At 39.7% G+C, this 288,358-nt stretch overlaps 2 protein-coding genes and 2 pseudogenes across 4 annotated transcripts; 3 read left to right on the top strand and 1 right to left on the bottom strand.

Annotated features, from left to right (window-relative positions):
- The first annotated feature begins 76,163 nt into the window (after positions 1-76,163).
- On the top strand, positions 76,164-155,680 carry CHST7 (carbohydrate sulfotransferase 7). 2 transcript variants are annotated; one of them, XM_066357511.1, is made up of 2 exons: positions 76,164-77,836; positions 155,384-155,680. In XM_066357511.1, exon 1 carries the CDS (start codon positions 76,344-76,346, stop codon positions 77,802-77,804), a length of 1,461 nt encoding a protein of 486 aa, XP_066213608.1. In that variant the 5' UTR covers positions 76,164-76,343; the 3' UTR covers positions 77,805-77,836; positions 155,384-155,680. The 2 variants fall into 2 exon arrangements, with proteins under 2 accessions (XP_066213608.1, XP_066213607.1); XM_066357510.1 differs by lacking the exon at positions 155,384-155,680 and adding an exon at positions 104,113-104,735.
- SLC9A7 (solute carrier family 9 member A7) lies at positions 108,832-285,880 on the bottom strand. 2 transcript variants are annotated; one of them, XM_066357512.1, is made up of 17 exons: positions 285,447-285,880; positions 201,899-202,098; positions 199,457-199,534; positions 172,591-172,667; positions 170,129-170,241; positions 161,542-161,647; positions 160,675-160,801; positions 158,791-158,920; positions 156,464-156,552; positions 156,257-156,370; positions 153,945-154,056; positions 150,386-150,539; positions 141,873-141,932; positions 134,758-134,821; positions 121,590-121,672; positions 115,039-115,144; positions 108,832-111,219 (listed from the first exon to the last, which is right to left on the bottom strand). In XM_066357512.1, exons 1-17 carry the CDS (start codon positions 285,775-285,777, stop codon positions 110,968-110,970), a joined length of 2,196 nt encoding a protein of 731 aa, XP_066213609.1. In that variant the 5' UTR covers positions 285,778-285,880; the 3' UTR covers positions 108,832-110,967. The 2 variants fall into 2 exon arrangements, with proteins under 2 accessions (XP_066213609.1, XP_066213610.1); XM_066357513.1 differs by lacking the exon at positions 141,873-141,932 and having other exon boundaries at positions 158,791-158,896; positions 160,660-160,801.
- Positions 211,283-211,356, top strand: LOC136386561 (small nucleolar RNA U3; annotated as a pseudogene).
- On the top strand, positions 236,998-237,692 carry LOC136385908 (adenylate kinase 2, mitochondrial pseudogene; annotated as a pseudogene).
- Positions 285,881-288,358: the final 2,478 nt, after the last annotated feature.

Raw genomic sequence — 288,358 nt, 5'->3', positions numbered from 1 at the left:
ATGAACTTCCTTCTCAAGACTGCTTTTGCTGTGTCCCTTAGATTTGGAGTTGTTGTATGTTAATTTTCATTTGTTTCAAGAAAATTATTTATTTCTTCCATGATCTTATTGTTAACACATTTGTTATTTTCTTTAATATTTTATTTACTCATTTTTGAGAGAGAGATAAGGAGGAGGAACATTATTTAATAACATGCTATTTAGCCTCTAAGAGTTTTAATATTTTTTAGTTTTTCTATTGTAGTTCATTTCTAGTTTCATGCCATTGTGGTCAGAGAAGATGCTTGATATTATTTCAATATTCTTAAATTTGAGATTTGTTCTGTATCCTAAAATGTGGTCTACCTTAGAGAACGTACCATGTGCCCTTGAAAACAATGTGTATTCTACCCTTTGGGGTGAAATGTTCTGAAGATAACAATTAAATCCAGTTGATCTAGTGTTTCATTTAAGGCCATTGTTTTTTTGTTGTTGTTGTTGATTTTTCTGTCTGAAGTATCTATCCATTGATGTCAGTGAGGTATTAAAATCCTCTACAATTACTGTATTGCTGTCAATTTCTCCCTTTATGCTCATCAAAACCTGCTTTATATACTTAGCTGCTTCCATATTAGGAGTATAAAAATTTACAAAGTTTATATCTTCTTGTTGTATTGCTCCCTTTATCATTATGTAGTGACCTTCTTTGTCCCTTATTAGAGCCTTTGTTTTAAAGACTGTTTTCTCTGATATAAGTATTGCTACCCCAGCTTTTTATTCCCATTTTCATGAAATATTTTTTTCCATCTCTTCACTTTTAGTCTATGTGTATCATTTGTTCTGAGTTGGGTCTCTGTAGACAGCATTTGTATGTGTCATGTTTCTTATTCATTCAACTACCCTATGTATTTTGACTGGAGCATTTAATCCATTTACATTTATGATTATTATTCATATGTATTTTTAATTACTATTTTATTCTTTTAAATTATAATCCTCTTTCTCTCAATTTTTTATTTTTCATTTCTTCTTCTTATAGCAGGCCCTTTAACATTTCTTGCAGTAGTGGTTAGTGGTAATGAATTTATTTAACCTTTTTTTTGTTTGTGAAGCTCTTTATTTCTCTATTTATTTTAAGTGATAGCTTTCTTGGATAAAGTAGACTTGGTTGTAAGTTCTTGTTTTGCATCACTTTGAATATTTCTTGCAAATCAAAACAACCAAAGTGCTCCTTAATAGAGCATTAGATAAAGAAGATGTGGTATACTATATGTATGGTATACACACACACACACACACACACACACACACACACACAAATACTAGAAAGCCTGGCGGTCATACGAAATGACCGCTGTTACAGATATTATAAATTGTAATTAAAATGATTTGTGCAAAGGTGTCTGCTAATTCAAACTGAATTACCCAGGGCAGGCGGCGAGGATGCCCCTTTGCTTAGTGCCCCATGGGGTTTCCCCCTTCTACTTGCTTAATTGCTTAAAGTAGAGTGCAATGAAAGAAACCACTGGCGGTACATTTCTTAAGAGCCACTGCTAGTTCAATAAATAAAGGTGATTTAAATAATAAAATGTTAATTCACATGTCGAAGATCTCTTTGTACACAACATTTCTTGTGTAGATCTTTCCATCATTTTTAAGCTTGCCTTGCAGAGGACCATCAATTATTTTTAATTTTACGTCCACTCTTTCATGAACTCTTGAATAGGCAACATAAAGTTGACCATTTTTACATGCAGGCTCAGGTAAAAAAATGCCAACACGCTTAAGCGTTTGGCCCTGAGAGGTTTCTTTTTGTCGAGAAAGCTGTTTTTGTGCAGCTTTAGCTCCTTTTCTCTCCTCTTCAGTGCTGTATTTTCTAGGAGGCATTCTTAAAAGAAATTACGTTAAGACGTAGTTTTTATGTAAAACAGATGATTGCCAATGCAAACAAATGTTCACCTTCCCCCTGACACGCTCAATTTGCGTTCAGCTGTGGCAACTTCACCCCATTGGCTAGTACAGTTACGCAAGCAACCAATAAGCTATCGGTGACAAACAGACACTTAAGCTGCATATAATAAAGATATATATAAATGTGGTATATAAATAATGTGAGATATATGTGTGTGTGTGTATATATATATATACACAATATATAATGGAATACTACTCAGCCATAAGAAATAATGATATATTGCCATTTATGACAACATGAATGGGCCTTGAGAACATTATGCTGAGTGAAATAAGTAAAACAGAAAAAGCTGAGAACTGTATGATTTCACACATAGTGGAATATAAAAATGAGACTCATGGACATGATAAAAGTGAAATGATTACCACAGGAGAAGGGTGAGGAGGAAGACATTAAAGTGAGACAAAAATAGGGTGACAGAAAATGATTTGACTTACGATGGTGGGTACACAATGCAGTCAACATTTCAAATGCTGTAGAAATGTTTACCTGAAATCTATGTACTGTTATTGATCAATGTCACCTCATTAAATTTAATTTCTAAATTAAAAAAAAAAGAAAGAAAAGTGCATGGGTGAAGTCCAATAGAAACTATTCTTGAGATACTAGTGTTCCCTCTCCTAAAGTAGTCTTACAAACAATGCTTTATTCTCCTACAAGCAATATGTTGCCAGCCAGGGAAGCCTCCTCAGCTTTGAGTTCACTGTTTTTACTGGAAGTCAATCAGGCAGACATGCGGCATCCATGTGACTGACTTGAGCTACTAAGTCTACAGCCACCAGATGTCAAACTAATATAACATGGCCCAGGACCTTATGCATACAAAAACAAATGCTTTTCACAAGTCATACTGTTAGCAAACTAACTGGTCAAAATAGAACATCAATGTCTGGATACAAAAACACTCTATTAAACAAAATATGCCAGGGGCTTAGTGGTTTGTCTCCCAGAAGTTAGACAAAAACCAGTCTGCTTGAAACAAGTTTTCTTTACAATGTGCAGAGCTTGAGCAACCCAGGCTTGCTAGAATTACCCGTTACAAGGAATTTTAACTTAATTAGAAACTTAACTGTTATTTAAAAAAAAATTTTCAGTTTAATATGAGTAGTGATCCTGGGCAAGGTTGGTGGCAAACATATGCACAAATGTACAAGGAGATGGCAAAGGAGAAGCCCATAGTAAGGAAAGATACAACAATAGCATCAGATTGTTCCTAGTCTGTGGGAGAAGAGAATGGAAACTGCCACCACTTGCCACAGTGGTTTTCAACCTTTTAACACTTGGGGACTGGTGACCTAGACAGCCAAAAATAAAAACAAGCAACAGATAAAGTTTTATCTTACTGTATATAACAGTGCAACACCGTTTAAGCTGGTGCTTGATTTCCAAACTCCACATGTATGACACATTGAATACTACATGTTTGTTTACATACTTTTTGTCTATTATACATGATTTGTAAATGCTCTGCATGATGCAAAAGTTTGTTTAAACAAGCCTACAAATTCCAAAGATATCTAAGACAATCTCGATAGTATTTTTATTGATTATACAGGCTGATAAGTGGCAATCACCCTGATCATAAACAAATTTGACTAAGCTCGTTGGGTCTATAATTTTCATACAACATCAGGATAGTAAACTTTCGCGCATCAGCACGAAATTTTTGGCAGACTGGCATTGATCTGTGGACCAGCAGTTGAAAAATATTGACCTACCAGGTGCCCATGCTGAGCCCAGTCTTAGGCTTGGAACTTAGGAGATGTTCCTTTGAATAATCATGACAGCTATTTGGACAGGTGATTTTTCAGGTATAACAGAGAAGAAGGACTGAGGCCCAAGGAGCCAAAAACCCTGACAGACTATAGGCTGGAAGAGTACTCAGCATGATTCTTGGTTCCTATGTGTCAAAGTCACACTAGGAAATGCTGGCATTGCATAAGCAACATCTGCATGCACTTAACCAAGCCCCATCTGAACAATCAACCACTTCGTTTTCTGTGCAAGCACTTGTTCCTATAGAATCAGGATATGAAGAGAATATGACTAAAGCCGAAGACCAGGTCTTTCTGCAGCTAGGATTTTTCTCCTGTCCTCACAACATGGTCACACTAGTTCTATTAACCTTTACTTGCCTCGTGATAGTGATGACAGAAAAGAAGTTTAGGTCACCTCTACTCTAGAAATAGATCAGTGTCTCTGAACCTGGCCGTAATTTACAAATGCACAACAGTTTCATAGTGGGAAGCAATTGCCCACTCACATTCCTGACAGAAAACTGACTCTTATCCTGGGACTTCTACACAAGTCTTAGTCACATCCCAAGCGGACTCTGGGTTGCAGATTTGGGCTGAATCATCCAAAGCACCTGATGAATGTTAATTAACTGCTAGAAGAGAAGGGAAAGAGAGAAAACCAGTATGTTCAAATGGAAGATTAAGTAAATTTATGACAAATTACATGATTGTTTTGAAAAACACTTCTCTCAACACAAAAGGAATTGGGGTGTCTTTGAGCTGGGATCCTGCCATACCCCACCCACAGAGTTCTGTTTGGTGACCAAGCAGGTACAAGCACAAAGCACACACTTGGCCTCTTTCTCCCATACTCTGACAGGAAACAAAAAATTTTCTTCAAGGACACTATCGGCCTTTTTAACAGTCCATGGTGCCACTGGCTGGCATTAGAGAGAACAGTTCTCTGTTACTTCATGCTGAGTTTTTGAAAAAGCAAAGGCCAGATTCCTTAGGGTCCCAGAAATTGGAGCTGCTCAATTTATTTCAGGAGTTCAGACATCAGTTTCTCCCTCTTTTGTACATGTTGCTGACCCCAGTCCAGCTCCCAGACACTGCTCCAAAACATTTCCTGGACTGACCCTGACCCCTGACTTCTGACTCCAGCCTGAGAAGGCAGCCAGGCTCTAATGGATTAGCCCTGAGCACATGTGCACCCTGGACAACAGCAGGCGTCGCTATTGTTCTTATTCAGAGTATCTGAAGGAAGTGGAAAGCCTGTCTTTGGGAGGATGGAGAGGTACAAACTTCCCAGAGGAGAGCCAGCCCTACAAGAGAAAGAATGGAAAGTGGCGGCCTCGGCTTCTGAGCGGTGAGGAGAGGCTGCCAGAATAGCCCGTTTGCCTCTCATTGCCCGGGGAAGCTTCCTCAGACTTTCCTGTGACTCGTAGCGGAAAATGGTCGCCCTCTCTTGTCGCTCCATCTCGTCTCAGAGAGAAACACGTCAGATTCACTGTCCCCTAGTGGCTCCGTGTTGGCCACTGGTGGCGGGGGAGGGGACACCGCTCCTGCGCGTGCGCCACTGTCCGACCTCGGGCTCTGGAGGTTACAGGGTTACAGAGCGAAGTGCTCTGCTAACCTGGATGGCAGTAGGAGCCCCCCTCCCCCCGCTTGCTATACTTTGTCCTAAAGTATCTGTTCCTGGGAGTAAAATAAGGGGAAGCAGAGTTGGAGAAGCGCTCGATGAAGAGGGTCCAAGGGGTCGTGGGGTGTTGGGTTCGCGTCCCTAGGGGTCAAGTGACAGATCAGGGGTCAGCTGAGTGTTGCGGGGTGGACTGTGAAGTTCAGCGAGTGATTGAGAAACTCACTGAGTGACTATTTAATAATCCCCTAGTAAATGCTAGGCACTGTTGAGTTTCATATTGATCGTCATAATATCCCTGTGAGTAGGTACTACTATTACCTTCATTTTATAGAGAAAGAAAGAACAGAAAACTCAGGAACTTGTCTATAATTACACAGCTCTTAATCCGGAAGATATCTCTCTCTCTCTCTCTCTCTCTCTCTCTCTCTCTCTCTCTCTCTCTCTCTCTTTCCTTCTAGCACTGTACCTTTCTAATGTACCTAAACTTATTTATCAAGTTTGTTACTCTCCGTTTCCTCTGCTAGAATAAAGCTCCACAAGATCAGGGAACTCTGATATTTTGTTATCTTGCATACTCCAACAGAAGAAAGTAAAACAGGTACATAATAACACTCACCTTTTTAACTGAATGAATAAAAGTGACAGAGCACACAGTCAGTTTGCTTTCAGAGCCCAGGCTCTTCTGAAATAAGACAATGCTTAGCTCCTGGTCTGGAGATAATTGAGCTCTTACTAAATGTTAACACTTAAAACTAGAACAAAGCATTGTGCCTCCTGGTGTCCAGTAAAACATTTGGGTCTTCCTCAACTTCACTCCATCATCGGGTTTGATAATTTCATCTTGAATGTGGTTGTAGTCTTTCCAGAGTCAGGACGCATAACTGAAAGGACTGCTTACCAACTTCAGACTCAACCTTATCTGCCCTGGGCTTATTTAGTCTACAGAAGACTTAGTCTGAGGCCTCACAGAAGGTGAGTTCCCCAGATCAGAGATAGATATCTGCTGCTGAAAGGATGGTCCTAGCTAAGATGTCTTTGTCTATAAACCCTTTGATCCTGCTTCCTCAAGAACCAGAGAGCTCTTGTGAGGGGAACTGGAGGAGAATTCCCTAGCCCAGAGTCCAGGCCCAGATGCTCAGGGGCAGAGAGAGGAGGCTTACAGGACAGCAGGTCTTAGAAGAGCTAGACCCACAGTGGCCTCTGTCTCCCTCCAGGTGAGAGAGTATGGCTGGCATGCTGTCTCAACTTCCAGCCATACTGAAGGACTGGGTGATAATGGGCAATTGGACTAATATTGGAGAGATAAAAGTTACAGACAGATAGAGGGGTGCTGCCATGAAGGAGGTGCCTTGCTGTAGTGCCTAAAATGTCAAGATCATGCTGGAAAGGATCACTACCAACTTTACAAGGCTTTCTCCTCTCCCAAAACACACCTGTGTGCATAGCATTATGTTCCCATCTTTTGCCTTTGGCTATTTCTGGATTTGAGCTCTGTGATATGAACGTCCCACCTACCTCTAGCAGAAACGTTGAATCTCCTCTATCCTACCTAGAGTGCAGAATTTTTAAAAATGTGTTTTTAGTTTTATTTGTTTCTTCATTTGTAGCATGTCAGAGTCCTCACTAGGTATGCTATCATCCAGTTCTGCTGCCTTCTGTTGATGCTACTGTAATTGGGCCTAAGAACATGACTTGTTAAGGTACAGATGCTAAACCCTATTGTCTCAATGCTGCTGCAAGGATTGCTACAGTAATAATGGTTACTCTGCACAAAAGCTTCTTGCTGAAACTTTCTTTTTAAAACTGCCCAACAAGGAAGAGCATGGCAACCACAAGGAAATCATGGGAAAGGGGGAAAGGATGGGGCAGAAATAAGAGTGGTAGTGGTCCAGTGAAGGGTGGTGGGTGCAAGGGATAAGGTTTCACCTCCATTGGAACTGACCAGTGTTGAGCTCCTCACCTCCCAGTTCACTCAGCCCTGCTTTGTCTCTTTCCTCCAAACCACAGCAAGATATCCCTGTCCTCCAGACTTTGCTCAAAGTCTATCACCTATAGGGCTCAATGTGATAATTGGTGATTTGTAATAATTTTTAGTTTTTAGTTGACCAGTAATTAATATTCACTGTCAATGAGAAAATACAAGTAAATAAAACAAGAAAGATAAAATCACCATTCAAAGGTAACTGTCAACATTTTAATAAATGTTCTTCCAGAATTCCATACATACTGCTTAACAAATGAAATCACATTGCAGTTGACTCTTTGTAGTCTGCTTAAATATGTTAAGAAATTAAAACAAGATCCACACCATTTTCAAACCCCACATGGTATTCCTATTTGTGTTTATTTTTTAATGGGTCTCCTTTGCTAAAAGTTTAGTTGATTCCAAATTTTTGAATGATGGAAACAACTATAGTTAACATCCTTGCAGCTTTGTGTTCATTTGTGTTTGCTTTTTATGATAAATTTCCAGGAATAGAATTATTGAGAGAAAAGAGATGTTTTGTTATTAATAGCTTCTGAGTAGATTTTTTAAAATACAAGTTATACATCTGTCCAAGAAGTGAAAAAAAATTTCATGTGCAAACCCACATGTGCTTAGCAACGTCTCAAGGGAATGGGCTGACACTACCAAGTCATGTTTCTAGATCACTGTATTCAGGATGCAAGTATGATTATTGTTAGCCTGGTGATGATGGTCTCATGACTGTATGAGCTGATCTTGACCTCTTAATTCTGCCTTTGTAGATCTCTCTCATTTGTCCAGGGCAGGACAAGATGGCTGTATCCCAGGTGAGTTCCTCATTTACCCCCTACTTTGTTTCCAGTGAGCTTGAGGCAACTTTGGGGAATCTATAATATAACCTTGAAAAATGTGTTAATCCTCTCTGCTCTGGATCTTTTCTATTCAACCTGTAATCCACCTCAGGTTTCTCCAATCCGTACCCTTCCCACAAAAAAAAACAAAAACAAAAACAAAAAAAAAACTCTTCTTATCTGCTTCGTCCTATGGGAAATTCACCTCATCTGTTTTCTTTTCCTTTCCATAGAAGATTGTTTTGGCCCTGGCTGGTAGCTCAGTGGATGGAATGTTGACCCAGTGTATGGATGTCCTGGGTTTGATTCCTGGTCAGAGCACAAAGGAGAAGTAACCATCTACTTCTCCTCCCCTCTGCCTCCCTCTTCTCTCTCTCTTCCCCTCCTGCATTCAGTAGCTCATTGGTTCAAGCGTGGTGCCGGGTGCTAATGATAGCTCAGTTGGTCTGAGCACATCAGCCTCAGGTGCTAAAAATAGCTCAGTACTCGAGCATCAGCCCCACATGGGGTTGCTGAGTGGATCCTGGTCAGGGTGCATGCAAGAGTCTGCCTCACTATCTCCCCTCCTCTCACCTAAAAAAATATATAGACAAATAAATAAATAAATAAGAAGATTGTTTAATACATAGAGTCATCTTTTTTTTTCTTACTTAATGCTCACTTTTGCTTTTTTATTATGGTTAAAACAATGAAAGTAAATTCATGCTTAATGTTTTCATATGCATGAAAAATAATAGCAAAAACCTCCCAATTTCTTCTACCCCCAGTACCACATTCTTCCTCAAGATGCCGACTGTTAACAGTTTGGTGATAATGTGCTGTGTATGCATTTACATCAGTTTAACTAGAACAGATATATATATATATATATATATATATATATATATATATATATATATATATATATATAGATAGATATAGATAGATATAGATATATAGATATAGATATAGATATATATTGTATATATATAATGTATATATATATAATGTTTATATATAATGTTTATATATAATGTTGTATGTGTTTTTGTACCAATGCCATTCTGTTCCCATCTTCATCTTGTTTTTCTCACCTGATTATATTCAGGTGGTGTTCCTCATCAATACATAAAGATTATTTCAGTTCCTATTTTGTGGTATTTAACTGTTTCTCTACTCATGGATATTTAGGTGTTTAATTTTTTTCTTTTTTTATTATTTGAGAGGGAGAGGAGAGGAGAAGAAGAAAGAGGGTGAGCAGCATCAACCCATAGTTGCTTTCACTTTAGTTGTGCATTGATTGTTTCCAAGGGAGGAGAGTGAGAAGCACCAATTCGTAGTTACTTTCACTTTAGTTGCACCTTGATTGCTTCTTGCACGTGCCTTGCCCAAGTGAGCCAGTGCCCCCTTGCTCCAACCAGCAACTTTAGGCTTTTCATGTCAGCAACCTTTGGGCTCAAGCTGGCAAGCTTTAGGATTGTGTGGATGGTCCCCCACTCAAGCTAGTGATCCTGTGCTGACAAACCCACACACCTTGGGGTTTTGAACCAGCTACTTCAACATTCCAGGTTGATGCTTTATCCACTGCATCACCACCAGTCAGACTAATTTTCTTTTAGTTGTGCTTCTTGAACAACTTCTATAACTTCTACGTATTTATTTGTCCAATAGTGCAGGTATTTGTGGAGAATACACCTCCAAGTTGAAATTTTAAATCATAGGTATTCACACTTTAAATTTGTCTCCCCAAATCCTATATTAATTACTACTTTCACAATATTTTAAAGACCAGGTCATTTCTATGTTCAACTTTTCCAAGATCTTGAAAGATGAAAAACACTCCAATTCATTTTCTGAAACCACTTAACCTTACATTTGAAGAAGACATTATGATATAAATTACAGTATGCATATACTTACGATATGCATACTAAAATTGTAAAAACATATTCTGAACAGAGCATTAATAAATTCAAATGAGCATTTGTAAAAGTAATGTGTACACATAGTAAAATTTCAAACAAAAGCTTTGTTCAACAAAAGGCAAAAAATAATTCTCTCTCTCACTCTTTCCCCGTCTCCTTCATTTTTTATACATTCTTCCAGAGATCAGGTATGTATATCTCTCTCAATATAAGAATCCTTTTTTCCTTTTTTGTTTTTTTGTATTTTTTCACGTATTACAGCACATTCTGGTCCTTTTCATGATCATTTTATTTCATGTGTATTTGGTCAGCCCAGGTTTTCTCAAATTGGTACTCTTGACATTTTAAGTCAAATAATGCTATATTGTAGAGGGCTTTCATGTGCATTAGAAGATATTTAGCAACATCACTGGTCTCTACTCTTTTTTTTTAATAAAGGTGTTTATTTTTTAAAATTTTTATTTATTTATTTATTCATTTTAGGGGGGGGAGAGAGAGAGAAAGAAGGGGGAGGAGCAGGAAGCATCAACTCCCACATGTGTCTTGACCAGGCAAGCCAGGGCTTCGAACTGGCAACCTCAGTGTTTCCAGGTTGACGCTTTATCCACTGCGCCACCACAGGTCAGGCTGGTCTCTACTCTCTTGATGTCAGCACCCCCCACTCCACTCTTCTTGTAATGACAATGACAGATTTTTACCAACATTGCCAAATATTCCCTAGAGGACAAAAGCACCCAAGGTTGTACCTCATTTACAAAATGACTGATTAATATCCCACAAATTGGAAATAACATATTTACCTTCTGCCAGAGATGTACATTTAGTATATTTCTAGCCTTTTGATGCCATAAACAACATAGCAATACATATCCATGCACATTTGAGTTTATATCCATATCTAATCTGGAAGATAACTTTTTAGAGGTGAGAATTTTAGGTCAAAAGTTGTACATTTTGAATTTTGACAGTTTAGGGCTTCTAAGTCAGGTGGTTCTCTGTCCTCACCAGTGTGATTACGGGCCTTAGCACCTGAGCTGTCATTTGGGAGCGGTGAGAGAAAGGGGTGGGTTGCTCTGAGAGCTTCTGTTGGCAGCGCATACCACTCAGTGCCCTTCTGCCCAACCTATTTCCTGTCTAATATCCTTCTGCAGAGCTGAGTAAAACTGGTGTCATGCAATGCTTATTCGAGCCTTATAGGTACAAAATGTCTCCCTGAATTCAAGACCACCAAGTGTTGGTGTGACAGGATAGGATCAGAGTGTAAATAAGTGGGTTATTGATCTCTGATAGGAATTTGAGCACTTAGAAATGTGAATTTTCTTTTTGGTGGTGACAAGTTAAACGTAAACCTTTTTTTTACCTCAGTCTGTTGACCAGGCCAGACACAAACCCTCTGGCTTCCTGTTCTTTGCTTCATGATTGGCTAGCTAATATTAGAACCATTGGTTGTTGTAAAGAAATAAACCCAGTTCAATCTCCTTCTGTTTAGGGGGAAACCCAGTTCTTCCCTACGGTGTCTTTCTTTCCTGTTTCTCTTGTGTGTGTCCTTCACTACTCACACAGAGAACTTCACTTCCGGCTCTTCTGGTCACTAAGTATATGGAGATTTTTCCTCCACAGCAAGTAAGTGGCATTCTATGTCACTGGGTATCCTACAATTAAACCCCATTTTAACACTAGCTACCTGGAAATAATATCATATCTCACAAGCTAAGGGCTCAGTCCCACAAGACCCCCCCCCACACACACACACACCTGTGCTTCTGACCAACTGGTGATAGATCCTGGAGATTCCAGTGACACTCCTCCCCCATCTTCTTGGTTAATTTGCTAGAGTGGCTCACAGAACTCAAGGAAACATATAAAGCACTTGATAGAGGATACAGATGAACTGCCAGATGAAGAGATACATAGAGTGGGGTCTGGGAGAGTGAGTCACCCTCCTGGTATATGGATGTTTCCCAACCTGGAATTTCCCTGAATCCTTTACTGTAGGAATTTCTTCAAAGTTTCCTAAGCAATTATTAACTCCATTTCCAGCCCTGCTTTTTTTCTCTGGAAGATAGTGGTTAGGGCTGAAAATTCCAAGCTTTTTATCATGGCTTTCTAGTGACCAGCACCCATTCAGGAACCAATCAAGAGTCACCTCATTAGAACAAAACATGGTCCTAGTGCTCTTATCACTTAGGAATTAACAAGGGTTTTAGTAGCTCTGTGCCAAGAATTAGGAGCAGAGAACAATACATTTTTTTTCCATTATCTTACACTCATGATTGAGTAGCTGTGTTCAGAACTGTTTTTTCTAATTCTTTATCTTCTGTGAAGACTTCTGTGTCAACTCCAAGGAGAATTGACTTCTTCCTCTCCTCTGTTCCTAGTCCTCCCTCTGTCATTGCCCTCCCAGGGAAAGCAGCCCTCCCTCTTATATGTGAATTCCTAAGTGTTGTTCTTTTGCCTCTACTATACTGAAGCTCTTTCAGTTCAGGAAGTGTTTGTTTTAATTAATATTTACCTCCTCAGAATTTATTAGATTGACCACTATTCAATAAATATGTGTTAAAGGAATGATATTTCTAACACTTGATTTGTCGTTTTTCATAAAGCTTAAAATACTTTTGTTACATAAACACTCTATATTCTATACTATGTCAAATTGTGGATAGTGAACAGCATAAGAACAATTATATAGATAAAGGCAATACAGTGTTGTGTTTTAAAATATGGATATGGAAACCAGACTGCATAGGTTTTAATCCCTACTTCTTGGATATGGACCTTGGGTGCGTAACTTTACACTGTGTGCCTAATTGTCCTTATCTTTCAGGGTTCTGGGTGGGGGCAAGGATCAAAATACTTAGGACAGGGCCCTGGCCAGCTGGCTCAGTGGTAGAGCATCAGCCCGGCATGTGGAAGTCCCAGGTTGGATTCCTGGCCAGGGCACATAGAAGTGTCCATCTGCTTCTCCACCCTTCCCCCTCTCCTTCCTCTTTATCTCTCCTTTCCCTTCCCACAGCCAAGGCTCCATTGGAGCAAAGTTGGCCCGAGTGCTGAGGATGGCTCCATGGCCTCACCTCAGGCACCGGAATGGCTCTGGTTACAACGGAGCAATGCCCCAGATGAGCAGAGCATCACTCCCTGGTGGGCATGCCAGGTGGATCCCAGTTGGGCACATGCGGGAGTCTTTCTCTCTGCCTCCATGCTTCTCACTTCAGAAAAATACAAGAAAAAAAAATACTTAGAACAGGTTCAGAGTAGGTATTCGAAATATGTCACATATGTCCAGTCACTAAGCCCATCACTCTGGGCTAAAGAGGAATGTACTGTTGTAAGAATCATTGACCGTCAGGGACATATTTGTAGACTGCACATTGGAGCAGTGGCAGCAACTGGACTTGACTTAGAAGAACCTCTACAGGGATGTCATGCTGGAAAACTACAGCCACCTGATCTCTGTGGGTGAGGGTTCCATGGTGTGACTAGAACACCCCTACCCTTTTCTCCCTCTCTTAGCTGCTGCACACTCAGGGGTGTCTGAAGCCCTTAATGAGTTTGGACCTAAGACTCATTGTCAATAATTCATAATCCCATTTACACCTCGCACAGTATGTTTGTGCTCTCACCTTCTATGTGAATGTTTTGCCTGACGGGCAAATAACTGTACTTATGGAATAGTCACTGAGGCCAAAGCATCTTCAGCCTGCAAGTATGAACCTTGGTCCTAGTTGGCCTCCAGCATTAATAATGAAGTCCTGTGCCCTTTCCTCTCCACAGGATACCTAGTGGGTAAACAGATGTGATCTTCAGATTGAGACAAGGAAAAGAGGCCAGGAGGGCAGATGGGAAACCCACAATGCAGAGCTATCCAGGTGAGCTTATGCCAAGCAGTCAGGATAGGGCCAGAGGAATCCAGTAAAGCAGTGAGAATTTGGTCTCAGGGTGTTCCCTGGAGCTCTTTTCAGAGCACCAGCCTTAAGGACATGACTCAGGTCTAATGAAACTAGTTTCTGTGATATACACAGGATGCCCCCCACATACTCCCTTCTATAAGCCCCTTGTTCTTGCTGGGGTTTAGACAGAGTGAAGCCACTGTTGTTCCTTGGATCCCATCTCTACCTTCTGGCATCTTGGTTAGCTAATGATAAGTGCCTTCTCCCTCTTTTTTGGAACCTTTAGGGCTTTCCTCCTCTCTTGGGAATCTGCATTTTCATCAGAAGACTAGATGCATGTGTGATGTTTCCTTTTTATTTGCCATATAGTGGGCCCTTTAAATCTGAAACTTGGAGTTTTGTCTTAAGGGAAATGATCCTACCTGGTTTATTAGAGTCAGTGTGGACACACAAAAAAAGCTTTGCTAATGACCATCAACCCTACCAGACCAGGTACCCATGTGTCCTTGTCTGCCTTCATGGTGTGAATAAACAGTGTCAATATTCACACAGGTCTGTTTTCTTATTTTCTCTCGGGACTTGAGTCTGCCTGTTTTCAGATTCTTCCTCTTATCAGTACTTCCTTCTCACTCAAGTCTTTTGTTTTTGTATTATCTATTTATTTAAAAAAACTGGAGAGAACATTACTTCATGGTGGCAGGCTTCAGTGAGTCATATCTCAGTGTTGGACAGAGCTGCTCTTTACCTGTCTTTTGTTTTGTTTTGTTTTTGCTCTGCACCCTTTATGGGGATTCAGACACTCTTCATATGTTAGTCTTCCTCTTTTTCTCTCCCATTCACAGTGATCACTCAGTTTTCCTATCCTGAAGAAGTCTGTCTATAATTCTGCTACTGTTCAGTGTGGATCGTGTACCAGCAGCATGGTCATGGCACAGTCTCTAAGTAGAAATACTCTTGGGGTGCTACCTCAGATTTACTGAATCTGCACCTGCTTTTCAACAGTTATTAAAATTAGTGTCAGAACTTCAACTGTAGTCAGACATTGGCCCAGCTAATCAGATCCCAAGTGACTCCTGTGTGCCTTCCCCAGCGGCCACACCTACTGGGCAGAGGTTTTCTCTCTCTCCGACCCTACTTGTTCAGACATGCGCCTACCTCCCTGTAGCTTCTCCCAAGGACATTTTTTTACTACAATTTCCTCTTCCCTGTTCTGTTATTCCCATATCTGCTGCCTTGTAGAGAGATTCGCCAGGATTTCTGGTCGGCTGACGACATGCTTTTTCCTACTTCCAGTGTTTCCAGGAATTGTAGTGACCGAGTCTCATTCTCATTGCAGTGGCATCCTGGAAGGAGGAAAAGCAAACTGAAGACACAATCCAGCCTTGGAGTCCCAACCCACTGATATAAAAATTATATGATATTAAAAGTAATAGGGACTCAGGTTATGTAGGAGGGCAGCATAGTATGTTATTCAGAATAATCCTAATGCATTTCCTGTCACATCTGCCACTTCTCACAGTTTCTGTTTTGAGTTCTTCTGATGAGCACCTCTCTAGGTTCAGGGAATCCCCTCATACATGCATTTCTGGAGTTTTCAGTTTTAGTTCCCATCTATGAAAGATAAGGATTTAGCTTAATTACACATTGGCTTTCTGCTCCTCATCTCTTTCACAATTATTGTTAAATTTTTATTTTTAATTTTTTTATTTTGCCGGTTCTTTGTTATACTGAATAATTTTGGATTCTATCTTAGATAATGCTGATTGTTTTGATGTTTTTAATATTTGTTTATCATATAATGAACTTGGTTAGATTCAGACCACTAATTTTGTGTCACCTTCTGTGGGTGTTGATTCTAGTGAGTTTAGTTTTCAAATGCTTTGCTATGTTCCTTTGGATATGTGTAGTGTATACACCATTCAAGAGTTAATGTGAGACTCGAGTAGTGGTTTAAGTTTTTGTGCAGTTATCAAAGTCTTTGCTTCTGATATGTCTCATGAATATGTCACTCAGGTATTAGTCTCAAACTTGAGCTGCGGTTTCCATCTTAATTTAGTTCAGTTCTTAAAGCTTTTGTATGAGGCTTTGCTTTCCTTGGATGACCTCATGTATTGTGAGGGTTCATATGCCATTGGGACAGTCTTTTTTTTAATCTTTAAAAAAATGTTATTGATTGATTGATATTAGAGAGAAAGGAAGGGGGAGAGAGAGAGAGAGAGAGAGAGAGAGAGAGAGAAACATCAATTTGTTGTTCCACTTATTTATGCACTCATTGCTTGATTCTTATATGTACCCTGACCAGGGATCAAACCCGGCAATCTTGGTGTATCAGGATAATGCTCTTGAGCTATCCAGCCAGGGGCTTTGGGACAAAGCCTTGCAAAAAAAAAAAGTGGGGACAAAAAAGAAACTGACTGATCTATGGGCTGCTTTTCCACTTTTTTTTTTTTGGGGGGGGGAGATTCACCTTCAGAGTCTACCTGCTTTGTTTACTTGTCAGAATCCTCAAGTAGTTGTTTTACATATTTTGTCCTGAGTTTTTAGTTGCAATAATCAGCAAGAGAGAAGGGCTATAGTAGACGCACTTCATTGTGGCCAGAAATTTAAACCTCGATTTCATTCATTCTTTAATATATCTTTATTATTTATTATTTCTGTCCTTCTGTTCATTTGAACTTAAATTTCTCTTTTTCTAGTTTCATAAAGTAGAATCTTGGGTCATTAATTTGATAGCTTCTTTTTCTAATATAAGCATCATGAAAGTTATGACTGTCTTTAAGTACTGATTTAGCTGTTTTAACACCTTTATTGTGGTGTAATTGACATACAAGAAATTTCACACATTTAAAATGTACCATTTGATAAGTTTTGATGTGTATACACCTGGGAGGAAGACAACTGTGTTAGGCTTGCTTGCAGGTTTACCAGCTGCACACACTTTGCCTGATTTGTGCATGGGCACATGGCAGTGCCACCTGTACGTGGTCTGTGTAAGGCTGTGGGTGCTTTCCCTCGGTGGTGCTTCTCCCAGATCACTGTCCTGCTTCTGTGAGATGTGGTTTTCCCTTCTCCCTTGCCCTTCAATTTGTTTGCCTCTTTGTGAGCTTCCAATAAATGGGTATGGCCCGATGCTTTCCAGCTTCACAGTTCTTCTACTGTCTGCCCAAATTCAATGGGAACCTGCCTGGCCTCAACCACCAGCATTACATCTGGTGTAGTGGGCAGGATTTGTAGCAGATCGGTATGGAGCCTCTGACACCCTTGAAGGGTGGGGTAGAGGAGTGGTCTTTATTTTCCAGTGTATGCTTCCCTGTAGCCATCCTTTTGGGGGCTGTGAGATGGGTGTTTTTTATAGCCCTGCTGGAGGAAATCAAGAATTCTGTGCGAGGGGCTGCCTAAGGCCGAGAGCTCCAGGGTGAGCTGCAGACTGAGCAGCAATAATGGCATGAGCTGGAATGGTCACTGGAGAAAGAGTTGCACATCCGAGAACTGCAGGTCAGGCTTCAGGCTGAGAACCAGAACTGCTAAAGGAGAAGAGGACCCCCAAGATCCACTGTTCCAGTTTGAATAGGGGGAAGGCTGAGGGACCTGTCTAGTTTTACTCCTGTAAACTAGAGTGAGTGCTGGAGAAGGAGGCTGACCGGGTTTGAGAGCTGCCACATGAGATGCAGGCTGAGCACCAATGGTGCCTGGGACTGGAATGGGCTCAGGAAAAGGAATTGTGGGTGGGTTTTCAAGTTGCTATTTGCCCTAGAAGCTGACCTTTGGCAGCAACAGCTGTTGGAGAAACAACTGCAGGTTCAGGAAATCAAGTCTCATCTTCAGGTCAAGAGCCAGCAGCCGCAGGAACCAAAGCAGGCACAGAAGATGGAACTGCATTCCTGACAGTGGAGTGGATCTGAGTCAGCAGGAGCAGATGTTTCCAACTCTTCTGAGGGAGAAGTTTGAGCTGCAACTGCCATCTGCAGATTCATAGCACAGCCAGTGGTTTCCAAGAAGGTAAAGACCCAGCAGCCAAAAATTCCTCAGGGGCAGGTACAGCCCCCTCCCCAGGTACTGGAGCAGCACTCTGTGGTCCAACCTGACACCCAGGCAGAGCTGATGGAGTTGTCACAATTCAGACAGAAACCCCGCAAACCCCTGGCAGCCTAGTTGCTGCAGTTGTGGGACATAGGGTTGGATGTCATTATGCTCTCCAGAACAGAGATGGAGAAATTGGCCGCCATTACCCACACTCCTCCTTGAGGCAGCATCTTTAGAACTGCCATGACAACCCAGGAACCCATACCCTATTAGAATGGGTGACGGCTGGTATTCATATGGTCTGGCACAAAGCTGGAGACTTGCTGGGGGCAGTCAGTTGGTGGCAGTGCTATAGTGAACTGCTCCAGGTTCTTAGGGAACTAGGTATGAAGAATATTGCTTTCAACCTGGGATCCTGTAGGCCAGACAAAGAAGTGTTTATGGCTGGGATGCAGGATCTTATCCTTTGTAGTCCTCCATCAGCCCTTTTTGGGTCACTAGTGGCTATCTTGAGCCCTTATGCGGGACAGCCCATTACTGAGGTTATGCAGATGGTAGCAGATTTGGCAGAGCTGGAGGCATCAAGGAATCACAGAGCTCTGAGGGCTGCCCCCCACCACCACCAACTAGCAAGAGAAATGGGCCTGTGAAAGTTACCCAAACACAGATATGGGTAGATTTGATTGTGGCTGGGGAAGATAGGGAGACATTGGATGGCAAGCCTAATAAGGTTCTTTTGGAGCTTCAGCAGCAGCTTAAACCAGGAGAGAGGTTCCAGCCACTGAGAAAAACGGCCCCAGCAGCTACCAATAAAACGTTTGGTGTGCAGGCAGCATGGTTACAAGATTATATGATGAAGACTGCTAAAGGAGAGGAGGACCCCCAAGATCCACTGTTCCAGTTTGAATAGGGGGAAGGCTGAGGGACCTGTCTAACAGGGATAGGCAGGGACTGGAGGCCCCACATGGAACTGGCTATCTACTCATCCCTTTCTAATGTACAATTGGTGTTGTCCTTGGTGGATACAGGTGCAGAATGTTTCCTCCTCTATGGGAACCCAGAATGGTCTGCTGAGACCCCAGTGGCCATTGACAGTTATGGGGGCCAAACGGCCCAAGTGAACCCAGTAACTATTCCACTGGGGAGAGGAAGACTGCCTCCTAAGCCATATAAGCCATATGTATCTCTTATTTCTGAATATATTTTGGGGGTATAATTTTTACAAGGACTGTGGTTGGAAACTACACCTGGGGTGTTCCACTTGTGAGTCTGGGTTGTGAAGGCAGTGTTGCGGGGACATGAAGCACCTTCTCCCTTGCAATTACCCTTTCCCCAAGATGTGACTAGCACAAAGCAGTACAGCCTGTCAGGCAGCTATGAAGAAATCACTGCAATGATCCTTGAACTAGAAAAGGTGGACATTATTCAGCTGTCACACAGCCCTTACAACTCCCTGGTGTGGCCTGTGCACAAACCAGACAAAATCTGGTGAATGACGGTAGATCACAGGGAACTTAATAAAGTTGTTCCCCCTTTGCATGTTGCTGGTCCCCTCTATAGCTAACCTGATGGATAAGCTAAGCCATGAGTTAGGGACATACCACCTTATGGCAGATTTGACTAATGCCCTTTTTCTCAATTGATATAGCTGTAGAGAGTCAGGACCAATTTGCCTTCACTTGGAAAGGTTGGCAATGGACCTTTATAGTATTATCACAAGGCTATTTGCATAGCCCACCTTGTGTCATGGGCTGGTGGCTGCTGACCTGGCTAAATGGAAACAACCAGAGGCAGTTCGTATGTATCATATCAATGACATTATGCTAACTCTCTTTTAGAATTAGATCAAGCAGTCCCTACCCTGTTATCCCATGTGAAAGCATGTGGCAGGGCAGTCAATGAGGGCAAATTACAAGGACCTGAATTATTTGTTAAATACTTGGGAGTTGTCTGGTCGGGTAAGACAAAGGTTATCCCTGCCGCAGTTATAGATAAGATCCAAGCATACCCCGTGCCCACTACAGTAAAGCAATTACAGGAATTCTTGAGTCTGTTGGAGTATTGGTGAGCATTCATACCCCATTTAGCTCAGTTATTGTGCCCCATATATCACCTTATTTAGAAGGGGGTTCATTGGGATTAGACTGAGCAGGGACAAGGTGCATTTGCAGCAGCTAAGAGAGCTGTCAAGACAGCACAGGCCTTGAATGTGTTTGATCCTACCAGTCCCTATGAGCTTAATGTCCATGTAATTTTTGAGGATTTGGATGGGGCTTGTGGCAATGGACAGAGCACTTATGGTAACCTATTGGGTTGTGGTCCCAATTATGAAAAGGCACTGAAGTCCATTCCTCATTATTGGAGAAACAGTTGGCAGCTGTGCATGCTGCCCTCCTACCCATTGAGAGTATTATAACCACAACTCCAGTTATGGTTAAGACAACATACCCTATTGCAGGATGGGTGAGATTGGGCAACCAAACCACGTAGTAGTTTGGCCCAAACCTCCACCCTGGCCAAGTGAGGTACGTACTTGCAACAACACGGTGCTCTTAGCACAAGTCCATTGAGAGCAGAACTGCAGGAAATCTTGGGTACAGTCACCTATGCGACCTTAGAGTCAGGTGCAGCTGGGGTTCAGGAGGCAGAACCTGAAGTCAGTCCCTACCAGGAGTGGTGGGTGCCCATCCCCGAGGATGCCTGGTATACGGATGATTCCAGTAGGGGCCAACCTGCCAAGTGGGTGACCATAGCCTTCCATCCGACCACTGAGACTATTTGGATGGACACAAGTACAGGCCAAAGCAGCCAGTGGGTGGAATTAAAAGCCATATGGCTAGTTGCCCATAATGAACCTTTAGCTCTGGTGATTTGCACCAACAGCTTGGCTGTCTATTGTGGACTGATCTTTTGGATTACTACTTGGCACATTAACCAGTGGATAGTAATGCACCATCCACTATGGGGTCAGGCCATGTGTCAGGACACCAGAAACAGGTGACAGTATATCATGTCACAAGGCATGTCCCTCTAGCCCGGTGTTTCCAACTTGGGGCCCACGCCCCACAGGGGGGCAATTCGATAGTTAAGGAGGGCAATTTGAAAATGGACTCGACACGACTTTAACTCTTTCGCCCCGGGCCATTTAAATGCAATGCTAGATATCGGTGCCAAATTTAACAAAAAATGCAATTCTTAAATAATTGCGGTAAATAATTATTAAGTATAATATCGTTTGACGAGACCAAAATATCAACTGGGTGATTGGCGTCGTCAAGTAAACTTCGTCCTGAGTTCACCGAGGAGCATGCCATCGTCTGCCGTGGGGAACCCCGGATGTTTTAAAAACTCGCTAAACAACGCAGTTATTCTCACCTAATTGGCCCATCGCAACTTCTGTAGTGTTTCACATCATTCAGTTGGTGTTAATTTGAAATAAGTGTCAGTCAAAACTGTTGTAAAAGCTCGTTGATTTAATAAATATACATATATGTATATTGCATAGATATAATTGGTAAGTATTTGATTTTATTTTTATCAATATTAAACTCTTTATTAAGTACTTCTTGCATTGGGGCTAGAAAGCACTAATATTTTATAAATATTATTGGGGCTACTATTCCATACATTGGGGGGACATAAAAGTGAGACTGAGAGACATGAACAGGAGTGTGGTGGTTATGGGGGGTGGGGGTAGGGAAGGAGGGAGGGGGGGAGGGGAAGGGGTACAAAGAAAACTGGATAGAGGGTGACGGAGGATGATCTCTCTTTGGGTGATGGGTATGCAAAAGAACTAAATGAAAAAATAACCTGGAAATGTTTTCTTTGAATATATGTACCCTGATTTATTAATGTCACCCCATTTAAATAAAAAATTATTTATTAAAAAAATATTATTGGGGCTATAATAGTGCATGCACAACAATTTTAATTTTAGAAGCATAACTTTCCAGAAAATTTTGTCAAGTGGAAAAAATATAGATACCTTTTGATTTGCGGTGGTAGTGTAGTAAATGTGTTATATACATTTAAATAAATATGAATTTTTAGTATACATTTACTCTATGTCACATTGAATATATTGTAACACATATTTTAATATTAGTTTTTAATTGATCTTCTTTTTATTTCTTATAGCCCATAGTAAAATGAGTGGTGCAAGCAAGAAAAAAACTCGTCAATATTCGGAAGAATATTTAAAATTTGGGTTCATACCCGCTGTTCACGATGAGCGGATTCCTTTTTGTCTTTTATGTCAGCAATGCTTGACCAACGAATCAATGAAACGAGGTTGTCTTGAGGTGCATTTGAAGGCAAAACATAGTGCTCATATTAATTCAGATTTGAGTTACTTTAAAACTTTAAAGAAAAATTTTGAAAAAAGAACAACATTAAAGTCTCTATTTACTGCTCATACTTCAACTAATAATCGTGTTCTTGAGGCTAGTTATCAAATTTCTTTATTCATCACTAAAACTGGAGAAAATCACACTATAGGAGAGAATTTAATAAAACCGTCAATATCAGCATTTCTTAAAACAGTTCTTGAAAAAGATGACAAAGATGTAAAAGCTATGCCACTCAGTGACAATACTGTTAGCAGAAGAATAGATGAAATGAGTGAGGATATTGAAAAACAACTTATTGAAAAGCTGAAAACAAGAAAATTCTCCTTGCAAATGGATGAATCAACTTTGAGAGACAGTGAGGCAGTATTGATAACTTACATAAGATATATTGATAAAGGACATTTTGCTGAAGAAATGTTGTTCTGTAAAAGATTAGAAAGCACCACTACCTCCAAAGATATATATAATAAGCTAAAAAACTACTTAGATGTCAATGATATACCAATGAAAAATAGAACATCTTGTGCTGCAGATGGTGCTCCCAATATGATGGGCAGAGAAATGGCTGCTTAAAATTGATGAAAGATGCGAATCCAGAAATGATTCTTGTGCATTGTATTATTCATAGGGAAAACTTGGTACCTAAAAACATCTCGCCTGTTCTGAATGAAGTATTACATACAGTAATAAAGTGTGTTAATGCTATTAAAGCTAGTGCCAAATGTGAGCGTCTTTTCAAGCTATTTTGTGAAGAACAAAATGAAGACCATGTGAGACTTTTACTTCATACTGAAGTAAGATGGCTATCTAAAGGAAACTGTTTGAAAAGATTTATGGAACTGTTTGATACTCTTAGTGATTTTTAAGCGACAAACCTGAAATGAAGTATCTGTTAACAATAGATGGTAAAGCATTTGTGAGTTATTTAGCCGATATCTTTGAAAAAGTAAATATATTAAATAAGCAACTTCAAGGAACAAATAAAACTCTTGTCGACGCAAAAGCAAAGATATTTGGTTTCATTACCAATATTGAGTTATGTCAGAAACATATTAACAACAAAAACTTTAAACAGTTTCATTGGCTCCAAAAATGTGAAGTAACTGATACCGCTTTACTTGTTATTGTCAATCATTTGAATATTCTATCGGCTGATTTAAAAGAAAGATTTTCTGATTTAAAACAAATTGATTTCCCAACATGGATGATGCAGCCAATGTTAGTGGATTTGTCTGATATATCAAATATGCAGTATCAAGAAGAACTCGCAGAATTGCAAAATGATAAGTCAGTTAAAGCTTTATTTAATATCCAAGGAGCGATGGCATGGCTTTATGAGGAAACAGAAATCAAATACCCAAATTCAACCAAATGTGCAAGAAAACTATTGCTACCGTTTCCATCTTCATTTTTAGCTGAATGTGGATTTAGTGCTGTAAATGATTTACTGGTAAAAAAAAGAAATCGGCTGGATATAACACAACGTGGAGACTTGAGACTAAAGCTAACCAAATTGGAACCTAATATAAAATCTCTGTGCAGCAAGCAGCAAGCGCAAGGATCACACTAAATTAAAATAATAAATTAATATAGAAAAATCTGTATTAAAATTATTTGGAATTTAAATTTCTGTTTTTCATTATATGTTTTGAAATTTTACTTACTGTGTTTTGTTAACAATTTCATAGTGATTTCTTCCTAGAACCTATCATTTATGTTTATTAAGTGAACAAATCAATTTTTTAATGTTAAAAATTATGTATGTTACATAGGGAGGGACACAAAAATTTTAGAAAGGTTAAGGTGGGGCATGGTACAAAAAAGGTTGGGAAACACTGCTCTAGCCCATCCTGGGAATGATGAGGCAGACACCTTGGCAAGGGTGTGATGGTTGGAGACTGTAACCACAGGTGATGTGGTGCAGTGGCTTCAGCAGCATCTGCTCCCCATGCAGGACAAAATACTATGTGGGCTATGGTTAAGGCGTGGAACTTGCCTGTGCCCTGTGTAGAGGTAATTGCTGCCTGTGATCAATGTGCAGTGTATTCCAAGGAGCAAACCTCGGAGACATATGATGTCACCTGGACAGATCCAGAGAGGTTATGTTCCACTGACACAGTGGCAGATAGACATCATAAGGCCCTTACCAAAGTCGGACAGATACCAGTATGCAGTCACCTGTGTAGATACTGTCACAAGTATGCTTGCTACTTACCCTGCCCATAACAGACCAAAGGATAGTCACACACACTCTGGACGACCTGAGTGCTGCGTACAGATGGCTGCTGGTCTTTGAAAGTGACAATGGTACCCATTTCACTGGTTTAATGGTGAGGCAATAGGCTCAAGAGCTGGGGGTGGACTGGAAGTACCATGTTCCCTACCACCCACAGGCTGCTGGTATCATTGAGTGGTATAGTGGACTCTTAAAGCGGGGACTGTGACAAGAGTGGGGTAACAGCTCCCTTACTGGATGGACATGCCATTTATGGACAGTACTCCAGATTTTGAATGAGAGACCTCCATGGGGGAGCCCAGCTCCAGTAGAGACCCTCCCGCACAGGGCAGCTTCTCCCATCCAGTTGCAGATACGCATCAAGTACACTATACTCAAGCCAGGATTTGGACGCAAGACAATGTACTCCTGCCTGCCACAACAGCTCTCCTTAAAGGTCAATGGCTTCAATGGACTTGGCCATGGACTGTACAGGACCCCCACCTATAATGGGTGGCCTTGTTGGCACCATGGGATAGGGGGTTAGAGGTGATCTCCAGTTATCTCCCTGGGCAACTGGCACCTGGCCGCCTAAGAAAGAAGTGTATTATTCCTTGAGTGCTCAGGGAGACAGCATTATGAAGGGCAACTTTGTAATATCTTTTTTTTTTTTTTTTGCATATTATTCCTTTTTTTTAATAATTTTATTTTTTTAATGGGACGACATCAATAAATCAGGATACATATATTCAAAGATAACAAGTCCAGGTTATCTTGTCGTTCAATTATGTTGCATACCCATCATCCAAAGTCAGATTGTCCTCTGTCACCTTCTATCTAGGTTTCTTTGTGCCCATCCCCCTCCCCCTTTCCCTCTCCCTCTCCCCCCTCCCCCCGTAACCACCACACTCTTATCAATGTCTCTTAGTTTCACTTTTATGTCCCACCTACGTATGGAATAATGCAGTTCCTGGTTTTTTCTGATTTACTTATTTCACTTCGTATAATGTTATCAAGATCCCACCATTTTGCTGTAAATGATCTGATGTCATCATTTCTTATTGCTGAGTAGTATTCCATAGTGTATATGTGCCACATCTTCTTTATCCAGTCATCTATTGACGGGCTTTTTGGTTGTTTCCATGTCCTGGCCACTGTGAACAATGCTGCAATGAACATGGGGCTGCATGTGTCTTTACGTATCAATGTTTCTGAGTTTTTGGGGTATATACCCAGTAGAGAGATTGCTGGATCATAAGGTAGTTCTATTTGCAGTTTCTTGAGGAACCACCATACTTTCTTCCATAATGGTTGTACTACTTTACATTCCCACCAACAGTGTATGAGGGTTCCTTTTTCTCCACAGCCTCTCCAACATTTCCTATTAACTGTCTTGTTAATAATAGCTAATCTAACAGGTGTGAGGTGGTATCTCATTGCAGTTTTGATTTTCATTTCTCTAATAACTAATGAAGATGAGCATCTTTTCATATATCTGTTGGCCATTTGTATTTCTTCCTGGGAGAAGTGTCTGTTCATGTCCTCTTCCCATTTTTTTATTGGATTGGTTGTTTGTTTGTTGTTGAGTTTTATGAGTTCTTTGTATATTTTGGATATTAGGCCCTTATCTGAGCTGCTGTTTGAAAATATCATTTCCCATTTAGTTGTCTATCTGTTTATTTTGTTATCAGTTTCTCTTGCTGAGCAAAAATTTCTTAATCTGATGTAGTCCCATTCATTAATTTTTGCCTTCACTTCTCTTGCCTTTGGAGTCAAATTCATAAAATGCTCTTTAAAACCCAGGTCCATGAGTTGAGTACCTATGTCTTCTTCTATGTACTTTATTGTTTCAGGTCTTATGTTTAGATCTTTGATCCATTTTGAGTTAATTTTAGTACAGAGGGACAAACTGTAGTCCAGTTTCATTCTTTTGCATCTGGCTTTCCAGTTTCCCCAGCACCATTTATTGAAGAGGCTTTCTTTTCTCCATTGTGTGTTGTTGGCCCCTTTATCAAAAATTATTTGACTATATATATGTGGTTTTATTTCTGGACTTTCTATTCTGTTCCATTGGTCTGAGTGTCTATTTTTCTGCCAATACCATGCTGTTTTGATTGTCGTGGCCCTATAATAGAGTTTGAAGTCAGGTATTGTAATGCCCCCAGCTTCATTCTTTTTCTTTAGGATTGCTTTGGCTATTCGGGGTTTTTTATAGTTCCATATAAATCTGATGATTTTTTGCTCCACTTCTTTAAAAAATGTCATTGGAAGTTTGATGGGAATTGCATTAAATTTGTATATTGCTTTGGGTAATATGGCCATCTTGATTATATTTATTCTTCCTAACCAAGAACAAGGAATATTCTTCCATCTCATTATATCTTTTTCGATTTCCCTTAACAATGGTTTATAGTTTTCATTATATAAGTCCTTTACATTCTTTGTTATGTTTATTCCTAAGTATTTTATTTTTTTGTTGCAATCGTGAAGGGGATTATTCTTTTGAGTTCGTTCTCAAATATTTAATTGTTGGCATATAAAAAGGCTATTGATTTCTGTATGTTAATTTTGTATCCTGCGACCTTCCTGTATTGTCTTATTGTTTCTAGTAGTCTTTTTGTGGATTCTTTAAGGTTTTTGATGTATAGGATCATATCATCTGCAAAAAGTGATACCTTTACTTCTTCTTTTCCAATATGGATGCCTTTTATTTCTTTGTCTTGTCTGATTGCTCTGGCTAGAACCTCTAGTACCACATTAAATGAGAGTGGAGAGAGTGGACAACCCTGTCCTGTCCCTGATTTAAGGGGGAAAGCTTTCAGTTTAGTGCCATTTAATATGATGTTAGCTGATGGTTTATCATATATGGCCTTTATCATGTTGAGATATTTTCCTTCTATACCCATTTTGTTGAGAGTCTTAAACATAAAATTGTGTTGTATTTTATCGAAAGCCTTTTCTGCATCTATTGATAAGATCATGTAGTTTTTGTTCTTTGTTTTGTTGATATGGTGTATTACGTTAACTATTTTACGTATGTTGAACCATCCTTGAGATTCTGGGATGAATCCCACTTGATCATGATGTATTATTTTTTTTAATATGTTGTTGTATTTGATTTGCTAGTATTTTGTTTAGTATTTTAGCATCTGTATTCATTAGAGATATTGGTCTGTAGTTTTCTTTTTTTGTGCCATCCTTACCTGGTTTTGGTATGAAGGTTATGTTGGCCTCATAAAATGTGTTTGGCAGTATTGCTTCTTCTTCAATTTTTTGGAAGACTTTCAGTAGAATAGGAACCAAGTCTTCTTTGAGTGTTTGATAAAATTTGCTGGTATAGCTGTCAGGGCCTGGAATTTTATTTTTGGGGAGGTTTTTAATGTTTTTTTCGATTTCTTCTCTACTAATAGGTCTGTTTAGGCTTTCTGCTTCTTCTTGACTCAGTCTAAGAAGGTTGTATTGTTCTAGGAATTTATCCATTTCTTCTAGGTTGTTGAATTTAGTGGAATAAAGTTTTTCATAGTATTCTACAATAATTCTTTGTATATCTACGGTGTCCGTGGTGATTTCTCCTCTTTCATTTTGGATTTTGTTTATATGAGTTCTTTCTCTTTTTTCCTTGGTAAGTCTTGCCAAGGGTTTGTCAATTTTGTTGATCTTTTCAAAGAACCAGCTCCTTGTTCTATTAATTTTTTCTATAGTTTTTCTGTTCTCTATTTCATTTATTTCTGCTCTGATTTTTATTATCTCCTTTCTTTGGCTGGTTTTGGGTTGTCTTTGTTCTTCTTTTTCTAGTTCTTTAAGGTGTGAAGTTAAGTGGTTCACTTGGGCTCTCTCTTGTTTGTTCATATGTTCCTGAAGTGATATAAACTTTCCTCTTATCACTGCTTTTGCTGCATCCCAGAGATTCTGATATGTCGTATTGCGTATTGTCATTTTCATTTGTCTGTATATATCTTTTGATCTCCGCACTTATTTCTTCTTTGACCCATTCACTTTTTAAAAGTATGTTGTTTAGTTTCCACATTTTTGTGGGATTTTTTTCCTCTTTTTTGCAGTTGAATTTTAGTTTCAAGGCTTTATGATCAAAAACTATGCTTGGTACCACTTTGATTTTTCTGAATTTGTTGATGTTGTTTTTGTGGCCCAACATATGGTCAATTCTTGAGAATGATCCATGTACACTGGAGAAAAATGTATACTCAGTCACTTTGGGATGAAATGTCCTGTAGATGTCTATCATATCCAGGTGCTCTAGTGTTTTGTTTAAGGCCACTATATCTTTGTTGATTCTCTGTTTGGATGACCAATCCAGAGCCGTCAGTGGTGTATTGAGGTCTCCAAGTATGACTGTATTTTTTTTCAGTTTTTTTTTTTCGGTAAATAAGTAGCTGTCTTATATATTTTGGTGCTCCTTGGTTTGGTGCATATATATTAAGAATTGTTATGTCTTCTTGATTCAGTGTCCCCTTAGCCATTATGAAATGGCCATTTTTGTCTCTGAGTACTTTTGCTGTCTTGTAGTCAGCATTATCAGATATGAGTATTGCTACTCCTGCTTTTTTTTGGATGTTATTTGCTTGGAGTATTGTATTTCAGCCTTTCACTTTGAACTTGTTTTTATCTTTGTTACTTAGATGAGTTTCTTGTAGGGAGCATAAAGTTGGATTTTCTTTTTTAATCCATTCTGCTACTCTGTGCCTTTTTATTGGTCAGTTTAATTCATTTACATTTAGTGTAATTATTGACACTTATGAGTTCCTTATTGCCATTTTATAGATTGCGTTCTGTTAGTTTTGTGTCTTGTTTGATCCTTCTCTTTCGTTTTTCTATCTTTTGTTTTTATTTGGTTGTATTCCATACATCTTTCGTCTGTTGCTATCTTTTTTAAATCATGTGCTTCTGTGGTGGTTTATTCAATGGTGGTTACCCTGTTCATTGTAGTGCACTATTTTGTGAGTACTTTTGCACTCCATCATCCTTTGCTACTGTTAATCTCCATCTTCTCCCCCCCCCCTTTCTTTTTGTTGTTGTCACAGTTTAAATTTGGTTTTATTGTGTTCTTCTTGGAGCTTTTACTTGTGGCTTTGTTTTTTTTTTGTTGTTGTTCTTTGTATCTGATTGGAGAACCCCCTTTAGTAATTCCTGGAGTGGGGGGGTTTTGATGATAAATTCCCTCATCTTTTCTGTATCTGTGAATGTTTTAATTTCTCCTTCATATTTGAAGGATAGCTTTGATGGGTACAGTATTTGTGGCTGAAAGTTCCTCTCTTTCAGGACTTTAAATATTGGGGTCCACTCTCTTCTAGCTTGTAGAGTTTCTGTTGAGAAATAGGATGATAATCTAATGGGCCTTCCTTTATATGTTGTATTCTTCTTTTTCCTGGCTGCCTTGAGAATTTTTTCTTTGCCGTTGGTTTGTGCCAATTTCATTATGATGTATCTTGGAGTAGGTTTGTTTGGGTTAAGAAAATTCAGAGTTCTGTTTGCTTCTTGAATTTGAGTCTTTAGTTCTTTCCACAGGCTTGGGAAGTTTTCATCTATTATTTGTTTGAGTATGTTCTCCATTCCATTTTCTCTCTCTTCTCCCTCTGATATACCTATTATTCTTATGTTATTCTTTTTGATGGAGTGAGATAATTCCTATAGGGCTATCTCATTGTTTTTTTAACTTTTGAGTCTCTTTCTTCTTCTCTCTGTTGTGCCTCAAGTTGCTTGTCTTCTATTTCACTAATCCTACCTTCTATCTGGCCTGTTCTATTAGCTAAGCTTGTTACCTCATTTTTCAGCTTGTGAATTGAGTTTTTCATCTCTGTTTGATTTGTTTTTATAGTTTCAATTTCCTTGGAAATATATTCTTTGTGTTCGTTGAGTTGTTTTCTGAGCTCCCTAAATTGCCTTTCTGTGTTTTCTTGTATATCTCGGAGTGTTTTTAGGATTTCTATTTTAAATTCTCTGTCGTTTAACTCCAAGGTTTCCAATATATTAATATTTTCTTAATAGATTTTTCCTCCTCTATCTGTGTTACCTCTCTTTCTTTTGTATCCATGATATTTGATTTTCTCTTCCTTAATGGCATCTGAGGGTGGTTTTTTTGATAGTATTAATGATATTTAAAACAGAATAAAAAGTTAAAAAAATAAAAAATCGAAGAGTTGTTTTTTTAAAAAAATTAATAATGAAATAAAGAAAAAATAAAATAAAATTTAAATTTAAAAAAAGAAATTATTCCCCCCCTCCTTTTTTCCTCTCCTCTCCTCTCCCCTCTTTCTTGAGAAAATCTTGTGGTGAACTGTGAATTATATTGTACTAAATAGAATAAACAATGCCTGTAATGGAAGGCCTGAATTGGGTAGAAGTAATAAAGGGGCAAAAAAGAAAAAAAAGGGGGGGTATGGATCCACAAAAAGCAAATAAGGAAAAAATTTGGGTCAAAAATAAAATGATTTGCTTTTAGGTGTTGGTTGACTAAGAGTTATGATGAGAGGAATAAGACGGAAACAGGAAAATGGGGGGACAAATTAAAAAGTTACTATTGTATTTAGTGGAACAAGAACTAGATAAAATGGAGAGCCAGGGATGGGAGCACTACTAGTGAGTTAAAAAGGTGAAATAAAACCCCCCCAAAATGCCACAAACATAAGTTTGAGTCCCAGATAAGATAATTTGTTTGTTATTGAGGTTTGAATGAGAAGAGACTTAAAGGAGAAAGGAAGAAACTAATATAGAGGGAGAAAAGAAAGAGAGAGAGAAAAAAAGGGAGGAAACCACTAAAAGAAGGAAAAAGAAAAAAGAGGAGAGAGAGAGAGAGTTAAGGGTTTTGGAGTGCAACCCTCATAGAGAGTAAGGAAGAGGAAAGAAAAGATAATGGGAGATGTAACACTTATGGGTAGTGTAGTTCAAGGAGAGGAGAGAGTAAGACTGGCAGAGAGTTAAACAACCAAATTGGAGGAGGAAAAAGGAAAAAAATCAAGAATGAAGATAAGAGAAACAAACGAACAAATATAATAAAATGGGATAGGTTATAAAGTCTGCGGATTATTCTTGATTTTGAGAGGTTATCTTCTTGCTTTTCCTTTTCTCTCCCTCTTCCTGGTCGGTGACTCTGTACCCCAGGTTCTGCCCCTTTGGCACGCTCAGGTAGAGGTTTGCAGTTGATAAGTCTCTATGTTGATGTCATGTATTGTGCTTCAGTCTCGTTGGCAGTCGAGGCTCATTAGCATTTATAGGATCCGATAGTGAGAGAGTCCGTGTTCCTGGAGCCATTCTCCTAGTCTTTCCTTCCTCAATTAGTAGCCTGATAATCCAGCTATGGGTTGCTGCTGCCTCTGCCTGGATAGTAAGAGGCTCAAAGAGCTGGCCACTCCCCACTCTATTCCCACTCAGCACAGGGCTTTAGGTAAGGCTCAGTCAGTCAGAGCTGCTAGCATAATCAGGCGGGCTTTCCGCCCACTCAAAGACCTCTGGCTCTGCCACTCTGTCCAGTAACACAGGCGGGTGCCCACTCCTAGGGCGCTTGGAGGAAACTCTCACTCACTATCTGCTTGCGCAGACCAGGATATCAGGCTGGCAGTCTCACACTCTGAGTGAAACCCCCGCCTGCACGGAAAAGTTCTAGCATTGGAATTGGCTCTCGCTCCCTCCCCATGCACGGCTTTTTCAGGGCACATGGGTGGTCTGGAGATTCCGCTTTCAGCCCACACAAAGGCCCCTGACTTTGCCCCTCTGTGGGATAACACGGGCACCCACTTCCAAGGCACTCGGAGGAATCTCTTACTCACTATCTGCCTGTGCAGACCAGGATATCAGGCTGACCGCCTCACAGTTTGAGTGAAACCCCCCGCCCGCATGGAAAAGTTCCAGCATTGGAATTGGCTCTCGTTCCCTCCCCGTGCGCGGCTTTTTCAGGGCGCTGGGGCAGCCTGAGATTCCGCTTTTGGCCCACACAAGGCCCCTGACTCTGCCCCTCTGTGGGGTAACATGGGTGTCCACTCCTGAGGTGCTCGGAGGAATCTCTTGCCCACTCTTTGTGCTCGCAGACCGGGATATCAGGCCGGCCGTCTCTCACCCTCTGAGTGAAACCCCGCCCACACGGAAAAGTTCCAGTGTTGGAATTAGTTCTCACTCCCCTGTGCACGGCTTTTTAAGGGCACTGGGGCGGCCTGGAGATTCCGCTTTCGGCCCACACAAAGGCCTCTGACTCTGCCTCTCTGTAGGATAACACAGGTGCCCACTCCCAGGGCTTTCAAAGGAATCTCTCGCCCACTATCTGCGCGCGCCAACCAGGAGATCGGGGAAAATGGCTACCCTACTTGTCTTTCTTTGTCTGGGTTTGGCGCAAGTGTTAGCTTGTATTGCCTGGGTTGCCATAGGAACAGTTTTTCCTCAGCTTGGATCTCCATGCCACAGCCTGGTTTGGCTGTTTGTGCCGCAGCCTGGATCTATTCATCCCCTTTGCCTGCCTTAGTTTCTATATTCTCAGTTCCCAGTGAAAGCAGCCCTATTTAGGTTAGTGAGGAAGGCAGAGCATTTCTTACTGCCTATTTCCTTCGGGGTTTGATTATATATTTAGGCAATTTTTCACTCAACCATACCTTCGGGTGTATTGCGAAAAATCTGGAGGCTTCAAGGATAGGTTTTTCTGTTTCTAGTTGAAGATCTTGTTGAGCTTTGGGGGAGATTTATCGGTATCGCTTCCTACCGTGCCATTACTCTCTGTAATTTCTTTGTGGCCAGTAATGAGCTCTCCCATTTTATTACACATAGAACCAGCAGGTCCTGGTGTGCAGGCCCATAAGGTTTGATATACCCTTCTAGGGTGGCCTCTGGTGCCAGCTCTTTTTAGTCTGAGGGCAAAACTCTGGCCTGTATTCTGCCAGAAGGGAAAGATTTGCCTCTTGGTGCTGCTGATCACTCTCTCATTTCACCCATAGCTTGTGCTTTGTAATTCTGTTGTCTGTACTGTTTCTGTGTGTAATGTACCTCAGTCCTCGCACAGGAACCATTGTGGAAGAAACCAGTCACGTAGATTGTGAGGCAAGCAACCCTAAAGGGGTGGAATGTGGGGGAAAACAGCTGTGTTAGGCTTGCTCACGGGTTTACTTGCTGCAAGCACTTTGCCTGATTGGTGCGGAAATGCATGGCAGCACCATGTGTATGTGGTCTATGTAAGGCTGTGGGTGCTTTCCCTCGATGGCAATTTTCCCAGACCCCTCTCCTGCCACTGTAAAGTATGGTTTTCCCTTCTCCCTTGCCCTTCAATTTGCTTGCCTGTCTTTGTGAAACTCTATTAAATGGGTATGGCCCAACATTTGACAGCTCCACAGTTCCTCTACCATCTACCTGAATTCAGTGGGAACCTGCCTGGCCCCAACCACCAACATTACAACATCCATGAATGTATCACAATTAAGATAATGAAGTCATGGATTAGTTGGGAAGTATTCCCTTTTCTCTTCAGTTCTTTGGAAGAATTTGTGTAGAATTGACAATATTTCTTCCCTAAATGTTTGATGAAGTTCCTCAGAATGTAATCTGGGACTGGAGTTTTCTTTGGGAAGGCATTAAACTACAACTTCAATTTCTTTAATAGATAATGGATTATTCAGATTATTTCTTCTTGAATGAATTTTTGTAATTTGTGTCTTGGAAGGAGTTCATTTCAACTAAATTTTCCAATTTATTGGCATAAAGTTGTTCATAATATTCTTTTACTATCCTTTTTATTTTTGAGAGTCAATGGGTATCTCATTTTAGTTTTTAGAAAATTTAATTGCATGTAGTAGTGAAAACTGTGAATTTCATTTCAAGGAAAATCTCTCCCCCAGTTAATGCCTGCTTCAGTGCTTCAGGCTAGAAGTTTTGAGTGGCTAAGAAGCACACTCAGCTTTTTACCTTCTTTACTCTCTAGATAGCTCTTCTCATTCTTCCTCAACACCCCCCAGCCTTTAAACAAACAGAGTGGGTGGGTGTTTAATTTTTTTTCTTGCGGTGCTGTACATGGGTTCCAATATAATGTTAAACCAATTCCCTAAAATCATGGATTACAGCTAAGTGGGCATATGCAGCTTCCTGAAATGGATGAATGTTCATATTTTGAGCAGGAAACATCTATGTTAAAATGCAAAGTTCTATAATCTTTCTTCAGTCAAACCAATGGTACAGTCAATCCTGTACTTGATTTAGACCAACTGCCCAATAGAACTTTCTGAAATTATGGCAGTGCTTTTACTTTATACATAGAATTAAAGTATGGGAACACTCTTAACATTTTAGTAATCTGGTAAATGAGAATTGGTATCTTAATATAATTTTCATTTCATTGATTACTAGTAAAGGTATTTATCATTTCATATGATATTGACTATTTGGATTTCCTTTTCTGTGGCTTGGCTGTTCATATCTTTTAATTGAGATTTTGCTTTGTTGGGCTGTTGGTGTTTTTATTGATTTATATGGACTTTTTATATATTCTAGATTTCAATTTGATGTGTAATCAATATCTTTTCTTAATCTTGGTTATTGATGAGTTTTTGTAGTTTTAATTGTAATGTAATCAGATTTATTATTTTTTTAGTTTGTGCTTTTTGTGTAATTTTGTGTAATTTTTCTAGATGAGCTCATGAAAATGTTGTAAGATAATTTTCTTCTAAAATTTAAAAGTTTTGCTTTGTGTTTTCTTAAAATCTTTCTTGAATTTACAGTTATATAATTCATGAATAAGGGAACTGTTAGTTCACCATTTTCCCCATGTAGACATTCACTTGTACTGTGCTGTGTATTGACATATGTTGAACCCTTTCCATAGTAGTGTGTGATGCCATTTCAGCCAGAGGTCAAGTTCCATATATGTGAAAGTCTGGTCTTAGGTTCTCTATTTTGTTCCATTGGCCTATTTGTCCTTTTACCGTTATTATTATTTTATAACTTTATTCTAATGAGTTAAAACATGTAAAGCACTTAACATGGTGCCTGATACTTAGTGATGCTATATAAATGTTAACTGTTTCACTAATCTTATTGTTATTGATGTTATTAACAGCTGGCAGGATGAATCCTCCTTATCTCTTTTGATTCTTTGCTCTTCTATATAGGATTTTAAGATTAGTATCTCAAGTTCTGTAGAAACCCTCATTTTGGATTTTGATTGCAATTACACTGTGTTTTAGGAAGAGTTGGGAACATGTTGTGGATTAGCATCATTTCACTGTTAAATTTTCTTATCGGTGAACTCTTATTCAGCTTTTTTTCCCTGCCATTTAGTAATGTTTAGAACTTGTCTTTAGTAAGTACTTGCACATCTTTTGTTAAATTTACTCCTAGGTACTGCTTTGGTGTTATTGAAATTGGGATTGAGATATTTTTTCCTACTACATTTTCTCACTGGTTAAATCTAGTATATAGCAATGCTAGTGACATTTATATATTCATCTTGTGTTCAGAAACCTTTCTGAATGCTTTATTCATACTAATAGTTTTTAGATTTTCTTGAGTCTTCTATGTAAACAATTAACTTGATAAAAACAATTTTGTCTCTTCCTTTCTAATTAAAATTTTTTCTCTCTCATTGTATTAGCCAAGGCCTCTAGTACAGTGTTTAATAGATGCAATGATAATGAATTCCTTATTTGTTTCTTATTTTAATGGAAATAATGATGAGGACAGTGATGGTAATGTAATGATAGGTAATATGTGACTGCTTGCTATTGCCATGAATGCACTCTTCTGTATGTTTTATATATATTACAGAGTTTAATCCTTCAAACTACCCTATAGAGTAAGTTATCTTCACTTTACAGATGAGAAAAATGAGGTACAGAGAGATGAATAACTTCTAATACTTTCATCATTAAGTGTATTTACTGTGGTATTTTAAAAGATACCTTTCATCAAAAGCTCTTTTTGTATTCTTAGTTTGCTAAGAATTTTTTTAAATCATTAATCAGCGTTGTTTTTTTCTCAAATGCTTATTTTCTGCAGCTATTTAGATTATTTTTTCCTTTATTAATGTGGTAGATTATGCTAACAGATTTTCTAATATTGAACTGTTCTTGCATTCCTACACTAAACTCAGATATGAATTTTTGTGTGTGTGTGACATAGGCAGAGAGAGAGTCAGAGAGAGGGACAGATAGGGATAGACAGACAGGAAGGGAGAGAGATGAGAAGCATCAGTTCTTCATTGTGGCACCTTAATTGTTCATTGATTGCTTTCTCAGATGTTCCTTGACCGGGGGGCTACAGCAGACCAAGTGACCGCTTGCTCAGGCCAACAACCTTGGGCCTCAAGCCAGTGACCTTTGGGCTCAAGCCAGCAACCATGGGGTCATATCTATTATCCCACATTGAAGCCAGTGGCCCTGTGCTCAAGTTGGTGAGCCTGCACTCAAGCCGGATGATTCCACACTCAAGCCAGCAACCTCAGAGTTTTGAACCTGACTCCTCTTCCTTCCAGTCCAATGCTTTATCCATTGTACCAATGCCTAGTCAGGCTGAAATATATACAGTGATACCTCGGTTCTCGAACATAATTCGTTCCGGGAGAACGGTTGAGAACCAAATTGTTCGAGAACCGAAACAATGAAACCCATAGGAAATAATGGAAACTGGATTAATTTGTTCCAAGCCCCAAAAATATGCCTATTTACTGGTGCTTTCTCACAAATAACGACTTCATTGATGCTGTCACCTGCTAACTCTTTTTCTTTAATGAAAATAAGAAGCAGCTTCTCCATTTCCTCCATTATCTGAGGCCTTTGCTTTGTTAACAATGTAACACCTTTGGCAACATTGGCAGCCTTTATAACAGCTTTATTCTTAAGGAAAGTTGAGATAGTAGATCTTGGCATGCCATACTCAGCAGACAGATCTGAAACACGTGTGCCCTGTTCATATTTGGCAATGATTTCTTTTTTCAGCTCAATCGTTGTTCTCACAGCTTTCCGCTTACCTTTGTCTGCATTACCACTTCTGGCTTTCTTTGGACCCATGTCTAAGGGTTAAATTCAGTGTACAAAGCGTGCACAAAGCGTGAGTCTCTCCACAAAGTGTGAGTCTCACCACAAAGCGTGACTCTCACCACAAAGCGTGACTCTCTCCACAAAAACGTGATTCTCTCTCTCCACAAAGCGTGACAAAGCGTGACTCACACTGATGACGCAGGCAAGGCGCGCTCGGCCGAATGAACGCCATTCGGCTCAACTCGGCTAATCTCGGACGTTCGAGTTCCAAATATTTGTTCGGATTCCAAGACAAAATTTTCTCGAATTTCCTGGTCGAATACCGATTTGGTCGAAAGTCAAGGCGTTCGAGAACCGAGGTATCACTGTATTTTTTTAATTTTTTAGCTAGGTGGAGAAAGAGGCACAGACAGACAGGAAGAGAGAGAAATGAGAAGTATCAACATGTAATTGTAGTACTTTAGCTGTTCATTGATTGCTTTCTCATACATGCCTTTATGAGGGACTCCAGCCAAGTCAATGATGCCTTGCTCAAGCCAGTGACATTGGATTAAAGCCAGCAAATTTAGGCTCCAAGCCAGCAACCTTTGGGCTCAAGCCAGTAATCATGAGGTCATGTCTATGACCCCATGCTCAAGCCAGCGACCCCACGCTCAAGTTGGTGAGCCTGCGCTCAAAGCAGCAACTTCAGGGTTTCAAACCTGGGTCCTCAGCATCTCAGGTCGATGCTCTGTTCACTGTACCACCACCTGGTCAGGCTATACAAAACAGTTTTAATTAATTAAATTTAATTTATTCATATTTAAGAGGTTGTTTTATTTTATTTAGAAAATTAAATTTAACAGGGTGACATTGATCAATAAGAGTACATAGGTTTCATGTAAACATTTATTTAAGATTTTTGCATTAATGTTCAAGAGTGAGATAGAGTTCAGATTTTGTACTGTCTTTATACTTTGGTATCCATGGTTATACTAGCTGAATAAAATAGACTGGGTACTTTTTCTTCTTTTTCTAGTTTCTGAATTGTATTGACTGAAGTTTACTTGCCCTTGAGAGGTTGATAGCCATCATCTACAAAAACATCTGGATAAAATGGCCATTTTTAGGACACAACATTTTTTTTAAGTGAGAGAGAGAGAGGACAGAGAAAGGAGAGAGATGAGAAGTATTAACTTGTAGTTACGTCACTTTAGTTGTTCATTGATTGCTTCTCAAACATGCCTTGACCAGGGGGCTCAAGCCAAGCCAGTCTCAAGCCAGTGATTTTAGGCTCAAGCCTGCTACCTTGGGCTTCAAGCCAGCGACCTTTGGATTCAAGCAAGCAACTATAGGATTATGTCAATGATCCCACATTCAAAGCAGTGATCCCATGGTCAAGCTAGCGAGCCTGCACTCAAATCAACGATCTCGGGCTTTTGAACCTTGAACCTCAGTGTCCCAGGGTTAACATTCTGTCCACTGTGCCAGCATCAGTCAGGCTAGGACAAGACTTTTGATTACAGAGAGGATTTTATAATTTTTTAAATGATTACTTATTTATTCATGTTTTTTATATCTTTAATTAATTCTGGTCACTTTTCTAGACAATTATGTTTTATCTGAGATTTCAGGTTACTTACCATTATTCTTTTTCAATTAAAAATAAGTTTCATTTTTATCAAAGTAAATCAAGTTCTGAGGTTTAAAGAGTAAAAATAAATGTGGTAAAACTACAAAGAAAGTCAAGAGCATGATAAACATAAAATTCAGGGTTGTGATTATATGAGAAGAAAGAGAATGAAATGGACACATAAAGAACTTCAAAAGATAATAACTTTTTAAGAATGCAGTGCATATGCAAGTATTTTTATATCATGATTCTTTATAATTAACCCATATCTTACAAACATTATTTAAATTTTCTGCTGTGGAAGATTAAGATTTAGCTCACTTTATTGCTCCTGGCACTCAAACACATCCACATACAAAGACTTTATGTTCCCCCATGTTCCTAATATGATTATACCATAACTTTGGGTTCCATCAGTACCATTGTTTATATTATGACTACAAAAACACTACACATAGCAGAACCATATGGTAATCTATAATTAATTTACCTTTCCTACATAACTTTTGGTTTCCTTTGGCTAATAATTGTCTTATTTCTTTCTTTGCTTCTTTATGTACTTACCAGCAGATCATTTTAAACATTTCATAACCAGTTGTCTATACTGATTCTAAATGCTTCCAGAGCTATCAAGTGTTCCTTCAATGTCATATCCCCAATTTTGTCTGGTGCCATCTGACCACTCCCTTCTGGGCGGATTCTCCTCATTCCCACTTGTGCAACCACTATCCTGACATTTCTCTTCACCATCATTCTGGAGATTCCCTCCACTTTACTCATTGTTGGCTTCCCCAATTTGCTTTAGGCCATGACTCCCTCCACATGTCATTGGAGCACAGTTTCCCAATTTTTTCCTTAGGAAGAATACAGGTCCATAGGAGGTAAATTAATCTTTAAATACCTAAATGTGTTTGTTATATCCTCATTCTAGATGGAAAGTTCATCTTGAAGTAGAAGTCTAGGAGGACATCTCTTTCCCTTAGACTTTTGAAGGCATTGCTTTATTGTCTTCTGATTTCAATGTTCCTTTTGAGAACTCTGAGATTATTCTGATCATCGATACTAGTATCACTTATTTTATTTCTGTAAGTTTATGGATTTTTCCCCTTTAGCACATGCTTTCTGACATTTCTTCATATGCCTTGAGATGGAATCATTTCACCAGTATTGCTAGGCACTTGGTAAGAGATGAATTCCCACAGGGATTGTTCCTCCTTTCTCATGCAAAGCCAAGATGCTGCAGGGCTAAACAGCCAAGTGCAAGTGGCAAGTCCAAGACAAGTGTAAGACAAATCCAAATGACAAGCAAGACTTTTTAACAATCCTTTTTAACTTTGTGAGATATTCCATATTGACCCACTAAAAATAGGCACCTCAGACCAGAAAATCATTACCTTCTAATGGTCAGGCATCTAGACTCCTCAAAGAACAAATGTTTAACACCTCAAGCAGGCAAAAATAGTCTTGTCAACATAGTAAATATTCCAAAAGGTGAGTGTGTGTGTGTGATAATCACATTTCAAATCATGTAAATATTTTTTAAATTTTTATTTATTGATGTTTAGAGAGAGAGTGAGAGAGAGAGGAGAGAGAGTGAAGAGCATCAACTCATACTTGTTTCACTTTAGTTTTTCATTGATTGCTTCTCATACATGCCTTGAAGAGGCAAACCTGAGTTTCAAACCGGTCACCTCAGCCTTTCCGGGTCGATGCTCTATCCACTGCCCCATGACAGGTCAGAGTGGTGTTCTTTGTTTCTTCATGTGGATTTGAGTTACCATATAATGTCCTTTCTTTCTTGGAAAAGAGATCCAAATTAGGTCAAACAGTGATAGCAGTCTGCAGACAGGACTTTTGTTAGATGTCTCCCCCCCCCCCCAAAAAAAAAAAAGGAGTAGAAGGATACTCACCATATTCTTGATATTGTTTCTTATGGAAAGAATGAGGGGAGCCTAGATTGTTGTCAGACAGCCAGTTTTCACCAGTTAAGGAGTTAGAGGTTTGAGGCCCAGGGAGTGGGGATGGGTGAGTAACACCAAGTGAAACATGACAGACAGCTGTTCTTACTGAGGTTCACTACTTCTTCTTGAGTAAATCTTATTAATTTTTTGTATGACTTTGGTTATTTTCCAAAGTCTTGAAATGATGGATTTTGATAAATTTGCCAATATTTTAGTTGCTTTTATGAGGAAGAGGATTTACTGAGGTCTTCATTCCACTGTTCTAGTAGCACCTGAGGCAGAGGCCATGGAGCCATCCTCAGCACCCAGGACCAACTCGCTCCAATTGATCCATGGCTGCAGGAGGGGAAGAGAGAGAGAGAGAGAAAGAAGCAAGAGGGGGAGGGGTGGAGAAGCAAATGGGTGCTTCTCCTGTGTGCCTTGACTGGGAATCGAACCCCAGACATCCACATACCAGGCCAAAGCTCGAACACTGAGCCAATTTGCCAGGGCCTTTGTTGTTATATGTGTATCCTGGTTCAAATTTGCAGAATTTCTTTATGGTATAACTACAAGTGGAATACTAATAGAGTATGTACATTTTCAACATTACTAGATGTATTACCTTTTTCCTCTCATGAATAGAATCAATTTGCCTTGTATGTTTAAGAATTTTGCATCCATGTAAATGAAATTGCTTTATAATAATTTTATATTCTGTCCCTATTTGCTTTTGGCATTAAGGTCATTCTGTTTTGTATAACATTAAGCATTGTTTTATCAATTTTCTTTTGGTTATTAAGTGTCAGGTATATCTCTTTTCATAATTTTTTCAACATTTCTTCCTCATTTTGGTCTAATTGTATTTTAAAAACAAAAAGCCAATTTTATTTCAATGGTGAAAGATTTATGTGATTTGAAAAACCAGGGTATCAAAGAACTGATTTTTTTCAATGTAATTTGGTATGATTGGCCTTTAGTTAGTTTTTATTTTTTGTGCTATTACTATATTTGTATTTCTTATTTTATTGCATTTTCTATATATCCTGGGTTTTTTAACCTCTTTTTTCTACCTTTGCTGGATTTTCTATTTTTAATTTATTTATTGATTTTAGAGAAAGAAGGAGGGAGAAGAAGAGAGAAAAAAATGTCGATTTGTTGTTCCACCTATCTGTGCTTTCATTGATTGATTCTTGCATGTGCCCTGACCCACCAGTGATCAAACCCACAACCTTTGCATATCAGGATCACATTCTATCTAACAGAGCTACCTGGCCAGGGCCTGCTGGGTTTTCTTTACCTTTATTTTCCCCTTTGGCCATTTTCCTCTTGAATATTTCAATTACCAAGCCTTATTCTTAGCCAGGCCATGCCAAATTCTCTGTCTTTTCTTGTATAAAAATGTCTTCATTGGTTATCTTTCTTTGCAACAATTTATCTAGAGATAGAGTTCTAAGATAACAGATTCTCTCAAGACTTTGAAAATATTCTTTAATCTTGGCTTTTTTACCTAGATCAGGGGTCCCCAAAAAATCAGATTCACAGATTCTCAGGAAGGACTCAGGAGAATTGGCATATAGTATTTACAGTGAGCATATACAACTATACCATAAGGGGAAAAGACACTATTAAATTCTGGAGGAATTCATGTATAAGATGCTCTCTCCTTCCCATGAAGGGTCACACAGGGCACCGTTCTCCTAGCAGTGATGTTTATGCTCACAGAAGCCCATTGGAAATGCAACACTCTCAATTTTTGTTGGAGGCTGATCAAATACACAAAGTTGGCTTAGCACATAACAAAATGTCAGACTTGCAGAAGAAAAGGAAATGTTTAACATAAATCACATTGTTTGTTCAAGCAATCTTATCAATTAGGGAATGGTGGGGACATTCCTGAACTCCAAATTCTCAGTTGTCAGTCAAGGGCCAACCTTTCAAGCAGGTCTTTCTAAGTACACTATAGCACTCTCAAGGCTTCTCTGTTAACCCGTTTCTTGGCATATTATTCCTCTCCATTTTATTCTATTCTTCCATTTGGATTTTATATTAAACCTATGTTGGAACTTATTATTTCTTTATTTTTCTAATTATGTTTTCATTTTCATAGATTTTCATGCTACATTTTGTGTGATTTCTCAAGATGTATCATTTAATTCATTAAATGTCTTTATCTGGCCTGACCAGGTGGTGGCGCAGTGGATAGCACGTCGAACTGGGATGCAGAGGACCCAGGTTCGAGACTCCAAGGTCGCCAGCTTGAGTGCGGGCTCATCTGGTTTAAGCAAAGCTCACCAGCTTGAGCCCAATGTCACTGGGTTGAGCAAGGGGTTACTCAGTCTGGTGTAGCCCCCTAGTCAAGGTACATATGAGAAAGCAATCAATGAACAACTAAATTGCCACAACAAAAAACTGATGATTAGTGCTTCTCATCTCTCTTTGTTCCTGTCTGTCTGTTTCTATCTATCCCTCTCTCTGACTCTCTCTCTGTCTCTGTTAATAGATAGATAGATAGATAGATAGATAGATAGATAGATAGATAGATAGATAGATTATAGATAGATTATAGATAGATAGATAGATAGATAGATAGATAGATAGATAGATAGATAGATGTCTTTATCTGTGACTAGTTCAAACTCTCTAGGTTTTTTTTAACAATACTTACATATTGCTTTATATTTATATTAGTTTTTTGCCAACATTTTGTTTTTCACCCATAGCTGAGTTCTTACCTGATTTCTTTGTATACTTGAAATGTATTTATTTTAAAGTCCATATAGTTCTGCCAGTTACACTTCTAAGAATGTGGAAATATCTTTAAATATATCTGCTGTTTCTCTCTCATGATGATTTATTTCCTTGCAGAGGTTTGTAATTTCTTCTTGTCAGCTTCTCAATGAGATTTGCTTATTGAGACAATGTGGTTCATTTGGTTATTGGTTTTTAATAAATTTAATATTGGGTCATAGATGTTCTGTGATCCCCAAGCTACAAAAACCTAAGAATATACCTTTTGGAAATTTTGCCACCACTGGGCACCTACTAATAACAGGACCAACTTTTAGGTTAATTTTTCAGTTTGTTGTCTCTATACTACACTGATAATCATTTGGATTGGGTTAATGTACCAGGTTTTTTATTTCTTATATATAATACCCTTATTTCCAATTTCCTTGCCCAGTGAAGAGACTTTCTAGTTCCTGTTAAACAAGCATGAAAACCCCTTGTGATTCCAGCTTTAAGCACAAATTATGTTCCTAAACATTTGTCCTTGTGGTCTGGATTCTCCTGCAAATAAATTATGGCAAAGATAATGGGATGTGACTCCAATGACTATGTTACATTCTGTGATTCCATCTTAGTAGACTGGAGAGAAAATTTCCTTCCTGTTTTGATGAAGGAAACAATCATGTTGAGGAAGGACCCAAGGAACCCTAAGCTAAGACAATAGGACTTGAGTGGCAAGATTGTGGCAACAACAGAAGTGAAGAGAAATAGGCCCAATAGATTGAGCTACTTTTTCCTATAAGCATCTTACTGATTGGTAAAGAGCATGGAACAGATTTTAAGATGCACAGCAGCCAAGTGCCTGAGGTACTAAGCATAGCTTTCAGCAGAATTATATGCCAAGGAGGTCAAACTTAAAGTTCAGATCCCACCAATGATGTTAGGCCTTGGTAAATACCACAGACTTTAGACTGGAACTTCTGAAGAACTTTACCTAGGAATTAGGAGAAAGTAAATCTTTAAAAGATTGATACCCCAGCCTGACCTGTGGTGGCGCAGTGGTTAAAGTGTTGACCTGGAACGCTGAGGTTGCCGGTTCGAAACTCCGGGCTTACCTGGTTAAGGCACATATGGGAATTGATGCTTTCTGCTCCTCCCCCTTCTCTCTCTCTCTCTCTGTCTCCTCTCTCTAAAACAAATAAATAAAAATCTAAAAAGAAAAGATTGATACCCCATTTTGAATTAGCTAGTTAGCTGAGTTAAGATCGTATGACCCTACAGTAATTGCCTGTAAGAAACTATAAGTCGGCCCTGGCCGGTTGGCTCAGTGGTAAAGCATCGGCCTGGCGTGCGGGGGACCTGGGTTCGATTCCCGGCCAGGGCACATAGGAGAAGCGCCCATTTACTTCTCCACCCCCCCTCCCTTCCTCTCTGTCTCTCTCTTCCCCTCCCGCAGCCAAGGCTCCATTGGAGAAAAGATGGCCCGGGCGCTGGGGATGGCTCCTTGGCCTCTGCCCCAGGCACTAGAGTGGCTCTGGTCGTGGCAGAGCGACGCCCCAGAGGGGCAGAGCATCGCCCCCTGGTGGGTAGAGCGTCGCCCCTGATGGGCGTGCCAGGTGGATCCCGGTTGGGCGCATGCGGGAGTCTGTCTGACTGTCTCTCCCCATTTCCAGCTTCAGAAAAATCCAAAAAAAAAAAAAAAAGAAAGAAACTATAAGTCGGCCCTGGCCAGTTGGCTCAGCAATAGAGCATCGGCCTGGCATGTCGAAGTCTCAGGTTCGATTCCCAGTCAGGGCACACAGGAGAAGCAACCACCTGCTTCTCCACCCCTACTCCTACTCCTTCTCTCTCTCTCTCTCTCTCTCTCTCTCTCTCTCTCTCTCTCTCTCTCTTTCCCCTATTGTCCCTCAGCTATGGCTTGAACAGTTCTAGCAGTTGATCTCAGGTGCTGAAATAGCTTGGTTACCAAGTAATGGAGCAGCAGCCCCAGATGGACAGAGCATCACCCTGTAGGGGACTTGCCTGGTGGATCCCAGTCAGAGCATATGCAGTAGTCTATATCTTTGCCTCCCTGCTTTCCCGCTTCTCACTTAATAAAAAAAGGAAAAGAAAAAAAAGAAAGGATAAGTTATCTAGAACCTTTGCAATTCCTCATGGTATTCAATAAAAATTTACTGAACACACTCAGAGTTAAAACTGAGGAAAAAGTGGATGGTAGGTAGAACAGACCCACAGGTAATTCAGACAGAAGTTAAAAGTCATGGTACTTAAAATAACTGAATAATATGAACAAGAAAAATGATAAAATAAGGAAATCATAAGAAAGCAAGTTATTTCTAATAATTATTTACTTTTTGGTTAGTTTTTTATTTTCCTGAAGTTTCAAATTGCCCCTTTTTTTCTTGTGTGTTTTTCCAGGGTTACAAACATACCATCTAACCAGGGGTCCCCAAACTACAGCCCATGGGCCACATGCGGCCCCGAGGCCATTTATCCGGCCCCTCGCCGCACTTCCAGAAGGGACACCTCTTTCATTGGTGGTCAGTGAAAGGAGCACTGTATGTGGTAGCCCTCCAACGGTCTGAGGGACAGTGAACTGGACCCTGTGAAAAAGTTTGGGGACCTCTGAATTTATGGAATCCTCCTTCTCTCTGGTATTAGAATTCAAGATAGTTATTAACTTTAAGGGGGAGGACTCAAAAATGGCAAAGGGAGAACCCTCAACTAGTCAATAACAAGCTAGGAACTTTCTCCAAAGAATAGTTATCTGCAAACGGTGGTATTAGCATGCTCCAAACTTCTCATGGATTGTACAATGTGACCAACAGATAGAGACCTTCCAAAGGCTTCATACACCATTTCTGTCTCCACAGACACTTCAGACACCATATGATATGCTAGGTCATTTGGCCCAAGATACAGTGTGTATGGTAGACCAGACAAGTGTATTCTTGCTCTGAACCACACTGACAATTGGCAGTTTTATGGGCTATTCAGTAAATAAACAGGAACAGCATGTCAAAATAAGGTTTGTGATGCCTAACAGGGTTCTGTAACCTACCAGGAGGGAATGGTTTTTCAAAATAGTATAATTCTCTGTCTCAGATTCCATAGTCTTATTCTCATACCCTAGAGACCTGATTCTCATACTGCATCTTTTCCCACTACTGATACTTTGGATGGTATAGATCAGCCAGATCATATGGTTCAAGCAACAAGGCTGCTCACACAATAGGCTGGCATTTTGCCAGAGCCTTTCTTTCCCTAAGTCCCTGTCAAAGCTTGTAACCTTCTTTGTTACCCTGTATATAAGACAGAAGAGTATTTCTAGGTATGAAATATTTTACCTCTAGATCCCAAAGAAGCCCAAAAGGTGCTGCATTTCTCTCATGTGAAGTTAATCTTTGTGTGGTTGAGCTTGTGGTAGTTTAAACTCATTCTCCAGGATCCAGCTGATTTCTGCAAGGGCCAGAATGATGAATGAAACAGAAATATGATGAGAACAACCACCTCTTATCCCTTGCACCTTTAAGTCTTTAATGGTGGCACTAACTCTATCTTCCCTTAGGGTGCAATATTGTTTTCATTTTGACATCTTGGTTTATGGGAGAGGGAGGAGGTAAAGGCTCCAATTTTGTGTTCCCCACTATAAAAGCTCTAATCTCAAGGGCCAAAATCCCAATATGGACATTGGTTCAACTGCTAAGTATATGAATTTTAATTATACACTTGGAGACTGAAGAAATGCCCACTGGGTAGGTCTATAGATTCAATGGCCCATTGTGAATCAGATTTAAGCCAGGACTTCATTTGTTACCTGGACCCAGGAAGGTCCCTCCTAACAGAATGGCCACGATGATGCTTTGAGTGTCTTGGAATTAATGTCAACTCAGAACTTTATATGCAATAGTCCTAAAGATATTTGGATAGTCTCCTTTCCCCAAATAAATGACCAGATTCCTTTGGGGAAGGGCCAAGGTAAGCATTTTGTGTTTGCTACAATGTTGTAGGGTCCTTCCTTTGAGGGACATGGGCACCTCTCCAAATAACTGGATCCAGATCTGAAATTTGGCTCAAGTCTGGAAACAGAGCAAGGGACCTTAACTTTTTAATGAAGAAATTGCCTTCAGGATCATGCTTTTTGATTTTCCTTTTCTGATTGAAATATTAAACAGCAGTCCTCTTGGTTGTCCATCAATCTTAGTCCTAGGGATGCCAGCCTCAACAGCAGACTCAATACAGCCAAGAAAAGAGTTAATGAGCTTGAAGGAAGAGTTTGGGCTTTTGTCATTTAATATGATGTTTTTGTGGCCTTTTGTAGATGTCTTTCAACAGTTTGGGAAAGTTCCTTTCTATTCTTAGTTTCCAAAGTATTTTTTTATCATGATTGTATACTTATTTTGTCATATTCTTTTCCTGTAACCATTGAGAATATTATGTTTTCTTCCCTTATTCTGTTAATATATTTAGTTAAATTGAATTCTGAATGTTAACTCAACCATGCATCCATGTTCAAATATTATTGGATTCCATTAGCTGATACTATATTTTGCTAATGATTTTTCCTTCAGTACTCATACAGTTTATTAGTCTGTATTTTTCTTTCTTTATAATTTCTTGATCAGTAATTCTTTAGTCTAATGTCAAGGTAATGCTGGTCTGAAAAATTCACTGGGAATTATTTCCTCATTATTTTCTTAATGAGTTTTTATAGGATTTATATTATATTATTATAAAGGTTGAAGGACACTCTCTATGAGACAACCCTTACTTCTGACACCAATTGCAAGTTCAGGGGTCCCCAAGGTCATTGAACACTATAGTTCAATAATTAGAAGGACTCCTATAACTCACTAAAAGTAGTTATAATCACGATTATGGTTTATTATAGCTAAAGGATACAGATTAAAGTCAGCCAAGGGAATATATTGGGCAGAATCCAAGGAAGTACCAAACATGGCGCTTCCAGTTGTTCTCTCCCTATGGAATCATGGAAAGCATTACTTTCCTGTCACTGAGGTGTGAAAATATGCACAGAGTATTGCTAACCAGGGAAATTCACCTGAAACTTGGTGTCAATAGTTTTATTGGGTTCTATGACATAAGCATGATTGACTGACCACATGACTGATCACAGTCTTCAGATTCTCAGGAGTTCAAGAGGATACTGCAGGCCACCAGCCTAAATAATTTTGTTAATATCTTGCTGGTTCAAGGTACCCAGGCAAATAAAGACAATCTTCCTAGGCATGGCATTCCAAGGGCTTAGAGATTGCTTCCCAGAAGCCAAAGGCAAAAGGCCAGACCTCTCTTTGAGTAAGATTCAATTCTTTACTATACAATAATCTTTAAATGTTATCTAAGACTAACCAGAGAAGCTATCTGGCCCCTGTAGTTTTCTTAATGAGAAAATTTAAAATTACAAATCCAATTTCTTTTATTTAAGGTCCACATTGACTTCTCCCAACACTGTTTTTGGAGGGGAGGTATTTTATTTTATTTTATTTTTAATTTATTGGGTTGACATGGTTTGCCAAACCATACAGGTTTCAAGTGTTTCTTTAACAAAGATAAGGCTATTTAGATTTTCTATTTCTTTTTGAGACAAATTTGATAATTTGTGTCTTCCAAATAATTTGTTCATTTATTATAAATTGTCTAATTTGTTGACATAATTGTTTATGATATTTCATATTATTTTCTTATTATCTACATATATAAATTATTTAAACATCATATATACCGTCTTTCATTCATGATATTGGTAATTTGCATCTTTGCTCCTTTTTTTAATCAGCAATCCAGCTAGAAGATTATCAAGTTTATTGCATAATTTCTGACAAAGTTCCTTCCATTCCTTATTTCATCATGCTCAATACCATTAATCAGGTAAATACAAATCAAAATCACACTTCACACCCATTAGAAAGGCTATTATCAGAAAAAAAAAAACAGAAAATAAAGTGTTGGACAAGAATGTCGAAAAATCAGAACCATCATACATTGCTGGTGGGAATGTAAAATGATGCCAGCTGCTATGGAAAATAATATGGCAATTTTTCAAAAGTAATTAATAAATATAGAATTATGATATGATTCAACAGTCCCACTCCTGGGTAGTATATACAAAAACTAAGTGAAAGCAGGGATTCAAATATTTGTACTCTTGTTTATAAGAGCAGTATTTACAATAAACAAAAGGTAAAAACAACTCAAATTTCCATCAGCAGATGAATAGATAAACAAAATGTGGTATGACCATACAAGGGAATATTATTCAGCCTTACTTTAAAAAGAAGGAAATTATGACACATGCTGCAACATGGATGGAACTTGAGGACATTATGTTAAGAGGCATATGCCAAACACACAAAAAATAAATACTGTATGATTTCACTTATATGAAGTACTAGAGTAGTCAAATTCATAGATACAGAAAGCATAAAGGTGGTTTCCTGGGGCTGGGGTAAGGAATGAAAAGTTATTATTTAAGGGATACAGAATTTCAGCTGGGAAAGATGAAAAGCTTCTGGAGATGGATGGAGGTGGTGATTGCATAACAATGTGAATGTACTTAATGCTGCTGAATATCAGTCTGTAGATTATTTTTCTTGTGATGCCTTTGTCAGGTTTTGATACCAGGGTAACACTAGCTCCATAACATAAGTTGAGAAGTATAACTTACTCTTTTATTTTTTGGAAGAGTTTGTGAAGTGTTAATTCTGTAAATGTTTAGTAGAGGTCACCAGAGAAGCCATCTGGTCTTGGGCTTTTCTTTGTGAGAAGTTCTTTTATTCCTAAAAGTGGGATGGCTGGGTCAAAAGGCAGTTCGATTTTTAATTTTTTGAGGAATCTCCATACTGTTTTCCACAGTGGCTGAACAAGTCTTCATTCCCACCAGCATTGCAGGAGGGTTCCCCTTTCTCCACATCCTCGCCAGCACCTATCGTGTGTTGTTTTGTTAATGAGCACCATTCTGACTGGTGTGAGATGATATCTCATTGTGGTTTCAATTTGCATTTCTCTAATGATTAGTGATGTTGACATTTTTTCATCTGTCTATTGGCCATCTGTATGTCCTCTTTGGAGAAGTGTCTATTCATTTCTTCTGCCCATTTTTGATTGGATTGTTTGTCTTCCTGGTGTTGAGTTTTACAAGTTCTTTATAAATTTGGTTATTAACCCCTTATCAGACATATTGTCGAATATGTTTTCCCGTTGTGTGGTTTATCTTTTTATTCTGTTCATATTGTCTTTAGCTGTACAAAAGCATTTTAGTTTAATATATCCCAAGAACACCATATCATCAACTGAAAAAAAATGCACCCCCATGTTTATGGCAGCATTGTTCACAATGGCGAAGATCTGGAAAGAATCCAAGTGTCCGTCAGTGGACGAGTGGATTAAAAAGCTGTGGTACATATATACAATGGAATACTATGGGGCCATGAAAAAGAAGGAAATATTACCTTTTGCAACAACATTGATGGACCTGGAAACTATTATGTTGAGTGAAATAAGCCAGGCAGAGAAAGAAAAATGTCATATGATCTCACTCATTTGAGGAATCCAAGGAGCAGTGAGAACTGAGGAACGGAATTGAGACAGAGGAGGGATCAAAGGGACCAGAGGAAAAGAGGACAGAGGAAAAGAGGATGATAGGATGGGATAAACCTGAAGGGAAAGGGGAGAGGGCACAGTGGAGAGATGTTGAGGAGAATATGGGGGAGGGGGGATGCATTTGGGGTGACCCTAGAATCTATGTAAACACAATTAATTAAATAAATTTTAAAAAGTTCTTTTAATTGCTAATTCAATCTCCTTATTTTTTTATAGGTCCATTAAAATTTTCTATTTCTTCTTTAAAAACTTAGAGGTTTGTTTCTTTCTAAGAATGTCTTTATTTTTGTATCAGTTATCTAATTTGCTGGCATACAATTGTTCATAGTATTCCTTAATAACCCTCTTTATTTCTGTAAAGTCAGTGGTAAAGTCCCAGTTTTCATTTCTGATTCAATAATTTGAGTTTTCTTTTTACTACTTAAAGGTTTATGAATTTGTTGATATTTTCAATAAATCATTTTAGTTGTAATTTTCTTTACTGTTTTCCCTCTATTTTATTTATCTCTGTTCTAATCTTTATTATCCTTTTCCTTCTATTAATTTTGATTCACTTTACTTTGCTTTTTTCCTAGTTCCTTAAGGTGTAAAGTTAGGTTATTCATTTGACATTTTTCTTTTTTAATATAGTCATTTACTGGGATTAATTTCTCTCTGAGCACTGCTTTTCCACATCTCAAAAAATTTGATGTGCTGTGTTTATATTTCCATTCAGTTTAAAGTATTTTCTAATTTCCCTTATTTCTTTTTTCACTTATTGATCATCTAATTTTCACATAGTTGTGATTTTTTTTCAATTTCTTTCTGTTATTAACTTCTAGTTTTATTCTATTTGGTTGAAAAAATTACTTTGTATAATATTAATATTTTAAAATCTATTGAGACCTCTGGTACCAGGAGTCCACAGCAGAAAGGCCATTGTCCCTACAACCACTGCCCAGGTAAGGAATGGAGGATGGTAAGCAAGAAAACAAAACTGCCACAATGATCTTTTACCAAAATTTAACAGCCTCTTTTCTCATTAATCACACCTTTGGTGGTTGTGAGTTTTCGCTTAGGTTCCACAGTTCCAAAAGATTTGAGTTGGACCACTTTAACAGCTTAATCATTGCCTCTGTGGATGGATGAATCTTTGGAATTAACTACTCCACTGTTTTTAAAGATATTACTTACTCTAACATTTTTTTAAAAATATTTTAATTTCCATCTCTGTGGTAACATTACACATCTGGTCTTTCTGTTGTGTAATTTTTCCATCAGAGCTTTTATTGTCATAACCTTTCATCATAGTTTTTTTATAACAACTTTATTGAGATATAATTTATATACCATGCAATTCATCCATTCAAAGTATGCAATTCAGTGTTTCTAGTATGTTCACAGAGTTGTGCAACCATCACTCACAATCAATTTTTAAGTATTGTTAAATACACAAAAAGAAATCTTGTACTCTTTAGCTGTCACTCTCCCAATACGCCACTATTCTTCCCAGACCTTGGCAATCACTAATGTGCTTTCAGTCTCTATAGATTTGTCAATTCTGGACATTTCATAAAAATTTAATTATATAATATGTGGTCTCTTGTGACTGACTTCTTTTACTTAGCATAATGTTTTTAAGTTTAACCATGTTGTAGTATGTATCAGCAATTCATTTCTTTTTATGACTGCATAAAAATTCATTGTATGGATATGCAACATTGTGTTTATCCATTCATCAGTTGATGAACATTTGGGTTGTTTCCACTTTTGGCTAGTATAAATAACACTGCTTTGAATGTCCACATACATATTTTTGTGTATATATATGTCTTTATTTTTCTTGAGTATGTACTTAAAAGTAGAATTGCTGAGTCAAATGTTAACTCCATGTTTAACTTTTTGAGGAGTTGTCAGAATGTCTTCCAAAAGTGGCTGTGCCATTTTACATTCCCACCAGCATTATATATAGCTTCTGATTGCTCCATAGCCTTGCCACACTCGTTACTATCTGATTAGGCCATGAGACAGGTGGAGAGATGATAGAGTCTCATTGGTGTCTCAGCTGATCCTTTGGGGTCCTCTGAAATTAGCATGGCCATTTAGAGCTGCCTGAAGTTGAGATGAGAGGATAGAGTCTTATTATTCTGCAGTAATTAGTCATTGGATGTGGACGGCCACCAGTGGAAGCATGGCTTTGGCTAAGGCAGATCTCTTCAATTTAGGCAATCCCAAAAGGTGCTGATAACTGATGGTTGTTTGCCAAAAAGGTATTCCTAGCAGCTGAAGTAAAAGTGTCCTGAAGAGGATCAGGGTGGTTCCTTATTATATCCACCACACTCTTCAAAAAGTGAGTAACCACAACAAGCCCCTATATGAAGCAAAAATTGCAGGATATGCAAGGAGAAATCAATGTAAGCTCACTAATAATAATGAGCTTATACAACTATTCAATACAAGACAGATCAAATGGACAGAATGTAAATGAAAATATAGAAGACCTAAATGGCAAATTAATAAAGTATATAATTATGGATATATCAAGCTTTACACCATGATAATTGAGAATACACCTTCTTTTCAAGTGCACATGACACATAAATATTGCTTGTATATTAAGCCACAAAAGGAGTATCAGTAAGTTCCATAAAATAAAACTAGTATAAACAACATTCTCTGATCACAATGTGATAAAACCTGGAATTTAAAAATCTTCTATTAAATAATTCTTGGGAGGAAGAAAAAAAATGAAATTATGGCATTTTAAAAAATAATGCTAAAGAAAACACTACATGTCAGAAATTATTGGATATAATAGGAACTCCATTTTGACATTAAAGGTTTAATGTCAACAAATGAATAACATCAATATTAATAAAAATGTATGAATTAAATTCTCAACTCAGAAAATTAGAAAAAGAACAACAAATAAAATAAAAGCAGAGGAAGGAAAAATACAGATAAATGCAGAAATTAAAGAAGTTAAAAATAGAAAAACAGTACTTTTTATATCTAATAGTAAATCAAAATCTTATTATCTTGAAAAGATTAATAAAATACACAAACCACTATTTACTGACACTTGTGGTAGAATGGGTATCCTTATCTTGTTTGTGATCTAGCTGAAATTCCTCTAGTGTTTCAAGAAAAAGGAGGTGGCAAACATATACAAAATTAGAAATGAAATGAGGGAAATGATCACTGAAACAATATTTTTTAAAAATTATGAGACCTTATGTAGACCTCTTTGAAAATAAATTCAAAACCAAATGTAATGGATCATTACCTAGAAAAATAGATTTGTTGAAATTGACCCCATTAAAGAGACAAGGTTAAACAAAAATTTTTTGTTATAAAAAAAAACTATATTACCAAAAAGCAGTTGATCCAGATAATTTCACAGAAAAATTTTGCCAAACATTCACAGACAGGATTGTCTAAATGCTACATAAATTATTCCATAGCATGGTATTGAAGGAAAACATTTACTTTCTTTTATTTTTATAAAGCAAGTGTAATCTTGTTATCCTAACCTTATAAAAACAGCACAAAAAATTATGAACAAAATCACTTAAGAATATTGGTGTAAAAATAGTAAATATAAAAAGCAAATAGTAGCCCTGGCCGGTTGGCTCAGCGGTAGAGTGTTGGCCTGGCGTGTGGGGGACCCGGGTTCGATTCCCGGCCAGGGCACATAGGAGAAGCACCCATTTGCTTCTCCACCCCGCCCCCCTCCTTCCTCTCTGTCTCTCTCTTCCCCTCCCGCAGCCAAGGCTCCATTGGAGCAAAGATGGCCCGGGCACTGGGGATGGCTCCTTGGCCTCTGCCCCAGGTGCTAGAGTGGCTCTGGTCACGGCAGAGCGACGCCCCGGAGGGGCAGAGCATCGCCCCCTGGTGGGCAGAGCATCGCCCCTGGTGGGCGTGCCGGGTGGATCCCGGTTGGGCGCATGCGGGAGTCTGTCTGACTGTCTCTCCCCGTTTCCAGCTTCAGAAAAATACAAAAAAGACAAAAAAAAAATAGTATCCATCATGACATTAAGTAAATGATACTCCATGTTTAATTGGGATTTACTCCTGAAATAGAAGAATTGGCTCAATATTATGAAATTCATTAATATAATATATAATATTAATATATCTGAAAAGAAAAATCATAATTATCTCCACAGATGCTTAAAGAACCTTTGATAAAATTTAACTTTCTTTCCTAATTTGTATTTATTTATTTTATTGATTGATCGATGTTAGAGAGAGAGAGGGAGGAAGAAAGAGAGAGAGAAACATTCATCTGTTGCTCCACTTAGTTGTACATTCATTGGTCTTTTCCTGTGTGTGCACTGACTGGGGCTCAAACCCACAACGTTGGTGTTACAGGGCAATGTTGTAACCAACTGAGCTAACCAGCCAGGACCTATTTATTTTTCTAATTTTTTTCCTTTTTATTGAATTTTGGGGGGTGACACTGGTTAACAAAATTTTACAGATTCAGGTGCACAATTATACAAGACATCATCTGTACACTGTATTATGTGGTCACCACCTCAAGTCAAGTCTCCATCCATCACCATTTATCCCCTCTATACCTTCCTCTATCTTCCCCCACATCCCTCTCCCTGACAATCACCACACTGTTGTTTGTGTCCATTAATTTTCTCTATGTATATTTTTATATTTTGTTCAATCTCTCCACCACCCCACCCTCCCCAACAGCTGTCAGACTGCTCTCTATGACTTCATCTCTGTTTTGTTTTTTTTTAGTTCATATTGTTCATTAGATTCTACATTTGAGTAAAATCATATGGTGCTTGTCTTTTTCTGATTGGTTTATTTCACTTAGCATAATGCTCTCCAGGTCCATCCATGCTGTCACAAAGGGTAAGATTTCCTTCTTTTCTTTCTTAATTTTAAAAACACTAAAGAAAATATAAATTGACAGATACTTGCTTTACATGATAGCATATGTGTGGGTACATATATGGGTATACAGATTAATCCTGAACCCAACATCTTACTTAACAGAAAACACTAGATGAATTTCTACTAAGATCAGGAACAAAGTAAGGATAATCGTTATCTCCACCACTATTTAACATTAAACTGAACGTATTAGTCAATAGAATTAGACAATAAAAGTTAATTAAAAGTATAAGAATTTGAAAAACAGAAGTAGAACTATTTCTCTTTGCAGATGACATGATAATAAATTTGGAGACCCCTACAGAATCAATAATAACAACTAACTCAAACAATCAACAAATTTAGTTAGTTAGCAGGATAAAAATGAACATATAGGAATCAACTGCTTCATGTACACAATAACCAGTTAACAGATGTAATCTTAGAGAAAAATTCATTTACAATAGCTGCAAAGAAGATAAAACACTTAAGAATAAATTGAACAAGAAAAATGATAATCTATACCATCAAAAATTTAAAACATTCCTGAAAGATACAAAAGTAGTCTTGGATAAACAGAAAGACAGTCCTTTATCTTGGTTACAAGCCAATATCATAAGGAAAATTCTCCTCCCTAAGTTACTTTTAAAACGTACCACACTCAATAAAAAATACCAATGAGCTTTTATTCTGGACTTAGAAAAGTTGATACCAAAGTTGACATGGAAAATTGATTTGCAAGAAAAGCTGAATAGCCCAACTTTCTTGAACTGGCCATGTTCTCTTCTGTTACTCCATTTCCATGTCATTTAATTGGGTTTTCTCCACCTTCAGATCTCAGCTCAAGTGTCCCCTCTGGGAAGCTTTGGCTGCAGGTACACACACACACACACACACACACACACACACACACACACACACACAGGCAAGCCTTTTATTATACTCTCTTACAGAACTGTGTTCCTTCCTCCCCTTCACAGCACTTGACTCGGTTTGGGTTACTCATACACTGTGGATTTTATTTGGTTAACGTTAGTCATTTCTCTTAGGCTGGAAAGGTCATTGAGAGCAAGGGCAAGGACTGTTTTTCTCACCATATATTTCCTCAGCTTAGTACAACCCCAGGCACATGACTGCATTTGATAAATAATTTTAAGTAAATATAAAGATATGAAAAAAATACAAAGAACAACTACCAACTATTTTTGAAGAAGTTTGGTATCCAGGTCCAGGATTTTTAAAGTATTAAAGTAGTAATTCTAGTACCTTTGTTTATGTTTGAACCCTCATGAAAAAGAGAGAAGGTATCAGAATAAATTAATCAAAAGCAATATAGCCTGACCAGGTAGTGGCGCAGTGGATAGAGCGTTGGACTGGGATGCAGAGAACCCAGGCTCAAAACCCCGAGGTCGCCAGCTTGGGCGCGGGCTCATCTGGTTTAAGCAAAGCTCACCAACTTGGACCCAAGGGTTGAGCAAAGGGTTACTCGGTCTGCTTTAGCCCCACGGTGAAGGCACATATGATAAAGCAATCAATGAACAACTAAGGTGTTGCAACGAAAAACTGATGATTAATGCTTCTCATCTCTCTCCGTTCCTGTCTGTCTGTCCCTATCTATCCTTCTCTCTGACTCTTTCGCTGTCTCTGAAAAAAAAAAGCTATATATGTGTGTGTGTGTGTGTGTGTGTGTGTGTGTGTGTGTGTGTGTGTGTGTATGTGTGTGTGTGTGTTTCTATTTTCCAGCCCAAGCCCTTGGTCTTATTTTTCCCCCCGAGTCAAGCCTGCAGATCCTGTTCTCCTAGTCTCTATCCATCCCTTTCTTTCCTACAGCCACCTACTTCAAATGTCTTTTCTTTCTCTCAATCTCAATCCACGAGACCCTAGCAAAACTATTTTTTGTAAAGTTATTTCTGCTAATATTATTTACCCTCTCAATAAAAATTTATTGTATTTTGTCAAACCTTTTGAATTATGGGTATTTCTTACAATCTTTAAAGTCAAGGTATTATTAAAGTGTATTCAGCAAATATTTTAAGGTCAATTTAAAAAAAATTTAAAAGGGGGGAATCATATCCTGGAACTCCTACGGGTCTACCATATCATGCTTTTTACTTAAAAAAATTTAAATTTCTTTTGAATGCTGATGAACAGGAGATGCCAAATATTTTTCTCCTGCAAACTTCTACCTTCTTTTATTTGATCCAGCTAATAACATTGTTTTGTCTTTTTCCAAATAGCTCCAGATACACGGAAAAGGTTTATATAGGCAGATGGGGATCCTCAAACCCCTCAGCGAGATCTTCTGGGTATGGCTTTTAAGGTACCAAGAGGCAGAAAAAGCCCAATAGAGATCAGGTGAACTACCAGCTTTTAGGATATGTTCTTAAAGGCTCCCATGCCCCAAAGGGGTCTCACAGGATTCCATCTGGGTCCTGCTTCAATAGTGAATAGGAAGGTCATTGAGCTAAAGCCTGCCAGGCTTACATGCCTTTGCTGTGAGGAAAAAGGGACACTGAAAGGTAGGCTTCCCCCTCGCTCCTCTAAGGAAGCATTCAGTCTCTTCCAGCCCTGTTCCAGCCACCTATGACCTAACCTTGCCCAGAATGCTGGGCTTTGCCACTGAAGGCTGAATGTGCCCAGGGCCATTGGCCCCATCTATGACATTGTGGATGAGCCTAGGGTATTTCTTCCAAGAAGCAGGTAAACTGATCTCACTTGCACAAGGGCCACTTAACTATGTCTTTCCTGAATAGTCAGGTTTTTTATTCTTCCTTCAAAGATCTCTGTTGTGGGCATTGATAGTCCTATTTTCTGCTGCTTTGTTTAATATATAGTGTTTCCTTTATTCCTCCTACCTCAATGCCCCACTCATATTTCAGGCTGGGACCTACTCCTAATTTATAGCTCTCTTTCCCCCTTATGCCAACTTCTATTATGAAACTACCTTTGCCACCCAGCTTAGTGTATCCCAAGGTTCTCTTTAACATGCCACAGTTGCAGAGCTCCAGGGAAAAGCAACCTGGCCTCATCTATCCAGGCAGAGGAGAACAGAAGCTCCATCTCCACACATGCTGCAGATCACTTTTCCAGTCTATCTGAATCATTACCAGCTAGAAGCAGTGGTCATTGGGACTTGGACGTGAGCTGCAAAGTATAGAATTGTGACAATTACAGTGCCATGTGAATTTTTCCTGGATGTGGACTTTTCCTGGACTCCTGCTCCTTGTGCCAGCTCCTAACAGACTGGACTGGGGTTGAGTTGCATTTGCAGAGATTTGGAATGGTGTTGGTGCCAACTTGGACTTGGTGAATATGTTAAGGACACTACTCTTTTATGGATTCTTGCTGTATTGGCCAAGAGTTTGCTTAAAGGCTTTAATCACTGTATAAAAAATAGAAGACTGGATAAAGAAGATGTGGCACATATACACTATGGTATACCTCAGCCATAAGAAATGATGAGACTGAGGAAGCCACACAAAGACTGGTAGGAAAAGCGGAAACGCAGAGAGGGCTGCCCAGCTCCCTGGAGCGAACGGCAGCAGGGAGAGACTCGCGTGGCAGGAGGTGAGTTTAGCAGAGGGGGAAGGGTCCTGAGCCCCAGGAACAAAGCCCCAGCCTGCAGCCCCAGAGCCCAGAAGAGGTGTAAGGACAGTATTTAGCTGGAAACAAGTCAGGATACTGTTTGTGAGAAAGAGTCTGATTTCTCAGACCCAGGATCCTTCTTAAAGGGACCGCACAGAACTCTCTCACAACCACTCACCCGGGGCTCCTGGGGATGGGGAGAGAGGAGAGGACCAGAGTAACAGGAAGAGAGTGTAATCTAGGAGGTACAGGGAGAAACATTTTGGGAGATAGTCACCCTAACCCCTGGGATGAGTCACTCCCCAAAGCTGAAGTGAATATTTCCCCCGGAAACAGCAATACCAGCAAAGGGAAGCAGGAGAGCAGCCAAACAAGTTCCCCCGCGGCACTCAGAGCAGAGTCACATAGAAGGAGGGAGCTTTTGGGTCTACAGTAGTGAGTCTTAGGGTCCAAGCTGCAACGCCCCCACCCACTCAGCTGAGGGCTTGCCGGAGGGCGGGCAGCAGCGGGAGACAAAAGCATGGTTCTGCTGGCAGGGGCGGAAGCCAGCTGGCCACCACTGGGCTCAGGTGTGAGCTCAATCTTGCCCGGCTGGGGAGAAGGGGGCATGCAAAAGTGATCAAGCTCAGCTGCTGGCAGACTGTAATCCAGCCTGCGGGAGAAGGGCAGAAACCCCGGAAAGGGTGGAGACCAGCCCCTGAGCAAGGGCACAGGAGCACAGCCTTGCCCCGCCCATGCAACCCAGGCTTGCAGTCTGACTTGGTAGCCGGCTCCTCCCGTGGGGGTGGAGCCAAAAGCCCAGAAGAGGCGGAGTTCCGCTACTGAGCTGAGCTTGGGCATGCAGTCCTGCCCGGTGGTAGAGCCAAGGCTAGCAGCCGTCCCTCAAACGGGCTCCTCCTGCAAGGGCAGGGCGAAAGCCCGGAAACAGGTGGAGACCCGCAGCTGAGCAAAGGTGCTCGCCAGTGCCCTCAGGACCAAGCATAACATCACACACAGGGGTGGGGCAAAGGCCAAGGCCACCAACGCTTGTACACCCAAGCGCGTGATCACAGCCACTCTCGCAAAGAGAAAATGCGGAGGTAGAGAAATACAACACAAATAAACCAAGAGAAATCCCCAGCAAAGGACCTGAGTGAATCAGATATAACCAAATTACCAGATGCAGAGTTTAAAATAACGATTGATAGGATGCTCAAAGATATCAGAACAACCATAGATGGCCATTACGAAAACCTAAATAAAGAGATAACAAATATAAAAAAGGACATTGAAATAATAAAAAAGAATCAGTAAGAAATGACAAATATAATATATGAAATAAAGAATACAATGAAAGGAATTAAAAGCAGGATGGATGAAGCAGAGAATCAAATCAGCGAGTTAGAGTACACAATAAATAAAGGCACGAAAGAAGAGCAGAAAAAAGAAAAGAGACTCAAAAAGTCTGAGGAAACTCTAAGAGAGCTCTGTGACAACATGAAGAGAAATAACATCTGCATCATAGGGGTTCGTGAAGAAGAAGAAGAGAAAGAACAAGGGATAGAGACTTTGTTCAAACATATCATAGCAGAAAACTTCCCCCAATTAAGGCAGGAAAACATTCCACATGTTCAGGAAGCACAGAGAACTCCATTAAGGAGAAACCCAAAGAAATCAACACCATGACACATCATAATTAAAATACCAAAGCTAAATGATAAAGAGAAGATATTAAAAGCTGCTAGAGAAAAATGACTATCACCTACAAAGGAGCCCCCATAAGGATTACTCCTGACTTCTCAACAGAAACACTTGAGGCCAGAAGGGAATGGCAAGAAATATTCAAAGTAATGCAGAACAAGAACCTACAACCAAGACTACTTTATCCAGCAAGGCTATAATTTAAAATTGAAGGAGAAATAAAAAGCTTTACAGACAAAAAAAAAAACCTCAAGGAATTCACTGCAACCAAACCAAGGCTGCAAGAAATGCTAAGGGACCTGTTGTAAACAGATCAAAGGAAAAAAAGAATATAGCAAAAGAGGAAAACAGTTTTAAAAAAAATGGCAATAAACAATTACATATCAGTAATAACCTTAAATGTTAATGGATTAAATGATCCAATCAAGAGACATAGGGTAGCTGCATGGATAAGAAAACAGGACCCATACATATGCTGTCTACAGGAGACACACCTTAAATCAAAAGATGCACACAGACTGAAGATAAAAGGATGGAAAAAAATATTTCACACAAATGGAAATGAAAAAGAAGCTGGGGTAGCAATACTTATATCAGACAAAATGGACTTTGAAACAAAGACCATAGTTAGAGATAAAGAAGGTCACTACATAATGATAAAGGGAGCAATCCAAAAGGAAGATATAACCATTGTAAATATCTATGCACCTAATATAGGAGCACCTAAATATATAAAGCAGACTTGGATGGACTTAAAGGGTGAGATCAACAGCAATACTATAATAGTAGGGGATTTCAATACCCAATTAACATCATTAGATAGATCCTCAAGAAAGAAAATTAACAAAGAAACAGCAGACTTTAAGGACATATTAGATCAACTCGATTTAATAGATATCTTCAGAACCTTTCACCCTAAAACAGCAGAATATACATTCTTTTCAAGCGCTCATGGTACATTCTCTAGAATAGACCACATGTTAGGGCACAAAAGCGGTCTCAACAAATTTAAGAAGATTGAAATCATATCGAGCACTTTCTCTGATCACAACAGCATTAAACTAGAAATCAACCACAATAGAAAAATTGAAAAACATTCAAACACTTGGAAACTAAATAGCATGTTATTAAATAACGAATGGGTTAACATTGAGATCAAAGAAGAAATTTAAAAATTCCTAGAAACAAATGATAATGAGCATACATCAACTCAAAATTTATGGGACACAGCAAAAGCAGTCCTGAGAGGGAAGTTTATAGCATTACAGGCATACCTCAAGAAGCTAGAAAAAGCTCAAATAAACAACTTAACCCTGCATCTAAAATAACTAGAAAAAGAACAGCAAGTAAAGCTCAGAGCTAGTAGAAGGAAGGAAATAATAAAGATCAGAGCAGAAATAAATGACATAGAGGCTAAAGAAACAATACAGAGGATCAATGAAACCAGGAGCTGGTTCTTTGAATAGGTAAACAAGATCGATGAAACTTTAACGAGACTCACCAAGAAAAAAAGAAAGAGGACTCAAATAAATAAAATTAGAAATGAGAGTGGAGAAATAACAATTGACACAACAGAAATACAAAATATTGTAAGAAAATAGTATAAAGAAATGTACGCCAAAAAACTAGACAACCTAGATAAAATGGACAAATTCCTTGAATCATATAATCTTCCAAAAATCAATCTGGAAGAATCAGAAAACCTAAACAGACCAATTACAACAGATAAGATTGAAACAGCTATCAAAAGACTCCCAAAAAAGAAAAGTCCTGGGCCTGATGGCTTCACAAGTGAATTCTACCAAATATTCAAAGAAGAACTAACTCCTATCCTTCTCAAGCTATTTCAAAAAATTCAAGAGGAAGGAAGACTTCCAAACTCCTTTTATGAGGCAAGCATAATTCTGATTCCAAAACCAGGCAAAGACAACACAAAAAAAGAAAATTATAGGCCGATATCCCTGATGAACTTAGATACAAAAATCCTCAACAAAATATTAGCAAACCAGATCGAGCAATATATGAAAAAAATCATACACCATGATCAAGTGGGATTTATTCTTGGGAGGCAAGGCTGGTACAATATTTGCAAATCAATCAATGTGATTCATCACATAAACAAAAGAAAGGAGAAAAACCACATGATAATTTCAATAGATGCAGAAAAAGCATTTGATAAAGTCCAGCACCCATTCATGATCAAAACTCTCAGCCAAGTGGGAATACAGGGAACATACCTCAACATGATAAAGGCTATCTATGACAAACCCACAGCCAACCTCATACTCAATGGGCAAAAATTAAAAGCAATCCCCTTAAGATCAGGAACAAGGCAGGGGTGCCCCCTTTCACCACTCTTATTCAAAATTGTTCTGGAAGTCCTAGCCACAGCAATCAGACAAGAAAAAGAAATAAAAGGCATCCAAATTGGAAAAGAAGAAGTAAAACTATCATTATTTGCAGATGACATGATATTGTATATAGAAAACCTAAAATCTCAGTCAAAAAACTACTAGACCTGATAAATGAATTCGGCCAGGTGGCAGGATATAAAATCAATAGTCAGAAATCAGAGGCATTTTTATATACTAATAATGAACTGTCAGAAAGAGAAATCAAGGAATCAATCCCCTTTACCATTGCAACCAAAAAAATCAAGTACCTAGGAATAAATCTAACCAAGGAGATTAAAGACTTGTACTCGGAAAATTATAAAACATTGATAATAGAAATCAGGGAAGATATGAATAAGTGGAGGCATATACCATGCTCATGGTTAGGAAGAATAAACATCATTAAAATGTCTATATTACCCAAAGCAATTTATAAATTCAATGCAATACCGATTAAAATACCAATGACTTACTTCAAAGATATAGAACACATATTCCAAAAATTTATATGGAACTAAAAGAGAACACGAATAGCTTCAGCAATCTTGAAAAGGAAGAATAAAGTGGGAGGTATCACACTTCCGGATATCAAGTTATATTATAAGGCCATTGTACTCAAAACAGCATGGTACTGGCATAAGAACAGGCACATAGATCAATGGAACAGAACAGAGAACCCAGAAATAAACCCAAAGCTCTATGGACAACTGATATTTGACAAAGGAGGTAAGGAAATACAATGGAGTAAAGATAGCCTCTTCAACAAATGGTATTGGGAAAATTGGACAGCTACCTGCAAAAAAATGAAACTAGATCATCAGCTTACACCATTCACAAAAATAAACTCAAAATGGATAAAAGACTTAAATGTAAGCCGTGTAACCATAAGCATCTTAGAAGAAAACATAGGCAGTAAGCTCTCTGACATCTCTCGCAGCAATATATTTGCTGATTTGTCTCCACAGGCAAGTGAAATAAAAGACAGGATAAACAAATGGGACTTTATCAAACTAACAAGCTTCTGCACAGCTAAAGACAATAAGAACAGAATAAAAAGACAAACTACATGTTGGGAGAATATATTTGACATTGCCTCTAATAAGGGGTTAATAACCAAAATTTATAATGAACTTGTAAAACTTAATACCAGGAAGACAAACAATCCAATCCAAAAATGGGCAAAAGAAATGAATAGACACTACTCCAAAGAGGACACACAGATGGCCAATAGGCATATGAAAAAATGTTCAACTTCACTAATGATTAGAGAAATGCAAATTAAAACCACAATGAGATATCACCTCACACAAGTCAGAATGGCACTCATCAATACAACAACACAAATAAGTGCTGGCGAGGATGTGGAGAAAAGCAAACCCTCCTGCACTGCTGGTGGGAATGCAGACTGGTGCAGCCACTGTGGAAAACAGTATGGAGATTCCTCAAGAAATTAAAAATCGAACTGCCTTTTGACCCAGCTATACCACTTTTAGGAATATACCCCAAGAACACCATAGCACTGTTTGAAAAGAAGAAATGCATCCCCATGTTTATGGCAGCATTGTTCACAAAAGCAAAGATCTGGAAAGAGCCCAAGTGTCCATCAGAGGACGAGTGGATTAAAAAGCTCTGGTATATATATACTATGGAATACTACTCAGCCATAAGAAATGATGACATAGGATCTTTTACAACAACATGGATGGGCCTTGATAACATTATACTGAGCGAAAGAAGTAAATCAGAAAAAACTAAGAACTATAGGATTCCATACATAGGTGGGACATAAAGATGAGACTCAGAGACATGGACAACAGTGTTGGGGTTACAGGGTGGGGAGAGGAGAGGGAGGGGGTTGGGGGAGGGGAGGGGCACAAAGATCATGGCTTTTCAGCATTTTCCATATTCTCCCTTTAATGTATAGACAGACAGCAAATATTTACTTATGGTATTTCCACTATAAATACTGCTGTCTTAGGGACAAATGCTGATGAACTATTTCAGCAGTTCTTCCTTCTTCAAAGACTTATATGTCAACCTAGAGCTCCATGTTTCATGGGACATACTCAAGCTCACTTCATGCTCCCTGGAGCTTTAGCACAAGGGAATGCCCTTTTTTTTTTCTTTTTTTTCTTTTTTTTTTCTTTTCTTTATTTTTTTATTGTTGTATTTTTTCTTTTATTTATTTATTTTTTGTATTTTTCTGAAGATGGAAATGGGGAGGCAGTCAGACAGACTCCCGCATGCGCCTGACCGGGATCCACCTGGCATGCCTACCAGGGGGAAGTGCTCTGCCCATCTGGGGTGTTGCTCTGTTGCAACCAGAGCCATTCTAGTGACTGAGGCAGAGCCCATGGGGCCATCCTTAGTGCCCGGGTTGGCTTTGCTCTGGTGGAGCCTTGGCTGCGGGAGGGGAAGAGAGAGACAGAGAGGAAGGAGAGGGGGAGGGGTGGAGAAATAGATGGGCGCTTCTTCTGTGTGCTCGGACTGGGAATTGAACCCGGGAATCCTGCACACCAGGCCAAGGCTCTACCACTGAGCCAACCGGCCAGGGCCTACGAATGCCCTTGTTGATCAAGCTACCCAAAAGAAAAATATATAGAGCAACCATGACAGACCAAGCAAGTCAGTCTCATACTATTCATCACCAGAATGCTGCAGCCTGGTGTAAACAGTTTCAACTTTCTCGGGAAGTTACACGGCAGATTGGGAAATCCTGTCCAAGGGGTCCTATACTGCCCCTTCATTTAGAGTTAACCCTCAAGGACCCCTACCAGGACAACTTTGGCAGATGGTTGTTACTCATATACCTTCATTTGGCAAACAGTCGTATGTCCACATTACAGTGGATACATATTCCGGATCTATAATAACCTCTGTCAGAACAGGAGAAGCTGCTAAGCATGTTATAGCTCATTGTCTGTATGCATTGTTCTATTATTGGATTTCCTAAACTGGCTAAACTGAAAATGCTCCTGCATATGGAACAAAAGCATTCACTGTATTTTGTCATGCCTACAATCTTTAAAGTTAAGGTATTATTAAAGTGTACTCAGCAAACATTTTAAGGTCAATTTAAAAAAAATTTTTTTAAGGGGGTAGTCATATCCTGGAACTCCTACAGGTCTACTATATCATACTTTTTACTTAAAAAAAATTTACATTTCTTTTGAATGCTGATAAACAGAAGAAACCAAATCTTTTTCGCCTGCAAACTACTACATTCTTTATTAGATCCAGCTAATAACACTGTTTGTCTTTTTCCAAATAGCTCCAGATATATGGAAAAGATTTATATAGGTGGATGGGGATCCTCAAACCCCTCAGCGAGATCTTCTGAGCATGGCTTTTAAGATACCTAGAGGCAGGACAAGCCCAAAAGAGATCAGGGGAACTACCAGCTTTTAGGATACACCCTTAAAGGCTCCAACGCCCCAAAGGGGTCTCATAGGATGCCATCTGGATCCTGCTTCAATAGTGGAAAGGAAGGTCATTGAGCTAAAGCCTGCCAGGCTTACATGCCTCTGCAGTGAGGAAACAGGGACACTGGAAGGCAGGCTTCCCCCTCGCTCCTCTAAGGAAGGGTTCAGTCTCTTCCAGCCCTGCTCCAACCACCTATGACCTAACCTTACCCAGAAAGCTGGGGTTTGCCACTGAAGGCTGAAGGTGCCCAGGGCCGTCGGCCCCATCTACAACACTGTGGACGAGCCTAGGGTATTTCTTCCAAGAAGCAGGTAAACTGATCTCATTTGCACAAGGGCCACTTAACTATGTTTTGCCTGAATAGTCAGGTTTTTTATTCTTCCCTCAAAGATCTCTGTTGTGGGTGTTGATAGTCCTATTTTCTGGCATTTTGCTTAATATATAGTGTTTCCTTTATCCCTCCTACCTCAATGCCCCACTCATATTTCAGGCTGGGACCTACTCCTAATTTATAGCTCTCTTTCCCCCTTTTGCCAACTTCTATTATGAAACTACCTTTGCCACCCAGCTTAGTGTATCCCAAGGTTCTCTTTACCATGCCACAGTTGCAGAGCTCCAGGGAAAAGCAACCTGGTCTCATCTATCCAGGCAGAGGAGAACAGAAGCTCCATATCCACGCATGCTGCAAATGGCTTTTCCAGTCTACCTGAATCATTACCAGCTAGAAGCAGCGGTCATTGGGACTTGGACATGAGCTGCAAAGTATAGAATGGTGACAACTCCAGTGCCATGCGGACTTTTCCTGGATGTGGACTTTTCCTGGACTCCTGCTCCCTGTGACAGCTCCTAACAGACTAAACTGTGGTTGGGTTGCATTCTTCAGGGATTTGGCATGGTGATGGGGCCAACTTGGACTTGGTGAACATGTTAAGGACACTACTCTTTTATGGATTCTTGCTGTATTGGCCAAGAGTTTGCTTAAAGGCTTTTAATCACTGTAAAAAAAAATAGAAGACTGGATAAAGAAGATGGGGCACATATACACCATGGTATACTATTCAGCTAGAAGATATGATGACATTGGATCACTTACAGCAGAATGGTGGAATCTTGATAACATTATGCGGAGTGAAATAAGTGAATCAGAAAAAAACAAGAACTGCAGGATTCCATACATTGGCAGGACATAAAAACGAGACTAAAAGACATGGACAGGAGTGTGGTAGTTACGGGGGGTGGGGGGAGGGAAGGAGGGAGAGAGGGAAGGGGAGGGGTACAAAGAAAACTGGATAGAGGGTAATGGAGGACGATCTCTCTTTGGGTGATGGGAATGCAACAGAAGTAAATGACAAGATAACCTGGAAATGTTTTCTTTGAATATATGTACCCTGATTTATTGATGTCACCCCATTGAAATAACAATTTATTTATATAAAAAAAGGTATAAACTTATGCCGTGATGTCAGGTTTTCCCCCTCACATGTATAATTAAAAATATATAAGCCCCTGAATTGTTTTTGGGGTCTGCCAATTTTGGTCTGTTGCCCTGTGTCAGCCATATGAAGCCAGCTTATTTAATATATTTCCTCCTTTAATAAAACTTTTAAAAAACTTAAAAAAAAAAAAAGAAATGATGACATCGGATCATTTACAACAAAATGGTAGGATCTTAATAACATTATACAGAGTGAAATAAGTAAATCAAAAAAAAAACAAGAACCGCATGATTCCATACATTGGTGGGACATAAAAACGAGACTAAGAGACATGGACAAAAGTGTGGTGGTTACTGGGGGGGCAGAGGGGGAGGGGGAGGGGCACAAAGAAAACTAGATAGAAGGTGACGGAGGGCAATCTGACTTTGGGTGATGGGTATGCAACATAATTGATTGACAAGATAACCTGGACATGTTTTCTTTGAACATATGTACCCTGATTTATTGATGTCACCCCATTAAAATTAATAAAAATTTATTTATAAAAAAATAGTCAGTGGTTTACTTTCAAAAACTAAACAGAAAAGTGCTTCTTCTCCCCAGCAGTCATTCAGACAACAGAGACTTATTGAGTATCAACTATGTGCCAGACACCATAATAAACTTTGGCATTCAAGGCCCTGCTAAAAAAAAAAAAAACAACAACAACTAAATTTAACTTAGTAAATTTGAAGATCTAATTGGCTTTATTAAGCCATTCATGAATCAAGCAGTATCCCATCTAGCAACAAGAAGGGTATCCCGAGTGGTTGTACAAAATAGGAGATTTTTATAAGAAAAAGGGCAGGGCAAAAGAAAAGATTGTATCTAGACCAGAACATCTTTTGGGGAAAACTTATGGCAGCAGTTTTATCATGTAGACTGCCTCTTTTTTCTATGAGAAATAGAGAGACGCCATATGGCAGTACCTCATTGGTGTTGACTAGAAACTTACAGACTGGTTAAGATTATATTTCTGGGAAAGTTCAGAAGAGCAGTTAGGTCAGGTATTAAATCTAGGTTTGGTAACATGGGCTTCAGAAAAAGTAACACCACATCATTTTGGGCCCACGTTTTTCCCTTTAACCTACCCTCACAACATAACTTACAATCTTTAATGATTTGAGTCTTTATCCAAAGACCCAATGAAAAATCTTAATGGATTCCAAATCCAGGAATGACATGACTGGAATAAATCACTCATTCAAAATTCGAGGAAGGCATATTGGATACAGTGCTCCAAGGGACAGAGGGTAGTCACCTGAGCTAAGGTAGTAGTAGTGGCAATGAAGAGAACTGATAGATTCAAAGGACATGAGAACGTAAAACCAAAATGATTTAGCAATGAATTGGATGGAGGAAGAGGGGCTAAAGCAGAAGGTGCCATGATCAATTTCTTATTGCATAATGGACTAGAGCCCTGGTCGGCAAACTGCAGCTCGTGACCCACATGTGGCTCTTTGGCCCCTTGAGTGTGGCTCTTCCACAAAATACCATGTGCAGATGCTATCTCAATAAGGAATGTACCTACCTGTATAGTTTAAGTTTAAAAAAAATTGGCTCTCAATAGAAATTTCAATCGTTGTACTGTCGATATTTGGCTCTGTTGACTAATGAGTTTACCAACCACTGGACTAGAGGGTTTTCTCAATCAAAATTGAGATGAACCTAAGGCAATCAGACGGGAACGTCAAGTAAGCAACTGGATTTTATAGGTCTGGAGCACCAAAGAGAGCTCAGTTAGGGCGGGGGTCGGGAACCTATGGATCGCGAGCCAGATGTGGCTGTTTTGATGGCTGCATCTGGCTCGCAGACAAATCTTTTTTTTAATTTATTTTTATTTATTCATTTTAGAGGAGAGAGAGAGAGAGAGAGAGAGAGGGAGGGAGAGAGAGAGAGAAGGGGGAGGAGCAGAAAGCATCAACTCCCATATGTGCCTTCACTGGGCAAGCCCAGCGTTTCGAACCGGCGACCTCAGTGGTCCAGGTCAACGCTTTATCCACTGCGCCACCACAGGTCAGGCCTCGCAGACAAATATTTAATAAAAAAAATGTTAAAAATATAAAACATTCTCATGTATTACAATCCATTCATTTCCTACCACTCATGTTCATGGTTGTGGGTGGCTGGAGACAATCACAGCTGTCCTCCAGGACAACACCAATTTTTTATTGGATAATGCGTAACGTACACGGGTTGTTGTATGGCTCTCATGGAATTACATTTTAAAATATGTGGCATTCATGGCTCTCTCAGCCAAAAAGTTTCCCGACCCCTGATCTAGGGTTATTGAAGAGTCCATAGAGTAAGAAGCTTGTGGCTGAGCCTGAAGGAATTCTAATATTCAAACGTTGAATGACCAAGTGAAGGTGGGTGAGCTTTCTTGAAGCTTACTCCATGTCTTGCACTATTGTTCATTCTATCTACCTACCTATCTATCTATCTTGTAAAATTTAATTTTTACAATAACCCTGCTTGGTAGATACGATTAGGATTGCTGTTTAACCAAGTCCAGTCTCTCAAATGCTGCGTGCTCTGAAGGTGAAGCTCTGAAGTGAGAAGAGAACTGGGTAAGTGTGACATCATAAAAGTTTAAAGAAAAGTTTATCAATTATGTTAAATGTTATTGGAAGGCCAAATAAGACATGAAAATGTCCTCTGGATTCAGTAACATGGAAGCCATTGAGAAGTTTAGAAAGAGTTGCTTATGTGGCAATATGGGAAGAAAATACAGACTGGAGTGTGCTGAAGAATAAGCAGGAGATAAAAGCAGAGAGAAAACAAGTATAGACAACTCCACCAAGAAGTTGGGCTGTGAGGAGAGGGCAGAGAAACCAGTGGCAACAGGACAAGGGAGTGGCAAGGGTGCCTGGCAGGGGGATGCAAGTGCAGGCAGGAATCCACCCAGGCTCTGCACTCAAGCAGTAAACTCTGTCCTGGGGCTGTGGAAGGGGCATTGTTTTTGATGTGGTCAGCTACCTTTTTGCAAACTGTCTGTCTGAAAAGAGTACTTTCTGATTCCTATGAAAGTGTTGTATGTGTAAGCAACTGCTGTGCCAGGGGAGGATGTGTATCAATGGGACTTTTTAAAAGAGAGATAGAGGTATATTATTATGCTTAATTTTCATATTGGTGAAGATAATATAGCTAAGAGGGTATGGTTGGGCCACCAGGTTCTATCCCCAGTCAGGGTACATACAAGAATCAATCAATGAATGCATAAATTAATGGAAAAACAAACAAATCTCTCCCCCACTTTTCCTCTCTCTAAAATTAGTAGATATTAAAAGAGAGAGGAGGAATGGTTAGATTTACAAGAGGGAGAAGTGGTAAGTGGTAGAAGGAACTAGGCCTACTCTATTGTATCAGAAAGAGAAAAAGGGGTAGCAAGTCTACTAATTTAAAAAATGATAGAAATCACTTTTATGGAAAACATCTTTATGTCCAATTAAGCTCTCTTTCTGCTGGGTTGAAAATTTATCTTGGAGATTTCTAGGATGTCTCTACTCCCAAGGCTATAGCATTGATCTGGGGTCTTTGGATCATTGGGTTTCGGTCCACCTAGGTGCCCCTGAAATGTCACCATCACTGTCTCTGTGACCCTTATGCTGCCCCCAAGCTGTGGCTGGTGCCCAGGAAACATTGGAACAGTGTCTCTACTCTCAGAAGCTCTGTCATAACCATTCAACCACTCTCCCTTGAGTCCTGATCATCCCTGATGCACTGCCAGGAAGAAGAGCTCAGGTGCTCTCTCGTGTGGAGCCCATAGAACTTTCTCTCTCACCCACCTCCAGCCTAGGGGAGAGGCCAATGGAAGGCTGCTCTTCCCCTCCTTCTCCAAGGCATTTCATCTAAGCCCTCACACCTTGCCTATATCAGTTAGCTTTTGCTGCATAATCCCCCCACCAAATTTAGTATCTTACAATCCGCATCTCTTGTTTCTCACAATTTTGTAGATCAATTAGATGGTTCTTCTGATTTTTTTTTTTAACAGAGGCAGAGAGAGAGTCAGAGAGAGGGATAGACAGACAGGAACGGAGAGATGAGAAGCATCAATCATTAGTTTTTCATTGCGCGTTGCAACACTTTAATTGTTCATTGATTGCTTTCTCATATGTGCCTTGACCGTGGGCCTTCAGCAGACCAAGCAACTCCTTGTTCGAGCCAGCGATCTTGGGTCCAAGCTGGTGAGCCTTGCTCAAAGCAGATGAGCCCGCGCTCAAGCTGGCGACCTCAGGGTCTCAAACCTGGGTCTTCCGCATCCCAGTCCGACGCTCTATCCACTGCGCCACCGCCCAGTCAGGCGGTTCTTCTGATTTTGGTCAACTCGATTGGAGCTGGAGGGAGTAGCATCTTTCTATTCAGTGTGGTCCCTCAGGACAGCAGCACTCAGGAACTTTATTAGAAATGTAGCCTCTCTGGCTCCACCACAGGCCTAATGAGCCAGCTTCTGCATTTTGACAAGGTCCCCAGGAGGTTTGAGATGCACTGGTCTGGGATACCCTCTCTCACCTGTCTGGTGGTTGAGAAGCTGGTTGGTCTGTAAAGCCTCAGCAGGGAAGGCTTATTCTCTGATCCATGTGGTTAGCTTAGGTTTCCTCACACAGTGACTTCAGGGTTCCCAAGAGTAGTAAGAGAATAATCCTTATGATGGAAGCTTTTTTCAAGCCTCTGCTTGTGTCATTTTTGATACTGTCCCATTGGTCAATGCAAGTCATAAGGCCATTCCAGAGTCAGCATGGGTAGGTTTTGCCAAAGGGAGCTAAGAAAAGAGGAGAAAACTCTGTGATTGTTTTTAAAATATACCACACTCTACTGGAGTTTAGGATTTTGGAATTAAACATCAGTGACCTTTTGCATTCTATCCAGCCACATCCCTCCACTCAGATAAGCACAGAACCCATACTTACTTAAGGGGGGAAGGGTAAAAGTAAAAACATAGGAAAGGAAAATGTTATAGATTAAATTGGAAAATGATAGTCTTGCCACAAAGAAGAAGATGGGCACAGAAATAAGTGGATACATGAGTCTGGTAGTGGAAAAGTGAGAGATTATCTAACACAGTTTCCTTTTTCTCCATGAAGTAGGAGGTAAGGTCATCTGTGGAGATGGGGAGGGGTGGTAGAGGGCAAAAAAGGTCTAAATAGAGTAGACCTTTCCTCCTAGAAGGCTTGAAATAATCATAATTGAATTTGAGCCTGGAAATTGACTTGGAAAGTATAGGACCTCAGGGAACATCTGAGGTTGATGATTATGTCTTTATTTTGATGCCATCTGTCCTATGGGAAAACTCTTTGCAACAGTGTTTGCAGGTACAGAGAAATCCAAAAGCAGGGTTTGGGAGATTTTGTTAAATGAGTTATGAAAAGACAAGAGGGCCACAGAGTTTAGGTTATTGGCAGGATTATTAAAAAATAATGATCTGGGCCTGACCAGGTGGTGGCGCAGTAGAGTTTTGGACTAGGACGCAGAAGACCCAAGTTCAAAACCCCGAGGTCTCTGGCTTGAGTGGGGTTCATCCGGCTTGAGCGGAGTTCATCCGGCTTGAGTGCAGGCTCGCCAGCTTTTTGCAGGGTCACTGGCTTGAGTGTGGGATCATATACATGACCGCATGATTGCTGGCTTCAGCCCAAAGGTTGCTAGCTTGAAGCCCAAGGTCGCTGGCTTGAGCCCAAGGTCACTGACTTGAGCAAGGGGTCACTTGCTCTGCTGTAGCCCCCCCCCCCCGTCAAGGCACATATGGAAAGCAAGTAATGAAAACTAAGGAGACTAAGGAGCCACAACAAAGAATTGATGCTTCTCATCTCTCTCCCTTCCTGTCTGTCCCTATCTGTTCTTCTCTCTGTCTCCCTGTCACTGTCACACACAAAAATAATAATGATCTGGGATATCTTTGTTGAATATGAAAATGAGAAGAAAGCGAAAGTAATGGTCAGTGAGGTTGAAGAGTACAGAGGATGTGAACATGAGATTGAAAGGAGAAGGAATCGTGGTCAGAAAGTGGATGCTTTGGTTAGTATATAATTTCCTAGGTAGAGTAGTTTCTGTAATGAAAAAGACGGAATGATAGGATGGGATAAACCTGAAGGGAAGGGGGAGGGTGCCATGGAGAGGGGGGCAAAGGGGATGTTGAGGGGAATACAGGGGAGGGGGGATGCATTCAGGGCGAAACTAGAATATAGGTAAACACAATAAATTAAAATCAATAAAAAAATTCTTTAAAAAATATTAAATAAAAAAGAAAAAGACCAGAGAAGATCTTAAGAGATGTTTCTGACTTTTCCAATTTGAACACCTTCCTCTGGTGATGAGATTTGCTTTGTATATTCCATTAACCTTATAATGCCTCCTCCAAATGGCTATTTAGTATTCTGGTTCATTATCCCACTGAAATAGAACAAAAATTATCCTTTCTAGTTATTTTTTGGATTTCAGGAACTCTGTGCTTCATCTGATTCTTGGACTTCCTGTCACTTTTTCACCCATCTTTGACTACATATCTCTTTTTATGGGTCCTTGTAAACACTTAGCTCCTGAGAAACTCCACCATCTTATCACTCCGATTCTATAAATGATTTTTGCTCACGTGTGTCAAAATAGGTAGGTTAGGCTGTAGTAACAAATGACCCCCAAATCTCACAACACCAGGAAGTACAGAGGCACTAAAAAGTCATCACATTTTAAAAATGAGTAAACAAATCCTGAAAAATATGCAAGCCCCTCAGGGGGCAAAACCCTAAGGAGCACAACACTTGAAATTTCACAATGACTACACCATAATAAGTAAATGTGTCACGTGAATGTAATAGTGCCTCAGATTTCTCTGGGCCACCATGCAATGTGCAATTGTGTATCTTTATCTTATTGAAGTTCTCCATCCGGAACTCAGTAACACGCATCATCCTGGGGCTGATGAAGGCACTGGATGTAGATAGTGACCAGGAACCCCATTCTAAATAGTGTGGAAGCAAGTCTGCCTATGATAGAGATGGCCAGGGAGGGGGCATGTAACAAGAGAGGCAATAGAGATATCCGGGTGGGGTCCACATCCCATCACTGGGTAAATTCCGTACACATGAGCCCCTCCCTTGGCTTAAGTTATTGATAAGTCATGAAGACTTGACTTCCTTACGGAGGGGTTGGGGAAAGGTGGGGTCTGACTCCGCGCGCCCGGGCCCGCGTCTCCATCCCTCCCTCTGCAACTCCGCCCAAATCTGGCAGATCCGTGGGCGAACCCAGGACGGAGAGGTAGGCGGGGAGAAACTGCGGAGTTGAAGGCGGAGCGGGAGGCTGTCAGGGCAGCCAATAGGCGACTCTCCGGCCGCTGAGCGGAGAGACGGCAGAGGTGCCGCCACTAGCACCACAGCCTCCGAACTCTCCCCTTGTGGATGCACAGCCCCAGTGGCTCTGCTCCTCCCGGCGCATTGGGGCCCAAAGGGGCCGGAGGAGCGGACTTGGGACGGGATTTCTAAGGAAGGAGAGAGGACAGACGCCCCACCCACTCTGGGGGGGTGTCGGTAAACGATGAAGGGCCGGAGGCGGCGGCGCAGGGAGTACTGCAAGTTCGCGCTGCTGTTGGTGCTGTACACTCTGGTGTTGCTGCTTGTCCCCTCCGTACTAGAAGGCGGCCACGACGGGGACAAGGGCGCCAGGCACTGCCCTGGCCTTCAGCGCAGCTTGGGAGTGTGGAGCCTGGAGGCGGCGGCTGCAGGAGAGCGCGAGCAAGGCGCGGAGGTGCGGTCCGCCGCTGAGGTGCACGCAGGCCAGTCCCCTGGGTCCCCGGGCAACCTCAGCAGCGCCGTCGGGGAGCCGGCATCTGCTGAGAAGCAGCACATCTATGTGCATGCCACCTGGCGCACCGGTTCGTCGTTCCTAGGCGAACTATTTAATCAACACCCGGACGTTTTCTACTTGTACGAGCCCATGTGGCATCTCTGGCAGGCGCTGTATCCGGGAGACGCTGAGAGCCTGCAGGGTGCGCTACGCGACATGCTGCGCTCGCTTTTCCGCTGTGACTTCTCCGTGCTGCATCTGTACGCGCCACCCGGAGACCCCACCGCGCGCGCCCCGGGTGCAGCCAATCTCACCACCGCCACTCTCTTTCGCTGGCGGACCAACAAGGTCATCTGCTCGCCGCCCCTGTGTCCCGGCGCGGCCCGTGCCCGGGCAGATATTGGCCTCGTCGAGGATGCCGCCTGTGAGCGCAGCTGCCCACCGGTGACTCTGCGCGCCCTGGAGGCCGAGTGCCGCAAGTACCCGGTGGTGGTCATCAAGGACGTGCGCCTTCTCGATCTGGGCGTGCTGGTGCCCCTGCTGCGCGACCCAGGCCTCAACCTGAAAGTGGTACAGCTTTTCCGAGACCCTCGAGCCGTTCACAACTCGCGCCTCAAATCTAGACAGGGTCTGTTGCGCGAGAGCATCCAGGTGCTGCGCACCCGCCAGAGGGGTGACCGCTTCCACCGCGTGCTGCTGGCGCATGGCTTAGGCGCTCGCCCAGGAGGCCCTTCCCGCGCTCAGCCTGCCGCGCCGCGCACTGACTTTTTCCTGACTGGCGCGCTAGAGGTGATCTGTGAAGCGTGGCTGCGCGACCTGCTCTTCGCGCGTGGGGCGCCCGCTTGGCTGCGGCGCCGCTACCTGAGGCTGCGCTACGAGGACCTGGTGTGGCAGCCTCGCGCGCAGCTGCACCGCCTGCTGCGGTTCGCGGGCCTGCGCGCACTGGCCGCGCTTGACACCTTCGCGGTCAACATGACGCGCGGCGCGGCCTATGGCGCGGACCGGCCCTTCCACCTGTCCGCACGCGACGCCCGCGAAGCCGTGCACGCCTGGCGCGAGCGCCTAAGCCGAGAGCAGGTGCGCCAGGTGGAGGCCGCCTGTGCTCCAGCGATGCGTCTGCTGGCCTATCCTCGCAGCGGAGAAGAGGGAGACGCCGAGCCAGCAGTGCACGAGGAGAAACCGTTCGAGGCTGAGGCGGATGGCGCCACGTAGCCTCCCACTCATGTCCCGGAGGGCGAATCCGGGTAAGGTGGCCCGGGCTAGAGAGGGGCAAGGAAGGTTCTTTGGGAAACTTGGACCAGCCTGCTGGGAGAGGGAGTTATGCTGTTCCAGATATCCTGTCAGAATAGTTGTGAGCGGTAGGAAAGTGCACCTGTCAGAATTTGGGAGCCATCGTTATCTAGAGCTTAGCCTCCTGCCTCCTTTGGGGAGGACTCTAAGATGAGAGAGTTTAAGCATGGCTGAGGTGGAGCCCAGGTCTCCATACTCCCAGTCCCCTTTGTGAAGTAGGAGGTAAGGTCATCAGTTGAGAACTGGGGGAGGGGAGGGATGACTGGAATCAGAGGTCTAGGGAAAGTAGAAAAGTTTGAAAGTCATAATGGAACTCGAGACTGGGAATTGACATGAAAAGCATCGTATTTCTTGGACTGTTTGAGGTTGATGACTATTTTACCTTGACGCCAATCTGCCCTGTGGAGGAACTTTTTGCACCAGTGTCTGCAGGCACAGAGAAAGCCAAAAGCGGAGTCTGATGGAAAGTTCTTGACTCTATTTATTATCCTACCTCCCTGTGGTCTGTTTCATATTTCTCCTCTGCCTCTATCTATCTCTGTGCTGACTGCGGGCTTTCTGAGTTCCCAAGCACACAAGCACAGTCAGACCTTTCTTTTAAGAGTTTTTGCATATGTATTGTATGTGTGTCTTAGGTTCTAGTATAGTAGGGTAGAGTGGACTTATCTTTCCCCCTGGCTCATGTGGAGTCTCCCTCCACCCCCATGGCTAGTGTTTGCAGGATATTTGACCATATCCTATTAACATCACTTCCCAAAAGCTGCCTGGTCAGCTTCCTCTAGTGCCTAGTGCCGACAAGACCTCAGGGATGGGCTTTCCTCCTCCCCCTCCAGTTTGCCTGATCCGTTTAACAGTGGTAGTCAACCTGGGCCCTACCGCCCACTAGTGGGCTTTCCAGCTTTCATGGTGGGCGGTAGCAGAGCAACCAAAGTATAAATAAAAAGATAGGTTTAACTATAGTAAGTTGTTTTATAAAGATTTATTCTGCCAAACTTAGTGAAAATCTGACATAAAGTACTTGGTAAGTAATTATTATTATATGCTTTAACTTGCTGTAACTCTGCTTTATAAATTTTATAAAGTAAAGTTACTTTGCTACTTTATAAATCACCATTACTGTGGAACCAGTGGGCGGTGAGAATATTTTACTACTAACAGATACAAAAGTGGGCGGTAGGTATAAAAAGGCTGACTACCCCTGGTTTAAGAGGTAAAGGCTTAGATTGGCAATAACAGCTTTGGCTGTAACTGCAGAAGGAGCTTTGTGAAGACACCTCCCCCCATTTTTTTTTTTGTTGTTGTTGTTCTTTCTCTGTAAAGCACATATCCCGAGATGCTAATATGGGACTTAAAGAATCTCAAATTTTGTGTTCAGTATATGGCCTGTACGTTGGCTGAGGGAAAAGTTTGTTCTGTATGATGCTGACCTTAGGAGCTCAGTTAGTGGCATGGGGATGGGTTTCTCCCAACTCTGCACTGTGCAGTGCAGAGGAAGAGGAAAAGCAGCTCTGGGTGGACGGAAGTGACTTGTTTCCATTCATTATTTTGTAGTGTAATTCACTATTCCTCTGGGATGAAGCTCTGAGGCCAAAGTTGAAGATGTTAATGAAGGTGGATTTTACTGTTAATAGAGCCAGGGTTTCAGAGAGATTTCAGAAGTTCACTGATTTTTCTCCCAGTGATCAAGTGGTTTTCTTGGTCAGTTTCTGTAATTGCTAGGAAGTCTGTGTTCCTTCCTGATTTCCAGAGTAAAGGGAGGTAAGTCACAGAGTGACTTGTCATATCTTAACAAAAACATCCTTTCATTTGTTAATCCTGTATTTACAGATGTAAGTAATGGGGATGGTACTTAACTCTCCTTCTCAGGCCTCCAGCGCAAATGCTGCAGCATTTTATGGCCTTAAGAACTGACTGTCTCCCAGAATCTTTCACTTTCCCTCCATTTTTATTAATATTTATTGAGTGCTGACTGGGGTCAAGTAGGAAAGAGGATAGAGAGAAAGGTTACAGTAGAAGGCTTCATCCTCTAGGAAGTTGGTCTGTGAGGGTGACTATGGCTGTAGACACTGGAGCTGGTGTTTGGAAGGCCAACAGAGCTTTCTCTGCAGGTCTTCAGGAACATATGGGAGCCAGTTTTTAGGCTCTTTCATTCTTTGGTGACTAATCCCTTCCTCCCATATTTTTGCTGAAATTATTAGACACTTACCATGTCACCACCAACCAGTGGATTTACTAAAATGCTTATATTCCTAGTTCTTGGAAAGAAAACATTATTGACCCACTGATGAGTTTCTGAAAGTTCATCACACTCTACTCTAGGGAAGGGAAAGGAGTGGATCCTTATGTGCCATGCCTTGAGTTCGTTAATTGGACATATTATCAATTTTACAGAGTAGAAATCCGAGACTCAGAGAAGTCAAGTAACTTGCCCAAAGTCACACCTGGGTTGGTGAGGGTGGAGCAGCTTTGTTGTTTGACCTCAGAATTCAGAATCTCTCCATCATGACACATCCTTACCTGCCTCCCACCCTCACCCCCGACATCCCTTAGCAGCACCTTTGTCACTCCAGCAGGGCTTAAAGACTAGTCTGGGGTGGAAAACACATATGGCGTCATTGCTAATATGTTCCAACCACTGAACAAATAAATAATATATCCTTGAGTTAACAACAACCTACACACGAAATCTGGTAACTCTACAGCCACCTTCCCCATGGCTGTCCTTCTCATAGGACATCTGAGCATGCCCTCAGCTCATCAGTGAAGAAGGGCTACACATGAATTGACCTGAGTAACTTCTGGATGATTCAATAACCGGGATTTTCCAGGGAGGGAGTCAGTGTGATTTTTTTCAGGGCTTAGTGGGGACCTCAGCACCCTGAACCAAGTCACCAAGAACCTAGGCCCTTTCCATCTTTTATATCTTTTTAGGATTTCATTCACCAGCTTATCTTCCCACTGTCACAAGATAGTAGCCTTAGCAACAAGCAGCTCTTCCTCACACAACTATGCAGGGTTGTCAAAATGCAGAAAGGAAGGAAACTGGTTAGTAAATAAGGAGCGGAGGAGTTTTCCCTTCTGTGTCTCTCTTTCCTTCAGTCTGGTTATAGAAACCTTTCCCAGATTTTTTTTGCCCCCAGCCAACTTACTTTTATGTCTCATTGGTTGGAACTTACTGGGTCATATGGCCTGCCTTAGCCCAAAAATTGGTGAATGAAGTAGGATCATCATGATTGGCTTGGACCACATTACATTCACCTGAGGAGTTTTGGTTTTTAATGTCAATACCTGAGCTTCACCCCTAGAGATGCTGATATAATTGTTCTGGGGTGGGGTCCAGGCATTGGGATGTTTTGAAAAGCTCCCCAGGTGGCTGTACTGTCCAAATAAGTTAAAGATCACTGACTTCAACCAGTCATGATTCATTCTCTGTGCTAGGTTATTGCCACTGGAATAAGATCAGGATGGGGGCTGTTAATGAGCAGCGGATTGTCTGCCACAGTAATTTATGTAAAAGAACTTGGAACTATAAAATTCCAAGCAAATGTAAGGTGTTAAAATAGGGTGTTAATGTGGAAAGGGGAAAACATCTTATATTATTCACTGATCCATTATCACCCTCTCAATTTCATTCAAATGCTTTGTTGTCTGTTATTCCTTCTCTAATAGCCCATTATTTTATACTATCTATGGTTCTGAGCAGACAGATGTGCTGTCCTGTCCTTTTCATCAGGTCTCCCTTTGATCTACCCTTGGCAGGATCCAGGATTTTACTCCTATAGGCATTTAAGACACCTTCGCCTTTTTTCTTGATAAGACAGATGGACCCTTTGAATGAAATTAGGAAAGGAGGTAAATAAACCATAATTTAAGCCCCAATAAGTCAGAAAGCTTTTTTTCTAAGGAAATCATCCAAACAGAAAAAGAAATGAGCAACTGTTATGAAAGTCATTCTAATTTAATCTGATTATTATGCTCCAAATGTGTGAATATCACTGAAAGGAGAACCATTTGCTTAAACACAGATTGCCTGTAAACAGGTATTCATTAAACATTCTTCCTATATAGAATTTCTCATTCAACAAAATTTGTTTAAATTCCCAACTGTAAGGCACTGTGGGGTGTGCTGTGTTCATGCCAGAGAGCTGGAAGTTAGGATAGTACACGTGCATGCACATGTGTGTGTCCATGCGCGCGCGCGCACACACACACACACACACACACACACACACACACAAATATGTACCTGAGTGACAGGGCTGCAGTAAGGTGCAAACAATTTTTTAAAGCACATCCACATCCAAATCTTTATAGCTGCCCTGTGAAGTTAGTGCTGCCTTTGATCAAGACATTTTTGTGGCTGCCTTCCCCATAAGCTCGTGGGAAATTTGGTGTTTAGGAGAAATCAAGATTCGTGAAGTCTGGTGAGCCAGGCAGAGGAAGGCTGGTCCTGCATAGTGATGTGTGGCCATAACATAGTAACAGTCATTTCTTGGTTCATATAAAATCAGTTTTCATATTAGGATGCAGGATCCCAGGCATCAGGGTCTGGCTCTCCTGGTTAATCTTGATTGACCTTGGGCAAGTCTTTAATTCTTTTTGAGAAGAGGAGGTTGAACTAAGAAGATTTCCAAGGTTTCTTGGTGCTAAGGGGAGGTGACATTTATTGACTGCTTTCAAAGTTGCACCAATTTTTGTTCCCATATCTGTTTTTAGAGTGTTTACTTCCTAGACTATCAACAACATGGATTTTATCCAGTTTTTTTTTCATCTTGGCTAGTCTGATGGGTGAAAAATCATTTTTCCCAACACTGTAGCTCTCTCTGACCTTCCAGTTCATCTCAGACAATGTAGGATTGCTTGACATCTAAGGTTGTGGGAAATAGGATTCCAAGAGGTTATCAACTTCTTAACCCTTATGCTGTCCACATGTATTTGGAAAGTCATTTCAGTGATTCTTTTGAAGGACTGGATATATTTTAAAATAAAAATGATTATCCCTTTAAAAATCACACTCTCACATGCTGTCAGAGTTTAACAAGCTCCTTGTTAAGATGGTCTTTTTTCTGGTTCTTTTGCAGTGAATTGTACCTATTCATTTGAACTTCAACTATATATATTTCAGAACACTATCACTGGGGAAATTCAGGTGATATTAAATAAGGTTTAACTGTTCATATATTTTGCTCTATGTTCCCAAGAGCCCTCCTGGTAGTCTGAGGAAGGGCAGAAGTGCCCATTTGCAGTTGCTGAGTTAGGATTGAGATAGTTTTGTTTGTTTGTTTGTGTTTTTTTTTTGTTTGTTTTTTGTCTGGGCAGAGATTTTCTTCCCATGAATACAAATGTAATATAAATAGTTGGGGATGATGCTCTTAAAAAAAACATTTATAAGCAGCTGGCTTAAAATTCCTCAGTATGCCTTTTCTCAGCCTGCTCTCAGCATGAACAACACAGAAAAGAATGAAACAAAAAAGGCTCAACTGGCCTTGTTTTTTTGTATCTGATATTCTAGTTGAACAAGGTAACTAATAAATGAACTTCTCCCTCTGTGAGGGCTCCTGGCTTGTCCTCTTGCTACATGGTGGAACCAAAGGAACTTGCTCTATTGAAAGAAACATTTCTGCTTGGGTGCAGTATCTAGAAAGAACAGTACAGACCAAGAAACAACCCTGACCCAAATTCAAGAGCACAGGGAAGTGAATTGTTTGGGAGATGAATAGGAAGCGATGTCAACTGCAGAAAAGTTGCAGAGCTCAGAGATGTCTTCGTGAGAATTGGAGCTCTTGCTTCATCCCCTTGGCTCACAGGGACGGCACCAGCAGCCCAGTTTGACATTTCTGCAGCTGTCCTTGTTCACATTAAAGACAGTCATGATGGATGCTAAGAAATTGGAGCCTCAGCTGATAGTGAATATTATTAATTTAGGGAATTACGAGTCTGGAAAGTGACCATCATATTTGACTTCCATGCTGACCATGTTGGGTGTGAGCTAATTCTCCTCCCCTGAAGAGTCACATGCCAAAAATAGCCACTGAGGGAGACATGTTTTTACTCATGGAATGGAAGCCCTTTCTGTTAACACTCCTGTCACACAGGAGTGCTGAAAGGAACCCCAGAAGGCATAGGGAGAGTTGGGAGGGCCCAGGAACACAGTCTGTGAGCCCTACCATCAAGAAGCTCCACATCTGGTCTGAAATCCAAATGCCTAAGATTTATAAAGATGAATATTGTGTAGTTAAGATTATTTGGGTGTGGTAGCCAGCAGACTGGAACTAGAGAAAGCAGCCTAACTGAAGGTGTGGCACAGAACATTACAGAGTCATTTGTAAGGTATGGGGAGCTGATAGGGGTACAAGACTGTGAGTTCTTTTGTCAAGATGATGAACTGAAGAGAGTTATGAGCAGCCCCAGAGTGAAGTTGGAGGCTAACTAAAGCAGCCCTTACATACATATAGATAAAGTGAACATTAGGGAAAAAATGTCCCCGAGCTTAGGAAAGACACTTTGCCCATGACTAAGAGTAGACTTTACCAAAAAGGATTTATTACAGCCTCAGAGAGATTATGGGAACAGTAAGCCAAAAATACTAAGATGAAGATAATGTTTTAAAAATAGGACTTCCTTTCAAACATCATGGAGTTGACCTATGTTAAATAGACAGGTTTTAGAAGCAATAAAAGCAGATGCTGTATCTTGCTCTGATAAAGGATATTGCCAACACAGATGTAATAAAAGAGAACAGTGCATTTTTCAGGTTCCATAAACAACAAAAAAGTTATGTGTTGTTGCCTAAGGATAGCAAAGGGGACTGTTTTACAAAAAAGAGATGGTTGGATGAAATTAAATACTCCTCCCAAAGAACAACAAAACCCTTAGCATGATTAAATGCTTTTTGAATTAACTCTATTTTTATTTCTCAACAAAGAGGAAAAGAAATACTTTTAACTTAAGGGAAAAAATCCATGTCCTGCTCCTAAGTACAGTGATCTCTGTCAAAACTGCAGGCCCCTGGGGAGAACTGGTTTATATGCTCCAGTGTCCTGTGCCAACATAAACTTACTCTCAGCCTTGGGACCATGTTATCCTCACCATACTGAGTGGAACAGACAGTACCTCATTCTGCAGGGAGAGCTAGCTGAAGTAATGGACTAGACTTGGGCTGATGCAGACTCTGTACAATGACCAACCATCCTAACCTGTGAGTCTTAAAGTTGATGAAGGCAGCCCCAATGCCCCCCCCACCCCACCTTAGCTACTCCATTGGCTGCTAGCTCTAGTGGAGGCCATAAGGCTGCCAGAGCAGCAGGTGCAGCTCTGGTCACTTCCCAGTCCCATGGCCTTACTAACCCCTGTCACCCCACTTGGTAGATGACAAACATCTGCTGGTGAGTGGTCAGATATATGTTATAAAATACTGACTCAGTTCCTATATTTGATTTGGGAATGACCTCACTCACAAAAGCAAGTATGTATGCCAATTAGAATTATATCTCAGAACAGTTCAATGAAAGGAAAAAATAAAAGTCAACCAGGCAGATTCAGCTGTTTCCAAACTTTATTAATACTGGTTTGGAATGTATTCATTTTGTTCTCAAATGAACTTAAGAACTTGGGAAATTTTTAGTTGGGGGTGGATATGATAAAATTGAAACATTATTATTTAATTCCATTTTGTAAATATAATGGTTATTTCATTTTTGCACTAGCTGACCCTGGGGCTTGACTAATGACTCCCATAGATTGAGGTTTTACTCTGATTTCTGGAGCAGAAAAAATGGGTCTTTTCTTCCCACTGTGGTCAGGGAAAATGGTTGGGAGGCAGCTCAGCACTTTTCATGGGCTTCCCAGGTCCAGGCAAGTGACTTCTAATTTCTCCCCGAAGTCCTCCGGCAAGCATTTTGTTTGTTTGTGTTTGTGTGTTTAGGTGTGTTTTACTCAATCTCTGTTTTCTCCTGAAGCAAGAGTTGTTTCAAGTATTAAACACAACAGAAACTTATTGACTAGTGAAAGTATTCTGGCACCTTGTGCCACTTAATTTTTCAGATTGCAAGTCTGAAAATGATTTATCACAGTTGTGCTGTTTAAAATGCATTTGTAGGCTTTTGTGAGGGAGGGGTGCAGTTAGATTAGCAAACTAAATGTTGCTTTAATGTCACAATGAAGGAATGCTTGCACTTTGATATTTCTGGTATTTCAAGTATTATTTTATCATTCCTAAGCAGTTCCCTTTGAAAATATCAATAACTAAATGGCTCTATTGTTGTAAACATTGTCAGTCATTTCCGTTTTCCTTGGCAGTGCATTTCACTGATTGGAGGTGAAAACAGGAAGGTTAAGAAAACTTAACCCAGGTTAACAGATAAGCTTAGATGTTTAACATCATTCACAGTGGGGTGGTTCCAGGGTCACATGCTGGGAGAAGACCCTACAAGAACACTTTGCCATTGAAAAGGAGGCTGACAGCATCCTCAGCCCATTGGTTCTGGACTGGGTCCAGGAGGAAGACTGTTACAATGGGCTGGAAAGTAATTCACCAGTGATAACGGGACATTCTGAATACCCGGAAATCTCAAATCCCTCAGCCCGAGTGCCAAGTTCCAGCACCAACTTTTAGTATCTGTGAAGTCGCTTTAGGTGGTAAACCCAGGACGCTGCACCTGGCATAAGCGAGTGGGTAGGGATAGGTGAGTACTTCCAGAGGCTAAACCAAGAAAAAGTTGAAGAATGGTATAAGGCCAGTGGCCGCTGCCATGGCCATGCAGGTTCCCATTGGATTCAGGCAGACGCTAAAAGAACTGTGGAGCCAGAGGATGGTGGGTCATTCCATTTATTAAAGTCTCAAAACGGCGGAAAAGCAAACAGGCAGGGAAGACCACTTCTCTCTCACTCAGGGCTCCCAGAGCCCCGACTCATTCTCCGGACTCTCGTGGACTCAAAGGCCCCCACCAGCCTCAGCACTCTCTTTCTCTCTCTCTTTCAGCATTCTCTCTGCGCTGTCCAGCAAAACATGCTAGGGGAAAAAACCCTTCTCCAGCTAACAATAGCAAACAATCTCCCCTCCCAAGCAGGAAGGCAGTCTGCAAACTGCAATCTGTCCCCCTGAGGGCAAGCACCCACAGCCTTCCATAGACTATATGGTACACACATGGCGCTACCCCAATACAGGTGAGCAAACTTAAAAAACATTTGTTTACCCAGCAAAGGACACGTAAAAATCTACAAGTACAGTTCAAGGGGGGGAGTGAGATGCCCATGCAAGTTCCCAGATTCACTTGAGAGGCCCAGGGCTCAGTACCTGACTTGAAAGGGCACAGGAAGGCCACCGAGAGAGGCAGACCTGCAAGTTCTTATGGTTAAATCCTCTGTTCTCAAACTTCAAAGCAAGCAGGAAGTTCATTCTTCCTCCTCCCCCATCCTAGCTGAAAAAAAAAATATGATTAAAATGCTTAGAGTGTGTCTTCCTGAGTTGTTCTACAGTAACATGGAAGGCTCAGCACAGCCTACTACATGCAATGGCAGTCCAGCTTCCTTAACCCAGAAAGAAGTTTCACTTTGTAGGTCAACCAGCTGCGTCTACGGCCGAGTTGGTCATTAAAATAACTCAGGGGAACTGTAGCAAAGAAGATAAAATTAACCCAACTCATTGAAGTATAACTTTGAATCTTTAAAGAAACAATCCATTTTGTAAAAGTGCAAGGAAATATGTGAATTTAATATTAAGGAATGACTTCACATTTCAATGCCACATATTTAAAAACCCTTTTATACATGCTTCACAAAAAAGTGATATACAGAAATTGTTACGGAACTCAAGGCGTTCACCACTTGGGGTACTCTATTAAAAAAATGAAACATGGTTGTGCAAGATAGTTTTATTTACTTGCAGTAAGTAAAGGAGACAAGAGGTTCATATCCATAGCTCATATCCAAGAGATTCATATCTCTGAAGGGACGCTTAGTCATTGGTGATATACACTATTTGGTCAATTATATGTTGATTCTTCTTTGCAGTTGATTACTTTCATCCCACTGAATTCCTGTCAGTTCATCCTGATTACTGCTGCATCTGCAAAATACTGTGCTACCATGTAACATTTAGTAAGAAATATTTAGAACTGCCCAGACCTTGAGATCCTTGTCCTATTTAACAAAATCTCTATAAATCTGGAAATTAATTGCACCAAGACAGTTTTTAAATTATCTGTTTTTTATTATTATACAAGATAGGTCTCAAATACTTTTGACTTAGGAATGACCAGAAGGGTCTACACTCATTTCAGGTGGTTCAGGCAATAGCAAACGGTTGGGCAAACAAGTTTGTAATAAGTGTTTTTAGGTTTGCTCACTGGTGTTGGGGCAGCACCATGTGTGTACAGTCTATGGAAGGGTGCGGGTGCTTGCCCTCAGGGCGGCAGATTGCAAATTGCGAATTGCCTTCCTGCTTGGGAGGGGCCATTGTTTGCTGGAGAAGGGTTTACCCCCCAGCCTGTTTTGGCTGGAGAGTGGACAGAGAGAGAGAAAGAGAGAGAAGAGAGAGAGCGCTCAGGGGCTTTGGAAGCGCTGAGATTTCAGCCCAGCCTGTTAGGCTGGGGGTGCTGAGGCTGGTGGGGACCTGTGAGTCTGGGTGAGTCGGGAATGCTGAGGGGCTTCGGAGCCCTGCCTGTTTGCTCATCGGCCATTACAAGACTAAAACGGAACGGCCTATAATTCTTTTACTGTCTGCCCGAATTCAATGAGAATCTGCATGGCCAAGGCAGGGGCTCCTAGCCTTACACAAACATTTTATTCTCCCCAAACTTTGTGCAAATGGAAATAATTTTAACCAAGAAATTTAGTAGCTTAACATTTAATTCTTCATTGTCAAACATCTAGTAGCTGGAAGAAAGGGCAAGGCTAGCTATTTGGTCACTGTAACTGGCTGATAAACTTGAATGTTCGTTATTTTGTGTGTGTGGTTTTTAATTTAATTTATTGTGTTTACATAATATAGTGTCTCCCCGAATGCATCCCCCCTCCCCCTGTATTCCCCTCAACAGAATGTTCGGTTTTTAAATATGCACCCAAAGTTGACTATTTCATAGTTCCAACTGAATATGCTCCCACCGTACTAAGAAAAGAGGGGTCTGGAATGAATTTAATTCTTGACCCTATGTCTAAAACACTGGGGTCTTAAGAATTTTGGAGAACACTATGCTAAGGATCCATGGACATGTTTATATTTTAAACACAACAGAAACATTGAAAATGATAGGAAAATTGCTGGTAGTTTTTTTGTTTGTTTTTGTTTTGTTTTGATTTTTAGAGTCTACTTGGGAGCTATAGGCTCCATTGAGATATAAATCAAAACTGGAAGGTATATGAACATCCTTTTTCTGGTTCAGTGACATTCAGGAACTAGAGACCAAAACCAGGGAATGGGAACTCGTTTCTATTGCAAAGAAAGAAAGGACCTTGGTAGGTTGCTGCCTGTCCACTGCGGGCTGCCCAACCAGGATTAGAAGAACATCAAAACAGTTCTTCAAATATCCCAGAGGCAGTAATAGACTTTTTAGAACTCCTATCTGTCCTCTCCTCCCACCTTGTACTGACAGTGATTTGATTTAAAAAATATATGTATATTGAACTTGGAGTGGAAAGCAGCTTTCCAGGTAGTGGTAAAAAAAATTTTTTTTTAAGAAGATTTTTAATAAAAGAATTTAAAGAGTGCTTATGGGTCCAGAGGTTGGACTGGTAGCAACTCCATAAATGTTTGGGAATGTAGGGATCTGACCAGGCAGCATTTAGCATCTGGTTAGTCATTGATAAAAAACCATCCTGAGTTACTGCTAAGCTGTGTCTAGGTCTTTAAAACAACCCAAATGGAGAGCTGAACACATCGCAAAAGGAAACAGTGACAGAGTAAAATGTTTCATTTTAAAATAGTTTTACTTTCATAGGAAGTTGCAAAAAACAGTCCAGAGAAGTCCAGTGGACCCTTCATCAAGCTTCATCCAAAGGTAACATTACATGTAGATCAATATCAACACTAGGAAGTTGACATTGACAATTCATAGACCTTATTCAGTTTTCAGCAGTTTTTACATGCATTCATTTTAATTATATTTGTGTGCATAGAACTTTTTAATTTTATTACATATAGACATGTGTAAACACAAACACCACAATCAAGATACAGAACTGTCCTGTCAGCACAAAGAGGCTCTCTTGTGCTACCCACTTATACTCACATAACCCGCCCCATCCCACCCATTTTATGTAAAAGTTTTATAATTAAAAAAATATATTAATTGATTTTAGAGAGAGAGAAACATTGATTTGTGCATTCATTGGCTGATTCTTGTATGTGCTCTCACCAGGGAACCAACCCATAACCTTGGCATATGGGGATGATGCTTCAAGCAACTGAGCGACCTGGGCAGGGCCAGGGCAAAAATTTTATATTTTTTTATTTTGTTTTTCCTTATAAACTTTAGAATAAGCTTATCTATGCCATCATTTAATTTTGTGCCTCATTTTGAGTTATTTTTTTTTAATTTTTATTTAGAAAATTAACAGGATGACATTGATCAATAAAAGTACATAGGTTTCAAATGAACATTTCTATACATTTGAACTGTTGATTATGCTGTATACCCATCACCCAAAATCAAATCATTTTCTGTCACCTTATTTTGTCCCTCTTTACTCCCTTACCCCCAAACCCCCTCTCCCATCCTCCATCCCTGGTAACCACTTCATTTTTTATCTATAGAGATGAGTCTCAGTTTTATATCCCACCTATGTGTGAAATCATACAGTTCTCAGCTTTTTCTGATTTACTTATTTCACTCAGTATAATGCTCTCAGGGGACATCCAGTTTGTTGTAAATGGTAATAAGTAATTTCTTATGGCTAACTAGTATTCATTGTATGGATATACCATATCTTCTTTATCCAATCCTCTATAGAAGAATACTTTGGTTGTTTCCATATCTTGGCCACTTTGAATAATGCTGTGATAAACATGGGGGTGCATGTGTCTTTACGTGCCAATGTTTTTGAGTTTTGGGGTAGATATTGAGTAGAGGGATTGCTGGGTCATATGGCAGCTCTATTCTTAATTTTTTGAGGAACCACCATACTTTCTTCCATAATGGTTGTGCTAATTTGCATTCCCACCAACAGTGAATGAGGATTCCTTTTCTCCACAGCATCTCCAACACTTGTTATTACCTGTCTTGTGGATAATAGCCAATCTAACAGGTGTGAGGTGGTATCTCATTGTAGTTTAATTTGCATTTCTCAAATAGCTAGTGAAGATGAGCATCTTTTCATATATCTGTTGGCCATTTGTATGCCTTCTTGGGAGAATTGTCTGTTCAAGTCCTCTCCTCATTGTTTTATTTTTACAGAGACAGAGAGAGAGGGATAGATAGGGAAAGACAGATAGGAACAGAGAGAGATGAGAAGCATCAATCATCAGTTTTTTATTGCGACACCTTAGTTGTTCATTGATTGCTTTCTCATATGTGCCTTGACCGTGGGCCTTCAGCAGACCGAGTAACCCCTTGCTCAAGCCAGTAACCTTGGGTCCAAGCTGTTGAGCTTTGCTCAAACCAGATGAGCCCGCGCTCAAGCTGGCAACCTCCGGGTCTCAAACCTGGGTCCTCCACGTCCCAGTCCAACGCTCTATCCACTGCACCACTGCCTGGTTAGACCTCTCCTCATTTTTTAATGGGATCCTTTGCTTGTTTGTTGCTGAGCTTTGTGAGTTCTTTATATATTTTGGATATAAACCCTTTATCGGAGCTGTTGTTTGCAAATACCATCTCCCATTTGCTTGGCTGCCTGTTTTTTTTTTGTTGTGAGTTTTTTTGTTTTGTTTTATTTTTTGCTGTGCAGAAGCTTTTTTGTTTGATATAGTCCCATTCATTTATTTTTGCCTTTACTTCCCTTACCTTTGGGGTCAAATTTATAAATTGCTCTATACGGCCAAGGTCTATGACAAACATAATTTTTAATATCAACAAACTAGTCTATTAAGTTTTCTCCTATTTTATCATTCTTCTTGTTCTTTTATTTGTGATGCTTCAAGATTCCTTTTTTTATCATTTCCTTTCTGTTGGAGAATGTCCTTTAGCAGTTCTTTTACAGCAGTTCTATTAGCAATACATTCTCTTAGTTTTCTGCCATCTGAGCATATTTTTTTACGTGTTTATATTTTATTTTTTTCATTTACAGTTATATTTATCATTATTTTCTATTAGTTTCAGGTGTACAGCACAGTGGTCAGACAATCATATACTTTACCAAGTGTTCCCCCTGATATTTCTGGTACCCACTGGTACCATATATAGTTATTACAATATTATTCACTATGTTTCTTATGCTGTACTTGATATCCCCATGACTGTTTTGTAACTACCAATCTGTATTTCTCAATCCCTTCACCTTTGTTCCAGTAGAGCCCAAGCTCTAAGTCAATCAGGCACCCCTGATTTGACTTCCCCGTGCAGTGGGACACTCCTGCTGCTTAACAGCAAAGCTGGCAGCCTCTTTGAGGCAACTCCTGAAGCAGCTATAAGGATTCTACTTAACAGTGCCGACACTAAAACCCACTGGAGGAAAGACATGAAACCGACACACAAAGTTATTTGCAAGAATCACAGGCAATTTATTACTCACAAATCCTTTTGGCGTGCCTGGGTACAGCTTAAGGGGGCCCCATCAGCATGCTCCTTTTGGCTGTCTTTGGTCAGAGCACAGAGCAGCGTGAAGACAGTCCACGTTCACTTTGGAGTCTGGGCAACTACTTCAGCAGGGGGCCCCTCAGCTTTCGTACCTTTGCTGGCCAAAGCCTTCTAACAGGTGTCAATCTACAGGATTATCACCTCAAACCACCTTTTTGGGAGTTCCTCGAAGGGAGCCCTTTTTATGTTAATCTACTGAAATGTCACATCAAGCTACTTTTAAGATGTTCCTAGAGAAGCTTCTTGATTATGTTAACTTACATAATTATGACATCAAGCCACTTCTTATCTATGTACAACTTCACAAACACACTAAGTGGGCCCTGCTAGAAAGTCAGAGTCTGTTTATCACATCTGTACACACTATATTAATTCCTATCCAGGTGGTATAACTTTATTTAATTTCCTTTTAATATTATATCTTAATTACTTTTATATATCTTCCATATTTTTTATATTTGTATATTTCATTACTATAATATATTACTACAACCATTTACACTGATACCCTAACCCCATACTCCCAGGCAACCATCAGTCTGTTCTCTGTATCTATGAGTCTGTTTCTGTTATGTTTGTTTATATTGTTCTTCCACATGTAAGTGAAATTATGTGGTATTTATCTTCCTCCTCTTGACTTATTTCACTTAGCATAATACTCTCAAAGTCCATCCTTATAGTCACAAATGGTAAGATTTCATTATTTTTTATGCCCAAGTACTATTTCATCCTATATATACCATTGCTTGTTTATCAGTTCATCTCTTTATGGGTACTTGAGTTGCTTCCATAGATTGACTATAGTAAAATAATGCTGCAAAGAACATAAGAATGCATATATTACTTAGAATTAGTGTTTTCAGTTTCTTAAAATATATACCCAGAAGTAGAATTGCTGGGTCATAAGGCAGTTCCATTTATAATTTTTAAATTAATTTTAATGGATGACATTGATATATCAGGGTACATATGTTCAGAGAAAACATTTATAGGTTATTTTGACATTTGATTATGCTGCATTCTCATCACCCAAAGTCCAATTGTCTTACTTCACCTTCTAACTGGTTTTCTTTGTGCCCTTCCCCTCGCCCAACCCCCTCCCTCTCCTCCCCCCTCCCTGTAACCCCCACACTCTTGTCCATGTCTCCGAGTCTCATTTTTATATCCCACCTATGTATGGAATCATATAGTTCTTAGTTTTTTTCTGATTTACTTATTTCGCTCAGTATAATATTATCAAGGTACATCCATGTTGTAAATGATCCGATGTCATTATTTCTTATGGCTGAGTAGTATTCCATAGTATATATGTACCAAAGCTTTTTAATCCACTCGTCCACTGACGGACACTTGGGCTGTTTCCAGATCTTCACTATTGTGAACAATGCTGCCATAAATATGGGGGTGCATTTCTTTTTTTCAAACAGTGCTATGATGTTCTTGGGGTATATTCCTAACAGTGTGATAGCTGGGTCAAAAGGCAGTTCAAATTTTTAATTTTTTGAGGAATCTCCATACTGTTTTCCACAGTGGCTGCACCAGTCTGCATTCCCACCAGCAGTGCAGGAGGGTTCCCTTTTCTCCACATCCTCGCCAGCACTTATTCTCTGTTGTTTTGTTGATGAGCACCATTCTGACTGGTGTGAGGTGATATCTCATTGTGGTTTTAATTTGCATTTCTCTAATGATTAGTGATGTTGAGCATTTTTTATATGCCTATTGGCCATCTGTATGTCCTTTTTGGAGAAGTGTCTATTCATTTCTTTTGCCCATTTTTGAGTTGGATTGTTTGTCTTCCTGGTATTAAGTTTTACAAGTTCTTTATAAATTTTGGTTATTAACCCCTTATCAGACGCATGGTCAAATATATTCTCCCATTGTGTAGTTTGTCTTTTTATTCTGTTCTTATTGTCTTTAGCTGTGCAGAGGCTTTTTAGTTTGATATAGTCCCATTTGTTTATCCTGTCTTTTATTTCACTTGCCTGTGGAGACAAATCAGCAAATATATAGCTGCGAGAAATGTCAGAGAGCTTACTGCCTACGTTTTCTTCTAAGATGCTTATGGTTTCACGGCTTACATTTAAGTCTTTTATACATTTGAGTTTATTTTTGTGAATGGTGTAAGTTGGTGGTCTAGTTTCATATTTTTACAGGTAGCTGTCCAATTTTCCCAACACCATTTTTTGAAGAGGCTGTCTTTACTCCAATGTATGCTCTTACCTCTTTTGTCAAATATCAGTTGTCCATAAAAGTGTGGGTTTATTTCTAGGTTCTCAGTTCTGTTCCATTGATCTATATGCCTGTTCTTATGCCGGTACCAGGCTATTTCAGTACAATGGCCTTGTAGTATAACTTGATATCTGGAAGTGTAATACCTCCCACTTTATTCTTCCTTTTCAAGATTGCTGAGGCTATTTGTGTTCACTTTTGGTCCCATATGAATTTTTGAAATATGTCTTCTATATCACTTCTATACCAATGACTTGAAGTCATTGGTATTTTAATTGGTATTGCATTGAATTTATAAATTGCTTTGGGTAATATAGACATTTTAATGATGTTTATTCTTTCTAACCATGAGCATGGTATATGCTTCCACTTGTTTGTATCTTCCCTGATTTCTTTTATCAATGTTTTATAATTTTCCAAGTACAAGTCTTTAATCTCCCTGGTTAAATTTATTCCTAGGTACTTGATTTTTTTGGTTGCAATGGTAAAGGGGATTGCTTCCTTAATTTCTCTTTCTGACAGTTCATTGTTAGTGTATAAAAATGCCTCTGATTTCTGAGTATTAATTTTATATCCTGCCACATTGCTGAATGCATTTATCAGGTCTGGTAGTTTTTTCACTGAGACTTTAGGGTTTTCTATATACAATATCATATCATCTGCAGATAATGATAGTTTTACTTCTTCTTTTCCAATTTGGATATCTTTTATTTCTTTTTCTTGTCTGATTGCTGTGGCTAGGACTTCCAGAACTATGTTGAATAAGAGCGGTTAATTGGGGCACCCCTACCTTGTTCTTGATTTTAAGGGGATTGCTTTTAATTTTGCCCATTGAGTATGAGGTTGGCTGTGGGTTTGTCATAGATAGCCTTTATCATGTTGAGGTATGTTCCCTGTATTCCCACTTGGCTGAGAGTTTTGATCATGAATGGGTGCTGGATTTTATCAAATGCTTTTTCTGTATCTATTGAAATTATCATGAGCTCACACCTGGGCCTCAGTGGTGGCCAGCCAGCTTCCACCCTTGCCAACAGAACCGCACTTCTGCATCCCGCTGCCGCCTGCCCTCAGCCATGTGGGTGGGGGCGCTGCAGCTCAGACCCTAACACTCACTATTGTTGTCCCAAAAGCTCCCTCCTTCTAAGCAACTCTGCTCTGAGTGCCACGGGAGAGCTTGTTTGGCTGGTGTTCTGCTTCCCTTTGCTGGTATTGCTGTTTCCAGGGGAAATATTCACTTCAGATTTGGGGAGTGACTTGTCCCAGAGGTTAGGTTGGCTGTCTCTCAAAGTGTTTCTCCCTGTGCCTCATAGATTACACTCTCTTCCTGCTACTCTGGTCCTCTCCTCTCTCCCTGTACCCCAGAGCCCCAGGTGAGTGGTTGTGAGAGAGGTGTTCTGCGCGGTCCCTTTAAGAAGAATCCTGGGTCTGAGAATTCAGTCTCTTTCTCACAAACAGTATCCTGACTTGTTTCCAGCTAAATACTGTCTATAAGCCTCTTCTAGGCTCTGGGGCTGCAGGCTGGGACTTTGTTCTTGGGACTCAGGACCCTCTCCTCTCCACTAAACTCACTTCCTGCCACGCAAGTCTCTCCCAGCTGCCGTTTGCTCCAGGGAGCTGGGCAGCCCTCTCTGCGTTTCCACTTTTCCTACCAGTCTCAGTGTGGCTTCTTTAGTGTTCCTTGGTTGAAGAGTCCTCTTAGTTTAGTCCAAAGTTGGTTTTTCCAGATGATGGTTCTTAAAATTAGTTTGTAATCCACTTTGGTTCTGGGAGGTGGAAGTTGGTACATCCGCCTACTCCATCACCATCTTGTCTCTCTCCATTTTTAATTTTCTGAGGAACCTCCACACTGTTTTGCAGAGTAGCTGTACCAGTCACCATTCCCACCAACAGTGTGTTATTGTCCCCTTTACTCCACATCCTCACCAACACTTATTGTTTGTTGTTTTATTGATGATGACTATTCTAACAGATGTGAAGTGATATCTCATTGTGGTTTTAATTTGCATTTTTCTGATGATTAATGATGTTGAGTATATTTTTGTGTGCCTATTGGCCATCTGTATGTTCTATTTGGAGATAAGTTTATTCAAGTCCTTTGTTCATTTTTTTTTTTTTTTTCATTTTTCTGAAGCTGGAAACAGGGAGAGACAGTCAGACAGACTCCCGCATGCGCCCGACCGGGATCCACCCGGCACGCCCACCAGGGGCGATGCTCTGCCCACCAGGGGGCGATGCTCTGCCCATCCTGGGCGTCGCCATGTTGCGACCAGAGCCACTCTAGCGCCTGGGGCAGAGGCCACAGAGCCATCCCCAGCGCCCGGGCCATCTTTGCTCCAATGGAGCCTTGGCTGCGGGAGGGGAAGAGAGAGAGACAGAGAGGAAAGTGCGGCGGAGGGGTGGAGAAGCAAATGGGCGCTTCTCCTGTGTGCCCTGGCCGGGAATCGAACCCAGGTCCTCCGCACGCTAGGCTGACGCTCTACCGCTGAGCCAACCGGCCAGGGCTTGTTCATTTTTTAATTGGATTTTTTTGGGGTGTTGAGTTGTTTCAGTTCTTTATAAATTTTGGATATTAACCCCTTATCAGTGTTATATCAGAACAGCGAGATAAGATGTCTTGCCACACAATCAATTAGCCAAATTAAGAAATTAGGAGTCTTTAATTAGCCAGCTATGCAGACCACATGGAAACCTAAGTCGTTCAAATCAATGCGACGCCAACCATATTTTGGAGTTAGGTTTATAGGGAGAATCATATACTGATTGAGGAATGGGGAGGAGAGAAAGCATAACAGTAAAAAAAAGCAGTGAAACAAGCTTTCTTACAATGTTTATCTGTAGGGTTAGTTCAGGGAGAAACATTCTGAGAACACCTGCTACTTCACAAAGCTAGCCAAGGCCACAGTCTGGGAAACCAGCCTCAAGGCCAAGAGGGAGTAACTTTCAGAAAAAGTAAGTTCTGCTAAAAGTCTCTTTGTTTTAGAGAAAGTAAGTTTGTGTTACAAGCTGTTCTTTTCTACACTTTAATCAGATGTATTATTGGTAAATGTATTCTTCCATTCAGTGTGCTGCCTTTTCATTTTGTTGATGGTTTCCTTTGCTGTGCATGCGGGAGTCTATCTGACTGTCTCTCCTCATTTCCAGCTTCAGAAAAATACAGAAAAAAAAGAGTATATATTCTGCTGCTTTTTTGGTGAAATACTCTTTAGATATCAATTAAATCTATCTGATCTATTGTGTCATTTAAGGCTGCTGTTTTGGTGCTCTTCTGTCTAGAACAGCGGTTCTCAACCTGTGGGTCACGACCCCGGTGAGGTTGCCTAAAGCCATCGGAAAATACATAATGCATATCAGGTATTTATATTCCGAATCATAACTGTAGCAAAATTAAAGTTATGAAGTAGCCACCAAAATTATTTTTTGGTTTGGGGTCACCGCAACATGAGGAACTGTATTGCGGGGTCACGGCATTAGAAAGGTTGAGAACCACTGGTCTAGAAGATCTTATCCATTAATGTCAATTGGGTGTTAAAATCTAATACTCTATATTACTGTCAGTCTCTTTCTTTATGTTCATCAAGGCTTGCTTCACATATTTAGGTGCTCCTGTGTTGGATGCGTAAATGTTTACAAGGGTTATATCCTCTTCTTGGATTGATCCCTTTATCATTATGTGGTGTCCTTCTGTCTCTTTAATTGTACCCTTTGTTTTAAAGACTGTTTTGCATAATAAAAGTATTGCTACTCCTGCTGTTTTTCATTTCCATTTACAAAAAAATATCTTTTTCTATCTTTTTACTTTCATTCTGAGGTGGGTCTCTTCTAGATAGAAATATATATGGAGATTTTTTTCTTATGCATTCAAGTATCCTATGTTTTTTAATTGGAGCATTAAATAATTTATATTAAGAGTGATTAGTAATAGGTATGTATTTATTGCTATTTTATTTTTTATAATTGCTGTTCTTTTTCTTTCTTTCTTCTTCTAAAGAAGACCCTTTAAATTTTCTTATAATTCTGGTTTGGTGATAATGAACTCTTTCAGTTTTTTCTCCCTTGGGAAGTTCTTTATGTATCCTTCAATTTTGAAAGATAGCTCTGCTGGCTAAAATTAGTAAACTTATGGACCTTGGCCATAGATAACTTTTAATGAATTTGACCCCAAAGGCAAGGGAAGTAAAGGCAAAAATAAATGAATGGGACTATACTTAGTACTACAAAGATTCTGCATAGCAAAAGAAACCAACACAACAAAAAGATAGCCAACCAAATAGGAGGTGATATTCAGAAACCTTTGCCATTTTAATTATGATGTGTCTTGGTGTGGGCCTCTTTGGGTTCATTTTGTTTGGAACTCTCTGTTCTTCCTGTACTTGTATGTCTGTTTCTTTCACCAGGTTAGGGAAGCTTTAAGTCATTATATCGTCAAATAAGTTCACAAATCCTTGCTGTCTCTTCTCTCCTGGTACCCCTATGATGCAGATCATGTTGTCTGAAGGTCCCAACTGTCCTCTTTATTTTTTCCTTTTGGCTGTTCCGATTTTGTGTTTTCTGCTTCCCTGTCTTCTTAATCACTGATTCCATTCTCTGCTTCATCTAACTCACTGTTTAATTCTCCTAGTATATTCTTCATTTCAGATATTGTATTATTCATTTCTGACCAGTTCTTTTTTTATACTATGTTTGTGTTTTTTAATGCTATCTAGCTATCTATCTAGCTATGTTCTCTCCTTGAATATCCTTATAACCATTATTTTTAAATGTATATCTGGTAGATTTAGTTCTTTTTCTGGATATTTTTTCTGTTTTTGGTTTGGGGCATGTTTCTCCCCCTATTTTGGCTTTTTTCTCTGTTTCTGTGTACTAGGTAGATCTGCTATGTCTCCCAGTATTTATTTTTAACAAGGGAAACACAGACAAGACGGAGAGAGATGGGAAGCATCAACTCATCGTTGAGACACCTTAGTTTTTCATTGATTGCTTTCTCATACGTGCTTTGACCGGGGGGGGGGGGGGTGTCCAGCCGAGCCAGTGACTCCTTGCTCAAGTCAGTGATCTTGGGCTCAAGTCAGCAACTTTGGGCTCAAGCCAGTGACCATGGGGTGATGTCTATGATCCCACGCTCAAGCCAGCAACCCTGTGCTTAAGCTAGTGAGCCCCACGCTCAAGCTAGCAACCTCAAAGTTTTAACCTGGGTCCCCAGCATACCAGGCTGATGCTCCATCCACTGTGCCACTGCCTGATCAAGAGCTGTCTCCCAGTCTTGGTAGGGTGGCCTTGTGTAGTAGGTGTCCTATGGAACCTAATGTCACAGTCTCCTTGATCACTTGAGCTGGGTGCTCCAGAAATATTCCTTGTGTATGTTATGTAAACCTGCCTGTTATAATTGAGTCTTGATTGCTGTCAGCTTATCCCTGTGTGGTGTTGACCCTCAGTCTGGCTGGCTGTGAGGATCGACCCTCAACCCCATTGTCCAAACTGCTATGTGGTTGCTGACCATATAAATGGAATTTGGCTCTGCAGGGTCTGGTGCCTGCCAATATCTCCCTTAAAATGTGCCACTTATGGAACTAATTCGATCCTACTATTATGGTGTCTGAGGCTCATTACTGCATATGTTTATTCTGGGGACTGTTGACAATGACTCTGGTGCAAGTCAATGTCAGATGCTGCTTGTGACTGGCCCTGGGCAATCTTTTTAAAACTACAAATGGACCCAAAGTTTGTGGATGCCTCTGCTGGGTCTGAGAGTGTGTGTGAGAAGGGCTAAGCTGTGTACCATAGTCAGCTTCCATCAGCACCGAGCCCCTGGAGATAGGTCAGCAAGAGGCCAATGTGCCCTGGGTCTGCCTCTGCCCACTGGTTACTTGTTAGGCTCAGTCATTTAAAAAGCCTCGGTTGGTATGTGAGTTATGTGAGGTAGGTTCTCAGTGAATCATCAGGTAGGTGTGAGTAGTGTTCACCAGATTGATAGAGATTCAAACTTGGTGTCGGTCCTGGATATGATGCCACTCAGCAAAAGTCTCAGAGTATACCAAGGCTCGCTCCCACTCACCAAGTGCCCATTTACCTTCATTGTGGGGCAGGGTCTCGGAGAGTCATCTGCACCAGTGAGGTGTACTGGGAGTGCAGAGAGGAATGGGCCCCGCTGTAGAGCCACACAGTGCCCAGATTCTTCTCACACCTCCTGGACAGCCTGAGCTTGGCAGGGCAGGGCAGGGCTGCCAGGAATCAGGAGGTTGGGGCTAGTGGATATCTCCTGAGGGGAAGGTACCTATCAGGCTTAGGGGAAGGTAAAAGGAATGTCCCCTGCCTCAGAGCCACATAACTCAGTCACTGACACCCTTTGAGTCCACCCAGACCTCTACCCCTGGGGCCCATGCAGCTGACACCTCCACAGGTCGTGAACTCTGCAGGGCAAGGTGACAGGGAGTTGAGAGTGTGGAGCTATTGCATAGCCCCAGGCTGATGCCAAATGAGGGAGAGTGAGTTACTCAAGAAAGGCGCCTGCAGTGTAGGAGAGTGACTCAGCACAGGGACCCTAGCACTTCAGCTCTCTCCCTAGACCCATAAAGCCCAGTCTTTCTTCACATGACTCTTGTTCACTCTGTTCTCCTTCTTTCAAAGCTCAGGGTGAGTGGCTGTTAATGAAATTTGTTTTGCTAAACTTTTAAGAGGGTGCCTGGGTTTCTAGCAAATTCCCATCTCTCCCTGGCAGTCAGAATCCCCTCTGATTTTCACAGCCTGATATTATGTGGGTACTTCTTTCCAGCTCTGATGCTCTGGGCTGGGGAGTCTGGCATGGGGTTGAGACCCTGCACTCCTCAAGAGGGACCTTTGCAGCTGAGATACCTCTTCAGATTGTCAGCCTCTGCCCATGTGTTGGGTCAACCCTTTTTGTGCCTTCGCCTTTCCTACCAGTCTCAATGTGGCTTCTTTTGTAAATTCTTCATTATAAGAATTCGTTAAATTAGTCTTCAGTTTGTTATTCAGGTTGATTGTTCTGTATTTTAGTTGTACTTCCAGTTCGGTCCTGGGAGGAGGTGAGTATAACTTCCACCTACTCCACCACCGTCTTGTATCTATTCTTGAGCATGTCTTTTATTTCACCTTCATTCCTGAAGGATATCATAGAACATATAAGTTTGAGGTGACAGTTATATTCCTTCAGCAGTTGAAAATTTTTGTGCCACTTCCTTTGGTGGTTTGATATGAAATCCACTGACATTCAAATCACTTCCATAAGTAACATTGTATCAAAGTTTGTGAGACAGCTCCTGTACAGTAACAGCAGTATGTTTTAATGAAAGCCATATGCTGGTGTAGATTTCTTTGCATTTTTGTTTGGAGTTCATTCAGCTTCTTGAACCTGTGTGTTTATTGTTTTCCAAATTTGGGGATTTTTCAGCCATATTTATTCAAGTACTTTATATCCTCAGTCTGTTTTCCCTCTTTTTCTGGAACTCTGATGAAACAAGCAATAGATCATTTATTGTAGTACCACAAGTCTCGGAGGCTCTGTTTATCTTTTTACACTCATTTTCTCTCTGTTGTTCAGATTGGGTAATTTTTGTAGTTCTAATTTTAGATTCCCAAATTCTGAACTCTGCCATCTCTATTCTGCCATTGAGCTCATCCAGAGAACTTTTTAAATTTTGTTATTTTACAGTTGTAAAGTTTTACATTCCTAAAATTTCCATTTGGTTCTTTTAAAATATTTGCTAAGAAATTCTTTTTGTTTGTTTTAAGTATCGTAATTGCTAATTGAGCAGTTTTATGAAAGTGGCTTAGTCAGCATCTGTCAGTTGTGTTTTCTCATTCAAGTTGAAATTTCCCTGTTTCTTGGTTTAACGTAATTTTTTCATGGCATATTGAACATTTGAATATATGTTACAATCTCTGAATTTTACTTAAATCTTCTATTCTATCAGGCCTCCACTGACACTGCACTGGTGGGAGAAGGGGGATGGTAGTCCAGAAGTCTGGCTTCCCACTTGGCCTCTGCTGAGAGGAAGAATCATTTTTCTGGTACTTGGTTTCTATCTTTCTAGACTGGCTCTTTCCCTGCCTTTCAACTAGAGATAACAGGCTTTTCTTGAGGTTTTTTTTATCTTTTACCATTGGTATTTCTGACCTACTGGCTTCTTTAGCACCCATTCCAGGATATAAAGAAGGCAAAAAGGAAACCCAGGGAACTGACAGCTATGTTTTTCGTCATTGCTTAAGGTCTCTAGTCAGTCTACCTTCTTTTTTCCCCACCCTTCAGAGTCTTATCTTTCTTTTATAGATATATTGTGCTTGGGGATTTCAGTTACACTTTGTAGGAGGAGAAAGGAGAAATGCATTTACTCCATCTTATCTGGAACCAGAGTTAGCCCATCTGGAAATTGGTTTTTATTAAACTAAATTATACTGAAATTTTATGTAAATAACCTTTTTATATAAATAACCTTTACTAATAGAACACTAATGTTTCATAGGTCTCTGTGAAATTAGCTTTCCTTAAATGTATAATGTGATTCTTTGCTTGCACCTTTTTAATCATGTTGAAAGTACTTCTTTCCCAAACTCTGCTTCAGTTCTATTAAGGTAACGAACACTTTCACCACGTTAGAAAATAATGGCACATTTGGCACACAGCCAGGATCAGAGGAAGGATTACAAGAAAGTGATAGCAGAACCAGCACAAATATTCCCAGAGTCAGCCCGTTCTCTTCTGCTCCCATAGTCACACAAGCAATGCATTTTAATGAAAGAGCAAAAAAAGGTCAGAGGAAACTGGACTCATTGCTTATATACAGCCTCAGTTGTGCTTAGTAGCCAATTGTTGGTGGGATTTATTTTGCACATGTGAACCAGTACACAAGCGAAGGGTACCTGGTTACATGGTTGGGGCCTAAAGGTACAGCTTCAATCCCACTTCTTTCCGCTACTCTACCCAGCTGGTCTCAAAAAGTTCTATTCTCTTCAACATGTGTCCCACAGCAGTAGCTGCAGAAAGCATAGTCATACTGGCAAAGGTACCCCCATCTTTTTCCTGTCTTTATTCTCGCCAAAAACTTCTTGGGTCACATTTATTCCTGATCTTTCTTCATACAGCATAAATTATAGATACTGGTTCAGTGTGGATTTCCAGCTTTGGATAATGCAGCTTAGATAAGGAAGATTAAAGGTTTTATATATAAGAGGCCTTATATCGTCAGAGTTCAACAGGCTTTCTGTTTCTGGATTTCTGTGTTCTGAAGTTCAGACATCCTTTGTTCCTTTCCTTCCAGGTCAGTCTTCATGAATTGGGGCACTCAGAATATTGCCCTGGCACTGGAGAAGCCACGCTATAGAGGCAATCTATCTGTCATCTTGTCAGAGTCTGGGACTTGATTTGGTACCAACTGCTGTGCAATTCTGCAGAGCAGGAATATTATGAGCTTAAAATAATGACTGACACATTGGTTGAAACAAAGTTTCCAGTAAGGAAGTGACAGCACGATGTGGATAATTATGGCAATAAAATAAGAAGAGCTTTTAGTTCCCAGTCTGAACCTGCCTCAACTGGAGCCATTTCAAGAAGGCGTCCTCACAACAAGGAAGAGACATGACTTGGTACCATTTCCCATCAGCAGGTGTCTGGATAAAACATCAATGTGAATAAGGGCCAAGTACAGTCCTGTGTATCTTGATTACATTACTTAATATTAAATAAAAGTTTTGGGTGATGTTGTTTTAAACCTGACTCATCCAGCTCTTTTTCAAATAGCTCCCCTCACCCCCACCCCTGAACTGATTCTGTAAAAAGTATTTTCTCTTTGTAGGTTGGGAGAACCCTAATGAACAGAAACAAATTTTTGCTTTTAAATTGTTCTATCTGGTGTTTTTGTAATTACACTATTAAAGAAGTGGAGTCATGCTAATGACAGGATTTGTTTTGTTTTGTTTGGCTAAGAAGCTTTGGATTTTATGATACAGTTCAGTTGCATGGTTCTGGGAAAAGCTAGTCTGCATACAGAGGAATACGAAGACTATAAAGAGAACTGTATATTGGGTTCAAGATTCTTAGCAATTATCCAAAACCTATTAAAGATAGTTGCAGGTGCCTGACCTGTGGTGGCGCAGTGGATAAAGTGTCAACCTGGAAACGCTGAGGTTGCCGGTTCAAAACCCTGGGCTTGCCTGGTCAAGGCACATATGGGAGTTGTGCTTCTTGCTCCTCCCCCTTATCTCTCTCTCTTTCTCTTTCTCTCTCTCTCTCCCCTCTCTATAATGAATAAATAAAATCTTTAAAAAAATAAATGTTTAAAAAAAATTAAAAAAAAAAAAGATAGTTGCAGGCTTGGAAAAGTGACAAGCAGAAATCAAGTTTAAAGTGGTTCTTTTAACCCAAAGAAACATTTTTTAAAATCTCAAAAACCTGTTGTCACATTTTAAAAGTAAAGTTTTTCAAGCCTCCAAATCAGAGGTTGGTAAAAAAAACTTTCTGTTAAGAGCCATACAGTAAATAGCTCAGGTTTTATAAGCAAATAGTTGCTTACTTCTGTCACAACTCAGTTCTCCATGAAAGCAGTTACAGACAATATGAAAATGAATGTGCATATTGTATGCCAATAAAACTTTACACAACAGGCAGTGGGCCAGATCTGATCCAGGCTGGCTGTAATTTGTTAACTCCTGGTCTTAATGAAGCTAGAGAGGAATAGTTTCCATACTACACCCTTCTACTAACAGACAATACTTTCAAAATACAGAACAAGATTAGTTCAGCCAGTTAATCTTTTTATTTTGAGTTTTGTAAAAAACAACAACAACAACAAAAAGCTTTGAGAAAAAATGTGTTAAATATCAGCAAAGGCAGGAAAACGTGGCTAGCTTTACAATATCAATCTAAACATATACACAAAGGAAACATATTAAGGAAGATGCTAGGGAAAGATAGCACTTTGGGGTCTAACTTCAGTTTTCCTTATTGCATATAAAGGTTGCTGATAACTCCAAGTCTTCACTTTTTCACAGTTAAACATACTTTTATATTATTTTATATAACACGTTATATAACATACTATAATGTTAATTTTATAAAACCACCAGTTTGCTCCACTGAATGGAAGTAGAAGACAAAATTCTCCCCAATTACAGTATGTAAGTTCTCTATAAATAAAGTTCCCAGGTCACATCATACATGTTAAATTCATCCTATCCTATTTTTTTTTAAATTGCATGTAAAAAAGGAAAAGATAACCTAGGAGGAGATGACCCTATTATGAAGTCATACTTTGAATGAGTGATTTCAGTGATAAATTCCAAATCCAATGACTTAACATTCACACAACGGAAAATCATTCCTCTGCTTCTCCAAAGCCCACGACTCGAATAATCACAACAAAAGTCAACCCCCAAATGTCCATGCAGTTAGTCACCCAATAACATGGGGATCTTAACTTTTTTTTAACTGCTTTAGATAGAGATGTAGAGTTCTTCATGCTGTTTACGGTGCCTTTCTATCTGAGCTCTTCTAACATATACAGGCCCACCCAGATCATTTTCTACTAACCAAGAGTTGAGCTGACCATGGTATTTGGCAGTTCTGTTAACCCTTTTTAAAGTGTGGCCATAAGAATTAGAAGGTGGCCTCTCTCAAGTGCTCTTGTGTCTGTTTCAAACCTTTTCAAAAAGCAGAACAGGCAGACGTTCCTTCTCATCCTCTCCAAGGCTCAAGTAGCTGAAAACTGGCTGCCTGTGTGTTCCATGTGGGCCGTGATTATGGTATATTGCCTGCTTACAAAGATAAAACTTACATCAAAAACTTTGGTTTTGCTCATTACAATTTATGCTAGCACTAGGTGACAAGACAAAATGTATTAATTTTTTAAACTCTACTTATGAAAATTGAAACTGGAAAATATGGTTTATTTCTAAATCTTGTTTTGAAAGGATTGTCAAAGATCCTACTTTGCTTTTCCTAGTAAGACACTCACATTGGTTTCTAGAGTATTTCTCCGTATATTGTTCTTACTTGTAAGGTTTTAGAAAAGGGCAAGGTCTTTTCAGGTATCATAGTGGTGAAAGCAGCATTCAGACGGGTTGTTTCTAAATTCTAACTCTTGGCCATTGGATTCCTTCAACTAACTGTGTCAGAACATAGCAAATGACACTGGCAAGCCAGATTCCCACTTGAAAAACAACAGAAGAGATCAGAACTCAATGATACCAATCTAAAATTTCTGACAGACTATCTCCTACACTAACTCTACAGAATAAACACCAAAGGCAGGAACAAAACTTGTCAAGTTCCCCATTTCTGAAGAGGAATAAGAAGTCATATATTTATTGGATCAGCAAGCTAACTTTCTGGCAACACTCATTCCAGATTACATTTGACAACAGATGGTAAAATCAGCTTTCTGATACACCTCGTAGAACTCACAATGGGTAGGTTTCCAATCAGATGATTTCTTCTCTGATGAGTTGCTTAATTGCTGTGCCACCAATTTCCAAGTGCTTCAGCGGTATTTATACATTTAGAACTCATTGTTCACATTAAATATCTGATGTGATTACATTAACTTCCACTATGCACCAAAAAAGGGAGAGATATGATGAGGGTGAGGGAAGATCATGAAACAGACCTCTATTTTGGAAGGAACTGTTACTTCTTTGCCCTAGACTGAAATGTTCATGGATAGCTAAGATAACATTTTAGTTGTTTCCTAAAATTTGATTTGTCAGTCAAACCACAAAAGACATTTTCAGGTTTAGGGATCACAGCCTAGAGAGCTCCTTGCTGTTTGTTTAATGAAAGAAACATTTGATGTCGCAGTGTGGTTTTCGGCTGCAAGGCATCACTGCTTATTTGTCTGGTCACTCCAGTACTTATCCTGGATGGCCAGTGTCCATTTAATCACAAAAGCATTTCCTGTACTTACTTCCTAGGAAGAAATGCAGCCTTATTTAAATGCCAAATTTCTTTCTCTAGGAAAAACAATTCAGGTCTGCTGTTAGTCCCCAAAAACAGTATTGAAAGTAATAGCAGAAGTTTGTATCTTCCCTCTGTCAGTGGTACAGGAAAGTTTGCATGTCCTTAATTACCAGCTATCAACACCACTGCCACATGACCTCCCACTTAATATGGGGCTTCTGCTCTGGCAGTAAACAGCCTCCCCCCATTCTAAGGAGTCCAGGGTGGATTCAGGCAGCAGGAAAAGCGAAGTGTGAAAAAAAAGTTCACTTAACTGCAAAGGGGAATATTAATTTAATTAACCCCAGGTTAAACTGAAAAGACAGCTTCTCAGAAACTTTCACATTTCATTAGCCAGCAGCTAAGACAAAACCCCCTCTTCAAAAATAGGAGCAAAGAGGACAGATTTTTAATCCCCCCCCCCAAAAAAAATACACTCAAACCATCCTCTCCCTTTCATGCTCTAAGGTTTTAAATGTGACTTTTTTTTTCAGTTGTACTTTATGGAGTATGTTCTTGGTTTCTGCAAATATTATTAGCATAAATCTCACAGCTACGCAGTCTATATTATTGATCAACACTCAGTTTGTTCCACATGAGTAGTGTTTAAAAAAATTGCTAGGCCATTCTTTAAGGTTTCAAGTAGGGTAGGTACACTTCAAGTTCTAGACTCAAAGCTCTCGACTCTTAACTGCTGATTAGAATCCCTGAGGATCCAAAACACAGCTCAGAAACCAACTGACTCTGGGTCCCTGAGGGGAGGCCCTTGTGTTGATGTATTTTTGTAATGGGCCAGCTAATCCTAATGTGCAGCCAACGTTGAGAACTTCTGCTCTAGAACATCTGACTCCGCTGAACTGTAACTACCCCTAACCGAAACCAAACACGTTTATAAGATGACTTGGAAATACCCTCTCAGAGGAACTTGGTTTCGCTGGAGGCACCATTACCCAGCAGTTTCAATCTGGTTTATGCCACACTGGCATCAGAGAGTCAGCCTTGGTTTAGTTTCTGGGCTTTGTGGCACCCTACTTTTTACCACCCAGCATAAGCATAATGCTTCTAGAAGTGAAAGCATTTAGGAACATTTAGCTCTTTTCCCAAACTTACAAAGTCCACGAATGACCATCAAATCAAAATGCACTTTAGATAGAAAGGAAAGGAGAATAAAAATCATTCAATTCTATTATATTGAACCATATGAAGTGATCATTTCTGTTTCTTAAAATCATTGAATACCAGCAATTTCATATGGCTCAAACTAATCAATTTTTCTTGCTTTGTACCAATTATCAATTGAAAAACAAACTGTGAAACAATATCTTATTTAAAAAGTAACCATTAAAACTGTGAGGTAAGAAGGTTAAATGGCTGATTTCATGATGGGTGCACTAGATTGGGCCACTATTTTGTCTGCTGGAATAAGGAAAATGCCCACATTTAATGAAAGCATTTTTTAGAAACTGGGATTTCAACTATAATAGCACTGAAGCATAGAGACACAGGGAGAATCTCAAACTTCCTTTCCAAGAAGTCCCTCAGTATTTCACTTACTACAGGTGAGAATAGTTCATCCACAAAAGAACCCAAACTAAAAACCTAAATTTCAGACCACACTCACACATTAAGCTGGTATAAGCTTCCCAGATACCAAAAAAATGATTTTTCTCTACAGAGCACCCAGTGCCACGACATCTACATTCTTCATCTTATAGTAGCCAGAACCTTCTACTGAATAAAGCTTTACTTTCCACTGACTTGCCTCTGATTTTTCATGTCACCACTGAAATCTCATGCATTTCTTAGCTTGAAGTTTGAAATCCCACTCAGTTTTTAGAATACTACCTTACATTTTCTTTGCAGTTTTTTTTTTTCATAGTGATATTTCTTTCCTCTGAATACTAACCTATTGCCTCTTCAGCTTTACTGCCTCCTCTTTGCCAGGTCAAAGCCCTCCACAAATTCTGGTGTTATTTATAAACCTGCAGTGCATATCTCAGTCCTGTTAATCATTTTCCAGGCAGTTAGCTTATATAGCAGCCCCCAGGAATGGACTGATTTTAACAGTGATGTCATCAAGTTCTAAACAGTTTCTCCTGGCTTCAGATTAATTAAAATACAACAGTGTAACACTATTTTGCCTTTGGTTTTAAACATCTCAGTAACTTCTTTATGGAGATTTCCAGAGAAGGGATTAAAATTCTTTCCCCCATGTTGAAATGTTGATGGATATGTTTGCCAATCTTCAGTCTAGACCAGTGGTAGTCAAGCTGGTCCCTACCGCCCACTAGTGGGTGTTCCAGCTTTCATGGTGGGTGGTAGTGGAGCAACCAAAGTATAAAAAAAAAAATAGATTTAACTGTAATAAGTTGTTTTATAAAGATTTATTCTGCCAAACTTAGCAAAAATACAACATAAAGTACTTGGTAAGTATTATTATATGCTTTAACTTGCTGTAACTCTGCTTTATAAATTTTATAAAGTAAAGTTACTTCCCTATTTTATAAATCACCATTACTGTGGAACCAGTGGGCGGTTAGAAAATTTTACTACTAACAGAGATACAAAAGTGGGCGGTAGGTATAAAAAGGTTGACTACCCCTGGTCTAGAGGAAACACAGGTAGCAAAAGAAGTCAGGAATCCTGAGATGAGGTTGCTATCACACAGCCCTCATTGCCAGAGCCTCCATCCAATCCAATTGCTTTTTTATGTTTCCATTTAACACCAGCTTCCCCTGATCCTTGGAGGTCCAATCTCACTTGCCTTCCTTGGCAGTCTCTTTTAGCCTGTTCTCCACTCACTCGATATTCCTGCATCCAGCTGGACTCACACTGCTGTTTATGGATATGAAGCCTCTCCTGGGAGGGACCCCCAGCACCTACCACACCTTGTTCAGGTACTGCAGGTGAATGAATTAAGAGACCAATAAAGCATGCGATTGTTTTTAACTCTGAACAGTGCACTACTATATGAAAAAGTGGGAATAGGTCTGCATTTGTCTCAATTTAAAGACACTTAAGCCCCACAATCTGTATCTTGGGTTAAATTTTAAATGTTAAGATATCTTCAGACCTCAATAAAATAGAAATGTTAGTTCCATTCAGTCACTCTTAACAGTGGGGCATGCAGCCAGCCCCATGCCACCAGTGGGTCTGCCCCATTGCTGCAGGGTTTGGGGGAAAGTCATGCATTATCCTCCAGGGGGAACACTAGGCGAGTGCCCCGGCTTGAAACCTTCTGGTCTCCCATTCCCAGGTCTCGTTCCAACACTTCCTCAGAGCTGCTCTTTGTTCTTCGACTGCCTTCGAGGCTGGTGGAGGCTGTGTGGGAGCCTGAAGAGCCATTGGCAGTCACTGTGCTGTCCCCATAGGTCAAGGTGAGGTCACCCTCAGTTAGGATGAAATCAGAGTCTTCCTCTCTCAGTGGCTCTTGGTTCTGATAAGTGCAACAAACAACAATAATAACAAATGAAGACCAGAATATTCCAGAGTGCCAGCCAATCCCAACCTCAACTCATCTGAAACTGGGGAGCATGAAATTTCCCTGCCTTGAGCTTCAAGCATGATAACTGGATATAAACTGTAGTATGCTATTCAGTGTATAGCGCTGCTGCCTGAATTAGGACTTGGAAAAGCAGAAAGTAGCTGTGATTTTTTTTCATTATGGAGATTTTATTTTATTTATTAAATTTATTGGGGTGACTGATTCACAAAACCATTCAGGTTTCAAGTGTACAATTCAACAAAACATCATCTGCACACCTGTATCCTGCACCCTCTGCCCCAAGCAAAGTCTCTTTCCATTACCATTCCCCCCAACCTTTGCCCAGCTCCATCCACTCCACCCCCTTTTTCCTTTGTTTATCACCATCCCATTGTCTGTGTCTATGTGTTATGTATATGTTTTGGGGTAATCCCGTGATTTTAGATGGCTGACAATTCATGACAAAAGGGAAGAAAGGGAAACCGGCCTGGAATTTCAGTTTCCCAACTCACAAAGAGAGGAAGAGCTAAGGTCACTGGGCAAATCTGCAAATAGGTTTCAGGTTCTCCCTTCTCTGGGAAGGTCTTCTGGGTGGGCCTCGTGCCCTACACAAACCATTCTAAACCATCTGGTTTACATTTGAACTACTAGGCAACAGTGGAGAGAAGAGGACAAACCATTATCAAGATTTCTTTCCTGTCCCCACAGAAAAACCCTGATGGGAAGCCCTCAAGTAGATGAAGCAAATGATAAAGAGAGAGGGCACATTTTTCTTGAGCATCTATTATATGACTGCTAGGAATGTTACATAAACTCTTATTTCGTCTTTACCCCTCTCCTGCGAAGGACAAAAACACGTCACAGAGAAGAAATTTTGAGCTAAGGGAACCTATGAAGTTTGCCCAAGGTTGTCCAGGTGGTAGGAAGCAGGATTTGGGTATGAAAAGTCATCCATCAGGAAGAGGACTCGCATGGCATCTTATCCTAAGCAGCAGTTGTAGCAAAACAGACCAGTCTGAGCAAGGCAGGCATCTGCCAAGTGGCAATCACTTGAGACAAAACGATGGCAGGGAGACAGTGCCAGGAAAGCAGCATGAGGTCAGACACAACCTTTCACTCTCCAATGGGTTCAAGCAAAACAAGGGGTGGTGTGCTCCCCCGTGACCCAGCTGCATGGCTGCCAAACACTATGGACTTCTTTCTTGAATGGTAAACACAATTTTAAAACTGCTCTTTCCTATTTCCTCTATACCCTTCAAAGCACATCTGCAGTCCTGTGTTTTGTACTTTACACAACAGGGTCTCCTCCATGCAGGACCTGAACCTGCCTGCCTGACAGACTCATGGTCCCCACTCAGTCACACTGCCCAAGGCCACAGGCAGATTCTCCAATGTCCATGTCAGGACTCCCCATCTAGAAGAGGGATCACCAAAGAGCAGTGACCTCCTTCTCCTTGGCACCCTTTCTTGGGGTGCTTAACTCATACTAGGTATTAGATGAATGCCTATAAAATGCACTGGCCTAGGGAGGACTCCTGGGTTCTGCCTACCTTGCTGCTCCTGTCCCAGCCCATCTCTGTGCCCTTACTGGTGCCAAGCACATCCGTGCTTTCTGCATTGCTTCTCAGTGATGTCAACTTCTCCAAACTCCACAATGTGAGTCCACTTAACCAATGTTCTAGCCTTTTTACAAAGCAAGTATGCAACTCCTCTTGCTTGCTGCCTCAAATCCTCAATGAAATGAGGCAGGATGCAAATGTACAACTAAATAAGAGGCCGAGAGAAATTTTAAAACTTGTTCCAAACTCCCCCAATTTCCTCCTCTACATTACTGTTTAGAATGTCCTGAAACTCTGTCTGCCCTGTAATAATTTTCTTAACAACAGATGACATCATGTTCCCTGTTTTAGCACATTCCATTTCTCCCATTCATACAAGTGCTAAGTATTGCTTTTGTTCATCTCTCTGTCAAAAAAATAAATAAAAATAAAATAAAATAAAAACAACTCTTCCCGGGGTTCTTAGCATCCAAATTCCAGGGGGAGACTCATCAGCATGAATTTCATGCTTTCAAAGTCTGGAGCCTCCGAGGGAGAGAGAAGAGTCTGAAATAATGGTATCTAAAGGTAATTCTGCAAATGTTGCCAAGCCTCCCCCCACACACACACACACATAGCAGCAGCTCAGATGAACTGGTTAGAGCCCCAGTGTAGCCCCCTGTAACTCTTTGCAGTAGGTAGCAGGGCCAAAATTCACCAACAGAAGAAGAGTGAAGGTTGACCCATTCCATTATGAAATTGATAAGCCCAAATAGTATCCAATGAAAGGTCATTCAGAAACAAGGGCATAGTTAAAACCCAGTGGAGAGGGATTTTTAAGTCAGTGCTTCATGAATGCTATATGCAGATGATAAAACCAATCTAGTCCCTCAAATTCTAGATAACAGGATCAAAAGAAGTTTGGTTAAGCTGAAGGTTTGTATAATTATATAACTAGCAGTCCACTGCTGGCTGCTATGAAAATACAGCCAAATAATCCTGCAAACACCTGCAGACAAATACACTGTGGGAACATGCACATTTTAAATAACCAGAGGTCATTTTCATAAGTAGAGGAATACTATTTTCTAAGCAGGTAAGAATCCTAAATGATTTGGTGAATAATGAACATCTTAGATATCTCCCAAATAAACTTGGTGAAGTACAAATGCCCCATAGGTGATTAGTGAGGACCACACTACAGTATGTCAAAACAGCCATAACAGAGACCCTCACCCAACACTAAATTTTGCAGGGAGGTCCTCCACTGTCTCACCTTTGGGTTCCTCAGATAATTTTCCAAAGACCCTTTGCTTCTACTTCTCACAAACAGGCCTTGCTGTGTCTGGAGCTGATAGAGACCCTGGTCAGGACTGCAGCCCCAAGGTGGCAGCTGCAGTGTGGAGAGTAATTCTAGCTGTAGCTCAAGTCACCCCATACTTGGCTGTCTGTGGGGAGTCCACAGCCCAAATATGATCCCCAGCAGCAAAACTTAAGCAGACTCTAAAATTGTTGAGGGAAGTACTTTCAATTTAAGTGTCTGGAAGTTTACTGAGTTTGTGCTGAGTTCAAACTAGTTCAGAGGTCCCTAATCAACGAGCAAGGGAATATAGTTGATAAGCTTCAGATTAGATAAGGGTTTTTATAAAGTCTTAATAGTGGGTTAGTTCTCACACTATTACATAATCATGAAAAGTGACCCTTATAAAACCTTAATTAAGATGGAAGGCTTTAGAAACTGTTTAGAAGAGACTAGAGCCAGAAGGCAAAAAAAACATGTAAACCCAATGAAATATAAGGTTGGAGGGTGTAATCAGTTGGAGCTTCAAAAGTGGGACAAGTGGTGATGCCAGGTCAGTGCTCTTTTTCTCTGATGATTTTGAAAAACATCTAAATGACCCATACTGTCACATTAGACAGAGGTCCAAAATGAGCAAACTATTAAGCATTCAGAAAAAGACTATTAAATAAGCTATCAGCAGGATTGGAAATAATAATACTAACTTTTAAATCTATTGGCCTAGTTGTTCTGATTACAAATCCAGTGTTCTTTCTACTATATGACAACTGCTAATGGTCAGGAATCCCATAATCCTGGTAAATGATTTCTCTGTTGCTCTGCACAATGTACATATTAAGCATCCATAAGCTGACCTTTTGTATTGACCTTATTGGAGAAGTAAACTGAATTTGGAGGCTAAAGAGGAATGCAGCCCTGGCATGCTGTACTTACATCATATACCTGGGGACTGGTCAGACATCGTGCAAGCAAGCCGCACCAGGCTGGGAGAGTGGTGGTTAATGGGGGCCCACTGTGTGTGAGGATGGGCTTCAAGTAACTTTAAAGAGAGAATTAAGGAAAAAAAATATCTGCAAAGAAAACACACACCCAACAAAATGTGTTTAGAAATCCCAACAAGTAAATCATCTGACAGTTTACCCACCAAAAGCCTCTTTCCCCCATTTCACCAGTGCAATACGGAAAGTACAGGCACACCTCCTTTTATTGTGCTTCACTTCACTGCACTTCAGAGATGTTCCTTTTTTTATTATAATACCCTCCACCAGCAAAAATATTATGACTCACTTTATTGTGGTGGTCTGGATCTGAACCCACTATATCTCTGAGGTGTGCCTGTACTTGTAGTCTACAAAAGTCTGAATCGAAGATTAAACTATGCCCCATCAGCTTTTAGTGTTGACTGTTAATTTTCAGGTTGGTGACTCCCAATTTTCAGTAAAAATGAATATTTGATTAATTAGAATGTCCTTCTACCTTCTTTTGTGTTGAATGGGAATTTTTACTTCAATCAGCATTAATAGCTTTTGACACACAGCCAGCTCACATTTTAGAAATAGGAGATACTGTATTTCCCGTGTATAAGACGCACCCCTTTTCAAAACATTTGGGGTCTAAAAACTGGGTACGTCTTATACAGTGGTTGTGGCATTTCAAATGCCATAGATGGAAATGAGGACGAGGCAATATATGAAGACAGTGATTCGTCATCAGACACAGATGAGGACAAGCTAATGGACAGGAGTTTTGACAGTGATGAGGAGTTGTGTGAATTTCATGATGAATAAAGCACGAGTTCAATAACTTTATATAATATTTTTTTCAAATTTCAGGCCCTAAAATTAAGGTGTGTCTTATACATGGGGAAATATGGTAGTTCACTTGGAGTGGAAGGAGATGTTGCAGCCCCTGAGTCCCTTCTACCCCTGGTTCTCTGTAAGGATTATTGTTAAACAACTCTGCTCAGAGGTCACATGGTGAAAATGGTTGAGGTGGGCAGGACCTTAGAGGTAACTTGGAGCTACTACAAAGGAGGAAACTGAGACTTGGCAAGGTAAAATGATTTCACAAAGGTCACTCAGACCTAGATCACCCCACTTCCCATACAGGACTATTCTGCACTGGACTTGCTGCCTCTCTCCCAGACTCTCCAACACGAATTTTCCCAACCTCAACACTGTCGACATTTTGGGACAGATCATTCTTCGTTTATAAGGGGCTATCCTATATTGTAGGCTGTCTAGCAGCATTCCTGGCCTCTACCTTCTAGATGCCAGTAGCACCCCCAACCCCTCCTCAGGTGTGACAACAAAAATGTCTCCAGACGTTGCCAACTGTCCCAAGAAGCAAACTCGCCCTCGGTTGAGACTACTGCTCTTCCATAAAGGTCAGTTGCTGTGTGGAGAGCTCAGTGTTTGTCAGTCTGTGGATATCTGTGTTGCCAAATGTGCAGCACTGTGTTGGAAGCACCATGAAGCATGTGTCACATTATGATAGATCCATGACCATTTCTTATACCCACAGCCTAAGCAATATAGAAAAGTAAAGACTCAGAGCCACCTCAAATGCAGGAATGAATGGCCAAGAGACTTTAAGGGAAGGTAAGAATGTGTCACAACCATCTGTACCCAAGAGAATGACTGCTCCAAGCACCATCACATCCTGTCTTTATTTAGAGCAGTGCAAGAAAGAAAAAGCTTCTGTACAGGAGCAGATGGGAGGGGGCCCAGAGGCACATTTCTAGTTGGGAATTAACAAAGGAGGATGGATGTGTGGGCTCCACTGGAACTCTTTACAAGTAGAACAAGCTCCCTTTGACCCCTATCCTCTAACTACATTTCTGGTAACAGCCTCAACCGGCTTATTAGTATTCCTGTGTCTTTAACTTAGAAGCTGACAGCAGCTGGGTTTTATAGAATGACTAATACAAGAGTCATAGGGGAACCCAGAGGCTACCTTCCAGTTTCCTGACTCAGGCAGTTCAAACAACATCCTTCTTCCCCAAATACAGAATAGCCTCTAACAACTTCTTTAAAAAAGAAAAAAACATATGTACATATAAATTTTTACATATTCACATTGTCAGAAGGGCAAAAATAAAAGATCAATTATCTCTCTCACTTATTGGTTTTGGTAATTACCATCATAACTGTATAGAATACATTTTTTTCCTATTTCTTAACTTATAAACTTTAGTCAGAGGTTTCTAACTCCTTCTTATGAGAGATAACAAATTTAATACATTTATACTCCTGCATCTTCTATTTTTTTCTTCCTAATTTTTATTATAATTAATTGTATACAGCAGATATTTAAAATTTATATTCTATGTTATAACTAATAAGTAAATATGATCCAGCAATCCCTCTACTCAGTATCTACCAAAAAAACTCAAAAACATTGGTACATAAAGACACATGCACCCCCATGTTCATAGCAGCATTATTCACAGTGGCCAAGACATTAAAACAACCAAAGTGTCCCCCGATAGAGGATGGATAAAGAGGATGTGGTACATATATACAATAGCATACTACTTAGACTCAGCCATAAGAAATGATGATATAGTGCCATTTACAAGAACATGGATGGGCCTTGAGAACATTATACTGAGTGAAATAAGTAAATCAGAAAAAGCTAAGAACTGTATGATTTCATACATAGGTGGGATATAAAACTGAGACTCATGGACATAGATAAAGAGTGCAGTGGTTACCAGGGGAGGAGATTGTAGGGGAAGGAGTGAGGGAGAGGTTGGGGGAAGGGTGTAAAGAGGTACAAATATAAGGTGATGGAAGATGATTTGACTTTGGGTGATGGGTATACAACATAATCAACAGTTCAAATGCTATAGAAATGTTTATCTGAAACCTATATACTCATTAATCAATGTCAACCTGTTAAATTTAATTTTCTAAATAAATTTTTTAAAAATTCTATGTTTTGTCTATGAATTGAGTCTAATTGTTAAAAACCAATAAGAAGAGCCAGATAGCCTGGTTGGTTGGAGCATCGTCCCGAAGTGCAGAAGTTGCTAGTTTGATCCCTGGTCAGGGCATGTACAGGAGCAGATGGATATTCCTGTCTTTCTCTCTCCCTCTATCTCTAAAATAAATTTTTTAAAAAAACATAAAATGGGCCCTGGCCGGTTGGCTCAGTGGTAGAGCGTCGGCCTGGCGTGCAGAGGTCCGGGGTTCGATTCCCGGCCAGGGTACACAGGAGAAGTGCCCATCTGCCTCTCCACCCCTCCCCCTCTCCTTCTTCTCTGTCTCTCTCTTCCCCTCCCGCAGCCAAGGCTCCATTGGAGCAAAGATGGCCCGGGAGCTGGGGATGACTCCTTGGCCTCTGCCCCAGGCACTAGAGTGGCTCTGGTCGCAGCAGAGCGACGCCCCGGAGGGGCAGAGCATCGCCCCCTGGTGGGCAGAACGTCGCCCCCTGGTGGGCATGCCGGGTGGATCCCGGTCGGGCGCATGCAGGAGTCTGTCTGACTGTCTCTCCCCATTTCCAGCTTCAGAAAAATACAAAAAAAACAAAAACAAAAAAATATATAAAATGATTTTGTAATAATGTTATTATATTAATATTATTTACTGTAACCAAGTAGAGTGGTTGGAACACTATTGGAATATAATGCAATGTCATTTAAACTTTGTTAGAACACTTGAGTGTCCTGCTAAATAAAATCTTCATTTCTTTTTTATCTTGTTCACTTTTTATGACTTATAACACATCACTGCTTCTTCAACGTTGTCCCCTTAGTCGGATTTTGTTTTGTTTGATCCTTATGTTTTGTTTTCCTCCTTACAGTGTCTGCACAATGGTGAACGTTCTGAATTCTTGCATGCCTAAAAGCCACCCCCTCTTTCTTTTGATTAACAGTTTGGGTGTAAAATTCTAGCCTCAGACTTTGTCTTTTCATCCTAGAACTCTGATCATGTACAACAGTGTTCTAACATTCAATTTTGTTGTCTCAAATGGGAAAATTTCCTTAATTTTTAAGGCTGAGTAATACTCCATTGCATATATATATATTTTCTCTATCCATTCATACATTAATACTTAGGTCAGGGGTCCGCAAACTTTTTACACAGGGGGCCAGTTCACTGTCCCTCAGACCGTTGGAGGGCCAGACTATAAAAAAAAACTATGAATAAATCCCTATGCACACTGCACATATCTTATTTTAAAGTAAAAAAACAAAATGGGAACAAATACAATATTTAAATAAAGAACAAGTAAATTTAAATCAACAAACTGATCAGTATTTCGATGGGAACTATGCTTCTCTCACTGACCACCAATGAAAGAGGTGCCCCTTCGAGAAGTGCAGTAGGGCCGGATAAATGGCCTCAGAGGGCCACATGTGGCCCGCGGGCCGTAGTTTGGGGACCCCTGACTTAGGTTGTTTTCATATCTTGTCTACAAGAATAATGCTGCTATAAACATGTTAATACATGTAACAAAAATAATTTATCCATTTTTTCTAGGCTGATTTTTGGTGTATAATTATTTATAGCAGTCTCTTATGACCCCCTGTATCTCTGTGTATCAGTCATAATGTCTCCTCTTTCATTTCTGATTTAATTTTGGAATCTTCTCTTTTTCTTAGTCTAACTAAAGGTTTTTCAATTTTATCTTTTCAAAAAATAACTTTTAGTATTGTTGGTCTTTTCTATTTTTCTATTAATAGTATGTTTTATTTATTTCGGCTCTAAGCTTTATTTCCTTCCTTCTTCTAACTTAGTTTGTTCTCTTTTTCTAGTTCCTTGAGGCATAAAATCAGGTTGTTTATTTGGGATCTTTCTTTAATGTAGGTATTTAACACTATAAAACTTCCCTCTTAGAACTTCTTTTGCTATATCACATAAGTTTTGTTATGTTGTGTTTCCATTTTAATTAATCTCAAGATATTTTTTAATTCCCTATGATTTCTTCATTGACCCATTGGTTATTAAAGAGTGTATTCTTTAATGTCCACCCACTGCTTGTTCTGTTCAGGGGTGTGTTGTTTAATGGACACGTATTTGTAAAGTTTCCAGTTTTACTGCTGTTACTGATTTCTAGTTTCATACTATTGTGGAAAAAATATCTGATATGATTTCAATATTTTTAAATTTTCTAAGACTTGTTTTGTGATCTATCATACAGATCTATCCTGGAGGATGTTTCATGTGCACTTGAGAAGAATGCACATTTTGTTGCTGTTAGATTAAATGTTCTGTGCATGTCTGTTAGGTTGACTTTATCTAAAATGAAGTTCAAGTCCAATGTTTCCCTATTGATTTTCTGTCTGGATAATCTATCTATTGTTGAAAGTGAAGTATTAAATGCTGACAAGAATCAACTTTTTATCACTTCAGCATCTTATCACTCACCTGTGAACTCTCTCCTATTTTCTCTACAGCCTTTCTAAGCCCAGTGAGTAATATGCATTCTGGACTACAATGTAGATGCAGTTTCATGTGGCTTTAAGAAATCCCTTGGGGTTCTATTTCAGTTGATAGGAAATAGTAATTTAAACCATACTTTTCACTGAGAACACCTTGAAAAGCTGGGCAAAATAAAACAAGAAAAACACAACAAAATCTTCTGCTTAATGGAATCAGAAAGATATCATGACAGTAAAGAGAGCCAAAATCTGGAGGAGGGTACCCAAGAGGTGAGCCTGGCACTTGGTAAGCCATATTTTCCCTAAAGTTACCTCAGCAGCTGAGCTGAACATCTAGCAGGCTAAAAATGATAGTGAATCTGGAAGATAAAGGAGTAGTAATTGGTTGTGGCATGAGGGAACCTAGAATTTTGCTTCTTGATCCGTTTGAAGTTAAATAAATATGTTTATTTTTAAATAAATAAATGTTATTTGTGATAATGGATTGAGCACTTATGATTTGTGTACTTTTCTATACATATCTTATATGGTATCTATACATATCTTATACTTCAATAAAAAATACTAAATATTTTCTAAGTCTCCAAAGACTATATGTAAGCTTGCTACTCACCCATTTGGTCACTACATCAACTTAAGAAACCATGAAAGTGTAACTTTTGGGTTTTTAATTTTCACCTGAGACCAAGTAAATCTAGTAGACCAGAATCTGCCCTGCATGTGGCTCAGTTAAGGCCTGAATCAGCCATTAGAAATTAGCTTCTACACACAGATTAACTGCCCAAGCTCCACTTCCTTTCTGACCACACCAATTCATCAACAAAGGCTTATTACCTTTGTATAAAAGCTCTGAAGAAACACATTAGTCTACCAGGATATGGGTTGACTAACCTAATGATGTACAAACATTCCTCGTGGCCAAAAAGATACCTACCAGGACTACCTGTGGTTGAATGATCACTGCATGAGTTCCAAGAGAGGACTGACTATACTGTAGCAAGCACAGGTCTTTGCTTACTTATCAGAAATCATTCACTGGCAGTTAAACAACAGGATTTCATCATCAGTGTTTCAGGGAAACCACTTAAAAGGATACTTGTGATCAAAGCTGTACCACAGCCTAAAAAGCCACGCACTCTCCTGCTTTGTCCGGTTTCCTCCAGCAGAATCTGGACCATCCTAAGAACAAACAAGAAGACATATGTTTAGTTGTACAAACGAGTTGAAATAAGGGGAAAATGTTTTTTTTTTAAACCATAGCTTTTAGTTCTTTTCAGTTCAGAATAAAACATCCTGTATCACCAAAGTATCAAAGTTATACTGGGAAGTAATAGTTTTAAAAGAAATTGAATAAATCCAAAAGGCAGCAAATTCAATCCCCAAAGTGAAACAGCTTGGTTATGTCTGTGGGTAGATCAACTCAAAGTGATATAAACTTTCTTTTGAGATTTTTATTGTAATTTTTCTCTAAGTGTCTTTCAGCAGATTAATTATTCTGAAGTAGTCTGGATACTAATAGACCCAAATTGATTTATAGAGAATATTACAGAAAGCTTCTGTAAAACGAACTTTCCAGATCCCCCAAAGCTGATCTGGGGAAACCATGCTTGGTTGAGTTTCCTGACTAGCCAGCCGAGGGCTCTTGGTGTCCTGACCCAGGTTTCTGCATTGTGTTCCAGGGGGTGCAGTACCTTGTTTCCCTATCAGCTTTAGGAAGGTCGGGGTGGTGGGCAGAGGAAAATGAAGCCAGAACTAGCATTTCTGTTCTTTTACCTACCTTCGAGAAGCAAGTTCCTTTACTGCTCCTTTCATACCTTTTCAACTCAAACATCCCCATCATTTAATTTTTCAAATAACTGGCACAATCAAATATTCATTTGAGGTTTAAGAAATCTGTTCTGGCCTGGCCTGTGGTGGTGCAGTGGGCAAAGTGTCAACCCGGAACACTGAGGTCTCAAATTCAAAACCCTGGGTTTACCTGGTCAAGGCACAGACAACAAGCAACAACTACAAGGTGGTACTTCACACTCCTTCCCCACCACCTTTCTCTCTCTCTCCTCTCTCTCTAAAATCAATAAGTAAAATATTTTTAAAACATTTTTTTGAAAAAGGAATCTGTTCTGTGCAAGTATTAATATAAACAGCACAATTACCACTAAAAATGGAATGATGGCAGCAATTTGGGGCAATGCTGGGGTTCTATGTTGCTGGATGGTAAGCTCTGAGAGTACAGCCTGCTTGGGAAGCACAGCTCTTTTTATCAGCATCCTCTCGAAGGTTATATGGAGAGGCAACCGTACAAGTGAGAGACAATTGGCAATAACCAAATAAAAGTTGAGCCACAATTATGAGTAGTTCTAAACCACAGTAGGTGTAAATTCCACCTGTAATGGAAATACAAGTTCTAGGACTTATTGAAGACCTCTGAGAAGCAAGCATATAGGCAAGTAGAAGGAGGGATATTAGAATGCACTATTTAAATTTCTAATGTTTCCAATGGTGAAGATTATTTTTTTTAAATGAAGTCTCTATGGTATTTGAGGAATATTTTGTGACAAATACAGGGTGGGGGAAAAGTAGGTTTACAGTTGTTTCTATGGAAATTAAAAAATAATACACGAATAAACTGTTTCACATACTCACAATGGTAAACCTATTTTTGCTCCTCCTGTATGGAAATGGCTTAGTTAAATGGGAACTTCCGTAAAAAAGGAAATAAAAATGAGAGATTCCAGAGATTAATTTTATTTCACATTTTTATAACTCATATGGAAGAAAGAGGGCACAGAAATATCTTCACTTGCAGATAATAATCATTTTTTCAGGTAATTAATTGCTGGCCTAATGACAATTCTAGGAAAAGTTCAAAATGCCACAGAACTGAGTGGAAAAGCAATGAATAAATGTTCCAGAAAGCAAAAATATTTATGGAAAAATTAAATGGTTCCTTATAAAGTCAAAGGCTCTGAGCTCTCAGTTCTAAGTAATCTTACTGGGGGAAAATATGAGATGATGAACACCATCAGGAAGAATACTCTAAACCAGTGGTCTCCAACCTTTTTTGGGCCATGGACCAGTTTAATGTCAGAATATTTTCACGGACCGGCCTTTAGGGTGGGATGGATAAATGTATCATGTGACCAAGACAAGCGTCAAGAGTGAGTCTTAGACAGATGTAACAGAGGGAATTTGGTCATTTTTTAAAAATAAAACATCGTTCAGACTTAAATATAAATAAAACAGAAATAATGTAAGTTATTTATTCTTTCTCTGTGGACCGGTACTGGTCCATGGCCCAGGGGTTGGGGACCACTGCTCTAAACCATCAAGCACAAGACAAGTCCTCCAAAGCCAGATTCATCTGCTCATTTTCTAAAACAATAAAATGACAAACCCCTACTCTATCATCCTCACCTCTGCAAAACCACAATGAATTATCATTACCTGGATCAATTAAGTTCTTGCCATCTCATGTCAAGGAAGCTACAGGTGACTTATATAAGCCCCAAGAGGGTCAATTAAAATGAGTAAAGCAAGGGAAACATTTCCTTTTGAAAGAAAACTAACAAGGGTCTTCTCAGGCTACAAAGAGATATGACTGCAGTCCACAAATAAGATCAAAGTGACCACAAAAATGTAAGAAACTAAGAGACAGCCCTGAAGGCTTACATGGGGTGAATTTGGGTCAAATAAAAAGTGCAACATTAAAACAGGGGAGTTAAACAACTTCTTTATTCCAAGAGATGGTGCCAGAAGCATGATTCGGTACGGGAAAAGTTTAGATAAATCCGCATCAAGTGGCTTTGGGGAAATTAGGGAGGGTCTGTGGAACAGGATTAATTTTGGAGTCTGATCCAGAAGACAACCAACTGCTTCGCAACTGGATTTGGGTTGTTATTGATCACAGACAAGTCAGTAGAGTACTTCCTGCAGGATCGGAGCAGCACCTGGCTGAGCAGGGGTCGATGGGGTTCAGGCTGATCCTACAATGGGCAGGGCCCCTTTCCTCCATGCACTTGCAGACTCTTGGATTTTCATTTAATTGCTACCCACAGAAAAAGCAGGAACTTGCTCTGTTACCACACCCCTCCTCAAAACCTGCATTTCCACCAGGAGGGTTCACACCTCTATATCTTCAGCTCGGGGCTGCTTCTAGAACCTGGAACACCCTGTCATACTCTCACCTTCTCCTGCTCACAACACCTACCTGGCCAATTCTTATTCATATTTCAAGGCTGTGCACAAGATTTTTTCTGAGAAACATTTAAAAGACAACAGAGCACTCCAAGAGGTGTATGTAGGTGTGAACATCATAGGCTTTCTCTTTTTTTTTTTTTTTTTCCTGAAGCTGCAAACGGGGAGAGACAGTCAGACAGACTCCCGCATGCGCCCGACGGGGATCCACCCGGCACGCCCACCAGGGGCTACGCTCTGCCCACCAGGGGGCGATGCTCTGCCCCTCTGGGGCGTCGCTCTGCCGCGACCAGAGCCACTCTAGCGCCTGGGGCAGAGGCCAAGGAGCCATCCCCAGCGCCCGAGTCATCTCTGCTCCAATGGAGCCTTGGCTGCGGGAGGGGAAGAGAGAGACAGAGAGGAAGGAGGGGGTGGGGGTGTTGAAGCAAATGGGTGCTTCTCCTCTGTGCCCTGGCCGGGAATCGAACCCGGGTCCCCTGCACGCCAGGCCGACGCTCTACCGCTGAGTCAACCGGCCAGGGCCCATAGGCTTTCTCAATAGATCACCTGGTTCCAAATCCTAGCTCTACTCATGACTGTGCCACTGCCTTGCTGTGTGACTGTGGGCAGGTTTAAAATGAAATATAATTGATATGTTACATCAGGGAAGTTTAAGGTGTACAATGTGTTGATTTCATACATTTATATATTGCAGTATAATTACCACAGAGGACGTAGCTAACACCTCTATCAACTCAATAATTATCATTTATTTTTTTGTGGTGAGAACTAATATCTAGTCTTTTAGCAACTTTTTACTCTATAATACAGTATTGTTGATACTCACTAAGCTGTGCATTAGATCTCCAGATGTTATTCATCTTTAAGTTGCAAGTTTGCACCCTTAAACATCTCCCCAATCCCCCCAGCCTCTGGTAACCACCATTCTACTCTCTGTTCTTATGAGTTACACTAGGGATTTTGAAACTTTTTACTGACATTGTTAATGGAAAAGCCCCTTAAAGAAAATTGATGGATACATGAATTTACCAAAACTTCCAAACTGCCCTTTTGCTATTCCGCTTGTCTATCTGACCCCACCCTTACTTACTGGACTATCGCCCCTGAAACAGAAAAGTTCTAGGAAGCTGGTCAGCCACCCCGAGGAGAAGCGTTCCAAGAAGCCGATATCGTAAAACTACAGAAGGGAGCATACCAGAACTGCTGACCCAACACACACTTGCTCAAAGCTCTCCCTTAACCTTATAAAAAATTTGCCTCAGAATCTGTTTGGGTGCACTTCTCCTGGAGGAGTCCCCGGCAGGTCTTTCTCCTCTAATAAAGCCTGCACACCTGGTGTTCGAGTGCCATCTCATTCTTACAAAAATAACTACAATAAGTCCCCAAGTAACAAACATCTGACTTACATACAACTCATACTTATGGACAGACTGCCATAAGGGATATTGAAAATCAACTGCACTTGGACATCAGTAAAAATTATATCATAGAGTTACTTGATTTACATGACAAAGAGCTAACCAATGAAGAACTTATGGAGCTAGAGCAGCAGATGAGCGCATTTAGGAATGAAAATAGGGACCTAGAAACTCAAGAACCAAAAAAGTTTTTTACAAAAGAGTTAGCTGATGCTTTTTGCCTCACTGAAGCAGGAATGGCAAAGTTAGAGGAGCAAGATCCTGATATAGAGAGATTCACCAAAGTTTACTGTACAGTTACCAAAGGCCTGAGATGCTACAGGGACATTTACGATGAGAAAAGAAAAGCTCTGTACAAACTTCCCTTGATGTCTACTTCAAAAAACCGACTCCAGCAGCAGAATCAAACCCTGACTCTAACACCAGTCCCACCCTCACCACCAAATCCATCACCTTCTACTTCATCCAAGATTGTTTAAGGTTGTATTTGAAAATATTTATTTATATGCACAGAAAAATAAAAATAAATACTATATTAAGACAAACATCTAAGTTGTCTTTAATGAGTAAATGTACCTGTTCCAACTTACATACAAATTCAGCTTCAGAACAAACCTACAGAACCCATCTCGTTCATAATATGGGGACTGCCTGTACCACCAACTCTGCTTATCACCATTTTTTAAGTGTGTAACAATGAGTATCTATTTCTTCTGCACTCATTAAGCACCAAATGTGTACCTGCCAGGCACCATGCTGGGTACTGGAAACACAAAGAAGAATGAGGCCAAGCACCTGCCCCTTGAGCACATTGCCAGAAGGAAAGACAGATAGATAACATATATGGTGACAAATGTGATGAAGAAAAAGAAATCAGATTAAAGAACTCAGGGGTAGCCAAAGGTCCTACTTTCAAAATAATTTTTCTAGAGCTAGTAAATGATGATTTCTGGGTAGAATCAGATGTTATTCCATTCTTAATATTAAAATATTTTTTTAAAGTTAAGGTCATTACAACAATAAAACAGCTTATGTTTGCTTATTTCCAGAATGGAGCAGAATACTGGCCCCCCCCCAAAGATTTCTACATCCTAATCAGTGAAGCCTGAGTATGTTATGTTACATGGCAAAGGCGCCTTGTAGATGGACTGAAGGTTTTCCAGGTGGGTCCAGTGTAATCACATGGGTCCCTAATGTGGACAAAGTGAAGGCAAAAAGAGTCAGAGAGATGCAGTAGAAAAGAGGCCGGAGAGATTTAAAGCATGACAGGACTTGCCACACTGTTCCTGGCTTTGAAGTTAGAGGGGATCATGAGCCAGGAAATGCAGGTACTTCTAGGAGCTGAGCTTGATCCCCCGATCCAATGACCAGTGAGGAAACAGGGCCTCAATCCTACTGCGGCATGAAACTGAATTCTACAAACAACCTGAATAAACCTGGAAGTGGCTTCTCCCCAAAGCCCAACCCTACCAATAACTTAATTTCAGCTTTGAGAGACCTGAAACAGAAAAACCAGCAGAGCCCACCACGTCGGACCTACAGAACTGTAAGATTGTGTTGTTTTAGGCTGTTAAGTTTATGGTAATTTGTTAGGACCTACGGTACAGCAAAAATACAAAACTAATGCAGAACAAAAGAGTAAACAAATGATGCAACCAGGTTTGGGTCTTTTTCATGTCTCTGGGATGATGGGGCCAAGATTTCTCAAAAGGGAGTAATAAAAGGGCATAAAAGCAGGGATACAAGAGCTCCACAGTGCCTACTTCAGGGCTCCTCAATCTGTAAAGTGTACACAACCTTCCTAGGAGCCCTGTAAAAATGAAGATTCTTATCCAGTGGGTCAAAGTGGAGCCTGAGAGTCTGCATTTCTAACCAGCTCTGGTCATATCCAGGCTGCTGGTCCACAGGGGACAAGAGGAGTAGCAGAAGGACAGGTCTAAAGTCCCTAAAGGAAAAGCAGGCCCTGGCCGGTTGGCTCAGTGGTAGAGCATCAGCCTGGCATGCAGAAGTCCCGGGTTTGATTCCCGGCCAGAGCACACAGGAGAAGCGCCCATCTGCTTCTCCACCCCTCCCCCTCTCCTTCCTCTCTGTCTCTCTCTTCCCCTCCCGCAGCGAGGCTCCATTGGAGCAAAGATGGCCCGGGCACTGGGGATGGCTCCTTGGCTTCTGCCCCAGGCGCTAGAGTGGCTCTGGTCACAACAGAGCCACGCCCTGGAGGGGCAGAGCATCACCCCTGGTGGGCAGAGCGTTGCCCCCTGGTGGGCGTGCCGGGTGGATCCCGGTCGGGCGTATGCGGGAGACTATCTGACTGTCTATCCCCATTTCCAGCTTCAGAAAAATAAAAAAAAAAGGAAAAGCAGATGAGATACTCCAGGAACTCACCTCTGCCACTCTCCACCCTTACCATACCATATTTCCTCATGTATAAGATGCTCCCATGTATAAGACATACCTTAATTTTAGGGCCCAAAATTTGAAGAAAAAAAAATGTATTGCATAAAAAGTTATTGAACTCAAGCTTTATTCATCATAAAATTCATACAACAACCCATCACTGTAAAAACTCCCATCCATTAGCTTGTCCTCATCTGTGTCTGATGACTAATCACTGTCTTCAACAATGAGCGCAAAAACAAGCGAAAAAAAAGCAGGAAATGCAAGTAAAAAAAATCTACAACCACTCTATAAGCCGCACTCAGTTTTGAGACCCCAAAATTTTCAAAAAAGGGTGTGTCTTATACATAGGGAAATACAGTATCTCATTGTCACCAAATCCTTAAGGACAAAGATTCATCTGTCTTGTTTGTAGATGTATTCTCAGAGCCTGAAAGAATGTCTGAAATATAACAAGATGCTCAATAAGTATTTGTCAAATGAATGAGCAAATTAATGTTAATTTTGAGCTTTAAGGGAAAAAGAAGAATAGCAGAAAGGGAAAGCATGGGCCTAAGGAAGACAATAAGAACAAAAAGTTGGGTGGGAGGGGCATCGGAAAGTAAGCAATTAAAGAAAGGCACTTCAGCAACTGTTTGAAGTTAAAATTTTGAAGTGACTGGGTATCATATTTCAGCCTGGAGGAAAACTGTAGGAGGACTCAGAAAAAAAAATCCAACTTGCCCAGAAAGCTGGACATCAATGCAACTATGAACAGCTGATTTTCCGCAGTTTTCACACTTGTGTGCATTCATACACACACACTGCAAGCACCGTGGTTTCCTTTCCTCCACATCCGCAATATCCTGCTTGGGACCTTGTCTGGCTGAGATGATAGAGGCCAGGTTATTCAGATTTGGGCTCCTAGCTAAGCCTCATCAATGGGAACTCTTCTGTAAACTTGAGGAAGGAAGTGAATGATGTGTCTGCATGTCCAGCCAACATAAATCTCAACTGGGTCTGGCATGAAAAGTCCCCACTTGAACGGGGTGTGAGGCCACCCCCAGCCCTGGGCAGTCTGCCTCCAGCTGTGCTTGTTTTTGTTTTTGTTGCAAAGTCACCAAGACCTCCAAGAAACAAAGCAACTAAGTTTTTTGTTTTGTTTTGTTCTGAGTCAAACTTGCCAGGAACATGAAGCTGAAGTCTGCCCACAATATTCTTATGCTTCTCTCACATAAAACCAAAAAAGTTCTAGCCAACAACTCCTTTATTTTGCCCACATGAGCTAATAATATTCTGTAGCCCTGTAGCCATGACACCGTTTATAACCTTGGGCTTCCAGAACTAGTGAGGAAAACTGCACTCTATAGAATGCCTTCCCATCTAATATCTTTTTATTGTTTGTTTTTAGACACATTATTTAGAAAATGAGGTAAAGGGAACTGCCCTTTCTTTTCTAATGGAGAACAAACATTTGAACTTTCGCCAATTCTGACTTCAGTTTCATGACAACACTGAGTGTGTGATCTGGATCCATTTCAGGGGAAACTACAAGAACCCAGGGTTTCACCCAAAAATGAGAAGCACATTTATTTCTGTTTTACTGTTTCTCATGACCACTGAATACTCCCAGCACTGCTGTTAGTGGCTCACTGTACCAAGAAGGTCAGGCCAAGAGGATTTAGAGAAGTAAGGCCCTTTCTGCACAACGGGCATGAGTCATTCTTAAGAAGGTGCCCTGGGCAACCAAGCTTGTAGTTCGTCCTGCCTCCTCTCATCTGACAGCAATCTTGAAAAGCCAATGGAACTGATTTTGGAGGTCCTCTGCATGACTGTGTGTGAGACTTGGAAGATGGGAAGCTAAGGGAAAGTTGTGACACAGTTCCTAGCTAGGGCTGGCCAACTGGGCACCACTGGGAATGCAGCAAAAGTGGTTGTGGCCTTTTACAGTTGGCCCAAGGGGCTCTCCGAGGAGCTGTCAGGAACACTGAGTCACTGAGTTTACCCATCTAGGAAGGTTTACCCACCCCAGGCAGGGCACACTATCTCAGCCATCACTGCATGGACTAAATGCACTGCCAAACCCTTAGCATTAAGGACCCACTGTTTTCTCAAACATTTCCATGGAAAAGTGACAGTAAGTTTGTTACTAAGTCTAATTACAAGCCCATTGTCTCCATGTGCAGTTCCTGTGAGATGTATAGTAAGTTCAGCTGCGTGAACCCAACCAAACTATACTGCTGAGGAGCCATGAGGAGCCACTGCGCCACCTCACCTGCAGGTGTTGTAAAGTACCAAAAGCTACAGAATCAATATTAATATTTTAAGAGGCTTAAAGAACATTTCATTAATTTGGGTTAAGGTGTGCAGAGAAATTGTGAGAATAATCTCTGTACTGTGTGATTGGCATAAAACCAGGATGGCCCTTGGCATTGTATTGTAAGTGCAAAGGGAAGGAAAACATGGATTCCCAGACATTCCACCACACCTGTGGGGAAAGGGGTGAATGGCTGGCCAGGTGCAGGAAGAGAAAAGCCAAAATAAACCTTTTCTTATAGTGATGAGCCATTTGTGGGCATTTGTCTCCACGGAAACTCCCTCTCCCATATGAATGCATATAGTTGATGTGTGTGACTCTGGACAGGGAGATGGCGGATGGACATTGGAAAATATAGGACTGTCTCTTAATATGTAAAGAGACATCTTTCTATCATTGTGTTGACTTATAAATTTTGTTTTCTCCAAAATGATGTATGGCTTGCAAATTGAACATGGTCCTATCATGTTAAAGGGCATATGACTATAACCCAGGGGTCCCCAAACTTTTTACACAGGGAGCCAGCTCACTGTCCCTCAGACCGTTGGAGGGCCGGACTATAAAAAAATACTATGAACAAATCCCTATGCACACTGCACATATCTTATTTTAAAGTAAAAATACAAAATGGGAACAAATGCAATATTTAAAATAAAGAAGAAGTAAATTTAAATCAACAAACTGACCAGTATTTCAATGGGGACTATGCTCCTCTCACTGACCACCAATGAAAGAGGTGCCCCTTCCTGAAGTGCAGCGGGGGCCAGATAAATGGCCTCAGGGGGCCGCATGCGGCCCGCGGGCCGTAGTTTGGGGACCCCTGCTATAACCAATAGTGGTAAAGGGCACCTAATTGCAATTTTTGCTTCTATACTTTCCGCTTGCAAAACTATAAAAACTAAGTAGAACAAAGGGCCAGCGCGCTCTCCCTCAGATTTTTGTTGGAGTTGCCGCCGCTTGGCCAAGCTAGACAATAAAGCTTTGGTGTGTAATCGATGGATTTTGTTCATGTCTTCAATGTTTCGAGTCCCTCTGGATTAGGCTTAACACTGCTCACAAAAATTAGGGGACATTTTTATTGCTTCATATTCATTTTGAAATATCCCCTAATTTTTGTGAGCAGTACATTTCCCATATTTCCTTTTTACAAATGTTTGGGTCCAAAGGCATGAGCAATGGCAAACAGAAAAAGGGCTAGGAGGTTTGACCAGTCTGTACTGTCAAGATGAAATCTCTCTAAACTCTAGCTATGCAGCTAGAATTGGCCTGTTTTTCTTATAAAATTAATCTTAGCCCTTAATCAAAGCTAGAGTCATACAGCAACTTTTCAAAAAGAACTTCTCATTGAAACCACATGTTTCCAACTGACACAATGGCCAATTCTCCTGTAATCACAAAGGTCTTCTGGAGCACCACTGAAGTGGGTACCAAATCTCCAACATAGCTCATTGAAAGTTGTTCCCCAAAAGCCCAGAACTCTCAGAGGGCATAGTGTTTTGTCCCTTAAAGGGCATCAACACCAAAAATGCCTTATCAGGCTGTGACCACCCTCAAAGAGAAAGAAATCAGAAAAGCACACCCTGGCCCCACACAGCACCACATTTTGTAACCCTTGTTACATGTGATTTGATAGATGGAGTCATTTAGAAGATCCTATAGAATCTGAAATATGTAGACTGGATTTAGAATGAGGTGCAATGATGAGCACAATTCAAAGCTGACTGGGAGAAAGAGACACACTTGACATGGTTTCACAGACAACACATGCGTGTGGTCAATAAAGCTTCCTACTGCTTCATGCCTACATCTGCCCACCAAATACCTGTTGAGCTCCTCAGGTGCCAGGCACTATGCTCAACACTGGATATTCAATGCTGAACAAAACTGTTCTTCAGCCTGACCAGGAGATGGCACACTGGATAGAGCATCAGACTGGGATGTGGAGGACCCAGGTTCAAAACCCCAAGGTTGCCGGCTTGAGTTCGGGTTCATCGGCTTGAACACGGGTTCATCAGCTTGAGCGCGGAATCGCTGGCTTAAGCGTAGGATCATACACATGACCCCATGGTCACTGGCTTGAGCCCAAGGGTCACTGGCTTGAAGCTAAAGGTCACTGACTTAAGCAAGGGGTCACTCGCTCTGCTGTAGTGCCTCCAGTCAGGGCATGTATGAGAAAGCAATCAATGAACAAATGAACGTACTGCAATGAAAAATTGATGCTTTTCATGTATGAAAAAACAATCAATGAACAAACAAACGTACTGCAACGAAAAATTGATGCTTTTCATCTTTCTCCCTTCCTGTCTGTCCCTCTCTCTCTCTGACTCCCGCTCTCTCTATTTCTGTCAAAAAACAACAACAAACAAACAAAAAACTGTTCTTACCTCCCAAAGGCAAATAATAACATTTTGGAAACAAATTTCTGCTCTTATCACAGCTTTCCTTTCCCTCACTTAGCCTTCCCAGGAAATGCCAGCCTGAGAAAGAAGCAAAACCTAGAGAAAAAATTATCCTGCCAGCCTCACAATAGGGTTATATGGCAGCGTTAAAACATGTCTGCCACTTCATTGACACTCTTCCCATTCAGAGGTTATGGTCTCTATCCTCTCCCCTTGAATCTGGGATGGCCCTAGCAACTTGTTAGAACCAATAGAAAGTCACAGAAGTGATGCTATCTGTGAGACTTTCAAGATTAGGTCAGAAAAGGCTATGTAGCTTCCACCTCGCTTGCTGAGACACTGGCTTTTGGAACTGTCAGCTGCCATACAAGGAGTCCAGTCCCCTGAGGCCGTATGGAGAAGGCACAATTTGGTATTCTAGTTGGCTGTCCTTGTCTGAGTGCTCACAGCCCAGGAGCCAGACATTGGAGCAAATCAGCTTTGGGATGATTCTAGCCCTGGCCTCGCATTACCCCAGCCTTCTCCATGGAGCAAAGGCAAGCCATCCCTACTAGGTCCTTTTCAAATTCCTGACCTAAAGAATCCATGAGTAGAAGAAATTGTTGTTTACTCTCCTATGTTTAGGGCTGTTTACTATGCAGCAACAGTAACTGGTGCAGACAGCCACACCAAGGGCCATCAGGATTCTCTTGCTGCAGGCACTCTTCCCTGCAGTTGCACTAAATGCTGCCTTAGGGCTCTTCCAATCACTGCATCTACAGCTTCCCTCCCCCACACTCTGCTCCAGGTTGTCACTGCTGCCACTGCCCTGCTCAAGCCTTAACTGTTAGCCTTGCTGTGACCTTCAACCCATACAGGGGGGAGGGCTGCTGCTCTGCCATGGCTGGGCTGAAGGTTAAACTCAGAGACCTTAGGGCAGTGATTTTCAACCTTTGTTTCTCACACACTCATAAACTAATTACTAAAGAAAAAGGGGCCCTGACCTCTTCTTCCTTAGTAACTAATTTATTTGTGCCATAAGATGAAAATGGTTGTATTTAGTCAGGGGCACTGACCTTAGTAATTAGTGTGTGTTTGTGCCTTGAAAAAAAGAGGTTGAAAATCACTGCCTTGGGGGACCCCAGGGTCCAGAAGAACAGAAGAGCCTGCAAACACATCCCTTTCCTTCCTCTGCCTGGATACCACTGAGAACTCAGAACCTGTTACAGTGAACCAACCACCAATATATCTGATATATCCATTCATGGAAGTAGAGAGTCAGGGACATAGCTTAAACACTCTTTCTGGCCAGCCCATCTCCTTATGTTGTTTAACAATACTGTCTCTGGAGTCAAATCCTAGCATCCTCACTTTCTGATTCTCTGGCCTTATATAACTGATTGAAACTTTCAAACTTCCATTTCTATCCTGTAATGCGGGATAACAGTACCTACCTTGTAATGTTCTTGTCAAGCTCACAATGAGGGAATTCATGTAAAGTACCTAGTGTGTAGTAAATGCTTAATAAATTTTAGCTATTTTTAATAATGTCTTCCCTGGGAAAAAGCATGCCTTGTGACTTACCCCTTGTAAGACTTGAAAGCTGTCATTGTTGGGTGGTGGGTCTTGATCTGGGTCAACACCAACTCTATAGGTCACCAGGGAGAAAGACAAGGAGAAAAACAGAGAGTATTAGCTTGGACCATGGCAGCCATTCTGGCTGAAAGTTGGCAAGAGGCTGACCATCTTCCCAAAGCAGAAGAAATGGTTAGCTAAAAGAAGAAGAAGGCTGTCATGCAAAAATCATGAGAAAGAAGTTAATATACCACAACATCAGATCCCAGGGGGTAGAAGAGACAATAAATCCTGTGTACTTATACCCTGAGCAAGACCTCTGGGGAAAGTACCAGCTGGCTACTGTCGCTTGCTCCAGGGCCAGACTGTTCATTATTAAAATGTGGGTCCTACTGCACAAGGCCTTTTCCTCTCTATTGTTTCTTCACTTCTGTCCTGACCTGCTTTTATTTTCTTAACCTTCTGTCATAAAACTTTTCATAGATCCGAGAAAGTGTTGAAGAATTTATAGTGAACACCCAGATACCCACCATCCAGATTCTACCATTAACCTTTTGCTGTGTTTTCTTCATTACATTTCTATCCATCTCTCTATCACCGATTTTATTTTTGGATGAATTCATATAAAGCTGCAGGCATCAGTACACTTTCCCTAAATACTTTAGTATGAATATATCTAACTATTTATCCTGGTGCCACCACATCCTCCCGCAAAAGAGGTGACCTGAGAAATCACATGTCTGAGATCAACAACTGAAGACAGAAAACAAAAACCAAGTGGCAAAATCCACTCACAACAAATTCCATAAAAGTATTTCCTTGGCTCAGTCACATACCAAATGTTGCCCTAAGCATCTGTTAGTTCTTTATCCCTGTGTCCTCCTGATTCTGACATAGATGAAATGGATAACATGGGACAATGAGGGAGAAAACAAAGATGCCAGGAAGATTCTCTATCTTCCCTCACTCCCTCCAGTATCACAAAGAACAGATGGTATTATAAAAGGTAAACTAAGAACACAGCTTTGAGAAAGTTTGATATGAGCTTAAAGAGAGGTGCTTAATGGCCTTGACTAAGGGTGTCATCTGTAGTCCAGTACCAGGGTACTACTGACTCCAATGTGCAGACCAGCAGATGCACAAAGGCCTGTGTGTGTGACTTACTTTTCATCTTCTCCTTCCCTCTTCCCCACCTGTGATGCACAGGATATTCTTGGGAGAAGATACTAAGGGAAAAGGGGAATAGAAAACAACACAGATGCACCCTCCAAAACAAATCTCTACTCTCTTATTCCAGGCTCATCAAGCACTAACCCAAGGTGCTTGCCCCTGGACGGGGTGGGAGATATATAAGGAAAGAGAACAGTTACCCTGTATTTTGCTGAAAGCAAAGCTTAAAACCATAAAATGAATTCATGTATTCATCAAAAATTTATTAAGTGCTTACTATGCCAGACACTATTCTGAGCATGTAATTAAACCCACAGTGTACCGAGTGCCGGATTTCCTCCACATGAGCCTGAGGTTGGATGGGACCTTTGTAATAGATTAGATTAACTTTGCTATGTGTCTATAAGCACTTCTAGGCAGGAGTTTGTGAGAGCTGCAGGCTTGTCCTCACAACTGGACATTATCCAAGAATTTTTAAGCAACAAATTTCACAGAGATATTTTTTTACATGAAATCCATCTAATTCAGGGGTCCCAGGACTGCCACAAAAGTCATACCAGAAAACATCAGTGCACCCAAAGTGTCTAATGTTCAGAAGTGGTAGAGGAGAGGTCACACATCTAACTCTTAGCTGTTGATTCAGAACCCTCACATGTTTTGAGAGTCTCTTAGTGTATATTACACAGAGTAAAGTCCTCCATGTGGCAGTTTTGTCAGCATTTGTAAAATCAACAGCTAGGAATCCAACATTAGGTGGCCTTCTGTGGCCTCTATAGCAGCACAAAGCCACTTCATCGCATACTAATGGACTCAGATAAGCTCCCGGTGCAGACTTAGAGGGGCAGAGTGCCAGCCACCCCAGCGTGTCCCAGACCTGATAGCCCCTAGCCTCACCACACAGCAGCTATTGTAGGGCAGCAGCAACAAGACTGTGTGATTTAAAGGGTATGAAGGACAGCATGGCCAAGAGCATGGCAGTTTGTATCTGGCACAAATAATCTCTCTTTTCTGTACCATGAATTTTGAAACAAGTCTTTTCTGTACCATGAATTTTGAAACAAGCCTTTCTCCATGGTTTTCATGTCAGCATAAATAAAACCAACTGACTTTTTCAGCCTAGGTGAAACGAGGAAACCCATGGGTAGGAGAAAAGGCTGAAATGTGCCCCGTACTACAATGAAGAAAATAAAGTCAAATACAGTAAAAACTGTCAAATGAAATTCAGCCCCTCTATTCTTTTTAATTAATTTGTACAGGAGGAAAAAATTGATTGAACAAGAATTAAAATAAATTTCTGTTTAACAAGAACTGAGGATAAAGACTAGGTGTTTACTATTTTCAATCAATTCCTGGCAACATCAGCGGAACTCATCTATCTACCCTGGGCCTACGTGGACAGAACAGAATCAAAGCAACAAAGCATGAAACAATAGAATAATTTATAAACTCACAAAATTAGGGGCACCCTAACCTCGTCCCAAACTTGGGATGCTCGACATTTGTTTGGGGGAACTTGAGAGTGATTCTAGACCCATACTGTCTAACAGGACTTTCTGCAATGATGGCAGTATTCTAGGTCCATGCTGTCCACTGTAGTAGCCACTAGTTACATGTGGCCACTGAGCACTAGAAATGTGGCTAATATGACTGAGGAAATGCATTTTAAATATCATTTATTTTTACTGAATTAAGAATAAATTTAAATAGCCACATGTGGCTAGAGGCTATTGAATTGGACACTGAAGATTCTAGAAAGTACTAATTCCAGCCACATCTCTCTAGCATAACTCTTGACTTGAATAAAAAAATTGATAACTGTCTCCTACCTTCTGCCTTCTCAATAACACCCAAGATACTTTTTGAGATCCTGCAGGGACACAATCTCAAGCACCACAAATATGAAAGAAAACTTTGCTTGAATTGATTACTTAGACAGTGGAGAGATTCCCCACTTCATCAGTATAGCAAATAAAATTTAAAACCCTTTGAAAGCTCTTTTTTACAGATAAATGTTATCTTATAAACATAAAAGGAATGACAGAATTAGAAAATCACCATTTTCCACTCGTAGTGTAATAACTGCTTCAAGCAAGGGTCATCAGTAGATGATTTACCAATGGGTAAAAGGTTGTTGTAAATCTGGCTATACATGATGTCAAAGGATCACTCTACAGATTACTTTTTAGTTAAAAAGGGAAAATGGTACCTTTACAGTCCCAGCAGTGGTCGGCAAACTCATTAGTCAACAGAACCAAATATCAACAGTACAACGATTGAAATTTCTTTTGAGAGCCAAATTTTTTAAACTTAAACTATATAGGTAGGTACATTCCTTATCGAGGTAGCGCCCACACGCGGTATTTTGTGGAAGAGCCACACTCAAGGGGCCAAAGAGCCACATGCCAACCAGGGCAAGGGAGACCTGGGGTCTAAAGTGATCAAATTTAGCATCACTAATACAGGTCAGCCTGGCAATATGCACCACATGGTAAGATGCAACAAAAAATATATATCATCACTTTTATAGTTTTTAAAAAAATGATTATCTCTAGTCATGAGGACAATAAATCATAAAATTTCAGATTGTGGGTGCTCTCCCTCCTGGAAGCATGACCATACTTTCCCCTTCCCCCTCTTCTTTCTCTTTCTCCATCTTCTTTCTCCACAGGTGTACATCTCCTAAACTCTAAGGGTCCTCACCAGACTTGCAAGCAGTGGAGCCATGGGCAGCGGCAACTCTTCCCAGGCTATCCCCCTGAACTTGTCTCCAACGCCCCTTTTCTCTGACTTCCCAGTGATCCAAAGCAGCCCCACCTTTACTCTCTTGTTGCTTTTTCTATCCTAAATCCTTCCTTGTTTCACTGTTCCCAGCTTTAATAAACATGCTCTCAAACTTTAAAAAAAAAATCAGATTGTGGGACATTCTATTATAAATGAAATCGTCCTGAATACTTAAAAAAAAAAATTCAGTGTCATAAGAGACCAAAGGGGAGAGCATGAGGATTGTTCTAGACTAAAAGGGATTAAAGAGACATGACAACAAAGTAAATTTCAATTAGATCCTGGATCCAGTGTGTGTGTGTGTGTGTGTGTGTGTGTGTGTGTGTGTGTGTGTGTGTGTGTAAAATTCACGTTACTTTTCCTCGGGTGTGATAAAGATTTTGTGATCATGTAGGAGACTGAATTCCTAGGAGATACATGCTGAAGTATTTAGGGGTAGAAAGTCATGATATCTGCAATGTACTATGAAGTACTACTCTTAAATGGTTGAGAGAAAGTGAAAATGACCCAAAAATATGATAAAATGCTAACAATTAGCATATCCAGGTTAGAAATTGGGTATTCATTGATCCATTTTATCAACTTTTTTACAGATTAAAAAATTTTCACAATATAAGGAGAACACTATTTAATTATATCCTTGGTGAAAATGTTTCATAAACACATCAGTATATTTTCTTGTCCCTCTAATCTACTAAAATTGATGATTCAGGATCTTGTATTATTTCAGGGTCTGAAAACCACAAATTATGAATATTCATGGACATGGGTGCTTTAATAGGTATGTAAATAGGTCAATATAGATCCTAGTAATCATGTGGTTTTCTTTTCCAGATAAGTCCTGGAACATTTTGTTGAGATCTTCCTAAAAGTGAAGGGTAAGAAGAAAAATGCTAGTTAATTGAAACATATAGTTAACCAAATTCAAACCAATTCAACAATCTTCTGATCTAATTTTATCTGTCCCCAGGAAATCAGTTCTAAGGGCAGTCCTACCCACCACCCTCTTTCCTTGCTTTTACCTCCTTCTGACATGGAAGTTGTAACCCTTGCTGTAGCCACTTGCTATCAACTCCCTGTCTGAGATGCAGTCCAAACTCTTGACAGCACAGAGCCTAAAAGGACCTCCTTTTAGGAGAGGCAGAGGAACGTGGGAGGACCTCTTGAAGTGCCTTGGAAGCCCTTGCTACTGGTATAAGTGCTAACAGGAGATTTCTGAGGAAGAAAACAAAGACTTGATTCCCAGACTGCTACTGTTTTTTAAATAACAGAAGAAAACAGACCAGGGGCCATGAGATTCAAATGGTGTTCTGTAATTTCTTTCCTCACTGAAAGCTGTTTACTTTAGAACAATTTAGTAATTACTTCTCTGGCAGGGTTGAGGGTCCCTTGGACCAACCCCCAAGGATAACACTGGATCATTACAAAGTGCCTCACCCTTCTATCAGACCTCAAAACCAACCTGGTCTCTAGAGACAGGAGGTTAAGCAATGGGTCAGGGTATTGGGTGGTGTTCTGGACAGCAAGAAAGACCAGGTACAGTATTTTAAGTATAATGCCTTAGAAAACTTGAGGGTTCCCAGACTTCCTGAAATTCTTAGTTTCAGGCAACTGTCTACAGTATATCTTTCTCTTATGATCTGCTGTAATGCTTTTAACCTAAAATTTATAAATCTGCAACTCTGTGTGCAGTTTTACTATATCATATTTTAGGATTCCCCTGATACATGAGGGTTGAGCTCATTATAGCTCAACGCAATAGTCTTTTCTTCTGGAATAAACTGAATTATCCTTGTTTTCATTAAGAATGAGACAAATGTGGAAATCCCATACCAAATTAGAAAATAAAGCAATAAAATGGATGTGCTCATTCTGAAATGATTAAATTTAAAATGATTAATTTCCCTTCTCATATAATATGCACATTCTGATTAACTGCCATATAAAATATAAAATTTCAGAAATTTTAGAACTTCTAAAATTTAGAATTTCATAACTATCTACTTTAATCAGCAGGGTTGGTTTTTTTGTTTTGTTTTGTTTTGTTTTAACAGCTGAGGTCCTAAATAATCTGAGGAATATTAGACACACACCTTCATACAAAACCTTGAATAACAGGTCAGAATATGAATTCTCTTATGTCCCAAGTGTAATAATTTGCACTTTGCCTGAAGGATCTTCTTTCTTAAAAGTGGAATATTTCAAAGGAGAGAATTTCTTGTGCTACTTAATCAGTTTTTAAAGTGAGGTCTCCAAAAATGAATGTGTGTATTTTAAGCAGTAGAAAAAAGTTCAAACCCAGGAAAGTTATATGCTTTAATTAATTGTATGTGTGTCATTACAGTATACATCCAGGGCCTAGTGATATCCCAAGATCCATGTACCATGACAGGTATAGCTGTTTTCATCACTGTGCTCAAAGACTGAAATACTTTCACCATGCCAAGAACAGAGTTCAAGCCTAATTTGCATTTGTATTATTGATCAGCACCCAAAACCAGATCAGGAAGAAAGCATGTTGGTTAAAGATACAGAAAGGAAAGGACATTCAAGTCTTTATTCTGATTTCCCAACATCACTATCCTTAAGCATAATCAAATTAAAATTTTGGATGTACACTGAGAAACAAATTGCATTCGAAGAGCCTTTAATTATCTTCTGGTTTTAAAATACCTATTTTTTGTATATTCTGATTTACCGTGATAATGTATAAGTATACAAAAACATAATTAAAAAACTAAAACAGTACTTAATTAAGATGATGTGAGCCATATTCCAATCATGGCTGAAACAAAATTCTAGTTCTCTTTGAGTTAGAAGCCTTGTTTACTAGAAATTAGCAGAAGTTTGTGGGGAAGTATTGTGGCTGTGCAAATATGCTGCTCTTAACACTAAGCTCAGTTGCACAAGGAGACATTCACCAGCACTGTCCAAAATGTAGGGTAAAGGGACAGAATCTCAGAAACACTAATATATCAACCAGCTCAGAGAAAGGGTGGAAAAATGACTAGACTTGACCTGACCTGTTTTCCCTTTGCTATAAGAGATAGGAGATTGGCACACACAGGAAGAAAGAAAGAAGAAACAAATGGCATAAAGAGAAACATCTCAGGTTAGAAAGAGGAGAAAAGCCAGGCCCAATTAATTTGTTTCTGAGGATGCCCTTGCGTCACCTGAAATACAGCCAGCGGTGTTCATTCTGGTCCTCTTCCAAGGGCTCCTCAACGCCAACTCTGGGCAGCAGAAGAAGGGAATGTGAGTGTGACAGGGACAAGAGAGGAGCCAGGAGCTTTGGACACACGACCTGGATCACGTTCATCAAAGAATAGACTGTCTCACTTTAAACATAATTCCATACCCTTTCTTAAACTATCTGTACTCTCTAAAACTCAGAGAGGCAGAGAGATAACTAAATTTACATTAAAGCAACAATGTTAGGAGCCAGGTCAAATAAGGATTAATTGGGAATGAAGATCAACCTCTCAAAATATAATGAAATGAAATCAGAGAAATAAATATAACTCATAAGAAATGAATTTACACATTTTTTCAGGAATTCATCTGTTTCATAAAGACACATCCATACAACACTAGAAAACAAGGTTGTTATTAAGCACACATTTAAAGTGTTTATACTTTTTAACACATATTTGACAGAAAGAGCAAAAAGCACTATATTATTGAAAACAGCAACACTACTTAAGAAAACAAAGATGGCCTCTTTTTCTAGACAAGTATATTACATTGTATACGAGGTCAACCTGAAGTTCAGGAACCCAACTTCAGCTATTCTCTTCACCTTGTAACCTTAGAGCTGACATGTTCCAGTTTTACCTTAATAATTGCTGGGCTATTCAGAACACATTTGGACTTCATAATTATATGAAGAACAGGGTTCTACAAACTTGAAACTATTGATATTTTGAGCGCTGGCTTCTAACCATATGATAGCAGTAAGCATCCACCCACCGTAATATAACTAGAAATGTCTCCAGATACTGCCAAATGTTCCTGGGGGGTGGGGACTGTCCTCAGTTGGGTATCACTACATTAAATGATGTATTCTCAAAAGGGACTAATACTGTCCCCATAGGTGTGAAAATTGGTTCTCGTAGGCCCAACATTTTTTTTAGATATTACAATGGTTTGTAGCCTAGTACATAAACAAATATATAGTAGCTCTCTGGTATTGAAATTTCCTTAAAAAAATAAGCGTGGAATTAAAATTGGGGAAAATATTTTTAAAGGCTCCTTGGGGGAGGCAATAATGAAAAAAAGGTTGAGAAACACTGTGCCAGACATGCCCAAATTCTCATGCTAATATCCCCTGAAATATGCAAGTGAGAAGGTGATGCTTCTTAAAGTGGTACTTTTAGTCACACATTCAGACTGTGACTTATCCAGACTATATCTTTGTCTAATATTAAAAATTATAACAAATTCCAGAAAAATGAGCTAGAATCCATTAATGTAAGATTCACTAGTAATAATAGTGATCGCAGCAGTAGTGATACTATGAGTAATAATAATAGTTAAAATATACTGTTTACCATTTGCCAGATGGTAGATTTAATGAAAAAATTCTTTATCCCATTTATTAATCATCACATTTTATCCTCACACTATTGTCATTCCCATTTAACCAGTGAGGAAACTGGGAGTTACCGAGGGTAAGTAAGTTGCCCAAGGTCACAAAAATAGAATACGGTGGAACCAAGATTTTAACTGAGTCGCTTAACAGAGCCCCAGCTCTTCACTTTCTAGGATACTGCCTCTGATTATAAGGTGTCATCTTGAAACTCTTTAAAAATATCCAGTTACAAATGTTATTACATAAAGAGCTCAGGGTTTCTTCCAGCCTTTATTACTTAAGTTATCTTACAAAGAGCTTTATCAAAAATCCTCAGTCTAACAGGATTATACAAAGCAGAGTATCCTAATTTGTCCTTCACTGACTGTATTAATATATTCTTGGATAGGAAGGTTACCTGTTCATTTGGCTGCCTGGTTGTGCACCAATCCACCCACCATTTCACGTGTGTGTCACTTAAGCTCGGGGCTCCAAGAGGACAGTCACCATGCTGCCAAAATGCACTCAGGACATATACAAGGCTTATCTGATGAGATAATCCTGTAATCACTTTTTTTTCCCATTGATTTGAGAGAGAGAGAGAAAGGGGAAGGAGATACAGAGAGAATCATCCACTCACTGTTCCACTTAGTTGTGTACTCATTGGTTGGTTTTCATATGTGCCCTGATCAGAGATCGAACCTTGACGTTGGCATGCCAGGATGATACCCTATCCACCAAGCAACCCGGCCTGGGCCTTGCTGATCATTTTTTTTAACTGACAAAACTTTGTCCTTTGTGAATAACAACACTTGTTCAAGAGACTAAGAATAATATTGTATAGTTCTGTGCATTAACAAAAAACAATATGAGCATTTTGCCACCATGTTTTAAAAATCAATAGCAAAATACCAATTTGAAAGGATAAGTCAGATTTCTGTAAATCAGGGACCTGTCTTTGGATTTGTGGTTATAATCATTTTCATTTTATACACAGACTAAAAATTAGCCATGGTTAAAAATCATAGCTAACTCCTAATTATTTATGGTGGAACTCTGAGTTTTACCCTGGGCTTCTGAACCCTGAGCGGGGCCACTGTCAGCAGCCTGGAGAAGTAAGAAACAAACAGGTATTGATCTTACTGAGGTCACAGACGTCAAAACACTGTGCTGAATTTCAGGGGGTTTCTGAATCAATTCAGAATAAAGAACATGATTTATATAAATGATTTGCGGCCATTATGTAACACACTAAGCCACAAGCCAGAAAAAGCAATCGGTTTCATTACCTAATTTTAGAGGGAATTTCTTTTGGTGTAATTTCTTTAAATGTCGATTTCTATACTTACACACACACACACACACACACACACACACACACACACACACATATGGAAAGCACAGTGAACTGACATCTTATATATTTTTCACCAATGACAAACTTTGTTTCTTTATATTGTCTGGCTAGAGCTGTACAGAAAGAAGGAAATAAAAATAGGAGCAGAAATTCATGAAATTGAAAACAAAAACAATATAGAAAATTCATGAAATAAAAGCCAGTTCTTTGAAAAGATTAATAAAATTGACAAACCTCTAGCAAGACAAAGAAAAAAAAAAGAGAGAAGATACAAATTAGCAATATCAGGAATTACCAATTACCTATATCAGTGATATGAGGTAATATAGCACTGTAGATCTCATAGACATCCAAAGGATAATAAAATAATGCTATGGACAACATAAACATGACAACTTAGATGAAACAGACCAATCTCACAAACTACAATAACTTGCCCAATATGAAATAGATAATCATAATAGCCATATAAACTATTAAAGATATTGGCTTCATGATTAAAAACCCCTGAAAAAGAAGTCTCCAGGACCACATGATTGTAGTGGAGAATTCCAAGAAAAAAGTTCAAGAAGAATCAACACCACTTCTACACAATCTCCTCCAGAAAACAGAAGAGTAGGGAACATGTCCCAACTTAATTTGTGATGCTAATTACCCTAAAACCAAAAACAGACACAGGCAATATGATTAAAGAACACTATAGACCAATATCAATCATGAAAATCCTTAAGAAAATATTAGCTAATAGAATTCAGCACTATGTATAAAATTTATACACCATAACCAAGTGGGGATTATTTTAGGGAAGTGAGGCTGGTTTGATACTTAAAAATTAATCAATGTAACCTACCATATTAACAAGTTAAACAAGAAAAATAATATGATCATATCAATTTATACAGAAAAAGCATTTGATAAAATTCAACATCTGTTCGTAATTTTTAAAAATCTCAGAGAACTAGCAATAGATAGAAATTTATTCAACTTGATGACAAACATCTACAAAAACTTTACAGATAATATCATATTTATTTGTGAAAGACAAAGCAGTTCCCTCTTAAGATCAGGAACAAGGCAATGATATCCACTCACATCATTGTTATTCAAAATAGTACTGAAACTATTAGCTGGAGCAATAAATCAACAAAAGAAAATGTAAGGCACACCGGTTGGAAAAGAGAAATAAACCTGTCTCTATTTGGTAATGGCATGATGCTCTACATAGAAAATCCCAAAGGATCTAAAAAAAAAAATCCTCCTAGAACTAAGTGATCTTGGTTAAGGTCACAGGATATCAGATCAACACACAAAAACCAGTATATTTCTATATCTTAGCAATGAACACATGGAAACTGAAATTAAAGATAGAATAACCTTTACAATTGCTCAAAAAAGAAATACTTAGGTATAAATCTAACAAGACATCTATAGGCATTGTATACTGAAAACTATAAAATAGTGAAGAAAGAAATAAAAGAAGATCTAAGTAAATAGAGAAAAATGTCATGTTCTTAATAGATCCAAAGACTCAACAGAGTAAAGATGTCAATTCTTCCCAAATTGATATTCAGGTTTAACACAATTCCTATCAAATCCCAGCAAGATTTTAAAAAAGACATACATAAGCTTATTGTAAAATGTATATGGAAGGGAACTGGAGTAGCTATGACAGTTTTAAAAAATAATAAAGTGGAGGCCCTGGCCAGCTAGCACAGTGGTAGAGCGTCATCCCGGCATGTGGAAGTCCCGGGTTCACTTCCTGGCCAGGGCACACAGGAGAAACGACCATCTGCTTCTCCCCTCTTTCCCTTTCTCTTTCTCTCTGTCTCTCTCTTCCCCTCCCGCAGCCAAGGCTCCATTGGAGCAAAGTTGGCCCGGGCACTGGGGACAGCTTCATGGCCTCCTCCTCAGGCGCTAGAATGCTTCTGGTTGCAACAGAGCAATGCACCAGATGGGCAGAGCATCGCCCCCTGGTGGGCATGCCGGGTGGATCCTGGTCGGGCACATGCAGGAGTCTGTCTCTGCCTCCCTGCTTCTCACTTCAGAAAAATACAAAAAAAAATAATAATAATAAAGTGGAAGGACTTGTTCTACCTAATGTTAAGGCTTCTTATAGAACTATAGTTATCAGGATAATGTGGTACTGGTGAAAGGATGGACACATGAATCAACAGAACAGAACAGAATGCATACAGCCAACTGATTTTTTGGCAAAGGAACAACAGTCATTCAATAGGGTGAGGATAGCCTTTTTAACAAATTGTGTTGACAACTGGATAGCCACAGTCAAATAAAATAAAATGAAACCTCAATAGAAACCTCACTTCTTATATAAAAATTAAATCAAGATGGATCACAGAATTAAAATGTAAAGCATAAAACTAAACACTTTCCAAAGATAACACGGAAAGAAATCTTGGAGACCAAGGGCTTGATAAAGTGTCCTTAGATATGACATCAAAAGCACAACCTATTAAGAGAAAAAATAATAAACCGTACTTAATCAAAATTAACTTTTGCTCTATGACAGATACTTTCTTTAAATTTTTTTTGTTTGTTTTTAATTTAATTGTGTTTACATAGATTCTAGGGTCACCCCGAATGTGCCCCCCCTCCCCCATATTTCTCTCAACATCTTTTACTTTTTAACGTTTTTATTGAATTTATTGGCTAACATAATTATACAGGTATCAGGGGCCCAACTGACAGACACTTTTAAAAGGATGAAAAGACAAGCTACAGACTAGGAGAAAATATTTGCAATCACACATCTGACAAAAGACTAGTATCTAGAATAAATAAAGAACCCTAAAAACTCAATTAATAAAACAATCCAATTAGAAAATGAATAAAAGACTTAAACAGATATTTTAGCATAAAAGATGTATGAATGGCAAATAAGCACACAAAGAGATGTTCAACATTATTAGCCATGACAGAACTACAAATTAAGGCCAGAATGAGGTATCCCACACACCTATTAGAACAGCTAAACTGAAAAAAAAAAATGTAATAACACCAAATGCTGGCAAGGATATAGAGAAATAAATCTCTCATACACACAGTCATGTACATAGTCATTTCTAACCCCTTGCATTCTAAGTGCTATCTATGTGTTACATTAATATTTTCATTAAAATCCAATAATTATGTTATATTCATACATGTACAGCTTGTGTGTCTCAAGGAAATCTGCCCACGCTCTCAGCTTTGGGTAAGACTGTTTTAATAGCACACTTTTTGAAAAGGGTTATGAGAAGTGCAAAATGTCTTAAGTCAACTCTACTCTCAGTGGAAAATTATTTGATCCTGTATATGTTGATAAAGCAAAAAAGGACTTATAGAACAGCACTAAAAACAAACACAATTCAATCAAGCTCTGATCATCCAGGGTACCTACTGGGTGACCAAATAGGAGCAGGACGTAATGTCAGAGGTCACTGAATGCAAATATTCTCAACTGTATGCAAGGTAAACCTTCTTTCTTGTTCTTACTCTGCTACACAGAACAAAGATGGTACCATTCTATGTCCCAAATTTCAAGCCAAGAATCTATAAATTTTTTTCTTTGGGTTTATATTACCACAGAAGAATTGTTTCCCTTAATATAACTCTTAAGATTCATGCCAAGAAATTTAAATTCTAATCATCCCAAATTTTACAAAATAAAAAAGACCCTAACACAGCAAGCCTTCTTAGAAGCAGTACCACACAGTAGTAGTTCAGAGTGTGGACTCTGTGGCAAGACTGCCTGGATTCATATCTCAACTTGTCTATTTAAAGCTTTGTGATCTGGCCTGGCCAGTGGGCTCAGTGGTAGAGCACTGGCCCAGTGTGTGGATGTCCCAGGTTCTATTTCCAGTCAGGGTACCCCTTCACTTCTCCTTTTCTATCACTTTTTTTCTCTCTCTTCTCCTCCCACAGCCATGGTTCGATTGGTTTGAATGCATTGGCCGCAGGAACTGAGGATGGCTTCATGGAGCCTCCACCTCAGGCGCTAAAAATAGCTCAGTTGCGAGCATGGCCCCAGATGGGCAGAGCATTGGCCAGAGATGGGATTTGCCAGGTTGATCCCACTCAGAGCGCATGAGGAAGTCTGTCTCTCTCTCCCCTCTTCTCACTTGGAAAAGAAGGATAATAATAATAATAATAATAATAATAATAATAATAAAGCTTTGTGATCTTGGGTAAGTTATTATTCTGTGCCTCAGTTTCCCCAACTCTCAAATGAAGATAATAGTGGTAGCTCCCTTATAAAAATGTTATGAGAATTACCTTAATATACATGTGACACCTTAAACCAGTGGTCCCCAACCTCCGGGCCACGGACTGGTACCGGTCCATGGGCCATTTGGTACCAGTCCACAGAGAAAGAATAAATAACTTACATTGTTTCCGTTTTATTTATATTTAAGTCTGAACGATGTTTTATTTTTAAAAAATGACCAGATTCCCTCTGTTACATCCGTCTACAACTCACTCTTGATGCTTGTCTCGGTCACATGATACATTTATCTGTCCCACCCTAAAGGCTGGTCTGTGAAAATATTTTCTGACATTAAACCAGTCCGTGGCCCAAAAAAGGTTGGGGACCACTGCCTTAAACACCACATGCAGCAGAAGTGTTAGCTATAATATGACTGTCACTAATAAGCTCCACAAAGATTCTGCAGACCAACCCATTCTGAGACCAAGACATGCTAGCCCAGAAATGGTAGAGCTGGCAGTGGCCAAACCCAGGAATCCTTGCCTATCATCGATATAAAATCCCTGATGGGGGAGACTATTCTCACAAATCCCAGTTTTCTCTTTGACTCCAAGGAGGACTGTGAGATCTTTGTTCATTTTCCCTTCTCTAAGGTAGGTATACTTTGCAGCTGTCAGTCCCATGTGTTCTACATTCTAGAGAAGGAAGTATATACTGTACACACTAAAAGCCAGCAGAAAATGAAAACATTGCCACCTTGTGGCTTTTCAGAGAATTCTTTACTCCTCTCTACTACCCACCCTCTGCAGACCCAAAACTGAGGCAGGTGGCAAGAGAACCTCCGATGATGCAGCCTGCTCACTTAGAGCTAAAGGTCACCTGGGGAAAATCTGACAATGCGCTTTTATTTACCATTGAGAGAAACTGAAGCCTAAAGACATGAGGGGCTTGCATTAAACCAGACCCAGAGTTGGGCTGCAGGTCTCTTGACTCATTTCAAAGTCCGTTGTAACATAGGGCGTTGGAACTCACATGCCCAGTTGGGAATTTAAATGCTCTTTAAAAACATCGAACTCAGATCAGTGCCCCTTCGTTCTGACACAGCTGTAAAACCACAAGTAGGGGACATCTGTGAGGCTGCAACAAATGAGGGTTATGCAGGAAATGTCACCTCTTTTGTACACTCAAGCAAGAAGAGACACAGCAGTTTCCTCCTAAAACAAAACTCTAATTGTGAAAAACAAAACTTGATTGAAAATACCAGACAGCACCAACAGCTATGTCTATTCTCTCTCCTGCAGCTTTAAGACTTTTTGGATTTTTGCCCTTAAGTCACGGCTCTAGAAAAGTATTTGTAATCCCTTGTTTCCGTACAAACAAAATTTTAATGACATTTTTTTCCTCCCAGAAAATTCAATACTCTGAATTTTTATTGTTTTCTTTTTTTGTTGTTGTTTTTGCTTTAACCTCTCCCAAAAATAAAATAAAAAACTATAAAACACTTCCATGCATAGTGATATAGACAGAAAACTGGCCTTGGTTTCAAACCAACCTTATATTAAGCCATGACAACATGGGTGTTGTGCCTCCACCAACGATCCAGACAGTGAAGAAGACGATGAGGAGGGTGGTTGTGAACATCATCTGGCGAGCATAGGATGCCGTGTCTCGGATGGCCAGTGCAAACGCCATTGCTCCCCTGAGGCCTGCAGGGATCAAAGAGGAAGATCTCCTGGTTATAGGGACAAATGACAATGTGTCCTCAAATCCACTGCTGCCTCTCAGGGCTCATAAACTGTATCCACTTATGCTTCCTGAGTCAAGTAGTTTTATTCAGAAAGAAGAACCTTAAAGGAATATAATTTTCTCCTATTTGAAGTTTTCTTTAGTAAAATGTCCAAATGCAGTGATAAAAAAAACATTGCACTACTTTGTACAGCACATTATAACACTCCTATTGCTAAAATTCTCCTACTAGTAATATGAAATAAAAAGAAATATAAATAAGAAATCATTTAAGCTCTCCAAGTCTGTGATCCAAGTATGACCCATGAACTACATACTCATTATAAACTTAAGAAACAGGCTAGACATGAATATGTCAAATGCAATTTGTGGTTCGTGTATTATGAACTGCAAAACGGCTCAGCATTTCCTCTGCACAGAAGGGTAAGAACATAACCTGATCTATATCAGGGGTTGGCAACTTTTTCTGTAAAAGGTGACATATTAAACATTTTACATTTTGTGGGCCATGAGGAAGAATCAAGGCTATTATGTAGGTACTTATATATATATAAAAAAAAAAGAAAACAAATTTTCACAAAATTTGATTGACAAAAACCAAGACTATAGTAATAACAATGAGTATAATTTGTTGTGATACAGGTCTACCATTGAAAAAAGAATTCTCAGGCAGGGGTGCTTATTCGGGTCTTAAAGTTAGTGTTTCCAATCATCAAATAGATTATAAATATTCATCTGTAAAATCCATGCTGAGCCCTCAGGGTATATGAACACAGGCAGTACTCACATTTGGCCCAGGCACCATATTTTGCTAACCCTAATGAATGTAATGTTTATCTTTCTAAGCTCTTTTGTTCCTTCTCTATACCATGTCCATAATTTGTTCCATAGGAAAGACTGAATCCATGGTCTTTAATACATATCTAGCATAAATTCCTACTCCCCATGAACAAGATTGTGTGTATATTAAATGAGAATGAAATTTATGCCCACTATATGTCTGGATATTTTCCCACCTTTCCCAGTAATTTCATAGTTAATCTGAGAACTTCACTACAATTTACTAAAGCATGACTCAGAAATGTTACATTAAAAAACAAAGTAAAGTTAATGCTTTCTACTAATCTGTCCTAATGAAATATTTGCATATATCTAGATTACCCTATAAGCCAGTTATGGTATTGATCAGTAAATCAATATTTAAGCCTCTAAAGAGATGTTTAAAGAAGAAAATTTGGGGGTCAGAAAGAGACAACATCTCTTTATTAGGTAAACATTGTAAGCAATATAAAAGTGAAACCTTAGGTAGATTATGGCCTTGAAAAATAAGTTCTCCCAGCAGAAAATTATTTTTATAAGGACACCTTTAAACAGCACTATGTACTTCTCAGTCTTTTACTACAAAAGATAATGAACATATTTTAAATTTATTTAGGTGACTGAGTTATATTCAATCCGCCTCCCTCCTTTCAACCACCACCTTCCAAATATGTGAGGAGGTTTTTGTCCCTGTCCGCAGAAACCGCTAACATTTCCCAGCTGCTCCTAAGAAAACCCCAAACTGGCGCTGCACTGGAGCTGCTCTGTGGTAGAGCTAGGCTCCAGCAGCGGTCCTCAAAGTGCAGTCCTCAAACCTGCACCAGCAGAGAACATGAAATGCAAATTCTCAAGGCCACCTTGTACCCTCTTCTTTAACCAGGTGATTCCAATGCATCCTAAAGGTTCACACTATTTGACATACAATTCCCCTTTCCAGCCTCACCCTCTTTCTGCATTACCCCTGCTGCCTTTCCCTGAAAAAGCCACATGGGGCAATGTTTCCCTGTCTGTCCAACCTGCTGCCTTCTGAAATCTGTTTCTTACAAGTCCAGTTCAAAGGTTACCCTTTGTAAAGAAGGCCCTGACCCCTCTTCTCCTCTGCATTTAGTCTATACTTCTTTTGTGCAATTCACCCCGCTCTCTTCAGAGAAAGCACTTTGTACACCTGTCTGCCCCCAGTAGACAGTGAGCTCCTTGAAGCAAGCTGGTTGCTCTATCTCCACAACCTAGAACTGTGGCTTATAAAGAAAGAATGCTCAATAAACATTTGTTAGCCTGAAAGGAAATCATTATGGCAGGCTGTACGTGTAAAGGCAGATGCAAATGAATACTAGACAGAGACCGCTTTGCTGAACAGTGCCAGTTGGTTTAGTTTCAGTATGACTCTCTGAGGCCCCCAAGAATGGCTGCGTGGCAGTAAAGGGCAGCTACTTCCTTTGCCTCTTGTACAGCCTCTCCTTATTCCCCACATGGGACAGAAGTACCTTTAAGGGTCACAGTAGCCTTTTGCATAACAATTTCCTCCCTCTGATCTGCAGATATGCTCTAACTTGGGTTAGACGCTTACCACCCTTTATGCACCATCTACTCATGCCGATTGTTTCTTCCTTCCTCTATCTCCACATATTTCTTTATTGTCCTTTATCCCCTCAGTGGCTTTCTCCATACTTCCTAGCATTATAGTGGGGAGGGGGCACTTGGGAGACAATGTAAATCAGCAGAACTAGCATAGCTGTTATTTTCCAGTTTGTAGTTCATCTTTCTTACAAGTGTATTTTATCTCTTTTGCTCCATAGAATGTTAGACCTAGGAGGGATCTCAACTAATTAGCTCAATTTCATTATTTTACAAGAGAGGATACTGCAGCTGGGGGGGGGGTGTTGAGTGACATGGCCCAGGTTCTTTCTCATTAAAGACCTACTTTACTTCTAAGTATAAATCTGGAGCCCTTCTTAAAGATTTAAAGTTATGAACAATCTATACTGCTCAAAAACATTAGGGGATATTTTAGAGCAGGCATCCCCAAACTACGGCCCGCAGGCCACATGTGGCCCCTTAAGGCCATTTATCCAGCCCCCGCCACACTTCCAGAAGGGGCACCTCTTTCATTGGTGGTCAGTGAGAGGAGCACTGTATGTGGCGGCCCTCCAACCATCTGAGGGACAGTGAACTGGCCCCTTGTGTAAAAAGTTTGGGGACCCCTGTTTTAGAGCTTCATATTCATTTTGAAATATCCCCTAATTTTTATGAGTAGTATACTAGAGAACAATTAAGCACTTTCAATATGTACCTCTAGACCCCCTAGGTGGCAGACATGAAGTAAAGATGCAAATATTTTAGGGGAGAATGCTCACATTCGGTAGCAGAGTTTGCAAAATCAATATTAAGTCAGTTTACCACATATATCTATCTACTCAGTACTGCAGGACATACAAAAGAACAATAAAGTTGAATTTTCCTCTTTTTATGAACCTTTTTGGTACTTTAATCAGACTAACACTGCCTGCTGAATAACAATCATTTTCTTTACATTTATATTGTTTTACCTGAAAACATCATCATGTGTTGAAAATTCCAGCCAATCTTATGCCTTCTGCCCAAGTTGAGGAAGAAGGAGAGTGGGTAGACATGTGCAGCTCTGCCCAGGAAAATGGCAACCTGAGCAGCAGGAGAAGGTTAAGGGCCGAACACATTTCCAGAATGCCACTGTCACACAACGTCTGGTGGAACAGAGGATTTCAGGAATGCTATGACAGCTCATGATCAGGAGAGTTGCACAGAGAAGCCAGGCTTTCTATTTTCCCTTTAAACAGGTCTCAACAATAAGTGGTATTCAATTGACCAATTTTCCCAACCTCCTGGCCCATAGAGGTCACCTCTAGCCCATTAAATGCACTGTTGTAAATTTCTGATTTAATAAAACTGGTATGACTCATCCAAACTATCTTAAAATGAGTCAAGACATAAGCTAAGGTACCATAGCAGGAGTGAAGAGCTGAACGAGCAAAGAGTGCATTGAGGTCTTTCAGAAGAAAAACCACAAGAAAAAAAAATTATTAACCCCTGAATCAATTTATGAACAGAAAGTTTTCTGGGTAAGCTCATAAGCTTCAGTTGGAAATAAACACCAGGGGCTTGAATGACCAGTAAGATTCTATAAATCAGAGGTAGGAAAACTTAAAGTATTCAGAATACTGAGAACTGGGACAACTTCTCTAACTAAGCAGTTAAAATGTCATTCAGAGATATAAGAAATGAAAAACAAAGAGTATGGAAAAGGAACTTACTGTGGAAACCAAAGAATTCAGGGAAACTAGTCATTTGTCATTTGCTGAATTTAGAACACAGCCCAACAGAGGCACACACTGCCCTGGTCACAGAAGGAAAGCACCGTGGGAGCCAGAGGAACAGGGAGCTTCCGCTTCTGCAAAGCACCAGCTGCTAGAGCTGCAGGTGTTTCAGACAGAAGCAAGGGCAGAACTACCCTCTGCTTTTTCCAGGATAAAGCACTGTCTAAATTTTTTTCTTTTATCTTTTTGTTGTTGTTGTTGTTGTTTTGCTTTTAACAAAAGGAAACAGGTAGTGCTTATAAAGCGCATTCTAGCCCAGAAGCCGTGCAGAAGTCCTCTCTGGTCAGCAGCCTTCAGAATTCACAGGGGAACCAGCTGGCCCTCATCCAGGCTCCTCATCTGTAAACAAGGGCTGTGCTCTCACTATCTCTCACAGGATGCTGTGCTAGGAATGCAAATCAAAATGACATGCCAAGTCTTTCCTAATCAAGAATAAAAACACTGATCCCTCAGACTTTTAGCTGTTTGTTAAGTGTATCAATCCAATAAAATGAGCCCCAGTTGAAGCAGATAACCCTCTATGTGGAAGGATTCCAGCATGGCATTAGACCACTGTCATTATCTAGCTGCTTGGTGAGTGTCACTTATTTCTGCACAAGAAATGAAAAATGCTCTTCTTTTTTTTTTTTTTCCAGCATCCCAAGATCTAAGGACACTCATGAGGCCTCGCAAAAAGCAAAAGTGAATGCCCAGCAATAGAGAACTCCTGCTTAGGGTTTTTGAAAACCAGGCTGAGATGGATTGCTACAGTTCCAATCCTCAGGAAAGTTCACTTTAATGAAAGCAGTAGGATCTGAGGTCAAGTGAACAAAACCCTCAGCTATTAATCTACTGCTAGGTACTCACATCCCTCCTCACTTGAGAGAAACCAACCTTCAAAACTGTGTTTCTCTTCTGAAAACAACTACATTCCCAGTGGGACTAAATCAAGGAATCAAGTGTTTTTCCATTTGATCTTTTCTTCCTCTCTCTTTTCTTTTTCTGGGGGGGGAAAAAGAGTCTTTTCTACCATGATATGTTCAACTTGGGTGAAAGCATGCTTCTTGGCTGCAAGCCTCCCTGGGCAGTCAGGAAGGGCTGCCCACACCAGTACGCAGGCAACAGCCACAGTAACAGAACGTTCAGGTATTCTAAATAGGGAACATCCTGAATTGGCATTCAGGCAGCAATGAAATAAAACTAATTATGGGGACTGACATGATTGCCTACCCTTAAATCTGTTAAGAGGGGCTCTTTACAAAACAAACTGCCACCTGCCAAGCACCAGAGTAACAGAAAGACCATCTTACATGGAAAATGCAGAAAGGACAACCTCAGAATCAATGCCAGTCCTTTAAATCAAATGCATTTACCTTTAGGAACCACTTAAGCCTTCTTTTTCTTATCATAAAAACACCATGAACTCACGCTGGCTCAGTCACCCACCGCAAACAGAAGTATTATTACTATAACTTCCTCAGCAATGGCCACCTCTCTGCATAGAAAATAGTGGTACCGAAAAAGGATACAAAAGCTCCAATGATGAATACAGGGCTGAAGACGTGCTTCTGGAAGGTAAACAGCGCCAGGCCCATGTAGGAGAAGATGAAGTTCTCTGCCAGGAAGTGTAACACCTCAAACAGCTGCACGGAAATGGAAAAGGAAACAGTAAACCCTGCAGGTCCCCTCACCTTGTAGTCACAGGTAACTCATGAGGACCCAGGGCTCTTGCTCACCTGCTTCGTTCTACTTCTTGATTCTACTGACAGATTGTTATAGGTGTAATGAGCTTGCGTGATTCCACAGAAAAGGACAGCTACAACACCTGACATGAGAGTTAAAAAATCAATGGAATAAAAAACAGCAGGAAAAGTCCCTGGTAAAACAAAAAGTTAAGATAGGCAACCCCAGCATATCCAAATCCCTGAATATGTTTGTTTCCTATTACTGAAAGCTCCCCCTGCCCCCACCACTTCATCTCAAGCTTGCTTTCTCCCAAACCTGCCTTCCTTCAAACCCAAGGTTCCTGACCTTCTCCCTTACTCATTTTAATGGTCTTCTCCCCCATTCTTTAAATTCCTACTTAATTACCATATCTGTATTGCACATTTAGCATTCAAAGAGACTGTGAGGGTCTGTCATACACTTTTTGTCCTATTCCTCTCTGTACTTAGAATGAGTGAGTTTAATTTCAAATCAATGCTTTACATTTTTAGCATGGTCTAAGGATTCAGACAAAATGGACCCAGACTACTATTCCACTTACCCACATCTTGACGATCTATATTTCCGGTTTATGTTAACCAATTTGTTGTACAAGACAATTGATACACCTGGGACTTTGCCTATATATTTACAGACAATTGTCAAGTTTTAAGGAAGTGCAGTGGAGCATTTTATAATGCTGTACATAAAGATAGGTTGCAATATTTTTAAAGATGATAAAAAGGATTCCCTAACTACATGGATTATGTATAGTAATTTTATTATTTAAGTTTTCTAATGAAAAAATTCAGTGATTGGTTTTCTGTTGGTTTTTGTTTTTTTGTTTTGTTTTTTTTTTTTCATTTTTCCGAAGCTGGAAACGGGGAGGCAGTCAGACAGACTCCCGCATGCGCCCGACCGGGATCCACCCAGCATGCCCACCAGGGGGCAATGTTCTGCCCCTCTGGGGCTTTGCTCTGCTGCATCCAGAGCCATTCTAGCGCCTGAGGCAGAGGCCACAGAGCCATCCCCAGCGCCTGGGCCATCTTTGCTTCAATGGAGCCTCAGCTGCGGGAGGCGGAGAGAGAGACAGAGAGGAAGGAGAGGGGGAGGGGTGGAGAAGCAGATGAGTGCTTCTCCTGTGTGCCATGGCTGGGAATTGAACCCGGGACTCCTGCACGCCAGGCCGACGCTCTACCGCTGAGCCAACCGGCCAGAGCTCTGTTGGTTTTTGTAATGAGAAAATGTGAGGAACTAAAACCACATGACCACTTACACTAATAATATATTAAACTGGCACCATAAAATCATGGTATTGAAAAAAATGATTAGCCTGACCAGGTGGTGGTGCAGTGGATAAAGCATCAACCTGGGATGCTGAAGACCCAGGTTGGAAACCCCAAGGTCACTGGCTTGAGCACAGGCTCACCAGCTTGAGTGTGGGATCATGGACATGATGGGCTTGAGCCCAAAGGTTGCTGGCTTGAACCCAGGTTGCTGGCTTGAGCAAGGGGTCACAGGCTCAGTTGGAGCCCCCCCTCTAGTCAAGGCACATATGATAAAGCAATCAATGAACAACTAAGGTGCTGCAACTAAAAGTTGATGCTTCTCATCTCTCTCCCTCCTTGTCTGTCCCTCTCTCTCACATACACACACTCTCTCATTCACTACAAAAAAAAGAAAAGAAAAAGAAAAACAGTGATTAAAGAGACCAGAAACAAAACAAGGAATAACTGTGTTCTCATCTGATTAGATATAAAATTACCTTTAAAAGGATACATATTTTGCTTATTACTGCTACTGTTTGTAAACTAACATAGCAATCTAAGGGAGGATACAAATAAGATGTTAATATGTTCAGTAACCTTTGCAGCTAAACATATACCGAGAGTTAGAATGAATACTCAAAGACATAACTGAGTTTGAAACAATAAACTTTTTATCTTTAAAAATATGTAGCTTTGGGAGCCCTGGCTGGGTAGCTCAGTTGATTAGAGCACTGTCCCATATACTAAGATTGTGGCTTCAATCCCCAGTCACTCCACATACAAGAATCAACCAATGAATACATAAATAAGTAGAATGACAACTCTCTCTCTCTCTCTCTCTCTCTCTCTCTCTCTCTCTTTCTCTCTTTGTCTCTCCCCCCATACTTCCTTCTCTCTCTAAAATCAATCAATTAAAAAGATTTGTAGCTTTTGGAAACTAAATTATTCATAAGCAATCTACCACATAGACGCTTGGTAAGTAGTTAATCAACTTCATGCTGCTGCTATATAAGAATTCTTCCCTGCCCTCAAGCTCCCACAGTCCCTGACACAGTAAGGAGAAGGGTGGTCCAAGTGTAAAGAAAACTCACCTGTAAAGCCACAGGCTTCTGCCAAGAGGAACGTGCTCCAGGACATCAGGAAGAAAAGTGCTGTCTCCAGTAGCGGGAAGCAGTGCAGCTTGGTAAACTTGGTCACGTCAGCTCCTGTCAAGGAACTCACCTCCAGGAACAAGTATTCAAGTCACCAAGAACTCCATTCTATTGGCCGAAGATCCCCTGCCTAAGGGCCATCCTTTCCCTTCAGCTCTTCTTTTGGGGTCCCAAAGGTGTTGCTTACTTTTTAAAGTTATAAAAACTAAGCTTTCCAGGAAAATAAAGGTTAACAAGAGCTGGGAAAGGGGTGGGAGATATTGTCTAATGAGTACACAGTTTCTGTTTGAAATAATGAAAAAATTCTGGAAATTGATAATGGAAGTAGTTACACAACATGTGGTTGTACTTAATGACACCGAAATGTACACTTAAAAATAGTTGGAAGGGCAATTTTTATGTTATATACATTTTAGCACAATTTTTAAAAATGAATAATGTCAAAAAACATCTAATATATACTTCGAAAGGGTGAATTGCACTTTATGTGAATGTTGACCTAAACAGGTTTTTTTTTTTAAATTAAGGTTTGTAAAGAAAGTGGAAATGGCTTTTGTGCTCCTTGCAATGCCCATAGTTCTGAAAGACACAGTCTTGGCCGGAGGTGTGACTGTCAGTTTAGTTCTGACAGTGCTGGGAATGCCTAGGGCTGGCCTGGGAAGAGGGCACTGTGAGACCTTGATCTCTGTGGGCCACTGCAGCCTGACTCCAAAACAGGTGCCTAATGAAGGCATAAGAAAGAAAGAAATGTGCAACTCCAGGGGCAACTACAAGGTGTGGGTATAACCTTTTGGGGGCCAGAGATTTCCCTCCTAACACTGCCATTCCACGGTGGGCCAGCATGGAACCATCTCATGGGTGGCTTCATTGAGCAGTATAAGTCTCCAGGACATAAAAAGGGACTCTGAAGAAAGCAGTATCAATCTTTGTTGTCAGATATGGTAGCCACTAGCCACACATGGCCACTGAACACTTAAAATGTGGCTAGTCTGAATTGAAATGTGCTGTAAGAGCAAAATCCACAGCATATTTCAAAGATCTGGTACAAAAATCGATTGTATAAAATCTCATTAATAATTTGTATAAGTTTTGTTAATTTGTATGTGATTGCAGGCTGAAATGTGGCTCACGTCTGTGGCTCGCACTACATTTGAATTGGAGAGCAGGGATCTAAATGCCACTGAAAGAAATTTGATGAAGGACTCAGCACAGCTGTGGAGGGGCTGTCTGCTCATTTCACACTGTAAATGTGAAATGTTTGTTGGTTGGTTGGTTGGCTAGTTAGTTGGCTTTAAACTAAATATTGTGCAACCTACTTAAGGAAGACCACCTCTCAGTAATTCCTACTGATGCTTCCCAGCTAGTTATGGCTACATTAGCCCTCTATGAGCCAGAAGAGCTGAAAGTAGCAGCAATTGAAGCTAAAGTATTTCCCAGCCTGCTTCCCCCTGGCCTCCTGTGAGGTGGTCCCTGATTCCTAGACTCTTTCTGGTTTTTCAACTCTTTTCATCCTCCTAAACCTAATGCTTCTCCTTAGCTCCCATCTCCAACTGGTTCATAGAAGGGAGAGAAAAATGCAAACCTGAGGACAAAGATAAGCCTAAAGCTATGCCCCAAACATTTTCTCAGAATCTTAGCGAGGCAGTTGACTGTCATGTTTTGCCAAAGGGCTATTTTGGAGCCCCCAAATCCCAGTGGAACAATAGATTTAAGATTCATTTCTGAAAGGAAGAATCGGCAACTTTCTTTTTTCCATTGTAATGTCACATAATCACATCCAGGCAGGGGCAGAAACTACCAAAAGGATATTAGAGCAGTCACAACACCAGTCACAGCTCCCATGGTAAAAGAGCCACTGAATATACCTAGGAAAATGCCAACTGACTTAAAAAAGGCAGCAGCATCAAAGGCATGAGTGTTCAGCCCTGCAGGCTGGTAGGCAACAATAGACCTGGAATTTAAAAAGAAGAGAAAGTTTTAAAAGACTGTGCTGGTTTTACACCCTGGTACCAAAAACTATCAACAAACATAGGTATCTAGGCCCTGGCTGGTTGGCTCAATGGTAGAGAGTCGGCCTGGCATGTGGATGTCCTGGGTTCAATTCCTGGTCAAGGCCCACAAAAGAAGTGACCATCTGCTTCTCCACCCCTCTCCCTCTCCCTCTCCCTTCTTTCTGTCTCTCTCCCTCTCCTGTGGCCATGGCTCAATTGGTTTGAGTGCATCAGCCCTGGGCGCTGAGGATGGCTCTGGAAAGTCTCCACCTCAGGTGCTAAAAGTAGCTCAGTTGCAAGCATGACCCCAGACGGGAAGGGCATCAGCCCCTGATGGGGGTTGCCGGGTCCATCCCAGTTAGGGCACGTGCAGGAGTCTGGCTCTCTGTCTCCCCTCCTCTCACTTGGAAAAGAAGAAGAAGAAAAAAGAATGTAAAAAACAGGTATCTACACTCTGCCAGGCACTCCCTATGGTATATTCGTTTAACTTAATCTGCAATCACCATGCTATGCTTGTAACAGCATTCTGATTGCTGCTGACCGGACAAAGCAACATAATATTACCAATAAAGTTGAGAAACATCATTTAGAAAAACACTTAATTCAATATTTAACACTTTTAAGACATGCCTCTGAATTTATCCCAGAGCATTCAGGAAGACAGAGTCCCTCTTCCCTGGGCAGAAATATTGTTACTTACGAGGACAACACAATGGCAACAGCATCATTTAGTACGCTTTCTCCAAAGAGAAGTGCATAAAGGTCCACGTCTGCATGTAACTCATTAAATATCGCCAATACAGTCACTAAAAAGTGAGCCAAAAGCACATAAATTAGTTTCAGTTTTTCTGACGTTAAGCCATTGATGACAAATTTTTAGAAGCAATTCTTATCTTCAGCAGGATCAGTGGCTTGGGAGAGTCAAGGAGTCAAAGGCAGGGTCTCTGACTATGGCAGAAATAAAAATGGCAAACTTCCTAATCAGAATGAGTTGTGAGATGATGCTTTAATCTAATAACACTGCACTGAAACACTGCCCTTTCCACTATAATCCCATCACACCTCGGGGGGGGGGGGGACTCTATTACAGGACTTTAAAAAATAATCACAATGTGATTCAGCTCTACCATTGGAACAGAAACCTATTTTATTGACCACTGTGCTCCCAGAACCGAGCAGAGGGTCAGGGCACAGAGAAGGCTTTAATAACATTTAGTGAAATAAGTCTTCATTTATGATGCACTATATATAATTACACTTCTTATAGTCTCCATATTTCTTGGGCATTTAAAAATCAGTCTCCAGACCAGCAGTCCTCAAACTTTTGGCTTCAGGACTTCTTTACACTCTAAAAATTATTAAGGCCCCCAAAGAGCTTTAGTTTTGTGGACTATAGTTATCAATATTTAATGTACTAAATAAAACAGAAAAATATTTATTTATTTAAAATTACTAATAAACCCATTATATGATAACACATTTTAATAGAAAATAATCATATTTTCCAAAGAAAATGAGAAAAGAAAGCCATTGTTTTATATTTTTTTCAAATATTTTTAAATCTTGATTAATGTAAGACAGATGGTGCTTATTTGCTTCTGCATTTGATCAACAGATAGTATCACACGTTATGCAGCCCCTGGAAAACCCTCACTCCACTGAATACTTCTTAAAGAAAGTAAAAATGACAAATAGTGTATTGATATTATTATTAAATCCTTTTTGACCGGAGCAACCCCCTAAAAGGGTTTTGGAGTTTCCCAAGTTTAGCTCCATTGACATTTGGGACCAGAAAAGTCTTTGTCATAGCGGGGCGGGGGTGCTGTTCTGTGCATTGTAGAATGTTTAGCAGCATCCCTGGCCTCTACCCACAAGAAACTAGTAACACTGCACACTAAGCATCTGGATGACTGATTGTAGCAGGAGCCATAGCACCAGCTCAGGACTGTTAGCCAAGATAAATAGTTATTTGTTTAAGCTGGTACTGCCAGGTTTTTCTGTTATTTGCAGCCAAAAGCATTACAAACTGATGTAATCAGAAAAATAAACCAAACAAATGTGTAGCTTAGTGAGTTATAAGCCAAGCCACTCTTGTAATGGAACTTTGCCAGCCTCCACAGAATTCTCCCTATATGTTCTATTCCAATCTCAAACCCCTTCCTTCACTCAAAAGTAACCACTAACTTGATTTTCTAGTAATCACTTCCTCGCGTTTTCTTACAGTTTGACCACCCAATGTATATTCCCTGACACTATTGTTTGGTTTTGTCCATTTCAAAGTTTATTTTTTAAATACTTTTTACATCTTTTACTCCATAAGTACCCCCTCCATTCCTTTCTGTCAGCTCTCTGTTCATAATGTTCTATTGTTTAGCCATTTCATTCCTAAATTTTCTAATAGTGATATATATACAGTTCTTTCATAACCATCATTTTTCAAAATTTTCCTTTAGGTTCTGTTGGAATATTAATGATCTGCCTTGGGACCCTATATTTCTGGTATGACTTCATTATTTGAAACTTTATTATTCAGAAGGATGAACTTCATTTTTCTTATGTTTGTATGAAGTTCAACCTCAATCCATTTCTGCTCCTCATATTAAGTCTGGTGTAGAAGGTCCAGAGTAGATTTTCTAGTTTCATGGCTCGGGGGCTCCCTCTTCTGGTTTTACATTGAAGTATTAAAAACATGGCCTCTGGGTGTAACCACCTACCCAGCACTCAGATCTACTTCCTCTGGTCTCCTCTACTTGTATCTGAGGTTTCTTTCTCCTTTAATTCCCCATTATTCAAAGTCCATGGTCCTAGCAGTTCAAATATAGGGATTAGCTTCCAGATAGATCTTCCCTGGGTATTTTCTGAAAAACCTGAAGGCTCACGTGACTCTAGAAGTCTCACATTTCCTCCAGTCTCCTTACCTTCACCCATAAATTAGAGCTGGTAAGGTCACTTCCAGTTTTAACTGTTGTTACCCAATATGCCTATGAAATTGCCCCCCCCAGGAATGTGGACCCCTCATTTTGAGTGTGATACTTGTGGGAAATTTCTGGGTTTCCTGACAGTTAAAATGATCAGTAGCACCCCTCTTCTCCCTTCTGCTTCCTCAGAAGGGAGGTTTTACCCTACCAAGTGACAGTTAGGGATTCATGAGGATATTCTGTCAGCTAGTTGTATCTCTGAATCTTTTTTTCTCTTGCTGTCTTGCTTTCTCTATTTTTGTTAGGGATTAAAGGAGATTCCAAACCTATACTACCCCCATCATGCCTTCCTTTTCAAAACATTTATTTCATTTATTAATGGTAACCAAAGAATAAACTGGATTTGAAAAATGCCTACTATATCATGAGGCTACTCCAGATACTTATAAATTTAGGCTACAAAAATCACTAGCTACTCTAAGCATTCAGATGCTAACCAGGCACCAACAGGGGACATCACCAGCAGCTTTAATTACTAAAGGACGTATCATCTTCATAACACAAAACACAGTCTGTCTCTTTCATCTATCCTTAAATACAGTTTATCAGGTTTCACAAGAGGAAAAATCATTAGAAATTAGGCTTAAAAAGTTCTTATTTCCTGTATTATTTATTATATGAATAACATCTGTGGCTCCTTACATAAAACTTGTAATGGCCAATTTTATATGTCAAGTTGACTGGGGCTTGAGGTGCCCAGATGTTTGATTAAACATTATTCCAGGTGTGTCTGTGAGGTTCTGTCTGAGACTGACATTTGAATCAGTAGATGGAGTAAAAAAGAGAGCCCTCCCCAATGTTGATGGGACTCATCCAGTCTGTTAAAGACTTGACTAGAACAAAAAGAGTAAGGGAGAACTCACTCTCGCTACTTTGCTGTTTTGGAGCTGGGATGTCAGTCTCCTCCTACATTTGGTCTTGGACTGGAACTATACCATTGGCTTTCCTGGTTCTTAGGATTTTGGACTGTCAATCTTGGGACTTCTCAGCCTCCATAATTGCATTAGAGAATTCCTTATAATCTCTCAGTCTCTCTCTCTCTCCAAACACACACACACACACACACACACACACACACACACACACACACACCCCTCCTATTTTTCCTGTTTCTCTGAAGAACCCTGAATAATATATTTTTTTAAAAAAAACCTTTACTATAGTAGTTTATCATTAGAGTTGACCTTTAAACTTGAGAGTTAGGGGCACTGACCCCTTGCACAGTCGGAAATCTACATAAAATGTTATCTCCCCCAAAACTTATAGTCCCTCAGTATCCATGGGCAATTGGTTCCAGGACCCCTGCGGATACCAAAAATCCACAGACATTCAAGTCCCCTGTTTGAAATAAGGTAGATCCACATCCACAGACTCCCCACTGCAAACTGAAAACAGTACAAGTATTTATTGAAAAAAAACCCCACATATATGTGGACCCACACAGTTCATACCCATATTGTTCAAGATTCAACTGTATATGACATAAGAATTGTCTTGTTTTTAACCCAATGTGGAAGAAAAAATTAACAATGATGATAATAACAACAATTATTAAGAATTTACCATGAAACAGACACTATAAACATTTTACAATCTCACTTAGACCTCATAAAAGCCTGTGGATACTACTATCATTTCTCTCAGAGAAAAAGAAATAAGGCCCTGCATGATGGGCTGCTCTCTACTGCAGTATCAAAAATCCTAAAATCTCAGTGGTTGAATCCAAAAATAGTTTTTTGTTACTCATACAACATGCCCACTGGGTGTTGGCATTGAAGGCCTCTGTTCATGTCACTCAGGACTGATGAAGGGACTCAGGACTGATGAAGGCTAATCTCCACAAATAGAGCACAGGGACCTGGATCGCAGGACTTCATCCATCAAGACTCTAGCAGGAAACATTTGGCATCCTCAAAATGAGCAATTTGAGCAGTGTTTAATAAGGGATTATTCATAGAAGGGTGGGGGGAGTACAGGAAAGCCACAAAGAGAGGGCAGTGCTTGAGATTGAAATATGGAGCTTTATGCCATCCCTAGGCCCAAAGGGTCCAGTGAAGGAATGATTGTCAGAACTATAAACTGTATGGAAAAAGTTGCCTGATAGGAGCTATGACCTTTGATCAAAGGACACAGCCAGCCCTCAGGGACCATACATCTCCACCTTCCTTCTATTTTCCCATTGGCGCTCCCCCCCATGGACAAATCCAATGAAAATCCAAGAAGGCAAAGGAACCTCTGAAATCTTCCATATAAGTCAGCCCTTTGGCATGGAGAGGAGAGTGGAAACGGGTGGTGAGTCAACCTGGAGGGCACACAGGGCATACAATATGACCACCAACTAGCTATGAGAACTGAGCACATAGGAAAGAAAGTGTAAAGACTTTAGCAAAGTGAGTGTTTGAGCTACATAACTTTCAAAAGGTCTTCTGAATTTAACTACTATTTTCCTAAAATACTACAATTACCAGTAGAAATAATAATAATAATAATAATAATAATAATAATAATGTACGGTTAACTCATTTATCCATGACAACGAAGGCTAGCTTGCATAATTAATTACAATAACAATGAACATTTGTACAGCACCAGTCTGAACTTGACTGCTCTGGTTTTGATTTCTCATTCTTCCTACCCATCACATTATAAAACAGGGCAGTAACTCTACCATTCCCTTCCTGAGCAAGGCTGTGCCCAACCAAGATGAGGAATATGCGTGCTGACACCAGGAAGATGACATGGGGATGGCAGACTGAGTGAGTGGCTTCTAAAAGTGGGGCATAAACGCACTGTTCCACCCACAGCAGGACCCTTGGAATCAGGCTCACAACAGCTATTTCCAACTGGATGTGAACAGAGAAATCACAATGAACTAACTGACGACTGCTGGTACAGGTATCTAAAAAGCAGTAAAAAAAATAAAAGTATAGCAGGGGAGAAAGGAAAACTTAAGAACCTTAATTTATTCATTCAACTAACTTTTCCTGAACACTTCATTTGTGTACTAAAGAGCACTTAGCATTTGCTAACACTCAGTACAAAGCAGCAAGTATTGTGTACAAAATAGACAACTGAAGATCTGCAGGAGCAAGTAACTGAAGGAGTGAGGGAAGAACTAGGCAGGTGGCAGATCTGAACTGAGTCTCAAAGGATAAGCAAAATACTGACTAGCCTAAGTGACACCACTCTTTGACAACATTGATGACAGATTTTGAAACTTGTGAGTAGGCTTGATTGACTCAAGTGGAATAAAGGTGAAAGATTTAAAATGAGGGGAGTCACCTCATAATGGTCCACAAGAAGGAATAGCACTTGTTTTCTCTGGAATGCACTACAGATTGAGAATGTCATCTTCTTTCCTGAATTGTGGATCCATCAAAAGTAACAGTCCACAAAGATGGCACATAGCACCCATGATACATAACCACAGAATGGAGAGGGTTCCTGGTCATAGAGAAGCCTCCACCATTCTACACATATACTGTCTTCTTCAACAGGAAGGCCAAAGACTGGTGTTAAATGTCATCAGGAACAAAAACTTATATTCTTCATATCAGTCAATATCATTGTATATCCCAATGCCAGATTTTTGTTTGATGTACCAGGTACAAGAATTCAATTTGGTCTTATGGTCCCTTCTAACTCTATACTTAAGTTTTTATTTCTTTGATGGCCCAAATTTTCAAATAACAGATGCTATGCTCAATATTTTATATATACAGTGTGTCTGTAAAGTCATGGTGCACTTTTGACCGGTCACAGGAAAGCAACAAAAGACAATAGAAATGTGAAATCTGCACCAAATAAAGGGAAAACCATCCCAGTTTCTGTAGGATGATGTGGCAGCATGTGTGCATGTGCAGATGATGACGTAACACCATGTATACAGTAGAGCAGCCCACGGCCATGCCAGTTGAGATGTGGACGGTACAGAGGAAAGTTCAGTGTGTTCTGTGGCTCGCTAAATTCAAATTCATGACCAAAGTGCAACGTGAATGTTGGCGCATTTATAACGAAGCGCCACCACATAGGAATAACATTACTCGGTGGGATAAGCAGTTGAAGGAAACCGGCAGTTTGGTGGAGAAACCCCGTTCTGATAGGCCATCAGTCATTGATGAGTCTGTAGAGGCTATACAGGATAGGTACCTAAGGAGCCCTAAAGAATCTGTGTGTGAGCCCACATCGAACTGCACTGAATAGGTATGAAACTAGGAGAGTTTTCCTTTTATTTGGTGCAGATTTCACATTTCTATCGTCGTTTGTTGCTTTCCTGTGACCGGTCAAAATTGCACCACGACTTTATGAACATACTGTATTATTTCATTTAATCTTCACAATATCCCTAGGAAATAGGTACCATTATCCCTACTTCATAAATGAGGAAACTGACATGAAAGAGATCAAGTGCGTGAGGCCACCAGTTCAATAATTGGCAGGGCTAGAAGGAAAACCTCTGCCTACAACTCCACATCCCACATTCTTTACACAAACCAGAGTGCTTCAACCAACCAAGTCTTCAATATTGATTTATTTAAAGCAGTGGTCCCCAAACCCCAGGCCACGGACCAGTACCGGTCTGCAGAGAAAGAATAAATAACTTACATTATTTCCGTTTTATTTATATATATTTAAGTCTGAACGATATTTTATTTTTAAAAAATGACCAAATTCCCTCTGTTATATCCGTCTAAGACTCACTCTTGACGCTTGTCTCGGTCACATGATACATTTATCCGTCCCACCCTAAAGGCTGGTCCGTGAAAATATTTTCTGACATTATACCAATCCGTGGCCCAAAAAAGGTTGGGGACCACTGATTTAAAGTATTTGAAATAAAATATGGGGATAAGAGGGTTAATGGTTTGGGAACATTAAGATTTTTTAGAACCACGTAACTGTCTAGAGATGTGCTATCAACATATGGCTATTTAAATTTAAATTACTTAACATAAAGATTAAAATTCAGTTCTTCAGTTCCACTATCCCACATTTCAAAAAGTCACACGTGACTACTAGCTACCATAACGGACTGTGAAGGTTACAGAACATTTCTACCGTCACAGAAACGTCTGTGGGATAGCGCTGATCTAGAAAACCCACAAGAGACATAGTGAAGTGGGAGAGAATCTTAGTATATGTAAGATCATTACTGTCCAGAATGTTAGAGGACATGACAGACCTCTCCATTTCCACTACTGGGACAGGATCAGCTTTATCTCCGTAAATTCTTTCCCTAAGGTTTACCCTCAATAGTTGACCTTTATGCAAACTGATTTAATTATGGGTTCCAACATAGAGTTTTGGTTTTTGTTTTGTTTTTGTTTTGTTTTTGCTTGTTTGTTTTTGAGCTGAAAGGGAGAAAAAGACAGATAATAAGTACTGGTTTAATTTTTAAGAATTGGTTCAACTAACACGTGAAAATATATAAGGTAAAAAAATTATGTATAAATATAAAAACCATATCACAACGTGCAGCCACGTAGTAACATTGCACAAAGTTTACAAATTAAATTACACTCCTACAGGTATGAATATGTGTTTCTACTAAGAAAAGGTACTGTTTGAACCAAAAGAAGGTAAAAGCACAACACTGAAGAAGATAGTTCATGTTTAAAAAGTATGAATAAATTAGACATTCTCTAATAAAAGACAAAAAGGAAATACAGGTAGAAGCAATCCAAGTGTCCATTGAAAGATGGATGAACAAAATGTGGTATACATACATATATAATGGGACATTATTTAGCATTAAAAGGGAAGGAAATTCTGACACAGGCTGACAAATGCTATAACATGAATGAACCTTCAGGATATTATGAAAAATGAAATAAGCCAGACACAAAAAGACAAATACTATATGACTGTACTTATGAGAGGTACCCAAAGCAGTCAAACTCATAGAAGCAGGAAGTAGAATGGTTGGTGCCTTCCAGGGGCTGGGGGAGGGGGAAATGGGGAGTTGTTTAATGGGTGTAGAGTTTCAGTTTTATATGATGAAAAAGTTCTGGAGGTTGGTTGGACAACAATGTGAATATACTTAACACTACTGTACTGTACACTTAAAATGGTTAAAACAGTAAACTGTTATATGTTTTACTACAATTAATAATAATAATAACAATGGGGAAATTCATGCTTAGAAAAGCTATCTAAGTCTGTCACTTAGTGGTCTCTTCCTCCATTATTCCATTTTAATACTACAGTCTCCCCACTGCAACAAAAGTACATGATTACTCTGAACTTTTTAAGATTTAAATAATGAAATATTATAATGATCATAATGAAAATGCCAAAATATGCAAATACCTGGGTCAGTGGCAGAGATAATTGCTCCAAAAAAGAGACAATCTGTGTAATAAAATTTATCTGACAGCTGTCCCACTATCTTCATGAGCTTCACCACACCATACATGAGATTTCTGTAAAAAGGGAGGATAAATTATGTCAGAAGAGGACAATAAAACTCCCTTCATTGAGTAACCTAGCAAATATGCAAGCAGAGCAGTACCAGAATATTGTGCTTCAAGAGAGAGTCATGAAAACATCAAGCAGCTGCTGTGGTTGGACACTTACCAGGAACATGTGCAGTAAGACTTTGGCACCAAGTAATACTTTGCAGTTAATGTTATCTTGCTGAAACATCCATATATTCCATTTTTAAAAGTTGTGCTTACTTACAACTATAAAGTTTGGTCCTCAATTAGCAACAAAGGCATCTTAAGCAGCTGGGTAATAGAGAAGAAAGAAAGAGAAAGAACCCTGCATAATGTACAATAAATTGCTATAAAACTCACAGGCTTTTTTCTAAGATAATGTGTTTAAAGTAATGGATGAATCTGGAGAGTAAAAAATTGGTTTAGCTACAGAGATTCAAGTGATCAACCTTTCCTGCCAAGAATTATTGCAAAGAAGGGAAAAGAGGCAAAACTCTCTAAACATCCAATTAAAATATCAGCGTACCCACTGACATACCTGATCTTTTATTCTTTGCATGGGTTTGGTAGGCCAGCAGCAGCCCTCTTTATGCTTTGCAGAATATGATGTGGCCCAAGAGGGACCAACAAGTTCAATATGTGCAACTTGGCCAGAGCACATCCTCTATAGATCAGTTTAGAAATCAGGAGTGAGGAGTGTTAGAAGGCCTAGTACATGTTACTAAGGTTGTGTATGTATGTGTGCGTGTGTGTGTGTGTAATTGCAGGAGCTTCAGGGGTTAGGGAACTAAAAATAACCACAGAATAGACTCATTGCACCCTAAAGCCAATCCTCTGATAATAAGACTCTTGGTGATCAGAACCATGTCCTTGCTCACTTTTGTACCTTGAGTGCCTAGAACAAGTAGATTGACTAAGCTAGGAGCTCAAGAACTATTTGCATAATTTAATCCTTTTGAGAATAACTATAACTTATTGTTTGCTTCCTGTATGCTAGGCCCCATTTCAGACACTTGAACAGTTCTACTTCAATTTATAATAACTCTATAATATAGATTTGATTTGGCTGTTGTTGCTTATGAAAGGCTTCATCTACCTTTTAAATATTTCCAGAAACCACACCTTCTTCTTCATTTCCTTCCACCACAAGCTTAGACATGGTTACCAGACTTCTCTCAGGCAACTTTTTCCCCATCTTGCCCCCCATCATCTCCGATGTTTGTTTGTTTTCTGAGCACTTCCTTACATTTTGGCATTGTGAGAGTCTCCTTTCTAGTTTTGTATATATGCTGCCCCAGCCCTAGATTCAGCCACTTTGCAAAGAACCCTGAATCTTTTTTATTGGAAAATGTTAGAAACCATGATCTGGGGACTAAACATAATTTTATTTTATTTTGACAAATTTTAATTTAAATAGCCTCATATGGCTAATTAGCTACCTTACTGGATAATGTAGCTTTATTTAATTTATTTATTTTTTGTATTTTTCTGAAGCTGGAAACAGGGAGAGACAGTCAGACAGACTCCCGCATGCGCCCGACCGGGATCCACCCGGCACGCCCACCAGGGGTGACGCTCTGCCCACCAGGGGGCGATGCTCTGCCCCTCCAGGGCATCGCTCTGCCGCGACCAGAGCCACTCTAGCACCTGGGGCAGAGGCCAAGGAGCCATCCCCAGCGCCCGGGCCATCTCTGCTCCAATGGAGCCTCGCTGTGGGAGGGGAAGAGAGAGACAGAGAGGAAGGAGAAGGGGAGGGGTGGAGAAGCAGATGGGCGCTTCTCCTGTGTGCCCTGGCCGGGAATCGAACCCGGGACTTCTGCACGCCAGGCCGACGCTCTACCACTGAGCTAACCAGCCAGGGCCGGATAATGTAGCTTTAGATCTTAACTACCGTCATCAAAAACATCAAAATACTTGACTCTGGTGATTGCCAGAGGCTGGGGAGTGGGGGAAATAGAGAGATGTTGCTCAAAGGGTACAAATTTCCAGTAATAAGATTAACAAGTTTGAGGATCTAACATCTAGCATGGTTATTATAGCTAATAATGCTGTATCATAGTCTTGAATGTTGATATTAGAGTAGGTCTCAAATGTTCTCACCATAAAAAAAAGGTAGTTATGAGGCAGGATGAAAGTGTTAGTTAATGCTATGGTGATAATCATTTTGCGATTTATAAATGTATCAAATCAACACTTTGCACATCTTAAACTTATACAATGTTATATGTCAATTATATCTCAAAGCTGGGGGAAATACTGAACTCTGTGGACCCATGTGGATCCCATCTCTTTGAAAAATATGTTAATTAGGTTATATGAGAAAGAGTCCCTTACCCGATAATGAAGCAGGAAACAGCAGTCCCCAAAAAGGCATAGGCCAGAATAGACCCAAGATTTCTGAAAAAGTGTCTCTGAATAAAACAAAAAGGCAGGAATCACATTGTGATTTTTGACAGTGAGCATTAGGAACACATTAAAATTCTCTAAAAATTAAAGCTTTAAATAAATATATAACCATATGCTTCTGTTATATCAAGCTATAACTGAAATTACTCCTGAATAATGCTGTTTACCCTTAACTATCATGGTTTTAAAATAGCCTCTGTCTTACCTATCACTGAACAAGTAAGAAAGGACTTAGTAAATTTCAGACAAAACTATTACAGCTAATTATACTAAATTACATGAAGTGCATGTGTGCACACAGATGTATAAGTAGGTCAATCATTTTCATAGATTTAACCCAAACCATTTTACTCCAGCTAGTCACTTACAGTTCTGGTGGAACCTTAGAAGATCCTTACAGATATAAATTTGAAACTAATAAAATATGAAAATATTATGTACGGATCTTTTTGCTTAATTCAGTATCAGAAAACAGAATGCCCTAAGTATCTGCTCATGCCATCTGCAGTGTCTTCTGATATTTATTTGGATTAATCTTTACAGCCTGGGAAAGATAGATGTGAAGAAATGAGAAACAACTAGTTCCATTTAAGATGGTCAAGTTTTTAAGTATATATAAAATTTCATATACTTATACCGATATAAGAGCAATTATTCATAAAGATATGGTAAAACTGTAATTTTCTTGATGCCTATGTACAGTTATTGCCTACTTTAAAATACAGACACACACACACAAATGCCTGCACACATGCACAGGTGGTTTTAGTTCTCATAAATCATGCCTGTGGGACATTCTGATGGGGAAAATGCCTGTTCTTGGGGTCCTCAGTCATGGTTCTTAGGCCTCAAGGTATAAGCTATTTTCATTGGCCAATCAGAACTGTTTAACAAAAACAGACAAACAAAAGCACCCTAATTAAACAGGGGCCAGAAACACTTTATCTTAAAACTTTAAAAGGCAAGAGAGCCCCAGCATGCCAGCTGAGCAATATCAGGGACAGTCAAGGCACAAGAAGATCTCAGGCTGGATTGTGCAGCCACCATGACCAGACACAGGATTGCGGGCATCTCTGGCCTGCTTTCCAGACAGAGGATGTGAGGACTTGGCTTTGGCCTTCCCCAGTGCTTGCCTCTCTGAGGCTGAAGAAGGTGTCAGGAATGCCTGCTATCCCTAAGGCACCTGCTCAGACCAGAAGCCTTCAAGGGTTTGCCACACCACAGTCATCAAATGAGGGTGCTGCCTGCACATACTATGAACACACTTTGTTTCCTAAACCAATCACTTTAAAGCTAATGCATTTATACAATGTTTTGGGAAAAAAATCAACTGTGAGCCTATTTGCCTCTAAAAGCTCCATCAAAGGGCTTAAATCAGGGAAGGCTCGGAGTTCATCAAAGAGAAAACATGAGTCCAATGAAATTCAGCATTCAGGAACAAATTTTAATATCAGATATGCTTTCTCTTGCCAGTCAGCTTTCTTTCAGATAACTATTCTAAACACTAATTTGAATAAATTAAGTAAATTCATATTCATGATAGTCAAAGCAAAAAATTAGGAATGTAAATTTATCACACAAAATACATTGATAATATATTCTAAAATCACACACACACAATTAAGAATCTACATTTATATCTATTTATATGACCTTGGAAAGGTATAACATGCCTTTTATTTATGTATTACTACATCTAGTAATTAACTGTATACTTCATGGTTTACAAAAGTACAGTTGACCTTTGAACAATTTAGGGGTTATGAGCACCCACCCCACACATTGTCAAAAATCCTCATATGACTTACCTACTAATAGCCTACTGTTGACTGGAAGCCTTGTCAATAATATAAATCGTCAATTAACACATATTTTGTAAGTTATATGTATTATATACTGTATTCTTATAATAAACTAGAGAAGGAAGAATGTTATTAAGAAAATCATAAGGAAGAGAGATATATTTACTACATTTATTGCAAAAAAATCTGTGTATTAAGTGGGCACATGCAACTCAAACCTGTGTTGGTCAAGGGTCAACTGTACTTTCACATATATAAGCCCATCCAATTCTTACAACCCCATCAGGAAGGTGTTATTTAAACCATTTTATATATGAGACATCTAGGCACAAAAGTTCATGTGATGAGAAATGCCTGAAGTCACATGCCACCAAACCATAGCACTATAACTGGAAAGCAGGTGTTTTGACCCCAAGGCATTGCATTCTCACTGCATATGCTACCCTTCTCAATTCCCACCACATCCTTTTAGGGAAGAAAAAACATGTGTCTAGTGGAATCCTATATCTTTCATCTTCTTACTTAGCCATGAAGATACACACAGTCATGTGTGGTTCACACGGCCATGACTAGATCAATTTTCCCTGCCTTTCCCTCTCCATTACAGATTGGAACAAAGAGACAAAAGGAGATGACATGCCCTAGTAAAACCTTCAAGAATATAAGCCTAAGACAGATCAGTATGAGAAAGTTTGCTTATGATGAAAACCCACTTAACATACCAATTCCTACCATTCTAAGCCTTATATTCCAACTCTTTGGGAAACCCCATCTTCTGCCATTAACAAATTTTAGTGTGTGTGTGTGTGTGTGTGTGTGTAGTAGTAGTAGTAGTAGTAGTAGTAGGGGAAGCTTACAAAAAAATAAAGCTTCTATAGGTGAATTCTTTCTCTACCAATGCCCTGACAGCAAATCATGAGCAGCAATGCAAAATCAAAGCTAATTCCAAGGATACCTTTTCAAGTTAGTATAAAAAAGGCTATGTCTGCACGGCAACTATAAATATATGTATATAGGTTGAAGGTTCTGAATATACCTTTTTAAAAACCTGCAGTAAGCGGTAAAATATTTATTGCACATTCAATTGACAGTAAGTTTAATCAGAGATGGCAACCATGTAAGAACCAAATATTTAAGTGTCTTTATAATGACTTTAAAAAGGAAAGAGACTAAACTAATATTTCAAAACAGTTTAAATTGGTAATTGGCAAAGCTTGTTATTTGTTTTCCTTCTGAGAAAATTAAGCTGACAAAAGAGAAGGTTGGAAAAAAATCTAAAATGTTTTTTGGTCATTAGAGTGGCTTTTACAACCAATGATTTGGTTTTATTTGAAAGTAACTATGATCATAGTTATACATTGAGATTAGTTATTTAAGATACCAAATTATTAATTACCCATTTAATCTTAAGAAGAGTTTCCAAATTCTTCATTTAGATAAAGAATAACATCATTTATATCCATAAAATCAATCATCTCTTGTCTTTTACTATATATGTCAATATCTAACATATATACTCAGGTAACTTTGGAAAACCAATAGATTAGTCAGAAAAAAAGATGCATTTTTTTTTGTACAGAAATCCTAAATCCAGATGGACTGTACCATAAATGAACACCCTGGGCCCTGGGGTCAGAAGACAGATAGACCAAAACCTTGCCTCAGTCCCGCATCATCTATGTAACCTCATAGATGTCACTTAATAATTCTGAATCAGGCTCATCATCAGTAAAATGCAAGATGCTCTCTACACATCTGGACGAACACAAAGGTATGTTGGGCTAGTGTGCAGAAACACAGCCTCTTGCTCTTCGAGTATCCATTGTGGAGAGGGGACTTGTTTCATCCCTCTTCCCCCAAAGATAATACAGTAAGGAGGAATCATTTGATCTCTGAAGGGGAAGATTGGCTTGGCCCTGACTCGCAGTCTTGATCTTCTTGCTCAAGGTAGGGTATTGTTCTTGTTCTTTTAGTCTCCATGCTGTGAGCAAACGAGACAGCCTTTAGCAGGCTGAAATTCATGATGTGTAGCAAGGAACCCCAAAACTAAGGATTAAACTATATCATCCAACATGTGTTATCAGGAACTTGGGATCATAAAAGGATCATTCAATTACCAGTTAGCTCTTTGTGTCTATTTATCAATGAGTTGAAAACATGAAGGAGAAGGGGTGGAAACTAATCTACTACTCTCACATTATTATAGAGCAGGGGTCCCCAAACTTTTTATACAGGGGGCCAGTTCACTGTCCCTCAGACCATTGGAGGGCTGGGCTATAAAAAAAACTAGTAACAAATTCCTATGCACACTGCACATATCTTATTTTAAAGTAAAAAAAAACAAACAAAACGGGAACAAATACAATATTTAAAATAAAGAACAAGTAAATTTAAATCAACAAACTGACCAGTATTTCAATGGGAACTATGCTCCTCTCAATGACCACCAATGAAAGAGGTGCCCCTTCCGGAAGTGCAGTGGGGGCCGGATAAATGGCCTCAGGGGGCCACATGCAGCCTGTGGGCTGTAGTTTGGGGACCCCTGTTATAGAGTTTGTGTCAGATGCTCCATAAAGTTTAACTATATTTATGTTGGTTGGAAATAGTTTTAAAACCTCTGACAACTGCAGAGTTGCTTTTACAAAAGAACCAGTCTAATAGGCAGGCATCCTCTTATGAAATGAGTTGGAAGTGTTGCCTCTATCTTCTGAAAGAATTTGGAATAGGACTAGTATTATTTTTCCCTTAATTGCTAGATAGAATTCATCAGTGAAGCCATATGGGCACATGAAAAGGTTTTAAATTATGAACTCAATTTTTTAAATTAATATAGGGCTGTTCAAGTTTTCTATCTCTTCTCAGGTCAGTTCTGATCATTTATACCTCTCAAGGAATTTGTCCATTTCACCTGGGTTGTCAAATTTAATTCCACAATGTTGTTTGCAGTGTTCCTCTATTGTCCTTTTACTGTTTGAAGAGCCTGTAGTGATACTCTCCCTTTCATTCTTGATAATAGGTAATTTGTTTCTTTTTTTTCTAGATTAATGTATTTAGAGGTTTATCAATTTGGAAGGCATTCTCTAGTTCTTAAGAATGTTACTGAGTTTTACTGGCAGCCAAGATCTCCCTTCTCTAGGTTCATTTAAAAGGTTTCCTTTAGTCCTATTCAGAAAGACAGCTGAAACAAGCTACCCAGCTTGAGGGAGGAAAGCCTTTTTGGAGGTTAAATTTTTACACAATACTCCTCACAGTGGGGGAGTAAGGGAGCTGCTAACACTATTTGTAAAGGTATTTGATATTTTAAATAACTAGGGGCTTAGGCCCCACCTTGCTGCAGAGCACAATGACCGTTAATAATCAGTATAAATTTTTAAAACCTTTTAATTTTTGAGTAATTACAGATTCACAGAAGTTTCCAAGCTGGTACAGAGAGGTTCCATGTATCTTCACCCAGTTTCCTCCACTGGTTATATCTGTAGTACAATATCAAAACCAGGAAAATGATATTGGTACAATGTGTATGTATAGTTCTATGTCATTTTATTGCAAGTGTAGATTCATGTAAGCACCACTGCAACCAAAATACAAAACTGTTCTATCAGCAGAAAAATCTCCCTTGTGCAACACTTTTATAGTCACTCTCATCCCCCTCTCACTTTCACATCCCTAATCTCTAGAAACCTCTAATCTGTTCTCCATTCCTATAATTTTGTCATTTTTATGATGCTATATAAATGATATAATACAGTATGTCATCTTTTGTGATTGGAATCTTTTTACTCAGCATAATGCCTTTGAGATCCATCCAGATTGTTGTATTACAGTTGGGGATGGGGTGAGAGGACTGGATGAAAAGAGGTGAAGAGATTAGACAAAAATTATACAGATCCATGACGGCAACAGAGTAGGCAGACGGACGTTCCACTCACCTATTCCCAGGACCAAACTGGAGTTAAAACTAAATTTAAGACCAATCATCCTAAAAAACTAACCCAGGATTAAATAAAGAGGAGTCTATAACCAAAAATTTACAAAGGAAGTCACATCAAGACTGTCAGGGAGGGCAAAGACACAAAAAAGGGCTGACTGTACTCCCAGGAAAGCACCAGCTGAGGGTCCCAAGGGACATCTCAACTGTGGAAGGTTTTCCCTGAGAGGTATGGGTCATAAGCTCCAGGCCAGGCACCCCATCCTAAAGCACCAGAGCCTAGAAGTGGTACCACATAGCATTTGGCAGTGAAAAGAGGTAAGGTTTCTGTTTACAAGAAAGAGACAGGAGTTCTCAAAGACACAGGCACCATCTTAAAAGACCAACATGGAAAATCTTGCACACAGCTACCTACCCTAAGCTCTGGTGGAGGAAGGCCTGAGTGAACTAAAGTCAGGAGAGGAGAGTGGGAGATTGGAAGGGGAACAGCCTACAAGACCCCTGTACTGAATCATTTTTCAATATGACAGTCACCATCTTTCTTGGGTGGAGCAGTCCCTACATAGGGCATCAGCCTGGGGGAAAGCAGCTATCCCACCCTTGGGAATCTCTCTTGCCCCACATTGGAGATTGGGCCCTGCTGAGAAGGAAGCAGCCTTGGCCAGGAAACAGGGGGCTGAAAAAACTCAAGGGGTGACAGGGATTCAGTGGTTCAGCATTGAGACCTGCACTTTCCCCTCCACTTTCTTGAGAACATGACTGGTGCTCCGCCTCATGGGAGATTCATTAGAAACTGTCCAAACTGTGGGAAGACCAAACCTTTGGGTTTCAGAGGCCACATTCACCAGGCTCCTAGTGTCTACATTATACTGAGGTCTAAAAAACATTTAGGACAGACCATCACCTGGGTTCCTGGGGTGAGAACCAAATACCCACCACTTTTCTAGATGCTTGATTAGTTTGAGCCACTATACTCTACCAGAGGTTTTATCAGGGGATGAGTCTAAAAAGCAGCCAGCAGAGAGAAATAGGAGGAGGTGAATCTCAAAGAACCTTAGGATTATGCTGAATTACCTCAGGCCCAGTGCTGTTAAAAGTCAGCCTAGCTGTGCAACTTGGTTCTTCCTTGTACATATAAACCCAGCAGAGGCAACCAAAACTATGCATCACCTATAGTTCCAAAAATCTTCCTGAGGGCTAGTCATGATCAGTGTCTTAAACTGGACTGAAACAGGTTCCTTCTTAAGAGGGCTAGAACCAACATATCCAGTGGCCAGCTACAGACTACATCAAAGCAAGATCAACTAAAATTAACTACAATAGAAACAAAGATATTCAAACACAGGGAGGCTAAAGAGCATGTTATTAAATAACAAATGAGTCAACGATGAGATCAAGGAAGAAATCAAAAATTTCCTTGAAACAAATGAAAAAGAACATACAGCAACCCAAATGTATGAACACAGCAAAAGCAGTCCTGAGAGGGAAGTTCATAGCATTGCAGGCATACCTTAAGAAGCAACAAAAAGCTCAAATGAACAATCTAACCCTGCACCTAAAAGAACTAGAAAAAGGAAAGAAAAACCAGAGGAAGTAGAGGGAAGGATTAGGGTAAAATAATAAAGATTGGGGTAAAAATAAGTGACATAAAGGCTAAAAAACTACAAAATATCAATGAAACCAAGGGCTAGTTCTTTGAAAAGGTAAACAAGATTGACAAAACTTTAACCAGAGTCATCAAGACAGAAAGAGAGAAGATGCAAAAAATAAAATCAGAAATGAATGAAGAGAAGTAACAACTAACATCACAGAAATACAAAAGATTGTAAGAAAATACTGTGAAGAATCATATGCCAAAAATTTAGACAACCTGGGTGATATAGATAAATTGCTAGAAACATACAATCTTCCAAAACTGAATCAGGAAGAATCAGATAACCTGAGCAGACCAATGACAGTAAATTAAACTGAAACTGTTATCAAAAAACTTCCAGCAAACAAAAATCCTGGACCAGATGGCTTCACAGGTGAATTTTAACAAACATTCAAACAAGAACTAACACCTACTCTTCTCAAGCTATTACAAAAAATTCAAGAAGATAGAAGACTTCCAAGCTCATTTTATGAGGCAAGCATTATCCTAATTCCAAAACGAGGTAAACACACTACAAAGAAAGAAAACCATAGACTAAGAGCCCTGATAAACATAGATACTAAAATTTTCAACAAAATATTAGCAAACCATATCAGCAGTACATTCAAAAGATCATACACCAAGATCAACTGGGATTTATTCTGGGGAGGCAAGGCTGATACAATATTTGCAAATCAATAAATGTAATTCATGACATAAAAAATAAAGTATAAATATCACATGATTATAATAACAGATGCAGAAAAAGCATTTGATAAAAATCCAGCAATGATTTATGATAAAAACTCTAAGCAAAGATGACGTCAGAGTAATGGCGCGGTAGGAAGTGATACCAATAAATCTCCCCCAAAATTCAACAAGATCTTCAACCAGAAACAGAAAAGCCTATCCTTGGAGTTTCCAGATGTTTCACAATACACTCGAAGGTATGGTCGAGTGAAAAATTGGCTAAATATATAATCAAACCCAAAAAGAAATAGGGAGTAAGAAATACTCCGCCTTCCTCACTAACCTAAACAGGGCTGCTTTCACTGGGAACTGAGAATATAGAAACTATGGTGGGCAAAGGGGGTGAATAGATCCAGGCCACGGCACAAACGGCCGAACCAGGCTGTGGCACGGAGATCCAAGCCGAGGAAAAACTGTGCCTGTGGCAACCAAGTCAATACAAGCTAACACTCGTGCCAAACCCAGACAAAGAAAAACAAGCAGGCAAGCATTTTCCCCGATCTCCGGGTCAGTGCGTGCAAATAGTGGGCGAGAGATTCCTCCGAGTGCCTCAGCAGTGGGCTCTCGTGTTACCCCACAGAGAGGCAGAGTCAGGGGCCTTTGTGTGTGGAATCTCCGGGCTGCCCCAGTGCCCTGAAAAAGCCGCGCACAGGGAGGGAGTGAGAGCCAATTCCAACGCTGGAACTTTTCCGTGCGGGCGGGGATTTCACTCAGAGGGTGAGGTGGCCGGCCTAATATCCTGGTCTGTGCACACAGAGAGTGGGCAAGAGATTCCTCCCAGCACCTCAGGAGTGGGAGCCCGTGTTATCCCACAGAGGGGCAGAGTCAGAGGCCTCTGTGTGGGCCAAAAGCACAATCTTGGGCTGCCCCAGCACCCTGAAAAAGCCACGCACGGGGAGGGAGCGAGAGCCAATTCCAACGCTGGAACTTTTCTGTGCGGGAGGAGGTTTCACTCAGAGTGTGAGACTGCCGGCCTGATATCCTGGTCTGCGCATGCAGAGAGTGAGTGAGAGTTTCCTCCAAGCACCCAGGGAGTGGGCACCTGCCCATGTTACTGGACAGAGTGGCAGAGCCAGAGGTCTTTGAGTGGGCAGAAGCCCCGCCTGATTATGCTAGCAGCTCTGACTGACTGAGCTTTACCCAGAGCCCTGTGCTGAGTGGGAATAGAGTGGGAAGTTGCCAGCTCTTTGAGCCTCTTACTATCAAGGCAGAGGCAGCAGCAACCCCATAGCTGGATTATCAGGCTACTAATTGAGGAAGGAAAGACTAGGAGAGAGGCTCCAGGAACACATACTCTCTCACTGTCGGAACCTATAAATGCCAATGAGCCTCGACTGCCAATGAGACTGAAGCACAATACATGACATCGCCATAGAGACTTATCAACTGCAAACCTCTACCTGAGCGTGCCAAAGGGGCAGAACCCGGGGTACAGAGTCACCAACCAGGAAGAGGGAGAGAAAAGAAAAAGCAAGAAGACAACCTCTCAAAATCAAGAATAATCCGCAGACTTTATAATCTATCCCATTTTATTATATTTGTTCATTTGTTTCTCTTATCTTCATTCTTGATTTTTTTTTCTTTTTCCTCCTCCAATTTGGTCGATTAACTCTCTGCCGGTCTTACTCTCTCCTCTCCTTGAACTACACTACCCATAAGTGTTACATCTCCCATTATCTTTTCTTTCCTCTTCCTTTCTCTCTATGAGAGTTGCACTCCAAAACCCTTAACTCTCTCCTCTTTTTTCTTTTTTTCTTCTTTTAGTGGTTCCCTCTTTTCTCTCTCTCTCTATCTCTCTCTCTCTCTCTCTTTTCTCCCTCTATATTAGTTTCTTCTTTTCTCCTTTAAGTCTCCTCTCATTCAAACCTCAATAACAAACAAATTAACTTATCTGGGACTCAAACTTATGTTTATGGCATTTTGGGGGCTTTTCTTCACCTTTTTAACTCACTAGCAGTGCTCCCATCCCTGGCTCTCCATTTTATCTAGTTCTTGTTCCACTAAATACAATAGTAACTTTTTAATTTGTCCCCCCATTTTCCTGCTTCCCTCTTATTCCTCTCATCATAACTCTTAGTCAATGAACACCTAAAAGCAAATCATTTTATTCTTGACCCAAATTTTTTCCTTATTTTATTTTTGTGAGTCCATATCCCCCTTTTTTTGTTTTTGTTTTTTGGTTTTTTTGTTTGTTTGTTTTTTGTTTTTTGCCCCTTTATTACTTCTCCCCAATTCAGGCCCTCCATTACAGGCATTGTTTGTTCTATTTAGTACAATATAATTCACAGTTCACCACAAGATTTTCTAAAGAAAGAGAGGAGAGGAGAGGAGAGGAAAAAAGGAGGGGGGAATAATTTTCTTTTTTTAAATTTAAATTTTATTTTATTTTATTTACTTAATTATTAATATTTTTTTAAAAAACAACTCTTCGATTTTTTATTTTTATTTTTCAACTTTTTATTATTTATTAAATCTCATTAATACTATCAACAAAACCACACTAAGTTGCCATTAAGGAAGAGAAAATCAAATATCATGGATACAAAAGAAAGAGAGGTAACACAGATAGATGAGAAAAAATCTATGGAGAAAAAATTTAATATATTGGAAACCTTGGAGTTAAACAACAGAGAATTTAAAATAGAAATCCTAAAAATACTCAGACATATACAAGAAAACACAGAAAGGCAATTTAGGGAGCTCAGAAAACAACTCAATGAACACAAAGAATATATTACCATGGAAATTGAAACTATTAAAAAAAATCAGAGATGAAAAACTCAATTCACGAGCTGAAAAACGAGGTAACAAGCTTAGCTAATAGAACAGGCCAGATAGAAGGTAGGATTAGTGAAATAGAAGACAAGCAACTTGAGGCACAACAGAGACAAGAAGAAAGAGACTCAAAAATTTAAAAAAAATGAGATAGCCCTACAGGAATTATCTGACTCCATCAAAAAGAATAACATAAGAATAATAGGTATATCAGAGGGAGAAGAGAGAGAAAATGGAATGGAGAACATACTCAAACAAATAATAGATGAGAACTTCCCAAGCCTGTGGAAAGAACTAAAGCCTCAAATTCAAGAAGCAAAGAGAACTCCGAGTTTTCTTAACCCCAACAAACCTACTCCAAGGCACATCATAATGAAATTGGCACAAACCAACAGCAAAAAAAAAATTCTCAAGGCAGCCACTGAAAAGAAGAATACAACATATAAAGGAAGGCCCATTAGATTATCATCAGATTTCTCAACAGAAACTCTACAAGCTAGAAGAGAGTGGAACCCAATATTTAAAGTCCTGAAAGAGAGAAACTTTCAGCCACGAATACTATACCCATCAAAGCTATCCTTCAAATATGAAGGAGAAATAAAAACATTCACAGATACAGAAAAGATGAGGGAATTTATCATCAGAAAACCCCCACTCCAGGAATTACTAAAGGGGGTTCTCCAATCAGATACAAAGAACAAAAAAAAAAACAAAAAAAAAAAAAACAAAGCCACAAGTAAAAGCTCCAAGAAGAACACAATCAAACCAAATTTAAACTGTGACAACAACAAAAAGAAAGGGGGGGAGAGGATGGAGATTAACAGTAGCAAAGGACGATGGAGTGCAAAAGTACTCACAAAATAGTGCACTACAATGAACAGGGTAGGAACCCTTTTCATTACTTAAAGGTAACCACCATTGAAAAAACTACCACAGAAGCACGATTTAAAAAAGATAGCAACAGAGGAAAGATGTATGGAATACAACCAGATAAAAACAAAAGATAGAAAAATGAAAGAGAAGGTTCAAACAAGACACAAAACTAACAGAACGCAATCTATAAAATGGCAATAGGGAACATACAAGTGTCAATGATTACACTAAATGTAAACGGATTAAACTCACCAATAAAAAGGCACAGAGTAGCAGAATGGATTAAAAAAGAAAATCCAACTATATACTGCCTACAAGAAACTCATCTAAGTAACAAGAATAAAAACAAATTCAAAGTGAAAGGCTGGAAAACAATACTCCAAGCAAATAACATCCCCCAAAAAAGCAGGTATATCAATACTCATATCTGATAATGCTGATTACAAGACAGCAAAAATACTCAGAGACAAAATGGCCATTTCATAATGGCTAAGGGGACACTGAATCAAGAAGACATAACAATTCTTAATATATATGCACCAAACCAAGGAGCACCAAAATATATGACAGCTACTTATTGACCTTAAAACAAAAACTGACAAAAATACAATCATACTTGGAGACCTCAATACACCACTGACGGCTCTAGATCGGTCATCCAAACAGAGAATCAACAAAGATATAGTGGACTTGAACAAAACACTAGAGCACCTGGATATGATAGACATCTACAGGACATTTCATCCCAAAGTGACTAAGTATACATTTTTCTCCAGTGTACATGGATCATTCTCAAGAATTGACCATATGTTAGGCCACAAAAACAACATCAGCAAATTCAGAAAAATCAAAGTTGTACCAAGCATATTTTCTGATCATAAAGCCTTGAAACTAGAATTCAACTGCAAAAAAGAGGAAAAAAATCCCACAAAAATGTGGAAGCTAAACAACATACTTTTAAAAAATGAATGGGTCAAAGAAGAAATAAGTGCAGAGATCAAAAGATATATACAGACTAATGAAAATGACAATACGACATATCAGAATCTATGGGATGCAGCAAAAGCAGTGATAAGAAGGAAGTTCATATCACTTCAGGCCTATATGAATAAACAAGAGAGAGCCCAAGTGAACCACTTAACTTCACACCTTAAGGAACTAGGAAAAGAAGAGCAAAGACAACCCAAAACCTGCCGAAGAAAGGAGATAATAAAAATCAGAGCAGAAATAAATGAAATAGAGAACAGAAAAACTATAGAAAAAATTAATAGAACAAGGAGCTGGTTCTTTGAAAAGATCAACAAAATTGACAAACCCTTGGCAAGACTTACCAAGGAAAAAAGAGAAAGAACTCATATAAACAAAATCCAAAATGAAAGAGGAGAAATCACCACGGACACCGTAGATATACAAAGAATTATTGTAGAATACTATGAAAAACTTTATGCCACTAAATTCAACAACCTAGAAGAAATGGATAAATTCCTAGAACAATACAACCTTCCTAGACTGAGTCAAGAAGAAGCAGAAAGCCTAAACAGACCTATCAGTAGAGAAGAAATAGAAAAAAACATTAAAAACCTCCCCAAAAATAAAAGTCCAGGCCCAGACAGCTATACTTGCGAATTTTATCAAACATTCAAAGAAGACTTGGTTCCTATTCTACTGAATGTCTTCCCAAAAATTGAAGAAGAAGCAATACTTCCAAACACATTTTATGAGGCCAACATAACCCTCATACCAAAACCAGGCAAGGATGGCACAAAAAAAGAAAACTACAGACCAATATCTCTAATGAATACAGATGCTAACATACTAAACAAATACTAGCAAATCAAATACAACAACATATTAAAAAAATAATACATCATGATCAAGTGGTATTCATCCCAGAATCTCAAGGATGGTTCAACATACGTAAAACGGTTAACGTAATGCACCATATCAACAAAACAAAGAACAAAAACACATGATATTATCAATAGACACAGAAAAGGCTTTTGATAAAATACAACACAATTTTATGTTTAAGACTCTCAACAAAATGGGTATAGAAGAAAAATATCTCAACATGATAAAGGCCATATTTGATAAACCATCAGCTAACATCACATTAAATGGCACAAAACTGAAGGCTTTCCCCTTTAAATCAGGAACAAGACAGGGTTGTCCACTCTCTCCACTCTTAGTTAATGTGGTACTAGAGGTTCTAGCCAGAGCAATCAGACAAGACAAAGAAATAAAAGGCATCCATATCGGAAAAGAAGAAAGTAAAGGTATCACTTTTTGCAGATGATATGATCCTATACATCGAAAATCCCAAAGAATCCACAAAAAGACTACTAGAAACAATAAGCCAATACAGTAAGGTCACAGGATACAAAATTAAGATACAGAAGTCAATAGCCTTTCTATATGCCAACAATGAAACTTTTGAGAACGAACTCAAAAGAATAATCCCCTTCAAGATTGCAACAACAACAAAAAAATACCTAGGAATAAACATAACAAAGAATGTAAAGGACTTATATAATGAAAACTATAAACCATTGTTAAGGGAAATCGAAAAAGATATAATGAGATGGAAGAATATTCCTTGTTCTTGGTTAGGAAGAATTAATATAATCAAGATGGCCATATTACCCAAAGCAATATACAAATTTAATGCAATTCCCATCAAAATTCCAATGACATTTTTTAAAGAAATGGAGCAAAAAATCATCAGATTTATATGGAAATATAAAAAAACCCAAATAGCCAAAGCAATCCTAAAGAAAAAGAATGAAGCTGGGGGCATTACAATACCTGACTTCAAACTATATTATAGGGCCACGACAATCAAAACAGCATGGTATTGGCAGAAAAATAGACACTCAGACCAATGGAACAGAATAGAAAACCCAGAAATAAAACCACATATATATAGTCAAATAATTTTTGATAAAGGGGCCAAGAACACACAATGGAGAAAAGAAAGCCTCTTCAATAAATGGTGCTGGGAAAACTGGAAAGCCACATGCAAAAGAATGAAACTGGACTACAGTTTGTCCCCCTGTACTAAAATTAACTCAAAATGGATCAAAGATCTAAACATAGGACCTGAAACAATTAAGTACATAGAAGAAGACATAGGTACTACACTCATGGACCTGGGTTTTAAAGAGCATTTTATGAATTTGACTCCAAAGGCAAGAGAAGTGAAGGCAAAAATTAATGAATGGGACTACATCAGACTAAGATGTTTTTGCTCAGCAAGAGAAACTGATAACAAAATAAACAGAAAGCCAACTAAATGGGAAATGATATTTTCAAACAACAGCTCAGATAAGGGCCTAATATAAAAAATATAGAAAGAACTCATAAAACTCAACAACAAACAAACAAACAATTCAATAAAAAAAATGGGAAGAGGACATGAACAGACACTTCTCCCAGGAAGAAATACAAATGGCCAACAGATATATGAAAAGATGCCATCTTCTTTAGTTATTAGAGAAATGCAAATCAAAACGACAATGAGATACCAACTCACACCTGTTAGATTAGCTATTATTAACAAGACAGGTAATAGCAAATGTTGGAGAGACTGTGGAGAAAAAGGAACCCTCATACACTGTTGGTGGGAATGTAAAGTAGTACAACCATTATGGAAGAAAGTATGGTGGTTCCTCAAAAAACTGAAAATAGAACTACCTTATGACCCAGCAATCCCTCTACTGGGTATATACCCCCAAAACTCAGAAACATTGATACGTAAAGACACATGCAGCCCCATGTTCATTGCAGCATTGTTCACAGTGGCCAGGACATGGAAGCAACCAAAAAGCCCATCAATAGATGACTGGATAAAGAAGATGTGGCACATATACACTATGGATTACTACTCAGCCATAAGAAATGATGACATCGGATCATTTACAGCAAAATGGTGGGATCTTGATAACATTATACGAAGTGAAATAAGTAAATCAGAAAAAACCAGGAACTGCATTATTCCATACGTAAGTGGGACATAAAAGTGAGACTAAGAGACATTGATAAGAGTGTGGTGGTTACGGAGGGAGGAGAGAGAGGGAGAGGAAAAGGGGGAGGGGGAGGGGCACAAAGAGAACTAGATAGAAGGTGACAGAGGACAATCTGACTTTGGGTGATGGGTATGCAACATAATTGAACGACAAGATAACCTGGACATGTTGTCTTTGAATATATGTATCCTGATTTATTGATGTCGCCCCATTAAAAAAATGAAATAAAAAAAACCTCTAAGCAAAATGTGAATACATAAAACATACTTCAACATAATAAAGGCCATATATAAAAATTAACAGCCAACATCATACTCAATGGGCAGAAACTAAAAGGAATCCCATTAAGATCAAGAACAAGACAAGGGTGTCCCCTTTCACCACTCTTATTCAACACAGTATAGCAAGTCATAACCACAGAAATCACACAAGAAGAAGAAATAAAAGGCATTCAAATTAGAAAGGAAGAAGAGAATTGTAATTACTTGCTAATGACATAATACTGTACATAGAAAACCCCACAAGTCTCTGCCATAAAAACTATTAGACCTGATACATGGATTCAGCAAAGTGTCAGGACATAAAATTAAGGAAACAATCCAATTTACTACTGCAACAATAAAAAAAAAATTAAGTACCTAGGAATAAATTTAACCAGGGGGTAAAATATTTGTACTTAGAAAAGTATAAGACAATGAAAAAAGAAATTGAGAAAGATACAAACAAGTGGAAGGATATACTGTGTTCATAGATAGAAAGAATTAACATCATTAAAAAGTCCATACCCTCCAAAGCTATCTAAAGATTCAATATTATTCCTACTAAAATACCAACAGCATACCTCACCAGTCTAGAATAAATATTCCAAAACTTTGTAGGGAACCAAAAAATAACCCAAATAGCCTCAACAATCTTAAAAATGAAGAACAAAGTGGGAGGTATCACACTTCCTGATATCAAGTTATACTACAAGGCCACTATAATCAAAAGTTTGGTAATGGCATAAGAAGAGGCACACAGAACAATGGAGCAGAACAGAGAACTCAGAAATGAATCCATGTGATTATGGTTAATTAATATTTGACAAAGAAGGCAAGTGTGTATGTAATGGAGTAAAGACAACATCTTTGATAAGTGGTGCTGGAAAAATTGGATAGATATAATGCAAGATAAATGAAACTATACCACCAACTTACACCATTCACAAAAGTAAATTCAAAATGGATAAAACACTTAAATGTAGTTCGTAAAACCATAAAAATTCTAGACAAAATATGTGCAGTAGATTCTCAGACATCTCTCAAAGCAATATTTTTGCTGATATATCTCCTTGGGCAAGGAAATATAGGACAAATAAACAAATGGGACTGTATCAAACTAAAAAGCTTTTGCACAAGATAAGGCACACCATTAAAAAAATAAAAAGACAGTGTACTCTATGGGAGAACATATCACCAATTGTCTTATAAGGGCTTAATAACCAAAGTTTATAAAGAACTTATAAAACTCAACACCAGGAAGACAAACAATCCAATTAAAGAGTGGGTAAAGGACCTGAATAGACACTTCTCCAAAGAGAACATACAGATGGCAAGTAGGCATATGAAAAAATTCTCAACATCACTAAGCATGAGAAAAATGTAAATTATAACCACAATGAGATGTCACCTCACACCTGTCAGAATGGCGCTTACTAACAAATCAACAAAAAAAAAGTGCTGGTGAGTGTGTGGAGGAAAAGGAACCCTCCTGCACTGGTGCTGGGAATGTAGACTTATGAAGTCACCGTGGAAACAGTATGGCAATTCCTCAAACAATTAAAAATGGAACTTCCTTATGACCTAGCTATCCCAGTTCTAGGAATATATCCTAAGAATACCAAGACACTAATCCAAAAGAAGATATTTACTCCCATGTTCACTACAGCGTTGTTTGCAGCAGCCAAGATCTGGAAACAGCCTAAGTGTCCATCCATGGACAAGTGGATAAAAAAGCTGTAATAGACAATGTCAGAGGGTGGCAAGATGGCAATGGAGTAGGCAGATATACCAACTTTTACCTTCCAGAACCAAAGTGGATTACAACTTAATTTTAAGAACAATTATCTGGAAAAACCAACTTTGGATTAAACTAAGAGGACTCTTTAATCAAGGATCACTGAAGAAGCCACACTGAGACTGGTAGGAAAAGCAAAAACGTGGAAGGGCTGCCCAGCTCCTGGGAGCGAGTGGCAGTCTGGAAGGACTCATGGGGCGGGAAGTGAGTTTAGCGTAGAGGGGAGGGTCCTGGGCCCCAGGAACAAAGCCCCAGCCTGCAGCCCCAGAGTCTAAAAGAGGTATACAGATGGCATTTAGCTGCGAAACAAGCCAGGAGACTTTTTGCAATAAAGAAACAGATTTCTCAGACTCAGGATTTAAGGGTCCATGCAGAAAACCTCTTTTACAACCACTCACCCAGGGCTCTAGGGGACTGGGAGAGCTGAGAGGACCAGAGTAGCAGGAAGAGAATGTAATCTAGGAGGCACAGGGAGAAACACTTTGAGGGACAGCCACCCTAAGCCCTGGGCTGAGTCAGTCCCCAAATCTAAAGTGAGTATTTTTCCAGGAACCAGCAATACCACCAAAGGGAAGCATTTCACCAGCCAAATAGAAGCTGTCCTGCTGCAGTCAGAGCAAAGAATTGCTTAGAAGCAGGGAGCCATCAGGGATACAATATTGAGTGCTGAGGTCTGAGCTACATCACCACTCTCACACTGCTGAGTGCTCACAGGAGGGCAGTCAGTGGCAGGATGCCGAAACATGGTCCCGTCGGCAGGGGGTCAGCCAGGGCTTGAAGCCCAAACATGTGAACTCAGTCCTACCAGCAGGAGTGGGGTGAAGGCCAGAGGCCAGCCAGGGCTTGCAGCCCAGTCTCACCCCCGGGGAAAATGCAGAAGCCAGGCCAGCCAAGGCTTGCAGCCCAGGCACGTGAACACAGTCCGACCCACCAAGACTAGGCAGAAATTGCACCAACTGCTGCAGCAGTATGGCACCAGCAATGCCCGTGCCTGAACACCCAAGGCGGTGGCAGAGGGTATGGTGGGCCTGCAGACAGACCATACCTAGGGAACACAGAGGCCACACCCATCAGACTCCTGTGGCCACACCTTTCTTATACACAGACAAAATGGGAAGGCAGAGAAATACAACCCAAATAAATCAACAAGAGAAATCCCCAGAAAAAAACTTGAGTGAGATGAAAATAACCAAATTACTGGATTCAGAGTTTAAAATAATGATTGTTAGGATGCTCAAAGATCTTAGAGCAACAATGGATGGACATAACAAGCACCTAAATAGATAGCAAGTATAAAAAAGAACATTGAAATAATAAAAAGGAATCAGTCAGAAATGACAAATACAATATCAGAAATGAAGACCGAAGACCACACTAGAAGGAATTAAAAGCAGGATGGATGAAGCTGAGGATCAAATCAGCAAGTTAGAGGACAAGATAAACGAAAGCATGGAAGTAGAGCAGCAAAAAGAAAAGAGGCTCAAAAAGTCTGAGGAAACTCTAAGAAAGCTCTGTGACAACATGAAGAGAAATAACATCCACATCATAGGGGTTCCCGAAGGAGAAGAGAAAGAACAAGAGATAGAGAATCTGATTGAAGAAATCATAGCTGAAAACTTCCTTAAATTGATGAAGGAAAAGTCACACAAGTTTAAGAAGAACAGAGAGTTCTATTAAGGATGAACCCGAAAAGGCCAACACCAAGACATATTATAATTAAAATACAAAAATTAAAAGATAAAGAAAGAATACTAAAAGCTGTAAGATAAAAGCAGTCTATTACCTACAGAGGAGCCCCCATAAGGATGACATCTGACTTCTCAACAGAAACATTAGAGGCCAGAAGGGAATGGCAAGAAAGATTCAAAGTAATACAAAACAAGAAACTACAATCAAGACTTGTCTATCCAGCAAGGCTATTATTTAAAATTGAAGGAGAAATAAAAAGCTTCCCAGACCAAAAAAAAAATCTCAAGGAACTTATTACAACCAAACCAATGCTAAAAGAAATGTTAAGGGGCCTGCTGTAAACAGACCAAAGAGAGGAAAAATCTAGTAAAAGAGGAATGTAGATTTAAAGAATAAAATGACAATAAACAACTACATATCAATAATAACCTTAAATGTAAATGGTTAAATGCTCCAATCAAAAGACATAGGGTAGCTGTGTAGATAAGAAAACAGGACTCATACATATGATGTCTACAAGAAACACACCTCAAACCACATAGACTGAAAGTAAAGGGATGGAAAAAAATATTTCATGCAAATGGAAATGAAAAAAAAGCTGGAGTAGCAATACTTATATCAGAAAAAATGGACTTTAAAACAAAGGGATAAAAAAGGTCACTACATAATGATAAAGAGAGCAATCTAATAGGAAGATATAACCATTATAAATATCTATGCACCTAATATAGGAGCACTTAAATACATAAAGCAGATTTTGATGGGCTTAAAGGGTGAGATCAACAACAATACTATAATAGTAGGGGATTTCAATATCCCACTAATATCACTGAATAAATCCTCAAAAAAGAAAATTAACAAAGAAACAGCAGATTTAAAGGACACACTAGATCAACTGGATTTAATAGATACCTTCAGAACCTTTCACCCTAAAGCAGCAGAATATACATTCTTTTCAAGTGCTCATGGTACATTCTCTAGGATAGACCACATACTAGGACACAAAACAAGTCTCAACAAATTTAATAAGATTGAAATCATATCAAGCATCTTCTTGGATCACCATGGTATTAAACGAGAAATAAACTACAATAGAAAAACTGAAAAACACTAAAACACTTGGAAACTAAGTAGCATGTTATTAAATAATGAATGGCTTAACAGTGAGATCAAGGAAGAAAACAAAAATTTCCTTGAAACAAATGAAAATGAACATAAAACAACTCAAAATTTATGGGACACAGCAAAAGCAGTCCTGAGAGGGAAGTTCACAGCACTATAGGCATACCTTAAGAAGCTGGAAAAAGCTCAAATAAACAATATAACCCTGCATTTAAAAGAACTAGAAAAAGATCGGCAAGTAAAACCCACGGGAATTAGATAGAAGGAAATAATAAAGATCAGAGTGGAAATAAATGACATAGAGTCTAAAAAACAATACAGAGGATCAATGAAACCAAGAGCTGGTTCTTTGAAAAGGTAAGCAAGATAGATGAACCTTTAACCAGACTTACCAAGAAAAAAGAGAGGACTCAAATAAATAAAATTAGAAATGAGAGAGGAGAAGTAACAACTGACACAGCAGAAATACAAAGGATTGTAAGAAAATACTATGAAGAACTGTATGCCATAAAATTAGACAACCTAGACCCCTGGTTGGCAAACTGAGCTCACGAGCCACATGTGGCTCTTTGGCCCCGTGAGTGTGGCTCTTTCACAAAATACCACATGCAGGTGCTACCTTGATAAGGAATGTACCTACCTCTATAGTTTAAGTTTAAAATATTTGGCTCTCAAAAGAAATTTCAATCATTGTACTGTTGATATTTGGCTCTGTTGACTAATGAGTTTGCCAACCACTGACCTAGGCAAAATGGAAAAATTCCTCAAAACATACGATCTTTCAAAAATCAATATAGAAGAATCAGAAAACCTAAACAGACCAATTTCATCAAATGAGATTGAAACAGTTATCAAAAAACTCCCAACAAACAAAATTCCTGGGCCAGATGGCTTCACAGGCGAATTTGACCAAATATTTAAAGATGAACTAACTCCTATCCTTCTCAAGCTATTTCAAAAAATTCAAGAGGAGGAAAGACTTCCAAACTCTTTTTACGAGGCAAGCATAGTACTGATTCTAAAACTAGGCAAAGACACTACAAAGAAAAAAAAAAACTATAGACCAATATCCCTGATGAACTTAGATGCTAAAATTCTCAACAAAATATTAGCAAACCGGATCCAGCAATATATGAAAAAAATAATACACCATGATCAAGTGGGATTTATTCTGGGGAGGCAAGGCTGGTACAATATCTGCAAATCAATCAATGTGATCCACCACATAAACAAAAGAAAGGATAAAAATCACATGATAATGTCAACAGATGCAGTAAAAGCATTTGATAAAATCCAGCACCCATTTATGATCAAAATTCTCAGCAAAGTGGGAATACAAGGAACATACCTCAACATGATAAAGGCCACCTATGACAAACCCAAAGCCAATATCATAATCAATGGACAAAAATTAAAAGAAATCCCCTTAAGATCAGGAACAAGGCAGGGGTGCCCCCTTTCACCACTCTTATTCAATATAGTTCTGGAAGTCCTAGCCACAGCAATAAAACAAGAAGAAGGGATAAAAGGCATCCAAATTGAAAAAGAAGAAATAAAACTATTGCTGATGATATGATACTGTACATAGAAAACCCTAAAGTCTCAGTAAAAAAACTCCTGGATCTGATAAAGGAATTCAGCAAGGTGGCAGGATATAAAATCAATATTCAAAAATCAGTGGCATTTTTATACACCAACAATGACCTGTCTGAAAGAGAAATGAAGAAAACAATCCACTTCACTATTGCAACAACAACAAAAAAAAGTACCTAGGAGTAAATTTAACCAAAGAGGTTAAAGACTTGTACTTGGAAAATTATAAAACATTGATAAAGGAAATCAAGGATACAAACAAGTGGAAGCATATACAATATTCATGGATAGGAAGAATAAACATCATTAAAATGTCTATATTACCCAAAGCAATCTAGAAATTCGATGCAGTTCCTATTAAAATACCAATGACATACCTCAAAGATATAGAACAAATATGCCAAAAACTTATATGGAACCAAAAAAGAACATGAATAGCCTCAGCAATCCTGAAAAAGAAGAATAAAGTGGGGAGTATCACACTTCCTGATATCAAGTTATACTACATGGCCATTGTACTCAAAACAGCTTGGTACTGGCATAAGAACACGCATACAGATCAATGGAACAGAACAGAAAACCCAGAAATAAACCCATATCTATATGGACAATTGATATCTGACAAAGAAGGTAAGAACATACAATGGAGTAAAGACAGTCTCTTTAACAAATGGTGTTGGGAAAATTGGACAGGTACTTGCAAAAATATGACACTGGATCACCAACTAACACCATTCACAATAGTAAACTCAAAATGGATAAAAGTCTTAAATAGTCAGGAAAGCATAAACATCTTGGAAGAAAGCATAGGCTGTAAACTCTGATATCTCTCGTAGCAATATTTTTGCTTATTTATCTCCATGGGCAAGTGAAATAAAGGACAGGATGAACAAATGGAACTATATGAAGCTAAAAAGCTTTTGCATAGCAAAAGACAACATTAACAAAATAAAAAGACAACCCACACAATGGAAGAATATATTCATCAATACGTCTGATAAGGGGTTAATAACCAAAATTTGTAAAGTATTTTTAAAACTCAACACCAGGAAGATCATCAATCCAATCAAAAAATGGGCAAAAGTAATGAATAGACACTTCTCCAAAGAGAACATACAGATGGCCAACAGGCATATGAAAAAATGTTCAACATCACTAATCATTAGAGAAATGCAAATTAAAACCACAATGTGATACAATCTCATACCAGTCAGAATGGCGCTCATCAACAAAACAACACAGAATAAGTGCTGGAGAGGATGTGGAGAAAAAAGAACCCTCCTGCACTGCAGGTGGGAATATGGACTTGTGCAGTGACTGTGGAGAATGGTATGGAGATTTCTCAAAAAATTAAAAATGGAACTGCCTTTTGACCCAGCTATCCCACTTGTAGGAATATACCCTAAGAATACCAAATCACTGATTCAAAAGAAGAAATGCACCCCCATGTTTATTGCAGCATTATTTACAATAGCCAAGATCTGGAAACAGCCCGTGTCCATCAGTGGACGAGTGGATTAAAAGCTGTGGTACAGACCCTGGCCAGATGGCTCAGTGGTAGAGGTTGGCCTGGCGTGCAGGAGTCCCGGGTTTGATTCCCGGCCAGGGCACACAGGAGAAGCGCCCATCTGCTTCTCCACCCCTCCCACTCTCCTTCCTCTCTGTCTCTCTCTTCCCCTCCCGCAGCCAAGGCTCCATTGGAGCAAAGTTGGCCCAGGCGCTGAGGATGGCTCCATGGCCTCTGCCTCAGGCACAAGAATGCCTCTGGTTGCAGCAGAGTAATGCCCCAGATGGGTGGAGCATCGCCCCCTGGTGGGCATGCCGGGTGGATCCTGGTTGGGCTCATGCGGGAGTCTGTCTGACTGCCTCCCCGTTTCTAACTTCAGAAAAAAAAAAGCTGTGGTACATATACACAATGGAATACTACATGGCCGTGAGGAAGAAGGAAATCTTACCTTTTGCGACAACACAGATGGACCTGGAAACTATCATGCTAAGTGAAATAAGCCAGGCAGAGAAAGAAAAATATCATATGACCTCACTCATTTGAGGAATCCAATGAACAATGTGAACTGAGCAACGGAACAGAGGCAGACGCGGGATCAAAGGGACCAGAGAGAAAGTGGTCAGAGAGAAAGTAGAAGAGAAGATAGGATCAGAGAAGGGAAAGAGATTAATGAAATTATATATACATAACACAGCATTATAGAGAACAGGACAGCAAATCCTGGAGGGAAGGGGGGAAAAAATTGGGGGGAGGGGCATAAGGGAGGCCGAGGAGAATAAGGGAGTGGGGGGAGATATATTCGGTGGGACATTTGAATCTATGTAAACACAAATTAAAATCATAAATTTTAAAAAAAGCTGCAATACATTTATATAATAGAATACTATATGACCATAAAAAAGGAAATATTTCCTTTTATAACAACATGGATGGACCTGCAGGTTCTTATGCTATGTGAAATAAGTCAGGCATAGGTGGCAAATATTATATGATTTCACTTATATGTAGAACCTAATGAACAAGATAAACTGAAGACCAAAAAGGAACAGAGGCAGGGCCACAGGGAACAGATTTTACAGCTGTCAGAGAGAAGGGGAGAAAGGGGACAGGATCAAAGAAGGTGAGGGGATTAGACACACACACACACACACACACACACACACACAAAGACAGGGTAGCAATAGCCAGAAAGAAAGGGGAAACTGAGAAATGGAGGGGGCATAGAGAGAAATGGTGGTAGAAAGAGACTTTGCATGGGGCATGAGGGGCATGTTGCAGTGTGTAGAGTGTGTTAATTTGAGCGGGACACTTGAAACCATGTCAACACAATAAATTAAAAATAAAAGCTAACATCTGCAATAAAAAAAACACACAGACACAGACAACAGTGGTGATAGCCAGAGGGAAAGGTGTGGTGGGGACTAGGTGGAGGTGGGCAGTGGCAGGGGGAGTGGGGACAGAAAGAGACTTTGCTTGGGGTGGAAGGCACACTATGAGGTATGCTTTTGGTGTTTTGAGTTGTACACTTGAAACCTGTATGGATTTACAAACCCATGTCATCTCAATAAATTCAATTAATAAAATATAAATAAGTAATAAAAATAGTTTGCTGCATTTTATTGGTGAGTAGTACTCCATGGTATGGATGTTAATTTAACCATTCACCTATTGTAGGACATTTTAGTTGTTTCCAGTTTGGGGCTATTACAAATAAAGCTGCTATGTACAATCATGTACAGGTTTCTGTGTGAACACAAGTTTATATTTCTCTGGAATAAATGTTCAGGAATAAAATTGCTGGGTCATATGAGACTTTCAATTTCAGTTTATAAGAAGCTTCGAAACTGTTTTTCAGAGTGGCTGTGCCATTTTCCATTCCCACTGGCAATGTATGAGAGCTCCAGATTTAAAAACAGAAATGAATCGCTGATGATGAGTTAATTATAGTCTCTTTGTGGGTACAGAACACAGCAATAAGCAATATGGGAGAAAGAAAAATTTAGAAAATTATGCAGGTAAATTAACGCAGAGACTCCCATGCTTTAAGAAATACTGGCAAGGGCTCTTCTTTTGCTTCTGTTAGGTAACGCACCTGGCGGGGAAGAAAAGGGGAAGAGAAAGGCGCGGGCGTGCTCTTAAGTGGGTATGACATGGTTACTTCTTTTCTTCTTTAAACATAAAAATAAAACCACAATGTATGCATTCCATTGCTTATTTTTTACTTAGTATCTCAGTACATTTAGACTTTCCTCATTCTTTTTAACAATTTCCAGAACATGAACACCATATCATTTACATTTTAGAGATTATTAAAGAAAAAGTCCCTGAAGCATGCAACAGTTGAGCTGGAGCCATGTAGGCTGAGATCTGGAATTCATTTAAGGGAAGAAGGTAATTCCTGGCTGGGTAATAGCATGGTTTACAGAGTTCTTAAAGGTATATTCTCATGTTATCTTTATTACTACCCTGTGACACACCAGTAGTGATTTAAAGAGATGAAGTGATTTGCCAGGGGTCATAGAAAACAGAAATGAACACAGTTTATCTTAACTTTAAATCCCATGTTTTCTACCTGTTGCTTATGCCTAAACAGAATTGTGAAAATAAAAGACTATAATCCGAAACAAGAAGAAATACTGGCAAAAATCATATTGCTTACATAATTTGAAGCTTTTCTACCTCTCAAGTGCAAGTAAAAGTTTAAACCAAGCAATAACACTATTAAAAGGTCAACCAACAAGAAATCTGTTTGCCATGGGAATTCCTTCCATAGTTTCCATGAAGTTATTGGTACAGGTAGACCCACTCGTGGCATTGCCTGTATATACCACACACACATGTACTATCATGAGCGCTATTTTGGATTATGTCTACATTTGATTTTTCAACTATTCAAAGCTCTTGTTTTATGATAACTCATCCCAAGAATGTCATTATATGTTATTATCTGTGGATAATTTATATCTACTTTTAAGCTCAAAAAACAAACAAAACAAAAAAAGAAGAAAGAAAGCAAAAGAAACACTGGCAAAAATCTCTTACCTTCTTTAAACTGTATCCGGCATGGAAAATAATTGGAGGCAGCAGAATGTTAAAAAAGACCTCTGGGTCAAACGTTACCTAAAAGTTTAAAAGGAAAAATGTTCATTTTTAGTTTAATATCAATTGGTGCTATAACATTTGTTTAATATTTTAAACCATTGGCTGAAGTTTAAATATTTAAAGCACATAACTTAAAAGTGAAAAATCATGAGCTCATCACAGAAGAGAATCCATAGCTCCCCTGTGGACTGGCAAGTTTTTTTTCCACATAGCACTTCTAAGTCCTGTTCTCAGTGTGCTGTTTAATACATATTAAGACATACTAGAACATATTAAGTATAATGCAGTTTTGAGACCTCAGAGAAAGCTTCTGGTCAATGTTTTTAACCAAGAAATACAAAAATCTTGATTTTTAAAAACTTTTATTGAATTTATTGTGGTGACATTAGTTATAAAAATCATCCTGATTTTTAACAAAACTTTATGAAGAGTCAACTGCAATAAAAGATGCATTCATAATTTTTTTTATTAATTTTCTGGGTCCTCCCACAAATCATTTCTAGACATAATTCTACCAAATTTAATTCTCTTTTGAGTTCCCAGGCTTTTGTGACACATGATGTGGCCTACATGAAAGTCTCTAGTGATCCTAATGGCTTCCTAAACATCAACATAAATTTAGCAGCTCTAAGGGGACTAAAATTACCTGTAGGCTTGACACAAGGAAATCACTGTGAAATTATTAGACAGCAAAGTTTTATCACATCCAGAAAATATAACCATTCTATAAACTCCTACCCTTTTAAAAGAAATTGTTCATGTTAGTAGATTAATTGGCTCTTATTTCAATTAGTTATTTTAAATCTTCATCCTAATTATTAAAAGTCAAATAAGCACTTCTCTTTAGAAACTGGAAATGTTAACCAGTCTAATTAGAACAGTTCTCTCAAAATTATGTTTTATTCTATCTTCTTGCTGAAGATAAGAGTAGTCTGAAAAGCAGAGGCTGTCAGAATGAGAAAGGAATTTTGACAATACCTATCCAGTATGAGAAAACGGAAGTCAAAGAGAGTGAGACTTGCTTGAAGTCACCAAACCCAGTAATGTCTGAAGCAGCACAAGATTTTCCTGGCACCCACTCCATCCCATGCATTCTTATGGAGGGATGAAAGCAAAGAACTCACTAGCACTGCCATTCAGGACATGGAAAAGATGGGCATGTTGAATGCTCCAGGTTGAGAATAATTTTCTTTAAGGACCAGGTAGATCCTGAGATCATAATAATTTAATTTTTGGAGCAAAAGTTACACTTTGTCTTTGACAGCAAGCCTACACACACATTAACCTTGTTCTATATTAAAAGGGGCTCCTAGGCCCTGGCCGGTTGGCTCAGTGGTAGAGTGTCGGCCTGGTGTGCGGAAGTCCCGGGTTCGATTCCCAGCCAGGGCACACAGGAGAAGCACTCATCTGCTTCTCCACCCCTCCCCCTATCCTTCCTCTCTGTCTCTTTCTTCCCCTCCCGCAGCCAAGGCTCAATTGGAGCAAAGATGGCCCAGGTGCTGGGGATGGCTCCATGGCCTCTGCCTCAGGCGCTAGAGTGGCTCTGGTTGCAACAGAGCGACGCCCCGGATGGGCAGAGCATCGCCCCCTGGTGGGCGTGCGGGTGGATCCCAGTCAGGCGCATGTGGGAGGCTGTCGGACTGCCTCCTCGTTTCCAGCTTCAGAAAAATACAAAAAAAAAATTAAAAAAAATAAAATAAAAAAATAAAAGGGGCTCCTACAACTTGGATTTTGCAGACTTTATCCAGAAGTCTAAGGTGAGGTTTTATGAGGTAATAGAATATATGAGAATAAACACAAATCTCTTGCTTATGCTGAAAATCACGCAAGTGAGGAGATATATAATCCTTTTTCTTGTCGAGTATTATAGCTACCCCCAACAGCAAATAAAAACCAATGTTTGGACTTAAATTTTAAGACAAGAAGACATTCTTCCTCTGAAGAATAAGTTTTTGGCATCAATCACCAATGAGAAGAGACACTCAATAAATATTTATAGTATATATAAAAAAACATGCAGAACTAAGAATTATATTTTCTGAACACTGAATAAAACAAGTTGAAAGTAAAACCAATCCTAAGAAAAGACACAGTAAAGAAAAGATGAGGATTAGAGAGATGAGCTTAGTGTGAATGTACAAACCCTCTGTACCATCAGTGTGGCCCAAGCCAGCTACTGAGCCTAGCAAAGCTGAAAGGCTCAAGTTCAAATATGGTTCCTTCTTTTCCTCATCTTAGCCGAAAATCTTCCCAGCAAAACTGAGAGGCAGGAATGCTACCCATACTCCAGGAGTTTGAAAAGATTTCTCTCCATTAGGTCGAGACCAAATTGAAAATCAGAAACCACATCAGGACAACAACCACAAAGTGTCCCCAGCTCACCTTCCTTAGCATGTCATTCTGTTCTACACTGTTGATCTTGCCAGGGCTGATTTCTCCTTTCAGGGTATATTCAAAGAACTTCCCACTGACATTGACTAATAATGTGCTGAAGGCCCTGTCTTCCTGAGTGCAGCTGAGTGACTTGTCATGGCCACTGGTGGCAGGGGTGCCATACCTCAGGATCACCCCGACGATGAGCCCTGAAACAGAGTGGAAAAAAAAATCAGGCCTGTGGAAGGACAAAGAGAGCATGGAAGTAATGGCACAGTTGATTTGCAACAGCTAAGACACTCAGAAGTAATCTTAGAGTCCAGGTACAGGGTGGGTATTTTAGGAGCAACTGCACAGTCCTGCAAAAAGGTTTAAGCATCCATCTATTTTTAAGACCCTCAGACACCAGGAGGACAAGGTAAAACAGTACATTTCACGGGTATTATAGCACTGAGTACTTTCAACAACCAATCACATCTTGTTTCTCAGGCTTTTGGTGAAGGAAGATGGGATGATAGAAGCAATTTTCTTTTTGCTAAGGGCAGAACCTCTGATCTCTGATGTGCACCAGCAACAGCCCCGCAGGCCAGTCCTGCTGCCATCTGACAACAAGGACCAGGCTGCAGGAATTTCTTGTTGCAACAAATGCAATTTGCTTTGCCACATACCAGAGGAAAAAGGGGAAAAATGCTTTTGTTCAGGTCATTTCAAGGACTGGGTATCACGGAGAAAATAATTATATCCCTTGGGGCACTAAATACCACAGTATACATCTTTGCAGTCATGATTCAGGGACTGTGGAGCTGACTTCTTGGGCCTGTGGCTATGATATGGCTAAAATTATTTGTGAGTCTTTGTGTGTGTGTGTGTGTGTGTGTGTGTGTGTGTGTGTGTGTGTGTGTGTGTGTGTGAGAGAGAGAGAGAGAGAGAGAGAGAGAGAGAGAGAAAGGAGGGGACATAGTGAGACAGACTCCTGTATGCACCCTGACCGAAATCCATCGGGTAACCCTGCCTATGCACCCTGACCAAAATCCACCCGGCAACCCTGCCTGGGCTGATGTTGGGATACCAAGCTATTTTTAGCACCTGAGGCAAAGTTCAGACAAACAGAGCTATCCTCAGAACCATCTTCAGTGCCCAGGGCCATGTTTGAACCAGTAAAGCCACTGGCTGTGGGAGGGAAAGAAGGAAGGGGAGAGGAGCAGATGGTTGCTTCCCCTGTGTACCCTGACCAGGAATCAAACCCAGGATGTCCATACTCTGGGCCGATGCTCTATCCAGTGGCCAGGAACTCTGCAAATCTTTTTTTTTCTTTTGCAAGAGACAGAGAGAGGAAGAGACAGGGATGGACAGATAGACAGGAAGGGAAAGAGATGATAAGCATCAACTGGTAGTTATAGCATTAATTCTTCATTGATTGCTTTGTCGTACATGCCTTGACCAGGGGGCTCCAGCTTAGCCAGTGACCCTTTGCTCAAGCCAGCAACCTTGGACTTCAAGCCAGTAACCTTTGGGCTTAAGCCAGCGACCATGGGGTTACTTCTATGATCCCACACTCAAGCCACTGACCCTACACTCAAGCTTGTTGAGCCTGTGCTCAAGCCAGATGAGCTCACTCTCAAGCTGGTGACATTGGGGTTTTGAACCTGGGTCCTCAGTATCCCAGGTTGACATTCTATCCACTGCACCACCACCTGGTCAGGCCTCTGCAAGTCTTAAATCTCTTTTCTTCTTAGTAGGGTTTTCCCATTAGGAACAACCCCCACCCTTCCAACAAAGTCATATATAAGCATTCAATTCCATGAGTAAGGAAGGAATGTTGTACCTTGACTCTAGATATGACTCACACATGCCCAAGAAAAAGTGAGTGAAATGTGAAAAAATAAGTAAATAACTACCACTTTCTACACTTCTCTCATAGGAGGAAAAATTCAGACATCTCTCTATATTCAGTCCTTTGCGAGCAATAGTAAAAGAATTGTAAAATATTCCCCCATCCCATCTTGCCATTGAAGGAGAAAGTTACATGAGAAAAGGAATGAATAATGTTTACTATATACTATGTAAGGTTCTATAATGTCTCTTATCACCAAGATATCTGAGAACTCACAAGACACTGTCGAAGAACAAATAATATACAAAATCTAGGGAAAACTTAATGTCTTTGCATTGCTTTATTATTATTGTTGTTGTTGTTGACTTGTATTAATAGATACTTACAGTTTGCTGTCTTGTGAAAAAAAATCAAGTTGTAAAATTTTATTACAAATTAAAATCGTTATTAATAATCTGAAATTGACCTGATATGAAACAATTTTCAAACCTTTAAAGGTATATGAAAAACACTACACTTTAAAAATCATGTTGGTCATTACCAAAAAGAGGTGTCTTTTGAAAAAAAATAATAAAAACCTTATAATAAAGATAGTTCTAGTTATCTGGTCAATGGTCACAAAGCAACACTTAAAGTCTTTAGCGCCAATTGTTTGTTCAGGTCTTATTGCTGAAATTTCATACTCATTTATTTGGGAGGGGGGCAACGAACCCAGATGATGGTAGAGATTATAAATCCTCACTTACTCATCCTCTTCTTGCTCAGCCTTGGGGCTGACTTCCCACCTATGGTCTCTTTTCCATATTGTGATTTAGGGTTTTCTGGGTGTCTACATTGGTAACTGAAATTTTAGGGGCAGCTACACTGGTATCTACTGATCTTGGGTCACCTCTTGATTTTCCTGTTACTCTTTATTGCTATTCTAGGTGAGGAGGGGCTCTGTCTACTCTAACCTCAGTAGGTGAACTGTCTGCATGGTCTATTTTGTTCTCTTTTACCCTGGTCATCAGCACCCCCACCACTTCTCCTTGCACAGGATTGAAATACTCTGGACAACACCTAAAGTGGGGTCTCTATATGATGAAGAGAATGCATGCTGTTGGGCCTGGCATGTAGGGGTACTCTACAAACCCTCTTTCTTTTCCCCAGTCTCTTTATTCAGGTAATTTTGCTGATAAATACCCGGAGGAACCTCATAATGTTGATAATGCTTATAATGGTTACACACTGCTGCTTATTTCCTGCCTGGCACTGGAAATCCAGCCGAGTGCATAACATTTGCTGCCTCTCACCCTTTTCTCCATCAATAACATCAAAGTCTATAGTTTCTCTACTTCCTGTACTGGGGAGATGCTTCCTGGAGGCTACTCTTTATGGCAGGCTGATGTTACTATTCCCCAAACTTCACTGTGATGACCAGTGAGATGCCGCCGCTTCTGGCTCTGCATCTATGCCTGGCATCATATTGAGTGGTAGCAGCGATAAAGAAGTGTATCAGGCAGCTGCTGGTTTCAGCCACACTGCTCGTAGTTACAGTAATGAGGGTGGTGACTACAGCTGACTGTGGCAGCCACAGCTCCTCCACAGCTGTGATGTTAAAGGCTGCTGGCAGCAAGAGGGCTGCTAAGGGGTCTTCTGGGGTTCACTGTCTACTCCAGATCAAACTTAAAATTGGTTTTTATTCTTATTTAATTCCCTAGATAGACATATGGACAAAAATGGGGTTCTAAGGAAAGTAACCTCACCGGTGATCTGATCACTAATTCCTAACTAGGCAGGTCATGATGGGTAGTCACACTCTAGGCATGTAACTTCTTTAGTAAAAGGCTTAGCTTTGCCTTATGCAAGCCCTGATACTTCCGATTTGGTGAACGAGTGGAGGTGCTGTGCTGGGAGAGTGCTGTACTCAGCACAGAAACTCAGTGTCCTTTCCCATACGCATTGCCCTATGCTTCTCTTCCATATGGCTGTTCCTGAGTTACAGTATATCCTTTTCTAATGAATCAGTAAACTGTTTTCTGATTTGTTTGAGATATTCTAGAAAATAATCAAACCCAGTCAGTATTCAGCAGAGTTGAAGGATTGCTTGGTGTGGGAAAATTCCCACACACCTGGTCACAGAAGTATCCAGTGTGAGTCCTGACAGCAAGGCAGAAAACAGGAGTTTTTTCCCTACAGGTTTAAATCTGCAGACAAATCCCTCAATTACAGGAAATGTCTTCATACTCTATCCCATCTACCATCACTATCATATCTATAAGCATTATTAAGTGATGGATATTGTTTTTATATAGTACTTTTAAAATCTTTCCCTTCCTACCTAGGCCCAGTGCATCCATATTAAAGATTAAATGGAGACAGGGAAGGTGATGATGCTGCCCCTTGTGATAAAACATAGCAACAAAAGAACACAACAATGATACAAAGTTAACACTGTCCTGATAGTTTTGACCAAAAATGACCAACAGGATATACTGCTAATTCAAAGTACAGTTTAAGGTAACACCTCAAACATTTTAGATTCATATTTATTACCACTGTAGTCCATGGAGCAAAAGGGCAGTCATTGCTATGGTATTAAGTACATGTTCAGCATATTCCACTTCAAGAAAGAATAATATATTAGGACAAAGGCATAGAGAAAACATGAATGGTATATTTTCATCTGCCATATTTGAAAGACATCCTCTGAAAAATGTCATAACTACAAGGAATTAAACATGACACTAGATATTTTTTTTTTTTAGGATTTGTAGAAAGAATTAGTTTTTTTTTTATTTATTCATAGACAGAGAGGGAGAGAGAGGAGAGAGAGGAGAGAGACAGAGAGAGAGAAGGGGGGAGGAGCTGGAAGCATCAACTCCCATATGTGCCTTGACCAGGCAAGCCCAGGGTTTCGAACCGGCAACCTCAGCATTTCCAGGTCAACGCTTTATCCACTGCGCCACCACAGGTCAGGCCTAGATATTTTTTAAAGCTTAGAATGCTCAGTATTCACAGAGAGAGAGAGAGAGAGAGAGAGAGAGAGAGAGAGAGAGAAACAAAGGTATTAATGATTTTCCTGGATCAACATCACAGGATTCCAGACAACAAAGAGAAATAACCTACTGTTTGTGAGCCAGAAAAACAGCACAAAGATATCAGCTGATAAAAAGAGGAATACTGATGTCACAGGTATATAACTAATATCAGGAAAGAATTTAGCTTTGACTATATACCAAAAGCAAATATAGATGAAATTCATTTGACATTTGGTGTGGCTTAAACAAGATGGTGAACTCCAAATCTGCAAAAATTCAAGACTAATTCAATATTGTTTCAACTTATGGGTATGAAAAAACTCACTTCATAATTGTATTTGCATATTGTGCTGACCAACTTTTCTAATTTTTTTAAAAGAAAATCATAGTGAAAAAAACCCTACATACAGTCTATTTATGTGCCCATATCTAAAAATTAGTGGTATGAGGAAGGATTTTAATTACGGACAAAATGTGGTTCAAAAATCCCATGAAGTAATTAAAGAAACCATCCTCCATTTAGTCCAGTGCCAGTTTCAATTTTTGTGACTGAGATTGTTGGGAGAACAGTAAAACAAGTGGACATTGAGCTGTAATTCTAGACAACCATCCACCAGCTGCAATATTCAGATGTCTCTATTAATAAGCCTTTGTTAAGGAGTTGGGGAACAGGTGTATGGATGCACTGTTCTCCTCTACTGAAACCTCACCTTCCCTTAAATGAGCTACTGGGAGTAAATAATCAGCAGTTTGGTTTGGACACTACTGGACATTTGTTTACAGCACTTTACGGGTTATTCTGAGTTCTCAAGCTTCATCTGAAAGCATATCATTCTAGACTCAGCTACACAGTATCTGAAGATAATGATAACTATTCCTATATCAGTGTATAAAGAGAAAGCAATAGATCCATTCCAGCAGTGACAATGACTTTTCAGATTTGGGGACCATTTTAGCGACTCTGTTTTTGAGAGTGAGTGTTACAGTCTCATTCTCTCATATATATATAAACTGGTTCAGCTGCTTATTATGTATCTGTGCTATTCATAGATATATTAGTTTCAAGGAGAATTAATTCAAATATTTTTATTACTCGTTTTGAGTATGTAGTAAAAACTTTTAAAAATTATTAAAGTACAATTTACATACAATAAAAATAATCAAATTTAAAGTGTAAAATTTGATGATTTTTAGTATATTCACAGATTTGTGCAACTATCACTTACAATCTAGTTTTGGAACACTTCCATTTGTAGTCACTGACCTATTTTCTGTATCTATAGATTTACCATTTCTGGACTTTTTATATAAAAGTGGAATCACACAATAATAGTATTTTGTGTCTGGCCTCTTGCACCAAGCATGTTTTCAAGGTGCATCCAGGTAGAAGGAAGTTATCAGTACATATTTCATTATTCTGCTGCCAAATAGTATTCTATTGTATGGATATACCATATTTTCTTTATACATTCACCAGTTGATGAGCATTTGGGTTGTTTCCACATTTTTTCTCTTATAAATAATGCTGCTGTGAACATTCATATACAAGTTTATGTTGACATGTTTTCATTTCTCTAGGGTAGATACCCAGAATCAGAACTGCTGTGCCATATGTAAATCTATGTTATTTTAAGAAACTGCTGAACTGTTTTCTCTTTGGGAAAGGATACCATTTCATATTCCCACCAGCAATGCATGAGAGTTAAAGTTTGTTTAGATGCTCAACAACACCTGTTACTGTCTTCTGATTATACTTATTTTAGAGAGTGTTAAGTAGTATCTCACGGTGGTTTTAACCTGCACTTCCCCAATGCCTAATGAAGTTGAGCATTTTTTCATGTGTTATGAGCCACTGGTATATCTTCTTTGGTGAAATGTCCATTCATTCAAATCTTGCCTGACCAGCGGTGGCAGAGTGGATAGATCATCAACCCAGGGCACTGAGGTTCCAGGTTCAAAACCTCAAGGTCACTGGCTTGAGTGCGGGCTCATCCAGCTTGAGTGAGGGGTCACCAGGTTGAGTATAGGATCATTGGGATGATCCCATGGCTGTTGGCTTGAGCCCAAAAGTTGCTGGCTTGGGCTCAAGGTCACTGGCTTGAGCAAGGTGTCACTGACTCAGCTTAAGCCCCTGGTCAAGGCTTGTATGAGGAGCAATCAATAAAAAACAACTAAAGTAAAGCAACTGTATGTTGATGCTTCTCATTTCTCCCCCCCTTCCTGTCTCTAAAAAAACAATTTTTTACTATGTTTAAATTGGGTTGTCTTATTGAATTGTAAGAGATCTTTATGTATTCTGATACAAGTTCCTTACTGAATATTCAATTTGAAAATATTTCCTCCTAGTCTGTGCCTTATTTTTTCTTTTATTTTTTTAAACTTTCTTGAAGCTGTCTTTTTTAATTTTTACTTTTTAAATTTTCTTACAATAAAATAATTTTCTTTTGGTGTGCAGCTCTATGAATTGTAAGTGCATACAGATTTGTGTAAGCACCATCATAATCAGGATACTGAATAGTTCTATCACTCCCAAGAAAACTCCCTTGCACTATCCATTGAGTTACACCTTCATCCTATTTAACTCCAGAAACCACTGAATTGTTTTCCATTACTAGAGTTTTTGTCTTTTCAAAGTTAAATATTGATAAATGGACCCATGCAGTATATGTATGACTCTTTCAAACTGGCTTCTCTCACTCAGCAATAATGCCTTTGAGATTCACCCAATTAATGTATGAATTAACATTTCATTCCTTTTTACTGTTAAGTAGTACTCCATTGTACAAGGAGGTTGTTTATTCATTCACCTATTGATGGACATTTGGCTTGTTTTCAGATTTTGGCTATCACAAATAAAGCTGTTAACATCCATAAACAGGTTTTTATATGAACATGTTTCTATTTCTCTAGGGTAAATACCCAGAGTGGGATTGCTCAGTCATATGACAGATGTATGTTTAATTCGTAAGAATCTACCAGAACATTTCCCCAAGTTACTACACATTTTGCACCAATACCCCCAACCCCAAGCAATTTATGAGAGTCCCAGTTGCTCCAAATCTAAACCTTCTTGATAATACAACAGAAATCTGTGGATCACCAAACATCCAACCCTGATAACAAGTGACTTTGATTAAAGAGATAAACTGAGTCCATAACTTTCAAGACAAAAGTTCTGTCTTGCTCCCATCAGTATATGAGAAACTAAACTAATGAAAATCAAGCCCATCAGTCAAGAATTCAATCTCTAAGCCAATGCCCCTCTTCTTCAACAGCTAAAATTCCAAAGATTTGATTAAGACCAATATGGAACAGGTTTATGTGATTCAAAGTAGTTTCCCTAAATATAGAATGTCACAGTTAGGAATAGATGAAAGAAAATGATTCTAGGTCTTTGATAACTACTTGAGAAAACTAGACATGGAAAAATCATTTTACTATCCCATGAAGCTCTCAGATGAGATGCCAGGATAAACTCTCCATCACTACTGTGCTGCATTGCATTTCTCCATTGGTAACTACAAACCACATATCTTCTGACAGGCTTTATAAAATTAAGATGTCCATTCTAGTGTAGGATGAAAGAGTAGAATAGTCTTTCATTGGAAAATAGGATCAAAAAGGCAGACTTAGTCTCAGTTACTGAACTTTTTACTAGAGGTCCCCAAAATGGTACCCAAGTGTAGATTGATTACACTGGCCTTATTCTAGGTGGGGCCTATGTTGGCTCAACATCTCCAAGGCTTAGAGGAATTACATTTACTTTATCTGGGGCTACAGTCTCAGGAAACCCAATATTGCCACACACATAAACCATACTCTCTAAGCCCTGTCACTGATAAACAAGCCATTTTGATCTCTATCCACCTGGCTCCTTTATCTCCCAGTTGGTTCCAAATTTTATTAGGGAACAAAAGAATATCACTAATTCAACCCCTCAAAACCAAAAAATATGGATGGCCACCCATATTCTTAAACACATTTTCTTTAAAATGTTTTAAAAATAAAATTTACAGATAATGTTTGAGCAGAAGAGAATGGGAGTCCAAGAGACTCCTGGATTAGGTCTAAGGACCTTTCAAAACAAAGCATCAGTTTTCTGTTTTGGATCTGGTATATGATTTATTTGTTTCTGCCTCATACTCTGACATTTCCAATATCAATGACAGTGTACGTGTGGCTGAGTCATCAATCAAAACATTTTAATTACTGTTTTGTGTATTTCTCTTTTAGTTAAATACAATCAAGTTCAAGTCAATTGCCAAAAGATTAGACAACAAAGTTACTACAGAAGACTGTCACACACTTTCCTTACCTGTGTCCCACTCTTTAAAGCACAGGTAAAGACTTTCAGCTAAACACCAGCTGTTCTTTAGAATTAATCAATCTTTCCTCTGAGCCTCTTCCTGAAATTCTCTTTCCACTCTCTGCTCCCTAAACATCTTCACTGAGTTAACTCCTACTCATCCTCTAAATCACAATGTAGATATTACTTCTTACAGGCAGGGAGGTCCTTCCTGATCCCTCACTACTGGATTTAAGACTATACTTTCAGGGATCATTTCTATAGTTTGTTCCTTTTACTACTGGATTGGATTCTCCACAACCAAGGTAGCCCTCACAGACTTCAACATAAAAGATGCACAGCTTTTGGGAAGGGGAGCTGAGTCTGGGTGAGGATGGTAGAGGGACTGAGCAAAAAAGGACAAAAAAAAAAAAGAGAAAACTCATGGACATAGACAACAGTGTGGTGATTGCTGGGGTAGGGGGATATAGAGGAGGGTATGGGGGATTAAGGGTGATGGACTGAGACTTGATTTGGGTGGTTGAACACACAATACAGGGTACAGAAGATGTATTGTAGAATTGGGCACCTGAAATCTATGTAATTGTATTGAACAGTGTCACCCCAATAAATTCCATTTATTTTATTTTTATTTATTTATTTATTTTATTTTCTGAAGCTGGAAACGGGGAGAGACAGTCAGACAGACTCCCGCATGCGCCCGACCAGGATCCACCCGGCACGCCCACCAGGGGGTGATGCTCTGCCCACCAGGGGGCGATGCTCTACCCCTCCAGGCGTCGCTCTGTCGTGACCAGAGCCACTCTAGCGCCTGGGGCAGAGGCCGAGGAGCCATCCCCAGCGCCTGGGCCATCTTTGCTCCAGTGGAGCCTCGGCTGCGGGAGGGGAAGAGAGAGACAGAGAGGAAGGAGAGGGGGAGGGGTGGAGAAGCAGATGGGCGCTTCTCCTGTGTGCCCTGGCCGGGAATCAAACCCGGGACTTCTGCACGCCAGGCCGACGCTCTACCACTGAGCCAACCGGCCAGGGCCCCCAATAAATTCCATTTTTTTTAAATGCAAAAGAAAGAAAAAGAAGAAAGGAGAAGGAGGAGGAGGAGGAGAAGGAAGAAAGGAAGGAGGAGGAGGAGGAGGAGGAGGAAGAGAAGGTGGAGGAGGAGGAGGCGGTGGAGGAGAAGGAAGTGGAGGCAGAGAAGGAAGAGGAGGAGGTGGAGGAAGAGGAGGCAGAGGAGGTAGAGGTGGAGGAGGAGGAGGAGGAGGTGGAGGAGAAGGAGGTGAAGGCAGAGAAGGAAGAGGAGGAGGTGGAGGAGAAGGAAGTGGAGGCAGAGAAGGAAGAGGAGGAGGTGGAGGAAGAGGAGGCAGAGGAGGTAGAGGTGGAGAAGGAGGAGGAGGAGGTGGAGGAGAAGGAGGTGGAGGCAGAGAAGGAAGAGGAGGAGGTGAAGGAGAAGGAGGTGGACGAGGAGGAGGTGGAGAAGGAAGAGGTGGAGGAGGAGGAGGAAGTGGAGGAGGAGGAGGAGGAGGAGGAGGAGGAGGAAGAGGAGAAGGAGGAGGAGGAAGAGAAGGAGGTGGCCATCTACAATACAATTCAGGAAGAGAGGTGTCACCAGAACTCATCAACCCTGCTGGCACCCTGATCTCAGATTTCCAGCCTCCAGAAATACGAGAAAATAAATTTCTATTGATGAAGCCAGTCTGTGGTATTTTGTTATGACAACCTTAGCTGGTTGATATACTATCTCTTTGAGAAACTTCTGGTGGCTAGACTATAAACAATATCTCTACAACTAACTCATATTTTACCTTCCAACTAGGAAACCTTTCTTTTACAAATGAGAAATTAGGGTTCCACCACTCTAACACAGGGTACCTAATCCCTACTCCAGAGATGTTCCTATTTCTTTGTTTTCCATTCTCATACCACCATCACAATGAGTTTTCTTAATCTCCCAAAGGAGACTTTCAACATATTGACCTTGTGGCATGAACTACTTTTGTACAAAGTATTATCCTATGGCACTAACCAAGAAACTATCATACCTCTGTTCTCCCTGATTAAACCTGATGAGGCCAGACCAAAGATTAATTTTTTTCTTTTTTTATATGAAAAAGACTATTTTTAAGATTTTGTTTGTTTATTTATTTTTAGAGAGGAGGGAAGGAGGAGCTGAAAGCATCAACTCCCATTTGTGCAACATTTTATCCACTGCGCCACCACAGGTAAGGCCAAAGATTAATTTTCATTAATGCTTTTAAAACACACATATTTGGGAACATGTTGGAAATGTGTTGTGATTAGGAAATTAGTCATAGGCACACAATGTTGTTGTTTTTTACTTATATGACCAATGCAACAATTCTAAAAAAGGAGGGACAAAGGTTTAAGTTCAAATTAATTATTACATATACTAGCAAGATAACTATAAGAAGACTACAAAGCATCCCTTTTAAAAAATTAATTATGAAATATATCAGACATCTAAAAGTATAGGTATAGCCCTGGCCGGTTGGCTCAGCGGTAGAGCGTCAGCCTGGCGTGTGGGGGACCGGGGTGCATCGCCCCTGGTGGGCGTGCCGGGTGGATCCCAGTCGGGCGCATGCGGGAGTCTGTCTGACTGTCTCTCCCTGTTTCCAGCTTCAGAAAAATACAAAAAAAAAAAGTATAGGTATAGTATTGCATATCAGAGATAAAGAATAACATAATTGGAAAGGAATATACAGGGGGTTTCAAAGTTTCTGGTACTTTTCTATTTATTAAGGAGTACAATAAATCCAGAGATGTTTATTCCATTTCTTATCTGTACATAAGTTATACATATTATTTTGTACACAGACATACCTTGTTTTTTTGTGCTTTATTTTAAGAAATTGAAGACAAGACCCTCTACCAACAAAAGAATTATAACTGACTTAATTGCAATACTCACTGTATTATGGCGGTCTGGAACTAAACCTGCAATATCTCTATGCCTATGGCATTTAAAACATTTCACAAATTTAATCAGGATAAGAATGGACATCTATGTGGCTATCACTCAAGTTCATCAACAGCACATTCCTAAGAAAGCTAAGTACCCTTTGTATCCTTCCCAATCAAGTCCCTCACTACCCTCCACTCCACCTTCTGGAAACCGCTAGCCTGAAATTGGTATTTATTATGCCCTTAGAGTTTAATTGCATACATATGTAGTTTAATCATATACGGCTTTGAATTAGGTATGGTGTGAATTATTCCTTAACTTGCTTTTTTTCACCCCACAGTATGGTTGTGAGGCTCATCCGTATTGACATGTGACTCTGGTTCCTGTGGTCTTAGCACTGCGTTGCACTTCATTATGTAGATCTATTTTCCTTCTGCTTCTCTGTGCTACTTCCTGAATAATTGCTTCAGATTCATCATTTGCGTCATCAGTTCTCTTTCAGTTCTCTACCTGAAAGAGTTTGTAATTTTAATGACTATTTTTAATTTCTTGAAATTCTGGTTGGTTCTTTTCCAAATATGTCTGGCTTTTTGTTTAACAGAACCTGAAGTAAGAGTTGAATATATACTGTTCACAAAAATTAGGGGATCAGGGAACGTGCAGATATTCCAGCATTTCAGCCTTTTCTTTTTTTTTTTTTTTACTTCAGCCTTTTCTATAGTGCATTTTCAACAACAAAATAAAAGTTGGTTTTGCATCTCATTTGCATAATCGAACAACTTTCTTTGACTTGTCCTTTGCTTTTCTGATGTTCTTGTTTAATTTAAAAAATCAAATGCTTCTTCTTTTTATCGCTTCATATTCATTTTGAAATATTCCCTAATTTTATTTACAACCCTCTGCTCTGATCTCTGTGGCTGCAGTTCACTTATTCCCATGTATTTCACAGAATGGATAATAACACATTATTACAAAAGACCTACATGTCTCTTTCAATGGGTACTGACAAAATAAATTGTGGTCCCTTTATATATCAGAGACTGTAGAAATTATATTTAAAAAATGCAGCAACACTATGTCCAATACATTAAGTGGGGGACAAAGTAAGGTGCAGAACAAGTTATATAGCATGCTACCCTTGCATGGAAATAAAATCTATCTCAGGTTTGTAAATGCAGCAAAACTCTATGGAAAGGTTTATACAATAAAGTGTAACAGTGGCTGTCTCTAGGGAGGGGACTTTTATGGCTAGAGGTCAAAGGAAAGATGGAACTTAATTTTCATTGTTGAGCCATTTGAATTTCATACCACATGTAATATATATTTCCTATTAAAAATAAAAATGATAGCTAAATACTGAAGCCAGGACATTTCCTATGTCTATGTTCTTGACACTACCCTTGCTGTCAGGTCTCTCTCCCAGTCCCTCACAAGCCCCTGCCCTCCCTCTACCCCACACAATCTACCTGGTCTTTTCCTGTGCGCTGGCAGTACTCAGCTGAAACAGCGCCACCTTTCTCACGAAGTTAACTACTTCTTCTTTCTTGTGTGTGGTGAGGTGCGCACATAACAATTATTTTGTGTCTGTACTCCCCAAAAGATTGCAAGCGCCACTGAACCCAGCATAATGTCTGGAACATGGTAATCATTCAATTAATGGTTGATGAAAGAATAAAATAATGAAAATCAAAAACTATAATTTGACTACAAATCATATTAACAGATTATACACATACGGAAGTGTCAGTTCCCTAAATTATGAACATAATGCCTTCCCCCTCCAAATTTATGTCTGGGTTTTGGCAGGCAACAAACAGTATCTGCAAAGATTAGAGCTTTGTGGTTTTGTTGCAATTTTTTTGAGTCATAAAACTGGTGTCTGGGAAGTATCGAAAGTCAACAATCAGAGTCAACACAACATAAAAAGAAACTCTTTACACCATATACCCAGCAAAATCTTTTATGGAGGCAGAATAAAATATAATTACTCACTGGCTTTAACTCAGCTCAGCTCAAAACTGTATCATATTTAACAGCCTGCTTGATATAAAACAAATCACATAGTGGAGAAGCTGTAATAGGAAATCTGTTGTTCATCCTTCCAAGAGCTGGTACCAAACACATTTTGGGAGGGGAGGGATATGAGCTGGGTGCTGAGGAGACACAGTGCTGGCCAGGTCACAAAACCTGCCCTCCTGAGCTTCCATACACACACCCATGCCTGCCTGGGGAACATATAACTAAGAAAAAAACCAGCAAAGTGTGAAAAGCACCACAAAACAGAGGTATAAAAAGGTGACACAGTGAATAATTCTTTCAGGTGAAAAAGTAGCTGAGAAAAACTTCACAGTAAAGGGCACTCCTCAGTTGTGCCTTTCAAGATGAGTCAGATTTTTATGGATGAAAGAAGAGGGGGTATAAACTATATTTCACATAAAACTGTCAGTGCTAGGTGGGAAAGTGAACATAACCACAGCAATGTGGCTGGAGCACAGACCATGCTGGGAGAAAGAGAAAGGGTAGAGACCAAGTGTCAAGGAGTGAGGTTGGGGTACAAGTAAGATGATGAGCAATCTCTTAAAGCCAAGCTCCTGCAAGCACACATTTCCCCACAGGAAACAGAGGGTGCAGAGACTTCTGGGCTAAGAAGAAACATATCAGGCCTTTTAGAAGACACTATAGCAGCAGTACAGAGAATTGCAGGAAAGAGAGACTATACAAGTTCAAGAACTTTATCAAGCTTTCCTAAAAGCATCATGACTCTCAGGAGAAAAAAAAATCAAAATTATTCCTCTAGCTAAGAAGATCCCTAAGTTATTCTATTATGGACCAAAAAGGGGAGTGGGGTTCCCGGGAAAGTAACCTCACAGGGCCATCTGACCATGAATTCCTATCTGGTCAGATCACAGTCAGTAGTCATGCCCAGGCATATAACTTGTTCAGTAAGTTTTATCTGTGCCTTAAGCAAGCCCTGTCCACTGTTTCTGTGCATCTAGGTTAACACACCTTTGAAATGCCTCTTTTCAAAGCTACCCACCTGCAAAAGAGCATATACTTTTGTTAACTACCCTGTAATCCAGTCCCCTCCTTGCTTTTTCCCACCTCCATGACATCCTCCTTACAGTCCTCCTTAATTTCCAATGCGTGAAAGAAATTGCAAAACTGTCATTCTTGCAGCTTTTGAGATCTTGCTTCCTGGCAATGTTATAAATTTGGCTCCAATAAGTTCTAAAAATTGTTTACAGGTTTGGATGTTTCTTACATCAACACTATCTTCCTCCACCTCTCTCTTTTGTTATCCTTCAGGTTCACATGGATAGGTAAAATGGCTACTCAGCCACCATCTTTCTTAAGCACAATGAGGCCTGAAGGAGGAAGAAGGACTTGTCTACTCAGTAATCTGGCCCAGGTCTCCCTTGTAGCTAGATGTTGATAAGGGATGATTGGATTAGGGTGCAGACAATTTTGAGGAACTGTGGCACCATTGCCAACCATAAACAGAAGTTATCTTTTTTTTTCTTTTTTTTTTAATTTTTTTTTACTCATTTTAGAAAGGAGAGAGAGGAGAGAGAGAGAGAGAGAGAGAGAGAGAGAGAGAAGGGGGGAGGAGCAGGAAGCATCAACTCCCATATGTGCCTTGACCAGGCAAGCCCAGGGTTTTTGAACCGGCAACCTCAGCATTTCCAGGTTGACGCTTTATCCACTGCGCCACCACAGGTCAGGCAACAGAAGTTATCTTATAGCGGCCTTTGTCCCAGGCCCTTTGACGAATTCATATAACCCTTGACCCATCCCTCCCAAAGGGCTGATACCCTCTGCTGGTCTCAGTCTGCCTGCACCCAGGCATTTTTAAAATAAACTTACTTTTTGGAACACACTAGTCTCCTATTTTTGGTTCGGCCCATGGTTTCTGCCTTTAACACACAAATAGGATGCAGAATGCTCTGAGCAGTTACCCACCCAAGCCTACATATCAAGACAGTTTCATGACACATAGATGTATATCAACCAAATGCAGTTGTTGGGACCTTATTTGCATCTTAAATCAAACTAAAAGAAGAATCAATTGGGGAAATGTGAACTCATTGGATATTTGACAAATGTTATAAAATTACTGTTATTTTTGAAGAGTGATCATGTATTGTGGCTATATATTTTTTTAAAGATTCCTGATTTTTTGCAGATAAATACTGAAATATTTACAAATAAAAGTTGGGATTTTGTGTCATGGGAAGGAGTATCTCTGGTGGATATAGATAATGCAATAATGACTGTTAGCTGGTAATTAATAAACTGGTGGAATGGGTACATGCAGTTTGTTTATTAAGCTTCTCTGTGTGTGTTTTTCATACCACAAAGCAATTCTCTGACACAAGCTGGGTGTCCTACAATTCAATTCAATTCTGACACTACCCACCTGGAGATAGCTTCAGATACCACAAATTAAGGGCTTAGTCCCACAAAACTGCCTACCCCACCCCATTTAGATTCCAATCACAAATCCAGATTGTCACCTGTGTTTCTGACCAACGAGCTACAGATCTACAAATCAGAGGTTCCCACAACCCCATCCTTGGGTTCAACTGATTGGCTAAAGCAGCTCAGATGACTCAGAAACATTTTACTTACTAGATCACGAGTTTATTATAAAAGGATACAGCCAGATGGAGGAGGTGCTTAAGGCTGAGTATGAAGAAGGGGCATAATGCTTCCATGTACTCGCTGAGCACAACTCTCTCCTAGCACCTCCACCAACTTGGAAGCTCTATAACCTCATCGTTTGAGGCTTTTATGAAGGCTTCATTACATAGGCATGATTGATTAAATAATTGGCCATTGGGACTTAACTGAATTTCCAGTCCCTCTCCCCTCTCTGGATGTCAGGAGATGGGACTGAAAGTTCCAATTTTCTAATTACACAGTTGGTTCCCCTGGCAACGAGCCCCCATCCTTAGGTGCTTTCTAAATGTCACCTCATTAACATTAACTCAGATGTGGCTGAAAGAGGGTTGTTATGAATATTAAGACACCTTTATTGCTCTTATCACTTAGGAAATTCCAAGCCTTTTAGGAGCTCTGTGACCAAATACATATTTCTTAGATAAATCACAATATCACACAATACTGTTGTCTTGACTTTTATGTCCTTGACATTTTCCATAATAAAAACAATTTCTTAAAAATCATCCACCCAACCTGAAGCTTTAAAGCACAGTTTTCTCCCCCATGCTCCAAAGCCTACATCCAAATTTCTGCTCAACTTCTCCCTAACACCTCTAACTCAACAGGTTCAAGAGGTAGGTAACTCTCAGACCTCTCTTTAAACATTGTTCCTTTCCCCATTTCCTGTCCCTGTGAGAACAAAATATCTGTGACTCATCTTTATCTAATTTATCCCCAAGGTCATCTAGTTCTGCACAGGGGCAACCATTCTTCTCACATAAACTTTTTTTTAACGTTTTCCTAGCTTCCCTGTACCCATCTTACACTCCTGAGCAGTTTACCTAAAAACCACTGAAAAAACAATAATTCTAAAATAAACATCTCTGCCTAACTTAAAGTCTTCTAGTGAGTCCTTCCAATCCATAGGACAAGAGCCTCTGCCTCTCAGCAAAGCACAATCCGTTGTTCTCTTTGTGTTTATAAGGTTCTGAGGTTTTCCTAATACCATCTTAGTGAATGGAGCTATTGAAACTAGAAAGTTGGCATTCATGCTACATGTAACTACACAGCCATATAAGCAGAGAACAGGATTGAATCCTTATGGCTTGTTTATTCAGATGGCCAGCAATCTGAGGAGATGGCTGGTTATGTACATTAAAAACTATCCTAACATCTCATCTCAAGCCAACCTTTTTATAAGGAGGAGAAAATGGTAGGTAAGCGGTTTGGAATTCAGAGGGGAAAAAAGTTAATTGTTCCTGGAGTCAGGATTCAAGGTGAAAGGTTTATTGCTCCTATCTCTCTGGAGTCAGGGTCCAGTCTAGCATTTCACACGCACCACTTTGATGAATCGCAGTCCTCCTGGCAAACAAATGGTTAATTGCTTGCCGGTTGCAGTCCTCTGAACAAATGGTTAATTGCCTGGAACAACAACTTTTTACATGCATTAATCCCTAAGCCCATCAATTAACACTAAACTTTAAAAGCATTAAACATTAAGCCTATTAACTACAAGTAAAGCTAAAATTTTAAACTCAAGAGTTTCCCTATCATTCCCCACTGTTTGGTTTAACTACCTTATTTCTATGAGATCAGTTTTATATGGAAGTAATCATTTTCCTGTTGAGCATGTATCTTCCCATTAAAAAGTCTTGTAGGAGGTTTAGGAATATACTTTATAGCACATCTACATAAGGAGAATATTGTATGCAACAACAAGTTATGATACTGGAAACGTTTTTTTAAAAATGAAAACAACCTGACCAGGTGATGGCGCAGTGGATAGAGCATCAGAGTGGTATGCAGAGGACCCAGGTTTGAAATCACGAGGTCGCCAGCTTGAGCACAGGGTCGCTGGCTTGAGAATGGGATCATAGACATGACCACATGACCCCATAGTCACTGGCTTGAGCCCAAAGGTCACTAGTTTGAAGCCCAAGGTCACTGGCTTGAGCTAGGAGTCACTTGCTCTGTTGTAGCCCCCCGGTCATATGAGAAAGCAATCAATGAACAACTAAGGTGCCACAACGAAAAATTGATGCTTCTCATCTCTCTCCCTTCCTGTCTGTCTGTCCCTATCTGCCCCTCTCTCTGTCTCTCTCTGTGTCTCTGTCACAGAAAAGAAAAAACAACAAATGCCTCTTTATGACCACTAATACTATGCAGCCACGAGTTTACCATGACTGGCATTACAAATATAGTTAAAGATACATATTCAGCAGAGTAAAAAGGTTCAAATCACTGTTACAATACAGTGCAAGGGAGAGTTCCCATCCAGCCCAGGTGGTATGGGACTCCTGAGGCATAAACACCGTCAGTCTTCCTAGAGAGCATAATCCCAAAAACTGTTAGCTGGAACACAGGGATAAACTGTCCTTCTACATATTAGAAACCATCCTGAGGGTAATTTAACATGACCAAAGGCATAAGATACAGTAGGGGTGGTTTTGCAATTCATCTCCATGTCTGCAGAAAGCATAAAACAGTTTTTAGTACAGTGGACAAAAGTTACACATTCTCTTGCTGACCTATTCTCTGGCTCCCTGTTCACTCCTCTGCTAAAGGTGTTTAACCTGCATGATCAGCTAAGGGAGGAAAGGTCTCTCTGGGGCAAGATCCTTGTCTTCCCAGTTTTGCTCATCGCTAGGCACCTGAGGCTTTCCACCCTAGTGAGCTCCTGTGCCTGGCCTGTAGTCCTTCCTTTGCTCATGTCTGCCTAGCTGCCTACAACACTGTCACAAAGGGTATGAAACCCATTTAGAACTAATTATCTGACTAGTGAGCAGATGCCCAGTTTATATCTGACATGCACAGTCACAACAGGGGATCATCTCCTGAGGTAAGGTTGCCAGGCTGCCCTTACTGGAAATCCCGGGTCACCAGTCAACCAGCATCCTCTCAGTTGTGTATGAATGCCAGGGCCTACCTGACTGCCCCCACAGGAGAAGGAACCTAAGGCTCATATATTCATGGCAGGTACCTGAATGAATGGGCAAAATGTGGCCACAAAACAAGAGTTTGTGTCAGTGAGACTAAATGATCTACTTAAGGTTTGAATTCAAATCTAATCAACTGGGTGGCAGCACCTAAGCAAAGGAGTCCAAAGAGATATTAACCATGAAAGGAGGAAAAATTAAGCCGCAAGAAAGGACATACTTTCTGTTTAGAATAACAACCTTTATTAAAGGTACAGGCAGTCCCCAGGTAACGATCAAGATAGATTCTGTAGGTTTGAAAATGTTTAAGTATTGCCCTGGCTAGATAGCTCAGTTGGTGAAAGCATCATCCTGAAGTGCACAGGTTGCTGGCCAATTCGATTCCCAGTCATGGCACATACAAGAACAGATCGATGCCCCTCTCTCTCTCTCTTTCTCACTCTCTCTATTCCCCTTTCTCTCTTGCTAAAATCAATGAACAAAAAAATTAGTAAAGTAAAATTGAAAATGTTTAAGTATTTATATGCACAGAAAGGCAAAAATAAATAGTATGCTAAGAAGAACATCTGTCTAAGTTGCATTCAATAGGTAAATGTATCGGTCCAACTTACATGCAAATTCAACTTAAGAACAAACCTACAGAACCCATCTCATTTATAATGCAGGGACTGCCTATGCTCAAAATAAGTTAGCAAAATATATACAAGGAGGAGTATTTGAAGAATATGCCAGCCATTGGAAAGCAGAGCCCAAAATGTCTTTTTCTTTTTCTTTTTATATATTTTTTTATTTAATTAATTGTGTTTACAAAGATTCTAGGGTCACCCCAAATGCAACCCCCCTCCCCCCTATTCCCCTCAACATCTCCCTTGTCCCCCTCCCTACAGTGCCCTCCCCCTTCCCTTCAGGTTTATCCCATCCTATCATCCCTTTTCCCTCTGTCCTCTTTTCCTCTGGTCCCTTTGATCTCTCCTCTGTCTCAATTCCGTTCCTCAGTTCTCATTATTCCTTGGATTCCTCAAATGAGTGAGGTCAGCCAAAATGTCTTTTTCCAGAACCATTTGACTAAGTTGTCTATTTCTTCCTTCCACATGCCTCTCAGTCACTTAGTCTCAAACTGTAACTTAGGTTTGCAGAGATAAAAAATGTCTTCATGGCCTCAAAGCACTGATACTAAGTAACACTGAAAAGAACAAAGGGTAGTAACCTAGGATTGCTAAGAGTAATTTTTTTAAATAAATTTTTATTAATGTTAATGGGATGACATTAATAAATCAGGGTACATATATTCAAAGAAAACATGTCTAGGTTATCCTGTCGTTAAATTATGTTGCATACCCCTTTCCCAGAGTCAGATTGTCCTCTGTCACCCTCTATCCAGTTAAGAGTAATTTTTTAAAACAAGATAAATAAATTATATAGTATTTTATAAGTACTAAGGAGAAAAATAAAAGAGGGAAGGAGTACAGGTAGTGTTGTGGAAGGTCCTGGAGTAGGACAGTGTTTCAATATTACAGAGAAAGAAAAAAAGATTTCAATGAAAAGAAAATGTGATATTAGCCCTGACCAGGCAGCTCAGTTGGTCAGAGCATCACTCTGATACACCAACGTTACAGGTTTGATCCCTGGGCAGGGCACATAAAAGTATCAACAATGAATGCATAACTAACTGGAACAACAGATCAATGTCTCTGTCTCTGCCTCTGTGTCTCTCTCTCTCTCCCCCTTCCTCCTTCTCCATAATTGATAAATAAAAATTTAAAAAAAGAAAATGTGATAAACCATCATAAATACAGTAGGTTATCTGATCATCTTCTTGCCATTATATTCTCTGCCAGTTATTTTTTTCATGTTTTATTGTCATTTTTTATTTATTAATTTCAGTGAGAGAGGAAAGGAAAGGGAGAGAGACAGAAACATTGAGCTGTTCCTATATGTGCCCTGATCAGGGATCAAACCAGTAACCTCTGCATTTCAGGACAATGCTCTAACCAACCAAGCTATCCAGCCAGGGCTTTTTCTATGTTTTTAAAAACAAAACAAAAAAAAAATGTCTACATTCTAATTACTTAAACTAACAAAAAACACTGTTCATTTCAACATGAGACAAATATATGTTAAGAATCCATTCTTATATATAAAACTTACAAAAAACAGTTTATTTCAACATGAGATAAATATATGTTGAGAATCCACTCTATATATAACACTTTGTACAGCACTAAAAGGGATATACCACATATAGTGATTCTTGTCCCCTGATAGTCCATAATCCAATTGAAGGTGAATTGTAGGGGGAAAAAAGCATTGGGTAGAGAATCCATTGATTATCCTTCCAGTTGTGTTACAGCAGTGGGAGCTCATAGTTCTCAGAGAGTAATCGGGCAGTCATATGTTGTGTGGGCAGGGAGGTCACCTCACAATCTAGTGGGTGCTGACAGCAATCTAGTGTAACAAAAAGGAAAGGTATGCTGCAAAATACACCATGAATAAGTTCATGAAATACAACGATTAAGATATGAATGAGGCAAAAGAACAAAGAGAAGTAAAAAAAACAAAACACCAAGGCTTTGAGTTTAGGTGGCTGATAAGATGTGGCTACCATTTACAGAAGTGAGAATTTCCCGTGGCAAAGCTGGCATTAAAAATGGAAGGTGCCATGTCATCACATACACTGACTTCACAGCATAGTACCTTCAGGAAGAAACAGCGCAAATTAGGAGAGAATTTGTTTCCAAGGAAGAGAATGGGAAAATTTTCTGTCTAGAAACAAAGAGAGCCCCATTTTTTTTCGGTTGTCTTCTCCTAGAACTTTTGAATTCTGTACTATAGTATGTATTATCTAATAAAAAAATAATTTTCAAAAGTAGTGAGTATCAAGACTCTATTGTAGAAATTACGTACAAGACTGGACATAAAGACCTGTAGGCCAGCTATGTAGAAATGATATCTGAAACCACAGATCAGAGTAAAAGAAAGTTACCAGAACAAGAACTGGCCCTTCTGTAGCCCATGTTTAAGCAAACTGAGTGAAAGAAGAGACAATTGGGCAGACAGAAAAACCTCCTATGTGCTGGGAAGACTCTCATTCAAAAATACTACTAAAAGTATCATGGAATGCACCTGGAATAGGGGAGCAAAAGTGAGGACTCCTATAGATTTAAACAGAGTTAGCCAGCAAAATTTCCATGTTAGATGTGATTGTCAAATTGCAGGAGTAAACCAGAGGATTAGCTGTTTGTGCACACTAAAGAGCCTGGGAATCCCCAAACTGCAAATGACCCACGTGGAATGCACCTAAAATTCATTTGGGGGGAATCCATCTATTCTATGGGATACAGGTTGGAAAAATACTGTTAAAAGGAGGAAGAAAAGCAAACCTCTGAAAGGCAGTTAGTGAGACCGTCCATGCAACCACTGGCTGACAGAAAAGATATAGTGCCTTACCTGGACCAACAGTGGAAAAGGGATAAGGCTACTCCTACTAAGGAAATTAATCCATCAGTGTTTTCCAGTCTATATATCAGCTTATCATAACCAATTGTCTCTGTTCTTATTCTGTCTTCTAAACAACCTTCTAACGACAACCAGGGGTTCCCTGCTGCTTATCTACACAGAGAAAATGCTCTGCTCTGTCTAAGCATACATTCTGCTATGCTTAACAGTCAACTCTCTTATCCTACATTAATAAACTGGCACTCTGGTTTATGTTTGGCTCTCTGAGCCTGATTAACATGAGCCTAACCCTGAAAGAGTCGTTCAGGCTGCTGATAATTTCAGTTTATAAGCCGGCAATGTTGTTGTCTAGAGTCTGGGGCAAGATACATGCTCTCCGTGTGGCCCTTGCAGCCTGCAAGCTTTCTCCTGACAACATCTGTGTCACAGGCATTAACATCAAACTGCAAAGGGATCTGTTTTCTCAGTTCTATTTCACAGCTCACTCCTGCAACTATGGCTGTGTCTTCCATGTCTGGTTTTTGGTGTGTGTGTGTGTGTGTGTGTGTGTGTGTGTGTGTGTGTGTGTGTGTGTGTGTGACAGAGACAGAGAGACAGACAGGTAGGGACAAACAAGAAGGGAGAGAGATGAGAAGCATCAATCCTTCGTTGCAACTCCTTAGTTGTTCATTGATTGCTTTATCATATGTGCCTTGACCTGGGGGGCTACAGCAGACCAAGCGATCTCTTGCTCAAGCCAGCGAACTTGCGCTCAAGCTGGTGAGCTCACACTCAAGGGGATGAGCCTATGCTCAAGCCGGCGACCTCAGGGTTAGGAACCTGGGTCCTTCGCATTCCAGTCCGATGTTCTATACACTGCTCCACCACCTGGTCAGGCTTCCATGTCCGTTTTAAGGGCAACCAGATAATAGCAATATTTCCTGCTAATCTATTCACTTCAAACCGGGGTAAAAATCACTATTAAAAGCCATCAGGCCTGACTGGGTGGTGGTGCAGTAACTTAGGTGTAATTCTTAAGTGCTCAAATTGTCAGCCTTCATTAAAAATAATACAAGACTAAACTGTGTTTTGTTTACTCATAACTGTAAGCCTACTTTTAACCACCCCCTGTATTTTTGGATATGTATATTTAATAAACCTTGGCTTGAATAGAGACTACAATGAGTGATGGTTGTTATAGAAGCAGAAGGGAGAGAATGGAACTGTAAAGGGATAAATACAGCCTGATCTTTCTCTATGCACTAAGCCATAAGTGATTCTCTTTCTTCTGTGTGTAGTGCACAGTCAACCAAGACCAAGTAGGACAGTTAATTCAGTAATGAATAATGAAGAGTCTGTTTGTTTAAAATTGTTGTGATTGCTTTATGCTTAAGTGTTTTCTGTTTGGGTTTTTTTTAAGTGACAGGAAAGAAGATAGTGAGACAGACTCCTACATGCTCCTGACTAGGATCCACCCAGAAACCCCATCTGGAACCAATGCTTGAGTACGGGGCTATTTTCATTGCCTGAGGCTGATGCACTCCAGTGGAGCCATCCTCAGCGCCCAGGGCCAGGCTCAAACCAATCAAGCCACTGACTGCTGGAGGGGAAGAGGAAAAGAAGGGGCAGAGGGAGGGGTGAAGAAGCACATGGTCACTTCTCTTGTGTACCCTGACTGGGGATCAAACCCAGGATGTTCATATGCCAGGCTGATGCTCTGTTCACTGAGCCAACTGGCCAGGGCCTTCTGATGGCTTTTATTATTTTTATTTTTATTTTTTGTGGCAGAGACAGAGTCAGAGAGAGGGACAGATAGGGACAGACAGACAGGAAGCGAGAGAGATGAGAAACATCAATTCTTCATTGTGGTTCCTTAGTTGTTCATTGATTGATTTCTCATATGTGTCTTGACCGGGAGCTACAGCAGACCAAGTGACCCCTTGCTCGAGCCAGAGTGCTGCGATCATCATCAGAGTGCTGCCATCATCATCAGGCCCATGTTTCAGGGAGAGAGAATTAAGTAAAGCACAAGAAAAGGCTCTTCCTTTCCCTTTATGGGTACAGCCTCTAAATTGCACATACTACTTCCACTCACACCCCACTGGCCAGAACCTGGTCACATGGTCATATGTGACTGCAACAGAGGTCAAAAAAAGAAAGTTTTCTTTCTATGAATTCATTTCTCCTTCCAAAATTCCATTACTGTGTAAGAAATAGAAAGCAGATGATGGGAAACAAGTAGCATTCTCTGTCATATTTACTGGATAGATTTTGCTTAATCTCCCCTTTTTCAATATTATGTTTTTGAGGCCCTGGCCAGTGGCTCAGTGGATAGAGTGTCAGCACATCATATGAATATTCTGGGTTCAATTCTCAGTCAGGGTACACAGGAGGAGTGACCATCTGCTTCTCCATCCCTCCCTTTACCCCTTCTCATCCTCTTCCCCTCCCACAGCCAGTGGCTTGTCTGATTTGAGCTTGGCCTTGGACACTGAGGATAGCTTCATTGGAGTGCATCAGCCTCAGACACTAAAAATAGCTTGGTACTCAAGCACCAGCCCCAGAAAGGGTTGCTGGGTGGATCCCAGTCAAGATGCATGTGCAAGTCTGACTCACTAGCTCCCCTCCTCTCACTTAAAAAATAAATAAATAAATAAAAATAAACTTTAAAAAATTTAAATATGTTTTTGAGAGTTACTCATGTTCAAAACACAGAAGTTCATGCATATTCATTGCTGTTCACTTGTATACTGTGCATCTTATAAAGGCACACATGACAGATATGCTTTAGAACTGTGGTGTATGTAAATATAGTGTATATTTACAAAGTGGAAATGTGAAATTAGTTAAATGCTAAACTATATAGACCTGTCTCAAGTACAGTACCCTACAGCAAGCCAATCAAAATAGAAACCAAAAATACTAAACTATATAGAGGAGAAATTAAACAGTTTTCAACTTTGTTACTGCAGTCGAGCATGACATGGTGTCATGGATATTGTGACAACTGAAACAAAAAGGAAAAATTGCGTTCCATTTGATTTGCATCATTTTGATAAAAGGAAATAAACCAGTTAAGAGAAATAAGTGTTTGCTTAATCCTAATTCTAAAACAAATCTGACATATGAACCCTTAGTAAGAAAGGATACCATCTTTAACAACCAGTTATACAGAAACTGCACAAAGTTTCTCCAGGAGAATGTTTCCTTGGCTGACCCTTAACAAGTAGAGAATTTAACATTAAATGTTTATCTGTAAAGGTTCATGTTAGTGTTCCAGGTTCATGTCAATGTGGGATTCCTACTCAGAAGGGAACATCCATGAGGACCTGACCACTCAGGAAAGGCCAGTTGTCCCCCAGAGCCTGGTGGCTTCCCTTTGGTGTGGTACTTTTTGAAGACCACATTGTTAGTGACTCTAGTCTAATATAAGGGGTTTTTTCTCTCTCCTATAATTAACTCAAGGTTTCAAACCACTTTGAAGAAGTGAAAAGATACTGTTTATTTCTGAGAGTTTTTTTCATGACTGTGAAACATCCAAATATATCTTCCTTTTCATTTTTTTACTCATATTCAGTGGTGTTTTTTTTTTGAAACCACAGTTAAAATATACTATCCCAATGTTGTTTGTTTCTTCCTATTATTATACACAATTTGCCCCAAACAGAAAAAGTACATTTTAGTAAGTTAAGAGATAACAGTTTTAAATCAATCAGTACAGAACAAGAAAAACTCACTGAATATCCACTCTATACTAAGGGTTTTATTTACAACATTATCTCAATTTTCAACACATTTTATGAGGTAGGAATTATTACTACTACTTTACTTTAGAAAACTAGATTGTCTAATAATTTTCCCAATGTCACAAAACTGGTCTGGTCACATAAACTGTAGAACTAAGATTCAAACTCATATACTTTAATTTCAAAAGCAGAGTTATTTCTACTATTTCCTGATGCCTCCCAGATGATAAGTGAATTATAAGTAAAATTTTGCTCAGCTTTATAAATAATATATGTGACAATTATATAGAACCCTTAAAACTCACCTCAACATAAGCTTCTCTCTATAATCTGGCCATAATGAATGCCTTCAGTCTTATTTCATATTATGCTCTAGGTTTCATCATTGCCTCTACATTTATGGACCATATACTCATTGAATAAATATTTTTTGAGCTCCTACAATATCCTAGGCACTATTCTAGTTTTTGGGGATATGTATCAGTGAACAAATATAAATTTTTTCTCTCATGAAACTTCTTTACAGTCTAGCAGGGGGAGAAACACAAAAAACAAAATAAGCAAACAATATACATAAAAAAACATGGTAAGTGCTATGGCAAAAAAACAAAGCAGAGAAAGGGTTAAGGAAAGTAATGTGGCAGTGTAAGTTTATAATTTTAAAAGAACCAACAGAAACTCTAGAGCAGAAAAAAATGTTAGAATTATATTTTTACGTTCAACAGAATACTAGACACAATTGAAGAGGGAACTGGAAAATTGGAGAATAAACTTATTAATAGAGATTCATTCATCAAGCAATTATTGAGCATCGACTACATATCAGACATTGTGGTAGATGCAATTGACTCCATCTTGTACCATCACAAAAAAATTTTTACTTGGGTTAGAACATTTCCACACTTAGTCTACTTTCATTTCATCCTCCAATCAAATCTACCTATCACCAAAAAGTCAAGTAAGATAAAATTTCTTAATATTAGCTTAAAATTACTGTCATTAATAATATTATAATTTTTAAAATTTAAATGTAATTATTCCAGGTACATCATAGACTAAACTTATTTGGGGGATGGTTGGGGATTAACCGTGGTATAAATTATTTCTAGGTTCTATTTCTGTTACAGTATGGAATTCAAAGAGTTTAAAAACAAGATTCTCATAAAAATAGAGTGGTCAAATAAGCCCCCTGCTGAGATCAGCAAACAAGACAATCACCTGTTAAGAAAACAAATAAATCAAGACTTCAAAGCGGCCCAAATCCTAAAGTGGATTACAAATAATAGCTGATGCCAACCCAAGAAGACTTAGAAACAACACAAGTAAAAACTAGAGGCAGACAACACCAAGCCTAGACTCAACCAGCTCTACAAAGAAAACACCCTGGGTAGGCACAATGAGAAGACAAAAAAGTGCAATCCAAATGAAACCACAAGAGAGACCTTCAGGAGATGAACTGAGTGATATGGAAATAATCAAACTTCCGGATGCAGAGTTTAAAATAAAAATAGAGTGGTACCTTGAGATACGAGAAGACCAACTTACAATTTTTTAAGATACGAGCTGCGACTTGGTCCGTATTTTTGTTCAAGATCCGAGCGAAATTCCAAGATACAAGTCAGAATCAACTGGTCGTGCTTCAGCACTTTTTAATGACACTTGTTTGTCACATTTCCATAACATTTTAAAAGGCAGGCAAAAGCAAACCTCTTTGGATAGATTGTTATTCAAAAGTCCTGCAAATGAAAGTGCCGAAAGTGCAGCCAAAAAAGGCAAAAACAGGTGATGATTAAATGAAAAATAGGTAATGTTAAGCTTAAGTTAAGTTTAAAGTTAAGAAAGTGAATTTTTTTTTACAATTCAGTTTTTGTGGTTTCAATTTTAAGTAAAGAAAGTGTAGTTTTAGTTTTGTTTAAAGTAAAGAAAATGCAGTTTTAGTTTACATTTAGTGTTAAGAAAGTGCAGTTTTAGTTTACATGTCTACAGTGCCTGCATCCCTTCCTCCCTCCCTCCTCCTCCGCTATTCTCCTCCATTAGCCACACTCATCTGTCTCCAAGGTAAGAGTACAGTACTAAATAACACTTTTTTCTTTTATTTCATATATTTTGTTATGCATTGGTAAAGTATACATGTGTATTTCTTAATTAAAAACATGTCTTTTTCATAATTTAGGATGGTTTGGGGATGTTTCACAGGGCTGGAATGGATTAAATCTATTTCAGTTATTTTAAATTGGAGAAATTTGTTTGATATATGAGTTGACTGACTTACGAGCTCGGTTACAGAACGAATTAAACTCATATCTCAAGGTACCACTGTATATAGTATGCAAATGTCAAAGACATTAGACTGCTTAACTGGAACAAGCAGAATGGTAAAAAGCTGGTTTTCAGGAGAAAAGAAAATACTGTACCAGGATATATAGTCAACAGAAGAAAGAATGATGAAAAAAGATTGCTATGTCAGATTTTATTTTATTTTTTATTTATTGATTTTACAGAAAAGAAGGAGAAGGGGTGGAGCAAAACAGGAACAATAGATCTGTTCCTGTATGTGTCCTGACTGGGGATCAATCAGGCAAACTCTGCCCTAGGGGATGATGCTCTAATCGACCAAGCTATTTGGCTAGGGCAGTTAGATTTTAAAATACTGATTCTATAGCCTGAATGTCTGTGCCCCCCCCAAAAAAAATTCATATGTTGAAATCTTAACCCCCAAAGCTGACTGTATAGAAAATGAGGACTTTGGAAGGTGTTTAAATCACACAGAACCCTTATGAATGGAATTAGTGTTTTATAAAAGAGGTTCCAAAGAAGTCCCTGGCCCCTTGTGCCCTGTAAGGATACAACAGAAACAAAAAGCCAAGTTTACTAAACAGTTTTTTTTCTCTGTAATGGCTCAAGTACAGTTAGCTCTTGGAAATGGTCACAATATTTTAATAACTATGAAACTATTCATCATTCCTAAAATTAAATGATGAGTCCAGTGATATAAAGTTAAGTTCTAGATCTAATCAAATGTTTGTGAAGGTACCATCATCCTTAGTTTAAAATGACAAATGTCGCCCTGACCAGGTGGATCACTGGATAAAGCATTGTCCTGGCACATTGAGGTTTTAGGTTTGCTTCCTGCTCAGGGCACATATGAGAAGCAATCAATGAGCATACAACTAAATGGAACAACTGGGTGGAACAGCAAGTTGATGCCTCTCTCTCTCCTCCCTCTACTATCCCTCACTCTCCCCCTTCCTCTCTCTTTCAAATCAATGAAAAAAAAGTTTTAAATAAAGTAAGTATAAATATCTCCCCTTATTTTAAAAAAAAATGAAAAATGTCACATATAGTGTATTTTTCAGCCTTGAGAAGTCTTTACACACACAAACCCAATTTTATTCCTGGCGAAAGCCCTCTAAGGTAGGCTATGCACATTAGCCTTTTGTAAAACAAGATGCTAGACCTTGATAACATTATACGGAGTGAAATAAGTAAATCAGAAAAAACTAAGAACTATATGGATCCATACATAGATGAGACATAAAAATGAGACTCAGAGACATGGACAAGAATGTGATGGTAACGAGGGGGGGTGGAGTGGGAGGGGCGAGGAAGGAGAGGGGGGGGTTGGGGAGGGGAGGGGCACAAGGAAAACCAGATAGAAGGTGACAGAAGACAATTTGACTTTGGGTGAGGGGTATGCAACATAATCAAATGTCAAAATAATCTGGAGATGTTTTCTCTGAACATATGTACCCTGATTTATCAATGTCACTGCATTAAAATTAATAAAATAACATTTAAAAAATCAGTATAATACCATTGGTTAGAAATTTATCAGTAGAAAATAATAAAGCAGACAGAAACTCAGACAGCTATATATTATTGATAAAGTATGTGTCAACCTGAAAAAAAATAAAGATGCTAGAATCTAGAGATAGTAAATAGTCTGCTTAAATACAAATAGATACTGAAAGAGGAAAGCAGTGACTCAGACATGAGACTCCTGACTTCTAAACCAATGCTCATATGTATAGAACTGGATGCACAATACATCTTTAAGTGGCTAACAGGCAAAGTGAATGTTTGCAGAACCTTTAGAGAGCTCTGCCTTCCAGTAACATCTGGTAAAGATATGTTTATTTTTAGAGTCCCTAAGCTTATAATAAATGAAAATCAACCAAGAAAGGACTCCCTGTTGCCTGTATTACTTGGCCACTAGATGCCGAGAGCCGTGAGATAACTAAGGCAGGATCCTACTCTATAAGATACTAGGACAGAGCAGAAGTAAAGCAGTAGAGGCAAATGCTAAGGCAGCACAGAGAAGGGGAAGTAATTACTTTGCTGATATATGCTTTCAAACTCCCCTCTGATTCATCCCCCCCCCAAAAAAAAAAAAGCACTTGAAACATACAACTATGAAGAATCTAAGCCTATCTATTATGAAAGCACACACTCTTCTGGTTCAAAATACCTAGCAGCTGCAAATTGGAGGTCTCATTTATACCCACACAGGAAGGGATGATTATTCTGATAATTAACAGGCAAATAATTCCCAAGTGTCTTTAAAACCCTATTTGTAGCTATTTTTATAATATTTTAGTTTTTATTATTTTTTTCTTTTTTCTGTCTGATTCCCGTTCCTTGGTATTTTGAGAAGGGGGACTCACCCTGTCCCTAAAGTCAGCTGGCTTCCAGATAAAACCAGAAGTCTGATCAAAAGGATAAGGGCTTCCCAGGAAAAATCAAAACAGAAACACTAGGCCTGGTCCTCTATCCTGGACATCTGGTCACATGAGTTAAGCCCACATGCAGTCACCAGAATAATCTAATTGTATTTCCCCAAAGAAATAATGAAATAATTGGGAATGGGGTAACACAGTCTTAAGCATTGCAGAGAGAAGGTATATCATAAAAAGCAAAATTGTAACTGCAGTCTATATTCCTGGAAAATATTCAAATGGTGCTCCAAGCCATATAAATGGGTATATATATTATAAACATTACTTATGCAAGGGATCAAGTGAATAGAAATCCTACTTAGTACTACAAAAACTGCCCTAATATTTCTTTTGGTAATTTCTATTATGCTTAGGTAATAAAGTATTAAAGTTATTAAGAAAAATACTGTTCAAGGAAGTCTATGCAGTCCTTTTCTTAAATATCATAATAAATACTGAAATGGTCATCCAAAATCTTAATTCTCCTTGAAATGTACTTTAAATATTTATCCAATTGATTAAAATGAGTTAAAAACACAAATCCAGTTACAATATAAATGAATACAATATGAAAAAGCACAGGGGAAAAGTCATAAACAATCAAAACGTTATCTGAAGAAAACCAAAATAAGCTTAATTTTTGTGCTTTTGGCTGACAAGAGAAAAATGGAAAACAGAATAAAAATGAGTCTCCTATTCTAGCATAAGGCTTGATAAATCAAAAACTTATTTTATTGTTCCTGTGCTCTAAGAAGAATCTCTCAACAGGATTTTTGTGGAAATTGGAAGGAAGGGAACCACTCAGACAAACAATAACCTTAATATTTTTCTTCAAAATGCCAAAGCATACCACATATAAGTAGCCCTCAGAGAAAACTAAAGACATAATGTTAGCAATTCTGAGGGTGGAATACTAGAGGGCAAAATACTATGGTCCAATCTGTCATTTCCTAATGTTTTTGACTGAAATTAGTTTTCAAAGAATTAATAATATATTCTTTAAGAACATTTCTTTCTCAAACACCAAAGTTTTCAGCCAGGTTTCTGACAGGAGCCAGATGAATGACCAACATGACTTAAGGTCATTACTGAGGATTTCAATACCTGGTCATTTAAAAGCTCTATAAGGTACAGTTCCAGGTGTGTCTGTAATAAAGATATTTGTTTTAAAAAAATCAAAGATCCTTGACTGATGGAAGAGGGGAGAGGGGACTGGATCAAAGAAGGTGAAGGGATTAGCCAAAATCATATATACATAACACATATATTCAGTCAACAGGGTAGCAATAGCCAGAGGGAAAGGAGGGTGGAGATGGGGAGAGGGGGACAAAGGGAGAAAATGGGGGTTGAAAGAGACTTTGCATGAGGCATTGGGGGCATGATGCAATATGTAGAAGGTGTTATATTGATTGGGACACTTGAAACCATGTCAACACAATACATTAAAAAAATAAAATTAAAAATAATAATAAAAATTTAAGAAATCAAAGATCCTGATTGTATATTCTTGCCTGCTGAAGAGCAGTTCTAAAATCACAAAGAAGAGTTTCCTCAGAGTCTGGCCAGTGGTGGTTCAGTGGATAGAGCATTAACCCGGGATGCTGAGGAACTCGGTTTGAAACCCTGAGGTACCTGCTAGAGCACAAGCTCATTAGCTTGAGCAGGCTTGGCAGCTTGAGCACTGACTCGCCAGCTTAAGCACAGAATCATCAACATGATTCATGTTGGCTTGAGCCCAAGGTCTCTGGCTTGAGCAAGGGGCCACTGGCTCAGCTTGAGTCACCACTTCACACCCCATCAGGGCACATATGAGAAGCAATCAATAAGCAACTAAGGTGAAGCTACTATGATTTGATACTTCTCATCTCTCTGCTCCCCCCCCTTTCTCTTCCTGTCTCTCTCTCTCTCTCTCTAAAAGAGTTTCCTCAGAGAGCACCTGAGCACACAAATATGATTCAAGCACAAAAATGTGGTACCAGTGAGTGGGCACTTCATTACCCCGACATCCTGTCCTTTCCCAGTCCTGACAACTGTGTTATTTTTGTGATCCTATTTTAAGACATAACTTGATTTAACTTTAAGTGGATCATAAAAAATTCCAGGAAATAATTATTATCCTTAATAGGGTTTAATATAATAGTCTTCTTAGGTTCAACAGCTCTAATAGATAAGGCTCTTTCTACTTCTAAAATTAAGTCAATAATGAGACTTGCCAGTGACTTTATTAATAATTCTCCAGAATGATAAAGAACATATAACATGTGTCTCCACTTTACCAGTTTAATCATCTAGGAGGAGAGTAGAATTTTCAAAGATGCAAATAATTCCCCTGGGTCATGTTACCCTGATAGAAATCAAAACTGAAAGAGAAAGGAAACAGGAAAATGGCTCACCAAAGCTAGGAGCAAATGATTCTCTTTTTTAAAATTCATCCATTAAGTTTCCAAGAATTAAGTTTCCTCTGAAATTCAATTTCCTGGAGAGTCATCTTCAGATGCTGGAGTTTTAAATTAGTATAATTATCACAACGTAACCTGGCTTCTGAACTAAGTAAAGGTCCAGAACTGAGAAAAGACCCTCCCTTCACACTTCCTCACCAACCCACCAAAGACTATGGAGACTTTCTCATGCAAACCAATCTGTAAGCAATCACAAAGCAAGCAACCAAGGACCACGACTTTTTGGACTTTGCAATCTAGTGCAGTTAGGAAAGAGTAGCCAGAAATAACTAAACAGAACAAGATGCAGCACTCATCAGCAAGAGACATTTTTTTACATTTTGCCTCCCACATCCTCAATCAACATATAACTTCATAGTTTGAACTATTAATCATACAAACACTAGAATAAATATGGGTTTCCTATTCTCGTCTAAGTGTTGACAAACCCAAATCTATTTTGATGATCCTGTGTTTTAATAAAATCTTGTCTCTGTTTTGTTGTTATTGTTGTTGTTGTTGTTGGTGGTGGTGGTGGTGGTGGTGGTGGTGGTGGTGGTGGTGGTGGTCACTGGATACCAGGGACAATAGCCTGAATTTTACTTTGCACCAAAATGCGAAGGTGTTCTACACATAAGCAGCCTATGAATATGGGTTTCAGAACAAACATAAAGCCTTAATTTACCATTTTATTATATTTTAGAATTGTCACTGCCTTAAGTTCTAAACTACTGTTTTAGTCCTCCTAATAAGGAAGAAATGCCTGTTTATTTATGGCTTTTATAAATATAGATGCATTGATCTATGGCTTCAAAAAAACACTTTGTTTCTGTGACAATGTTTGTTAATCTAGCTACTAGTTATTTGCAGAAAAATGGAGCACAATAGAGAGTTTTTCAGGTACAATAACTTTTTCTTCTTCAAATCATAGTTACTTGAATTATTCTAAGATTATTTATAAAAGCTAAACTTCACTGAGGCAAGAAAAGAGTTTTATCATTCCCATTTATGATGTTTATTTTAAGCGTTACACATAAAGAACTACAATATTGAGGAAAGTAATGAAATAAGATATGAATGGTGGTAAGAGGCTTCAGCGGCCATGGTTCCCAATGTACCAGCAGCCAATTCCACCCCATAGAGTCCTAAGGGCATCTGGGCCATGCTACTGGGGCCACCCAGGGCCAGCAAAGATACCCAGGCACCCAAATTGGCCAAAAACTTGTGCCTGCCATCTAGCTATTGGGGACATGCTGAGAGCCATGGTGGCTTCTGGGTCAGAGCTGGGAAAAAAGCTGAAGGCAACTATGGATACTGGGAAAATGGAGAGCAACGAAGTGGTAGTGGAGCTCATTGAGAAGAATCTGAATACCTCTCCATGCAAAAATGGTTTTCTTTCAGATGGCTTCCCTTAGTAAGGCAGGCAGAAATACTTAACAACCTCATGGAGAAGAGGAAAGAGAAGCTTGATTCTGTGATTGAATTCTATATCCCAGACTCTCTGCTAATCCAGAGAATCACAGGAAGGTTGATCTACCCTTCAAGTGGCCGTTCTACCACAAGGAGTTCAACTCCACAAAGGAGCCCATGAAAGATGACATCACTGGGGAACCCTTGGTCCACTGATCAGACAATAATGAGAAGGCCTTGAAAATCTGCCTGGAGGCTTACCACACTCTGACAGCCCTCCTGGTAGAGTACTACAGGAAATGGGGGATTCACTCCATTGATGCATCCCAGACCCCTGATGTCATGTTTTCAAACATCTTACCAGCCTTCTCCAAAGCCAAATCCTAGTAACAGAAGGCTGAGTGAGAGCACCACTGCTCATCACCCCTGCTCTTAGAGGCTGGGCAGAGGGGAGGGGTGATCAGAGTAAGGATGGAAAGTGAGGAGTGGTGAGGGACTGACGAAAAATATTGGAAGAGCAGCAACGTTTCAGTGAAGCAATTTCTTTTACATATAGGAGTATTAAAAAGTATGAGTAATTACCCTGATTTATCAATGTCACTGAATTAAAATTAATAAAAATAAGAAAAGAAAAAAAAAGTATGAGTAATTATTTTAAAAAAAAAACTGACTGGAGGGTGTAAGTAGAAACAGGGAGGTACAGTACTATTTCTAAGAAATTAAGTTTTCCTTTACTCTGGATTGGTGACAGTATTTTTTGAAGCCAGTGCCCTAAATTCCCAGCTTTTAGCTCAGAACCTCATGGATTGCCAGCCCAGAAATGCAGGAAATTAAACTGTCATCCTGTCTGTCCTGTAGTTTGGGACAGGGAGGGTTTGACCCCTAACCTTGGTTTCCAACACCAAGAGATCAAAAAATCATCTCCACATTTGAAATAGATTTAGGCTGTGCTCATGGGGGCAGCAGCTCAGCAAATCAAGTTTACAGGGGTCATAAGGAAGGTAGAACAGGCTGATCTCACTCCCTTCCAGACTTACCACTGACTTACCAGTCCATCTGTTCTCATGGGTAAGCAATCAGCAATCACCAAAGGTGTGCCACAATCCTACAGTTTGTCCTTCTTTCATCTATGATGTGTGAAGGGACCCTTTCAATAAATGAGCAAGTGTCTTAAGCAGCAGCATCCAAAGATTGTCCTTCCTGTCCTCAAATCCTGTGACTGAGATCACTCAACAGCACTGTGATGTATTTTCAATGAGGTGTCTTTCTTAACTGACCAAATTAACTAGCTGCCTAGTTTGTTTCCTAAATCAATAAACTGTATAAAATTTTGTAAAGAGAAAGGAAGGAAGGAGGAAAGGGAGGGAGGGAAACAGGGAGGGAGGAAGGGAGGGAGAGAGAGAAGGAGGGACGGAGGAAAGAAGAAAGACAAAGAGATGAATGCTGATCACAAAGCCTTTTCACAGGAATGTATACCAATAAAACCACTAAAAATGACATTAAGTAGGTGATTTGAGAGACCCAAAATTTTATTTAACAAAATTATTTCTTCTTAGTGCCTGCAGATCATCATAACAATGGGGATGCAATTTACTAGATGCCATTCAAGGGTTTTGCTGTGGGCTAAATCAGAGGTGTAGGGGAAACCTGCAGAAGATTCTTCTTTAGTAAGCAGATATCCTTCTGTCATGTTAGGCCACCACAGGGAAACAACTGTCACTGACAGCTTCAGTCACAGCATACTTCACTCGTTACAAAATATGGCAATGAAAATACCAACATCTTAATCAATATATTTCAGCAGCCTCCGCTCAGCCTCCAGCATGAGGAAACTAGAATGCTGTGGCCCATCAGTATTGCCCTAGAAACCAAGTCACTGCTTTCTGGAAAAACCTAAAAATTTGCTCTACCCACCTAAGAAAAAAAAAATACATAAATCACCATCACTCATAAATGGCGAACTTGATAATTTAATGTAAGAGGTAATGAAATAATTCATGTAATATAACACAATTTGCTTTCATTGCTATGACTAAAAGGCCTGCGTAGAGAGCCATGTTTAACAATCAGACTTCTGCCAAGGCAAAAAAAAAAAAAAAATACAACAAAAGCAATATCTGAACCCTTAGTGAGCCCCAAGTGCACACCTATTGTTCAGACCTTGCTTTGGGTTTTCTCCCAAAGCGAACTCACTCACGCCCCTATGAGGAGGTAAAGCAGGAGAGACTGCTGGGGCATTAAAGCTGAGATCCTCACAATGGCTGCTAAATAGAAGGGAAAATACACCTTCTGATCCCAAGAATTTTGAGAAAGAAGCTATCTCGATAGCAAAGGGGTCAAATAGATGTTCAGAGAGGCTCTACAACTGTAGCACAGGCCTTAAGTAGGACAGGGGTACAATCCAGAGAATAGGTGCCATCCTCATTTACATACTGTGTAAGAAATTTGTGCTCTCCAGAAATTGTCCAATGACATAACCCTGTGAAGCTATAACCTGCCTGAACATGCTGGCTCAGTCATCAACAATGGCATTTTAAAAAAACTATTAATTCCATTCATTTCTATGAGGAAGAATGCAAAAGAGAAACCAGAAGAATTTCAAGGGTTCAGGGGCAAGGATTCTGAAGCCAGATTGCCTGGGTTCAAGTCTTGGCTTCACCATTTACTAAGCTATATAGCCTTGGGTAAGTTACTTTACTTTCTTATGCTTCAATTTTCTTATCAATAAACTATAAATGGTATTGAGTTATGAGAAATTATTAATATTTATAAAGTATCCAGAATAGTGCTTGACATATATCAACTGTTTATTAAATTTAAAAAAATTAAAATAAAATATTTACACAACTAGGAAGAGCCCCCGACTCCATTCAGACCTCTTACCAGAGCCATAGTTAGAGTTCTATTTTCCCTGTTTCCCCAGACCGTTTGCCTGAACTGCTAAGAGGAGTCTCAGCACTTGTCATGGGTGCAGATGTTCAAAATTCTCACCTTCTCATTGCTGTAATCCCAATTCAGGTCCCCCTCAAACCCATACAACTACTCTAAAGGCACCTCCCCAGCTGATACTGCTAACCTTTCATTCCAAGGCATTAGTACAGCCGCACAGCTGCAGTGATTGTTCGAGCCAGCAGCCAAACTACCAAGATCCAAAAAGGTTTTCAGTTAATATATTTACTTAGGTTTAGAGAATAATACAGAAGAGGAAATACATCAAGGACAAAAGCTCCATCTCCAGGGAGACCCAGTACCCACCCAAGTAGATATCTTCTTCTGTTCCCTCATCCCCACAGGTGGTATATGACCTGCTACGGTAAAAAGCCAAGACGTTCATGGCTCTTGCTGATACAGAGAAGCCACAACCCTTTATGCCACCAACCTTTTATACCACCCTCATGCAGGCCAATGGTCCACATATCGATTCACAGCTCCCAAGCTAGGTGCAGATCTATTCAACAACCAAAGAAAACACTACATCCTCCAATTATCTTTGCTACTTTCAAAGACACAGAGTATGGGAGACAAAGGTCATTCTCAGGCAAGCATAAATCAACCCAAGCTTTTACTCACAAATGCCAACCCATTTTTAATAGAATGGAGCCTCAAAACTCCCAAAGGGCAACTGAGGCCCACAATATTCCCTGAATATGTTTACTGTATTATGTCCATATTTATTCCCACATTCCCTAAGCTCAGCCACACAGCCTGACTTGGCTTTGGGGCATTGTACACAATTGTGCTCCACTCAGAATGTCAGCTCACTAGGGGCAGAAACCTTTTCTTTATTTCCTCTTCCCACCATAGCATAGTCTCTTAAACACTAAAAACTCAGCAAAACATTAACTGCATTTAAGAAATTAATAAAGCTGGGTCACAATTAATTTACTAAAGTGAATGAAAATTATGCAATTTTAAAAGTCTCATTGTCTGTATGACAGTGAGGACACACTTGAGATGTTAAAGACCACAAGCCCCATCCAAACCAAAAGAGGGAAATAGAAAGCCCCAGAGGGATCATAAAGCTAATCTATTAACAACCCCCTCCTTAGAGTGTTCCCATACAGGTCCTTGTAAGTAGAATCTGTGTCCCTCCCTGTACAATAAATAGTCACTAATGTTTGGATATTTGACATATAATTTAATTTTGTGAAAGTCATAACTGGGCTTACTAGAGTCTCTTTATGTAAAGATTGAAATCTGTAATTGATAGACAATACCAAAATAAATACAAGGAACCAATCTATATAAATAAGAAATGGCCCAAAGTTTGACTTAGGCAATAATCAGATTCGGTCTTCAAAAGCAACTGAATGTCTCCCAAAGTATCAATTTTGATATTCCTTAACTCAGGGGTCAGGAAACTTTTTGGCTGAGAGAGCCATGAATGTCACATATTTTAAAATGTAATTCCGTGAGAGCCATACAACGACTCATGTACTTTACGCATTATCCAATAAAAATTTGGTGTTGTCCCGGAGGACAGCTGTGATTGGTTCCAGCCACCTGCAACCATGAACATGAGTGGCAGGAAATGAATGGATTGTAATACATGAGAATGTTTTATATTTTTAACGTTATTATTATTTTTATTAAAGATTTGTCTGTGAGCCAGATACAGCCATCAAAAGAGCCACATCTGGCTCACGAGCCATAGGTTCCTGACCCCTGCCTTAACTGTTAGTGAGCAATGACCATGTGATGGCATAACTTGTCATGACATGTGACCAGCACAACAACATGAGTAACATGAACAAAGCATGCCACTTGCATTTGTTATTAAGTCTATTTGTAACTTGGAGTGCAGATCACTTTATGTGTTTTACATGTAGAAATTCTATCAGTCTCTTGAGTGATACATTCATTTTTATTATTGTAAGAATAAAATGCTGATTAGTGACTATAAGAACTGTTAATTTTATATACAAAACAGTCAACTTATTAAAAACGTATTAAGATAAGACACAAAAAGTATAAACCATGAAGGAAAAAAACTGATAAATTGGACTTTCTCAAAATCTAAAAGGTCTACCTTTCAAAAAACACTAGTTAGGAAATTAAAAGATAAGCAATAGAGAGAAAATATTTCAAACCACTTACCTGATAAAAGGATTGTACCCAGAAAATATAAAAAATGCAATCCAATAATAAGACAAAATAAACCAAAAAATATGAACAGAGTGCCAAAGAAGGTATATGGATGGCAAATAAGCATAAGATGCTCCACATCATTATCGTTAGGAATATGCAAATTAAAACAAGATGCTACTTCATACTAGGATGTCTAAAATTACAAATTTCCAAATAACAACCAAGTTGGTAAAGATATGAAATAATTGTAAATCTCACACCCTGCTGCTGAGAATGCAAAACATTCAGATCTTTTGAAAAAGGTTGCCAGGTTTTTATAAAATTAAAAATATACTTACCATTCAACCCAGAAATCTCACTCTTGGTGTGTTTTTTTTATCCAACTGAAATGAAAACACATGCCCACACAAAGACATGTAGGCAAATGTTCATAGCAGCTTTATTTATAATACCCAAAACAGAAAACAAGCCAAATGTCCAACAAATGGTGAATGTGTAAGTAAACTGAGATACATTCATACAATGGTATATTGCTCAGCAATAAAAAGGAACAAACTATTGATACACACAACATGAATGAATCACAGAAGTAATATACTAAGTGAGAGAAACCAAACACAAAAAGTTTCCTAATATATGATTTAATTCACATGAAGTTCTAGAAAAAGCAAAAGTGTAGGGTCACAAAACAGATCAGTAGATGCCAGGTAGGATAAGGGCATGGTCTGCAAAGGTACATGAGAACTTTTTGGGGGGCAGGGGCAGCTCAAAGGCTCTGTATCTTGATTTTGGTGGTGGCTACATAAGTGTACACATATCTCAAAATTCCTTAACTGTAGATTTAAGAGAAATTAATTTTATTGTATGTAAACTATACCTCAATAAATCTAGATTTAAAAAAAAAGAATATATTAAGAAATTAAAAGGTGTCCCTGGCTGGTTTGCTCAGTGATTAGAGCATTGGCCCAGCATTCAGATATCCCAGGTTCAATCCCTGGTCAGGGCACACATAAGAAGCAACCATCTGCTTCTCTTCCCTTCCCCCTCTCACTCCTCTCTCTGCCCCTCTCGAAGCCAGTGGCTTGACTGGATCAAGCATTGGCCCCAAGTACTGATGATAGCGTGGTTGGTCTAAGCATCAGCTTTAGGTGCTAAGGACAGCTCAGTTGATTCAAGCATTGGCCCTAGACGGGGGGTTGCTGGGTGGATCTGGTCTGGGTGCATGCAAGAGTCTGTCTGTCTGCTCTCTATCTCCCCCACACACACACTTAGAAAAAAAGAAATAAAAAGGTAAACAGATAGTGAATATTTATTGAATGAAATAATGATGAAGAGTACTAGCACTAAAGAAAAAACAATACACTGGTTAAGTCAACAAATATCTAACATTTTAAGGAACAATACAAGATAGAATAATAGGCATTAGATTATTACATAATTTTATTTTTTGTAGAACAGTTTGGTGCATTAGCATTCATAGCATTAAAAACAATGTTTTAGCCTGATCAGGCAATGGTGCAGTGGACAGAGTATCAGCCTGGGACGCAGAGGACCCAGGTTCAAAACCTCGAGGTCAGTGGCTTGAGCACAGGATTGCCAGCTTGAGTGCAGGGTCGCTGGCTTGAGCATGGGATCATAGACATGACCCCATGGTCTCTGGCTTGAGTTTAAAGGTCGCTGGCTTGAGCCTAAGGTCACTCACTCTGCTATAGTCCCTGATCAAGGCACATATGAGAAAGCAATCAATTAACAACTAAGGTACCAAAATGAAGAATTGATGCTTCTCATCTCTTTCCCTTCCTGACTGTCCCTCTCTGTCTCTTCTTCTTGCAAATAAATAAATAAATAAATTCAGATTTATTTAACTCAGAGGTTCATTCTAAGTTAGAGATATTTTGGTTCAGCATCGGCAAAATATTGATGTTTAACACTTGCCATTCAACAACTATCAAAAATAGTTATTCAGTGTATCCCTAATATATGTTACCAATCTGTTAACTTGCAGGATTTTAAGTTCTGGTTCATGATTGGCCAGCCTTCACTAAGAAATATACTCTGAGTTGAGCCTTCTCTGCCTTCAAGCATTTAGGATAAATCCATCATTACCAACATGTACACTAGAAACCCTAATCCATTTTCAGCACTTTGATTCTTTTTTTTTTCTTTGTATTTTTCTGAAGCTGGAAACAAGGAGAGACAGTCAGACAGACTCCCTCATGCGCCCGACCAGGATTCACCCGGCACGCCCACCAGGGGCGACGCTCTGCCCACCAGGGGGTGATGCTCTGCCCCTCCGGGGCATTGCTCTGCCATGACCAGAGCCACTCTAGTGCCTGGGGCAGAGGCTAAGGAGCCATCCCCAGCGCCCGGGCCACCTTTGCTCCAATGGAGCCTTGGCTGCGGGAGGGGAAGAGAGAGACAGAGAGGAAGGAAGGGGGGTGGAGAAGCAAATGGGCGCATCTCCTATGTGCCCTGGCCAGGAATCGAACCCGGGTCCCCCGCACGCCAGGCCGACGCTCTACCGCTGAGCCAACCGGCCAGGGCCAGTACTTTGATTCTTTTACACTAATTCCCAATATACTTCATTACAAGGCAAAAGTATAATAAAAATCTTTTGACAACTTCCAGGAACTATCCTCAACTATTAAAATGAGAATTAAAAAAATGAAAAATAATGTGGCTAAGCCAATTTAAAGAAAAAGAAATCCAGAGAAACAGTACAGTTTAAAGATATAATGGACAGGAATACATCATTTATAATGGTAACAAAAATAAAATATGTAGGAATAAGGTTAAGAAATGTGCTAAAGTTAAGAGGAAAACTCAAAAATACTTCTGAACACAAAAGTCTTGAAAAATTACAAGGTCTGTGTATAGGAAGAATGAACATAGTAAAAATGATTTTTTCCCACATTGATTTAATTTGATGCTATCCCAATAAGACTACCAATAAACATCTGGACAGGAACTAAACAAGCTGATTCTAGAATCATTAGTAAAATTAAACAGACAAGAAAAACCATGAAAAATTGGTGGGAGGATAAAATGGCCAATGAGGGGGCATTAGCTCCACCAAATTCTAAAATAAGGGCCTCAAACATTTGGTGAAATATTAATATTGATAGCATTAATTTAGAGTAGAGACATATCAATGTACCAGAATAGAAAGTCTAGAAATAGACAGGTATTTAGTATATGAAAGAAGTGGCATCTCAAGTCAGCAGGGTCAATACGGACTTTTTTGTAATTGGTATTAAGACAACTGGGTAACATTTGGAGAATGTCTTTTTAATGATGTTCAAACATCTTAAAAGAAAAAAAAACCTGAAAACTTCAACTACTCGATAGTAACAACAACAATATTCTAATAAGGGAAACACATGATCAAAGTTTAAAAAGACAAACTGAAAAATTTATTTGCAAGTTATCATAGCTAAAGGGTTAATCTCCTTAATGAATAAAAAGCTCCTAAAAAATTCAAGAGGAAGGAAGACTTCCAAACTCCTTTTATGAAGCGAGCATAATTCTGATTCCAAAACCAGGCAAAGAAAACACAAAGAAAGAAAATTATAGGCCAATATCCCAGATGAATATAGATGTTAAAATCCTCAACAAAATGTTAGCAAACCGGATCCAACAATATATGGAAAAAATCATACCCCATGATCAAGTGGGATTTATTCTGGGGAGGCAAGGTTGGTACAATATTCGCAAATCAATGTGATTCATCACAAAAACAAAAGGAAGGAGAAAAAACACATGATAATTTCAATAGATGCAGAAAGAGCATTTGATTAAATCCAGCACCCATTCATGATCAAAACTCTCAACAAAGTGGGAATACAGGGAACATAACTCAACATGATAAAAGCCATCTGTGACAAACCCACAGCCAACATCATACTCAATAGGCAAAAATTAAAAGCAATACCCTTAAGATCAGGAACAAGATAGGGGTGCCTCCTTTCACCACTCTTATTCAACATAGTCCTGGAAGTCCTAGCCACAGCAAACAGACAAGAAGAAGAAATAAAAGGCATCCAAATTGGAAAAGAAGAAGTAAAACTATCATTATTTGCAGATGATATGATATTGTATATAGAAAACCCTAAAGTCTCAGTCAAAAAAAACTACTGGATCTGATAAATGACTTCAGCAAAGTGGCAGGATATAAAATTAATACTCAGAAATCAGAGGCATTTTTATACGCCAACAATGAACAGTCAGAAAGAGAAATTAAGGAAACAATCCCCTTCACTATTACAACCAAAAAAATAAAGTACCTAGGAGTACATTTAACCAAGGAGACTAAAGACTTGTACTTGGAAAATTATAAAACATTGATAAAAGAAATCAAGGAAGATACAAACAAGTGGAAGCATATACCGTGTTCATGGTTAGGAAGAATAAACATCATTAAAATGTCTATATTACCCAAAGCAATCTATAAATTCAATGCAATACCAATTAAAATACCAATGACATACTCAAAGATATAGATCACATATTCCAAAAATTTATATGGAACCAAAAAAGACCACGAATAGCCTCAGCAATCTTAAAAAAGAAGAATAAAGTGGGAGGTATCACACTTCCGGATATCAAGTTATACTACAAGGCCATTGTACTCAAAACAGCCTGGTACTGGCATAAGAACAGGCATATGGATCAATGGAACAGAACAGAGAACCCAGAAATAAACCCACAGCTCTATGGAGAACTGATATTTGACAAAGGAGGTAAGGGCAAACAATGGAGTAAAGACAGCCTCTTTAATAAATGGTGTTGGGAAAATTGGACAGCTACCTGCAAAAAAATGAAACTAGCCCACCAACTTACACCATTCACAAAAATAAACTCAAAATGGATAAAAGACTTAAATGTAAGCCGTGAAACCATAAGCATCTTAGAAGAAAACATAGGCAGTAAGCTCTCTGACATCTCTCACAGCAATATATTTGCTGATTTATCTCCACGGGCAAGTGAAATAAAAGACAGGATAAACAAATGGGACTATATCAAACTAAAAAGCTTTTGCACAGCCAAAGACAACAAGAACAGAATAAAAAGACAAACTACACAATGGGAGAACATATTTGACAATACATCTGATAAGGGGTTAATAACCAAAATTTATAAAGAACTTGTAAATCTCAATACCAGGAAGACAAACAATCCAATCAAAAAATGGGCAAAAGAAATGAATTGACACTTCTCCAAAGAGGACATACAGATGGCCAATAGGCATATGAAAAAATGTTCAACATCACTAATCATTAGAGAAATGCAAATTAAAACCACAATGAGATATCACCTCACACCAGTCAAAATGGTGCTCATCAACAAAACAACAGAGAATAAGTGCTGGCGAGGATGTGGAGAAAAGGGAACCCTCCTGCACTGCTGGTGGGAATGCAGACTGGTGCAGCCTCTGTAGAAAACAGTATGGAGATTTCTCAAAAAATTAAAATCAAACTGCCTTTTGACGCAGTTATCCCACTTTTAGGAATATACCCTAAGAACACAATAGCACTGTTCCAAAAGGAGAAATGCACCCCCATGTTTATGGCAGCATTGTTCACAATAGCAAAGATCTGGAAACAGCCCAAGTAACTGTCAGTGGACAAGTGGATTAAAAAGTTTTGGTATGGCCCTGGTCAGTTGGCTCAGCGGTAGAGCGTCGGCCTGGCGTGCAGGAGTCCCGGGTTCGATTCCCGGCCAGGGCACACAGGAGAAGCACCCATCTGCTTCTCCACCCCTTCCCCTCTCCTTCCTCTCTGTCTCTCTTTTCCCCTCCCACAGCGAGGCTCCATTGGAGCAAAGATGGCCCCGGGCACTGGGGATGGCTCTGTGGCCTCTGCCTCAGGCACTACAATGGCTCTGGACACAACAGAGTGACGCCCCAGAGGGGCAAAGCATCGCCCCCTCGTAGGCATGCCGGGTGGATCCCGGTCAGGTGCATGCGGGAGTCTGTCTGACTGCCTCCCCGTTTCCAGCTTCGGAAAAATGGAAAAAAAAAGTTTTGGTACATATATACTATGGAATACTACTCAACCATAAGAAATGACATAGGATCATTTACAGTAACAGGGATGGACCTTGATAACATTATACAGAGTGAAATAAGTAAATCAGAAAAAACTAAGAACTATATGAATCCATACATAGATGGGACATAAAAATGAGACTCAGAGACATGGACAAGAATGTGATGGTAACGGAGGGTGGGGTGCAGGGGTAGAAAAGGGGTGAGGAAGGAGAGAGGGGGGTGGTGGGAGGGGAGGGGCACAAAGAAAACCAGATAGACGGTGATGGAAGAGAATTTGACTTTGGGTGAGGGGTATGCAACATAATCAAATGTCAAAATAATCTGGAGATGTTTTCTCTGAACATATGTACCCTGATTTATCAAATTAAAATTATTTTATTAAAATTAATAAAAATAAGATTTTTAAAAAGCTCCTAGAATTAAGAAAGAAACAAGTTTGTAGAAAAATAGACAAAGAATATAAATAGGCAAGTCACAGAAAAAATACAAATGGCTCTGAAGCTTTAAAAAAGATACTCATCATTATTTATAAAAGAAATGCAAATTCAAATGACATTGGGACACCACTCTTCTCAAATTGACAAAAGTCCAAAAGTTTGATAGTACAACCTGTTGGCAAGAAAACTCTCATTTTCATACATTGCTGGTATGAGTGAAAAAAATGGTATAAACACTAATGAGAAGAATATGGCAATATCATCCAAAATTGCAAATGCATTTAACTTTTAATCCAGCAATCCTACCCCTAGGAATTCATGTCAGAGATACAACTATACATGTATAAGATGTTCAAGGTCATCCAGTGAAGTATTTTTTTATTGCATTAAGCCTGGAAACAACCCTAATGCCCACCAACAAAGGACTAAATCATAGTACATCCACACAATAGAATACCTTGCAGCTATAAAAGAAAAGAATGAGGAAGACCTCTTTGTTCTAATATGGCAACATCTCTAGGATAACAAACAAAAAACACAAAATGCAATACAGGATATATGGTATATTACCTTTTCTAGAAAAAGGCAAAAATCACATAAATTTGTATTTGCTTGTACTTATAGATAGAAACACAAGAAGGACAAACAACTAACAAAAGGGGTTACTACAATGTGAAGGAGAAATGCATAGAAGGGGATAGGGTGTACATTTTTCAATGTATCTCTTAAATTTGCTTTTAAAATTGCACCATGTAAATGTATTACTTAGTGAAAAGATTTTTTAAATTACAAAAACAAGTCAGGAAGGGCAAAAATACACAACACTAAATAATATACTATAAGGACTACATATAGTACATGTTATAAAATTATAAAGACTATTTAGACATTTACCAAATTTTTATTGTTGTTGTTGAGTATAATGCTAATTTCTGTTCAGTCAAAGAACATTCTCTGTATGATTTCAACCTTTAAAATTTAATAAAATGTGTTTTATGGCTAGGCATTTGACCTATTCTGTACGATGTTCCATATGTGCTTAAAAAGGACGTGTACAGTCATGCATTGCTTAATGACAGGGATACATTCTAAGAAATGTATCATTAGGTGATTTTTTTAATTGTGCAAACATCATAGAGTGCATTTATACAAACCTAGATGGTATAACCCAGTGGTCCCCAATCTTTTTTGGGCCACGGATCGGTTTAATGTCAGAAAATATTTTCACAGACCGGCCTTTAGGGTGGGATGGATAAACGTATCACATGACCGAGACAAGCGTCAAGAGTGAGTCTTAGACGGATGTAACAGAGGGAATCTGGTCATTTTTTTAAAAATAAAACATCGTTCAGACTTAAATATAAATAAAACAGAAATAATGTAAGTTATTTATTCTTTCTCTGCGGACCGGTACCAAATGGCCCACGGACCAGTACTGGTCCACGGCCCGGGGGTTGGAGACCACTGGTACAACCTACTACATACCTAGGCTATATGGTATAGCCTAGTTCTCCTTAGACTACAAACCTATACAGCATGTTACTGTACTAAGTATGTAGGCAACTGTAACACAATGATAAGTATTTATGTATCTAAACAGAAAATGTACAGTAAAAATATGGTTTAATAGATAAAATGTATGTGTGGGCATGCATATGCGTTTGTTGTGGGAAGCAGGGGAGGGCAGTGGATGGAGGCACTGTCAGAGTGAGAGAAGCCACGAGGAGAAGGAGGAGACAAAGGGAGAGAAAATAAAAGGGAGAAAAGTAGAGATCAAAAGAGCTCCAAAGAGAAAAAACTCCAGAAGAGAAGTAATAAAAGGGAGAGGGGTTGGGAGGGAGAAACAAGACTGGGAGGAAAGAGAGATAAACAAAGGGCAGTGAATTTGAATGCAGAAGTGTGTGTGCATGGGCTTGTGTGCAGAGGCGGATGTGGGCACTCTGACCCCTCCCCTGCCCAGCTAACTCCAGCCAAGGACATCATGTAGCTGATGGACAGCATGCAACTGACAGACAGCATGCTGAGCCTCTTTGTGTACTTAAACCACCCAGAGCTAGCAGTAAATCCAACATCATAGTCTGGTCAAAACTTCTTTCAACATCACAGACAAATTTTTATAATCCTTTATAATTTCATGGGACCTTCATCATATAGGTGGTTTGTTATTGACTAAAGTATTGTTATATGGCACATGGCTTGTTTTGATGCTTTTGGGTAGAGTGTTCTATAAATGTCAGTTAGGTCAAGTTGGTTGATGGTGTTGTTCAAATCTTCTATAAACTTGCCTACTTTTTATCCAGTTGTTCTTTCAGTTATTAAGAGAAGGGTATCAAAGTTCCTACCATTATTACTGAATCACACATCTCTCTTTTCTTTTTTTTTAAGTGAGAGGAGGGGAGATAGAGATATAGACTCCCCCATGCGCCCTGACCAGGATCCACCTTGCAAATCCCGTCTGGGGCTGATGCTGGAATCAATCGAGCTATCTATCCTTTAGCATCTGAGGCCAACACTCAACCAAACCATCTCAGCACCCAGGGCGTTGCTCAAACCAACTGTGCCACTGGCTGCGAGAAGGGAAGAGAGAGAGAAGGTGGAGAGGGAGGAAAAGAAATGTAGATGGTTGCTTCTCCTGTGTGCCCTGACCGGGAATAAAAACTGGGACATCTGCACACTGGGCCGTCACTCTATCCACTGAGCCAGCCGGCCAGGGCCACATCTCTTACAAGCTCATAAGTGTTTGCTTCATGTGCTTTGGGGTTCTGTTTTCAAGTATGTATACATTCATCATTTTTATATCTTTTGGATGGCATTCTGAACTGTCCCTCTGCCTATAAGATTTATTGTCTTAAATTCTACATTGTTTGATATTAACATAGTTACCAGATGGCTTTTATGAATAGTGTTAGCTGGCATGTATTTTTCCATCCTCTCACTTTCAATCTCTCTCTGTGTGTGTATGTTAATCTAAAGCAGTGGTTCTCAGCCAGGAAGAATTTTGAGCCCTATGTGACATTTGGCAATAGCTAGATAAATTCTTGATTATAACAACTGCTATGCCTACTATGATCATGTAATGGATAAAGGCCAGGGATGCTATTAAATACTCTTCAATGTACAGGATAGCCTCCACAACAAAGAATCATCTATTCCAAAATTTCATTGGTGCCAAGGTCAAGAGACCATTATCTAAAGTATGTCTCTCTTAAGAAAGAAAACAATCCCATTTAAAATTGCATCTAAAAAATACCAAAGCCATGGCTGGATAGCTCAGTGGGTTAAGAGCATCATCCTGAATCACAGTGGTTGCCAGTTTGATTCCCCATCAGGGTACATACAGGAACAGATTGATGTTCCTGTCTCTCTTATGTGTGCTCTCCCTTCCTCTTTCTAAAATCAATAAAGTAAATATTTTAAAAATACCTAAGAATAAATTTAACCAAGGTGGTAAAATACCAGTACACAGAAAATTATAAGACACTGAAGAAAAACTGAAGATAAAAATAAATAGAAGCCCTGGCCGGTTGGCTCAGCGGTAGAGCGTTGGCCTGGCGTGCGGGGGACCCAGGTTTGATTCCCGGCCAGGGCACATAGGAGAAGCGCCCATTTGCTTCTCCACCCTTCCCCACCTCCTTCCTCTCTGTCTCTCTCTTCCCCTCCTGCAGCCAAGGCTCCATTGGAGCAAAGATAGCCCGGGCGCTGGGGATGGCTCCTCGGCCTCTGCCTCAGGTGCTAGAATGGCTCTGGTCGCAGCAGAGCGACGCCCCGGAGGGGCAGAGCATCGCCCCCTGGTGGGCAGAGCGTAGCCCCTGGTGGGTGTGCCGGGTGGATCCTGGTCGGGCGCATGCGGGAGTCTGTCTGACTGTCTCTCCCATTTCCAGCTTCAGAAAAAAATATCAAAAAAATAATAAATAAATAAATGGAAGCATATATCATACTCATGCATAGGAAGAATTAACATCATTAAAACATCCATACTTCCCAAAGTAATCTATAGATCAATGCAATTCCTATCAAAATACCAATGGTGTATTTCATAGAACTAGAAAAAAATAATTCAAAACTTTACATAGAACCACAAAGACCACAAGTAGCCTCAACAATCTTTAGAAAGAAGAACAAAGGTAAAGGTATTACACTACCTGACATCAAACTGTGCTACAAAGCTGTAGTTAACAAACAGCATGGCATAAAAAGACATATAGATCAATGGAACAAAACAGAAAACCCAGAAATAAACTTATGCCTATTAGTCAATTAATATTTGACAAAGGACACAAGAATATACAATGGAGTAAAGACAGTCTATTCAAGAAATAATGGTGGGAAAATTGGACAGATAGATGCAAAAAAAAAAGAAAAAGAAACACCATATACAAGAATAAACTGAAAATAGATAAAAAACTTAAGTGTAAGACCTAAAACCATAAGGGAGATCCAAGATAGTGAAAGAGTAGATGGATGTTACACTCATTCCCAGGACCAGTCTGGAGTTAAAACTAAATTTAAGAAAAAATCATCCTGAAAAAACAACTCAAGACTAAATGAAGAGAAGTCTTATAACCAAGGATTAACAGAAGAAGTCACATTGAGATTGGTGAAAATGGCAGAGATATGAAAAGGGCTGGTCCCATTCCCACAAGCAGCAGCTAAGGTTCCAGATGGGTATCTCAGCTCTGTGTATGTGTGTGGGGGGGGGTAGCCCTGAGAAGTGTGAGGCCTAAACCCAAGCTGGGCTCCCAGCCTAGAGCACCAGGGCCAAGAACAGGCAACTACATAGCTTTCAGCTGTGAAATGTGGTGAGGTTTCTCTCTGCCAGAAATAGATGGAAGTCTGTAAAGATATGGGCACCCTTTTAAAGTACCAACACACAAAATCTCATTCACAGTTACTTACCTTGGGCTCTGATGGAGGGAATGCTGAGCAGACTAGAGACATCATAAAGAGAATCTGAGGTTTGCAGCTCTAGGTAGAGACATGGTAAGGGACAGCTACTAGGATTCCTGTGTTGAGTCAATCTCCAATACCACAGTCACCATCTTTCTTGGGAAGAGTACTTCATTCCATGTGGCATCAGCCTGGGGGAAAGCAACCGCCCCACCTTCAGGAAGTATTAACAAAGAACTGAAATGCCATGCTCGAAGTCTAACAAGAATTCAGTTTATTGGGAGTATTAGAAATGCTTCAGAATTTCTAATACTTGGGTCTTTGGCAGACCTGCACCTGGGACTGTTGCTGGTAAAAGCCAGTCTTGGTGTGCAGGTTGGTCCTCCCATGTGCACTTGAGAAAGTGGAGCTCTGGAGCATGCACATTTTTCTTTGTTTTATAGAATATGCCCATAAATTCTGAAGCATTTCTAATCACCCAATCCTGTGGAGATTAGGCCCTGCTGAGGAGTCAGTGGCCTCGGTCAGGTAGTCAAGGTCTGGATAGACTCAGAGGGTGACAGTGACTCAATTGTCTGGCTTTGAGGTGAGAGTTATTCCCCCTACTTTACCAAGAAGCTAACTATGCTTCACCCCCACAGGAAATTAAATAGAACCACTCTCCTGGCTACCCACCATAATCCTACTGGCTCTGCCCTGCTGCGGTCAACAAAAAAAAATCAGGGACAGACTATGAACTATGGCTCTAGGGTGGGGGCCACAGCCACCAACTTTCCTAAAGCCTGACTGGTACCTTCCACTATGGTGAGATCTGTTAGCCCCATCCTCCTGAATCTAACAGAGGCTCTTTCAATGGCCAAGCCTAACAAGCAGCCAGCAGACAGGGGAGGCTGGAAGGTGATCTCAGGGTTCCTTGGGTCTTTGGCAGACCTGCACCTGGGACTGTTGCTGGTAAAAGCCAGTCTTGGTGTGCAGGTTGGTCCTCCCATGTGCACTTGAGAAAGTGGAGCTCTGAAGCATACACATTTTTCTTTGTTTTATAGAATATGCCCATAAATTCTGAAGCATTTCTAATACTCCCAATAAACTGAATTCTTGTTAGACTTCGAGCTTGGCATTTCAGTTCTTTGTTAACACTCAGTTCCTCCAAATTCCAAAAAGGCTTTCAATTCTTTTTTTTTTTTTACAAGGACAGAGAGAGAGTCAGAGAGAGGGATAGATAGGGACAGACAGACAGGAACAAAGCGAGATGAGAAGCATCAATCATCAGTTTTTCATTGTGACACCTTAGTTGTTCATTGATTGCTTTCTCATATGTACCTTGACCGCAGGCCTTCAGCAGACCGAGTAACCCCTTGCTCAAGCCAGCAACCTTGGGTCTAAGCTGGTGAGCTTTTTTTTTTTTTTTTTTTTTTTGCTCAAGCTAGATGAGCGACCTTGGGGTCTCGAACCTGGGTCCTCCGCATCCCAGTTCGACACTATCCACTGTGCCACCGCCTGGTCAGGCAAAGCTTTCAATTCTTAAATTTCTGCTTTCTTTTCCACACATTTCACCATCAGAGGCAACCACAAATGTAGTTTGCTTGTAGCTCCAAACAGTTGCTAAGGGCCAGTCACAGACAGTGTCTTACCTTGGCCTACATCAGATTCCCTCCCAAGAGGCCTAGAATCAACACAACCAGTGCCCAGCTACAGACAACATCAGAGAAGAATCAAACTAGCATTACCAGCAGCATATCCAAAGGGAAAGCTTGTCAGGCACCAAACCCAGCTGAAGTGATTTCCACTCTCTATGACCAGCACCTATACAGAAGCCCACACCCTTTGGTCAAGGTAGAATCTCACAGTCAGCCAGCCTGAGGGTTGATTCCACATACAATGGGCCAATAGCAGTCAAGACTCAATTATAGTAGGAGGGCCCACATAATCCACATGAGGGACATTCCTGGAGCACACACCTCAGGTGACCAAGGAGTCTGCATTTCTGAATATCTACTACATAAGGCCACCCATTGAAGATTGGGAATCATAGAAGATCTAATACATAGAAACAAACACAGAGGTAAACAAAAAGGAGAGAAAAAGAAACAGGCCCCAAATGACAGAACAAGAGAAATCTTCAGAAAAAGAGCTAAGTGATCTATAGATAAGTAATTTATCAGATATAGAGTTCAAAGTAATGGTTATATGGATGCTCAAGGAACAAAGTGAGAACTTCAACCAAGAGATAGAGAGCATAAAAAAAGGACATAGGAACCATAAAAAGGACCACTAATCAGAAATAAAGAATACAATATACAATATCAAGAATACACTGGAAGAAATAGTAGACTGGATGAAGCAGAGGATTGAATCAACAATTTGGAAGAAAGGTAGGAAAAAAAATCCAATCAAACGAGCAAAAAGAAAATGTAATTTAAAAGAATGAGGACAGTTTAAGGGTCTTTTGGGACATGAAACGTACCAACATCTGTATCATAGGGGTATCAGAAGGAGAAGAGACAGAGAAAGGGATTGAGAACCTATTTGAAGAAATAATGATCAAAAATTTCCCTAACCTGGAGAGGGGAAAAGACAAGTCCATGAAACACAGACAGTCCCAAACAAGATGGACCCAAAGGCACATCATAATTTAAATGGCAAAGGTTAAAGACAAAGAGAGAATCTTAAAATAAGCAACAGAAAAGCAGTTAGTTACTTACAAGGGAACTCTTGTAAGCAGTCAGCTGATTTCTCAACAGAAACATTTCAGGCTAGAAGAGACTGGCATGAAATATTCAAAGTGATAAAAAGTGAGGACCTATAACCAAGATTACTTTACCAAGCAAGGCTATCATTTAAAATTGAAGAAGAAATAAAGAACTTCCCAGAGAAGGAAAAGCTATATGGGCTGGTTGCCACCCAACCAATATTACAAGAAATATTAAAGGGCCTACTTTAAGAAGAAAGGGAGGGAGGGATGGAGGGAGGGAGGGAGAGAAAAAGAAAACAGAGGAACATAGCTAAAACAATAAAATGGCAATAAATACATACTTATCAATAATAAATTTAAATGTAAATGGCTTAAATGCTCCAATGAAAAGACATAGGGTAGCTGAATGGATAAGAAAGCAAGACCCATATACATTTTGTCTACAAGAGACCCACCTCAGAACAAATGATACATACACACAGACTAAAAGTAAAGAGATGGCAAAAGATATTTTATTTAAATGGAAAGGGAAAAAAGGCTGGGGTGGTAGTAATAACAGACAAAATAGACTTTAAATCAAAGGCTATGGTCAGAGATAAAGAAGGACACTATATAATAATAAAGGGAGCAATCCAACAACAGGATGTAACCCTCTAAAAATTTATGTGCACAATTTAGGAGCACCTAAATATGTAAAACAAATCTTGATGGACATAAAGGGAGATAACAACAGCAATATAGTCATAGTAGGGAATTTTAACACCCCATTGATATCAATGGATAGAGCTTCCTGAAAGAAAATCAACAAGTAAACCGTGGCCTTCAATGACACATTAGATCAGCTGTGTTTCATTTATACCCACAGAGCATTTAACCCCCAAACAGCAGAATATATATTCTTTTCAAGTGTGTATGGAACATCTGCTAGGATAGACCACATGTTAGGACACAAAACAAGTCTCAATAAATTTAAGAAGATTAAAATCATATCAAGGATCTTTCCTGACCCTAATGGTATGAAACTAGAAATCAATCACAAGAAAACAAAACAAACAAAAAAGCACACAAAACATGGAGGCTAAATAACATGTTACTAAACAATGATGGGTTAACAATGAGATCAAGGAACATATCAAAATTTGTTCCTGGAAACAAATGAAATTGAGAACACAAAAAATCACAAATCTATGGGACATAGCAAAAGCAGCACTAAGAGAGAAATCTATAGCATTACAGTCCTGTCTCAAGAAACAAGAAAAATATCAACAATCTAAATTTACACTTAAAGGAACTTAGAAAAGAACAATATACAAAGCACAAAGAGAGTAGAAAAAATGAAATAATAAAGATAAGGCATAAATGAAATAGAGACTTAAAAAAGCAATATAAAAGAGCAATAAAATCAAGAGCTGGTTCTTTGAAAAGATAAATAAGACTGACAAACCTTTAACAGGACTCATGAAGAAAAAAGGAGAGAGGATCCAAATAAGTAAAATCAGAGATGAAAAAGGAGAAGTAACAACAGGCACCAAAGAAATACAAAGCATTGCAAGAAAATATTATGCCAAAATAATATGCCAACAAATTGGACAATTTGCATGAAATGGATACATTCCTAGAAACATACTATCTTCCAAAACTGAATCTGGAAGAATCAGAGGATATGAACCGACAGATTATAACCAGTGAAACTGAAGCAGTAATAATAATAATAATAAAAACTCCCAACAAACAAAAATCCTGAACTAGAGGGCTTCACCAGAAAATTTTATCAAAATTCAAAGAAAAAATAATACTTATCCTTTTCAAATTATACTAAGAATTCAAGAGGAGAGAAGAGTCCCAATATCATTTTATGAAGCCAGTGTTATCCTCATTCCAAAACTAGATAAGGACACTATAAAGAAAGAAAACTATGGGCCAATATTAGCAATCTGGGTCCAGCAATGCATAGAAGGTCATATACCACATTCAAGTGAGATTTATTCCAGGGATGCAAGGTTGGTACAACATCTGCAAATCAATAAATGCGATATACCACATAAAAAAATGAAGGATAAAAATCATATCATTATACCAAAAAGATGCAGAAAATAAGAATTGATAAAATTCAGCACCCATTTATGTTAAAAACTCTCAACAAAGTAAGAATAAAGGGAACATACCTCAATGTAACAAAGGTCATATATGACAAACCCATAGCCAACATCATACTCAATGGGCAAAAACTATAAGCATTTCCCTTAAGATCAGAAAAGGAGAGGGATGTCCACTATTACCACTCTTTTTCAACATAGTACTGAAAGTTTTGGCCACAGCAATCAGACAAGAAAAAGAAATAAAAGGCATCTAAATTGGAAAGGAAGAAGTAAAACTGCCATTATTTGCAGATGACATAATACTATATAAGAGAACCTTAAAGATTCTACCAGAAAACTAGTACTGGTAAATAAATACAATAAAGTAACAGGATACAAAATAAATATCCAGAAATCAGTCGCATTTTATACACTAATAATGATCAGAAAGGAAAATTAAGAAAACAACACCACTCACAACTGCTTCAAAAAGAATAAAATACCTAGGAATAAACTTAACCAAGGACATAAAAGACCTGTACTCAGAAAATTATAAGACGCTGAAGAAAAAAAATAAAAGATACAAATAATTGGACACACAGACCATGTTCATGGACTGGAAGAATTAACATCATTAAAATATCCATGTTACCCAAAACAATCTACACATTCAACACAATTCCTATAAAGAAACCAATGGTGTATTTCACAGAACTAGAACATTTCAAAAATTTATATGGAACCACAAAAGACCCTGAATTGCCACAGCAAGCTTAAGGAAGAAGAACAAAGTTGAAGGAATCATCTGATATCAAATTATACTACAAGGCCATAGTAACCAAAGCAAAATGGTACTGGCATAAAGTCAGATATATAGACCAATGGAACAGAATAGAGATCCCAGAAGTCAACCCATGCCTATATGGTCAATTCATATTTGAAAAAGAATGCAAGAGCATACAGTGGGGTAAAGACAATCTATTCAATATATGATGTTGGGAAAATTGGACTAATGTGTGCAAAAAAATAAAACTAGACTATCTTCTTACACCATACACATGAATAATCTCAAAATGGATTAAAGACTTAAATATTAGACACAAATCTATAAAAATCCTAGAAGCAAACATAGACACTAAAGTCTTGGATATATCTTGTAACAATATTTCTTCAGACATATCTCCTTAGGCAAGGGAAAGAGAAAAGATAAACAAATAGGACTACATCAAACTAAAAAGGTTTTTCACAGCTAAAGAAACCACCAATCAAATGAAAAGACAACCCACTGAATGAAAGGAGATATTCGCTGATACATCTGATAAGGCATTAATATCCAGAATTTATAAATAAAACTCAACACACACACACACAATGCAATTTTTTTAAAAATGGGCAAAGGACCTGAATAGACACTTCTCTAAAGAGGACATACAGGTGGCCAATAGACATATGAAAAGATGCTCAATGTCACTAATCACCAGAGAAATGCAAATTAAAACCACAATAGATATCACCTCACACCTGTCAGAATGGCTATCATCAATAAATCAACAACAAGTGGAGAATAAGGAACCACTGTGCACTGTTGGTGGGAATGCAGATTGGTACAGCCACTGTGGAAAGCAGTATGGAGTTAACTCAATAAATTAAAATGGAACTGCTTTTTGGCCCAGTGATCCTACTTCTTGGAATATATCCTAAGAATCCCAAAACATCAATTTCAAAGAACATATGCACCCCTATGTTCATAGCAGCATTATTTACAATAGCTAAGATCTGGAAGTACTCCATGTGCCCATCAGTAGATGAGTGGATAAGAAGCTGTGATACAATTACACAATAAAATACTAAGCAGTCATAACAAATAAGAAAATCTTACCTTTGCGACAGCATGGATGGACCTGGAGATTATTATGCTAAGTGAAATAAGGCAGTCAGAGAAAGACAAGTACCATATGATTTCATTCATATGTGGAATCTAATGAACAAAATGAATAAGCAAATAGAAGCAGGCTCATACATAGAGAGCAGGTTGACAGCTGTCAGTGGGGTTTGGGTTGTGTGAGAAAGGTGGAGTGAGTGATAGAGCAAAAAAGTACAAAAATAAACTCAGGAGCATGGACAATAGTGTGGTGATTGGTGGGGAGAGGTGGAGGAGGGTAGAGGGGGGATAAACAGTAATGGACAAAGATTTGACTGGGGGAGGGCAATGAATACCCGATATGGTGTATAGAAATGTGCTGTACAATTGGGCACCTGAAACCTGTATAAAACACTTTCATCTTTGTTGACCAACTTCCTATTTTGGTTACCCATTTTGTAAAATGCCACATAGGTTTACCTGTGTAAAACAGTGTCACCTCAGTAAAATTCAATTTAAAAAAAGAATAGTCTGAATAGTGCTTCCTTTCTTTTTTTCATTGTGTATACTTACAATACAGGGCGAGCATTTTTCCCCCCTATGCTTTGGTGAATTGTTACACTCCTTTCTAAGCTAGGATCAGCTTCCACATTATATCCTTAGCATTTTCAGTGTCTTAAAATATCTCAAAGAGTTCCCTGAATCTGAAGAGTTTTTTGCTGGTATAATTTCCGTGTTATCTCATCCTTTTTTATTTGCATCACTTTGTTCATTAATGTCAATAAGTTCCCTTTCACTAAGTTCTTCTGGCGGTATTATCTATAGTTTCTCAAATGCTGACAGTGTCAACATTTCTGCTTCAGCTATTGCTTATATAATTCCATTTATGTTCAATACAAATTTCTCTTCCAGTGTTACCACTTTTCCTTTCTTTGCAGCACTTTCATCTTTGTTGGCCAATTTCCTCTTTCTGTTATCCATTTTTGTAAAATGCCACATAGGTTTACCAGTGGGAAACAGAGACAAAACAACTATATCCTTGCTGTCTGCACATGAACTGAATAACAGATGGACAGTGACCAATCACAGACTTTGAAATAAATAACATGATTGATCTCTGATCTTGATACACATTTGTTATTTACATAGCGACTTCTGAAACAAAGCTAGTAGTAAAGTTGGTACTTTGTGCAATTACTAACAGTTAATAAATCATGGTACCAGAAATGTAAACTGTATTGTTAGGGGACTGCTGTTATATAACTAAACCATGGTAACAGAAATCTGTACTATCAGGCTGATGCAAAGTGAGGACTAACTATATTTTAGGGAGGTGGAACTTCTAACTTGCTTCTAACCAAAATAATATAGCAAAGGTGGTGGGATACTATTTCTATAATTATGTTACATTATATAGCAAAGGTTAAATGATTTTGCAGATATAATTAAAGTCCTTAATCTTCCTTGTTATGAAGTGTACTTCATTTGAAATTGATATAGTTACTCAAGCTTTAATTTGTTTAGTGTTTGCATAGTGTATCTTGATCCTTTTATTTTATGTATGCCTTTATATTTAAAGTGAGGTTCTCATAAACAGCATTCAGTTCTGTCTTCTCTTTTTTATCCATACCAACAATCTCTGTCTTTTAGACGATTCACACTTTCACATGTAAAGGAATTACTGATGTGGTGGGACTAAAATCTACTACTTTGTTAGCTGACTTTTACTTGTTCCATTTGTGCTTTATTTCTTTTTTCCCCTCTTTTTATGTTTTCTTTAGGTTTTATTATTTCATTTTATCACTCCTATTTCTATTTTTATTTGATACCTGTTAGCTTGGTACAGAGAAGGTGAGAGAAAGGGGCATCTCTTGTGTTCCAATTAATCCTCCATATTAGGTAGGCACTGTGATCCTTGGTCCTGTGGTTGTGGTCTTATAAACATTCCTGATCCTCCTCCAAACATAATTCTGAGCCCAGCAGGCATTTGTTTCCTCCCCCAGAAAAAGAGCTTCTTTGTTTTCCTGTTCCTCTTCCCCAGCTGCAAGGGTTTCCTCCAGTGCCCTCAGTTTTTGTTATACTTCTTGAAGATTAAGACTTTTGTTCCTTAGGGAGATGGGGAGAGATTTATAGGCAGATTTTTTTTTTTAAATTTTCTGAAGCTGGAAACGGGGACAGTCAGATAGACTCCCGCATGCGCCCGACCGGGATCCACCCGGCACGCCCACCAGGGGTGATGCTCTGCCCACCAGGGGGCGATGCTCTGCCCCTCCGGGGCATCGCTCTGCCGCGACCAGAGCCACTCTAGCACCTGGGGCAGAGGCCAAGGAGCCATCCCCAGCGCCTGGTCCATCTTTGCTCCAATGGAGCCTTGGCTGCAGGAGGGGAAGAGAGAGACAGAGAGGAAGGAGGGGAGGGGTGGAGAAGCAAATGGGCGCTTCTCCTATGTGCCCTGGCCGGGAATCGAACCCGGGTCCCCTGCACGCCAGGCCGACGCTCTACCGCTGAGCCAACCGGCCAGTCTAGGCAGATTTTGACAGTGGCTGTTGTTCGTCTATCCCAGCCAGCACATGGAAGAAACTTTCTTAGGACTCTTCTTGATCTTCCCTGTGACTTTTCCAGGTGGGGTCCTGAAGGAAAAGTCTACAAGAGGGTAAGAACCTCCCATACCTATGGCTCCTGACCTTTAGCAATTCATTAAAAATTTCTAGTTTAATATTACTGGCTTATATGACATTTAGCAGTATCTGTCCCAGGTAAGCACATGCTCAGATCTGTTTCTCCCTGCAGTGGCACCTGCATCTCTCCTGATTTGGGGGTTAGGTGTTTGTCCTAAAATCTCAGTTTTCTGTTGGGTTCAAGAAAAGTCATTAATTTGCAATTTGTCTATCTTTTTTCTTGTTTTAAGGATGAGAGCTCTACCGTCTGTATCTCTGAGCTAAAACCAGAAGGTTGTTTATTAGTTTTTCAAGTATACTGAGAAATGAGTGAAGAAAATAAGATGAAGTCAGTATAGCTAAGCTGACTAAAAATGGAGTCCATATAGTCAAGCTGACAAAACTGGTTCAGACCAAAGGGGCTAATACATGAGGAATAGATTTTATTTTACCTTAGCTTAAGGACTTAAACTTTTTAACCTTTCCATTGTGCATCAATGCCTGGAAACATAGACAAATCACACAGATAATTCTCTGAGAAACTTGGGAAATAATGTTCACATGTCCAGACATCTGGAAGATTATTATCTCAGACCAATTCAGAGGCTAAGAATGCAGGAATGGTTTTTCTCAAGAATATACTGTACTTTTTACTATAAGAACACTCAGCTGTTCTTTTTTCGTTAAAACACTCTGGGTATTGCCTAGTTGTGTTTTTGATTTGAAAATCCTAAGACCCTTAAATAAATCTCTATAATTTATTCCTAGGCAAAGCCTCCTGATTCATTTATGCTTCATCAACAGTCTTTATATATTATATGCAGCCTTTTACCAAAAAGAGGAGATACTTGAAATATTGAAAGACTCTGTCAATCAAATTAAAATTTACTAAGTAACAATTCATTGAACATTTTCCTAGAAAATTATAGAAAGATTAAAAATTCCTGTAGTTTAATATCTAATCAAGGTTTCTGATCAGTTTGAAAAAACTGATATTCTTACCTGAGTTGCTATATATAATTCCACTATAGAAAGAATATGTTTTCATTAACCTTTTTTTCTGTAATACATAAATGCTTGATGTCCATTTGGCCTTCTGAGTAGAAGAAACTGCTCAAACCTGCGTCCTACCTTTGACATTATAGTATTGACCCAACCAGATCCTCCATACCAGTGAGGGAGACTGAGAGCACAGTAGGTGCTTAAATAACCTACTCCCCTGGAGCTTTCCTCTTTTACAGATCCGCAACTCCAATTAGGACTTTTCCAAACACGAGCTGAATTGTAGAAATTGAAGAAATGTTGCTATAAATCTAAGCAACCTGGATTCAGAAATTAGTACACTCTACAGGCACCGTTTCCCTGGCTGAATTCATCAAAAAAAGGGGCTTAGAGATGTGAAAGTATCACCGTTAAGGTAGCCCTGTTTAAAAAAAAAAGACATTGTTATAGAAATTTTTACCATTTTGCTGGTGAAATGATTACTGTGCACATTAAATTATAATGTTAGTTATAACATTATAACTAACCTATTTTTAAAAGGCCCTTCCTTCCCTCCTGATATCTACCACCACTTCCTCTCTCTAAATAATATATAATAATTCATTAAAAAAGCACTGATAGACAAGCTTACAAAATAGTTAATGTAGGGTTTTTTAATGTATCTACTTAACATTTCAAATATGTACAATTGTTTATCATAATTACCTTATCCCATCTTTTAGGCATATATTACCACAGCAAATCCAGTGTGTGCTTCAACACCTAGTTTTCTTTCCCTCAGAGTCTGCTGATAGGGATATTGGTTCTTTTGACCCTGAACACACAGCTTTTCTCCTCACTTCTGGGCCATGACTAGATATTAGACACACTTCACTCCAGAATAGGCATTCAATCTGAGGAAGGCTCCTTATGCCAGTCCTAAGCTAATGTGCCCTCAGATCCATTTTCTGCCCTTTCTTTCTCTGCTACATATTGGGGGGGATAAAGAAAGGGGTGCCTCCTATAAACTACATTTCCAGGTTCCCTTCCAAGTGACTTCCAGTTAGATGCATCCAATAGGCGGCACAAGTGAGAGACTAGAGGGTGAGAAGAAAGAAGAAACCAGGATATCACTATTTCTCAGCTGTGTGTGCACAAACTCATGCTCTCTCCATTTTTCCCTTTCTCCTCTGTCCTTCTCCTTCTCTCAGGCAATGGCTATTTGATCTCCATGGCTGAAGTTCCCACCAGACAGCCCTCCTTCCAGCTCCTACATCTCACTAGGCAGCCCCCACAGTGGTTCTAGTTTCTGCCAGGCAACCTCATTCCTGGGCTTTAATAATACCACCTTCTCCCTATTGTCAGCCCTAGGGGTGACAGTGGCTTCCTGTTATTGCTTATCACTAAGTTGCTTCAATGCACCCTGTTTGGCTTCTCAGCTCCTACTGAACTACTTGCCTCTTCTTTCTTGAGTGGACTGGGAGGACTTCATCTGTCATTATCAGAGCTCCACCCTTTACCACATTTCCTGATAATAGATAAAAATCACTACAGTATTACCATCTTGCCTGCATCTCTCCTCAGTGCCATCATAAACACCCTGCACAACACTGCCATTGAAGAGAGACAATTCTTTCATTCATACCACTGAAGAGAATCACTCTGGATCATTCATAGCCTACTCTGTTCATGAATGCAATTGTTTCTTTCCCCAGTTCTCTCAGCAGCAAAAATGTACAGTAGCCAACAGATTCTATATGGTAGGCTTGTTTGAAATGTGTGCCTGTGTGTATATAAACATGCATAACTGCATAAACACATACATAAAGTCAACAGTTCAAGAAAAATAAATACCAAAAGACAGAGTATGTGTGTTGTAACCAATGCCAAAAAAAAAAAAGATGAAAACTTCTTTATGGAATTAAGGTTTCAATTTCCAGATAGGACAGATAAATGGGGACTAGATTTATCTTTATGCCTGACCAAAAAAAATAATAATAATAATATATGAGAGATGATTTTCAAGACCATGGACATCAGGCAATAAAGAACAATAATCCCTGAGAGATAGGGGAGGGGAGAAATGAGATGAGCTCTATGATTGCTCCAGCTTATTGCCTTAAGAGAGTTTTCAAGGTACAAAATATAAAGAAGAAACTTTAGAAGACTCTCTAAATTTACAAAGCTTAGAGTCTGGATATAAAGGCAGTTGAAATACATATGACAGGGTACCAGAAAGGGGACCTGGACAGAAAGAGAATCCTGGAGATCCATAGAGGGTCACTCCCTCAGGTATTCAACAGAAATCAGCGTATGCATATGAGGAGAAAGAATAATCTGAAAAGATTAGGGAGAACAACACCTAGCTACTGGAATACTACATGTCCCATCAGCCAAATTGGAAGAACTCACAATTTATAGGGCATAGGGTAGAACAATGAAGATAGTATTGCCTCAGTAGTGGTAATAATCAGACTTAGAATGAGTACTGCTCCAGACCTACCAAACAAATCATAAAAGCAAGACCTAAAAGTATCAAACTATCTCCAAGTAAATTAACTATATGTAGGAATAAAGTGCAAGATGATTTTCAGTAATACAAAAGCATCTACCACCTAACAAGGTAAAATTCACAATGTCTGGCATCCAACTAATGATTAGCAGGCATAAAAAGAAGCAGAAAAGGCCCTGGCCGGCTGGCTTAGCGGTAGAGCATCGGCCTGGCGTGCGGGGGACCCAGGTTCGATTCCCGGCCAGGGCACATAGGAGAAGTGCCCATTTGCTTCTCCACCCCCCCATCCTTCTTCTCTGTCTCTCTCTTCCCCTCCTGCAGCCAAGGCTCCATTGGAGCAAAGATGGCCCGGGCGCTGGGGATGGTTCCTTGGCCTCTGCCCCAGGCGCTAGAGTGGCTCTGGTCACGGCAGAGCATCGCCCCCTGGTGGGCAGAGCGTCACCCCTGGTGGGCGTGCCGGGTGGTTCCCGGTCGGGCGCATGCAGGAGTCTGTCTGACTGTCTCTCCCCGTTTCCAGCTTTAGAAAAATACAAAAAAAAGAAAAAGAAAAAGAAGCAGAAGAATGCAACCAATAATAAGTAGGATAATCAATCAATGAAGTGAAACAAACCCAAACTTTAAAAGTATCAAAAAAAAGTTTTCAAACAATTACTTTAACATATTTATGTTCAAAAAATTAAGCAGAGACATGGAAAATATAAAAAGAACCAAATAGAACTTCTGAGCATAAAAATTACAATATCTTAGATGAAAAATAAATACACTGGATAGAATTAATGGCAGTTTAGATATTGTGGGTGGGGAGATTAGCAAGGGTGCAGAAAAAGAAATCCAAAATAGAAGACACAGAAAAAATATGAAAATGCACTAATGAGCTATAGAACAACTTGAAGTAGTTTAATGTACAGGTAACTGGAGCTCATAAATACAGAAAAGAAAGGATAAAATATATGAAGAAATAATAGCTAAAAATTTTCCAAACTTCATAAAACTATTAAATCACAGACCAAGGAAACAAATCCCAAGCAAAAGAAACATGAAGAAAACTACACTAAGGTAAATTATAATTAAATTACGCAAAACTGGTAATAAACAGAAAATGTCAAAAGCAGTCAGAGGAGAAAGACATGTTAAATACAGAGTAACAAAGACAAGGATGAGGAAAATAACATAAGCAAAGATGATAGAGCAAGAAATGGAGAAAGGGGAAAAAAGCAGCCTAGAACTCTATACCCAGCAAAAAACGTTTTTCAAAATGAAGGAGAAAATAAAGACATATTCACACATAGAAAAGCTGAATGACTTCATCATCAGCAACCCACACTACAAGAAATGTCAAAGCACATCCTCCTGGCAAAAGAAAAATGACAACAGATGGAAATAAGAAACACTGGAATGAAGAGCACTGGAAATAATATATATCAATTATATATTACTCTTATAAGAGTTATTTATTATTATTTAAGTATTTTTAAAACATAACTGTTTAAACAAAAGTAATAACAATAGATTGTGGGGTTTATACCATGTGAAAACAATGCATAGAAAAAATAACAAAGGTTTAGAGCAGCGGTTCTCAACCTGTGGGTCGCGACCCCGGCGGGGAGAAGCGCCCATCTGCTTCTCCTCAATAGATGGAAATAAGAAACACTGGAATGAAGAGCACTGAAAATAATATATATATAATTGGTACATATATAATTGATATATATGTGTATATATATATATATCAATTATATATTACTCTTATAAGAGTTATTTATTATTTAAGTATTTTTAAAAGATAACTGTTTAAACAAAAGTAATAATAGATTGTGGGGTTTAGCGCCACATCTGTAGGATTATCAATTATATATGTACCAATTATATATATATTATTTTCAGTGCTCTTCATTCCAGTGTTTCTTATTTCCATCTGTTGTCATTTTTCTTTTGCCAGGAGGATGTGCTTTGACATTTCTTGTAGTGTGGGTTGCTGATGATGAAGTCATTCAGCTTTTCCATGTGTGAATATGTCTTTATTTTCTCCATTTTGAAAAACGTTTTTTGCTGGGTATAGAGTTCTAGGCTGCTTTTTTCCCCTTTCTCCATTTCTTGCTCTATCATCTTTTTGCTTATGTTATTTTTCTCATCCTTGTCTTTGTAGGAGAAGCGCCCATCTGCTTCTCCACCCCTTCCCCTCTCCTTCGTCTCTGTCTCTCTCTTCCCCTCCCGCAGCGAGGCTCCATTGGAGCAGAGATGGCCCGGGCGCTGAGGATGGCTCTGTGGCCTCTGCCTCAGGCGCTGGAGTGGCTCTGGATGCAACAGAACAATGCCCCAGAGGGGCAGAGCATCGCCCCCTGGTGGGCGTGCCCGGTGGATCCCAGTCTGGTGCATGCGGGAGTCTGTCTGACTGCCTCCCCATTTCCAGCTTCAGAAAAATACAAAAAAGAAAAGAAAAAAAAAGAAATGGGAGTATCCTATTGTAACATCCTTACATTAAATCTGAAGTGTTGTAATATCACTTCAAGGTAGACTGACAAGTTAAAGATGTATACTATAAACCTTGAAGTAACAATTAAAATAACAAAGCAATGAGTTATGGTTAATAAACTACAAGTAAATATAATGAAATTTAAAAATACTTGAGTAATTAAAAAAGAAGACAGAAAAGTAGGAAAAGAGAACAAAAACAAATGGGATAATTGAAAACAAATAATAAGATCACAAATTCAAAATAGCCATATCAATAATCACATCAAATATAAATGGACAAAATATCCCAATAAAAGGCAGAGATCATATTACCTGCTTTTTAAAAAGCAAGACCCAATTAAATGCTGCCTACAAGAAAGTCACTTTAAATATAAAGACATAAATGGGTCAAAAATAAAACTATGCCCAACAATTACACTTATAAGTATCTACCCAATAAAAATGAAAACATACGTCCAAAGAAAAAGAAAGAAAACAAATGACCACACAAACACTTGTGTATAAATGTTTGTAGAAGCATTACTCATAATAACCAAAAAGTAAAAATAACCCAAATTTCAGTCAATTGAAGGGTAAATAAAATATCATATATTCATACAATGGAAGAGGATTCGGCTACAAAATAAAATTAAATAATGATATATGCTATAATATGAATAAACTTTGTAAACAGCCTGCTAGGTGAAAAGAGGCCAGTCAGAAAGGACCACATATTGTATAAATCCATTTACATAAAATGTCTAAAATAAGTAACTCCATAGAAACAGAAAGTAGACTGGTGGTTGTCTGGGGCTGGAGGTGTTGGGAGAAAATATGGCATGACTACTGATGAATACAGGGCTACTTGTGGGGGTGATAAAAAATGTTTTAAAATTGACTGTGGTGAAAAATTGATAGGACTACATAGAAAATCATTAAGAATATAAAATATTTGAACTAGAACAGCTAAAACAATTATGAAAAAGAATTAAGTTGGAGGGACTCTATTTTAAGACCCACTATAAAGTTTCAGTAAGCAAGGCAGTGTGGTATTGGCAAAAAGCTAGATATAGACATAAGTAGAACATAATAGAAAGTACAGAAATATATCCATACAAATATCAGTCATTGATTTGGGACAAAGTTGCAAAAGTAATTTCATAAAGGAAAGATAATTTTTTCAACAAAATTTTTGAAAAAGTTTAAACACCCATACATTAAAAAATGAGCCTCAATCTAAACCTCATACCTTTTACAAAAACTAATTCAAAATAAGTCACAGATCGAAGTGTGAAATGCAAAACTATAAGTTTTTTAGGAGAAATCTTTTTTTCTTCTTTTTTATTAATTTTAATGGGGTAACATTGATAAATCAGGGTACATATGTTCAGAGAAAACATCTCCAGATTATTTTACATTTGATTATGTTGCATACCCCTCACCCAAAGTCAAATTGTCTTCCATTACCTTCTATCTGGTTTTCTTTGTGCCCCTCCCTTCCCCCACCCCCTGCTTTCCCTTCCTCCCCCCCCCCCAGTTACGATCACATTCTTGTCCATGTCTCTGAGTCTCATTTTTATGTCCCATCTATGTATGGAATCATATAGTTCTTAGTTTTTTCTGATTTATTTATTTCACTCCATATAATGTTATCAAGGTCCATCCATGTTATTGTAAATGATCTGATGTCATCATTTCTTATGGCTGAGTAGTATCCCATAGTATATATGTACCAAAGCTTTTTAATTCACTTGTCCACTGACAGACACTTGGGCTGTTTCCAGATCTTCGCTATTGTGAACAATGCTGCCATAAACATGGGGGTGCATTTCTCCTTTTGGAACAGTGCTATGGTGTTCTTAGGGTATATTCCTAAAAGTGGGATAGCTGGGTCAAAAGGCAGTTCGATTTTTAACTTTTTGAGGAATCTCCATACTGTTTTCCACAGTGGCTGCACCAGTCTGCATTCCCACCAGTATTGCAGGAGGGTTCCCTTTTAGGAGAAAACCTTCTTGATTAAGCAATGAGTAGATATGACAGCAAAAGCCTTCTCTCTCTCTAAAAAACAATAAACAAAATCCTTAAAAAAGTAATAATTTAAAAAAAATAAAAGAGAGTGTATGAGCCAAAATAAAAAGTGGGTGCCCCCAGGAACACAAAAAATTAATAGTCAGTTGACACCACATGTTACTCTGTAGGAATAAGTTAACATAATGGGCCTGATGTTGCTATCCCTAGGAGGGCCTGATTTCATGATTGATCCTTGCAATAATAGCTCCTGGGAACTAGGCCTATAAAATATTCCATATGCTGCTAATTGATAAGGTTATTTTGTATGCCTGGAACATTGAATTCTGCCATACCACCCTGGCTAGATTGATAGTTTTTGCAAGTGTGATTTATGGTGAACACCTGCTTTCCTTCTGGGAGTCACAAATTTCAGTAGTAGTGCCTGATCTGCCACCAATAAAATTTTTTTTTTAAATTTTAAAAAGTCTGAGTCTTAAGCAAGCTTCCCTAGGCAGAAACACTGTGTATGTGTTACTGTATTTAATTGCTGGAGGAAGAAGCTTGTTCTGTAAAACGCTACACTAATCCCCTAAGGGAGAACTTTAGAAGCCTACATCTCTAAACTCTTCCAGACTTCACCCATTACATCTTTTTCCCTTGCTGATCCTGCTGCATATCCTATCACTGTAATAATCTGAAGCAACAAATGTCTCTAAATCCCATGAGTACTTCCAACAAATCACCAAATGTGTGGGTGATTGTCAGATGCCCAAAAGAATTACCAAATAATGATGTAAGTGGTACTTTAAATCTTAACTCTTTCCACAAATTCTTTCTCCAGAGCTGTACTGCCTATTCTTCAATCTCTATTAGAATCCCAAGAAGAACCATATCCACTGTAGTCATGAATATCTGCCTCAGGTCCTTGGAACACTCCCATATTGTCACACCCAAGTTTCAAGTGAAGTCAGAGGCTGGTGTAAATAAAAGTTACAATTAGATTCAGTAGCAAATAACAAAGACTCATTTATCTCTCACAAATAAGGAGTCCAAAAGTATGCAGACCTGGCATGCCCGCTCTATGCTATCAGAGACCCCAGTTCCATCTATCTTATTAGTAGTGCCTTCCATTCCCAAGGTCAACCCTGATCCAGTATGGCAGCTAGAGCTCTAACCATAACATCCACATTCATGAGGACAAAGAGCATGGCAGAAGAAGGGCATGTTACCTTCCTTTTAAGGATACTTACCACAAATCCCACATAATACTTCTTTGAATCTTTAGCCCAGGGGTCGGAAACCTTTTTGGCTGAGAGAGTCTTGAACACCACATATTTTAAAATGTAATTCCTGGCCCTGGCCGGTTGGCTCAGTGGTAGAGCGTCAGCCTGGCGTGTGGAAGTCCCGGGTTCGATTCCCGGCCAGGGCACACAGGAGAGGCGCCCATCTGCTTCTCCACCCCTCCCCCTCTCCTTCCTCTCTCTTTCTTCCCCTCCCGCAGTGAGGCTCCATTGGAGCAAAGATGGCCCGGGCGCTGGGGATGGCTCCTTGGCCTCTGCCCCAGGCGCTAGAGTGGCTCTGGTCGCAACAGAGTGATGCCCCGGAGGGGCAGAGCATCGCCCCCTGGTGGGGGTGCCAGGTGGATCCCGGTCGGGCGCATGTGGGAGTCTATCTGACTGTCTTTCCCCGTTTCCAGCTTCAGAAAAATACAAAAAAATAAAAAATAAAAATAAATTAATAAAATGTAATTCTGTGAAAGGCATACAATATGTTTAACACTAAATACAAGTAAATGTGTGCATTTTATGTAAGATCAACCTTTTTAAAGTACAATAAGTCTCTGAATTCTTTTTAATAACGTTGTTATGCTATTGCTAACCAATGATGAGTAAAGTACTTCTTATGGACAAGGCCACCAGGGGTGAGGACGACAGAGACGCAGAGATCCGACTCCGGAGACCAGGTTCAGTGACGCAGATCCGCTTTATTCGGGAAGTAAGCTAGCTTATATATATAGGTTCAGCCTATAGGGTGTTACAGCATGTCCTTCACAGCCAATGGCTGAAAAGTTCAGGGAGCTGCGTAGTTGGTGCTGAGTTACTTCCTTACAATGGGCAAGCTCCCTCCTGGGTGTGCCTAGGAGGGTTTCAGGTGCTGGAGTGTTCTCACAGCATTGCATCAGCCACAGCTGCTAGGAATGTGCTCTGCGCTCTACCTACAACTTCTTACCATTAATGCGACTTCTGGTGCTGCATGGTTTTGCTGATGGCTTTGTAGTCTGGTTGATATATAGTGAGGTTAAGCTTCATGCAGGCGTTGAGACTTCCATCCATTAAACGTCATCCTACGTTGGTCTTAACGTTCTTTAGATGTGAGAAAGACTGCTCACATGCATATGTAGAGCCAAACATTGTCAGTACAGCAATACTCACACGCTGCAGTGTGTGGTATGTGATGGGAAGCACATTCCAAGTTTTGACAATCAGCTGGTCCGCGGGTTGAAGTTTTTTCATTTCTCCCCACTTGTGTTTGCTCGCCAACTCTGCTTACTGTTGTGCAAGTCTTTCCAAATCTTCATTCAGTGACTTGAACTTATTCACCCACATGTCTGAGGCCTTCAGGTCAGCAGCTTGTAGCTCAAAATCTCTGACGGAGACACTGGGATGTAACTCAGGTCGGCGCTGTCCACTGCACACACGTGTGGATGGGTGATGAACTTAAAAAGACGAGTGCACTCACAAAATTCTCCAAAGCGCACTCTGAATGACTGCAGGAGATTAGATGTGAAGCCCGCTAGCTGCTGGAGATCAAGATGTTGAGCAGGGTCACTTGCTGTACATGCATCTTTAAACTCTCCCAGTTTTTCAAAGTGTAGTAAACGACCTGTTTCAATGTCAGTGATGAAGAGTTCCACCTTGTTTTCAAATGCAAACACTGCTTGTTGAAGGGATAAGACTGTATTTCCAACACCTTGCATTTTCACATTGAGCTGGTTCAGATGTTCAGTCATGTCCACTAGATAGTAGAACTTCAGGAGCCACTCAGTGTTAGCTAACTCAGAATGCTCGACATTTTTCATTTCAAGAAAAGTCCGGATTTCGCTCAGACAAGCCGCAAAATGGCTGAGCCTCTTCCCTCTTGACAACCAACATACATTGCTGTACAAAAGCAGACCAGGATAATTATTCTCAACTTCATCCAGCAGTGTTTAAAACTGGCGATCATTTAAAGCTCGGGCAACAATAAAGTTGGCCACCCGAATGACCAGCAACATCACTGCACCAAGCTGCTCACCACACATCTGAGCACAAAGCACCTCCTAATGTAGGATGCAGTGAAAACTTAGGATGGGTCTCTTTTCAATTTCATGAAGAAGCGCTACGAATCCTGTTTTTCCCCACCATGCACGGAGCACCATCAGTACACACCGAAATAAGTTTATCCATCGGTAGATTTTTTTCTTTAGCAAACTCAGTGAAAGACTTGAATAAATCCTCCCCTCTTGTTGTCTCTTTCATAGGCAAAACAGCAAGACTTCCCTCACATAGTGTGTAACTGACAGCATACCTTGCAATCACGTTGAACTGGGATAAATGGCTTACGTCTGTCTGTTGACTCATCCAAAGTGAGAGAAAAGAATGGTGCTGCACTTATGTCCTTCACTTGTGTTGCCTCAATTTGATTTGCCATCATGATGGTACAATTGTGAACAGTTCTTGCCAACAGAGGCATGTCTTTTATTTGTTTGATTATCTTGTCTTTATCCAAAAAGTCATCAAAAAGTTCATTGGCAACATCACGCATGAATGTTTTGGCATACTCCTCATCTGTGAATGGCTTTCCATTTCTCACAATTGCTAAAGCACCAGCAAAGCTAGCCGAATTCCAGTCACCTTGTTGGGTCCAAACACGGAGTTGCTACTGACTAGCTTGCACTCTGCACAGTAGCTCTTGACATGCTTTCTTCCTGCTGTCCCCCGCTGGATATTTCGATGCAAATGTAGTATGGCATGTGTCGAAGTGCCGCTTTATATTTGACCGTTTCATTGATGCAATTTTATCATTGCATATTAGACACACTGCAGAACCTGCTCTCTCCACAAAGGTGAATTCCTCTGTCCATTCCTGCTGAAAAGTACAATATTCCTCATCTTTTTTTCTTTTAGCCATCTTCTTCATCAAAAGGGTTTCTGCAATTAGCTAGCTGACTACTTGATTAAAAGGAGGGAAGTTTACTTCCTGACCTCACAACGACCTGTGTACGTTGCGCATTACCCAATAAAAATTTGGTGTTGTCCCAGAGGACAGCTGTGATTGCCTCCAGCCACCCGCAACCATGAACATGAGCAGTAGGAAATGAATGGATTGTAATACATGAGAATGTTTTATATTTTTAACATTATTTTTTTTTTATTAAAGATTTGTCTGCGAGCCAGATGCAGCCATCAAAAGAGCCACATCTGGCTTGCGAGCCATAGGTTCCCAAACCCTGCTTTAGCCAGAACCTGGTCATATGCCCACACTTAACTGCAAGAGAGGCCAGGAAATGAGGTGTTTTCATTGCACAGTCCCACTCTGAGACATTCTAAGTAAGTCTGGGCCAGACCTGCTACTTCTAACAAGCTCCCAGGTGAGTGATACTAATACATCCATTGAAACAACTTCATAACCTCAAAATTAATGCTCTCCTCAAACTGGATTACTTAAATTAAAAAAAAAATATTTTATCAACAACCAAAAATAGCAATAAAAAAATGCATGCAAATCCTACTACTTCTCATTTCTGGATTATGTATGACAACTTACTTATCAAATATTGCAACAAGGATTGGCTAGCTGCTTTCCAAACCTGTTCCTCTTCCTCCAGCCAGACTACATTTCCCTGTCTCACTTCCAGTTAGATGTGTCCTCATAACCAAGTTCTGTCCAACAGAAGCAAACAAAACAACGTGTAACACTTCCAGGCTTAGCATATTAAATCTTCTCCATATGATCCTCTTTTTTCTGTCCACATTCATTGGCTGGAGAAGGATTCCAAAAACCCTAAGGGATGGGGAAGTCACAAGATGGAAGGCACCTGGTGCCAGAATCACCACATGGAGTAACCACCTGCCAGACCCTTGCACTGGCACATTATATGAGTAAAAACTGAACTTTTCTTATGGTAGGCTACTGAAATTTTGGGCTGGTGTGTTATAACAGGTAGTATTACCCTAATACAAATATACACATTGTTTAAAAGTCATGTAGTGTGCTTTAACAAAAAGAGAAAAGTCTCCTAAAATATAGTCTCTTGAAGGTGGAACAGAGACAATTTTTCAAGAGCTACATGAAACTTAAAAGTCAAACAAAAAATTGAAATAAAAAATGTGTTACTGATTCTCAAGTCATGTAAGCCTAATATCATTGCATGAAAACTAAAGGCAAACAGCATTACTCAGTGTCAGAAAGAGTTTAATGAGAGTAACAAGCAGGATATATTCAGTCTCTATCTGTACAATATTTCAGGCAAGAAGGTTAACAGGTTACCAGCTAACAGGTTAATAGGGAGGTTAATGTTGTCCCCAATCTTCTCTTTTAACGAAAGTTTCAAAACACACCAAATAGTTGAAAGAAGAGTATAAAGCACACCCTTTCACCCACCACCTAGATTTGACAATTGCTAGTATTTTGCCATATTTGTTTCCTCTATTCAGGAATGGGCCAAAGTAGGTTTACAGTAGGTCATATAAAAAATAACACAATAATTAATAAATAATAATACAAGAATAAACTGTGTTTCATGTACTCACAACTGTAAACCTATTTTTGCCCACCACTGTATATGTAGCATGTGTATATTTTGACTGAACTTTTTCAAAGCGAGTTGCATACATTAGGATACATATACTTCATCCCTAAATACTTCAGCCTACATCTCCAACAAATAAGTACATTCTCCTATATAACCTCAATTATCATTCCTGAGAAAAATAACAGTAATTCCCTAATATCACCCAATACCAACTCTACATTAAAGTATACCTGAGATTGTCCCCCAAACATTTTTATACTTTCTTCATGAGCCAGAAGCCAGTCAAGTTTCATAAAACAGAAGCCAGTCAAGTTTCCTGTCCTACTTTTGGTTATGTCTCTTTGTCTCCATTAATTTAGAACACAGTCTTAGTCTGCCCAGGATGCTAGAAAAAAATACTAGGCTGAGAGGCTTAAACAACAAACATTTATTTCTCACAGTTCTGGAGGCTGGGAAGTCCAAGATCAAGGTGCCAGCAGATTTAGTATCTGGTTAGGGCACTCTTTTTGACTTGTAGATCGCTGCCTTCTTTCTGTTATCCTCACATGACAGAAAGAGGGGGAACTCTGCTTTCTTTCTCTTCTTATGAAGGCACTAATCTCATCATGCAGATATCACCTTCATGATTTCATCTAACCCTAATCACCTCCCAAAGGCTCCACCTGCAAGTATCATCACATTGGGGATTAAGGCTCCAACATATGAATTTGGGGGAGATACAATACATTCCATAACAAACACTTACTTGCCTCTTTGTTTTCCTCACAAAGCCTTTTTGAAAAATTCAGGGTATTTGTCTTATAGATTGTCCCTATCTTGGATATGTTTGTTTTTGCATGCTATTTTTTTAAGTAAGAGGAGGGGAGATAGTGAGACAGACACCCCCATGCCTATTGACTGGAATCCATCCAGCAACCTCTATCTGGGGCCAATGTTTGAATCAATTGAGCTTTTTTTAGCACCTGAGGCTGATGCGCTTGGACCAACTGAGCAATCCTCAGCACCCAAGCCAATGCTTGAACCAACTAAGCCACTGGCTGTGGGGTAAGAGGGAGAGAAGTGGGAGAGAGAGAGGAAGAGGAGTGGGAGAGGGAGAGGAAAAAGAGTGGGAGAGGAAGAGGCAAAGAAGTGGGAGAGGGAGGGAGAGAGAAGTGGGAGAGGGAGACAGAGAGAAGCAGATAGTCACTTCTCTTATGTGCCCTGACCAGGAATCGAATCCAAGATGTCTATATGCCAGGCCAATGCTCTATTCACTGAGCCAACTGGCCAGGGATGCATGTTATTTTGTAATTTGTCTCTCTATCCCCTATATTTCCTATAAACTGAAAGGTATGTCTAAAACCTTGATTAGATTGAGAAGAAACATTTGAAGGATGAATACTACACAGGTAAAGCTGTATGCTTACTATTACATCACATCAAGGGGCACATAATACCAGAGAGTTCCATAAGGAGCAAGGATAAATTTGATGACTTGGTTATAAGATTGTGATTGCCATATCTTTCCACTATAAAGGTACCTTCTTTCCTTTGCAATAGCCAAGTAATCTGTGTGGTAATATTCAACAGCATGCAACTACTACGTTTTCCAACAACGTCTCACCCAGAACTCTTGAATTCATTGAAAATTCCTTGTCTAAATCAATTATCATTGGGGGTTGAGAAATGGTGATTTTCTAATTACATCATTCTAAAAAGGTTTTCTTCTGAAACTTCTGAGACACACTTCAGGAAATGTCATTTTTCCCATTTTAACACAAATTTTAGTTCCATTTATAACTTTTAAATAACCAGTGCAACCTAGTCACATAACTATTTCTAATGCATTTTTGCTACATAAAAATAATTTGCTTTATTTTAAAACAATGTTTCAATTGTAAAAGTAACATATTGGCCGTTCATGTATTTGCCATACAAAAAGGTATTTTTTTCTTTCTCTTAACTTTGTCTAATCAGATTGATCAGTTTTTTATGCTAAATCAAAGTTAAGAAACTTTTACCAACTCAGAAGTTATTAAAGGAATCCAAGGATTTATTCATGCTTTGTTTTAAGATCTTGAATAGTGTCAATATTTTTATTTTTTATTTTTACTTTTTGGTGTCAATTTTTTTAAATTTAAATTTTTGATCCAACTGAATTAATCCTGTCATGTGGTAAAAGAACACATTTGTTTTCATTTATATGTATGTTCAGATGCCCACAATGCCATTTAAAAGAAATTTATCTTTTCTAAAAAAGAGAGAGAGAACCCTGGCTGGTTGGCTCAGCGGTAGAGGGTCAGCCTGCCGTGCTGGGGACCCGGGTTCGATTCCCGGCCAGGGCACATAGGAGAAGTGCCCATTTGCTTCTCCACCCCCCCCACCTTCCTCTCTGTCTCTCTCTTCCCCTCCCGCAGTCAAGGCTCCATTGGAGCAAAGATGGCCCGGGCGCTGGGGATGGCTCCTTGACCTCTGCCCCAGGCACTAGAGTGGCTCTGGTCGTGGTCGTGGCAGAACGACGCCCCGGAGGGGCAGAGCATCGCCCCCTGGTGGGCAGAGCGTCGCCCCTGGTGGGCGTGCCGGGTGGATCCTGGTCGGGCGCATGTGGGAGTCTGTCTGACTGTCTCTCCCCGTTTCCAGCTTCATAAAAATACAAAAAAAAATCATAAAAAAGAGAGAGAGAGAGAGTATAAAGGGAACAGTAACATCTCCCTCCCTCTCTCCTAACAACTGGTCCCACTGCCAAAAGATAACCACTGCTTTGTTTGTGTATCTTTCCAGAGAAGCACATACATCATATATAAATGTCTATACATCAGGCTTATGTATATAGATAACATATTTTTAAAGAATAAAGGAGATAATACTATACATACTGTTTTGTGCCTTGTTTTTCCCACAACAGTATGTGGGGACAACTGCCTTAAAAGAAGATATTAAAATACCTCTTTTAACCAGCTGCATAGTATTCCTCAGCCAAAGTGTGCCATAATTTAACCAGTCCCTTCTTGATGAGAATTACAACTTATTTCTGCTACAACAAATACTGCAGGCAAGCAATGTAACATGCTAATGCAAGAATTTCTGAAGAATAAAGTCTATGAATTGAGACTGATGGATAAAAGAGGAGGGTAGAGGCCCTGGCCAGGTAGCTCAGTTGCTTAGAGCATCATCCCAATATGCCAAGGTTGTGAGTTTGGTCCCCAGTCCGAGCACATACAAGACTCAAACCAATGAATGCATAAATAAGTGGAACAAAAACTCTATGTTTCTCTCTCTCCCTTCATCTCTCTCTAAAAATCAATCAATAAATAAACATTTTTTTAAAGTAGGGTGGAAACACTGTACATTTTTTCTAAGTATTCACAAATAGCCCACCGAGATATAAAATTGAGACTCATGGTCATGGATAAAGGTGAAGTGGTTACCGGGGGGAGGGGGGGTTGGGGGAGGGGATGGGGAGAAGGGTGTCAAAAGGGACAAAAAATAAAGTGATGGAAATGATTTGACTTTGGGTGATGGGTACACAACATAATCAACAGTTCAAATGCTATGGAGTTGTTTACCTGAAACATATGTACTCTTACTGATCAATGTTATCCTGTTAAATTTAATTTTCTAAATAATTTTTTTAAAAAAATAACCAACTAGCCTGACCAGGCAGTGGTGCAGTGGATAGAGCATCGACCTGGGATGCTGAGGACCCAGGTTAAAAAAAACCCAGGTCACCAGCTCAAGTGCAGGCTCTTATGGCTTGAATGCAGGCTCACCAGCTTGAACGCAGGATCACTGGCTTGAGCATGGGATGGTAGACATGACCCCACGGTTGCTGGCTTGCGCCCAAAGGTCACTGGTTTGAGCCCAAGGTCGCTGGCTTGAGCAAGGGGTCTATGGCTCAGCTAAAGCCCCCCGCTCAAGGAATATATGAGAAAGCAATCAAAGTGCCACAATAAGTTGATGCTTCTCATTTCTTTCCCTTCCTGTCAGTCTGTCCCTGCCTGTCTCTCGCTCAAAAATAAAACAAAAGTATAAATAGCCCACAAAAAAATTACAGTTCTCACCCCCACTCACTCTATCCTAATGTATTGTCAAATTACAGCAGTCATCTACTGAACCAACCTCAAGTAGCAACACTGGCCAAGGAATCACAGTCTAAAGTGAGAATGAAAACTAATATTTACCAAGTGTTTAAATACCAGAAACTGCACTTGACCTTTAGAGTACCTCATTCATACAATAATCCTGTGAGGTGGCATTGCCTCCAAATTTGTAAAGAGGAAACTAAGGCTCAGACAGCTTACCCAGTGTTATATACAGCTTTAAAAGTAACCAGGCTAGCATTTGAACCTACTCAATCTGGTAGCAAAGTGAGACCACATGCAGCTGCCCCAATCGAGAGCCGAAGTAATGAGTTCTTTATAAAAACAAGGGCTCCTGCCTGACTAGGTGGTAGCACAGTGGATAGAACATCGAACTGGAACACAGAGGGCCCAGGTTTGAAACCCCAAGGTTGCCAGCTTTAGCGTGGGGTCGCTGGCTTGAGCGTGGAATCATAGACATGACCCCATGGTCGCTGGTTTGAGCCCAAGGTCACTGGCTTGAGCAAGGGGTCACTCGGTCTTCTGTAGCCCCATCACAGCACATATGAGAAAGCAATCACTGAACAAAGAAGGTGCCACAATGAAGAAATAATGCTTCTCATCTTTCTCCCTTTCTGTCTGTTCCTGTCTGTCCCTCTGTCTGTCACCAAAAAAATAAATAGATAAATAAATAAATAAATAACAAGGGCTCCTGATTAACCAGGAAGTGGGTGGTCCTGAAATGTTTGCTTACAGACTCAAATGTTAATTTCATGCTATTGCAAAATGTCATGTTTTCTCCTTTAAGACTTTGACTATGCACCCACTCTCAGGCTGTGCTTAGCAATCCAGCTCCAACAAAGCAATAATGAGCCCACTGGCCACAGAACCTGGAGGGGCTGACCAATATGTACTTGGAAAGTTGATAGGCAGGGAACAGAGAAGAAACAAGAAGCAGGTGGTAGGCTAGCATAGCCAGGTTAGATATTTTGAACCCATATCAGTTGTCACACAAAAAAAAAAACATTAGGGGGAAGTGGAACTACTGTACACATGAGAGAGAATCACCATTAACTGACACAGTACGTTTATACCAGCTTTCCCTGCTTCGAACACTTGCAATTTCTGCTGTACAGACAAACTATACTCACTAACTTTAGGATGGCACTTAATCATTATAGAGCCAGACAGCTGGGAGCTCCCTGCCCTGACAAAACAGGTTAGACTGGTGGCCTTGCCTGCTGCCATGCAGCTCCTACCTCAGGGTCTGGGGCGCTGCTTTCAACTTCCCTGGAGTCTGGTCTGTGGTCACCTTCCCTTGTAGCTGTCTGGGGCTGTTGTCAGGGAGGAGTGCTTATAACTCTCCCTTGGTTGGCGAGGAAGTCCTTTTCCATTTATATGGTAAGCATTCATAGTGTATCTGTCTCTTATTGTCCTTAGGTCCTTCACACCAAGGTAAGTGCTTGTTATTAGATCTATTTGTGCACACCACTCCTAATGTAACATCAAGTACTCACTGAGAATACTGGGATAAAAAGAAGAGAGGGAGGGGAAAGAAAACATCTTTCCTTTTCCCCATATTGTCTCAATTCCAGGCACAGCACTCCTGAAGCTCCATGGGAACAGACAGCAATGGAAAGGTCACAGCAAACTGACAGTACAATGTTTTTTCAGTAGGGAGAAGTGCGTATCAAATTAGATGATCTGAGGAGAATCTTAAAATACCATCACAAATGCCACAGAATGAATGCATGGACATACTTCCACAGTTCAAACATCAAATAACACAAAAGGGTATAGAGTGATGTCTCCTTCCAACCCCTATGTCACAGCCAACTAGTTCCTACAACTCCATCAAGGAAACCAATGGGACTTAGTCTATTATATGTCCTTCCAGAGATATTTCATGATTATACTGGCAAGTGTGTGTGTGTGTGTGTGTGTGTGTGTGGTGTGTGTATATATATACGCATACATACATATACATATATAATCACAATTTAAATACATTTATATATAATAGATAATATATAAAAGCCTTTCATCTAAGATTAAAGTGCCAGTTAAATACTTTCAAAGTGGCAGAAATTAGATTTTTTAAAAATTTTCAAAGTAAAATGTTTTAAAATTCACAAATGAACTCTTTCACTCATAAAAATTTGCCCACATTTAAGTTAAATTTTTTACCTCCAGATATGAAGTTGGGCACCCAGCATGCAGCAGATACTTATGTATTTCCTTGGGTCATGTTGTCCTTTATTACTCAGAGGCAATAGGACAATTACTCACTTCCTCTACTGACCTTGACAAATACAATCTGTTTCTTACTATTAAAAAAGAGAAGTTCTGAAAACCTATATTGCATTTATTTAAGTGTTCAAAGATTTTCATACAGAATTTTTTATCAGAATCCCAATAGTTTTCAGTATATAATGAATAATTAGCTAGTCAAATGACATTAGAATTCAGATTGAGGGATAGAGGTCTTGACACGGAAGAGAATATCCTTGAGAGAGAGAAATGTTTTCTCACAATCATAAGCAATCCATGTCAAAATATTAATATTTGGCATAACCTAGGACATCAAATACTGACAGACTAAATTTCTTAATACATTTCCAAGTAACACTACAACCTAAAGACAGTACAAAAATTACACAAAATTCTATGAGATGATGTTGCCATCTCTGAACAATCATCAATTAAACCAGATTTCAGTAACACAAAATGAAACAGCCCCAATGACTAAAAGCTTGTGATGAGTTTAAAAAGTACACATCAGCAAAGGAAAATTCCACTGCTGTTTCTAAGCCTTAAGATAAAGGTGATTGAGCTCCTAAGAACATGGAGTACCGTTCAAAAACACTCACGTATTTTTAAATCCCCATTTATTTTCCATGTAGTTGAACATGTATTTATGAGCCTGTCAAAGCTACCTTCTAAAAGCATTTCACATAGTATTATAATGAATTGGATATAGGGGCTATAAAATAAAAGTATTTTCAGGGCTATCTATATAATATAAAGGCAATCTTCATTGCATTATGGCTCAGAGTCAATCACTAGAAATGATAATGTGCTTCAACTCCCCACTCTGCTCTCTGCTCAGGAAACCTTGTAGCTTACCTGCAGCCCTAGCTTCAGACATCTACCACCACTGACACAAATCACAGAGCTCAAGAATGACTAGGCCAAAGTTTGTGTTTATACTGTAATTTGTAATAACCAAACTCAATTTTGGACCTGATCCTGTTTCAATTCAAGATCTGTCGAGGACACTACCCCCCTGAAAACATAAAAGCTCCCAACAGCACTTCATAATCTTGATGGACATGAGCCTGGGCTGTCAACAACCAATTAAGAACTCCAAGAAGCAAGGCCCAGGGCCAAGGGTAATTTTCACATTAAAGATTAAGGTGTCTGCTTTCCATTCTCTATCAGGGAACCCTGAATGGAAATTGAGTGGTGAAATATCTCCAGTATAAGTGATAAAGTAAAATGCTGCCTATCGGGAACAGTCATAAAGTGGGCTCATCTATTTCACATGAGGATGCCAACATGGGCCTTAACTCTACTGAATTAAATTTAAAAAGAATGAATACTTGGTTCCAGTTTGGAGTCATGGTGGAGGGGGGCATAGTGAGGGAAAAAAGATGATTCAGATTATGGTTAATGAAACCTATGTAATGATAGACGATTTGTGCTGACCACTGTGCATATGACACACCATGTGCCATAAAAGACAGAAGAGGATGGCGGCAACAGCCCACCCTTCACAACAAAAGAAGACTGACTTCAGAATTAAAACCACTACTTTTACTCTTCATACATTCACAAAAAATAAAAATAAATAATTTTTTAAAAACCCACTATCTTCAAAGTCGTGTCCATAAGCTCCTCTCTGCTTAGAGAAGGCAAGTAACTGGGTATAACTTCCCACCTTGACAAAAGGGTGGGAGGCGTGCCCATCTCCCAGACTTGGACTGACATGGTTGGGCACCACTCTGTATCCTGAAACATACTCATCTTTCACAGTGCTTCATACTCTGACTTTATTAACCAGAGACCAGGGAACACAGATCTCAGAAGTGGACACCCAGAAAGGTTGATGATAGATGGAGCATCCACCAGGCCCCGCCAGCCCATACCCAAGCCGGGAAGCCCTAAACCCTCTCCCCCACCCTCACCGTGGCCTGCCTCTGGGGTGGCGCAGTCCCCTGCGAAGTCACCCACGTCCTGCCAGGGCACTCACACCCACTGAACTGACCCGGGGCGGGGATCCGGGGGCGCGATGGAGAGAGGTGGGTGGACAGAACCCGGTGGACAGAACCAGGCCACTTCTGTGCCTTTCATTTTCCTGGTTCCCCATGAAGAAACGTCAAAATGGGGTGGAATTCTTTTCAATAGTGACAGAAAACCAGAACATGTAGTTGACCTTGGGAACTAACACCGCCTCAGCGGGGAAAAGGAAATGGAACGAAACGTGTTGCAAGTAAAGGGGAAGCATAGTGAAGCGTGGGGGGTAGCTCAGGGGCCCGGCCGCCTGAGGGTGTCGGGGTGGTGGGGGCAAGTGGGGTGCTCACCATAAATCATCGCCAGTCCGGTCTCGTGCAGAAAGCGCACCCGGCGGTGCTTGAAGAGCCAGATGGTGAGGATGGTGAGCGTGAGCAGCAGGATGAAGGTGAGCAGGCTCACGCTGTCTTGCCTGTGACTCTCCTCCGCCTCCTTCTCAGTGGCGAGCTCCTCCATGGCGCTACTGTCCTCAGCCGCCGCCCCAGAGGAAGAAGCCGCGGCCACGACACGCAGCCCCCGACCCAGCAGCAGCGGCAGCAGGGGCAGCAGCAGCAGCCGCGGTGGCAGCGTCTGGGCTGCCCGCCCCAGGCCAAGACGCGCCGCGTCACCATCAGGCTCCATGGCCCCAGAGCCGCCCGGCCTCCTGAGCGCGAGGACAAGCAACCCGCACCGTCGATGGGTTGACTCCACGCCGCGGACCTGCCGGAGTGGCAGTGGCCGCCGCAGCTCCACCTCCAACTGGTGCCCGGTCGGGGGAGGGGCGCGCGCAGTGCGCAGGATCCCCAAGCACCGCCCCCCCGCCCGCGCACCTGTTTGGCCAACTGCCGTGCCCGGCCCAGCGTTGGCCGGGTCACCAAAGGAGTGTTGGCTGTCGCCTTCCGACCCAGGGGCTTGGCCGCCAGCCCCTGGCCTCTCTGCGCTCCTCGCCCGGTCCTGGCGTACCTGGTCGGGCCGTCTGGGATCTTGGGGTAGGATTCCCGAGGCCTCGCCACCACGCTTCCTAAACCGGACGCCAGAGGTCGCCTGTGCCTGGAAGGAGCGTCAGCTTCGCTATGTGCGCTGTCTCTGGGGCCACGGCGAGTATTTGATCTCAGACCACTGTGTAGCCTCCCTGGGCCCAATAAAGTGGGGGGCCTGGTGAAAGTGAGAAGTCGCGAAGCCACATTATCCCCTACACCTCTCTTTCCACATCTTTCACATTGCCTGCCAGTTCTCTGGACTTCCCAAAATCTGCCAGGCTTCATTCAACCCTCTGCTCTAGTTGCCCCAAAGTGAGGACCCACAAGGGGTCAGAATGGAGGTAGAGCGTTAAAAACATATCCTTCACCACTTGGGAAATAGAATAACTTCCGATTATAGGAAGAGGGTTGAAGGAACTGAGCACTTGCCATTCAAGGTAGATGAGCAGTGCCACGTGGGGCGCAGCGGGTATAACTTTTACACTGACCTCTAGGTAACCCAGAAAGTCTTTGGATGATTTTTCGGACCAGGCTTAGCTCTGGAAAAAATGATAAAATTTACTCTGGAGGATAAAACCTCTTGGAACAAATTCTCAGGACCTAGAATTTCCAATCCACCTTGTTCTTCTGGTCAAGGAAGAAAAGAAAAACCAAATTACTAATCACTGAATTCCCAGTACCTAGCACTATACTCATTAAATATTTATTGAATTACTCTGAAATCTGTACCAGCTGCCAGGATTTCTCTCCCAGAGTTGTTTGCATTTTAAAGAGGATTCACTGAAGAAAATAGTGCTTAACTAAAAGATTAATAATAAGGTAGAGATGACATTAAGTAGGAAAGCTATTTGGAGCACTACAGCCTTCCTGGTTCCCCTGGTGAACACTCTGGCAGGCCTGATTAGGACTTTATTTAAGCAGGATAATTTCTTCATCTAGATTTTCCCCTCAATTCTCTCGCACTCTAGCCGATACACAATCGCCTTAGACAGTGGCAATAGAGGGAGTGGTGTTATCAAGTGCTTAAATGCTAAGGGAGAGGGGACCCTTCCTCTATGGTTGGAGTAGACATGGTTCCAAGATAGTAGGGAAAAAAAACCCTGGGATATTTTTCTCCCTCTCTGTCCTCCTGTTGCTTTCTTCCAGGCATAGGCAAAGTTGTAGGAAGTGCAAAACAGAAGAGTAAACACTCAGATTTCTTGCTGAAAGCTCAAAATGGGGAACTCTAAGTATCAGAGAAATTGTGGAAAGAGAGAAGTTTGGGGAAAAGAATCCTATCAAGTCATTATAAACTCCTAGATTCACTTTGACCTATATGTGGATCTTCTCTTAAACAGCATACCAAGAACTACAATAACTGAACTAAGAAACAGATCACCCAGATCCTAGACTAGCCACTGGATAAAACACCTGTGGGACAGATTTAAATAATGCTGCAAAAGTTTTGAAAACTAAATTGGAGTCATGATCTACAAAAAGCAAGTCAGAACTTGTGATCTGGACCCAAATATGTTAACTACAAACTAGAACAAATATATGAATATTCCTTTTTTATTCTTTTAAATATATTTATTTATTTATTTAGCAAAAGAGACAGAGAGAGGGACAGACAGACAGAAAGGGAGAGAGATGAAAAGCATCAATTCTTCATTGAGGCACCTTTAGTTGTTCATTGATTATTTTCTCATATGTGCCTTGACCCCAGGGGGAAAGTCTATAGCTGAGCCAGTGACCTCTTGCTCAAGCCAGCAATCTTGGGTTCAAGCCAACAACTTTGGGTTTCAAGTCAACAACCTTTGAGCTCAAGCCAGCGACAACAGGGTCATGTCCGTGATCCCACACTCAAGGTAGAGATCAAGCACTCAAGCTGGTAAACCTGCACTCTAGCTGGAAACCTTGGGCTTTTGAATCTGGGTCCTCAGCATCCCAGGTCAATGCTCGATCTACTGTGCCACTGCCTGGTCAGGCTGAGTACTCCTTTATTTTTAAAGGTGACTAGATGGAGTCAATAGCAAAATGAAGATGAAAAAATCAGTAAATCTGAAGATAGAGCAAGAGAAATTATCCCACCTAAACAACAAAGAGGGAAAATTGATAAATAAATGAATATAGCCACAAGGACATGTAGGATAATAACAAAAGGTCTAACAGTCATGCCTTTGGAATCTCAGGACAAGAAAAAGAGTGTGATGCAGAAAAAAAATATGTAAGTATATAAAAACTGAAAGCATTCTAAATTAAGC

The sequence above is a fragment of the Saccopteryx leptura genome, chromosome X (assembly GCF_036850995.1).
Source record: "Saccopteryx leptura isolate mSacLep1 chromosome X, mSacLep1_pri_phased_curated, whole genome shotgun sequence".
NCBI classification, from domain to species: Eukaryota; Metazoa; Chordata; class Mammalia; order Chiroptera; family Emballonuridae; genus Saccopteryx; species Saccopteryx leptura.
This window is presented reverse-complemented; position numbering and strand designations above follow the sequence as displayed.

Bases quoted from the DNA above. Each gene is read 5' to 3' on its own strand.
- SLC9A7 (XM_066357512.1), bottom strand. From the start codon at position 285,777: ATGGAGCCTGATGGTGACGCGGCGCGTCTTGGCCTGGGGCGGGCAGCC. The intron at 150,540-153,944 runs GTAAAACAATAT...TGATCCCTGCAG, and splicing joins ACACATGATGATGTTTTCAG to GCCTCAGGGGAGCAATGGCG. The intron at 115,145-121,589 runs GTATCCTTTTAA...CTCTCTTTAAAG, and splicing joins TGGTACAGCTTTGATCACAA to TTACTTGAAGCCCATCCTCA.
- CHST7 (XM_066357511.1), top strand. From the start codon at position 76,344: ATGAAGGGCCGGAGGCGGCGGCGCAGGGAGTACTGCAAGTTCGCGCTG.